We start from the raw sequence: 288,358 nt of genomic DNA, 5'->3' as shown, positions 1-288,358 counted from the left end.
AATCTCCGTGGTTCTCATAATCTTAAGGACATTTTGAGTGCTACAGAGGTACATATTCTTTACACTTAAAATATTCTTTAGACCTTCCTTTTACATCTCTCTATTTTGATAGCCTTGCCCTTTTTGCTGTTTATACCCCTGTTCACATTGAGATAATTTATGTTTATGCAACATTGCAAGATGTGGTGTTGGAGAGAGGGAACTTGGACAAAAAACACAAAACAAGGAGACAGGAACAAAGCATGGCACCGACTGTCCAACAAGTTCCCTGAAAATATTCAGCAGAGGTATCCAGCAGTTCACAGTACTAATGCTTGAAGGCCAGGGTGAATGAAGTTACACCACCAGTGCAACCTTGTTCTCCTACCCAGGAGATGTGGCTTTCTGACTGGCCCATGAATGCCTGAACTTGATATTCAGTTTTGACCTGCTAATTTTATTTCTCAGTTATATCAGTTATCCTGTCTAGGGGAGCAGGTAACAGACCACCAGGAGCTCAGGTGAGGTACCTTATAAGGTCCCCCACACTGCCTCAGAAGCAGAGGCACCCTTCTTGCTTTCTTCCTTGGAGCTGTCATCGTGAATTGCCTGTTTGCTGGAAGACATGGGCTCTGTCCTTCCTCAGGGAAGCTGGCAGACTGCTTCCACATCATTGAGGGGCTTGCTCATAGCCCACTGTTGCTTTTCTATGTCTCCAGCATCTTCACGTGTCTATCCTTGGAGGACGCCATGTCCATTATATTAATGAAATTCTCCCAGCTACTGATGTGTCTCAGCACAGCTACCTCCTCCAGGAGCCCCTCACCCAGGCAGTACCTCACTCTTGGCCCACATTGACCAATTGCGCCTCACAGTTCAATAAATCCCCACCAGGACTTGTGGGAGGCTATCCAAGCTGCTTTCATTTGCAGGTACATGTGGCCACCTCGAAGTAGGAGAAAGCTGAATCAGCAGCACACCTCACTCTGATGAGGCAGTACAACCCCACCTGTGTTCCCAGAGGTTCTCCCTGAAAACCTCAGTCAGCCCCAGCCCTGCAGAAGTTGCCTCACACATGTAGTGATCCCAGCCACGGCATCCACCTCTCCCAGGAGCAGACATCTGACCTCTCCCACTGCACACAAACAGACCGTATGGGCTTGTCTTCTTCATCATGACAGAAATGCCTGTTGAGAAGTTCCCCCATTTGCTGCCATCAGGTCCTGGCTCCTGTTTGATGCTGAGCTGGTGCTGTTTGACTCCTGGGCCATTAAACTTGCACAGGTCAAGATGATAGATTTCAGCCTCCCTTTTTCTTCTTGCAAGCAATGACATAATGGAACCAAATGGCTCTTCTGGAATAAACAACGCATATTCTAGAGATTACTTGTGTTTACACTACTTATTGCAAGACCTCCAAAGGAGATTAAAACTTGAGTTCCATACTGAAGCGCAGAGAAATTCACTTTCTTTCATCGTGCGGGTGTCCTTTAGCTAATTCTCATGAGATCTTAGGGTGGCATGTACATTAGAAGTTATAAACTGCACTTTTAAAAATTACATTTTTTTGCTTATAAATGTTGAAGAAGCAATTTTTTAACCTTTTTCTTTCATGACTCAATACATATAGAGACATGCCCACAATTTGCACAGCTCAGAATACGTAACAGTGTGTCAAAACAAAATAGGAAACCCAAGTCTTTTCTCAACTATAGCTTGTTTAGAAAGCATGATAGTATTATGACATGAAACAACAATTAAGCTGGCAAGATGACACTTTTTTTTATTATTCACACATATGTAAATGCAGATGACCATAGGACCCATGAAGTGGGTCTTAGAGCCCTCAGTCATGTGGATGTACGTGACAATCTATAGGACATTGAAACAGGCACAATAAAACAAACTAGTCTCTAGGGCTTTGTTTATCGCTGTGATCACAGATTCTGCTGCCTGGACTGTAACATATAACAGTCACTGGATAAAAATCAGAAATAAGCCTGGGAGCAAAGGCCAGATGCCAAAACTTCCCCCTATAAACTGAAGCAGGGCTCAAGTGCTCTTTGTTTCCTTTCCTTGCTCCTCAAAAATCATGGCCGGGCAATTCCCACAGACCCTGGGGGAAGACCTGGGGCTTTAAGTCCCAGGTGTAGGGACAAACGCAGCATGCAAGCCCCAGAGACAGGGCAGATGCTCATGTCCAGCCTGTGCTGAGCCTTCCCTGGTCCCCAGCACTGCACAGCTCATTGCTTCACCTGCTCACCTCCTGGGTTTGCCATCCCCAGGTGTTTCATTGTCCCTGTTAGCTGAGATGAGACTGCGGTCTTGGTGCTTTGGGGGTGGGTTTTACTCTGCGGCTCAAGTGTTTAAGAAAAAAAGCCCAGCGGTGTTTACGCTTTTTCTTGTATCATCATGTTCTCAACCTCTTCAGAAATAACTTCTATTCCAATATGCATATGGTACAACATGCATATGGTGCAATATGCATATAGTGCACGTGCATAAATATAATATATATATATGGTGACTGACTTACAAATTAAAGCCAAACCAAAATTCACTGCACCATGCACACAGATCTGCAGTTCCTGGCCAGCCCTGTGCCCCACAGCTCTGCTGGGACCCTGAAAAACTGGCCTTTGAATGAAAAGTTCTTTCAAAGACCAGGAAAAGCAACTGAAAGTTGATGTCATTTTTCTCTCTCCCTCCAGCCACCTGACTTTGAATACAAAATCAGTTTTTGCTGCTTAGGCTTTCCTGACTCTGACTTTGTCCTGGCTGTGTAAAACCAGCAACAAGGCACCAGTCCAACACCCTCATCTCAAATTTGGTGAGTCCTCTAAATGGTCGGATTTCTTATTGCAATGCTAATATAAACCTAAGAAATTTAAATCTTGACCAGTGAAGACAAAAATGCTTCAGCTTCATGGTTTATAACCAGCTTGTTCTGCTGGGATGGTTTAAAAGAAATCACTCTCTTTTACTGTGCCGGGATCAGGCAATCCTGGCTCATTTTCCACTGGTTTTAGCCCTTTTCTTCCCCATGTAGCCAGAATTCAGACTGACACTGCTTTACATCACAGGGTGGAACTTTTACAGCCTGATAAGATACCAAGTGGCTCCCTTGAGCCCGGTACCTCATAAATATTTGTCCCAGAAACTGAAACAGTGAGAAGAGCAGCAAATTTCAGCTCATCAGGAATTCTTACTGATAGCTGAGTTCCCAGAGTATGCTTCCCTAAATAATACTGCATTTCCAACACTGAATTGTCTTCAGGCTTTTGACAGGGGTAGGAATTGGTAACAGGGGACTGAATATTTGCACTGATTTTGACTGGAAATGAAGGTGTGCTATGTTTAAATATTACATTCGGGTTTTGCTTTAGTGCACATTTTATTCAGAGGAACTGCCAGATTGCCATAAATGTAACGCTTGCTGAAAAGATTGTCACAAATCACTTCTATTACCTCTCATCTCAGCAGGACCATGAAGTCTCGTTGCAGCCATACCTTCCACTGAAAGTATTATGAACTCTCGGAGAGGTTCTACAAGTGGACTTGAGCCTTCTAGGAATCTGGCTATTTCATTTCAGAGAAAGTTAAATGTCTCGCAATATAAACCTGAATCAATGCTAAGACTGCCCTTTATTTATTGAAAGGAATTTTACATTCATCAGACACAAATAATCTCACTTATTTCAATTACCTAGTTTGTTTGTCAAGACCTAGTCACATGGATGAGCCATTAGAGGATAAGGCCTATGGTCTGCGAGAGAGGACTGTGCATATTTTGTGTTGCACCCACCTACAACAAACATTATTTAAAGCACTAATTCTTGTGCTTAAAATAGAAAATGCCAGAAATACCTCATAATTTTAACTTCTGCCAGCAGTGGATAACCAGCTTTCATTGGCGCACCACATACAAGCTAGGACCCCAAGGGACTATTTCTGTGACTAAATAGCTGTGGTATTGGGCTATCAGACTGCGTACTTCATGTTCACTTCTTCTGCACTTCCAAAGATTGCAGTGCAACCTTTTTAGCTCTTTCTCTGCCACTTTTGTGACTTATATGGAAATGCCTCACTGAACATACACCTCTGTTTGCTTGACTTTAATGGAAACTGCATGACTTAATGCCCTTTTCCATCTCCCACCTTAAAATCTCAAGCTTGTGTCTGTTTCATTACCTTTCAAATTAAAAGGGCAGTCAGTAGGATAAATTCATCAATTCAGAGCTACCTCTGCCTTTTTGCATCTCAAGGTCAGTGCAGCCAAAGGACGAACCAGTGCTTTTATCACAGCAATGCCCATGAGCAGAGGTGCAGTTGTGCTGGCCTGAGCTTCTGCTACCCGCATCCATCCTAGACCTCAGGGATACAGGACCAGAAAAGCTGAAACTAAATGCTGTGCATTCAGGAGTTAATGTCATGGTTGAAGACAACAGAAAGACAGGATAAACTTCTTCCCAAGGAGCCCAAACACAAGGTTAAAGGTTTCACTAAGACACAGAAGCGCAAAGCTGTTTCCTTTCACCCCAAGACTGCAGCGACCTGGGCTCAGGTCAGTGCAGCAGCTCCCGTCTATCTTCAGGTTTGCATTTCCTTTCTGTAGCTATTAGTACTTCCCAGATCACACCCCTGGCACAGGTAAGGCAGGGCAAGGCTGAGCAAACAAGCACCCAGCAAGCTCACTGTCGTTGGTGGATTCTCCTCCCAGTCCAAAGGGAGAGCAGCACTCTTCAGTAGCACGTCTGTAAAACTGTGCTACTGACGTGCTTCTTGTTGAAGAACGGTTTTCCTGGACTTCTTGGTTTTAATGGGTCTTCTGCATGTGCTGAGTGGACTCAGCAGTTTGTGGGATATTGAATAAATTATATCAATGACTGGTTAATAATACATTTACATTTAGATAATGCACTTTAGGAGTCAGAAGTATTTTGCAGACTTGGGTTAATCCAATTCTGCAAGAGCTCTGCAAGAAAAATTATCTGCTTTCCACAAAAATAGTGCTGCCACCAATTCCAGGAGTTCAAAAACTCTTATTCAGGCTCCAAAACACCATAATACGTTTTAAAACATATTAATAAGAACAAAAACATGAATGAATGTGTTTTTATTCACCTTTTACTGTATGACTTATAATGTTTCTTTTCAGTTATGAAGATTAGACATTTTTTGAACAAAAGGAAACTTTTCACAGTTATCAAACAAAAAATAAGATTGTTTCAACACAGTATGCTGAGAGAACAAAAATATAATGTTGTCTGAACTTTTCAAATGAACTAGTATGCTGTTTGGGACTACAGATCTTTAATCTAAAGGATAAAGAGGTTGTTATCAGTATAAGGCTTTGAGTTATGTTTGTGAAACAGTAGTACTGGTAGTAAATTTTTGTGAATGATTTTTTCCACAAAGTTAAACAGCACAATGAGCAGCTAAAGTAGAAAGAGAAGCAATACATGTCCAAGACCTTCGACGTTCATGCAATCTACTGTCACAAGATCACAGACGGGAGAGATGGGGTGAGGACAGGGTGTTGCTCCTTGTGGTAGATGGTTGGGGTTTTCTAATAAAACTGGAGGAGGTTTTTTTGTTCTTTGTTGCCCAAAACATGTTTAGCTACATTTCTATTTATTTTGGAAACATTTTAAATTTTAGTGCAGTCTTCAGACTTCTGCCTTTGATAGGCTTTTGCTGAATTTATCTTAGTTTCAATCCATTTGCATATTTTGCTTGTGCAAAAGTGTCTAATTTTTTTTTTAATTTCTCATATTTAGAAACTGAGAAAAGCTGGTCAGGAGGGGAGTCCATCCCTTTCACTCTTATGACAGTGCGCTAGGGGCAGCTGTTCACCAGCCTGCGCTCCCAGGTGGGAGCTGGTGTGTCCCCTCCTCACCCCAGCTACCTGCACTGGAGGGAGGGGGTTCCCAATGCGCCTCAGTTGCTTTATGTGCAAACTCTGACACCTGATGTCCAACCCAACCTGACGTACAGCACCGTGCAGCACCTTGCACCACACTGACTGAGGCATTTGGAGATGTTCCTTCTACTCTGCTGCAAAGTCAGCAATTTCCGGGTAGGAAAGAAGGAATAATTTCCTCCTTTGGGGGAAAGACCATTTTTGTTAGACATTGACACTTCTATTAATTCTCTCTTAAAGGATATCTTTATTTTGAAGTTGTTTGGGTTTTTTTTTCCTAAAAATTGAATTATGGTTTCTTAAAAAACACAAATCAGCTTATCTCATTAATTCCCATTAAGAGCCCTTTTGCTTCCAGTAGCATCTTAACTCAAAAAGAAATAAGGGAACACAAGAGTATTATTATTGCATTTGATGTTCTAGTTATTTTTAAAAGCACAGACGAGAGAAGCAGCAGCTTTTGACAATGGTTTACCATTTCAGATAAAAATAAAAGCTGCGCTTGTGTGTATATAGTTTGACTGCAACAGTATTTTTACAGTTAACTTCTACAAAGTACTGATGACTCTTAGAGTTGGCAACTTCATGTCACTGCAAGTTTTTACTAAATTAAACTTGGTGAGCATGAGAGAAATTTATTCTCCTTATTTTTTTCTTCTTTATTTTTGGCTGCTTATGGAATCCAGTTTTAAATATGCCACATTTGCAGACTTTCTGATGCACTTTAAGAATTAATGTTGGTTTTGATGGTTTTAGGTTTGTTTTTCTTTGCTTTTAATATCTAGCTACTACAGAAGTTATACATGTGTATTTTTATGTGGATATTTTCTAGGTTACTTGCAGAAAGGAATCAGTTTGTTGTGTAAGCACAGGTATTTGACATAGTAGAAATGCTACAAAGGACATATGGAAGGGAACATTAGCTAAATGTTAAATAAGTTCTATTTAAATAGCATGCCTATTTTCTATTATAAATAATAAGGATTTTATTCATATAACTTACGCATGTGTTCTTAATTTGTTTATAAATGTTAGTTCTTTTTCTCTTATATGGTTATTATGAGCACTTTGTATCTTTAGCACAATTCCATGTATCTGTAGTACTGTTCTAAATTTTTGTTACTAATTTCTACCCAATCTAAAAAAAAAATCAAAGATTTTATCAGAGGTGTCCCAGAAATATATTTTCATGCCATTGGGAACTTCTGTAGCTGACTCCTGCTTCTGTATTTAGACAACAGTGGGTATTGTGTGAGGATCTTCAGAAGATGCAGATTTTGACTGCAATCAAGACGTTTTGAGGGTGGTTTCTACTGATCATTGAAAGGTGGAGTTCAGCTGATTGCTGAGGAAGTTCTCCTGGACAGTGCCACAAGGCACATGGTTGGCTTTTTGTTGATACACTGAAGCTATTTGTGAGGAGGAATAAAGTTTCTGAATGCATGATGAATATATTATTCTATGAGAAAGATAACTGAGTTCTGAGGACAAGACTTGTGGTGATGCTGTGAGTTCCCAAGAGGGCTTCCAGGAGGAATGTGTGGCAGCAACTTAACTGGTGACAATCTGGGCACAGCTGTCACCCCAAGAGCCAGCACGGCTGGGCTGAGCAGGCAGCTGGCACAGAGCAAACCTGCTGCCCCCTTCATCTGCTCCTGCTGTCTCACCGTTCTGAGTGGGATGCTGGCCCAGTGCGTTGTTACCAATTCAAGTAATAATTTACCTCACTCCTGCCATTGCCTTACTACCCTCGTAGGCAGAAAGGAAACTTTCTGGCTGGCTGTGTTATGGTTCCAGGCCCCATCCAACTCACATTTACATGCACTTTGAAGGGGAAGACTCACAAGAGGAAGGCAAGAAAGACAAAAGCAAAAGAAAGAAAAGGAAATGCAACATTCTCAAGGGTCTTAATTATATTGTCTTGGGAGGATTCAAAGCCAACAGATTGCTTACTTGCTCCTTTATTTTTCTATCCAAACAGAGCAGTACTTCTCATGTGCCCCTCAAGGTCCTTGCTCACTTGTCAGTTGGACAAGGAGTCCATAGGCATTACATATATATGCCCTGTTCATCTGGCAGCCATGGACTGGCAAGCATCAGCTCCAGCTGAGCCATCAGAGCCTGTCAGCCATCAGAGGCTGTCATCAGATGAGACAGATGGTGGCCAGGCAGCACCTCTGGCTACAGGTTTTTTGCTGATCACTTTTGATGCAAAATCCAGTAGCAAAATAGCAAAGATCACAAGGGAGAGAGAAGCTGCATGAAGTGAGCAGCATTAGGGCTACATATGCAGCCCGGGATGGCAGGACCTCAGTGGACAGAGCAGGGGAACAGCAGTGCATGGTCTTCCAGGAGGTTTTCAGAGGTGTTGGGCAGGGAGGTTTCTGCTATGCTAAAATCCTCACAGATGTGTGGAGATTCACATTAGAAAAAAAGTGGGGTTTTCTTATTTAGATTTAAAGTGGTTTCATTCTCTTTAGCTAGACTGTTATTTATGATAGACTGAAGCATTAGTGTCAATAGCTATTTCTGTAACTACGGTTAACATTTCTGTAACTATTTTAAATACATATTACATGCAAACAATAAGGTGGCTTCTGGGTCAAAGTAAAAATCCCAGTACTACGTATCTTACATACATTGGCCTACCATCACGGTAAACTGCTTTTTTAATTGGAGAGGAAAGACTTTGCTGGTTTACTTGTATGTCAGTAACCTTTGGTAAAGACTTTACCAAGGATGATAGTCAGAATCACTGCAGTAAGCGCACAGTGACAGAGCCTGCACAGTGTCTAAGACTATGATTCCGCAGAAGGGTTTCCTCTACCACATATCACTCCAGACTCTTGCAACTAAGTTCACCTGACTCCCACAGCAGCACCAGGAACAAGCATTTCTCCCCTCCGAGTTTCCACTCTGGAAACCAAAATTGTCACTGGCGGTTTGTACTTTAGCAGTCTTGCAGCAGGTGCCATCCACCGGGGATGCAGATGTTCTGCATAGTCCCTCTGTCACTCATAGCAAATCCTGCCATCCAGAGCCAAGCGTATAAAACCAGCAAGAGTTCTTTCATGCATCTAAAGCACTCTGGTCATTTATCTATTTTATTTAAATAGAAGTATTCAGTCACCGTGATGATGAAATACTGCAGGTAAGAACTATGAAAGCAGTGGCCATCTGGATATGGAGCTGGACCGTGGGCAAGTTTCCCTGGACCTCTCCCAAGGGGCAGCCCTATAATTCCTCAGCCTCCCCATGGCAGAGCCCACGTTTCTTGTCATTCTCAGGTCCCTAGGGAGCAGAGGCACTGCACTGTGCACGGGGCCTGGCAGGGCTGGAGGTCACCTACTGCTTCCCGAGGAATGTGCTTCCTAAAACACAGGCAGGCAGCATCATGTTCTGCACAAGCAATCAAATTACGTCTTTCAACCGCATACAGTAGCAAAGGAGGCAGTACTGCTCTCAGCATGCTATAATCAGATCTGAAGTCAAGGAAGGGATCAGGAACAAAACTAAGATGTTGTCCTTATCCCTGAGGTTGCTGTAAGCTCAGAGCAGCCTTTTTCCAACCAAATTTTACACATGAAATTACTCCTTCAGAGCAAATGTGAGTCAACTAGTGGATCTACATACTAAATGACTTTTAGCCATTTTTAATGGCTTTTCGTAATCTGGACAGCAAGTTACAGAAGAGGTTGCCTGTACAACCCAAATGGAAAATTATACAGGCACAGAAATGTAGTTTTTCTCCATCCAACACACCTCCAACTCTGAGCAGTTTAGAGAAAAGTCTGTATTTAGTCTCAATACAATATCTTGTTTCAGTGTGTGTCAAAGTGCAGAACATTTCCAGGCCCCACCCACTGGAGATAAGAGCACACCTTAAAGAAAATATTGGATGGACCAGATGAAACCATGACATATTTCCTTTTCATGTGGGAGAATGTCATAACTTCTCACTCACAGACAAAACAACAGATCCTTTTTTGGCACTCAGTCCTTTCTTGATTCAATAAAACGGGCACAGTCTACTCCTCAAAGTGCCACTAGTGTGAGTAACACCAACTGGGCTACTTGCTTGAGCAAACGTCTGCACACACTAGGTACAGGTGTCCCTGTTCCTGTTCATTGTATGATGCAATCCCAGACACTGGAAGGGTTGACAGAGCTGCACTTTACTAACTTGTCACCTCTTTTCACGTGTCCATACAAGATTTTCATCTGCAAGAAGGCCTTGATCTGACAATCCTTATGAAGACAAGCTTTGTTGCATTCAGAATATAGGAGTGGTATCTTGCAGCTGAACATACGTATTTAAATCCCTAATTAGGACAAGAGCTGTGCAATATACATTGTCCGGTTGTTTTCAAAATAGTGCATGAAAGGGAAGTTCACTGCATTTAAATGGAGCATAGTTTACATGAAAACTCTGTTTGGTCATGAACAATCTCCTGAAACCAAGTGAGTGGATAAAAAAGATAGCAGGTGACTAGTCACTGTTGACTGTGGTCTGAAATCAGTGTGCAATGGTAATCAAATATGCCAATGAAAGGTGTGACCTAATCAGGAAGGGTGCTGGAAAAAGAAAAATATTTTGTCACTCTCTAAAACCCAGCACCTCAAGTAGGATGTGCTGCAGCCTCTGCTTCTCAGGTGCAAGAGCATTAGAGAAGGAACAGAGAAGGGGAACAAACACATTTAAGTGGTTGGAGCAGCTGCCTTAGGGGAGACACTAAAAGGTTTGGGACTTCTCAGCTTGGAGAAGAGAAGGCTGAGGAGGAAATCACTGATCATTTCAGTTTCACAAAGCTAAAGGAGAAAGTGAGTGAAAAGCTTGTCTCCAGAATGATAGAATCATAGAATGGTTTGGGCTGGAAGGGACCTTAAAGATCTAGTTCCACCCCTTTTCCACTAGACCAGGTTGCTCAAAGCCACATCAAGCCTGGCCTTGAACACTTCCAGGGATGGGGCATCCACAACTTCTCTGGGCAACCTGTTACGGTGCCTCACCACCCTCTTTCAGTTTAAAGCCATTAACCCTTGTCCTATCACTACATGCACTTGTAAAAAGTCCCTCTCCAGCTTTCTTTTAGACTCACTTTAGGTATTGGAAGGCTGCTATAATGTCTCCCTGGAGCCTTCTCTTCTCCAGGCTGAACAACCCAAATTCTTTCAGCCTGTCTTCATAGTCTGATCATCTTCGTTGCCCTTCTCTGGACTTGCTCCAACAGGTCCATGTCCCTCTTATACTGGGGACCTGAGAGCTGAACTCAGTACTCACAAGAGCGGAGTACAGGGACAGAATCGCCTCCCGCATCCTGTTGGTAACACTTCTTTTGATTCCTGGGCTTCAAGCACACATTGCCGGTTCATGTTGAGCTTCTCAGCAACCAACATTTCCAAGTCCTTCACCTCAGGGCTGCTGTCAATCCATTTTCCACCCAAACCCATATGCAGGACCTTGCACTTAGCTTTGTTTGCACAGGCCCATTTCTGAAGCCTGTCCAGATCCCGCTGGATGGCATCCCTTCCCTTCAGCGTCAACTGCACCACACAGCTTGCTGTCATCAATAAACTTGCTGAGGGTGCACTCAATCCCACTGTCCGTGTTGCTGGCAAAGATTTTAAACAGCACCAATCCCAATACCAACCCCTGAGGACTGCCATTTGTCACTGATCTCCACTTGGACATTGAGCCATTGACTGCAATACTTTGAGTGCAACCACGCAGCCAATTTTTACCCACCGAGTGTCCATCCATCGAATCCATGTTTCTCCAGTTTAGAGACAGGGATTTTGTGTGGGACAGTGTCAAATGCTTTGCAGAAGTCCAGGTAGATGACAACAGTTGATCTTCCCATATCTACCAACACTGTAACCCTATCATAGAAGGCCACCAAATTTGTCAGGCACAATTTGCCCTTAGTGAAGCCATGCTGGCTGTCACAAATCACCTCCTTATTTGCCATGTACCTTAGCATAGTTTTCAGGACGATCTATTCCTTGATTTTGCTGGGCACAGAGGTGAGAATGACTGGCCTGTAGTTCCCCAAGTCTACATAGGTCCCATAGGTGATATCACTAAACAGCATCTCCTACTGCCACTTTGCCTCCCCCTCTCAGAGATAGCACAGGGCTGGAAGCATCTCTGGTCTAAAGCAATAGGGCATTTCTTCTCACTGCATTTTTAGATTTGTTTTTGATAATTCTCCAGAGGCAGTCTGAAGTCCAGAAACCATGGAATATCAATTTTCTTTGCCAGAAATATCAGAGGGTGGATTTATGCATGGGTAGACAACTTATCTGGGTCGTGAGAGGGGCGTATTTATTCCATCATCTCTCTAACCCCCAGGCTTATTTACTTTCTGTCTCAACAGCATAGGAGGTACCTGGGACATGCACAGGAGCCCAGTATGTTCCTGCCAAGGTGCTTTTGTGTTTATTGGTGGCTTGTGTCAATACAGCCACACTGGGCAGCTCCCTTCCCAGGGCTTCATCAGCTGGGCACAACTTCCCAGCCACAGTACAGATGCCAGGGGAACCTCTCCAGTGGAAGTCCACATGCCAAAGGATTTTAGGCATATCCTGGTTGAGGCTGGGTGGCTCCCAAGTACTGGGGTGGCAAAAATGCTGCTATGGATGTTAATGGAGCATCTCAGCCCCATTGGTTCACTTCTGAATGGAGCAAGTCGAGGGGGAGCAAATGCAGTCATTCATACCACAAGATTGCATCAAGGGGATGAGGAAAATCTTAAGGCACAGAAGACTGAAAATACAGCTAAAAAGCAACTAAAATGATATTATGGTGGTAGAGCTTGAGAACATCCTACCCGACATCACTCAGTGATACAACAGCATTTAGGGAAGAAATACACCCTGAGCACCTTCAGAGCAAATCTGTGAATAGAGGAAACACACACGCTGGTGAAAGCCACAAGTACACAGAAATAGCATCCTGGCCTTGTGAAAATTACTGAGGTCTGTTCTGAGTTCAGCAAAAGTTGAACCACTAAGCAATTCAGTTAAAACTATGCAGAGGCAGGAGAGAATGGGTGCAAAACTCAGCAGAGCTGGAGGTTCTTCCTCCAGAGGGGCAGTGGCTGTGATCCCCCTCACCCCTGCATGGGAGCACTGCCCGCCCAGTGCCTGCCCAGTGCCTGCCCAGTGCCTGCCCACTGTCCCTCAGCTCCCTCATTTGCTCCCCTTGCCCCGGGTGAACAGGGTCAGGTCTGGCGGGGGATGTGGCATCCTGGTATTGGCTGCATCCACTGGGAGAGCAGTGCAAGTGAGGAGGAAACATGAGTCCCTGTGTGCAGTACGTGCAGATGCAGCAGTTGAAGTCAGACATCTTTCAGTGTATCCATGTGACAGTCTGGATTTTCCCATTGAAAATTCCTTTTCTCCTGTTGGCCCAAAGAGCAGTCAGAGTTTGGCTCAGGGCAACCTGTGTCTATCTGGCAGCTTTTGAGTACACACACAAAGTCTCTGCTCAGAAACAACTGCCACTTGGAAAATAATTCCATTTTAAAGTTACTCAGACATAAGTTTCAAAACCTGGAGGAGCTGTGCTACACTAATTGATTTTTAGAAAATTATTAACCAGGTGATGAGACAGTGCCGGCCCCATAAAGTGATACACACAGGGCTAGTGTGCTCTCACGTGAGTGCTTTGTCCTCACTGTCAACAGCAGGGAACCTCCTGCAAAAAAATTGCTAAAATCACAAGTGATCAGTACATTGCATTTCAGTAACAACAGGAAAAAAGCCACTCCTTTGATGATCTTACCTATGTGATCACAGAGGATAAACACAGAAATATTGCAGGGCCCTGTGTGAGGAGGTCCCGCTTGCCCTGATATCTGCAGATTTCTGGAGTGAGGGCATGAGGAGGAGACAGCAGGTGGGGAGGGTGCATGCCAGGCTGCACACTAGCACATCATGTGTTCACTGGCACAGCAGATGCTGGAACTCAGCCTATGTCCTGCAAGCTGTCCAACATTGGGTCCCTACACCTCAAGGTCTTTTCTGGAAGCAATGGCAAGAGCAACGCTTCTCTACAACCTTTCTGGAGCATAGTGAAAAACAGCAAAACATGGTGGTGTTCCCTTTTTTGACTGGAGGGGGCTACATTTGGAGTTCTAGAGGCCACTGTGTAAATCTTCCATGGAGTCTGCCACATTTAAAAATGTTGGTAGGTTGTGCCCAGCAATGTGATATTTAACGTAATTTTGACAAAGGGCACCCCATGTGCCTTGGGTGCTACCACACGCTTGGTGTTGCATGGGTCCTACAAGTGGACAAGCAACACAGAAACCACATTTTGTCCTGTACTGTCAGTCCCATGCTACCCCACTGAACCAGAATGGACAGGAACTGCAGGCAAGGTGGGCAGTTCTCACTAAATATTATTTTGTGCATCTGGAAGTCACATCTGTTAAACATCAGCAGTATGCTGAACACCACCCCAGGCCACAGCATTTGCCCTCCTCACTGAACAATGGTTTCCAGTAAGTCCAGAAAAGAAAGTCAGAGGAGAATCAGCCCCACAGCTCTCACCAGCTTTTGTTTCCTGCACTTGTGGGTCAGACACAGGAACAATTTAGGCAATACGTTCAGCTCTACAGTCTTCAGAGGCCTTGCAAGGAACAAGTTGCAGGGTTCACTTCTGGATATTTAACTATTTATTAGTCCAGAGATCTCATGAGTAAAACACCATTAGTACACCTTAGTACCTCATCTCTTCTCTGGGTTCCACAGCTTTCTCTAAAAAGTCTTCCCAGAGACCAAGCAGAGCTACAGTTGATTATAGAGGAAATACTGCACAGAAGTCAACTGCATCCAGCCCTCTGTAAATCTCATTACCTCTGCACCTCTCTAGATCACCAGGAATGCTCCTGTCAGCAGCCCTTTCTGACATTTATATCTGCACTCCAAACAGCCCAAGAGAGGTAACTCCAGTCAATGGTCTTTAAAGTTTTCAGAAGGGTTGATATTGGAAGGCTTATATATGTGATGGTGTATTCATTGATTTTATTGAAAATGTCTTTCTTTTACTTGACTAAACTTTATAAATATTTCTTCCAAATCTAAAATCACATAGCACCCTGCAAATCCACATAGTACCTTAATAATGAATCATTCCTCAATGTAGTTCTGTCCCAAAGCATAAGTAAACCTTTCTTCTTGCAGTTAATCTTTCATTATTAAATTAATTAAAGCCGGACATTGCCCCTAATTCCTCTTGTTGATCTGATCTAACTTCCTAAAAAGAGCTTTTCATAACAGCTGTTACACTATAATTGGCATTTTGTGTGTTCTTAGACTTTTTTTTTTAGCTGTATTTATTTTATTTTATTTGGACTCCGTGAGTTTTGCCATTTTGGCCTTGGTACGTGCACTGCTATGACTCATGTATTCCACAGCCACTGCCAGATCTCTGGGGCCGACATCGCAATTATCACATTAGGATCTGTCATTGTAGCCCTGACTTACTACATAGCCAGGACAGTGATTAGAATTGCTGATTGATCCATTCCATGGTTTTGGACACTCACATCTGAGATGAACAGAGGGACTGTGGATATTAAGGATTTGAAATGTCAGCATTCCACATTAAATTAGCATTAATTAGTAATTCCAGGTACACTAGCTGCTATATATGGTAAGCATTTCTGTATTTGATAATCTGGTGATGATCAGCTAAAACCATGACTCAGATTCATCTCATAAGCTGCAGAAGAAAGCCCTGGCCTTTCCTCTGTGCCCACAACTCACTGGAATTGTGTAGATCACAGCAGACGACCAAGGTTGCTTCCAGGTGAAAGTCACGGTGCCTTTCAGGAGTGAAACTCGGGCATTGCAGTCCCAGGTGGGCATTCTGTCCACAGGACCAGGCCAGACCTGGTCCAAAGCAAGAAAAACCCTAAAACATGCAGAATGTGGATCCTCAGCACCAACCCTCTCAGTCCACAACCAGAGGTTGGACAGCAATTTACCCCAACAGTATCTGAGCAAACTGAAGCAACAGCTCCATGGAGGGGATGCTGTTGCTGGTGGTTCTTCACCCCACAGCTTCCTTCATGCTCTCCCTGAAAACTCAGGAAGCCTACAGGGTGGACCAAGAGGGCCAGTGGGAGGTTGACTGGGATGTGAAAGGTGGAGGTAGCTCTTTGAATTGTTTTTGTCCAAGAGCAGTGCTGTGCTATTCAGAGGGACCAGCAGCAGCCCCAGAAGAGAGACTCACAGTGGTATATGTTCCCTGTGACCACCACACAGCTCTTTGTTGCAGCTTGTGGCAGCTCCAGGGAATGGGCCTACAACATTGGTTTTTTATCTGAAAAATCATAACTTTTAGAAGGAAATTTCATTATCCTGGGAAAGAGATGAGTCAGGGTATGAAAATAAGTAACACCAAATTTTTATAATATTGTTTATGCATTCAATGATGCTGTGAACATGGATGGCTTTTACCCTTAAAGGCTCTGTGATCGACATGGACATTTCAGATTTCTTCAAAACCTGCTTGGGGTTTAGATTTGTTGAGTCCAGAGCTTGACAGATAAGAACAGATTAGGGAAATGCACTAGTTGTCTTCAGCTATACTCTCAGTTCTTAAAAATAATCGCAAAAATTTGTTTAATTTGTGTGATTTAGTTTCCATTCTTGAATGGGCAAAAAGGTACTGAGAGTTTAAAAGTTCTGAAAACTGGTATCACAATGAGCATCATTCTCTAGACTGTTCTGGGTCAACCTTAAGTTGCATGCTGACAACTCAAAAGCATTAGTTCAAAATACAACTCAAGAGCACTCATTCAAAATCTGTGCTGTATTCAAAATGCTGTTTCTCTGCTTGCCAACAGTTTATTCTAGATCAGGAATTCCCTTCCAGGGAGATCTGAATACCACAGAAGTGGAGAGTCATCTTGTGACATGTTTTACCCCTAGAGAACTGCTAAAATTCATCCCCTCAGCAGACTCAGTTTTGGGCAAACACTCAGCGAGCTCACTCGTTTCTGGAGCATTTGGTGCATGAAAGCTGTGCAGCCCAAGGTGGTGAGCCCAATTATCATCTTATTAGCGTCGCATTTGTCTTCATAATCAAGGAAGATGAGCCGCCAGGCTGGAGATTTGGCTTTTCTGAGCCATCTGTGGGCAAAATGTGGTAACTGTACCTCTACCTTGAACTCTGCAGCACCCACAAAACCCAGCAGAGTCAGGAGGAAAATGACAAAATTCTGCCCAACAGTAACTGAGGATTAAGGCACACCATGTCAGCTGCCCGCTTGCTGTCCCCGAATTGTAGCATTTCACTTCTTTTTGTCTCCAAAATTGGGGTAAGAGTACCCATTTACATTTCCAAAGTGTTTTCAGGCTCAGGGCGAAATACCTTTGTTCTGAACGATTTATATTTTCTCTGACACCACAACTCCATTTGCACATGAGGGATACCATACACTCATAGCTATGGGGCTGTGGATGACTCTTGCTTTGTGATCCCAGATTGCTGAATAGCCTGTGTTCAGAGATGTACAGAATTCCCACTGTACTTGTCATGTAACAATCTTGCCCAGCATTCAAAATAGTTTCTCAACTTGAAAAAAGTCTTAGGGATTTCCCACTGAGGCTCAAATACAGTCATATATTTTATTAATTTTATTACAAGGCATGTAAGTAAAAACTTGCATATCTGAAAAAAGATATTAGGTAGAAAACAGTAATAAAATTAACATTATTCTTTTAAGAAACTTGGTAATAAATACATTTCCCTTCAACATTAAAATGCTTGTTATTTTGCACAACAATAAATACAGCATAACTCTGGCATAGAGAAAGGCCAAGGCTCGATACAAGAAGTCCGTGTGGTTTCTTAAAAAAGCTCAGGTGATTTATAAAGGTTTGGCATCCTGCACTTGATGCACTTTGATACAACTTGCACTTTAATTTTAATTTTGCTGTGATTTTTAAATAGTCCCATAATATGAAAATAAGAGAGGAAAATTTGTTCGATTACAGGATTTTTCCTTTAAATATTTCCAAAGTAAGAGATGTGTAAACTCATTGAAACCAATCCTTGAAATAATTTTTTAAAAGTGTCTTTGTGGCTATTCTACAAAAATGCAGGTTTTTTAGCTGTGAGTGCTCACGACTGACCAGCCAACTGGCAAAGGACAAATCCTCAGTCAGTTCCTCAATTCTTTACAGTTTTAAAAAGGAAGTAATAATAACAAGGAGAAAGAGTAAGGAGTGTACTGTTCACTTCCCAAGTCATGATGGTTCAAGATTCTTACACTATTATCCAAAGGTGAGAGGAGAAAGAACAGATATATTCCAGAACACCCCCCAGCATAACTTTGGGTCATTCTGGTCTATACTTTTCTTTTAAAACTACTGACAAAGAAAAGGAAGAGAGATATTTCCATGCACTGTGCTGTTCTTATGCCAGCACGTATCATCACAATCACAACTGTGAACCTAAGTCACTTTGATAGCCCAATCTAATATAGATTGATTGATTGTCCCACGACATAGTTAGATAATGTCCACAAAATGCCACAAGCTCTGGCAGAGTCCAGCGTTCTTAAAGTACTGATAGGTCATGGCAAGACTTGGACTTGAGTTTGAAGGCCATGTTCTTGTTGTTCTTGGCAACTATTTTGCCCCAAAACCGCCTGGCCTTCTTGGGGATGCTCTCTCTTCGTTTCTGGTATGCCAGCCGCTTCTCATTCTTTTCCTTGCTGTCCCTCCGAAGCCGGACTTGCCGCACGATGCCTTCAAACAGCTCTTTCACATTGTGCTGCACAGCTGCCGAGGTCTCGATGAACTTGCAGTCGAACACGACGGCGCAGGCTCGTCCCTCTGCAAAATCGCAAGGTGGATATGTGACAGGTGTCACAAGCAGAGGGGAGGCAAACGTGTTGCAGGTGGCCATGTGCAAGGAGCCGGTGCCACCAAGGGAATTCCTCAAGGCTAATATAGGCATGGATAAGCCTTTAATCACCCCGTGCTGTCTGCTGGCCCATGATCCATCTGCTCTGTGTCACACTCCCTTTTCAGAAAGGGGGGGTGAAGCCTCCCCTGGAAAATCCCCATCCCCGCCGTCAGCTGTTAAGGGAGCTGGGGCTGACCGACTTGCGCTGTGACACCAACGGCTGAGATGTCAGTAATGACTCAAAACCACCTGGTCATCCTATGTGCAGACTCCCTCAAGTCACATTAAAGGGTGATGACAGCACCCTCCATGCACACAGCACAGCTCTTGTCACCACAGGAGGCAGAGCCTGGCCCCTTCCATGGGTCGTGGGCATAAACCAGGGTCTTGGGACAGTAGCAACTTGGGTGCAAACAGACACATGTACAAAACCCTAAAATAAAGGCAGAACTATGCTTATGGCTTTAGAGGTACATCTGAAATCATAATTCATATCCTTAATTACATGACAGCTGTCTTTCATACACAAGCTAATTTATTCTGTCTTCTGGCTTGCAGTGAACTCATCATCAGGATGGCTAAAATGACATGAATGCACCTGCCATCTTTCAAAGGATTTTTCAAGTGGGGCAGAGAAGAAGGTAAATAGGCATCCCTGGGCTCCCAATGAGCTATCTCACTTCAAACTCTTCACGTGGGGAAACTGTGACGGGTCAGAGGAACTGTGCACTTTGCCAGTGGAGGAAGGGGAAAAAAAAATGTCTCGCTCATTTAGGAAACAGAAGAGCCAAATGGTGACAGAAAGAAGAAAATACTGAGCAGAGGAACCCATGTTTCTGGTGGGCCAAGATGAGATCATCTAATGCATTGCTGTGTGTTGTGTTGTGTCACCTAAGCCTCAGGAAAGACTCTCTAATAATAGACGTTACTGACTGCAGAGCTCAGGAGCTGGCAGCAGCTTTCCCAGCAATCTCCCTATTCCTATTTATGGGCTTAGGGCTTCCCGGGCTTCAGGAGAGTGGCACAGGTTGGTTATACTTTCAAATAAATGCAGCAGTGAGAGCTGTTTCAGCATCCCAAAGTAAGGAAACAAGGAAACCTCTCCTGAAAGGTTCCTGCCCAGACTAGGAAAATAGAGGGTGAGAGGGAACTTTAATTCATCAGGGAGGACAGAGAACTGGTTAAATGAAGAAATAATCTTTGGCAGCAGAATAAAGTGGGCTAAAAATGTTGTGCATGAGCATGTATGGGAAGCCCAAAATGTTTCCAGCTACCAGAGATACATACTGCAGGCGTCTCACGTAAGGAGCTAGAGAGGAAGAAATTCAAGCTTCTTTTATGACGGTACTTAATAATTTAGGAAAGGGATTATCTGATGTGTAACAGTATTACCAAGGGAGGCTTAAGGGCCCAACAGACCCCTCCCAGTCCTCTGCCCTCTGTTCCAGTCTTCTTCTGTTTTATTGCTCTTTTATTGCCCAGTCCAGATCACAGCGTTCTCTCTCAGCCAGAGCTCTGCAGTTCGTTTGTTCACTAGGTGACTCTTAACGTTTACATTGTTTTTACCCTCACAGTTTTCCTTACCTGCCACTGAAACTTCGCGACACCTGACAAGGTCACTTTTGTTGCCAACCAGAATAATCGGGATGTCTTCTTTCTGGCGTGCCCTGCGGAGCTGTATTCTGAGTTCAGAGGCCTTCTCAAAGCTTGCTCGGTCTGTGATGGAGTACACAATCAAATATGCATCTCCCACTTGCATGCAGTGGTCTCGAATCCATTCTCCTTCACGCTGTTCAAAGGAAACGGTCAGACATCATTATTCCCAGATCAGATTTTCCTTAGAAAGTATAACATTAGAGAATCCAAATACATTCCTGCTGTAACTGTAATGGGTACAGTTTTAATCACAGTTATACTGAAAGTAATTCCAATGTGGTGATGGCATGACTACTTCACCACAAAGGAGGGCAAAAGTTGCCCCAAATCATTCATTTTACTGGCTTTAGACTGGAATGAACATGGTCTGGAAAATGGCTTGAATGTTTTGTTTTATCATTAAAAAAATAAAGAAGGCTTCTGCTTCTCAGGCTCACACTGCAGAGCTGTCAGGCATGCTTGACTTGGTGTGTGGTTAATCCCATATTCTCAGTAATGTTGAAAACACCTTTCTTTCCCAAAAGATACCTATTTTTCATATTAGCAGTCATTCATACGCACTTTTCTTTTGGCATTTGACTAGAACAAATTAAAGTACCTTATTATCCCACATGTCGAGCAGTATAATGGTTGCACTTTCCCCATCTACCATCAGGGTTCTTTCATATGTGTCTTCTGGAAATAAAATCAGAAAAAATGGTAACATATTATTTTGTAGCATCATGTACATTACAAAAAACAAGTAATTGAATATGCAGAATTTGTTCACAGTTCAAATTATTAGGCCAAATTTTATGCTGGCTCACATTCAGTTCTTTCCTCATTTCCATCAGCAGTGAACCTTTCCGTGATATACAAAGGAGGCTGAAAGATCAGGAAACTAAATGCCCGTGATTTTGGCTGATATTCTCTTTATCTATGTGGGAGAGAGAAAATAGAACCAGTGGAAGAAATAAGCAAAGGCTGAACATTTGCCCCATGGGAGCAGCAGAGTCCAGTGGCTGATTGATGGAAAATATTTGCTTTCACTTTAGCAGGGACAGTTTACGGGTGAACAGCCACCGCTGCAGAGAGCAACACAGCGAAAAGCCTCCAACCAGTGAGGACAGGGGTTTGTGAGACAAGAGCTGGTGAGTTTTAGAGTGGCTGAGACCTCTGCTGCGTTTTCTCCCGTTTCGTGCTTCCCCACTTTAGGTTTGATGTCAAAAAGCAGACGAATCAACAACCCACAAAAGTGAAGTTATTTTGCACTGAGGCCACAAAAATGCATACCTAGGTTATAAACACCATGTGACAAAGTTCTGCTTAGACCTGGGGGTGGCTGCTCCTACTCATAACTTTGATCAACCCTTGCCATGAAATCTCAGTCTAGCTTCTCCTTCAAATACTGATCATCCAACTTTCCCCCAAACCTGGGCACATTTGGATGAGCAATATGGGGTTTAGACCCATCTCTAGTCTTGCATTGCTAGTTAGTGAAAAATGCCAGGCTTCAGACTTCTGAGAAAATCACCCCTCTCACTGCAGTGTTTAAGGGGTCTGTCCCAACCATGCTTGTAGATAGGACCGTGTCTTAACCCTTGCCTCATAAAGTATCTGTTGGGCACGAATGGAGTGAACTTTCCCCTAAACTGTAATCAGAGCCTTTCCTTGAAGCCAGCAATCTATATCCATGCAAAATAATGAGACCAAAATATTACACATTTAAAATGAAATTAAAATGGACAGCCTTGACACAGCTTAAAATGGTGAGATGAAAAAGACAAAGCTAATCAAGATGAGCATATTCCCTGCAGGTCCAATAGCACGATACTTGTGTTCATGAGCTAGGTTAATCATACAGTTAGTAGCAAAGCCAGTCCATAAAAGCTGTTGTATTCCCTATGTGAGCTGGCTACCCTGAAACCATCCTCTCTTGTAACAGAATTTCCAGGTTGCAAGCTAACGTTTGGAGAATAGTTTCTTCAACTGACCAAGAATCTTAATGGGAACAGGATTCATATATACCAGAAGACAACACCCAGAGGACTGTTTCTCCATTGTTACACACAGAGAGGCTGCAAATACCTAATCACACTCCTCAAAAATATTATGCCCAAATGGTCACATTCAGCACTTATTTGCACCTTAGTCAATCCTAAGGAATTTCCACAGGACATAAAACAAACTGAAAGTGAGCGATTGGTTCATCTCATGTTTATTTCAAAGCCAACACTAAAAAAAGGAAAGATGGCAAGTTTTCTAATACCTCAGCAGAGCTGGCCTTGAAAATGTGCCACTCCTACACTCCAAGCAGTATTGCTGGGAGTGCAATGAAAGAGGAAACCATACAGCTTCACACAGAGGAGAAGAAAACTGTCTGGCAGGGGTGGGCAAAGCAAATCAGCTGCATTTATGACTGATTGCCCAAGGGTCCTACTCCAGTTTGCTGGGGTAGCACTAGGAAATGTTTCATCAGGGATACTGCAGGCTGAGGAGCTGGTGGGATTACAGGAAAAACGATGGTAGAAGCTGAAGACAAATCACACGTGAATAACTGACTCAGAGTGACCGCACCATGGGGAACTTCAAATCCCCCAAAGGCACAAAGACCTGTGTGTGTCCCCAGTCTGTGTCAGCAAGCAAGGAAAATGTGGGTCCACCCTTCCTGGTGCTGGGCTGTATGAAATCCTGGGTGAAACCTCTCCTAATCAGATTGGTGCAGCACAACCCTTCCACATCAACATCTCACACAAAGCATAGCTCAGGGCTTGGTGCAAGAGCTTCACCTTCTGCATGGTCTGGTCTTTGGGATTAAAGACCACGTTGCAACCCTAAACAAAGCAGAGGAGGATAACAAGGGGGAAGAATCAAAGAAAACCCTACAGCTTGTGCCATTTCCTCCTGTTTGGACAACAGGAATTTTCCTACACTGCTGAAGGACCTTTGTCTGGTTTATCTCTGGGGGAACCCATGCTGTGCAAGTAACATGAAATGAGGAGGAGACATATTTTATTCAAACTCCATACAGCCTACACTGAGGTAATGTGTTTATACAGAATGGCTGAGATGACTTCTAACAGCAAATATTTTGGAGGTGATTGAAGGACTCAGCAGTGGCTTTTTCTTTATATATTGTTAATAAGCATTTCATTCTCATAGACCAGGAGAATGTCCAGTTGTTTGAATTTCCCAGGAAGCTGGACCCAGTCTTATGGAGTTAGTAGTGACACAAATGTCGGACAAGCATGAAAGCTGTATCAGCTTCCTGTGTAATGTCATCACAGGCAGGAATGAGGCAGCTTCCAGCAGGTAACTGGAAATGAAATAACATGAGAATCTGAATTTTTCTCTTTCAGAGACTTTCAGTCATTGTTGGTGAGTATCTTACTCATCTTATTTTGCTTTCTTGTTTTCTTAAGAGAGATGCATGTGTTCAATCAGTTTTGGTGATCAGTTTCAAATGTTTGTTACCTCAATTTTTGATTAAACGGTCTCTCTGATTTTCTGTGCCAATTACTACTGACAGGGCTGATTGCAAACAAACACAAACACCCCAGGGCAAGCACAAACACCTACCTCCCAGCACCTCACAGTCGCTGTCGATGCTGTCATGCACCCCTGCAAAGATGTTGGCTAGGGAGGACTTGCCTACGCCGTGCTCCCCGATCAGCACCACCCGGTAGCAATTGCTGCCGGACTCAGAGGAGATGACGGAGTCAGATGACTCTGAGGACCAGCTCCTTCTGTAGTAATCATCAGGATTGATGGTGTATCGCTTCTGCGGGTTGTACTCATTGGAGTCTTTCTGAACCAGGAGATGCTTTCCATCAGCAGGGATGCTCCACCGCTGCTGCTGCTGCTGCAGACTGCTGTTGTGGGTGCGACGCATGGTAACATTGTTTAGGGTCATTTTTTACCCCTGTTGAGAAATAGGGAAATCACAAGCGTTACCTACAAAACATTTAGAAATGCATTAATGCTGTCTTATTAACTTCAAAGCAGCACATCCTACTCTCCCGTAGGGATCTAGTATACAGCAAAAGAAAATGAGACTTTCTTCACTCTCTTGTACTTGCTGGTACACAAAGAAATATTTCTAGTTAGTGAGTCAGAGGCTTTTTCCTAGGGATGATACCACCCCCACCTGCTAAATCCTATCTTGGTTGAGCCTTTCCAAGCTCACGACTGTGCTAGGTGCAGCCCAGCCCTGGGGAGACATCGCTGTGTCCCAGAGGAGCAGGAAGGGGCAGCATTCAGCAGCGCTGTCCTGCATGGGAGCTGCATCCCTGCTGAGAGGCAGCCTATGGCACACACAGCACCCACAGGTACTAGTCCCCATCCTTTGTGCTTTACTAGGGGCAAGCAGTTGCCTCCAGCTCCCAATGCAGCTGGGTGTGCAGCATCTTTCATATTGTCTCGGTTAAGAGCTGGAACATTTGGGAAAGCAATAAAGAATCACTCACTGCACACTTAGACAACCCTGATATAAGAAAAGAGCCATGCAAGCACGTCTTGCTACAGTGGGGTGGATTTGAGTCTTGTCTAAAGCAAGGTTCACAAAGAGTGACTCTGCTTTGGACAGTGGTTTTTTGTCTGACAAGAGGGAGAATACAGTCTAGACCAACAGCTTTTCTGAGGAGTTACAGAGTCTAGTCAGTACAGCACGTAGCACTGGGCGAAAAAGCTCATAGACTTACAGATATTAAATCAACAACTTCATTTAGTGCACAATCAGCTAGACAGGTTCACTTGTCTTATCTAAGCACAGCTCTTAATTATATTTTACTCAGAAAACTCTATTTTGCCTTTCCTGGAGGCAGAGGACAGTGATGTCATTCTCACGGGCTAACAACTACCATTTTTAGGAAAGTTACTTTGATGCATTCCTGTTCCCAAAGTGACATTTATTTAGACATTCTGCTTTTTGCCGTATATCTGATGTTTCTCAACTCTCTTCTCCATGATAGTAAACAGGATAACTGTCCATAAAATGCACCCAACCATTTTCAAACCTGAATAATAGGTGGTGAATAAAAAAAAAGGACAGCAACACAACAAATCAACAGGTACAAATCACTGCTCCTCTTCTCACAAAACTGCCTGTAAACTTCTTTGAATAAATGCACAGCAGGACAGAGAAAAAATATACAGAAAAAGCACACTCTATCTGAACTTACTACCACATACGCAATATTTTTCTCTCTGATGCATAGTACAGAGTGGCAAAATGAGATTGTTTGCATAATCCCAGTCACAGTAACTTTGTCAGCAAGAAATATATCTAAACCAGAAATCACGCACCAAGCAAAAGCTGCTTCACAAAACAAAAAAGAATTATTTACTGTGGTTGAATTTTGAAATGCATTTTTTCCTTGCAGCTTCCCCACTGAAACGACCAGATGAGAAAAGCCAGCTTCAGTTCAGCCAAACAACGGAGCCTAATTCACAACCTGCCATAAACAATCACTCACTAAACAGTCGCAAACACGAACATTTTATGATTTCGCCTCTAACAAATTACCATCCCTCATTAACCAAAGCCAAATGAGTTCCTATCACAAATTGTGTTCCAAGTTCAAACTGATTTTGATACCCCACATTGCGTTTAGCTGCCTGGGTGTCTAGCACCGACAGTCAAAGTCTGTGCCTGACCGACGCTGCCTTACTTCTGCTGGGGCTCTGCTGGCGCTGCCCTTCTCTCTCCACGGGCTGCTCGGCCGAAGTAAATCCTCTCCTGCTTTGGGGCTGCCTCTTTAATTCTTTCTCAGCAAACCTGGTTTATATTAAGCCCATCTGATCAGAGACAGGGCTTTTCCGTGACGTGGTTGGCCTTTCCGTACAACAGCCAGCCCCCAGCTGGGAGGAAGCAGACATGCAGAAGAGCAAAAACTTACAAACAATCTCAAAAGACTTACTCAAAATCATATGATTGTCTCAATATTGCCAGTAAAATAAACACGTTTGGTTCTTGCATGATGAAAACAGGAAAGGGGGGAAGGGGGGAGAAGTGCTCTTTCGCCTCAGTAAGTTCTTCATTCAAACATTATCAAAATTAATGATGTTTAAAAAATGTCACAAGTTTCAGTAATGCATAAAATGGTATAAATGCATTATGTTCTCTGTCTGCAGAACAACCTTAACCCCCTGCCAAACAAAACTTTCATTTGGAATAAAATATCTGATTTTTTTTAATTATTTATCCTAAAAATAAGAACCCTATTCTGTTGTTTTTGGTTTTGTTTTTTAAAATAAAATCTAATATATACAATCCTATTTTACTCTTTCAAACTCCAAGTGACTGCACCCAGTTTCCTGAACTGCGTAATCAGCTCTCACTTCTGTTGCAACCCTTTTCTAACAGGGGCTTGAAAAGACATGCAACTACAAATTCAGTGTTACTCCAGCTGGGTCGTGGCAAAGATACATCAGAATACACAAAGTCTGCACAAAGAGTAGCACACTGCTGATTCTGCTCACAGATCATTAGGAAAGATGAAAACATGCCACAAACCCAGAGCCTGCTCCTTAAATTTTTATAATCTCACAGCTCATTGGCAGAAGAAATTTATCAGGAAGGAAAAAAAAAAACATCCAAACCTGTAATGTGTGCTGCCGGGTGACTCTTCTGACAATGTATGCAAAATACTTATTAACAAATAAAGAGTAATAAACTTTCACAGAACTGCTCAGTAGGGACACCACAACCTATATAAAAGTGTATGGAAACTCTGCAGTCAGCTCTTAATTATCCAGACACTGGATTAATTATGATGAGCTCAAAACCAAGCTCCTACAGTTTTCTTTTGTATTTACAATCTCCTAGCTACTTTATCAGCCTCTGAAACCAACAGGTGATTAATGCTTATCCTGCACATCTGAAGTTTGAAAAATTTCACTGCTGAACAGGAGCAAGAATGAGCCCATTCTTCTCAGTTACAGACAAGCAAGGTTTCAACTGACAACGTATCTTTGTTAAAGGGAATAGTGACATGTAGATAAGAGTATCTATTGCTATGATTGCAGCCTAGCACTTATTTTATATTCCTCCACTGTAAAATTGTTTATTTTTCCCCTGAAAAAGCAGACTTTTACAAAATTCTTCAGTTGAAATCTCCTTGCTTTTTTTTTCCTTCAGCTTTATTGCATTCCTATGTCTTTTGTGAGGATTTTCAGGGCTCTCCTGAGCCCATTCTCAAGCTTAAAGAGCCAAGAGCATTTCCCGAAGAAATATGCTCTCGTCAATTTACATAGAAATTATTCAAATCTAGTGATGGGAGAACTGGATAAAAAACATGTCCTGATTTTTCTTCACCTGCATTTTGCTCCTTGGTGGCAGCTGAACTGGCCCCAGGTCCTGCATCTCCACCTCACCCGTCCCTAACACAGCAGACGGCCAAGTCTCTGTGCTGTGTGATAATCCCAAAGAGCACAGAGAGGCACGTCCCTCTTTATAGGATGTAGAGAGTGGCTGCTGATACTGACTGTACAAAATGAAACAACATCTCTGCCAGGAAAGGTTTATGGCATGGGTAGGTCTCTTTAAGTTGTCTGTAATTTGTCAGTGCAAGTAGAAGTCCTGTCCACCGCAGGGCTAGAGAGATTTATGGCCAGACTGATGTCAGCAGAACTGTAGGCTCTAACGTCTCAACCCAATGTTTAACGTATATCATAGTAGAAAGCACAAACAGCAAAAATAAACCAAAGTCAGAAAAGCCTTTATGTTTAGTTATGGTTAGTGTTATATGGGGAATTGCTAGACATCATCTTCCACATCCTTTTCATAAAATTCAAGGCAGACAAAGAAAACACAGCTCTTCATCAACCACACAATATATCTCTTATATAAACCCATCCATAAGGGTTGTCCCAACTGTGACATGAAGCTTGGGAAAATTGCATGTGTGTTTTCCATTGTACTGTCTCTTGCGATCCTGTTCTGATTTTCCAACTGGACAATTAACTCTCCAGATGCTGTTCTGTACTACTGTCTGCCTCCGCACAATCAAGAGCTCTTCTTCCTCAGGGAATGCCACAACTACTCCTACATTTATACAGTCCTAAAATACATTCAGCCTTTTGAGGGCACCCGTGAGGCTGAGGTGGCCCACATTGAAATCTGTTTGACACCCTGCCATAGATGGATGGAGTCTGACACAGTCCTAGACTGCTCAGCCCTCTTACTCTTCCCTGGTCAACACTTCTGCAACTCAAATTGCCTGAGGCACCATCACAAGAAGAGATGAACCACGAGACCTGGTGCTGTCGTAACACACATGAGCACTCAGGTGCTACCATCTGGTGCAATATTAAAACTCAGAGTGATTGCTTTTCACCCACCTCATCCATTCTGTGCTCCAATAATCACATCTTAAAGGAATGCTCTCTGCAGCCAGGATGAAGTAAACTTTGAAGAGTAGCAGCTCTGAAATTCTTCTCCAGCCATTTACAATTAAACCAGGTGATGCCCAAAGCAATTAGGCAGAAATTTTCCATTGGATATAAAACAGCAGTGCTTTTTAGATGACAATTAGGCCTTTTGTATTTATGTATATGAAGGCAAAAGTAGTTCCTCAAATCACCTTCTGGCATGGGGGTCATGAGTACAGACAACGTGAATCAATTTGGAGGGGGAGGGAAATGCAGGGGAGGAAAAACTCAAAAAAAAAAGGCAGGAAAAACAATGTTCAGATCTATTTGAATATAAATAGTATGCAGGGTGTCTGAAAGAGCACTTTCTCCTTATACATTTAGCAGTAGCGTATGTCTTCATTTTTGCCCTCAGAGGACAGATCTAACTTAGCAGACTGTGTTCCCAACATTTCATTGCCTGCGAAGGCAGTGAATGAAGCCCACCACCTTCCTTTCCTCCACACCATTATGGCAGTTCACATTTTGCTCTTCTTCTTACATCCCTTAGTGTCGGCTGGCCTTCAGCAGTTCTCTACCCCACCAATGGCATTAGCCACCAGGTCACCAATGGACAGCGCTGGATTTGGGTGTAGACACAATGCTGTGCTGGATAATGCCAGACATACCAGGAGTACCCCCAGTTACTGTACATGTCAGGAGAGATGCTCCAGTGCCACTACCCATTCCTGCAGCACAGCGGGCCACATCAGCTCAGTGAGCGCATGTAGAACAAAAAGCAAAAATACATGTGTGATGAAACAGCAACAGGCCCATAGCAACAGGACTGTTAGCTTATTTACACCAATTCATGCCCACAGCTTTGCCTTTGTCTTTCCTGCTTTCCCTCCAATGACTCAGTAAGAAGTTTCATGCTGAGTGAGAAAGGTACCAGGGATAAAATACTCTGAAACTGGGAGGGATGAGGCAGGGAAATGAAGGATTATGAGCCGGAGGAAAACTACTGGGGGTCTTAAGCGGGAGACAGGGCAGAGAAAGACTCTCAGAAATGAAGGAATAATAAGACTTTTGTTTTTAGGGTAACATAATCAGGAGTACCTCAAAGTGCCCCTCGTCTGAAAAACAAAAAGCCACTGCCCCTTTCAAAGGAGTAGACTGGGTAGGCTCTGTTCCCAGCAATTGCTTGCAGGGGATACTGAATTTGTTCTACCACCTTCTGTTCTCCCACACCACAGCAACATTTTTTAAATTCTTTAACTGAGCACTTAAAGCAGAACATGATCCCTTGGTGATGGCGCGCAAGGATAGAGAAGAAGCACTGTTCTGTACTCCTTGTGCACAAGACAGCAGTAAAAGCCAACATTCAAGCTCTCAGGGAATAGAATTGTCTTTAATCAGCTGTCTCACTAGGGAACCCCTCTTTAGTCTATTACTTGCAGATAATCTGGATTCCGATACACCAAAAGGAAGGTGTGCCCCATATCCATGCACTGCAGAGCCTTGGTGACTGTAACAGGCATCCAAAAGGTATTTTGCCCATTAATACGTTAAGCCAGCACAGTTGAATACTCGTCAGAAAGTGAGAAATAAGTAGCCAGACGCAGTTCAGTTCATAATAAAATACAAGTTACTTTTTAGTCTAGTTAACAGGGAAAAAAAAACAAAAACAAAACCACTAAAACAACTATCAGTTGTGGGGGGAAAAAATGTATATATAAAGAGCAAATGGCAAAAAGGATTATTTCCATAAGAGTTACTTAGAAAAAGGACTGCCTATTTCCCACCCTTGCACTGAATGACGTTAAAGAGTTCTGCCGATCACTGTCTAGGGAACTGGATTAAGTCATGTATGACATTAATAAATGTGTTTTTCAAATAGAATCAATGCAAATAAAAACAATCATGATATACTAATAATAGTAGGATGTGAGCTAGCCATAAATTTCTTCGAATACTGAGCTAAAAAAACCTGCAGACAAATGGCACCAGCACAGGCCATTTTTTGCAGCTGGGATCTATGTACCATGTCACAGTCCTCAGTGCAATCGGGTTTAGGAGGCACAACCTCCTTTGCAGCTGCAGGATTCACAGATTTCAATAGCTTGGTTTTAAAGCACTAAGTCAGTGGTAATTTAACAACAGGCAACTTCTGCACCAGCAAAGCCTAGGTTAGAAACTTCAGTAGAATAATCTGGGCCTCCAGATTATTCAGAATTGAATAATTCAGATTAATAATTCGGAATTGAATAATTCAGATGCAGAATAATTCAGATTACTTCAGAATTGTTGAAGGGAGATCCAGAAAAAGGTCTTTTGCTCCTAACACAATTTCTTCTTCACCATGGCGCCCAAGATTCTTACACCAAGTGCAATCAACGGTAACTACCAGTATTCAGGGGAGGGGCTGTGTTATACTATTTCAACTCACACAAAAACATGGAGCAAGACCTCAAAATCCTGCCAATGAAAGCAAATTTATTTCAAATATATTCCACATGGTAGCCAGAGCTTGACTTTCAGGTGCTGATTGCATTTATCTCCATGACAAGCCTGTCTGGGGTGGGAAGGGAGTGCCGCTGAGCTCTCCAATCCACCTTGGCTTGCAAAACTCTCCCAGTCTCACATCATTAAAGGGTGTTTGGGGCTCGCTGTCTGGCTAGAGGAATCCCACCGCTGGGCCAGGGGCTGACATGGGGTCCTGGGCAGAGTTGGGGAGCCCTGGGGGGCAGGCAGGGCTGTGGGTGTCCTCAGGGCCCCAGCACTCACTTGGCTCAAGCCTTGAGGAAGGGTGGTGGCACATGGTTGAGGTTCAGCTGAGGCAGAGCTCAGTTCAGCCAGGCCAGTGTCAGTCTAGGTCATGCCAGGGCTGTTACTTACATCTCTACCAGGAGAAAGGTGACGTGTAAAAACGCATGGCACATGGTGGCTAAACCAGCTATGTTCTTCTTCCAAAAGAGAATGAGGCCACAGCTGGAATATGGCGTCTGGGCACCTCATCCCTCCCCAGCTCTCTCTTTACTGCACAGACAACTAGCAGGAACAAAACCACAGCTAAACATGGTCTGCTTGGAGGGAGCCAAGGGCTCTCGCCTTTCCCCCTTTACAGTCTTGTCCATCTGGTGCCCCTGGTTTGGCACCCGCTGCACCAGCACCTACTGAAGTGATGGTGCATGTGATTGCTCAGTGATTCACCGCTGTGTTTGGATTTTCAGGCTCCTGGGTTTGTGTTTATCAGCAAAACACACGCTCTCTACAGCGTCAGGCTGTAAGCGGATTGGAGCCATACAAAATGCCTTTAAGCAAGATGCTCTACACGGTCAGGCGTAATTAATGTCTATTTAATTGAGCAAAGGCACCTCTTTTATTTACACAGCTTTACTCCCATGTCTTTCAGCACGCACTTTCCACTTTTCTAAAATGGAAGATGTGAAAATGAACACATGAAGTGAAGATATGTTGTTTATTTTCTTTTTGAAGATCTAATTCTTCATCTCTATTGTACTGTGTTCATGTCAGGACAACTGAACACCAGGCCCTGCAGGTAGGATTCACTTCACCTCATTTAAACTACTTGCCTTGGTTCCCAGAGGGAGCCAGATGGGGTTAACCAGGCAGCTCCAGGGTCATGCATCTAACACAGGTTGCATGAATCACCCCTGGAGATGCCTCTCCCCACTGACATCAGAGGGACCTCAGGGAGATGAGTCTCTCTGCAGCGACACCAGCCTTAAAATGCACAGTCTGAAAGCTGGACCACCAGTCAAATGAAGTGAAATGAAGCAACCTCTAGCATCTTAAAGACTAATTTTTTACCAGTGCCTTCTCAGACGGACAATAAGTAAGACAAGGTTTAAGATGTAATTGTTATATATGCAACGGTGAATGAAACTATCCTGCTGTAGTATAACAGATGCATAAATGCACAGGCAGCTTGGCTAGAAAACTGTAGAAACAGGTACATGTGGTATGTCCAGTATGGATGGCAACAGGAGTCTTTTCTCAGCAGCTACTGGGACTCTTCTGGGGAGGAATACTCTGCTGCGTGTGGCTTCACCACCCAGATTCCAGGTTTATTGCACAAAGTCAAGTCATTGTGTGAATTCATCATTTGTCCCCGCACATCAATCGCTTTCTCCTCTGTGTGATATTTGTCTGCGCGTTTATATGCTGTCAGGTACCAAGTGAGACAAAAGACAAACTCTGGGATTAACCAGTTTTAGTATAATCTGATGCAGCCTGAAAATCAGAATGAATTATTACCTCTTCAGCAAGACATGACTTCAGACAGGCCGGCTCCAGAGGAAAGAGAGAAGGACTTTTGCCAGCACAGGCTTTTATGGGAGGGGAAGAAAAAAGACCCTACAGAATATAAGGATTTAAGAATTTAGGAAATTCTTCACCATGTGGGTGGTGAGACACTGGAACAGGCTGTCCAGAGAAGCTGTGGATGCCCCATCCCTGGAAGTGCTCAGGCCAGGTTGGATGGGGCCTTGAGCAACCTGGCCTAGTGGAAGGTGTCCTTGCCCATGGCAGGAAGATTAGAACTAGATGATCTTTAAGGTCCCTTCCAACCCAAACTATTCTGTGATTCTGTGAATTACTTTGGTTGCCATCCACACTGACCAAGCTCCAGCTGCTTTTTCTTCATAGCCTCTGACATGTGGCACATGGCTGCTGGTGGCTGTTTTCTGCCCTGCTTCTGCAAGCCAGCACGTGCTGTTACCATGCATCACCACGGACACAGCCCGCTCCAGCCAGCCAGCCTCCTGCAAAAAGGAGGATCGTAGCCAGCACGTTTTACTGGGAAAATAAAATACCAGCAGTTACAGTGCTGTCAGCTTCAATCTTACTTTGTAAAGCCAGTTCCTTGGCACTGAAGGCTGTCACGTTCCTGGAGGAGCCAGAAAAGGGTGGCAGAGCTACAGCAGGATCTTCTCAAGCCCTCAAGCTGGGACGTGTGATACACGTGTATCTGTGCTCAAGCTGCTGGCTGACCTCTGGCAACCACCACCTGTTTGTCTTTCACTTTGTCTCTATTATTTTCATAAAATACATTCATTTTGAAAGCAGGCAGTAAACACAGGAGCTGGGCATAATTAAGAAGCCATCATTAATAACTAAAATCAATCATTTTCACACAGTATCACAGTATCACAGTATGTTTGGGATTAGAAGGGACCTCAAAAGATCATCTAGTCCAATCCTCCTGCTGGAGCAGGAACGCCTAGGTGAGGTCGAACAGGAACATGTCCAGGCGGGTTTTGAATGTCTCCAGAGAAGGAGACTCCACAACCTCCCTGGGCAGCCTGTTCCAGTGCTCTGTCACCCTCACTGAGAAGAAGTTTCTTCTCAAATTTAAGTGGAACCTGTTGTGTTCCAGCTTGATCCCATTACCCCTTGTCCTATCATTGTTTGCCACCGAGAAAAGCCTGGCTCCATCCCCATGGCACTCACCCTTTATATATTTATAAACATTAATAAGGTCCCCCCTCAGTCTCCTCTTCTCCAAACTAAAGAGACCCAGCTCCCTCAGCCTTTCTTCATAAGGGAGGTGCTCCACTCCCTTAATCATCTTTGTTGCCCTACGCTGGACCCTCTCCAGCAGTTCTCTGTCCTTCTTGAACTGAGGGGCCCAGAACTGGACACAATATTCCAGATGTGGTCTCACCAGGGCAGAGTAGAGGGGAAGGAGGACCTCTCTTGATCTACTAACCACCCCCCTTCTAATACACCCCAGGATGCCATTGGCCTTCCTGGCCACAAGGGCACAGTGCTGGCTCATGGTCATCCCGTGGTCCACCAGGACCCCCAGGTCCCTTTCCCCTACACTGCTCTCTAATATGTAATCTCCCAACCTATACTGGAACCTGGGGTTGTTCCTGCCCAGATGGAGGACTCTACACTTGCCCTTGTTAAATTTCATTAGGTTATTCCCTGCCCAACTCTCCAGCCTGTCCAGGTCCCGCTGGATGGCAGCACAGCCTTCTGGCGTGTCAGCCACTCCTCCCAGCTTAGTGTCATCAGCAAACTTGCTGATAGTACACTCAATTCCCTCGTCCAAATCGTTAATGAATATATTGAATAATATTGGCCCCAGCACTGACCCCTGAGGCACTCCACTAGATACTGGCCTCCAACTAGACTCCGCACCATTGACTACCACTCTCTGGCTTCTCTCCCTAAGCCAGTTTGCAACCCACCTCACTACTCTATTGTCCAGACCACACCTCCTCAACTTAGCTGTGAGGATGCTGTGGGAGACTGTGTCAAAGGCTTTACTGAAGTCAAGGTAGACCACATCCACCGCTCTGCCATCATCCATCCACCTTGTTACATTCTCATAAAAGGCTATGAGGTTGGTCAAGCATGACTTACCCTTGGTAAAGCCATGCTGACTGCCCCTAATAACCCTCTTATCCTTGATATGCCTTGAGATGGCACCAAGGACAAGCTGTTCCATTACTTTCCCAGGGACAGAGGTGAGGCTGACCAGTCTATAATTACCCGGGTCCTCCTTCTTGCCCTTTTTGAAGACTGGAGTGACATTTGCTTTCCTCCAATCCTCGGGCACCTCTCCCGTTTCCCAAGACTTGGCAAAGATGATGGAGAGCGGTCCAGCAATGACTTCAGCCAGCTCCCTCAGCACCCGCGGATGCATCCCATCTGGACCCATGGATTTATGGATGTCCAGACTATTTAACTGCTCCCTAACCCAGTCCTCATCGACTAAAGCCAACTCCTCCATTGACCTGGCTTCATCCGGGGTCTCAGGGGTACAGGGCTCCCCAGGACAGCCTCCAGCAGAGTAGACAGAGACAAAGAAGGCATTCAGTAATTCTGCCTTCTCTGTATCTTCTGCCACCAGGGCACCCACCCCATTCATCAGTGGGCCTACATTGCCTCTGGTATTAGTTTTGTCTGCTATGTATTTGAAAAAGTTCTTTTTGCTGTCCTTGACCCCTCTCGCCAGCTGTAATTCTAAGGAGGCCTCGGCTATCCTAGCTGCCTTCCTACATCCTCTAACAGCAGCTTTATATTCCTCCCAAGTGGCCAGCCCCTGCTTCCATGACCTGTAAACTCTCCTCTTCTGCTTGAGCATACCCAACAGATCCCTATTCAACCACGCAGGCCTCCTGGCTCCCTTCCTTGACTTCCTACGTGTGGGGATGCTCTGATCCTGAGCGTGGAAGAAGCAATCTCTGAATGCCACCCAGCTATCTTGGGCCCCTTTTCCTTCCAGCAGTCTTGCCCATGGGATTTCCCCCAGCAATTGCTTGAAAAGGCCAAAGTTAGCCCTGCTAAAGTCCAGGGTTGCAATTCTACTTGCTATTCTGTTCCTGCCACACGAGATGCTGAACTCCACCATCTCGTGGTCACTGCAACCCAGGCAGCCCTCAACCTTTACTGCTTCGACCAGACCCTCCTTGTTAGTGAGGATGAGATCCAGCAGTGCACCTCTCCTGGTCGGCTCCTCCACCATCTGCATGAGGAAGTTATCATCAATGCACTGGAGGAACCTCCTGGACTGTGGCTGGCTGGCTGAATGGTCCTTCCAGCAAACATCAGGGAAGTTAAAATCACCCACAACAACCAGGGCCTGTGACTGTGAGGCCACTCTCAGCTGCCCATAGAAGGCCTCATCAACTTCCTCAGCCTGATCTGGTGGTCTGTAACAGACGCCCACAACAGTGTCAGCCCTGCCAGCCTGCCCCTTGATCCTGACCCATACACTCTCAACTCGCTCGTCATCCGCTCCTGGGCAGAATTTAGTACATTGTAGTTGCTCTCTCACATAGAGAGCAACTCCACCACCGCGCCTGGCTGGCCTGTCTTTCCTGAAAAGGGCATAGATTTTGATGATTAGCAGGATGTTTAATGCTTCCACTGCATTGTCCTCCAATGTAAATCATGCATCTGCAAAATGTACATCTACCTGATAATGTGTGAGACAACACTGTCCTTTTCAGAACCGATGAACTGGAAGGTCTATATCATTTTTTCCTTATTCATGGTAATTAGTACATTCTTTCATGCTTTATGAACATTTTTTACACTGAAAGCTACTAACGTTTTATATTAATAAGGGAGGGACTGTCCTCATGAAGCCAAGGACAGTGAGCATTCTACTGGTTCAAAGATGTGGGTGGCTAGAAAAGGGAATGACCATCAGTTGCTCAAGCGCGTTTGTCAGGTGAGCTGCTCTGGGGCTGGGTGCCTGACATGCACCGTTCCTGTGAAGGACAAAATTAGAGCAAATGGTAGGAAAAAACTTTGATTTCTTGAGCCTGTGGAAGTAGCCACAGCCCTGGTTTTCATAAATCCTCTGTGTTGCTGGAAGTTTAATCAATGGCCAGCCTGGCAGATTTAGAAGCCAAAAGAAAAATAGCTAAGTCAAAGTCACAAACTCAAGGGACCTAATTCTAGTCCAACTCATAAACTAGATCTGATTAATGATGCTTTACAGACCTCAGTTCTACATTGCTCACAATTTGTCCAGCAGAGCAAGCAAGCAATCCGGTCAGACCGCCACGCTCTCCTTCCCAGCCCGCTGCGTGCCCTCTACAGCCACGGCCTGACGGATTTTAAACAATTCTGTCATACTGTAAAATAAGACCCAACGTACCACAAACATGAGCTGAGATGACAAAACATATGATAGTGAACAAAGAGAGACATGAGGGGGAGCAATACGGACACATCCTGCAGCAAAAGGCAGAGAAAATATTTTGATCTCTTAGCTACAAGCCCACTCCTGTTTGACTTCTGACCCAAGACGGAGCTGCTCACAATTACATCACAGCTGCTGGGCAGTATAACGCTGCCTCCAAAAGCTCTTTGTCTCATTAGAAGGGTATTCACAAGGACAACCTTGGCTCAGTGAGTCAGGGGAGGGAAATGGGCTCCTTCAGAAGGGACAGCAGAGCAGCTAAGGAAGGTTCAGGCGCTGAATTGCCTCCCACGCTCCCTCTTGCTCACAGCTTAGGGAAAAGATGAAGCTAAAATAAGCACCATCCTTAGGGGACAAAAAGTTTAATTGGAGGATCACATAGAAAAACTCTGTCTAACAGCTTACCTGAACATCTTCAAATATCTTCTCTTATGCCTCCTTCTTCTCTCATACTGGTATATATCAGAAATTACCCTTAAGGTAACTTAAAATGAAGCATAACTGAGATTTATAAACCTGTTCAAAATATATAAAGGGTAAACAGCAGTGAAGTTCACATGTTCCACCAGGGTATGAACACCTCATGCCTCCTACACCTGCACATTTCTGGTTCAGCAAAACCTGTAGAACACACGTGCTTGGATACTTCTCACACTTCACACTAAAAGACAGGCCCTGTCTACTGCCTTTGTCACCCCGGATTCTCCCTGCACAAAGGACGAAGTCCCTTGATCTTCGCTATCACATCACAGGAGGCCTTCAACAACACCTTTGGATTGTTTTCTGATTAACCACACAGTTAACATTGTCCCTTTCAGCTGAATAAAAAGTAAAGAGAAAGTGAGAAGGCAAGGAAGAAAAGACAGCAACAGAAAGACAGAGATATGTCCTATCCTCAGAACAGTCATCTTGAGTTCATGCAGTTTCAAGCGCTGTCCCTTATTTGAAGGTGTAATATCATTTTCAGAGTGTCGTGGGCTTTTTTTTATTGCCAGCATCCCAGGAACATGTTCTCTTCGGAAGCCCTTAGACTCCCAACTCCCAATGTCTTAGTCTCATATTGCTTACAGTTATGTGACTGTATTAAGTCAAGACTTTTCAGCCCAAACCAACTAGGACAGACCTGAGAGCTCCATCGCTTTGGCTTTTCAAAGCATTCCTCAACCATCACTAACATAACAGTGCCCAACATGGACTTTTACCCAGCCTACAAGCAGGGGAGGTCTTTCTCCAGCTTTCTGAAAAATCATCAGTTATCTCATGGGTACCCTAACACTGCCTGACTCCAAAACGCTTGCAGCTCTACCTGAAGGGCATATCAGCTGTTCCATTCACACTGGAAGCTGTGGAGCAAATGCACAAACTCATGAGCAGTCCTTGTTCAAATTCAACAAAAAAGGGAACCTGCATTTCAGATCAACTTCAGGCCCGAGGTCTGTTAAAACTGGGAGAAAGTGAGCACGTGGAAGTGAGGACAGGCTACATTAAAAACATTTTATCAATGAAGAGAGAAGAAATGAGATGAGATCAGGTGAGATAAGATCAGATGAGACGAGATAATGTAAAATTACTTCCTCCCCAGCCAGGAACCAGTCAAGTTCTGAAGGTATCAGACATGTAACTTTCTCTGGAGGACATACCTGGCTTGCAAGCAGCTGCTTTTCAGTTTATTTTAGTTTCAATTTCTAAAGAGCACTGGAAGGGACTTTTCACAGTGAGAGGAAAAGTTCCTAAATTTTCGAAAAGTGAGACAAAAAAGCCATGGAAGTGAAAGGGCAGATTCTTAGCACACAATGTGTGGGGAATGAGCTATTTCGTGGGGTTGCTTCACACCTTGAATGTACTTGGCAACACTCTGGTATTGGCCTCACAACTCTAGTTTCACTTCCAGGACATGCCAGTGATTTCTCAGTGGCAACTGCACGTAGCATAGTCCCCTGCTAAAGATGCTGCTTCACCTTCACCAGATTAGCAGCCCCCACTGGGAGAAACTCAGCTGCCTAGCCATAGCTTGGTGTAAAAGCAATGGAAGTAGCAGTCACATATATATCCTTTTTTAAAAAATAAAAAATGAACAAACAACAGTGACAGTGACAAATATAGCCATGACTGAAGACCAGCAGCCACACCAGCTCTCTGCATGCTGTGACAAAGCAAAAGACAGAACAACCCCAGGCTCAGATGTGATATAGTGCCTTGCAGAGTCAAATACAATGCACTGTCTGCAATATTAATTACTAATTTCGTTAGAGCTGCAGAAATCACCTAGCAGTAACATTTTATTTATTCAAAGTCTGCGTCACTACTTTAGTTATTGTCTTTCCATGATGCACTTGTGGAGTGTACACTTCTTTGCAAACAGTGCAGCAAGTTCCCAAAACCCACCTGTTTAAATGCACAAACTGTGCTTATTGCATTTGGGGAAAAACTGATCCATCAAGCACAAACATACATGGAGAAATTCCTGAGCAGGCTGAACAGACCCTCCTGCTTGCTGTCACCTCGCCAGCTGCAGCAGAAGAAAGGAGCTGCCAAGTTCAAAACCGCATCAAAACACTCAGGGCTGCCATAGGAGCTGCCTCCTGAGGGCTCGGGCAAGGCAGGGACTTCAGCTGCCACCCCAGATGGGGAACCTGCAGGAGATCACAGCTGAGCCAGACCAGCCCAGTAAACTTGGGGGTCATCACATTGTTATGTGTTCAAGCCCATGTGGCCGTGACAGCAAGCATTAAAAAGCTTAGCCCAAGATTTTACTTAACACAGCAAGTCTGAAACATCTTAACGATATAAATAGGCACCATTAATACTCAGTCTTACCCAACGGCTGAACTAGGTTACAGTATTTTTCAGTTTAATTGGGGATAGCCCAATACATAAATAGGTTGTGGTTATGTTTAGCTGGGTACAAGGATTAGAGACTGGCTTAATACAGAAGTAGATCCTGACAGACCACTTAGGAAATAGAAAGAGATTAACATGACTATAATAATAGAGCTCAAACACAGTGATGAACCAGCACATAGTGGGTTTCACTAATTAAAGATGTTCATTGATGACAGAGGTCTGACGCCTCTGATGTTTATGTCACTTCTGATGCTAAGACAAGGGTATCCCTTAAGTATTATGACACAGGTAAATACGCCAAGGGAATAACTCTAAAGATTAAATTACCGCTGACACTGAGGGCATATGCCAGGTATTAGATGGCGCGTGTTTTACTCCCTGCCCTGCCTCTCGTTTAGCAGGGTGCTCCCTCCAGAGCAGGAGCACTTGGGTTTCAGTGCTTATGCTGTGCAGGTTTTTTCAGACATCTGGAGCAGATTTCCAAACCCTTAGGTCTTGGGCTTTAAATTAGTAAAATGATATGCACATAACACAGCGCTTGTGAGGAACATTGGAAAAAGCACTTAGATTATTAAAAGAAATCATATCTGATGTGGAAAATATTGCTAAAATAATAATTTGCTTCTAACTATTTAAAAGAGAACTTCTAAAATGGTTACAGAGCTGGGGGTTGAAAGAATTGGAAACAACATCATTATTATTTGACACACACAGTCGGAAACCAGGGTCTATCGTGCCAAGCACTATACAAACATACATCAAAAATATAGCCCTTGTCCCAGACAACTGTCAGCCTCATTATTAAACTAGAGACACGGAAAACAGAAAGAAACAAAGAGTAAGCACTGGTCAACGGGAACGTCAATGGCCAGAGCAAATCAGCATCACAACAGACATCAAACATTTGCAGAATAATCAAAGAAGAGTTTTATGTAGACTTTAAAAGAGAACAAAATATCTCTGTGGTATGTAGGGATCTTCTAGGCACAGGGGACAGCACAGGAAAAAGTATGGAAGAGTGGAAACTGTAGATAAATTCTCCTTCATTGCTCTGGAAAAGAGAGAGGTTTTCTTTGGAGCACAGTACATTTTCTGTCAGAATTCTAAATACCTTTGGGGCTTTTAGCATGCCTTTACATTCCCTATAGTATTTATCATCCAGTTTTGGGCCATGTTCATAATCTACAACAGAACGCAACATTTGGCCTTCAACAGTCTGTTGGTCTTGAGTCCTGCTTCATTTCCTCAAAACCAGAAATTACAGAAAATAATTTATTTGCCCATATTTAAGTTTTCTCATTTTTTCATTAAAAAAAAAACATGTTTAGCACATCTTAATGTAAATTTCCAGAAGTCAGCAATAATTTCTTGATGCCTTGGTGCCTTACTACTTTCTTCAACTCCCTTTTTTAATCTTGTATCATAGGAAAAAGAGTGTCTGAAAATTAGGGTATTACCAAGCCTGTTGAGCTGGGCATGAAAATCTTTGTCTGGACATGTAAAATCCTTTATATTAAAAGACCAAAGACTTGCCTATGTAAGAACATAATGAAATATGAAAACAACCAGAATGGAAAAAGTGGAATAGATTTACAATTTTAAAATAGCACACATGATACAAAAGTTCATGAGTCTATATAAATTTCAACAAAAAAAGCTCGTGGTTTTTTTCATTAATGCAGAATGCATTCATTGTGGGTTTTAAGTGCCTCAGTTTAGAAGCAGAAGGCAGTTTTTATTAATAGCACATGCAATCCCAACACAGGAGATTCCTGTGGCAGATTTATTTGCTCCTTAAACAGGCACCCTTGGCTTCAGTAGGAGAAAGGGCTGAGTTAGAACTGCCTGGCAAGGGGGGTCTCAGTGACAGCGGGGTCCCAGCTGGTGGTGCCACCTCACTGCTGTCCCACGGGCAGAGCGGGCACACTGGTCACATCCTGAGGACAAGCCAGGAATGCGCATCCTCTGGAAGAAGATGCCAGCACAGAGATGGGCACGAGCCACAGTGGGTCCTGGGTTCAAACATCTGGGGGATGAGGAGCCCAGGATGCTGCGCTGCTCGAGAGCACAGACGCAGGCATTGGGAGGGGGAGCAAACATGATGGTCCGAGGAAGGTGAAGAAGGCAAGGCCACCTTGTTGGCTGTCAGTGTCTGTAGCTGACGGCTTTTTTCTGTTTCACTCTGTTTACTCCAAGAACTCCTCTGGCAGACAGGGAACACTGGCAGAGTAGGACTGACACCATCACTGCAGTCTCTCTGGTTACTATGTATGGATTCAGTCCATCTCAGCCTTTCCATGGAAATAGTTCATGTGAGCCAGAGAAGAAAAAACTTATACTCCTCCCACCTTCCTGAGAAGGCAAATAGCCACCAGGAAAACCCTCTGTCCTGCACAGCTTGGCATTACAGTAAAGAATCATAGAATCATAGAATGCTAGGGATTGGAAGGGACCTCGAAAGATCATCTAGTCCAATCCCCCTGCCAGAGCAGGAACACCTAGATGAGGTTACACAGGAATGTGTCCAGGCGGGTTTTGAATGTCTCCAGAGAAGGAGACTCCACAACCTCCCTGGGCAGCCTGTTCCAGTGCTCTGTTACCCTCACTGAGAAGAAGTTTCTTCTCAAGTTTAAGTGGAACCTCTTATGTTCCAGTTTAAACCCATTACCTCTTGTCCTACCATTGATTGTCACTGAGAAGAGCCTGGCTCCATCCTCATGACACTCACCCTTTGTATATTTATAAACATTAATGAGGTCATCCCTCAGTCTCCTCTTCTCCAAGCTAAAGAGACCCAGCTCCCTCGGTCTTTCCTCATAAGGGAGACGCTCCACTCCCTTAATCATCTTGGTCGCCCTACGCTGGACCCTCTCCAGCAGTTCCCTGTCCTTCTTGAACTGAGGGGCCCAGAACAGGACACAATATTCCAGGTGTGGTCTCACCAGGGCAGAGTAGAGAGGAAGGAGAACCTCAAAAGAAGAAGTAATCAAAACAAATGGCCCAAAATCCACCATGTCAGAAGCCCTGGGAGACTCTGTTTCCCAAACTCACAGATCCCCAGTGTCCTCCTCTTTGGGGAAAGATTCCTTCCAGCACGTGGCCACCGAAACAGGAGACCACAGCTGAGGAGCTGCAGTGAGCAGCCAAGGACAATCAGACCTGCAGCAGCAGCCCAGCCCTGCAAGGAAAGGACAGGATTTTATTACAGAGCCCTGAGGTTAAAAACTCACCATAAGTCCACAAGGCATTTAAAAACCCCTGGGTAAAATCCTTAGAAAGGCAAAGAAGAGTGAAAAAACAAGGAGGAGGTGTTAAGAAGAGTGTCACACAATAGCAAAGCAGTGGTTAAAGAGAGCCCAGAGCTGCAATGACACATCTGTCCCTCTGACTGTCCTTTGAGGGAATTTCAGGAATGCCCGGAATGGGTCTGAATACTGTACAAAATGCCTTTTTTTTTTTTTTTTTGCTTGTTATAAATTTGATGCTTGAGTGGTTTCTGGCCCTCAAAGAGGAATTCCAAGCCATGCTGAAGGTAAAAGGGCAAGAGCCCTCATTACCAGTAGAGTCTCTGAAAGGAGCTACAATAAGGCTAAGACTAACAAATTATAATTTCCAGCTGCTGATGTTTCCAGCGCACAGAACAGAGCTGTCACGAGCCATGACGACTCTTGGGAGAGGGATGCCAGGATTGCAGAACCCCTTTACATTAATCATCTTATATAAAGTTTCCAGTGGAAACATTTTGGCACATCTGCACTTGAAGTCTATAAAAACATTGTCTGAAATATGTTTCTGCTTTTCTAACTTTCCTTTCTTTGTGTATTTGTCTATTAGCTCAATATTTGCAATTGAGCAACCCCCAAGGCAATTCTGATGTTTTATAAACCAGCGAATAGTGGAAGCGCGGGAGTTCCAACACCAGCCCACACCCACTGGCCGGTTAAGATGCTGTCTCACCAGTTCTCCTCCAAGGTGACTCCCACGCTGTGCATTTTATCTTGTGACAAGTTGTGCAACACCGTGGAACATGCATCTAGTGCTGTTATAACAGCAGTGGGAGAGAATTCAAGGTGACTGCAAGTCCCACGTAGGGATTTGAATTAATGTGGAAACTCTTTACTGACACTCACTCCCAGGGCATCCTCTTGCTCCTTGGCAGCACAGTTACCTACTCTGGTTGTCGCATATATTGGCACAGGTAGTTTTTGTTCCCAATGAGGTGGTTCTCAAAGCATGCTTTGGAGGATCTGAGGGCGCAGGGTGTCATTGTGATGGGGGAGCTCCGGGCAAAGTCACCCTTGGCTGAGTCTGCAGCAAAAACAGCCTGGGCACTCCCTGCCGGCTGTGCCACCTAGTTTTTAGGCACTGCACAGCAGGAAGGGCAGTGCCTCCTACCCTAACGCGAGAACTGGGCAGAGTCAGGGAGGGCTCTGCAGCCGGCACACAAAGCAGAGATCTTACAAACAGGATAAGAGCTCAATACACCTTTCTTTTTCAGTCTTACCTGCTACTGCAGTCCAGATAAGGCCTGATGGTAAAATAAAAGACCCATAGTGTCATGAGCATGATGCTCTACCAAACGCATGTATTGTTCTCCAAGACCTTTCCAAAAATGACAAATTATCACAATGCAGATGTTTCTTTATGTATTATTCCATTTTCATATGTCTGCTTCTCCTCTTACAGGCATTTTCTGGCACTTAGGTAAATGATTCAGATCTCAGATCTGTCAAAGGCCCAGGCAGTTGTCATGATAATAGGGACAACAGACAATACATAGTCTGGCATCCTTTTGTCACACAAACAGTCCTCATGGACCTTGCTAGTGAGATGAGTATGAATAAGGAATACCGCACAATAAAACTAACTGTAAAAGAAAGAAACAAAAGAGGACGACAGAAGGTCAGAATGATTTATGTGGAATATCAATAAACTGTCAAAACAGAAACACTTTCTTCTCTTCTCCATTTTTCTTTTGAGCAACAAACATCTTTGCAGGCAGTGCAATGCTGCATCCCCTGCCAGCTTCTTGGCTGATGCTTGTGCATGTGGGCTTTGCATGAATTTACATGTGCGGCCGTGAGTCCGTAAAACATGATCTGTTCATAGAGCTACACCACAGTATGTGCAGAGGGACACTCAGCTCAAATGCTTTTTTGTTTGTTTTTTTTTTTGGAAGACATCTTTTTTTCTTCAGTGCAAAAAGACTATGAACAGATAAATCTGTTGGCATTATAAAACAAGAAGGGTAAGTGAGCTCACAGATCTAACAGCTACACATTGTGGGCCACAGACTGGAACATATGCTGCAAAAATATTTGTGCATTCAGATAGAGTTAAGTTTTCCTTTATAGCTCTTTCTATGTCAGAAAACGTAGTTCAACCAATTGTATAGTCATTTCAATAACTATGCCCTTTATAGCTTTTCCATGTTTTTGTGGTCTTGCTTTCTTTATTTCATACATGCCGTTTATTGTCTCCTGTTGCCAACGGTTTGGATTCTAGTTCTATGAGTTTTCTTTTAGTTCACTGCTGCAGCAGATACCAAACAGCAACATTGGCTGCAACAGCACGTACACTCAAGTCATGATTCATTATTTTTAGTTCCTAAGAGTATACATGATCCTAATCAAATTCATCTGTGAGTCAAGTGTGCTTGATTAATGCTAATGAGGAAAATCTGAGGGCAGATAGGCGTGTAATTTCTGCTTCATTTGAAAGACATATTGAAAACTGAAAACCCATGTTGGTGCAAAGCCTATTTCTAAAACATTAACTATACTTTGTCTTTCTGCATCTGCTAGCTATAAGTACTGACAGATTAGGAGCAGGGTTTCTCCATTGCCACTGCAATGTGGTTATTCTTCTGGAAGCATATTTGTGCCCAGTATTGCAGCCACATCACAGCTTGTCCCCGAGGCAATGAAATATTTATAGGGATCCTTCCATGCATTTGAATTGCAGCAAGCAGAATAGGCCCACAGGTCCCACATTCTGAAAAATATTTAGATATCCTCTCCCCACTGATTTCAGTAGCAGGAACCTAAAAAATGTGCGGAATCAGGGCCATGATTTTACCTCACCCAAGAGGTAAAAAGTAAGAATGATTTTGTACCTGACAGCATTAAAAGCTACAGTTAAGAGTGACTAAAAGAAAGCAGCAGCAGTGGGAGGGGTTCTGCAGACCCCAGCACTGTGCCACAGATGGGTGTGAGACAACAAGCACTTGATACCAGAAGATGTAGGTAACCACAGGTAAGAAATACAGCCTTGCACGGTAACCACTCTTTCATGCAAACCTTTTGCTAGAAGCTACATTGCCCAAAGAGAGGTCTCAGGACCAGTGGGACAATGTGCTATTCCTGCAGCAGCATAACCTTCCTTTTCTGGAAGTGCACGGGGTACTCCACAGCCTGATTTACCGTAGCTCCACCGCTCGCACGGCAAGTCCGTTGGCTGCTATCTTGCAGTATTTCAGTAATCCTGTTCATAATAAATAGCAGATAGTTGTCACTGCAGGCTGCAAAACAGCTTACAATGTGAGCAACGCTTGGATACTCCAGTGCTACAGAGCAGTGAGGGCAGTGCTGGTATAATGATGCTTCAGTGCACGGGCTGGAACCCTGGGAGGAAACATCCTATTACCCGGAGGAGGCAAACTGCCCAGTCTTACACCTTCTCTGCTGTGGCGAGGGGGTCTCCTGTGCTGAAGTTAGCAAGGAAGCACACAGCCTATAGGAGAAGGCAGTGTCTATAATCATTTCTAGCACTTGTATAGGAGCCTATATGTTACTGTGAGTTTAGCAAAGGCGGTGACTGCATCAGTCCTCATGTCTAGCACTTATGCAAAGGACACAGAGGAGTGAAAATGTGTGCATGAGATCTTGAAGTTCTATGCAAGGGGGCATTTGGGGGATTAACACTAACAAAACAAGCTACCAAACCCCACCTATTCTAGCAGCACACCTGACACCGTACAGGCACATAGCATTTTGCCAAATGATGTTTTCAGGTGCTTAAAATTCTGCACTGTGCATGCCCTCAGCTGCCACTGCTGTGGCAAAGATTATCATAACTCTTCTGCTGAGATTCACAAACTGCTCTGTCATGACAGCCTGGTCACTTAGGGATTCCCAGCACATATCTGAAGTATTCAGCAATATCTATTTAGCAAAACACAATCAAACAAAAAACATCCCGAACAGCAGTCATTCCCATCCCCAAATAGCTAGAGGATGAATTCCAACAAGTTTTTCATAGCAGCCTTGTGGATAGAGCACTCATGCGGGAAACGGGGAAGCAGTATTTACTCCTTCTTCCCCTGGAAGAGACTGGGAGCCATACACTCCCTGGGCTGCTGCTGCAATGTACCCCCAAGGAACCAACACAGAGCCCAGGCTGAAGACCAAGCCTGTCCCTCCAAACTGAATCTTTTAACTGCTAGGCTACATTCCTGCTTTTATATATTAGACCATCACCATGAATATTATTCATCCTAGTGTGTCAGTTTTGGCAAGAAGTTGCTCCCTTTCACCTCCAGTTCTTCTATAAACTAGGAGCTCAGGCATGCCTCTGAGAAGAGGAAGCCACAGAGCTGAGTTCCTCCAGGATATGGACCTTCCCTATAGAGGAGCAGTATAAGGATCTGACTGCTACGCAAAATGTTGCCTTACCTTCTGTGAAGGCCCCTGTTTCCAAGACCAAAAGAGAGACAAACAGAAATATCTCTCGGGTGCACGCAGGGGTTAGGCATGATTTTGCAGCTTGCTCTGTAAGGTTATACCCCATGTTCCAACTACATTGCATCAGAAGAGCTCATATGGTCATTTTCTGATCTAGTCTTCTGTCTTCCTGGCAACCGCCAACAAGTGCTGGACGTGCTGTTGTGATTACACCCACCAAACAGCTCAAGCACCACCCAAGGCTGGTCGGGGGCTCTGAATCCCAGCCACACACAGCACTTAACGTGAATTGACCTCAAGGAGGATTAGCCCCACTGGTGTAGAATTAGGGCACCCATCCCTGGCTCAGGGCGCATTGGATATGCCACTTGTCTTGAAGTTCTCTACACAGTGTCACCAAGCTAAGGGGAAAGTATATATTTTTGTTTGGCTAGTACTGCCCAGGGAACAGATGCTTGGAGCCAACCAGCAGCAAGCTCACTTGTCCAACAAGTTTAATGTCTAAAAGCATTTTAAAGTTGTGTGGATTCAGTCCTGTGTGTGTGAGTGTAGTCAAGTCTACCTTGTGTCTGCCACAGTGTGGGGCTTTGGGCACACACCATCATCCAGTCAAAGAGACTGCTCCAAGCTCTGTTAGGTTTTACCACCCTCCTCAGGGCTTTTCTGTTTTGCTCACTGACTGGTCTCATCTACTTCCACATCTGTTTTGCTTAATTTAAGCCATATTGATGGACATACATCAGAAAGTGATCATCCCGGCAGCTCAACCAGCTACAGTAAAGGAGCTGCAACCTGTGGTAGCATTCCCTGCTCCTGCAAGGGGTAAGACAAATCTCTTACTTATGCATTCAGAAAGTTTAGCATATCACTTCAGAACCAGGCCAAAAATCTTTGAGCTATATCGGCCTCTTTTCCTCATTTAGTGGAAGAGGAAAATCTTTTGTACCAGTAGTCTTAGCTGTTTCTGTGTAACTGCTGCCCAGAACAACGTGGACCGAGGAACAGCTTTGACAGAGCAGATGGAGCCTGAGCACCTCTTGTGGGCCCCACAGTTTAGATTTGTTCTGTGCAGTATTTTGTAATGACTAACATTTGCCACAACTGTCTTAGTGTGTGTGTTTCTATATGTAAAGCTCTCAGCCCAACAAGAGTTCATCACAACTTTCAGCTTTGGAAACCTTTCTTTTATATCAGCAATGATAGCAAACAGAAGGCACAACCGTCCTGATTAATTAATCCCCATACAGCACCTCCTAGCAACCAAAGGTTGTTTTCCTAACACTTCTAGCTGGGACTTGCAAGAGTATAACTTAACCACATGGGAATGCACTATCTCATTCTCATGAGCTCACAAGTCTTTAAAGGAAACGTTACCTACCTCAACGCTTTCTCTGAGATGCGTGGCTGGACAGACGGCACGACCAACGGACAGGCTAGTCTCAGCAGGCAAGAATAGAAGGTCTGGTGCCAGAATACGGAGTTACAATTAGCAACTTCCGTTGTCCCAGAAGGCTGATGAAGCCACCCAGTCAGGCCTTGGCTCCAAATGTGTCCACTACAGCAAATTACAAGGAATTTCAGAGCATGAAATTGATGCCTTTCTGGAAGGCACCTAAAACACTGAACTTGTGTCACTAAGCTTGTACAGCATCAAGTGCCGATAAACAACACAAGACATGCCCATCTGGGACCCAGGGAAATTCACAACTTTCACAAGTTTTTGACACGCTGACATGCTATCTGTGCGAAAGCAGTCTCCAGAGCCCGCATTACAACAACATCACAGCTGCCAGCACTGAAGCTTCCCAGATCTACTAGCAAGTGTGTAACATGGCATCCCACCCTTACAACTGTTTACGTTAAATCCTTCCACCTGATTTGGGATTGACAGGTTTTTAAGGTGTTACTTCGATATGTCTGTAACCTTGTGTTAAGACGCATCTTTTACTAGAAAATCTTATCCAAGCAAAGCTAGCAGAGTCATCTCAGCCATCCTGAAGCGTGAGGAGAAAAGTAACTAGCTCCAACATTTACACTTGAGACAGACCAGAGACTCTGCAATCAATGCAGTTGATTTACCTCCAGCAACTGCTTTACATTGAAATGCATATCCATCTGCTGTGCTTCACCAGCCACAGGAGGTCAGCGTACAAGCCCTTTGCTGAAATTAATTAACATGAGGAGCAGAAATTTATATCGTAATTAATTGATTTTCAACATGCTATATTACCGGGAAGCCCAAGGTGTGTTTATAGCCAGTGAATCTCCGGGAAATAAGGATATACACAAAGAGAGAAAATTCAGGATTAAGGGCCCTGCCTGGATTCACATACTGCAGCATGAAGGTGCACTTTGTGGACTGGGACAACCTTAGCAGCTGCAGAGTAATTCTACTAGCCCAGAGTGCTCAGAGAGGCACCTCAGGAGTCTGCACCATTATCAGTGCTATAAATAAAAATGCATGTTTCTGTTTTAACATTGTAACAAATTTTTTTGAACTCTATAAACTCTTTTTTAAAAATTCTGCATGTTAGCATCATAACATGCATTTTATTCTCATCAAATCCTTTGCTGGTATCAAGAGGTATGCCAAAGTGATCTGGGAAATGCTCGTGCTCCTCTCTTTGGGCAGCACTACGTTACCCAGTCAGGACATTGGGGATGGCTCCTCACCAGACTTTCCTCTTCTGAGCAGCATGTCACATCAGTAACCACAACAGCATCTTCTCTGCAACCCTTCTATCACACACATTTCCAGTGCCAGAAATGTGTGACTCCCATCCTAAAAAGAACAGAGAGACCCTTTACTAGTGATGGCCTGCCAAACCACTGCTGAAAGTTGTTCCTCCTCAAGCCCGATCACTCACAGCAGCGTTAGGTGGGAATTTCGTGGTGGCAGTGGGAAGATACTCAGGTGGGCTCATGCTGGGCCCAGGGGCTGTCAGAAAGCATCAGCAAACGAGCCACCACAGCTGGGCTGGGGTCTCACCAGCAGCAACCCCATGCTGCCTCCCAATAGCCAGTCACAGCCATGGAAAACCAGGACACCACTGTGGAGCTGGGCTGGAGGAGAGGAGACAGCTGCCTTCTCTCCAAGGCGGTGCAAAGACCAGCGCTTCTTATCGGCACAACTCACTGGCACAATTGTCATTTGTTGCAAATCACGTGTCTCTAAATGAGACGTGGTAAGAACAAAGGGCCATACGTTTCCCAGGTTTGCAAAATATGTGGGGAGCTGGAGGAGCGGGCAGAAACAACTTCGGATATCGCCTGGTTGAAAAAAAGCCATTACCCTTCCACCCTGCCATTCACGCCCCCTGACCTTCACCCGGCTGCAGCCCCTCACTGGCCACAGACGCAAACAGGAGAGGTGATCCACGGCCAGGGGATGGACTGGGAGGGTCAACGGAGCTCAGCAACCTTTACTCCAGCTTCAGAGGCTGCTCACTGTAACTTCTCGTCCTCCTTCCCCAGCTCCTGTCTTTTTTGCTTCCTGACCCATTTTGCTGTACATGCCCCATGGCCACAGTGCAGTAACAGAGTGTGCATCTTATTCTAAGAGGTGCAGTCTAATATTTGGAGAGAAAGGGCTCCCAATGCAGACATCCTGCACGGCTCAGTGGAAGCCCATAGGGGCTCCAGACCTGGATCCTGCCAGGCACTTCAGGTAGAGCCAGCATGCCCAAGGAAGCCTTTCTTTCCCAGCTGCAGAGTACAGCAGCATCTCATGTCTGGGAAAGATGGGAGCTACCTCTGCAAGGTTGTCCAGCCCGACTGCTCATGTGAGCAGCCAAACCTCCCACTGATTTCAAAACACAGTGGGGACTCACAACAGGTTTAAACAGGTGACTTGACTGTGGGTTGGAGCACCCGCTCTAATGATTACCCCTTTCATGTCTCCCCCAGGAGAAAATCTGCCAAGGGACCATCCAGGTAATAATCAGGTCCCACTTGCAGACTCCTTGCATGGAGTCTCCGGGACAGCTTCTGAGCTCAGGTTCAGAAGGACTTTATTTCATTCCAGCTGGCAGCACAACTGTCCTCAGCCACCCCAAAGCAGGACCTGCTGCTGACAACTGGTAGCAGCCAGGGGCTGTACATTGAGTAATTATTTTTAACTTGTCATTAAAACTGTCTGTGTATCGGCCCCTTTGGCAGAAAATGTTTAAAAGCTGTACTCGTTCAGACATGAGCTCTCGTCAGTTCCATCTCCAGGAGGCTCAGGAGGTTCTCCTGGGTCTGTGAAAAACAAAGCAGCAAGTAGTTTTGGCTAAAAAATGAACAATGTCTACAGGGGATTTCTGGCCAGCTGAAGTTCTCTGCCCAGTGAATTGCAGAGAGAAATGGAAGTGACATCCATTTTGATAAACAATTATCAGTGGTGCAAACAAATATTTCCTTACATTTTACCAGACTTTTCCCCATGGCCTTTCTCAGTTGGTACTGTCTTGGTTCTTGGGAATGCACTTCAGACGTCACCACACTGGAATCAACCCAGCCAGGCTTGGCTTGGATACTGTAACAGATATATCTCAGTGAGATGTATACTGTTGACACAGAGAGCACCTGCAGGTGGAGTAGAAGCTGTCATATCTGAGAGAGAAAATGAGCAAGACACAGTAGTTTCAGATACCTTCCTTTGCAGGTCAGCCCTCTGATTCTTAAACTCTGTTCTGTCTGCAGCTGAGCACTCTTAAGGTATGTTGGATCATGGGCATCAGGGAAAAGCAGTTGAAGAATACCAGGCTTGCTTGAACTGGCTTTGAGCACATTCATGATTTGGAAAAAAATAAAGGGCCAAACTTGAAGCATTGTTCCTCTCCTGCTGAATTCTTATTCAAGGAATTTAGAAGTGTAGCCTGAAAAAAAATTTGTGTGTGGTCTCAAGATTTTATGGCCTAATTGTAATGCAGTAAGAATTAATTCTGTCCCACGGGACTATGGCCCTCCCAAATGAAACGCCAAGATCCTGGATCCCAATAGCATGATGCAAAGTGGCCAAATTTGGTAATGGATAGAGTTGGAACCTTCCGTGGTCTTAACCACCACTGAGGGCACGTCTGAAGGTTATTACGGATTGTGATGGAGCAACCTCTTTGAACTGTTACCAAGCATTGTAATTTAGAGAAGGCCTCAGGCTGCCTTAAGTTACTTACAAGATCCTACTGTCTTCTGCTGGCCCTGGAAAAGAATAGAGCAGTTCTATGCAGTCATTTCTGCTTTTCCCTCTTGGCGTGTAAGCAGGCCTTGGAGAAGATACCGGCATCAGCCAGGTTTTCAGAGACACAGGTGCTCTGAAACTTGGCATTACAATATCAAGCCTTTCAGTGCTTCTCCCATGTTCAGAAGCCACAGCCCTGAGTTTGGTGCACAGGCACACTGTGCAACACCTGGGGAGAGCAGAGTACCTCAGCTCGGGTCCACAGATGTCTACAGCATAGGGAGAAAGGTGCAAGGGCGTTCCCAGCTTTTTAATCATGGTGGCAAGTCTTTGGCAACAGAAGACTTACCTGAGATTACCCTCAGGGAGTTTATTGGTTCAGGTAGGTGTTTAGTGTGTTTAGGTACTTCACAGCTCAGTCTGCCACTGCAGAGGGATTTCAGGACTCCAGGTTTTTAGGTGCCTGCACTAGGATGGCACTTGGGTACCCAGATCCCTCTGCTGCAGTAACCCGTAGTGCCTGCACTCTCGCCCTTGGGCTGTCAGACACCCACAACTGGGCGCTGGCTGCAGCTTTGATTTACAAACTGTGGTCTTTTACATCAGTTATAAACCCACACGCTTGTCCTTTCTTTGCTGAAGGTATAATCCCATCATCAGTCACTTAGGACAGGGCTGGTCACCCGACCGATGTGTACCTCACCAGTCTCCATATAGCAATAGAGAGATTGTGCCTTGCTTCTGTCTGGCAGCAGCAACCAGGTTCACACAAGGTCTCCTTTGTAGCAAAGTCTCCTTCCTGGTCGCAGGCACTCCAGATCCCGTGTCATCTTTACCTTCGAGGACTCTGTAACTCGGCGCTCTGCGCTGCAGGCTCTGCAGCCTCCTCACACCCGGGTACAGACACTTCAGCCCTGCACAGCCCGGCCCCACGGTCCTGTGAGCAGCTGCTGCCACCCTCAGGTCACCCTTCCATAAAACCTCGCTCTCATCCCATGCTGAATACTCTCTCTGCAACGAATAATTCAAAGCAAACTCAGCAAAGCTGCTGGATGTTAAGATTCTTGCACCTTATTGGGATCCTACACTGCTTGCCGTGGGTTAGTCAAGGTTTTTAATCTCAAATGCTCTATGTAAGAGCAGTAGCAGAGGCAGCTCTGACTCAATGGCACTGATGCAGGAGAACCTCAGGGCCATAGTCCCTTCACACGTCTGAGGTTTCAGGTCCGGGGACGATGCTGCAGCCAGGGACCAGCACACGCTCCCTCTCTGCTGCGCGATGCCTCAGCTCTGCCATCTGAAAACTTCCGAACCCAGCACATCTGGGCAACCCGCCCGGCAGCTGAGCCAGGCCTGCAGGAACAAGAAGTTCAAAACAAGCTGCACCCGCCCTGGGAACGTGTTACCTGCAAGGGCTGGAACAGCAAGAGGGAAACTGGAAACCAGAGCCAAAGAAGGAGCTGGCCTGAAGTCACCTCAGTTCCCCACTTCCAAAGCCCCAGGTAAATTCCCAGCCAGATTTGGATGCCCCCACCCTCCCACTCCTCTTTCCCAGCAGTTAACAGTGTGCTTGTAGCTGTGGCCAAGGCTGGAAAAGAGTGCTGCATCCAGCAATCTTAATTGCTTTCTAACAAGTGTTTTGCTTATGTTTATACCACCCCGCACCACCTACAGCAACTTGTACCAGCTGAGGGGCACAGGTCTTGACGCAGTTGAGATTAGATGAGATAGCAATGGGGGGAAAACCGCCCGTGCGGGAGGCGGGTGCTGCTCTGAAGGCAGCCGGTGTCCCTCCTCGCTTCCAGGGCTGTTGTGCTACGGGAGGAGGGATGAGCTCAGCGGAGCAAAACGGCGCTTCTGCCAGCCATTAGTAGCCAGGGGGTTGGCTTTTCTGCCCAGCCAGTCACACACACACAAAAAAACAATTTGAAGGTGGGCAAGAAATCTTTGTTCTTATTGCTCTCCTGCTATACCTATCATCTTTTCACCTTTGCAATAATCCTGTAATTCTCCTAGGGAGAGGAAAACTAATTGTTGGGAGACTACTTTTATTGGCACATATAAGTGCGGAACTAAATAAACTGTGTCCTGGTGGGAATTTTATGTCAATGTACACTTAAGGCTACTGCTGGTGATAAGGATTTTTCTTGGAAGCTTCTTTCCAGAGGTTGTTTGCATGCTGAAGTAGGGAGCAAGCAGAAATTATTATCCAAACCAGTTTTGTTCATAAGAGCGCCAGGGTCAGCAATATTTTCTACTCCAGCATGCTCTTCCCTCCTAATATTTTGTCTTTTGGATTCTGAGACCATCATAGCTGCCTGGGAAGAAAAGCTCTAGCAAGGCGATTTCTGGGCTGTGTTTCACTTTCAAATCAAAGTTGCTATTTCAGAACTCGCAACACTTTAGCTGTTTCTTAAAGAGCTTTTCAGGCCATTAAAGCTTGCAACATCTTTGGGAGGGAAGATACAGATTACTGTTGCTTTTATGTTGTTTTGTTTTGGGCTTTTATTGTACAGCTATGCAGAATAACATACAGAGAGACCCAATGACTAGACTAAGAGTAAAGTCATTGCTAAAAGAAACTTGAGGAAAGCTGGTGCCACAATTCCAAGCGGCTCTCAGGTTTGGCCAGCCTTCTACCGCTCATCTGTGTGCCGCAGGCTCCTTGGTTAACACTGGCTGCCGGAAGCTGCCAACACGCAGTTAGTAAAAGATCTCACAACCCTTTCCAGGCTGATGATTTCACACTGGTGCTACTAAGTTTCCCTCAACAAAGCGGGACTCTTGGATTCTTTCATCATATCAGTTTTTAAAATCTCATTGTTCCTGAGCTCCACGCTGGAGCAGTCTGTTCCTGAAGGACTGCAGAAGTGACCCAAGCTGGAGCAGTTAATGAAGAACTGCAGCCCATGGGAAGAACTCACGTTGGAGTTCACAGAGGAGTCTTTCCTCATGTCGGAACAGGAAAAGAGAGTGAGGAGGAAGGAGCGGCAGAGAGAGGATGTGATGAACTGACCACAAGCCCCACTCCCCATCGCCCTGTGCTGCTGGAGGTGAGGAGGGAGAGAAATCGGGAGTGAAGTTGAGCCTGGGAAGAAGGGATGGGTGGGAGGAAGGTTGTTTTAGATTTGTTCTTATTTGTCACTATCTTAAGCTGATTTTGATTTGCAATAAATTAAATTAATCTCCCCAAGTCGAGTCTGTTTTGCCTGAGATAGTAATTGCTAAGCGATCTCCCTGTCTTTATCTCAACCCATGAGCCTTTTGTCATATTTTCTCTCCTCTGTCCAGTGAGGAGCAGAGTGACAGAGCAGCTCTGGTGAGCACGTGGCGAGGGTCAACTCACCACAATGGACATTAGCAAGACCAGAATGGTGAGACTCAGGAATCGTGGGGTCCATTGCAGGGGTGTTGAAGTCATTTCCACCAGGGGCCACACCAGCCTCATAGTGGCCTTCAAAGAGTAGTTACATTTATACAGTCCCAAAACTACATTCAGCCCTTTCAAGGCCACTGCGAGGTTGATGTGGCCCCCAGTGAAAATGAGTTTGACATCCCTGCATTACAGGGTCTGGAGGAAAGTGTTCTCCTTCTTTTCACGAAACCCAATGTTTCTTTCTTTTTAGTAGTGGTATCTGGTTTCAGGCTTGATTTCTTCACCATCTCATCCCCACCCATCCAGGTCACTCAGCAGGACCCCACCCTGGCCATTGTCTGCCCAGTCTCAGCCCTTCCTCCCACCTCTCCCTCTCCTTGCTCCCCTCAGTCCCCTTCACTTCTTTCCTCTCCCTGTGACAAATCCAGTCTCACTGGTCTCCTTATCCCATACCACCTTGGGTCTTGTTTTACTGTTCTGACCTGGTCCTTTTTCCTCCTTCAGGTGGACGGGATGTTGGTAGGCTGATTTAGCACACAGATGAGACAGCTCCTTGTCGTCAGCTGCTGCATTTGTGTCCTGCCCAGCAGAGAGCAACTGGACATGAGAATTACATGAAGAATCCCCTGAAACAGCTCAGGTCAGACTACATTTAGTCACCCTGTGGGATGTGGTGTATTCAGGGCCTGATCCCAGGTAAAGCTCTGAAGGAATGCAACCTGCTCAAACTGGTAAAACCTGGCAGTGCTGAGTTTCATACAAGCCTGGTGTGCAAGAAATCAGTAGACATTTTAGCTGCTCAAAAGAAAAAATGTCTTTACCATATATATATTCCTACTGTTTTTTTTCTTGCAAATATTTATAAACCTGTGCAGATTCTAAGGGGAACAGTGAAAAACATGATAATACAGAAGTCATGCTTTTTCCTCCCATCTCTTCCCACCTCTATTTTAAGTCCTAATCCAAAATATGAAGGCAAGAAGGCATTTCAGCACAAGGGTTTCCAGTTCTGGAATAAGGACAGAACAAACTGTTTTCTCCTACCCACAGTCTTAGGAACTGATCAGCCATTTTTGCTGAAGCGTTTGACCCAAGACTAACATACGGCAGCCTGGCAGCAGAAAATTGATGGGGTAAAAATTTAGTCCAAACCAGAAAAGTTGAAAGCTAACAAACAAATGAGAAAAGTGCTGTACAGCAGGAAGTTCTGTCCAGCTTTAGTGGTAGGAAGTACTGCAAACCCCTTCTGCATATATCAAATACAACGTTAGTATGAGTAACCCACAAAGGTTCATCTACTCAACTCAATGATTTGGGCATCTAATCCAGATCCCAAGTCTGCAAGGTTTTGGATAAACCTTTACTCCTGCACAGAGCTCTGTTGACTCAATGAGGCTGCAGAGACCTGGGTGTCCAAACCAGCTACCATCGAAAGCAACATATTCCAACTGGAGGAAGGAGGTTTCAGGCTGCACTTCTATTGCTGGGCAAACTCCATCCCTTCAGCAGGAACCTTGAAAAGTCAATGATCATGAGGGAGCTCAGTGTCAAATGTCATAAATCATACTCTAGAAAAATAAAGCCTAGGCCAAGGCAGTCATAATGAGGGGAAAGATCTGTGGCTAATTGATAGAAAACACCCAAAAAGCTAGCTTGCAGGGGCATGGGCTTTTGTCACAGTGGCTGACACTTAGCCTATTTGGAATGAAATGCATCAGAGGAAAATGAAGACTCTGTGTTGTCAAGTGGGTGTAAATCAAACTAAGCAAACAAAGGAGCACGTGGAGAACTCAGGCTGACATCCAGGATGAGAGAGGAGAGGAGGAGAGGCTGGAAGCAGCAACGGCCACAGATGCTTTTAGACAGACATATTTTCCTCAAATAAGCTTAGTTTTCCACATGTTGATGAAAAGCCAGGTGAAAGGCAGCAACAACCCATGTACCCAACCAGGGAACTTCCTAGCAGAACACCCACAAGTTGGTTGCAGCGTTCAGCATTACTTATCTGGCTCCTGGCTCGTGCTGCTTGTGCAAACATGTACTGTCCCTCGAGTGGAACACTGCGTCCTATGTTATAAGTCCTCTAAGTACCTATGTCTCCAAAAGCAGCCTTGCTTTTGTACTAAGTAATAGCACAGAAAGCCTTGTCAAAACCAGATTTTGATTCAGCTTATCCTTCAGTTACTCTATAAAGCCAAAAGTGGTTTTCCTCATTGTTCTTTATAGCCTTCCCAGATAGTCTAGCCACAAACACATCATTTATTTAAGCCACACATAAACAACCATGATTTACGTCAACTTCTCATTCAATGGAAAGCACGTGAAAACACTACTTTCCTCCTCTGTGTTACTTGCCTGCAAGGGCTTGAGTGTCTCTGCAAATTCCTGGTGGTAACCCCATGCAGTTGTCAATGCTTGTTCCATATTTGGTATTTTAAGAAATTCCCATGAGTTTATTCCATTACAAAATCACTCAGTCACTATTTGTGACCTTTTTTGCACCAGATGATGAGTCGAAGAAATTCGTGATCTCTGAAAAAGGCAGACTCTTAACCGGACTTGATGTCAACCTCTCGTCAGAATGCAAAACGTATCTACTGCAGTTGCCATACAAACCTGTTTGACACCCAAAGCTGGTTATGCGGTTCCTTGTCTGTCGGTAAGTGAATAGAGTTATAATTCAGATTGCTATTATAATTATATGGGATCACCATCTCAATCACAAAAAAAAAAAAACCCTGAGCCAGGACTGATAAAAACTGAATCAACAAAAATGGTCATATGAAACCAGGAAAAAAAACAAAAAACAACAAAACCAACAACAAAAAACTTTGCTGCAACATACAAAAACAAATAAAACACCACCCATTCTGCTTTTTAAAATCAGGGTTGGTCTCAGTCGAGAACATGCAGTACTCTTATCTCTTTGGCAGTATGCCCTATACCAGAAGTAACAGAATTTCTCTGAAATCCCCTCCTCCCAGCTCAGAGCTGGCAAGGAACACAATGCTGATTGCTGAATCTGAGGGCTGGTTGACAACCCTTCCTGCCCAGCGTGATTCAGAGTCCTGCAGTAGCTGTTCTAAGAAAACAGATCATTCACTAAGAGCACATGTCCCTGTGGTCTGATCTCCTGGCAGGGTGAGCACTCGGTTCACATCGGTGCCATTCATTGCGGTGCCCTACGGCACATCGGGGCTCAGGTGGAGCTCACCCTCACTGCATAACCCTCGGCATCTCACACCTACAGAAGCACCGGGATGTTTAGCTGGCACTGCACTTGCTGCTTGCTGCCTTGGACATATCTCTATGGATTTTTCCTGATTCTGTAGCCCTAATAAATGTCAAATACTGGCAATATTTGTTTAGCATTTGTTGAAAAAATACACTGCTTGCCATAGTGCTTACACCTGTAGTTTCTGCTGCTCTTCATGCTGCGTTGAAGACGACACTCTTCCAGATCTATTGTTAGGTAGACTTGCCTTATTCTTTGGCATAGATCCATAAGAACAACCACTTGGTGGATGAATGCTTGCATCCTTCAAAAAGTGGAAAAGGCAGCCAAGTGCATTAATCAACGCCTTGTATTTCAAGCATTGCACTAGATCACAGCCATGGCTTCAACAGCGCTTTTCCCCCCTGCTTTCTGCAGGAGACTAGAACTGACTGGTGTGACCAGGCAGCATGAACTGCCTAGTGCTTTACAGCCAGCATGACTGGCAGTGAATCCAGAAGCCACACCTGAGGCCATTTGCTAGGACCTGATACTTGCCTTTCAGCACCAGCCACCTTCCCCATCCTCTAAGGTTTCACAGTTGTTAAGATAAGGGGCAACATGACCTTTTAGGGACTTGAAATCCTTGCTATACCTTATCAGCCAACAGTCAGGCCTGGGTAAATGCACCACAGGGAGTTTTCCTAGTAGACATTTCTCAAGTACAGGTGAATAAATTCACATGTTCCCAAGCTGCACTCTGTATGAAAACACTGATTATTATACTATGACTATGTGAGCAGGGTGGGCAAGTCTCATTTTGCAGGCTGGTGTAGACTACTGTGGGAGAATCATAGATGGCATAATAACTTAGTGCCTGTATTCATGCTTCCTATACTTTCTACAACATATTCTTCCAGTGTGAAATAAAAGTTTCCAGGATACACCAAATTTCGGACTCAGATTTTCCATCTGCATCATGTGTAATGCCTTGTGAAACCTGTTATTTGGGTAGTATCGTCTCAGCCCAACAACCAAGAAGCACATGCATACTTCCATCATGCCCAAAAGTCATGAAGGGTTAATGAGGAGGATACATTTGGCGGGCCGGGTGGATGCTGAAGGAGCCTTCCACTGAGCATCACCATGTGCTGCCACTGCCAGAGACCTGGGGCAGCTTGGCGTAGCAGGGCACAGACAGGGAGGCGTTCTGAAGCTTTTACTTTATTTATTTTAAAACTGCCAAAATAAAACTACCCTGGAGGCCCAACAATAAAAGGGCTTCCCTGCCAGACCTGTGTTCTGCCAGCATGCAGCTACAGCTGTGTTGTGCAGGGTGGTGCACAACATGACAGAAGCTGGATGGTCTGAGGACAGGACTCAGCAGGTGGGGTGCGGCCTGCTGAGGTACCCTGGAGGGACTGTCCCTCTGTACTCGGCACCGGTGAGGCCACACCTCAAAAACTGTGTTCAGTTTCGGGCTCCTCACTGCAACAACAACATGGAGGTGCTGGAGAGAGTTCAGAGAAGGGCAATGAAGCTGGTGAGGGGTCTGGAGCGCAAGTCTGATGAGGAGCAGCTGAGGGAACTGGGGCTGCTCAGCCTGGATAAAAGGAGGTTGAGACCTTACCACTGTCTACAACTGCCTGAAAGGAGGTTGTAGCATGGAGGGTGTTGGTCTCTTCTCCCAGGTAACAAGTGATAGGACAAGAAGAAATGGCCCCAAGTTGCACCAGGGGAGGTTCAGATTGGATATCAGGAAAAAATTCTTCATGGAAAGGGCTGTCAGGTATTGGAACAGGCTGCCCAGGGAAGCAGTAGAATCACCATCCCTGGAGGTGTTTAAAAACATGTAGATGAGGTTCTCAGGGATGTGGTTTAGTACCAGAGTTAGGTTAACGGTTGGATTCCATGATCTTGAGGGTCTCTTCGAACCAAAATGATTCTATGATTCTATGGCTGCCTTAGGCAGAGAGGATGAAACATGGCACGGTGTGGATCCTGGAGCAAATGTCTTTCTCTTACATGCCCAGGTTTCCTCAGTGGCCTTGCCAGGGGATTTGCTCCAAACCAGAGTGGGCTCATGGGAATGCAGTGGAGATGACCAGGGTCCCAGACACAAACCAGCAATATAATCAAACTGCCACGCACTTCTTCATGCAAATGCAAGAAACCACACATGAGATCAGCATCAGCAGAGAATGCCGGTGTGCTTCCTACCAGCAGGTACCTGAGCACAACTTACAGAAATGTATGGGCAGCGCAGATCTAAGCATGATCAGTCTCAGATAATTATTAATTATTAATTATTAATTACAATAATCCTTACTATACAGATTGGCTAGAATCTCTTTCTTGAGTTGCAAAGCTGCATTAAAATAAGCTGTGGGAGCTGTAAGATGACAGACAGCCTTTGTCTATCAGCAAATGGGCAGCAGAGCAGCACAGCACCACCATGCTCCACCTTTGCACATTGATCGAGTTTATCAAAATCACCATATGCTAGCATAAAGACAAATCCTTTTATACATGGATGGGAAAAGAAATATCTTATCTGGCAATTTCCTTTCTTCTGTCTCCCTAATTCTGTGACATTTTGATTGCTCCCATTCTTTAAGTAATTCTGAATCTAGAAGTATGTTGCAGCAAAATTCATTCTGGCTTCTACTCTGTTTCCCCAAAAGTAGGACAGGGTTTTATATTATTTTTTACTCCAAAACTTATTACTTTTTTGCATGCATAGCTGCCTGGACAGCATTTAAATTGACTTTTTTATGAACCATAACTAATGCTTATTTTTGGAGTAGAGCTCATATTTCGAGCATCCTCAAATCAATGAATGAGCAGGGTGAAAAACACGCTCTTTAACAGCCAGCCTGAAAGGTTACAGAAGTAATTTCTACCTAATAGCACAATTCTAATTGTGACCAAGAACACAATTTGCATGCCAAAAAAATGTGCGGAATTGATGAATTTCTCAATCATTTTTTCACTTTGCTTTTCATTACTATGTGGCATCGTTCAGCGTTTAGGGTCAAAGGAAACTCAAAAAAAACTCTGAAATAAAGGTGGATGGGGAAGAAAGGTCAGTGCACATAGCCTTCCATTCCCAAACTGCAACAAAACGCAAGGAAAACGTTTGCTGATAGGTTAGGATGAACTGTGAACTCAGCGACAGTCTAGGGAAAGACAGACCACTAACTGTTGTAACATGGAGGAAAAAAAAACCAACCTGTTTTCCGCAAGTTGGTTGGACTTTAGGAACTGCTATCACAAAGGTTACCCAATATCCAGAGGTTGTACATCATGTGGCACAACACAGGACTACCACAATGGAGCCCTATTCATGCTCAAGGTCTTTCAAATTCTGTAAGTTTGCAGTATTTCTGAAAATTATCCAATCTTCTGCTCTTCTGGGCCTTTCGAAATACTTCACTTAAAAGCTGTAAACTGGTTGCAAACTTCCGTGCCTTCAAAGAAGAAGGAAAACAAAGTAATAGAAATATATACCATGAAAACATGCTCATTACTCCCATGTTCGGCAAAGAGTGTCCTTAGAAGGAGCAGCTAAATATAGATAAGCCTATACTTTGTACATCTGAGAAATAAAGTTTATTTTTTCAAGGAAAAGCAATAGTTGAATTTCAGAATATTTTGACACATTACCAAGCTGTGGTGTCAGAATTTTGGATCTCACTGGCTTTTGCTCTGAGTTTTATTAAATTGTAAATTCAAGGGAACAAACACCTACCTTGTTATAAAGCTACAGTTATACAGATATATAACTTTCCATTGTCAAAACAAAAATTCAACCAGAGTCTTGTTAACAGCATTCGCATGTATATAGCATCGCATAATCTAATCAGTTTTGGCTAAAGAGCTGCCAGTTTTACAAGCAATAAATCTTTATGATCAAATGAAAACTATAAAACAAAGTAGACATACACAGGAATGTGCATAAAAACAATCTTACTAATTATTATATCAACAGAAGACTGGAAAGCAAAGTTATTTTTAAAAATCTGTATTGTAATTATGGTAAGTATGATTAAGTTAGTAATAACTGTAACTTTGTATAAACACCAGTAATCACATTTACCCAGAAACCTTGTCAGAAAAACACAAAACAGAACTTGGCAAAAGAACAGAAGGTAAGTGCTCATCAGTTGTTTACCTATGAGGAGGAGGATGTAAATGGTAGGAAAGACACTTAAGTTTTATTAGGTGGAGGATGTTGGACTGGTTACATTCTGGAAAATGAAAGAAACATTCTCTTTTATCCTTTCAAGGAAAGGATCATCTAGAGCGTGATGTTCCCCAGAGAAATGTTTCCATTGCATCAACTGTGACATGGAGAGCGGTTTCTTTGAATTAGGCTTCCCATGGTTTTGGCCAAGCTGGCAACTTCTAGATACAGAAGGCTTATCTGAGGAAGAACCTGGAAAAAAAAAGATGCAGTAAACTAATCAGAGAAAACTAGGACAGAAAATCTAAGTCTGAATCAATAAACCAGTTAGTGATAACAAGAGAGAAAATAGAACAGCATATATAATCCTTCTATGTCTTTGAAACCCAAACATATGTATGAGGGGAATATAACATAATAAATAAATGTAAGAGGGGAAAGGCTGTTTCTTGCTCATTGACTGAGTTTATCAAAATCACCATATGCTAGCATAAAGACAAATCCTTTTATACATGGATGGGAAAAGAAATATCGTCTCTGGCAATTTCCTTTCTTCTGTCTTCCTAATTCTCTGACATTCTGGTTGCTCCCATTCTTTAAGTAAATCTGAATCTAGAAGTATGTTGCAGCAAAATTCATGCTAGCTTCTATTTCCTCCCAGAGGAGCCATTCCAAACAGCTAAGAATAGTTCGAATAGCTATTATATTTCACTGACTCAGCACAACAGAGCTGTGCATTCTGTACATCCAGATTATGCCAACTGGTTCAATATACAAAATACATTGTGCATAAAGTATACTGTATATCACAGTAAGGAAAATATGATTGCCTGTTAAGCACAAAGGCAGGAATTAACTTTCGACAAAGGATCCTAAAGCCCCAAACAGTACCAGGTCATGGCAGGGGATGTCACACATTGCTGGCCTCATGATTCATCTGATGCATGTGATAAATGAAATCATCTTGGATGAGAAAAAATCGCACCACTGTTGTTATTGGTTACAAACCTCTCGTCAAATATATTCATAGCAGTGCTTGTTACGTGTTCTTTAGGAAAGACCAGTGACACGAGCAGCATGATGACTCAGAGTATTCTTGAGTTTTTTAAAGTTTTTGAGAGCCCATAAAGACTCATATATGCAAGACTTTCCCCTTGACTGACGTATGATGCACATTTACACTACACTTCAAACATATTCTTTTACTGGCCAGAAGAAAATTTAGAATCAATGCACTTCTGAAGTCATAGAATACCAGAATACCAGCTTGGAAGGGACCTCAAGGATAAACTGGTCCAACCTTTCTTGGAAAAGCACAATGCTTAATTAAGATGACCCAGCACCCTGTCCAGCTGAATCTTAAAGGTGTCCAATGTTGGGGAATCCATCACTTCCCTGGGGAGATTATTCCAATGGCTGACTGTTCTCATTGTGAAAACTTGTCCTCTCATGCCCAATCGGAATCTCCCCAGGAGCAACTTGTACTCATTGTCTCTTGCCTTTTCCATGTGACTCCTTGTAAAAAGGGAGTCTTAGTCTTTTTTGTAGCAGCCTTGCAATGACATCAGCAGCCTCTCTTACCACCCTTGGGTGGATATTGTCAGGCCCATCTATTTGTAGGGGTCAAGCTTCTGTAATAGTTCACACACCGACTCTTCCTTCACTGACAGTGGGTCTGTGTGTTTGTTCCCAAGGCCTGGGGCCCCTTACAGATTTCTTCATTCATCACTCCATAAATTGCACCATGATCAGGTAAAACAATAGATTTACACTTTGTAGCTGATCTGAAGCCAGTAGAATAGCAAGTAACCCAGTCGCATGATCCATGCACAGTTAATTGCTTCCTTTCAAGACTGTGTTGTTTCCTAAAGATGGCCCTAGTGTGAGTGGACAAGAGGAGCTTGGTCAAGAATATTCACTCTCATTGGTATATCTAATGGAGATCACTATGAAAAGTTCATGTACTGTGAAGCCTATATTATATTGTTTGGCTCCTCTTTAGTTTATCTTTTGAATCATACTTGTCAAAAAAGGCAGAGACAAAACAGTGACAGTTCTTGGCCTTTTCTGTGCACCACTGTCTATCCCCAGTATTCTCTTTAGGAAATGAAATCTTCCCCTTGCTCTGTCATTCCCACCACTTAAGCCTAAGAATGAACTTCAGGTTTTTCCTTGATTTACTGCCACAAAGTTTCTGTTCACTGGGATCAAGATATCATCACCCTCGAGGAAGTTTTGGTTGCATTCATTCCCCTGAGATCCAAGAGGCTGTTGTTGTGGTTGAATCGATGGAACCAGTAGAGCACTGGAACAGGCTGCCCAGAGAGGTTGTGGAGTCTCCTTCTCTGGAGACATTCAAAACCCGCCTGGACACATTTCTGTGCGATCTGCTCTGGGTGAACCTGCTGTAGCAGGTGGGTTGGACTAGATGATCTCCAGAGGTCCCTTCCAGCCCCAGCCATTCTGTGATTCTGTAGTATGTGTTCGAATCATAAGATAATCATTCAAGAGTCTTAAGACAATTACAAAATGCTAAATAAAATTATATGCTTCAGTGTTCATCATAGAAATATTATAAAATTTCTCTGAATTTTTGTATCCCAGGAACTCTACCTGCTGCACTGCACATCAGTGAGAAAATCTGGCTAACATTTAACACTAAAGGTGCTTTTTCCACACAGATCCTGCAACATTAACTTAGTGCAAACATCACTTACTTTAGAACATCACTTGGTCATGTAAAAACAGGTGGTCTAATTTTTCAATCATTAAGAAAGATACAAAGGCAATTAAATCAGTATGTGGAGCAAAATTAAAGGACAAATTCAAATTCTTATGGTTACAGAAGCACTGTGCTTTCACTAAACAACTCCTTCCCATTTTTCATAAAATGGGATGAAAAAGGAATCCAACTCTAGCCTACTACCTGGAGACATGAAAAACATCAAGCAAAATAGTCTAATTGGGTCTGTTGAGCACATGCACTCTTGCAGCAATTTCTTTGGATCTTTTTACTGTGGTATCTGTGCCCATTTAGAAGATGCCAGTATTGGTACCTCCTTATCACGTCTGTGAATACTGCATATGGATATTTCATGCCCAAAGGAAAGAAACATACGAGGGCAATAGACACTCTTTCCTTTAAGAAACTAGATGAGCTATAAAATTAAAATGGATGAGATGTACACATAACTTAAAATAATTATTCTTTTTTAATCCTGCTCCTAACTTACACCTACATACGTGTATGCAGCAAGGTATTAAAACCATTTTGGTAGGTCAGAAGAACATGAGAGACAGATTCCTTCAGAAAGGATGGATGTGACTTGCGTTTACAACTGCCAGAAGATGTTCCAATATTTTTCAAATACCTATTTGAATCATCCTGCATGAGCTTTGGTTAATAACTGTGAACTGAAGGGTTATATCCAGAGATTTGGTGTATCGTTATCTAGACCTTCATCCGGTACTGGCTGGTATACCTGTCCGCAGCTTCTGAACTAACCCCTACCAGCTACTCATCGCTGTCCTTAAATATTTACTAACAAAATACCCTATAGTGTCATTTGGTTGTAACAAAACAGTAGTTGAACTGGCCATAGCTAATTCAAGGAATTAAGAGGCATGATACATGAATTGGTTGTTACTGCAAGGAATTAATCTTTTCTCCTCTTCATCTCCTACAGATTAGAAAAATCAGACGATCTCCAGATGATCCCACAGTTAATGTTGTTACTTCAGTTCTATTTTACTGAGCACCACAGTTTTCTCCAGCAACAGACCATATACTCAGAATGGATGTACTACCTCAGCAATGGCCTGAAATACAAAAAGACTCACTTTGATGGTCTTTCTTTCCCATACAGTCACACTCCAGCAAGTCATGAGTAACACAGCTGGAATCTTCATGAAGAGTAAAGAGATTTCGAAGCTCCTCTATGGAAAAATGGATGTGTTCAGATGTCTTGGAAAGGTCTACAACTGCCCCAGAAAGGTCCTGTTTGCTGATCTGTCTTTGATAAATCTTTTCTTCTATTGAGCCTGTATTGAAAAAAAAAAAAAAAAGAAAAATACCTACACTGAGATAATTTTTGACCAGTATTCTCAAGAAGAAAAGTCAAATCTACTTCTTTATAAAAATATTCACGTGAACTGCTAAACCACCTTCTTTTTCTGTTACTAAAGCAAAAGCAAAGCTAAATGAATCAATGGGATGTTTCTGTTTTAACTGAATCCAGAACAAATTATATACAGTTTTAAAGAGCAAATTATTTCCAAGAACACTTTGTCCCTTTCTTCTACTGCAAAATTTGAACAGCAGTCTCACTCTAATGTTTAAGCATCACCTCTGACCTGTGGTTAGCAGCCTGTAGATATGTACAGTGTGTTTCTGACCATCTCTCCACACTCTGGCCATTGCCTGAAGAAAAAAAAAAAAAAGAGGAAGAGCATTAACAACCTTCTGTATGATAGTATTTCAGCTAGAACTTGTGGCCTCCACTGATCAAATTACCAGTTCTGCTACACCATTGAAAAGATGTAGTCCCAAGAAAGCATTCCTCAATAACAGTCCTTGGCTGTTTTTATAATTTTCTGGTATTAGCTGTGAATAATTTTGAAAACATAATTTGCTTTCTGCCATTTATCCTCCCTTCTTTCTGTGTAGTGTAGTAGGAAGGTAGGGGTTTCACCTCTTTCTTGCCAGAAATCCCCTCTTCATACCTGTTTTCCAAGCATTAGCAGCTGTTTTATATTTCAGAGAACAGAATCATAGAATCATTTCGGTTGGAAGAGACCCTCAGGATAATCGAGTCCAGCCATAACCTAACTCTAGCACTAAACCATGTCCCTAAACACTCGTCATTGTTCACCATCTCCAAGTGTTTTTTGCTACAATACAGCTTTAAAAATGACATTCCAATTTCTTTAAAATTGTAAAATTGGTGTTTCACGCACCCTTTAATTCTTAAACAAACAAAATGTAACTGAGTACTGTCATATGATTTTTGTCAAAAACATAAGGGTTACAGGTACATATCAGGTACAAGTACCCACAACGTGGCCTGTGCTCTTTGGCAACCTGTAGCCATTCTGCCTGACTCAGCAGACTGTTTCACGCAGCAAGAGAAGTGACCACATGAGGGTACTAATTCACACTTAAAACAGAAGCTGGGCCAAGGATCAGAGTTGACTTCCAGTATTAAGCACACAGCACTACTCAACAATAAAAAGTTTCTTACTGCATTTATAAAAAGATTTTTTTAGAATTGTCATCATTAAGGACTATTTTAAGTGAACATTTATGCCAACTAAATAATACCTGGAGTCCAACAGTGCCATTACAAGAATAGCACTGAACTGGCTTTGTTTTCTTTTTTCTGGCATCATTGCCACATGATTTTCTCATTCTCTTAATTCTGACCAGAACCCCTCCCTTTTCCCAGGTACTGCAACCCTAATGATACCAACATACATAACATGACAAAAAATGTTTCTTCATTTCTTCTCAGACAGTTTTCTTCCAGCAATATACTTGTCCAGATGCAATGTGATAGCTGGGTAGCAATAAGAGATGTAAAGCCAAAAATCAACATCTCATTTGAAGCCCATCCCGACCCCCATGTACACGGTTCTATCAGACCTGAATATCGGTAGCTGGATTCCAGTCGATATCATACAAGACCAAATGAGATGCTCCAACCAGATTGAGTCCTACTCCGCCGGCCTTTGAACTCAGCAAAAAGATAAAAGCTGGACTGAATTTACTATTAAAATTATCAACAATCTGTTGCCGTTGGGAAACAGGAGTGTTTCCATCAAGTCTAGTATAAGAGTATCCATAACGTTTGCATGTCTCTTGTAATACATTTAAAGTCTGAGTGTAATTGGATACCAGCACGACTCTGTCAAAGAGCAAAACAAAGTTACCTTACCATCTTAGACCTTGTTAAAGTCCAATGACAAGTTACTGAAGACATCAAAGAAAATAAAATTACAAGTCAAGCAAAAATTACATATCAACCTGAGGTCACTCATATTTCCTAAGAAACAGAATATTTCCAATTAATTTGAAGCACATACTAGATTTGGATACATTGTACCTATTGTCAAACATTCAAATGCTAAATAATGAATGTTTTCCTTTGCAAAAGCATTTGGCTTAATGCACAGACTGTGGGGATTCAGAACCAGCTACAGAGATCTGGGATTTTTTAAATATAAATATATATATCTATTTATGCAAAACAGCTGCTGTTAAGGCACCATTTGTAGAGGGTGAGGATGTTGTAGCAGCTGATAAATAATATGCATATATGACTCTACTTACTGAAAAAGATACTGTGAACTGCTATAGACAACCTCAGAAAATTCTAATAAACAAAATCATGACAGTCAAATACAAAAGCAATTACTTCTACGATTCTATGATTCTATGACTCTTTCCTACATTTTATGATTGAAAACAACTGGGATGAAGGATGCTAAAAGATATCACAAAAAATATGGTCTGAACTTTAGTCATTGTTATTTTTTTAAAGCAAACTCAGTCTCCTGATCCTTTACACTAATGACCTACATTATGTCAGTGTTTTTTCTCTAAAATTTTTACTAAATAAGTTTCAGAGTTGTGCAAATCCAGAACTTCTGTCCTCCCAGATAATAAGAATTATTCTACTGAAGGGACAAAGAAAGATAATTTGAATTTAAGGCATAAATAAAATAATAACCACAGTTAGGGCATTTTCTGCTAGATCTTCTTTGGAGATCTGTAATAATTTAAACTAAATGTACAAAATTCCATCAAAGCTGCTCCATTTTTTAGAACAATTTTTGATCTAAAACAAGTACTGAAGAACTAGACAAATAATTTCAGGGAAAATCTGGCAAATTAATATTTTTAAATGGTTTTAAAGTATTTTTATTATTACAGTTGACTCTACAATCAAACTACATCCAAGACTTGTTTGTAAAGACTTTGCCAGACTGATTTTTTTTGTCAATCAACCCCAAACTCATACCTTTGTTTTTACTCAAAATAAGAATATAAGTTTTATAGCAGGACTGGAATTGAGTCTGTATGTAGCAAAAACTATTTAGTACTAATGTGAGCAGAGAAACAAAAGATCAGCACTGAATTAAAGTAACGGACTTTTAAAGATGTAAAATTATGCCTCAACACCAGCTGTAGCTCAGTAGCTCCTATAGCACTGATACAGGCAAAGGTGCTTTTCCCCAACCCCCCTGCTTCTTTTGACCGACAAGAAATAGAGCCAGTACATTTCTATATTTAGCTGTCACTGGTTTCAATGGATGTTAGGCATATAAATTCCAAAGATAGGCTCAGCTTTCTGATTTGTAAAGAGAGCATCAGGAAAAAACAAACTCCATTACATCAGTGTGAAGAGATCCGCTGTTACTTCCTGCTACTGAATTACAGCATGTCCTATTTAAGCATCAATTTAAATCAAAGTTAAAAGCTAAATACTTTTGGAATAGCTCAGCTTTAAGGCATGAGTACATAAAAAAGTCATCATGGGATACAAGGTCACGTGAGATTCCCATGAGTCAGCAATTCTATAGTAACAAACCACGTGCATCCTATGACCCCATGATAAACACAGGTTTTCCTACATATTGGTGGCTTTTACCATGGGGGAAATGAGCAGCTGCTGTGCAGGTTCACCTGTTGCATCTGGTTGCCCTGAGCAGAAAAGGCAGCAAGCACTAAACACTTAAACGTGATTAAGGAGGAAATAATTTATAATCTGGTAATTAAAAACACTTTAGTGAAATTTAAAATATTTAATACATGAATACAGCTTCGCAAGGAGATACAAAGCATTGGAAAGTCTTTGCAAGTAAAGATAGAATGTCATAGTATAGGGGTTGTAGCAAATTTAGTTGCTGGAACTCCGTATGAAAAATACAAGGATTTTTTTCTGGAAAAAACATGAAGAATAACTTTGAAATTATGTCACCTACAAGTCCTAGTTTAGTAACTGAACAAGGAAGAGCTTGGAGTACAATGAATAAACATCCTTGGTACCTCTGCAACACCTTTATTTTGAATATTACACGCCCGTGCATTAGAAAAGCAAAACAATATCCCATTATCTCCCTTTTATCTCTCTTTTGCACTTGCCTTTCAGAAGGGCTGAGCTCATGGATTGCTGCTAACAGCTTCACCAGCACCTGCAGTTTTCCTGAATCCATTTCAGAGAAAGTATCTGAAGTATAATCTTGGGGAAAGACATCTATCAGACCTTCGTAGAGACTGGACTCATCATGTTCATCAGACATAAGGTCACAGCTTTTTTCCTATTGAAAATAAAAGGATTCAAGCTCCATATCCCCTCTAATATGTTTCAGGTTTTTTCAAAAGTTTGCTATATTTTTCTTACAAAGACAAAAGGAGGCATCAAAAGCTGCCATGAAGTAGTGTTTCATGTAAGCATGACAACCTCCCAACACTGGACTGAAGGCACAGTTTTAAAATACTGATAGCACTTATTTTGGTTTACAGCCTCTAATCTAAGACGTTGTTTGCAGCTGAGCAGAAAGCTAAAATACTTAAAACTGAAAAATGTGTTTTATTTCTACTTCTCTACATAAACAACCACACAGATGCACATCCACAACAAAGCCATATCTAAAACTTTGGGCAAAAAATAATACCCTGTTTATTCTTTCTCAATTCCATAATACCTTATTATGGAACTTCCCAGTCATTGACTTTTTTTAGGAAGATGCTGTCATTAAGATTCAGTTATGCACGTGGAAATGAAGAAAAGCTAACAAGTAAAACCAATAAAATACAAGAAATACAGGTACTATTTTGCTGTAGTTTGAAAAAAAATGTTTCACAGGGAGGAAAAACCCAAACTACTCAAATGCCAAAACCACAACGGTAATAAATGACTGGCACATACAGTCTTTTCCATCCCTATAGCTTCTAAAGCATTACATTTTCACATACCAACAATTTCTAATGCTTATAGTTTGAAGTAAAGGCAATGAACTTCACTTGGCAGAGCTGAAAGTTACAGGGAGGTCTGTGCTCTGGACATTCCCACGAGAAACAAAGAACATCTTTTAAGATTTACATTTCTTCTCACCTTACTTGGAATTTTAGTGGCCACAGAAGTTAGTATTACCAAATTCTAACTATCACATTATTTACCTATAGGAATGAGAACACTTCTATAGAAATAACAAGATGCATATCGTGATAGGATCCCAGAAGAAGGGGACATGGAGACAGCTGGTACCATGGGCATCTTGAGCCTGAAGCTCCCAGTGTCACTGAGCTCGAGAGAGTGAAATGATCATGTGGACAGGGAGGTTTCAGAGGAATCAGCAAAAAGAGTACACAGAATAATCTCTACCTAAGAGTCTTCTTTGTAAAATTCACATTTATATGAATTTTTACAAATATGCAGAGAAAATATTAAGATGGAAAATACACGAAGAACAAGAAAATACCATAAGGCAATGGGAAACTGGTGAGATACCTTCCCTGAGTACATTCAGATTTCCTAACATCTAGGTTTTTGAAAGCAGATCTAAAGGAAGGTGTATTTGAGAAGAGAGTATGGAAATGACCTTAAGTAACAGGCACATTGACCATAACATAGTTTCAGTGACCTTTGTCTGCTGAAATGACTAATTGCAGGCACCCACTCCCACACAAATAGATACCTTTATAGCTTTAAACAGAAGACATGGATGATTGCAAAGTTTTTTCAAAGCTCCTATACATATTAGGTGAGGGCTGTTTTCCAGCCTGCCTTGTAGGCAGAACCTAATAACTTGAGAACTAAGCAGTTTTCTATACAATTCAAGTTGCAGCGCTGTTGGTCGGCAGAAGATTATGCTCTCCTTTTTGGGGGGCAGAAATTTGTTTATAACCTCCTGAGTTCTCCTAAGAATAAAGAGTCCAGTGAGACGCGTGAGTTCTGCTGCTCTTTTTTCTCCTAATTCCTTTTCCTCCTAAAAGAACAAAGCACAAAATTAATGACAGTCTTGCATTTCATCACAATAATTTTCTGTATGATTTTAATTAGGGTAGTTAAAGAATATGTTAAATGTGTGATACCACTTTCTAACATGGGACTATAATGATCCATTCTTCTCCAATTAATACTACTGCATCATCTTAGTTCTAGGTCTGGTTTCTAAAGTCTTATGTAAAGAAAGATAATGTCCCAGAAGACACCCAGGATTCGGATTATATTTTAGAATTTCTTAACTGATGCAAATTTTGCAGTACCGTGGAGAAACAAAGAATGAATAAAGTATCATCATATGGTAATTCACATGGCATTCTTGGGAATGCAAGGTGATGGAAGAACAATTTTTCCCTGAAAATTAATAGGCAGCTGAAATGCTGAGATCTCAATGTGCATGTATTCCTCCAGCCCCCTTTGGAGAACAACAGATTTTATTTCAAGTATGAAGCTGAAAAGCTTTTGTTGCTATTAGTCTTCAACTTTATTTTATTCCATAGAAAGCAAATTTCACAGTGCTGTCTATGAATTTTCTTTTATAACTGCATTTTTTTTTTAAATATACCTCTGTTGCTGAAGGTTCTCTAGACCTGACAATCGGTTCCTCATATATCTTTCTATATGTGGATAAAGAACCAAGTATTCCTGGATTCACAAACTCTATTAATGCATAAAATTCTTGCAAGTCATTTTGGATTGGAGTACCTGGAAAGAAAAAAAAATAAGTCTGCATTTGGTAACTTTTTCTTGAAAATGACAGAAGTAAAATCATCGAACACAGGGTTTAATGTTGAGAACACATCCTGAAAACAGATGTTTTGCTTCAATGTCAATTACTCAGAGTACTGAATTAATCTAGAACTTTATCATGATTAATAAACTACTGTCCCCCCAACTAAGCTGACTGCACATATAGTGGTTTTGACAAAGGAATTTAAAAAGTCAAGTTCTAAATCAATTTTACTAAATAACTGCAAAGGAAAACATTGAGTGTATGTAAACAGAGTCCTGATTCCCTTACAGAAGTTCCCAGGCTCCCTGCCTGTCCCTGAAGTTGGACAAATTTTGCATTTATTAAAAAAAAAAAAAAGTAAATAATCTGCTTTTTCAAGACCCCAGATTTCTGCATTTAATATCTATTGCCAAAATGTATGCTGTGCTCCTGTCATATTTAAAATAGCTTTTTCCTTTACCCCAACCTAATACTATTAGCATAGCTAAATACCAAAAGTAGTTACAGATACTAACCAGTAAGGATAATTCTCCTCTCACAAGACAGACTTGTGAGGGCTGTAGTTGTCTTAATAGAGCTATTTTTCAGACGATGTCCTTCATCACATATTAGGAGATTAAATTCTATAGCCTGAATTTGATCCAAAGATCGGACTAGCATCTCATAACTGATTATCAAAACTGAATAAAGTGGTGAACCAATGAATTCTTCTACTTTGTGGTTCTGCAGGTATAAAAGAGAACGTATCACACAACTATTTCTTTTGGGATCTTCTCATCATATTCCTTAAACATCCAGTGCCTACAGAAATTTTTCTAGCATGACACAAGACATCTACTATCTCCTCCTGGAGTCTGGATTATTGCTTCTTTCCTAATTTGCAAAGGAAATATGGGATCTGATACAGCAATTTAGACTTTTACCACCTCATTAAAAGAAAATGTATTATTCTTTTAGGCCTTCAAATCCTTTGAGCCACATTACTGCGACAGTGAAAAGCACAGGTTCCCTGTAACAGGTCCCCAGTCCCAGCATTTAGGGAAGCTTCAAATGAATAGTTAAAGCCAAGATAACAGAGGCAGAAGCAGCTGCCAGTACCTTTGCTTTGTGATCTCAAGCTGAAGGGTGCAGTCATGTGGTCGAGTAAGAAGTTACCACATTCTGCCGACCTAAAACTTGTCTTGTAGTTTTGAACTGAATACGGTATTAACTTTTTTAAAAGCCCTTAACATTTATGGGTTGGCCAACAAGTAAGGGCAACTTGGGACTCCGAAAACAGAGCCCAAAACGAGCCCCAAAACCAGTGCCTGTATATTGGTAAATAAATGCAATTGATTTCTAAACCCTGTATCAGTGGTCAGAAAACGGTCGTGAGCCTCTTTACCCTTACAAACCCTTCAAACCCTCTTCCTGCAAGAGACATCAAGACTTTTGTTCAACTCCTAAATCAAATAACCAGAACTTGTTTGTTACTAAATGTGATGATAAGGAAAACCAACAGGAGCTGCCCATATGATTGCACTTGAGTCTGAGCAGAATAGAACTTAGAGTTCCAGTCCTTAGAGACAAAACCAGCTTTAAAAAAAGACACAATAAATGAAAAGGTCACTGTAATGTGATGGGGAGCTTCTTCCAAAAAATTTTCCTAGAAATACTTACATTTCTGTACAAACTTGTGAATGTACTATTAGTGCTTACTTGTCTTGCAATTATGCATAAAAATGGAAAAATGTACCCTGGGTGCGTCTGCTCAGCTCCAGCCACTCACTCCCTGCGTGCTCCTTCCTGTTTCCTACCGATGCTCACTAACTAAGCAGGCTATGGACCCTTCGGACAAGCTGAAAAACCTCTTTAATTGTGAAAGCAAATCAAGCTAGAGACTAGGAAGGTATTTTTATTTCCAAACAAGATCAGTTACCAAACACAGACAACTAAGTCTGGAGCCAGATGGTGTAATACACTGTAAAAGCAGCACTACTTAATTATCACAACCTTTAGAGCCTCCTAGCAGGTAATTGAGATGAATCTGTGGGCCGAATCTGGCACATTAATCTCACAAAGTACCTTGTGGTAGATCAGTCCCCACATGCCGCTCAGGATGAGGCCCAGCACACGCCGGGGGAAGCAAGGAACAGTGAGGAGCAGGTAACAAGGGCGGGCACCCATTTTCCCAGGTGTCTGGATGGGGCCCGAGCATTCCTGTTGTTTCTGTAGTTAACTGCCAGTTTCAAAACAGGAGCAGTAAATTTCCCAACACAGGAAGAGAGACAGAGAGGAGCCCTGTAGGCAACACCCAACGTTGTCCCTGCCCAGTATTCAAGCTCCACATTGCAGCCCTGCAGACAGACGCGATGCCTCTCTGACCTTCTCTTGGGATAGTCAAGATCAGAAAATGCCCGGGGTTCATAAATCGTTTTGTTTTCCTACACTTGCTGGGTGTAAGCTGAAACTACGGGGAAAGTGATGGGGCCACTGGGAAACTGTCTCCAACAACCCTCCCCTGGTAAATCTTCAACTCTTCTGGACCCCTTAAAAAACACAGGAGAGTCTTGACATATTATAAGCCTCCTGGAGCTAAACATAATATATCCGTTGCCGTATATAATAACAACAGTGGATGATGGACTAAAAATTAAAATAAATTTACAAGGTAATTTAAAGTAATTAATTTATCCTCTTAACTGGTTGCAAGATATATATGTATTATAGCCTCCATTTTCACAGCTACCCGAAGTGACTTGACAGGTTTAAGTGAGCTGCCAGAAGCTACATATGGAGAAATTGTCAATCAGTATTAGAGCTCCATAATGTCCCAGACTTACTCTTCAAACAGACCCTTCTTTGCACTAGTCCAAATCCAATATAGCTGGTAAAGCGTAAATTAAATGCTGAACCATGAAGCAATGTAAACCATGATTTAATTAATTCTCCAGATATTTTTATTTAAAAATCAAACCAGAACAACCCCACTAGAAGTGATATTCTGCAAACAGATAAAGGAGTTATTCTCTCAAACAGATCTCAAATACTGATAACATGGATTAACGAGACCGAAATGCAACCTTTGTGGGGATGTCTTCATTTTAAAAGCAACACCCTCTACATGACATTTGCATTTTAACAGAAGTATTTAATAATGTCCTGCCTTTTAAAGAGTCTGTTACTAAAGGGGCAGGATCAGTTCAGGGTGCTTCAGTGCGAAAGTGAGGAAAACATACCTAACACACTTTAAAAAGTCTGCCAGTTCTTTGAATGTATTCCTTCCAGGCAAGAATAGAAAAAAAAAACCTTTGAGACAAGCTCTTCCTTTTAAGTTATACGGAGAAGTAGCAGTATGGTAATTGCTGTTTTTCCAGAGATGACAGACGGTAAATTATTTTGAAATACCTCATTGTACCCCAGGCAAGTCATATTGTGTCTTCCTTTTGCATGACAATGTTCCCTTGTTATTTGGGAAAAATCTTAAAAGCTGCTGAGTGATCTCAATCCAAGTGGCTCCAATAAGATGAGTAAGAATATCAGCTATTTAAATTAAATGAAATCTACTGATATTTTGGGTCATAGTAACTGCCAGCAAATTCAGGTTTTATCCTCCCAAGATTATTCATAAAAACTGCAAGAAGATGTTCAATTATTCCTAGCTACCTTGTCAGGTAAAATGTTGCCATATTATATTTTGCCTTGTGTCCATTTCTTTTAAAACCTTCCATAATTCTCATCCTAGCCTATATTACATTAGAGTCCCTGACAAGTCAGTTTGCTTCATTTCCACATCTTGAACAAGTAACTACAAAAAGCAAATGATGGAAAGAGCACCTATTACATGTAGATTGTCCTCAGTGGAAGATGAGTACATTCAGTAATTTCAAGGGTTTGGAAATAATGAGTGGAATTCAAAGAAATAACGATTGCTACAAAATTTCATGCACTCTAAAAAAAGAGTTTAAAAACAGTCTGAAAACTTCCATTTCATCTGAAATATTCGCTCTTCCATACAGATAATAAGGATAATGAAAGAAACTAAAAGCAAATCTGGTTTATGTAAGAATCAAGTTATATTTAGAATGAAATACAATTTGTTTCTTCGGTCTACTTGTATGGAACTATTAGGTTAAAAATAATTTTGGAAAATAAATATATTTTCAAAACCAAAGACAAAACCCTAAAGGTATAACAAGGAGATTAAGAGATAAAATACTTTGTCAGCACATGGGATTCATCCAGGCCCTACAGCAACCTGGGAATGCCATCACCACTGGGAACAGCTCCACTATAAAAGCGAAAGGGATCAGCATCATCAGCTTCTTTATTAAGATTTGTAATTGCCTGCTTTCTTCTAGAGATAAGAGATATTCACATTATCTAACACTGAGCCTCTAGGCTTGGTAACTCACACGACCTTAAATTAACCTGACATAAACCTCATCATTGACAGTGACAGTAAAGGGAATAACTTTCTGAAGTAACCTGAAACACACAGATGAAACTAAGAGGAAAAAGAAGGAACTACCAGAGAAATAGAGTACAAGTCAGTCAAGGTAGATGCTCTGGTATATAAAGCAGGGAAGGTGGGCGCTTTGATAGACAGTAGAAAGCTCTTCCTTGAACCGAAGAGGCACATGGAGTAGGTGTCACCTCTTATATCTTCAAAGGTGAAGGCTGAGGGAAGATAAGACAGACATATGCTACACAGGCAGGTGAGCTTGAGTTAGGACCTGGTTACTGACAGCTAAATGCCCATATAGACAATTACCTGAAGGAGAAATAAAGTATTGCAAATAAATATTAATAGAGAATTACTGGTTTTGGTCTCTGGTTAAAAAAAAAAAAAAAAAAGAGGAGAAAAAAATCACAAATCCAATACTCTGAGCCAAATATGACCTAATCCCCTTTCAGAAATAAGTCTTACCTGATCAACTGTAAAGACTTTGATCCTTTCACTTCCCAACCATTTCTGAAATTCTTTTTGCCAGTTTTTTACCAGACTCCCAGGGGTGACAATCAGCGCTCGCTTTAGTACAGGTTTGCACCCATAGACCCCTTGACGCAGAAGAGTCCAGACAACTGCAATGCATTGCAATGTTTTTCCTAAGCCCATTTCATCAGCAAGAATAGCTCCAAATCTGCCACTGACTCTGTAAGATACAATTAGGTGGTGGTAACAATTTAAAAGACATATCTATAATTATTCACAACTGGTTTAGGCAATTGCTTCTTGTAGTTGTTTTCTGAAGCATAAAGAACCTATTTATACTTATGCTCTACTGTAGGTTTTCACTCAATTATACCAGAAGACTTTAGAGTAAAATTCATCACTTTCTAGGTTAATGCTTTAGTCCTCCAAAACCAAATAAACTATATATAAATATTATCTAATATTTTAAAAATTTGAATATACCTTTGAATACGAATCTATTATTTGAGAAAATTATTTTGAAAATACTACTGTATTGTTTCAGCAGGCTGGTACAGCAGCTTCTTTATTCTAAACACCTGAATTATAAATTATATGAATAAGTATGAATAAGTATGAATTATAAATCCCAGAAAGCAGTGTGCTTTAGCACAGGTTATACTGCAATCTATGTTCACACGACTTCGTCTTTGCAGTAGAACTGACAGGCCTTTTGGTGCAGCAGCTTCTCATCACATCTAGCAAAGTCACAGCAAGCATTATGCTACATACAGGTCACAAAAAACAACCTTTAGTGGGGGGAAATTACTATTATTAATTAACTGAATAATTGCTTGAAACTTCCTATTCAAATTGTTTCATTTCGAACACGGGCATGAAAATACTACAGGTATTGAAAGCCAAAAGGATAATTATTTTCTTACCTCATTCCCATTACACATTCATATAGAAATATAATTCCTTCTCTCTGATGTGGTCGTAGATTATTTGCAATGTATGGATCCACAACTACATCCACCACAGGTAAACCAGCCTTATTGAATGCCCACTGATGACTTGCATTTGGTCTTGGCATAACCAGAGAATCTTGAAGTTCAAAACATATGCAAATATTGCACAAAATCACTATTTTTATTCTGTTAACAAAGATTATAATTTCTATCACTCAGCTACAGAGTAAAGTCAATGATCTAATGACTGTTAAATATACTGTTTAATATACTTACCATTCTCAGACAGAAAATGGATTTACCAATGGAGCATCTAGATAGCTTTCTAAATAAAAAATCCTTTTACAGAGGGTTCCCAGATAGTATGCACTTTTGTCAAAGGTGAAGGTGAAAAACTGAGAAATCTGAGTATATTTTAACACGAGGTGAAACTGCCTACCTAATGAATGTTGCAAGATGACTTTGAATGCATAGAGTTAAATCAGAGGAAGTTCTAAAAGGCTTATTAAAGGAAAGTTTAACAAAAAGAACATAAACAATGACTTACATAAAGTCTAGACACTACATTTCAAGGGGATACTCTTCTAGCTGCCCAGAAAGACTTCTCTGCGTGAGAAACACAGATAAAAAGACAAGAATCTTAAAAAAAAATAGGGAAGCACTGTGAGTGAGCTGACAAAGGCTGCCACAGTGCATCAATAAAAGAAGCTGACAGGTTTGAAGACACAGAGGCAAAGAGAGCATGAAGTCTGGGCTATATTCTTTGACTACATCTAAATGATATTTTTGCTTGCCATAATTTGTTTACAAACTCCAATGTCATAATTTGGCCAGACAGTGTCCATACTGGGTTGCTTATATTGATGCCACACATTCTCACTGAAAAGTTGTATTGTCAGCAGACAGAATGAGAAAGCAATGCGTAGCTGCTGGTATTGCTATGTCACCAGAGCAGATCTATACTGATAATTTATTCATGGGAATATGTTGGTCGATGGCTTGTATCATTCAGGGAGATTTTGTATCCTACTGACAAAGGGCTGAGTTCTAATAAATTACATCAAATTGCATGCCTGTACAGATAAGAGCCAGTGGTGACAAAAAGGTAACTTTTCTGAGAAAATTTTGCAGCCTCGGAGATGGGGAAGAAACAAGGCTCAGAAGAGCAATGATGTGCTTAGAAATCAGATGTAAAAGACATGGATTTACATCTTTGTCACTGTGCCCTGTTCTGCTGAGCACAAGGATAAGTGGCTTCCCATTTTGAAGAACCTGCAGTTTAACCAGCTGTTGGCATAGACCTCAACATGAAAACCTCTGAATGCTCCAGTCCCAAGGTCCAGGTCTAGGAAAGTATCTCCATTACTTCTGAAAGAGCTTACGCAACAAGGCATTAAATAAACTATGCAATTCTCCCATGTGGGCAACACTAATGACTGAGAGCACAACCTACTGATGTGTTTAGGGCACTTCATATCAGGCAGTGTAGGGAAATCTCATAAAAGGTACTTAGATCCATCAGAAGAAGAGTCTCAGGAGACAAAGAACTAAAATAAACCACAGCTTTTTGACAGACTAGTGCAAAAACAACAAAGAAGTTAATCTGAGCATTGAATATATCAGGTCTTTGCCAGATTTTACATTAGGAAGCTAAGGCAGTATCATCTTGCAACCACAGGAACATTCTTAGATACAACATAAGTTGAATTCAGACCAGAAGCTGGTGTTTATAAGGTTGCTCTTACAAAAAGGCCAATGATATCACTAATTACCACTTGATTGAGATTTCATTGTTTATTTACATAGCAGTCAGGTAGCAGCTTTTGAAAGTCCCATAGTCTCAGGATATGAGGTAAGAAGTAGAATGGAGGTGTAACTATAGTAAGAACATAAAATAAACTTGTATTTTTTTTAATATGCATTGCTCTGCTTAGTAACATTTTTTTAAACTCATGTCTATCTTCCATCTGAAAGATAGAGGCATCAGCAGAATATAACTCCTGAATGGTTTGTTAGTGACAGAACAGAGAGCGCTTGGTATTTAGATAAGCAAAGCCACTTCCTGCAGCTACCAAACGTTTACAGGAACCCTCTTGTACAACTGCTTAACCAGCCTGTTTCTATGCAATTTGTGAACTCTCATGGCTCTTCAGCACACGGTACTTCAAGCATCATAAAACAAAACTTTTATTCCGAAATGCATCTGGTTAGGTTTGGGGAGCGTAGTTCCACTTGCTGGCTGTGCAGGATCAGGCGCTGTCATAAGCAGTTCTTTGAATCTGGCTTAACCTCTCTATTACTGATCCTGCACTGTAATTACTGTGCTGTCATATTATGTCAGTGCTTCACTGACCCCAGTGGGAAGCTGGAACTCACCTAGAACTTTCAGCATGTGTCAGACTGTTTCTCTGATCAATATACTCATTTGTTTGGGCAAAACTCTCAGAAACCACCCTAACTTGTTTCTACAGACATCTGTAACAACGAGAAACTTTATGCAGTGTAGAGCGTTTCACTTGTTAGAAACACACATGATAAAATCCTAACATGATATTGATAGAAACACTAGAACCATATGTCAGAAATACTTTAGTAATATATTGCGGAACAAGAAAATTTTGATTACACATTCAATTTTTTTTGAGAGCCAGAGGATGCTTAAAGAAACTTAAAAATCTGAATCTTACTTGAAGCATTTGGATCGTGGCGAGGTTTGCAGCTTTGAGAATCTTTGAGCATATTCTCTTTAGTGTTGGGTTGACAGACACTTTTGAATGGTTTACACAATGGTTTCATGTTAGTTTGAGATAAAGAAGTTTGGTCTGTGTAATGCGTCCCTATTCCAGCCTGAAAACACCTGCCACTGCTGAAGTCATCTGCTGAAATTACACCCATCACTTCAATTTCTTTTCCTCCAACCATCAGTGTTTGGCCTTCATCAAGACTGTCTAGCTCTTTAGATTTATATCCAGTACCTAAAATAATACAAAAAATTAGCAAATAGGACAACACAGCAAATACTACTTCCTTAACACCCGCAGGAAGAATAAACAAAACTACCAACAGGTATTTGATTCTTAAGCATTTGTATTGGTACACATATGAACCCAAAAGCCTTTCCCCTTCTTAATAGAGCTTGACATCTCAGTGCTAATAATCACAATTAGATACCAGAATATGCCAGTAAATATTCTATCACCATCACCCACAATCAGTTCTACTGAATGTCAAATATCCATTTAAGAGAATTTCCAGAAACAGCCCCATATCATAAAATCTAGCAGTTTGCTTTAGTTCTAAACTTGCTCAAAACTAATGACCATTCTGGGTTCATTTTCCTTCCTTTCTTGGCCTGACACGAACAACACTAGCCTCTTTGGCTGCTGATCTAGACAGAATATTATATTTTTTAAATAATTCTAAACTAGCTTTTTGCAATTAAGGACTCATATGTATCTGAAATCTTTACTTCTACATATGCTCTGAAACATATATGCCTGATTTTTGCCAGGATTTATCTATCAGCTCAATAGTTCCCCTTAGGGACTCCATCAGGTGGGCATTCTCAGAGCAGCTACCACGTACTATTGGTCTCACTACGAAACAGAGCTGCAGCTGCAACTTTCTCTTAAGATAAAGATGTAGGAAAGAATGGTGGTTCCTTGTTTTAAATCGCATTCTAGTGGGTGAAGCTCTCATATAAGAAATGGAAGACATCTTTTCTTAACTCTGGGAGGTCAAAGCCACATTTCTACATCAAAATTAGAAGCAGGAATGCTCTTTACCCCAGTTGTTGAACTTGTGCCACTTTGAATAAACAGGATTGGATCCTTAGTTGGGCCAAAACACAAAAAGCGTGACTGTGTAGACCAGCAGCTAAAGCACCTGTGAAAGAGGCAAAACTCTCCAAGGTTTTACACATATTTTATCCAACAAACACTACACATAAATACTGCTGGGAGCTGTTTGCAAAGCTCAGGTCTCCCATTTCTAGGGATGTGCCTTTTGCAAGGAGTTGGAGTGTGGAGATCTGGATTTGAATTCCTCTAAGAGAATAAATCTACTGAGGTGTTTCATGGTCCAAGCAAGTGCTGAAAAATCGCCTGGCCAAAGGGGAAAGGGGGATATTTTTCTTCCCTTCCCCTAAATGCATGAAAAAGCACACTGTGATCCTTATTTTGACAGAAGAACACTTGCTTTCAGGAAAAGGCTAAAGATGCCAGAACACAAGAAAGTGCACGTCTTCCTAAATCAGGTGCCTGGAAAGGGCATTTATGACCTCTTCTTTGCTCTGCATTTTTGTTTTCTGTTACTGCCCCTGCATAGCTTCATTCTGAGCATACTGAATACAGGTGCATCCCCGTACAGGATCTTTCAAATTCCACTCTGAAGACTCTAATTCCAAGATAGGATGGGCTTTAGGGGTAGATGGGAACTTAGGAAAGGCAAAAGGCAAACCTTCAAAGCTCAAATGTTTAAGCAACTGTCAGAAATAACTGGTTTATAACATAAACTAAGGAACAAGAGAGTGCTTCCTAAATTCTCTGTAATGTATTATTAAGGAATTAGGACATTTGCAGGGGAAAAAGGCAAGATGTTCTGCTGCCTTGAAAACAAGCTACAGCCTATGGTGGTTTTAGGTTCCCATGCCCCTTCTCGGATCCAGCCCTAGATCTAAGGAAAAAAAAAATAATATATATATATATCTATCTTTGCCTTTTTTTCCCATTTAAAAATAATAATCCTTCATGCTCATTCACATTCACTGTAAACTTCCTAGTATTAAATGCAATTCTGGAGGTAAGCACCACTACCAGACCTTCCCTTCTCACTCAATGGGCTTACAGAATAATTGCAGAAATTTAAAACTTACAGTGCTTAAGTGGATCAATTTATGATTTTCTTAGAACTAACATGCATTGAAAGCAACTCTGAATGGGCAAGTTAGCACCAATGACACTGGCATCATTGTGCTCCCTGACACCACCAAACACAGCAAATATATACAAATATATATAATACATTTATCAGCGAAAATCAGAACAGCCATTTCTCTACTGTGCTTTCTGCTAATTCAGGAAGACAGGACTAGAAAAAGACACAAGAACAGGGTAGTGGCAGATGCATTCCAGGCATTACTCTCTTTCTCTCTGCCTTTTTCAAAAACAAGCAAGCCTGTACATATATTGCTTTGCTATAAATAAATTCAAATTAACTTCTAAGTCATAGACTGATTTGCAAATCAAAACTGCCTGGTCCTAACAAGCTCACAATGCCACAATTGTAACAACAGAGCAGAGAAGCCATCCTAGCCCTAAAATCAATCAAATTATATTTTTGTAGCAACATTGTCCAATCCTGCTCACTTACAAAACACCTTTGGCTCAGTTTGCAAAGCTAATTCTTGCTTTGCTTTCAGTAAAAAATGACTGCTTCAAGCTGACTGCAGCCTATAGTTTGCAAGTCTTATTTTTAACTCTGATAGCAACCCAAACTGAGTCTTACAGCAGCAGCTGCTGCTAAAACTACAAGACTAAAAATTGCTACACAGTTGACTTTGGCTTGGCTGGAAAATGTTGCTACTTGCTTGTCTTTCCAACAAAGATAATATTTTTAGCTGTTTGACTGGCTGAAATGTAAAGACCCAAGTTCTGACGTTCCTGGCTGCCATACTACTGACTGGAATATCTACAAGGAACTTACCTGCATATTTTCCCATAATTTTAACACCTGCTCCAATGCACTGTGTGAGCAACCAAAAGCAACTACTCATCCCTCATTTGGCACCTCTGCTGAGTTAGTACAGCCATTCATTTCCAGATATCTCCGTGGATTAGTACTTGGTGTTTCTGTGAATAATGTTATTCAGCCTGCTCCAGCCTCCCCCATGCATCTGCCTTACATGTAAGAAAGATAAAGCTTTCTTGTGGTCTCCCTATAGTCCCCTCTGAAAAAACAACCTTTTGCTCATTCTGTGGTTGACATTGGTATGGATAACTCTAAATTATCTAAAGAGCTGTGTCTCTGTTATTCAAAGCACAGTAATTTTAAGCCCATTGTTCACTTACACAAGTATGCAAATCTACAATACCTCTTCCAATGTCTTTGCCTTCCATATCTTTCAATATTACTGACTTTCCTTTTGTAATAAGAACAGCATCGCCTTCCCACTTCTTGTGCTTTTTCTTTGATGCCTTACACCACACAACACTGAAATATTTCACGAGGCACTCAGGCTCTTCCTGAGCTGCTGCTTCCTTTGCTGTCCCTGATGCTGGCAAATACAATGCATCTAAAAGGGAAAGAAAATAACAAAGAACATCTCAGGTTCTCTTGGCAAACTATACAGTCATTCGCATTTCAAACAAATCAAGGACAACCTATGCATTTCATCTTATATAAACAAAGCGGTGTCTTTCCTGTCCTGGGCTGCTGCTGATAAGTTCGAACTGAGACAGAACAGCACATAAGGACTCGTCCTGAAATAGGAACCATGAAATTGTTTTTGGAAAGTATGCACTTCCAGGAAAAGCGCATTGCTTGCTACATGAGTGAGCTCCTGATTTGACATACAAGGGGATGAGTGTGGAGAAAGAATACAAGGAAAGGCTGAGGAAAAAAAGACCACAGGAGAAACTGAAAACAGGGTCCTGGTGAGATGGCTCTGGGCAATGTTCTGGAAGCAAGGACAGGAATACAGAGCTCGGGAAAGGGGGCGAAGGAGGCCAGGAACCAGATCTGAGACTGAAATCATTAGCACTAAGTTGCAGAATAACCATAATTGTAATAATGCAAAAGATTATTTCAACTCCTTTCCTTATGCCCTTTAAAAATAAGTAATTGTGCAAATCTTGAAACAAACCATCTCTTGAGTTTGCAGCAATGCTGTTACTAGGCTTAGATGGATTTAGCTTTGTCAGCGGTTACCTAATCATAAGTATCACAGATGTAAATAGTAATAGGAAATACTTAGGTTCATAAGGTTAAGAAATCAGAATAGAACAGACAGCAGTTGACTATACTATTGATTAAGAATAAACACATGCTTTCAAGAGTTAGCCATCTGACATAAGTAATGGTAGATAAGTCCCCAGCATTACCTAAAGGAATATCTGTAGCATTCCTTTTCCGCACATGCACAGCTTCAAAGGGAGAATCAGACTAATTTTCATTAAAATACCCTTGCATGCTGGTTAAAGGCTTAAATCGGTTTGCTCCTTAGATTCCATCTGGGATTCAACACTATACAAATCTGTTACAAAAAAGTGCTTATGCCACAGACTAACCTTTCCAAAACTTGCAAGTGTGCTGGTACTTAAAGGACAAGCAGCAAGACTAAGTTTTTGCTCACAATAATGGTCCAATAAAGAGGCAACTTTATCACTTATACATCAAGTCTACACATTATTAATACAGTGAAACACTCTGTCAAGGTTTAAGGCAGACTCATAAGTTACATGCCTAAAATAAGCACAATTTTTCAGACTAGCATTTACTAAAAAGGTACTATTTAAGCGAAAAAGGCTTTATTTATTGAATAGAATTTTCTTGCCAAAGCTCTCTAAAAGACTTATTATGTGTATAGAACTCTGTGCTAACACAGTGCCTAACGTAGATGGGATTTTCCATAGGTGGATGTTTCCTCAGGGCATCAGCCTGCAACATCTGTAGTGTTTCATGTGACAGATGCCCCTTCTCTAAGGGGTAACAGGGCAGCTCCTGAAAACTGGTGCAGCCCAGAGGGATGAGAAAACGGAACAGAGCAGCTCTTTCTGAAATGTAGGGGATGCTTTGTAGATGAAACCTGGGAAACCAGCCAGAAAGCGAGAATAAATCCTTGCAGTTTTGCAAAAAGGTACAAGGGCTCTAGTGGATCTTCAGTAACCACAAGCAATAAGATTAAGAGGAGTGAAGGGGGGCTGGGAAAGAAAGAAAACTTGTACACTGCTAAAAATACAATAGACTAATTTGATTTTACATTGAGTTTCTAATTGTAAACTGATTTAACAAAATAAATACAAGATTCTTTTCTGTTTGCTTTTCAAACTGATTCTCTTAATCAGCAATTTCTTTGCTCGTACTAAGATTTTAAGCAACTGTTACTGCAAGAACTGGAGACCTCATTTCAGAACTTCCTTCTTCTCTCCTGAAGGACAGCCCTCCATGAACAAACAACCACCTCCTCATCTCCTCCACTGACCTCCCACATGGGTTTAGTGACCCCTGAGATCTGTTTTATGGTCATTGCTCTTTTACTCAGGCAGTCCAGCGTGGTGGTGTCTGAAGCACCAGTAGGTTAACTTTCAGGTCAATAACAACCCTTCAAACTTTTATTATCCCTACGTCATTTAAAATAATAAGAAAACCAATAGCTCAGAAGCAGATCTGGAAACTGCTAGCATTTTGCAATAGTGACTTTTGCCGAAAAGGATTTCCAAGGCAACCTGCACCCAGTAAGAAGCAAGCTGGGCACCAACTTTCCATACAATACTACCATGTTCCTATAGGGAAAAAGAAAAACAACAGCCTCTGCGATACTCACATTTCTTCTCTCACTTTGTCTTCTGAATTATTATAATTTGTTTATAAAAATATCCAATTTGTTTGTATGCCACATAAAGTATTTATTTTAGCCTGTAACTACAGAATAATCTCAGATAAAAGTGTTAAGGTACTTTCCTTTTTTAAAAAATTAAACATTTTTATGTAAAAATAATTACATCCTCTCAAAATTATCTTCCATAGAATTGCCTTGAATAGAAAACCTAAACCTGTTCGCCACCAATGCTGATTAGGTACTTGCATTCATTCTTCTTTTTATCTTATATATATATTTTTTTAAATTCAGCATCACACCTATTTAACTTTAAAGATTTACTCCAGTGCAATAGCAGAATATCCAAATTTGATAAATTCAGTATCAGGAACTTTCAGAATTGAAATGAGGCAGGTATGTTACGCATGGGGATTAAGTTCAGTACTTGATACAAGGGTACAGAGAGCAACGGTGTCAACAGTAAAGCCCTTGCTGCTCACTGACTGTAGACAGTGTCTTAAATAGAGCTGGGTTTGCTGAGACCCTGGAAGATAAAGTGCAACTGTAAATTCTGAGCTCTGCAGTTAATCAGTTGGGACTGACAATAATAAGTAACAGGAACTATGTGTACACCACAGTATGAGAAAGATCAGGAAAGCATGCCCACTCATTTCTCCCCCGAACAGTAAACCACCCAGCCCCGGAGTGCGGTTTTCTTAACCATGAAGAAACTCCAGCAAGCAGCATGTGTTTCCTCCCAGAATGAAGGGCTTGGGGACTTCAAAGACGTGGCTAATAAGGCTTTGAAAAGTTTCCACAAATAAAAACGCTTTCTCTTGCTGGTTGAGAAAGCAAGGGCTTAAGTTTCAAGATATAAAGCATAACCTAGTTGAGATGAGAAGTTTCAGCAGCCTCAGGAAGGTGATGATTTACAGAAAGTGGAACAAGATCCAAGAGAGGGGACGGTGGAGTGATCCAATGGCAAACTAGTTTAACCAGTTTCTGATGGGCAGGATTTAGAGAAAATGCATCATTTAGTCATTAAGTGCATTAGGTTACTGCCAGTGCACCAGGAAAGCAGCTGTGTTATGAAAGATTACAAAAGTAACTCAGATGTGCATTTTGAGTAGACTGAGCCCTGTAGCTTGCAGCACGGTATGTATAGGTACGAGCCAGCAGTGTGCCAAAAAGGCCAACAGTATCCTGGCTTGTATGAGGAATAGTGTGGCCAGCAGGACTAGGGAAGTGACTGTGCCACTGTACTCAGCACTGGTGAGGCCCCACCTCGAATACTGTGTTCAGTTTTGGGCCCCTCATCATCAGAAGGACATTCAGATGCTGGAGAGAGTTCAGAGAAGGGCAATGAAGCTGTTGAAGGGTCTGGGGCACAAGTCTGACGAGGAGCAGCTGAGGGAACTGGGGCTGTTCAGCCTGGAGAAAAGAAGGCTGAGACCTTACCACTGCCTACAACTACCTGAAAGGAGGTTGTAGCATGGAGGGTGTTGGTCTCCCAAGTAGCAAGTGACAGGACAAGAGGAAATGGCCTCAAGTTGCACCAGGGGAGGTTCAGATGGGATATTAGGAAAAAATTCTTCATGGAAAGGGCTGTCAGGAATAGGCTGCCCAGGGAGGTGGTGGACTCACCATCCCTGGAGGTGTTTAAAAGGTGTTTAGATGAGGATCTTAGGGACATGGTTTAGTGCTAGAGCTAGGTTATGGTTGGACTTGATGATCCCGAGGGTGTCTTCCAACTGAAATGACTGTATGACTCTATGCTGTGGTGAGCAGGACACCAGTGACCCTGGCCTGAGGTGCAGTTCATGGGTGGGCTGACCCCATCCAGCTGCAGGTTGCTGCCAAAGCCCACGGGCTCACCTTTCCTTCCCCCTGAGCTCGCTTTCCTTCCCTCTCCCCCTCTGCTTCTCATCTGCCAGCTGCAGACAAGCCAGTTCAGTGAATTCCATCTGAAACTAGAGTCAGTGCAGGCAAGGGATAGGTGGAGCTTGGAACAAGGAGACGGGGAGGCTGCCCTGTTTTTTTGTGGCAGCTCCTGTTAGGTTGGGGTGATTTTAAAACCACGGGACCTGTCAAGCTACTCCACACCTCCATAGCTCAACTTCCACATTGTGAGTATGGAATGAACGACACATTTCCTTCAACTGCTCTGAATCTGCTGAATAAAAAGCACTGTTGAAATGCAAACATTGTAATTTAGAGAAGACAACTTTGATCCAAGTTGTGCTTTATGGTGTTAAAGAATTAAAAAGAGAAGTAGGCAGAGCCAAAAATTGGGTCTGAGGTAGAAGGAGAGTTGGGCTCTGAATGAGTCACAGCCGAAGCTCGGTGGCAGCGCTCTGCTGCAGCCACCCCCCACGCCTGCGTCCATCCGCTCCACAAAGCCAGCCTCATCTCCACCTTCTGAGCACAGGAAGCAACCAAAAAGTTCCTTAATCAAATTAAGTGAAAAGTCACGGTGGAAGAAACCAGCTAACGACAACAAGGCATTGCAACATTAAAGATGCCAAGCAGGTGAGCCCGTAAGAGCACTCAGAGCAACCCAACCTCCTGGAAAACAGAGCTCACTCCTTTTCCCACATCTTTCTAGTTGAACTTTTTCCCTAATTCCAATTTTAAGACTTCTGAGGTAGTCTTAAAGATAGTAAACATAAAACTACTATAATTGTTATGCTGTTCCATAGAATTTTACAGAATGGGATTCAGGAACTGTTCTCCATGTGGGTAGTACTGGGGCAAGGAGAGATTTAGGAGGAACAAAAGACATGGAGGCAATTAAGCTTTTGAACTGGATCTGTTTGATCACACCCTGCAAGACAAACACAAATCAATTCTGAGTTTAGGACTAGTGGAGGACACAATATCAGGCAAATAATAATTTTTAGTGGACAAGTCAGCAAAGACAAAGCAGGAACTAAGTCTTGGATCATCGTACCATTTTCCCTGAAGTCTCTTTGGCACTTTCTGCCCTTCAGCCTGAAAAATTTTCAGTCTTTCAGTTTCCTTGCTGTCAGCAAACACATGCAAAGCTCACTGGGCAAAACACTGAATGCCACTATATTAATGGTCTACAATGAGTTCAGTGACCTCTTAGAGCAGTCATTCACTTTATTACCCCAAAGGGTAAAGATAAGAGCTACAACCTGCCTTACATAGATGAAAACATCAAATTATATGGAATAATCTGTTTAGAAATTTTAATTTGCTCTAAAAGCCGAAAGATTAACATCTACAGCCCTGTGGTACAAAACTATGTTATACCCCCACCCCATCCCCCAAACCCCAGCTTCCATTAAGTGAATGGTTTTAAGGTTGTGAAGTTGACCAAAGTTTGGAGATGTCAAAAATAAGACTGTTCCAGTGACCTGGTCGGCTCCATTGTGCATATGCATTAGTGATAAACTCTTCACAGAAAACATGCTGCACTACATCGCGGCAGCACCTCCTTCTCAGTCGGGGCAGAGAACTGAGCTGCTGGGCAGCGGCAGGAGCAAAGGGGCGGCTGCTGCCTCCACGACCCCTCAGCTGCTAAAGGTGTGTGAGGAAGGAGGCCGAGACTGCAAGGACAGAAAGTCTACCCTTATGGTTAGATAAGCTCAACAGTCCCTTAGAGAACTGGATTTCACTTGCATGTCTTCTAGAGCCACTCTGTGATGTAAGGAAAGTAATTTAACCCCAAATTATCAGCAATAAACATTTGTCTGAGCACCTGCTTGGCAATTCAGTCTCATTTGTAGTAACAGTGAACACTCACGTGTGCAAATGGAAGTTGTGGTTTGGAAAGATTAACCGTATGGTGTACTGAAGCACTGAGATAATGTAATCCTAGCTGATTCAGGCTGCACCTTCAGAAATAACGGGCCTTTTTGGTTTTATTCTCTCTGTCCCTCAGCTCCTGCATTATCTCCTAGAAAGTGCAGATTATACCAACCTCAATATCTCACAAGGATGTTGGGAAACATCATTACATCTGTGAAGCATTCAGATGCCATCATGATGGGCACCAGAGAAAAAAAAGCACATTAGTTAATTAATTCAATGTAGTCTGAATAGTGTGCTGAAAACAAAGCATAAATCTGTAACTGAACAAAGAGGTGGAAAAAAAATACTCAATAGTGGCTAAGTGGAGACACACAGTCCATTCTGTGAACTGGAACGGGCAAGGAAGCCTACAGAAATACAATCCATAATCATGTAATGAATTACTATAGCCAACAGCATGAGAAGGGTGGATTCAGGTTGCTAGTATTTGCAAGTTTTGGGGTACTTGAGTTTGTAACGTTAATTTTATTTTCAAACAGGAGCCTTCTATATACAATAATAGAGATGGTAGATGTACTTAATTTGAACAAGTAGGAGCAATCCTCTCATCACCATTTAATGAAACATTTACCTCCTAAGGTTATCAGCTCCAGAGAAGGGAGGATGGAGAGCACACACTTCCAAAATTATAGCTCCGTGTCAGGAAACTGTTCTTCCTAAACCTCTCGACTGCCTAAAAATCCAACTGACTCCAGCTTCTACTGTAAAAATTTAATGAACTAAGCTGAAAGCTTCTGTCAAGTCCACAGAAATAGATGTGCAATTCCTATTACCAAAGGAAAAAGCAGCATCATTGAGAATTCTGAAAGGCTGCAGGCATCATTCAGTGCACTGAGCCAGATCAGCTCAGTTAAACGTTGGAGCCCATCAAATGCCATCCAAACTGATTGTTTACTACAGTTCTTAATACTGCCTTCCACACGGAAAGTTGTTTTGATTAGTTTGTCAAGTAAAGGCTCTTTTACTCCAAAATGTAAATGCAAAAATTATGTCAGAAAGCGACACTTATACTTGGGTTCTGTAAATGTTGAATGTTATTGCAAGAAATGATAGTCTAAAAGGGATACAAGTGGGAAAATTCCAAATATTTCAATTACCAAAAAAATCCAAATTACTGAAAAATTGTTTTTAGACCATTAAACAATCACAGGCTAATTGTAGCCATCTGAAAAAGCAGTCCGTTTTTCAAGCAGTTTGCACAGAAGTAAGTATGCATCCTTTAGTGTTTAAATGTTAATGGAAGGTACACAGCTAAATCCACATGCGGTATTTTGAAAATACATAGCCTGGCATTCTCTAAGCATTTGCTATTACCTCTACTGTTTTTTATTAAAAATAAAACTATATTTCTGTGATGTACAACATCTCTGTTCCTAAAATGCAAATGCTTTTAGATCTGTAACAAACAGCAAGCAAGCAGGAAGGGATTTATTAAGATTACATATCCTTCACATTAACATCTGTTTTAGCACATATTGGAAGGAAAAACATTTTTAGTGTACTGTTTGTGTTTGTTAATGACCATGTTTGACTTCCCTGGATTATAATAAAGAGTCATTAAAATAAAAATAATCAATAAAACTCATGCCCACTGTCATAAGCATGAAACACAATATATTCCTATCCTAAATTATTAAAACAGGACTGTTTAAAATTTATGACATTACCCCAGAAAGAAGCACACCAAGGATGAGTCATTTTTTGAGAATTTTTTTGTGTTATGCAGCAATGATTACTTGCAGAGTGGCTGATGGAATATTTGGAAAGGGAAAGAGTAATCTTTCCAAATCAAGTTACATAACTTTGATGCACATAAATGCAATCCATTCAGTAGTCCAAGCAGAAAACTAATATATATGGCTCAAGCACAAAAATCTAGACTTCTAGTTGTAGTTCCTACTAGTAAAGCAAAACTGGAACAGGGAAGAAGAGGGAAGAGGAGAAAGTCATTCTTGTAGAGGTACGCGGTGCTTACTATGCTGCCTTTGCTCGTTCTGGATGTAAGAAAATTGAATACAGTTTAAATTTCATAGAAATTCCATTGCAAATTAATAAGATGCTTCCATGCAGGGAGCTGTAAATTCAGGATGCCTTTAACAGAGCCTACTTTGTGACAGGCCTGCCTATTTTTGGTCGTGAGTTGACCACTTACGTAAGGAAACGCCAAAAGACATGGAGATGTGACAGTTTTCCACCAGCAGCCTGGGTCCACTTGCTGTTCCCAAGGGGCTGCTTTAACCCTTCATAGCGCCTGAAAGCCCACACAGCACACAAGGCTCTTCTGGTCAACCTACCACATGTGTATCTCACTGGTTATGTGTGCATACCTACATATGTACACAGAATCACAAAATGGTTTGGGTTGGAAGGGACCTTCAAAGGCCACCTAGTCCAACCCCCTGCAACAAGCAGGGACATCTTCAACCAGATCATGTTGCTCAGAGCCCCGTCCAGCCTGGCCTTGAATGTTTCCAAGGATGGGGCATCTACCACCTCTCTGGACAACCTGAGCCAGTGTTTCACCATCCTCATTGTAAAAAATTTCTTCCTCACATCTAACCTGAATCTTCCCTCCTTCAGTTTAAAACCATCACCCCTTGTCCTGTCATAACACACCTTCTAAAAAGTCTGTCCCCATCTTTCTTATAGGCCCTTTTGAAGTACTAAGGGCCACAATAAGGTCTCCCTGGAGCCTTCTCTTCTCCAGGCTGAACAACCCCAACTCTCTCAGGCTGTCCTCATAGGAGAGCTGTTCCAGCCCACTGATCATCTTGGTGGCCCATCTTGCTATACATGTACATACTCATCAGAGAAAGATGAGATTTAAAAAAAAAAAAAAAATCAAATTTATCTCTACCATATTTAATCTGAAAACAATCTTTACAGATGGCCACTATATCGTCAGAGCTAAAGTAGCTGAAACTCTCAAAATATATTTAACTTCTGGACCGATGAAAAACATCTTTAGTACCATCTTTGAAGTTCACTTAGGAATCACGTCTTTTCAAATCTCAACTACAGAAAATTAGCAGATACAGTTATATAACAAAACCTTTCTGAAAGGAACAGATTTTATCGAGCAGAAATAATTGTAACAACCAGCAAGGGCTAAATTCCCTAAGCAAGCTCAGTGCAGTTCTCTTCTGCACACCCACTACGCAGCACCCTGAATCACAGAGCTACAAACTGTATTTTCAAGGCTATTTCTGGTATTTTCGCAGAAGAGTTGGACATTACCTATCCAGCTGTATAGCCCAAGAGCTCTGAAATCCTTACCACCACGAATGAAGAGCAGAACTGCTCGAGGTCCCTGTTGTCATCTGCCACCCTCTCTGGATCTAAACAACGTGGCTTCCTCACTGAGGCGGCCTGGCCTGCTAGTGCCAAAAGTAGGGACACGTTTCCTTGCTTTCATTCAAGGGGTTGCTCACAGCTGAGAAATCACTGCTCTCCTCTCAGGACTGCAACGTGCCCAGGCTGGACAGGCTCTTCTATGAGTTCACTTAGGGACTAAATCTGAAGTATAACAAACCTGTACAAAAAAAATGACCAAATTCTGTGTTTGCCAATGACTTACGAATTAGACAAACCTGAGTGAGGTTTTAGAGGAATGGCCAAAAACCAATGGTGCCAAATTTCAAGTACTTTTTCAAAAGCACAGCGAAACTAGAACACTACAAACGAAAGATCATAAAAATTCAATGCATCCAAATGAGTGTATTCTCCCCTCAACCTGGTTCAGAGAAAAAAAGCTGAGCTACTTCAAAAAGACATAAACAAACACAAATGTATATATAGAACACACACATTATAGCCTGAGAGGAAGTAACCCAGCATAAAGTGGTTTGGCCAAACTGGTAATTGAAGCTACCAATGGCACCTGGAAATCCATTATGATGTTCAACCTACTGGCAAAGCTTCCTTACAATGCAAAACAACAAAAACATCACCTCAGTGAAACATGCAGAGTTTACAAGTCAAAAATAATGGGGTTTGGCTTATATGTGCACCCCTAAGTGAATGTCATGACAGTGAATGTATCAACAGAAATAGTAATGTTATACATACCAAATTTTACTTCTGTATTTTTAGTACATGACTCCACAGAATGGTATTCTTAACAGTATCGATAAGCGGGCTAAGTAAAATTTACCTCCAAAGTGCTGCTGAGTTATGAAAAATTACTTTCACATGACATTTTCAGTGATGAATAATAGATACGATGTGAGACTACTGCAACAGATTTTATCTGATACAATAGAGGAAGTAAATGCAGTAACTAACCACAGGCAGCCCAAAATCCCTCCTCCCTATCCTTAAACTAGATAAACATTTTTCCTATTGTTTCACTGTTCAAGAAAAAAAAAAATATGTAATTTATAAATTGATTTACTTATTTCAAGGATGCAGAAAATTCTGAGCTTTAAAAACAGACATTTTTGAGAAAGCATTAGCAATACCAAAAAGGATCATACAAAGTAAGCAAATGACAACACACAGAATACTGTAAACAAAATGACTGAGCCTTAACCAAACTGGGTCCTGACATCAACTAAGTATGGAGGGGGCACCATAATCCAGAGGAATTATTTTTTAGCTGACATGTTAAATTATACTAATTATTGTGATTATGCTAACTATAGATAAAAATCGAGAGCCAACAGGAAATGGCCAGGAAACAATGACTTCTTTTTTTAAAAATTATACTTGCATACATAAAATACAAAAAAATAAGTAGGATTTTTCAAGTCTTCAGTTTGCTAAACAGCAAATAGAAATTATAAATCATGTGGAGTAACTGATCAAGTATTTAATGAAAATCGTATTATATTCTTCTTGTGTGAATAATACAGAGTCAAAAAGGCGTTGTGTTCACTCAGACATGTCTGGGTACATCAACAAATCGTTCTGTGTGATCACCAGGATGAAACAGTGTGCAGTCCCACGGCACAGAAGAAAGGCAGGGTGGCGGGAGCGCCGAGCTCTCCTTGGGTGCTCTGACCCTCATCCACCCCCCCTTACACATGAAGCACAAATGAGGTTTCAACTACTTGCACTGAACAACTGTAGGTTTTACAGGAAAGGATCCACAGAGACCAGTTTTGTTGGTTAGTCTTCAATAAAACTTCGGGAAATTATATCTTTATTATGGAGGAAACTTTGCCCAGACTAACTGGATGCCATTTAAGAGCAACCATCACCACAGAGGCAACTTGGCTGACACCAAGGCGAATGCTTTCATTTTTAGCAGAGATTAAACACAGAAACATAGGTCACAGAATTACTGAAATTTAGTCATGTGTTAGACACCTAGCTACTACTGCAAACATCACACTTATTTTTTTAATCTAAGACTTAGATAATGAGATTTCTCACATGATTTAAGACCTGGATATTTGAACCCAGAATAAAAGCATGACTTACTAGGAATACACACTGAGAAGCTATGTTTCATGTATTTTAAAACCTTGAAAAATACTAAAAGGCATTCTTTTCAAAGGCTTCTCTTTATTTTCACGAGCAAAACAGAAAAGTAATCAACATCCTAGGAAAACAGCACTTTATCATCTTCAGGAGTAACCTTTTTATGATTTTACCAAAGTTAAAATTCATATGGAACCATCCTAAAGCACTCAAAAATATGATACAAGTAATTTTAAAAGACAGCTTAGCCAGCCAGCCAGCCTGAGTACCAGAATTCTCTATTTGCTCTTCCCATGGAGAAACAACTCACTTTTAATTATTAGCAACTTAATGGTTTTGCCTATTGGAAATCCAGTGGACACAAAGTCTGCCCAAAGAAGATAGTATGCAAGCTCCAGTCAGTGCATTTTCATTGTATAAGGGGAAAAAATCACAAGCCATAAAATGTGTAGAAATGTAAATGAAAGAAAGGAATTGAAGCTAGTGAGGTGGAGGGTGAAAGAAAACAGGAGTATGATACATGAGATTAGCTATGAGTAATTTCTCCTCATCTTGGACTACAACTCTCTCCTACCATTTTTACCGGATAAGAATTCTGACCTAAGGCAAGCACCACAACTGAGAAGATTCCCCAGGAGTCAAAAGCTTACTGGGGAAGTGAGGAGGGACAAAAAAAGCAACACAATTAGGGAGCAACCAACAACATTATAGACTGATCATTAGACAATTACTCAGATGAAGTTACACAAAATGTCATCACAATTATCACAAACTTATCATAGTTAGGGTTTTTTTACTCTAATTCTAAACATAAGTCCATTAGATGTTGGGAATTAAATTACTCCTGCAGCCCATTTATTTCAGCTCTCTTAGTAGAAGAACATAAACACGTGGTAGAAATCTGTCCTTGCCTAAAATTACTCTGCTTGTACTACGTATGTTACAAACATGCAGACAGGGAATGGCACTGCCAGATGTACTGAAGGGAGTAAGAGGACAAGAACACGGGTGAAGGAGGAAAGGGCTTCCTACCATCTCTTTCACACATGCTAATGAAATCTCATTTGATGGAACAGTAAAAATTCATAGTACATCAGGTCCAGAAGAACTAGCCACAGCTGTGGTGCATGTAAGCACATTAGGAATATATGGGAAAAAACAGGAACAGGCACTGAGAAGTGAGAAGTCTGACTCAGGCAGATAACCTAATACTGTAACGCAGATGTGGGGAAAGAAATACAAATCCACCAGCATGGAGACGTATCATATATAGTCAGCACCACACTGCACTGATGGAGCAACACAATGTCACTGAAGGAACATTTCTGTAGTGAAAGAAGACAGAATCATAGAATGGTTTGGGTTGGAAGGGATCTTTGAAGGTCACCTAGTTCCAAACCCCCTGCCATGGGCAGGGACACCTTCCACTAAACCAGTTGCTCAAAGTTCCATCTAACCTGGCTTTGAACACTTCCAGGGATGGGGCATCCACAGCTTCTCTGGGCAGCCTGTTCCAATGCCTCACCACTGGTGAAGAATTTCTTTCTCATATCTAATCTAAATCTATCCTCCTTCACTTTAAAGCCATTACCCCTTGCCCTATCGCTACATGCCCTTGTAAGAAGTCTCTCTCCAGCTTTCTCGTAGGTCCCTGTTAGATACTGAAAAGCTGCTATAAGGTCTCCCTAGAGCCTTCTCCAGGCTGAACAATCCCAACTCTCTCAGCTTGTTCTCAGAAGAGAGCTGTTCCATCCCTCTGATCATCTTTGTGGCCTCCAGCGGATCCTCTCCAACAGGTCCATGTCTTTCCTGTACTGAGGAGTCCAGAGATGGACATAGGATTCCAGGTTTGGTCTCACCAGAGCAGAGGGGCAGAATCACCTCCCTTGACCTGCTGGTCATGCTGCTTTTAATGCAGCCCAAGATAGAACTGGTTTCTGAGCAGCAAGCACACATTGCCAACTCACGTCACTGAAAGAGACACAAGCGAGCTACACAGGGACTCAAGAAATTCTTCCTCCCACCCCACAAGCTCCCCAAAAAAACAAAATAAATAACTGAGAACAAAAGAAAGAGAACCATGAGAGATCTCTGAACTAGAGGTGCTGTCTGCAGATAGGAATGAAAAGCCTTCCACTAAGAAATGAGAAAAAGCCAGAACAAGCAGACATGGCAGAACACTGATTACAGGAGACATCTCTGACCAGGCCACTGTGTTCTATTATTTCCTTACTCATTCGCATCCTTCCCCTTCCAATATCAAAAATACAAGGTAGACTTTGCTCTACTCAGAGTCCTATTTTTGCATCTACATTGTCTTTCAGTTCAGAAAAGACTGCAAGCTTACAAAGCCTGGAAATTCCTCTGGTTCTAGTCCTTAAAATAAAAATACCACACCGATAGAAACCCTGGAGATCACCTCTTCATCTAGGTCAAGAAGAATGGAGAATTCAACAGAAAATGTTCTTAAGTCTCCAGAGCATTTTCATGGCCAACATAAGAGCAGCTATAATTCAAACCCACTGCAAGACGATGAACCACATACAAATTATTTTCTGAACTGTTAAAAACTTCTTCATTTGTACAATATGTATGGACAGAAACAACACAGAGAAATTAATTCCTTACCACTGGAAATTAGAATTCTGATTTTCAACTGAAAGGATAAAATTGGGTACTTCCAAACTAAGACGAGTGCAGAGAATTTAGTTCTGTTTCCCATTTCTGAGAAGTCATATTTCAGATGGCAAAGTAGAACAAATAAAAACCTTATTTATTTATTAAAGCAAATATTTTTACTCTTGTAAACTCAGGGAAGTATCTCATTGAAGTGTTTCCAGCTATGCAAAACCAGATCAATACCCTTGAACTGAAAAATACAGCAGAAAGCCAAGAACTGCAGAGAAACAGAGGCCACTTATTCAGGCATCATCATTTTCAGCACATGCAAAAAGTCCCGACAGAACAAACACTTACAGTGCTCTCTTCTCTACAAAACAACTGGAAAACTATTGGGAAACTCCATATTGATGACATGTGTTTTCACCATCTGCATTTTTCCTCAGTTTGTAAACAGAAGACTTGCTTCCTCTACCCTTTCCACCTGTAACCTGCTAAAGTTACCCTGGGCACCAACAGTCAAGATTGTTTCTCTCATATCACTATTATAAAATTTTAACTACAATTCTTTAAGCTCCACTAGCCTCTCAATTAAACTACTACGCTTCCAGCCTTCAGTTTTTAATAAGCGTTTACACCTGTGGCTACAAAGGTAACCAGATTCAGTTAGAAGAGCGAGAAGGAGGTGTGAGGCTTACCTCATCCAGAGTCTGCTGGTGCAGACCAGCGCCCCGCACTCACAGGCTGAGGTTCTGCACGGATGGAGAAAGAAGCAAATTTGGGAAAACAGTCGTGACAGGAGCAACAGTTCTAAGCAGCTGCAGGAAGAAATATTCTCCTTCCTATTGCTTTTGTTCTTTCTGTTGTTGGGGCCCTCTGAGACGGGAAGAACAGGAGAAATTACATCTCCTTTGTTCCTCGATGCAGTGCTTCATTTCCTTTTCTTGTGCTAAAGGTTAGAGAAAGGAGAAAGTATTGTTCCAGGGAACAGGGAGCCAGAGGTCTAAGGCAGCTGTGGGTTCATTCCTCACAGGCAGGAGACTACAAATCATGAAGAAATGAATCATCTGGGACTTATGCTTTCCAGGTATTTTTCTTCCAGTTATGAATGTTGATCATGACTGCAGAGGAAACAGCTGCTACTAGGACAGACAAAAGAATCAATTTCTTTTTCATTTTGAGCATTTTATTTGAACCTAATCAAAAGACCAGAACAACAGCATTTATAAAAGGTACCCAGAATAACAAAGAATCTTCTGTTAATTTCAAGTCACGTTACTTACATACAGAAACTATTTCATTTCCGTAGCTTATAGTCATAGTGATAATGATCAAAGGCACCTGCAACTGTCTTGGTTGCACATGCACTGTAGTAATTATGCATGCAAATGAGGAAATTAGACATTTTTGTGGTTGATCACCAGTATAATCACTATAACTGAATATACGATCATGGTAACTGTACACACCAATTACACATGCATGCAGTTTTAAAAACCAAGCATTGCATTCGTTGTCTCTATTCTGATAACGTCCTATGGAAACACTCCTCCACTGGAAAAAATAAAAAGTATTAACATTTTAAAATATGTACAGTTATTCAACTGTCTACTGAACATCAAAAAAATATAACAATCCAGTAATTTTGTTTTCCAAGCTGATATATCAGCAAAATCTCGCTGTCACAAGATTTACCAACCTGAAAAGAATAAGACGTTTAAACACAGAATCTTATTCCTCCTTTTTATATGTATTCACCTATAACCTCAATAAGATATTAAAGAATAGGTAATTATTTGAAAAAAATAATGCATAGGATCAAAATTTTTAAAACGAGCTGAGCTAAATTGCCAGTAGCTCATCACAACTATAGTAGAGTGGAAATAATTTTGAAGTTTGGACTTTTATCAACCTAAACACTTAAATATACAGGATTTGATTATACTTCAGACCAGAGGAGCTGGTGCATTCAAACCCATACAAGGTATTTTTCTAAGGTACCTAAACAGCAACATCGAAAATACACTTTCGTCTCTCAAGCCCCGATTTTGATCCATCCATATTAACATAGGGAACAATTTTGCTAGGGCGACAGCATTTATTATTAAGTATTTCAAAGAATATGACAGGAGTAATAAAATATTTAGATATTGCTGTACTCCGGCAGATCATGGCGTAGTCGTATTGCCTTAAGCTTCTCTACTTTGATTTTTGTTCGCAACAGTTCTTCTTCCAGTTGCTGCTTTCTTTTCAAACCATCCCTTTTCTCTTGGACATAAAGACCTATTTTTCTTTGATTTTCTAATATTATTTGATGCTCTTCTTTCAGCATCTGTAACATTTGTGGGTCATATGCACACATTGGTCTAAAGCGTTCTCCAACCTCAAGCCTAAAAAAGTCATCTCTTCTTGGTACAGGAGAGGGAGACATCATCACTCTCATGTCAACTGAAGATACTGATGTTGAAGGAGACCTTTCCATAATATGCACCAGCTGGTGTTCTTCCTCTTGTTCTAAGTTCTCATTTTGATGCGAGTCTATAATCAAAGAAGGAGGAGGTTTGACATCCTCTTCTGATTGCAAGTCCATCATGACTGCCGCGGGATGGTGATCCAGCATTGCCTGTGGTGAACTGGTACCAGCAATTGTTTCTTTATCGATACTAGCACTAGAACACACAAAATAATATTTAAATAATGCATTAAAAACTATTTTTAAAAGGTGTAGCTGTAAGTAACCAAAGCTGCATTTGAAATGCTGCTCTGCTATCCATGCCTGGGACTCCACTACATGAACATCACTGGACCCCTTTGTTCCTTCCACTGCACGCGTACAGCCCTGGCTCACAGAGATGCTACTGCCAGAAAGGCAGCACAACCAACACACAACTATCCTGCAGGCCCTTCTTGGGACACTGGAGAAGCAAGAAGGGCTATTAGTGACAAATGAGAACAAAAACCAAGCAGCAGCAAGTCATGCAAGTGACAGAGGAAAGAGTTTATGTGATATATAATGTGATTTCAAAATGGCATTAATTTAGGTTGAGTGGACTGTGGCAGAAACATTTCCATGTCCCAAACTTACCTCCTCCTGTTCTAACGTGTTCCCTGTTTCTGATTCATGCACCCAAGTATTTGGATTTTTTTTAATGTAAAACAATCACTGAATAAAATTACACAAAGAGCCTTGGGAGAAGAAACTAGAGCCCAAATCATGATCCTTTCAGTAAATTAGGGAATCAAGCTAATCCTGGCTCCTACTGTTTGAATCCATGATCTCAATATTTTTCTGAAGCTTCAAGAGAAGACACAGAAATGTTTCCATTAAGAACAGCCTATATGTCTGTGCATTTCTTTTCGAAAGTACACCACCACATCTTTGTGTAAAGCCCTGAGTCAGCAGCACCTCAAATTGTGATCTGACATCACATAAGCTTTGATATCAATAATGGCTCAAGCTGTTCCTGCCATTTCTCCACCATCAGTTGTGCCTGAAACCCTACACTTCAGCACATCAGTCTGCTATTCAGGTAACACTTTAAGCCAGATCAGCTTCTTGATCTATTTTACAGTACAGATCAACAAAGAATCCTTTCAGCACAACCGGGAAGGCAGTATAATGTAACACGGGAACCAGAACATATTAACTTGGTACCGATACCAAAGTCAGTGCATCATCATGGCCATGACTGCCTAAAACAGGGACTGTAACTAGCGGTTGCAGAGATGAGACATTGCCTAACCCTTGAAGAACTGAGCTGGTGCTGGCAGCTAAAGGCAGCAAGTGGATCTGTGATTCCTGTAACACTCATGGATGCTCCCCAACCCTGAAGGACCTGAGTTGCTGTCTATTTATTTTGGGGGTGGAAGGAGTTTGTTTACACTTTTTAAACTTCTTGTGTAAGCCCTACAATCCACAAACTGAGAAACACTATTTGATTACTAAAACACTGTCCTGGTTAGCATTAGATGCAGGTTCAAATTCTCAGAAGCAAAGGAGAAGTTTAACTTGTACCTCCTATTTCTTGTGTGAATGCACTAACTCCTTAATCAAAAGTGGCATGATCATCTCTTCTGCATTGCCTACAGTCTTCAAAACTCTTGGTTTAAAATAAATAAGCAGTCATGCTTGTAATTTCCAAAAGACCGTTGTCTAGCCTGCCATCCATTACCACGAAAGTGCATTTTCTAGAATAAAAGAATGAAAGCTTGTCTATAACCCAATTGTAACAACGTTCAACAGGGTCTGAGCAATATATTTTCCAAAAATTAATCCTGTCAACCACCCTAACTATTTTCACTAAAGATCAAAAAGAAAAAAAAAGGTCCATCTGTAGCAGGTATTGAAAATAGACCTTTCATTTATTCCCTGAAGAAAACGCCAGGATAATCCTAATTCCATTGACTGTTACCTGAGCTGCCTATAGAGTATCAATTATATCACCTTACTCCCTCCTCCTCACGTCACAAAGCTTCACCTTTTCCTACATACCCCTTTCTCACATTCCTTTTCCTCCTCTCCTGAAGCATCAGAAGTATTATCCGGCACACAATTTTCACTTGGGTTCCCCAGTGCTGACTGTAATTCTGGGTTTCCCCCCCTTCACAACCGCAGCTTCTAGCACAGCTTCCCTCCTCCTTATTTGCTGGCTCCTGGCCAGCTTCTAGCCTGAGAAAAGTGGAAACAACCAGCAGGAGAAGCAGGTCATCCTGACAAAAGGAAACAGAGACAGAGCAGAAAGAGAAAGTGAGAGAGGTTAAAGAGAAGAAAAACAGGTAAGATTTAGTCTAACACAGACGAGAGCCTCCGAACACTGAAAAATCCATCTCCTGAGTGTAATCCACACAGAACTAGAAAAATCACCAAATCTTCAGGTAACTCGTTATTTTTTTTTTTCCTTAGAGTGAGTCTTTTAAAAGGAAAACAATCTAGACAGCAAAGACAGAAAGAAAGGAGAAACAAAAGAGCCGCCTGCATGGTGGTTACTAATGTTTCTGACAACTTGACTGAAAGACAAACAACAGTTACCACAATTGGGGGATGGTGTTTATAACCCTGCAGGCACCCATGATTCACCAGGTTTTGTTCAATCACAGCAAGCTAGAAATTGCTTAAAGGTGCGATTAAGAATTTGGATTCATAATAAGTTGTATTCCCTCCTACAAAACCTGTGCCATATCCTGGCGAGTTAAAACCCAATACAAGGTGTTGAAAATTAGGGTAAAATGCAACTCAGAGTTAAAATTAGAACTATCAAATAATGATGTATTTTGACAAGGAAAAAAAAATCTTTTAAACTATATTCTTCTCCTTCAGCACACAGTGCATTGGCTGTTCCTAGGAACCATTTTGGATAAGCAGTAATAAAGTCAATGTTCTCATACTCATAAGGGACTGCAAAAAATATTTAAATTATAGGAGACAAACTATGGAGATCATTAGCTCTTAATCATTCACAAAAAGCGTCAGTGCTTTTTATAAGCCGATCTACAAACCAAAGTTCTCACACTATTTTTTTTTTCCTTCTTACAAAAGTTGGTAGTCAAGACACTGCAACCTTTATTAGCGCAATTAAAAGCCTCCTTTTGTTCCAGAGAATTCTTTGGAACAGTTCCTCCAGGGGCATTCACCAGGAGCAGCAGCACAGCCCAGTTGCTTCAGACTTCTTTACGCAAAGGACCCACAACAGCATATTTTTAGAGCATCTGGCATGTTGGGATTTAGACAATTGTTACCATTCAGTTCAACCAGTGGCACCATGAATCCAATTCAGCGTGTGCGCGCATGCCAGCTTTTCTTAGAGTGTTACGCTGCTGCACCGGCTATCGGTATATCTGATTAAAATACGGAAAGTTCACTTCCCATTAATCTGTTTGGGAAATCAAGAAAAATCAGAGCTTTTTCCAGGTTGCTGCAGAGTTACTTGACTTTTTTTCCCCTCCTCCCTAGCTTGCTTTTTATATCTGGAGGAACCAAAACCTGAACCAGGCATTTTTTGATCCCTAAAGGACCAACACAGAACCAGCAAAGTGTTGCAAGTCAGATATGAGGGGTATTAGCCAGCTGTGGGAGAAAGCCTGCATGCTGCCTGCCTGTATTATGTCTGGCTCAAATCTAGACAGTGTGTCTCACTTTACTGAGCAGTAAAAAAAACCAACAACAATAACAACAAAAAAACAAACTACAAAAAAAAAAAAAAAGAAAACTTCTAGCACTGTACCTCTCAGTTTCTCCCTGTATTTAAACTACCTAATGTACGATACAGAACTGCTTGGAGTTTAGACTGCAGTTAGCTTTGCTCCAGTTTCAGGGAATTACCGTCAATGCAAGAAAAGTATAATTTAAAAATCATTTGCACTCACAAAGGCACTGTGGCGTGAGGACTCCAATTTATTTTTTTTTTTAACGATTGGGATCAGTTAAAACATAACAAGGAAACATCAGAGTAAATGAGAGAAATAAAGTTTATGACTAAGGTTTCTTAGCTCTGTGAACTAACTTTATTACAAACCCTATATAAACTGGTAATAGTTCCATATGTTGCAAAATGACTGCAGTATTACCTTAAATGGAGGAGAATAGCCATCACTTTGCCAGTGTTTGAATAATCTGCCTATTAAAAGGTAGGGGAGGGGTAGAGGTTGGAGCTACTATTTCTCTTTGATTCCCTCTTAACCCTCACTTTCCAGAGTATGACAAAGACTCTGAAACAGGCTTTGAGAGAGAGCTGAAAAAACGAATGCAGTGCTAAGTCACCAAAAAGCTTCCCATTAAAAAAAAAGCAATATTATTTGGTCATTGTTTCCCCATTTTGGGAATTTCTCTGATAAACATTTCCTTTAGGAGAGCCTGACCACAAGCAAAGCGTTACACCGTAGATAGGAGGCGCCATAATTTTCATTCAGTAACAAAATAAAAAGAATTGTCTCACCTTTGAACACCGCTCCTGTCTCTTAAACACACATTGGAAATCTGTGGAATCATCTCCACAACTTTCTTGGTTGGCTCGGAAATGCTGCTTTTACAGTCTGAGTGAGTCTCCTTTTGCTGCAATAGCTCCTGCTTGGCATATTCTTTGAGCCTCTTGTACAGCGTGCGCAGGCCCTGTGCAGTGCGAGGAGGGCGATCTACTCCGATGGCATTGTAGTTATCAGCTATGATATCCCAGCATTTGTTTTTTTCCACTATTACAGAATGCTTATTGGTATGTTCCTCGAGAATTTTAACGTACGGCTTCACGAGTTTTAGCAAATCAAGCTTTTCAGATAAGGTGAAATTAGAAGATCTGGCCTTCCCAACCATTGTTAGCTTTGAATTAAGGAAGCCGTTGCTGAAGCCACCATGCAGTCCCTAGCTCTGCTCAGCTCTTTTTCACAAACAGAAAAAGATCAGGCTTAACTAGGCTAGTCTCATTTAGGCCCACGCCTACAAGGGAGGGTTTATTAAAATTCCTTCAGCTTAAGCTGACGCAGGTTCAGGAAATCTGCTTAAGCCAAGCCTGACCTACATAAGGCTTCAGACTGAAGAAGACGAGAAGAAACAAGCAAAATACACTTTTGTATGAAGAGACCAGACATACGCAGGATTTACAAACATAAAGGTTTAAAGATTAGCACATTACCCAGCTAAAAATTACCTAATTTAGCTTGAGTAACAAGCTCTGACACATCTCCCCAGCTCCCTCACACACATCTCAAACTGAAACCGCGCTCGAGATGATTTTACACGTAACGGTGTCCCCCCAAAAAAGCAACAACTGCTTTGTACGAGGCACGGGGCGCTGCGGGGCGCGGCGTGTGCGGGGAGCTCCGTGGCAGAGCCCCTGGCAGAGCCCCCGGCCGCCCTGCGCCCGCCGCCATTTGCATAGTGCTGGTCCTGCTGTCACTCAGGGGCGGCGCCTGCTCCAGCCGGCTAGGTTACACTCAGGCGCGGGCTCGCAGTAAAGCTGAGCTTCTCCGGCACTCGGCCGCCCGCTGCGGCTGCCGACACGGGGGCTTCTTAAAGAGGCCGCTCCCCCCGCCAGCGCCGGCGGGAACCGCGGCGGGATGCGAGGGAGCGAGTCCCCAGCGCCGCCGCGCCAGCCCCGAAGCGGCTTTTTGTGAGCGCTTGGTCCCGCAGCCGCGCCCGCCGGGCTGGGCCGGGCCTGCAGCGCCGGTGTCCGCGGCCCCGGGAACGCCGGGAGCGGCGCGTACAACGCGGGGCTGCGCGCAGGGGAGGCCGCGGCGGTCCGGACACATTCACCGGCGGCGTTATTGCCTGTGCATACCGGGATTTTCATCATATCCACGAGGAAGCAACCTACTTTATAATGATGCTTCTAGGCGTTCTTTAAGGATAAAAATATTTTTTTCATGCGCTTATAACGTTTGCTCGAAAACGTATCACCTGAAGCCAAGTCTTCACATAAAAACACGTGCAGGGTTTTACATTTCTGTGGTCTAAAAGAAATTAACAAATCAGAGAAAAACCTGCCGATGTAAGGAAAGGTGCTCTCAAACACAAAAAGCAAAAGCCAAGTTTGAAAAATGACGTGCATGACTGAAATAGTCCAAAGGGTGGAAATAAACACCATTTGAGACTACGAAGCTTCTCAAGCTTAACATGTCCAGCCTTGAAACAAGGGAGCCTGGAAGGGGGTTAAGGAAAGAGAAATCTAATTATAGTTTAAGATATCTTAAGGCTATAAAGATCTAGGTATAAACTTGTTTCCTCTAAGGGGGAAAAAAAACACACACAAGAGCAACAAAACAACAACTACGCAGACATAAGCCATATTCAAAACAAGAAATTCAAACTAAACAAAGGAAGACTTTTAACCACTAAAAATCAATTAGCATTTAGAATAATAAGCACTTTTGGAACCGTTTCTGAGACTTGGCTTGTCCATACTACCTTACAAAATTGCAACCAGTCCACTTTGCTGGAATCGCTTTAAAGCCAAGGTTAAATAAAGCATTTTATAGTCTGAAGCCCATTACACTACAATTTGAGAAACAAAATACTCATGTGGTTAGAAGCACTGTTCGAAAAACATCACTTTTAAACACCTAATCCTTCCCTATTTCCCCACACTTTGCACTTCACTAAGCGCAGAAAGCTGGCAGGTTTTTGTTTTGGTTGGTTGGTTGGTTTTGGTAATTTATGCACTTGGTTGTTCTTCAGTAACTGAAAAGAAAAATAGAGTGTGCCTCCGATAGCTTAGGCTCTGGCAGTATGAGAATTGAGGAGTCAGAGGCGAGCCTACACCGTACCCTCTGTTGTTGAAGCAGTTGCACCCTGCCCAGTCTCTTGACTTTTTAGTGACAAAAAGAAATAATTCAGTGTCAGGTTCTGTGATTAAAGGTTCGCCCCCCCACAGGCACAGGGAGTTCAGATGAACAGTGTCAAGCAGAGGAACGCCAGTAACCCAAATGAAAGAAACAGAGTCCTCAGTCTATTTGCTCACAGGCTGTAAGAAGCACAAGCAGCCCATTGGGTTGGGGGTCAGACCTGGACGGACAAGTCCATGAAGAACCAAAGGCAAGAAAAGGGAGGAATGAATGTGATTTGGGACAGAACAAGCACAGGAAAACACTTGGGGAAAAATGCATAAAAAGAGAGATGCATGTAAACAGGTGGCTGCTCAGTAGGGTTGTCCAGCCATGCCCTGTGCCTGATCACTGCAGTTTGTCCCAGGTGCTTGTTAAACTACATTTGTACCTGATTTCCTGGGTGAAGGGAACTTCTGCTCTGCGTGACTGTGCATGGCAGTGCACATTGCAGCAGCCACGGTGCTGCCACGAGTCACGGGGGTGCTTGGGGTGCAGCAACCAGAGGCCAGAGCCCACACGTGCTGCTGGCACCTGTGTCAGTGCATCACCTCTGGCAAACACCACGCCAGAGAAGCCAGCAAGTGGCACGGGAGCCAAGACTTGGAGCAGCCATGGCTCTGGGCCGGATACTGGAGAGACCAGAAGGTCTGAGATCGGGCTGCTGGAGGGGCCAGAACACCTGGGGACTGGCCACTGTTAAGGTCACTAAGCTGGACTTGCTGCCAGAGACCCAGTGCAGGTCTGTAAGGAACTGGGAGTCCATGGGATCCAGGGACCAGCTGCTGAGCACAATAAGAGCCTGAGGCCACTTGCTGGAAGGATCCCTATCATACATATATGTATTTCCCACAAACGGGCTTTCATCCCAGTCAGCCAGCAAATGGAGAGGATGAGGCCACTGATGCTGCTTGCGTTTGTGCAAGTGCCACATTTTCTGAGTGGCAGGCCATATATATATACACATATAGTATGTACACATGTATGTGTGCCTCTTGAGAATACATTCTTGTGGACCTGGCCACAAGGAATTGCAGCAGTCCTGGGCTACCAGATGCAGCAACTCCTAACACAGACCTATCTGAACTTGTATTACTCTATCACCTTACAGCTTCATGTTGCTAGAGAGACCAAGTTTCCACACTAATGCAATTATAGCGAAATACCGCTACGAAGATTTCTTTTGAGCAAGTGCCTGAAGGAATCAGCCTGAATTACATATTGTTCTGCAGGAGTGTAAAATAACCCTTGTAAAAACAAAGCTGGCTGCCAACCAAGATTTTTTTCCTCCTTTTTTTTTTGTTTTTTTCTTTTTCCTTTTTAAAATAGGTCTGCTTATCAGCCTAAGGTCATATCAGTACTTGGATGAGCAATCAGAGCAGGTGAGAAGCCTGGATATTAATGTCACACATAGACTTATTTGAACTAAAACAATAGGTGTAGTTCCAAGACAATTACAAAAGACGGAATGCTGTGGCAGTCCACCCTTCATGCTATACCTTCCACCAACACCAGCACTTAGGCAACACAGCGCATGGCCAGTTCAGGGAGATGATCCAGCTACAAGCTAACCATTTTTTTTTTTCTTTTTTGGCAAGCATAGAGTTTAATAATTGGGTTAAGTCAACATAAATGTGAGACATTGCCAAAACAGGAATTTCTGCTTACCCCCAACTATGTTCCTGCCCCTTCAGTGATATGAGCACTCACAAATCTACTGGGCAAGTCAGATCAGGGAACCGATTTGTTTGCAAATTAATAATTTTTTCTGAGCTGGGTTAGTTTTAACCACCAGCAGTTCTCTGATCCAGTATGCCACAGGACAAATAACTCTCACAAAAGAAATACATTAAAAAAGCTTCTTCAGACTCTATCTGGATTGTTTTAGGAATAGGGTTTGCAATGCACCCTACAAAAACTTGTATTCGCAGAACTGCGGGAACAGCAAACCACAGGTAGCAGGGAGGAAATTCTGGTCACTGATGAAGAAAATAGGCATACATGAACCCCTCATGTCACTTCACTGCGTTCTATACCTCCTGTTTTAATCCCATGTGCAAGGTACAGCTTATTTTTCCTTCATATTTTCCAGGTGGAATTCACTAATTTGCTCAAAATTCTGAAAAGAAACAAGTCTTGGATTCAGCTTTTTTTTTTTTTTTTAATTTGCTTGTTTCTTTCCTTCAAACAAAACAGATGCTTCCCAATTTAAATGTTAATATTTTAAAATCCAGTTTTCAAACTGATGAAATATTTGTATTTGGAAGTTCATGAAAAATGGGAGCTGTGAGAAGAGATCAGAGAATTTTTCTAGGGAAAGGAAAATCAGCATGATGATTCAAAAACTGAGCAACAGCCCCTTGCTAAGGTTGCAGAACTTCATCAGCTGGGAAATAAGACTCAAAACTACAGGTAACAGGTAAGTTGGGGGTTTTGCTGTGGAAAAGTCTACAGTTAATACCAAAAAATTATATAAATAGTACATCCTGAACTGCTATCAAGAGATGAGTGAATCACAGCTATAATACAGTCAGGGATTTAAGTAGCCAAATGACTATGAACTGCTGAAAAAGCTCAATGGGCCCAAATTTTACAAGTGACAGATTTGTATCATGGCCAATTACTGCATAAAGTGGCTCATTTAAATTTAGGCACGTTATGAGACAGAACACCCTGTAAAGGAGATTGTCTTAAATCAGGTGGGCATCTTGGGTGGAGGGAGAAGAAGGATCTTTTGTCACACAGAACTGAGGAAGAATCTCTCCACAACGGACTTTTAAATAAATCACTGTAAAGTACATGATTCAAAGTCAAAGATTCATCTGAAAGAATTAAGGATGCCCTAAGAAAGAATATATCTTGAAAGATGTAGTTTGGATCAGACAGCAAACTTGAAGGGAATGACACTGGCTTAAATGATTCAGGCTGGGACCTTCTGGTGAAAAAAATATCAAATCAGCAGTTAAAGGATCACTAAACACTGCAAAGGTGCTTTGCCCATAAAGTAGTAGCCCCACAACAAGTCTGAAGGACATCTGTTCTTAGTTAATGATATGCAAGCCAACTAGCTCTGCAGAGACCTGGGTTTAGCATGTGCAATCACCTAGGAACCTGAAAATCGTAAGAACAGGAGGACGATTGCAAGATTTGAATCAAAGCTGAAGTGAAACCCTGATGCCCCTCCACTTACGAGAAACTGTAAGAAAATTCAACAGCTATGATGGGGGGTATGTTACACATCACTGAATATACTGGGTATACTGGCAGCGGAAACATTTGGCAAGTGTTGAGGCAGTTGCTCACTCTTGCAAATGAATTTGGCAGCTGCATAAGATGATTTGAGAGTGTCTGTAGGTAGTAAGGGCTGCAAAAGTTCCATTAGGTCATCATATAGTCCTCTTTACTGACATGACAGCAAGAGAGTGCCATGTCATTTGATCTGCCTGTCTTAAGAGCCTGCTGCAGCAAAGGGTGGGTGAGAAAGTTTTCAACTCCAAAGGTGTCTCATAGGGTCAGTTGTTTCATGCATAATTTCCAAAACTTTAAGGAGAGGTTTGAATATGACAAAGTTTTGGGAGCCAAAAGTCACAAGATTACTTCACCTGGAAGTTACAGTGCTTAAATACATTCTCACCAACTTTTCAAAAATACTTCTAGATCATTTGTGTTTCAAATAGCTTTCTCATTTCACTTGATTGTTTTTCTCATCTTCATCAACACTTTCACCATCAACTTTGCACTTTCTTGTTCTTATCCATGCTGTACCTGAACCTCTCAGACCACTCCTTTCTTTTCTCCTGCACAATTATTTCTAAACATTTCTACACCTCTGTCCTGCACTGGGGGTGGGGAGAACAAGGGGAACTTTTTCCTTTTTTTTTTCCTGCATCTATTTCTGTGATCACCATCTAGCACATTTAAACTGCTAACAGTTCTTGCAACAGCTACAAGAATGAGGGTGGATGTATCTCCTCACAAGCACAGAAAACACAGACATTAACCATGTAATTATTACCTTCACACCACTCTCTTGAAACTATCCTGAATTACACATGGCCTAGTCTAGAGCTCTTACCAGCTAAAATTCCAAGCAAAAAAGCTGACTACACTTCCAACCCCTATGCTGATGTAAGGCATTCTATCAACATTTAGCCCACTGAAATGGGAAATACTCTAATTAGACTATTAAAATGCCCTCCCCCCCGCCAGATTTTAAAGAATTTATCTTCATCTCAGTATGACTTTCCAAGGCCCACACATTCAGATCTGTAACCATTCTTCAAACTAAGTTTGGCTTAAAGATGAAGGACCATAAATTATAATACCAAGTGACCATACAGTACCATCAATTAACTCTTCCATTTATAAGTCCAGTCCTTAAAAAAGCTAAGAGAACTATTCTTTACAAATTCAGTTCCTAATACATGCTTGTATCTTCTCTGATCCTCTCTTCCAACAAGCTTTTTGATGACTGATCAGAAGCAGCTGAGAAATACAAAAAGATTTGAATATATGATTTTCTCAGGGTATTTTGCTTAAATTCTTAAGTCCCCATGAGCAAAACAGCCCGTAGGAAAAGAAACAGTGTAAGAGAAGCCAAGTTTCTGATATTATTCCAACTTTCATAGAGATAAACATTTTTGAGATTATTCTTTTAAACACTAACCTCAAAATACTTCCCCCATGGACTATTCCCTGCATTTGACATAAGAGCAGCTTTTTCCATTCTTTCCTAAACAGATATTTTGAGGACAGTGAGAACCATCTTACCACTATCTCTTTGATTTTAGGAAAGTCATGTTGTGACAAAGCTTCTGTTTCAGAGGAAAACTTAAGGCCTGAAGCCAAAAGCTGGGACTGAACTCCAGTTATGCTGGCCTGGCACCAAACAATGAGCACAACCACAGAAAGATTTGGCGACTTATCTTTGGAGGGATCGAAGCCAAGTCTGTAATAATACTCATGATAGCACAAAAAGCCTTCCCATTCCCTTCAGTAAGGCATTTCTTGTCCCTCCATCTCATAGCTACATTCTCTCCTTAAATCCATCTTTATATGTGTTGGAGACAGGTGAGCTGAGGGAGCAAAAAAACAAACCAAGCAACCCAACTCCCACGCCCCAAACTAGAGCTTTCCAAAGAGTGGGAAAGTGGAAAAGAAAAACATCGGAGAAATTTAGAATGATCATGTATTCCTCTTTTGCCCATCTTCACTCCTCACACACACACAGCCTAAAAACAAATTTTGATAAGAATAAAATAAGAAGAAACTATGGCTACAGCTTCCTTCAGGATAAGGAAACTGAAATAATTATTACTGCTAAACCTGAATCCTTGAAAATAGTCTCTATACAGAGTATTTCCAAATTTTTAAAGTTACGGTATTAGATAATTTCGTTTTCTTTATATTGCAGACTATATGCCTTGGGTTCGCATGTAACTCCCAGGAGCTAAGTTCTAAAAAATGTATTGGAAAAGTAAGTTCATTTCCCAACACATCCTCTACCACCACCTGGAAAGGGGAGTTTACTTTATATATGCAGTTTCAAAATTAGGTCTCTGTCACCACACAAAAAAAGTGTATTTAAAGTCTTTTTTTCCTTGTTTACAAACCTTAATTTTCAGTAACTTAACAAGTTAAACTAAAATGCATAAAAGATCTTTACATGTAGTGCAATTCTCTTCAGCAGTAAATGTTTCACTACTCAAACGTAAAGAACGTAGCAATTTCTATTTTTTTCATTATAAAGAAGCCACAACAGTTCCATTCAATAGGCAAGTTACTACTGCAAAACTTTCACTCTAACCCCATCATTTTATTTGAAAATGTTGAATATCTTACATCTAATATAGCTCTGCTTTGCTTTATTTTCTGCCCATGTAATAGCAGTCTGGTTTCTGGTTTTCTCCCATCCATTATCTGCTTTAGTTCAAATACACATACCAGAGCACACTTAACTAGGACAAATGAAAACTATATTTCACTGTCAATTCACTACTCTTTTCTCAAATGTGTGAATATCCTGGTTATATCATTTGCCATTACATAAAGCCTAGTTGTTCACATAACAGCAAGATACGATCATATCAAATTATAAATTATGTTGTACTAACAGTAGAATTATGCAAGCCTGGTTTTGTTTTACAGCAACCCGTTAATACTGCACTGCAAAGGGTCACTCTGTCCAGGATCACAGCTTTGTGGTCACTGAATGTTATACAATATGTTGCCTTTGGTGGTAAAGCTGGTTTTAGTTCATTCTTCCCCTCTCACTCTTGGTTCCTAATTCTACTACCACAGTGTGTGTTCTCACTCAGCTAGTGGGCATCAAGATGAGTAACCCTGGTTATGGTTGTGGACTTCCTCAACAGGCTAGGGTATCACATCAGCACACTATACCCCTTTGCTTGCTTTCTGCCTGTGGCCGCTGACTCCATGTTACCTGACTATTGATACAACCCAACAATGGTTTCTCCCTGATAAACTTTAAAGAAGTAGGGAATTCATGGCTGCTGCGTTTGGTCCTTCTGACCACAGAAATAGAAGCCCTTGAGGAACAGTGTTCTGCTCAGTACATAGTTCTGGTCACTGCCACCCTGAAGGGTCATGAGAACAAGCAATGTCAGACTAAGGAACCTCTTATCTTTTTTTTTTCTTTAAAGTCCTGAGAGTTTTGAACACTTTAAGATTAGAGTCGTAAAGTTACTTTGCTAAAATGCTGTTCCCAGCTTTAGTATCGTACTATCTCCATGCATAACTGTGCACAACGCATGACCACAACCAAGGGGAACTCTGAGTGTGCATAACCAGCTGGGGAAATGCCAGGGAAGGTTTTATGTAGCAGCAGAATAGAAAACATCCTCTCGCGTCCCATGGAAGGACACCAAGCAAAAGGTGTCATCAGGAGATGCCAGAGAGCCCCAGAGCTGCAGACCAGAAAACACGAGCTATCTAGGACTAAATAATCACAGAAGATTCTGTGGCAAGTCTACCTGCAACATGGTGACTGCTGGGCAGTGGGGTACTGGGACAACAGGTGACAATTTGTGTGTATACCCACCATGACTGATGTATAAATGAATACTTATATAAACAGTGTCAGATCAGAGATGTGAACAATTTCTCTTCTGATACATTTACATCAATCTAGTTTTCTTTACCAGTCCCCATCTCCTGAGATGAACTGATCAAACATGCACAGATGAAACCTAAACAGTAAAGAAACTATCCTGAAATGAGAAATAGCTTGTCTATACATTTGTCTATTCACTCTCACAAACTATTCTGTCTATAACATCGCAGGGAGAAGAAGGTCACTTGAAATCATAAAGAGCTAGCAAAATAATTTGATACTATTTTGAAGAATCAAGTATAACGAAATTTACAAACTTGTAAAATCTGACTTGCAAACAATGCAGTAATAAGTTATTTGCACTCAGGCATCCAGGAACACTTTAGTTGTACAAAGGTGTACTTGGTAATTATTAAGTGCTACAGATGTTTATGCAGTATCTTTTACCCAAAGACTGAACTGCTTTACCAACTGTTTATAAAAACATTTAAAGGTCCCACTGAACTGCAGCTATATGCAGCTGCACCACTAAAATAGACGGTAAAAATACTTCTGACTGGAATACCTTTTCCAGTTCAGTCTGTGAAGTGCAGTAATAGAAATGAAATAAATAACAGAAATTACAATAAATACTTCTGCTTTTGCAGATATCAAAGTAATTCTAGCAATAATATGCTTCATTATGATATGTCAGGCCTGAATGTTTTTAGTTGTGTTATCTAGAACCCACAAGTAGGCAGTTAGACTGAAATCAGACAATATGACAAATCCTGAAAATAACTTTTTTTAATCCTCTGATTAAAAGTGATAGGCAATCCATTACTACTGTAACAACAGAATGAAAAGTGAATTTTTGCGTACAATATTCAAATTAATTGGTTAAGAGTGTTTTTGTTCATGTCAAATGACAAGAGTTATTAGACTAACCTGTAACAATGTTCTATAAAGCTGAAGGAGTCAATGGACATTCCTATTATGAAATAAAACTGACTTTAAATGAGCAAAGAGTCTAAGCCCTATAGATAACATTCAAGAGAAGATAGAGAAAAATCTAATCAAAGCTATAAGCAAATAATAAATACAGTTAATATCATAGGCATGAAAAACTTTCATCCACATCTGTCGAGAAACAGAGGGTGAGCACATTAACACTGTTATGAAATACAGTTACAACCTGTCTTCATTGTGAGCTCAAAGACAGTATTTGAGTGTGACTTCTGACAAAGTTCCTCTTGGAAGACCCATTAACAGGTGTTAGTGATGCATGAAAGACAAAGTACTCCTGAACCAAAAACCAAACAGGAGGTGAACAGAATAAATCTCGATATCCAGCTTTTCTTTTCCTCTACATGAAGTTCAAACAATGAAATCTCAGTCCAACTAGAATCTTGTGTTTAAATATGCAGGTGAAAGAGCAACTAATTTCCACGCACAGTACAGTGAGCCCAAAGGAAAACACAGAGAAACACCCTCGTAGATCAAAAATAACAACAGAAAGCAAGTTGTAAACTTGGATAATAAGCATAATTTAAATTCATGTTATATAAATAAAATAATATATACTAAAAACGTTAAGTTGAAGAAGACAATGTAGGTAAAAACTTCAGTTCTGGCCAATCCAGCTTATTAGCAACACTGAGGAGACACTACGTATAGTTCAGAGATCTGCTTGTCCATTGTTTCTTCAAATGCAAAGTATTTGTATTTTTTTTGTTGTTGCTTATAGGTCCTCAGAATGTAATGAGGACAAATAGAAACCAAGCACTTCTAAGAGCTGCAATAATATCCTTCCAAACACATGTATGATTTTGTTCTCGATTACTGTTAAATAGTTTAGGAATGCTAAAGTAACTTCCATTTTTAAAGAGTGTGCAGATAGAATTCTCTGGAGGCACATGAGAAAAAGCACTAATGACAATGTAAAATAAATTACCTGCCCTCCGCACATCTGCTGTCAGTGTCAACAAGTACTATATTCTGAATACAAAACAAAGGTACCAAAAAAAATTCTCATGCTATTTGCCTCTTAAAACCAAGCAAACTCTGATTCATGAAGAAGTAGTAAAGTTCATTTTCCTACAAAGATAGTATTTATGGGAAAATACCATTTTGCAATATTCACAAGTCATAATCACAATCAGTAAAGTGCCTGTTGAACAGCACATTCAATATCTTAGAGTTAAAACTGTCTTAAAATTACAACACATAGGTATGTTTCACTCAACAACAGTTACTACAGTCTTATTAAAAAGTCTTTAGGAATAATCTCATCTCATAGAATTTCAGAGTCCTTTACACTTGTATTAGTGTAATTTTAGGAAGAAGTTTATTTTGAGAAGAAGCCTAGACAAGCAAGTATTTTTTAAGCCAGATACTCGTAATTTTTAGATTGATGCTATCAAATCAAATCAAATCCTTACTTCTCCAGGAAATGAACCCCATGTGTCAGATCACAAGTCTTTTTGAAAGAATGTGCAGCATTTTCAGGGCTGGGTTTCGAAAGATTAGCTTTATGAACAGTGCAGTTGTCCAGTGGTCCACAGGTGTTTCACAAGAATTCCAATGGAAACTGGGGTATTTATTTACACATTCCACTACTGCACTGGAAACCCAAACACAGCAGCTTTGAGCATGATATAAAGCTAGCAAACAGTTTATTATCTGCATTAAGCGATATGGAGACAATAAGCCAAAATAATGCATACACACAGACTTTTCCATTATTTTAATGCCCCTTTAACAGTGAAGTGTTCTTTGGCGGCAGAGACTGGCAGTCCGATATAATTCCATTACAATGTTAGTATTAATAAAAAACACAAACTGACTCTGGCTTTCACAATTGGTTTCCATTATTTCTGAATTTCATATCAAAAACAGCTTTGACAAAAAAAATTCATTTCATACTACAAAGGAGGTTATGGTTTACACAATCTACGTAATTACTACATTAGCTGTAATTAATAGCAGGCGAAAATGACGTAAAGGGCAGAAGTTGTCTTGGAAAATCTAAGTTATTAAGAAATCACTTAGGATTTAACAGCACCTTGATGCAGGATTGTTTCCACAGTACAGTGCTTGCACCACCAGTGAACCTGATGACCATAACCAACATTGACATTATTCATACCACATTTCACTATAGCTTTACGAAGACTTGCAGGGTTAGCCCCCTTCTACAGACATAGAAAGGCTTTGGCACCAAACAGCTTGTTCAGTCACTCAGGTATCACCACAGCGTCCACAGAAACAGCTCACTCCATCTCACTCCACATCATTTTGGTTATTTTTCTAAAGGCATCGCAGAGAACCTACACCAGCTGCAGCCAGAATACATGATACTGAAAAGGCATTTGGTATGTTTTCCACTTCACAACACTTTTGTTGTGCTGCTGATCTCTCAGGTTATTTTGGAAAAAAACCCATGAGTTATCTTTCAAGTGCACTGCCAGACAGAAACAGCAGACACAAATTTTTGCAGAAGTACCTATAGGGAAGTAGGACCACTTAAACAACTTGTCGCAAACACTGTAAATTTTCTTCAAGCATGAACTTTGTCAGAAGAACTGGAAGTTACAGCCTGCAGCAGATAAACACAAAAGCCATAAGACCAAAAAGACTTCAGGCATGCAAGGAGCCTGAATTTTCCCACCTTAGCTCTGCCACACAGAGTGCATATACTGTGGGTCGCATAATGTGATAATGGCAGCATACTCTCAGGGCTATCACAGGAAACTGATCAACCCCCATTTTCTGGGAGTAAAACGCAAGAAGAGAAGAGTCAACAGGAAGAGCTCTCCAGAGCACCTTACAGAATGAAGGGGGCTGCTGCTGACTGGGGCCTGGAATTCATAAGATGCTAGAAAGGGCATCTGGAGATTGCACGAGGCTTATAATGAGATTTTTGAAGGGAAAAAAACAAGGACAAGGAAAAAGGACAGACAAAGGTCATTCAGGGGGGAACAAGCACATAAAAATAATGGGAAAAAAGCGACCACCTTCAAACAGAAGACTGGTCAGTGTGCTCATCCAGCAACACACTGTTCCCTATTGCCACAGTCTGTCCCATCTTCTTATTAAACTACATTTCTGAACATTTTCCTGAGTAAAGGGGAGCTATTCTGCATGTGTGTGCATGGAAGTGCACATGCCAGCAGCTGGAACTGGACCACACACAGGTCATGGGGCCCAGCTACATGATGTGCCAGCAAGCGGAGAAGCCAGAGCCCATGCACTTTGCCTGGGTGCATGTGTCAGTGTGTGATCGCCCCAAACACTGAGCTGGAGTAGCTGCCAAGTAGGGTAAGAGGCTTGATCAGATACTGGAGAGACCAGTAGGTCTGAAAGTTGGCTACTGGAAGGACCAGGAAGTCCAAGTGAGTTACTGGAGAGACCAGGACATCTGGGGGTTGGCTATTGATGTTTGTACATTTGCATTTCTTGTGCACAAGGCAGCTGGGACACCAGTGGATCCAGAAGCCCACCACTAAGTAGACAGAGTGTCTTAAGGCAAATTACTGGAGGGACCTCTAGTGTGTTTTTACCTGTGGGAGCGCAGGTCAGAGTGCCAGCAGCTGGACTGGGAGCTGTGGGGCCTCTGTGATTCATCTGTCTATGTGCCTGCAGCTGGGGTGTCCAACAAACCAAGGAGACAGTTACTGAACAGACTGAGTACATAAGGTCAGTTACTGGAGGGATCTATATTTGCTCTGTGTGTGTGTATCTATATATAGACGTATTCATTTATTTTCCACAGACAGGCTTTCACCCTAAGCATCCAGAGAAGGGAACTGCTTGTGTTCCCCTGAGTGCCATGTTCTCTGTGTTGCCTATGTTACCAGCCATGTGTATATGTATGTATGTATTGTACATATGTGTGCCTATTGGACATACGTGCTCAGCCTCACTATTGGCTGGACCTTAGGACAAGAAGCTGTGGCAGGTTTCCTTCTATTTGGCTTCTAGATTTAGCAGCTTTTATCACAAAATTAAATATAACTTTGTTAAAGCCTTCTGAATTACAATTCCAACCATTATGGAATCAAGGTGATAAGCTGTCATGAAATGCTCTTTGAAAACTCTATTCATTACACGAAGTATTATCAATTAACTCCACTCATTACACAAAGTACTATCAATTAAGTGAACCCAAAGACAAAGATCATTATCAATGTTGTTATGAGGAAACAACAGGGAGTTAACTCTAAGACAGATGTTGAAATGCCAGAGCTGACTCCAAGAGGAGTGATTTTCATCCAGCAGGGTTGGTAACCCAGTTCAAGTGCAACACTTCCAAGATGCACTCGGCTCCTGAGGTTGTACACCTGCGTTCACACAATGCAGAACGTTCCTTTGTTTGTAATCAGGGCATGTGAAGAACAAGAAATTACAACACTCAACCCCACAGAATCATTCTGGTCCATCAAAGCGCATTTGCTACAGTTCAGATACCTCAGTACCTTTGCAGTGTTTACTACCAAGCTTTTTGAAGTAATATTAATTACCGGGGCACTAAGTATCGGGGTACCAGGGTATCCGAGCAGCCCAGGCTTGGACCTTGAGTGCCCACTGGAGACACTGAAGAAAACAGCTCAGATCTTGCACTGAAGAAACCCTCATGAATTCTGAAAAACGTGAATCCACTCAGAACAGTTACCATTCTCTGCATGAGACCAACAAGGTCTCCAAATTACAAGACTTTTCCACTGTTTAGGATATCCTGACTCTCATCTTGATATTACTCTGAATTAGAGTGAGTTGACTGTAGTACTCCTCTGGAAGACACACAGAATAGCAGCACTACCAACTGGCTTCTAAATCATCAACATCCTTTGCTTTTCTATTTAAAAGAATCATTTAATGTTTTTGTCTTTCGCTCTCTACCCAATAGAACACCAAATAATGCCACTGATGCATGACTCTTGTATTAGTATTTCACAGAAGTTTAGTAAGTAGTGTATCGTTCATAAGCTTTCAAATTCTCTTATGATACATGGCAGTAAATAAAAAAAAAGAGCGTCTTACCAGCTTTCACCATATTTAGTGTTTTCATTTCCACCCTGCTACACTTAGTAACGCTGAAACATGCTTTTGTAGTCTGTACTTTTCCAGCTGACTCTACAGACAGTGTAAAATTTTCATTTTGATTCTGGTCATGTATTTTAGAAAGTAATGAAGCACTTCCCTCTTTCTCATCCATCTGCAAAAGAGAAATAAATTCACAATAGCATTTCCTTCATGAAATAGAGAAATGGAGAAAAGAGCAATGAGAAAGGATCTTCATAGATACTAATCCTTATTAAACTATCTACATAAACACATGCATGACTACGCAAATATATGCATCCCAGTGTTCGCAAAAAAAAGCATGTGCATATGATACCAAACATCTCTTGTGCAAGTAGTTTATAAATTGAATTTAATAGAAGTCTTCTGTAGATAAAATCAATAAGTATTGCGATGCCTTCTTGGTTGATATTAAAGTTTTCAGAGAAAGTTCCTTGCAACAAAACTCCAACTTAATGTACTGACCTTTCATTATTAAGTATCTTGGTTTTTTAACTGTTTTTGCCAAAGCATTTCAAACATTTGAATCCAACAAAGATGCAATCCATACATCAGCTACACTGAGAATTTCATTTGGGCTCAATACTGATTACTTTTATTTATTTGAAAACATTTTTCTGCATCTAGTTCACAGAGTGAGAGAAACCTACCTGAGAAACAAGATGAAATGTACCAAGAGCAAAGGTATCAAAATCTATTCTGAACAAACTGATTATTTAAGCAGAGATTGTTTGTGGTGAGCTCAGATGCTATCTTTTAGTAACAATATTGTACAAACAAGTATACTTTTTAGTGCACTATTATGTTTACCTCCTTTAATTTCATTCCTTGGTCCATCTCCTTAGTTTCATCCTTGAGACAAATTGTGTTACTTTTTCCTGGTGGTATAAACCTTGGTTTTTTAGCTACATTTCCCAGCGCTTGACTTGGAGCTGCTGATCGCCTCATATTTGGTTGTGCTGCTCTGGAGTGTGGAGGGGAAGGAAGGAAGGAAGCAGATAAAAACAACTGTAGTCAGAATAGGCTTTAAATAGAAAAATATATCCACAGATAGCAACATAAGCACTATTTAAAAACAAAATAAAAGATAACCTAAAAGATTTACAAATATTAATCTTACTTCACAAGCATAATACAACTTAAGAAAAGCAGCATCATTGCAATGCATTAAATACTAAGAAAGATCAACTACAGCAAATTCTGCAGTTTTTCATTTTTTTCACTCTTTTTTTCATTTGAAAAAAAAACTCTCAAAAAAAGAGTTTTTCACTCTTCCTTTTTCATTTGAAAAGCCAAAAATGCAGGTCTCAATAACAAGAAATGCCCTGGAGATGTGCAATGTAGGGCTACTTAAACACCAGTTTATAAAAAGAAAGACAATTGGAAAGAGAACTAACTATTCTAAACACTTATAATTTTGAAGAGCCCATTATTAGTGCACAACAAATGCTAAAGGTATGTTTCATATCTGGTAATAGTATCTTGCACTAAACAGTCAATTATATTGGTCATTCAGATTCATTATAATAGTATTAGAATTCAGCAGAAAATGATCTCAAAATCACAGTGGAGTTTATCACTCCATCTTATGTCCATTTTAACAGTGTAAGGAATGTATTAAAGGTTTCCCCTCAAAATATAAGACCTAAACAACCTCAGGATAAAACCAAGCATACACCAATGTTAATGTGACAAAGCATTCTTACAACCACTAGAATAACAAGTTATAGTCCAAATACTTCAAAGTAGTAGAAACAAAACAAGAAAATTCCAGAAGAATAACCCAGTAGCTAGAATGATGAAGACAAGCATGGTACAGCAATTTATGGAACATATTTTGGTTTCATTCTCCATTCCTGCATGGACTGTTTATTTTAATTGATCCTCCCAACTATTAGGTAAAAATAAACCATAATACAGACTGCAGACACAAACTTCTCTATCATCTGAAAGCAGGTGTGTTTGCATCCTGTTGCAACAGCCAGTGTGTTTCTGCACCTTTTTTGACGCTACTCTGCACTCCAGTGGCTTATTAGGGCACAACAACCTTTCTTTCCGAGATGTGCACAGTAGTAAGGTAGTGGTGTCCAAATACTTTGTAAATATGCAGACACTCTCCTTCATTTCTGAACAGATAGCATATATATGATGCTGTTACTAAACATAAAATTGGCAAAATGGCCTGAACTGTTATTACTTCCACTGTAGCTGTTATTAAATATACAGCGAAAGAGGTCTCCAGCTGTGCCAGCAGCAGTTCACATAAGTTAGACCTACGTAACATCAGAGTGAGCACATGAACTTCAGTTAAACCTTTGCAATAACCAAGCTACCCCATTATTGCAACAGGAGTGCCTGTAGTGTAAACAACTAACAGCCACTGTGAAACATGCAAAGGTGCCAAGAGCCTTCCAGAGGAGCAGTCAGCGAGTGCCTGCACTGACCACAGCCAGCTTCAGGTACCATGTGAATCTGAACAAGTTCTCCACCCAACCCTGCATTGCATGGTCACCCTCAGGAAAACAACCCAGGACACCCCACAACTCTGCATGAGGACCCTGCACAGCACAGCTGAACTGCTACACCAACCCTGCCTGCCCACTTCACTCACAGGGCTTGTCTCGTCTCCTGTGGAACAGGGGAGTTGGGCAATTCATAAATTGCACATACCTGTGGTTAAAGTGGTTTGGTTTCCAAATCCATTTGGACTTTGCACCTTCATTTGGTCTTAAACCACAAAACCAGACTCATTAAAAGATTCACAAGTTAGTAAGAAATGTAAAGATACGACCCTTGATAACTCAGTAACTTCACTCTCATTAAACTTAAGAACATGTAAGAGTATTGCCAGTATTACCTACTTGCAACCAGGCTAACCATTAGGGGTTTGTATTTTTTAAAATGTATCATTGCTTCCAGCAATACATCTCTCTCTGTGTCTTCAAAATTAAGCTTTTATGAAATACAATAAAAATACAAAAGCTAATAAAAGGGTTGTGTTTTGCATCTTTACAGTAGTATACAGAAAAAAAGACTGTTATGGATGTGCAACAAGTGACTCACACTAGATGTTTGAGATGGAATCAGAACAGGTGTAGTAGGGGCAAGGAATAGCTCCACATTACAACTGAATCACTTGACAAGCAAACGATGCCCTTTTCTGTGGGACAGGCACCACCCTGCTGGATCGCCTGTGCCCGCAGCACCGCCAGGGGAGGCTGCAGGGACAGCTGGAGGCAACGGCCAAACCCCCGCTCCTGCCTTTAATTAGCAACCCGGCTTCACCAAATTAAGCGTACCATGAAACCACAGCCTAAAACATCTCGTGAACGCATCCGGCTTCAGAAGCATTGAATTCGGTTGCATTTTTCTCCTTAAAAGCATCTTAGCAGCTGCATGAAAGTGAAACACAAAGACTCTCTCAAAGCGTCACACGTTGAGCTCAACTCGGCGAGCACGGAGCCCTGGTAAACGCGGTTTCGTTTCCCATCCTGGCACAAACTCAGCAAGCTGCTCTCTGGAAAGTACGAAGAGACGTTCCCGAGGTTAAATGGGGCTTGTGGGCAATTGCAAAGACGCGACGATTAACTTTCACTTAGTTAAACTGCAGAACGCGAGTGCATCACCTTGCATATCACTATTAAAAATCAGTATATTAAAAAAAAAAAAAAACAACAACAAAAAAAAAACCACCTCCAAAAGAGTAGCAAACGTAAGGATTTGAAGCCGGTACGACAAGCAGTGCTGTTCGAACGGCCCGGCCCGCCCGCCTCAGCCGCCCGTACCTCGCTCAGCTCGACCCCGCCGCGCGGACACTCAACTGTCCCGCCGCTCCCGTCAGCCCGTCCCGCGCATGCGCCGAGGGCCGCGCTTCCCGCCAAGCACGCGTGCGCACGCCCGATCCCTCCGCCGGGGAAGCGTTGAGGTGCGCGTGCGCAGCGCGGGTCTGCGGGAGGTGCTCGGCGCCGTTGGGAGCTGCGCATGCGCGAGGCCGTCTTGCCACACACAGTATGGCGGAGAGGCTGCGTTCCTGCTGCGTGCTGCGCGGCCGTCAAGCGAGAGTGGCCGTAAAAGTAACCTCGATTTCGCGACAGCGAGCGGCGGCGGGCCGAGGCGGCGCCGGGCGGGGTGAGCGGGGCGAGCGGGTGACTGCGGCCGCCTGCGGGCTGGGCCGGGCCGGGCCGGGCCGGGCTGGGCCGGGCTGGGTTGGGGCCGCCTGCGGGGGAGAGCGGGACCGGGGCGGACGACTGCGGAGCCGGACCGTGCAGTGGGAGACCTTGCCCGGGGATCTTGGCGCTTGTCAGGGGTCGCCCGCTGTCGGCAGGCCCGGCGGTGGCCTTGCCGTCCCAGTGAGCAGTTGGGGGCGGCTGCTCGGCCTTACGTTGCTGCTCCAGGGGCTTCCAGGCCGGTTTCGTTCTTTGTGACCGCGATCGTTGGCCATTCCCGAAGAGCCCAGTCAGGGCCCGTGCAGAGCCCCTTCCACAGCGGAGCCTCTGGAGAGCGCTCCTGCGCTGGGGCTCGGCGCTGTGCAGCGAGTCCAGCCCCTGGCAGCCCGGCAGCTGGTCCGGGACGTGCTGTCTCGCTGCAAAACCTACTGAAAACGGAGCCACACAAACACGCAAGTGGAAGGGTTATGTAAAAATGTTCTTTGTCAAAGTCGTTTCCGATTTCTTAGGTGGTTCCTGGTAAAAGCATAGGACTTAAACTGTTATATATCTTGTGCTGGTTATTATTGAAGCTTTTGTTAGGTCAGTTTTTTACATCAGTGTAAACTGGTATTAACTCTCCCTTCATTGTTACCCTCTTCTGTTCCCGTTCTCTGACACAAATGTTTGTGAGACTCCACAGCGTACCAGTCTGGGGAGCTGAGCTGAGGGCGTAGCTCTATAGCAGCCTGAACCTCAGCCACCACTGTGTCCTACTGACCTTTCTGCCCTGGCTGCGGTTTCTCATTGCCTGTCTTGCCCTTCTTCCTCAGTCACTGGAGCTTCTGCTGAGCTATCTACAAGAAAATCCAGCCTAGCAAATCAGCAAGTTGTTGTCTCTGTGGTTAGTTGTCTGAGCCAGTTCAGGAAAGGGCCAAATGAAGTGTTCTAACTGATTCAAGGGAAGAAGTAGAGGGACGCTAGTGGGGCATTAATTAGCAGGTAGATTGACTTGGGCTACTGTAGGACAACTGTCAAAGATTTATTTTTTTCCAGTTCAGTTTTGACACAGGTCATTTACCCAGTATGATACATCACTATCACTGTAGAAGCAGCTTGTACTGTCACAGTTGAAGGGGTGAGTCTTCATCTTTGGGCATTAATGCTGGGTTGAAGGTGGCTTAAGGTGACTGTGGCAGAGTGACATAAGACATCCTAAAACATTGCTTCTGTATAGCAGGATTTAAAGCACAGTGCATCTTCATGAAGACAGAAACTGAGGCAAGCGTTTTAATGTTACCTCATCCCCAGGCCTTGCATAAATTGTTTGTTTTTTCAGCCACAGGACACTTCTGAAAATGCTGTCTTAGTGATGCACATCTGTAGTTCTGTTATGATTCACTCCAGCCCTTCAAGCAGTTATGCTTTGTTTTGTCATGTCAAAAGTAAACAGTTTTTAAAAACCGGAGACTACTGCTGATGAATAAATGCAAGTCACTCATCTGATCTCAGTGTCCTGTTTTCTACAATGGAATAGCTTTGATTAGTGTCAAGACGTAGCAAGCTATGCCATTATATTGTTGGGAACTACATCCCATCAGTGTTCCCCCTGTTGTTGTACCCACACAAAACCTGTGTTTGAAGGCAAGCACAGTGCATAGCTCAAGGCTGGTTTTAGGTGTGCATCTGCCTGGCAAACAAAGTGGAATGACAGCTACTAAAAATGGTATTATACCTGTGAATTCTGGAGGAGATTTTTACTTGTCAAAAACTATGGGGAGAAATGAAATATATGTGAAACAATGGAAAGCAAATAGCATGTAATAGTTTGTGGTTTTTCTGCCTTCCAGATTTGGCACCCGAAAGTTCCAGATATCCTTGTGTACAGTGTTGCTGATAGTGGCCAGGTGATGGCCAAATTCTGGACCAGAGAAACCAAAGACAAGGCAAGATTTGAGATGTTAGTTGAATGTGGGAAAGCAGTGATAAATGATCTCATTTGTAGGTGCAAACAAAAAAGAAGTGTGACAATCAGTGAATAGAAATAGAAATAGAAATAGAAATAGAAATAGAAATAGAAATAGAAATAGAAATAGAAATAGAAATAGAAATAGAAGAGGAGGTCAAGAAGAGTGAAGTTTCTGGAGAAGAGCAGAAGTTGAAAATTATGTCATTTTGTGGTGTAAGTACTGAGTAAAATGATCTGTACTGCTAGGGTGCGTGGCACACATACAGTGCTCTCCCTCTGCTTATCCATTGACTGAAGTGCGTCTCTTGAAGTTGTCAGAAGATAAAACAGCTGTAGCTTGTCAGGTCAGGAAATTTCTGCTGGAAAAAGTCCTGGACTTCAGGGACAGTCATTGTCATAGGTCTCAGACTCAAAGCCACAAGGATTCTGACACTGTGTGGGATGGTTCTGCTTCAACATTGGTCTTGAAAGCATACTGAAGGTCTCATCAGAAACTGCCTTGATTGTATTTTTTGCTTCAAAGTCCCATTTGAACTCTCGTTTAGGTTGGGGCTTTAGATAGATAGATAGATTTGTTGCACTGAATTTTTCTGTCAAGCACAAATAAAGTTTTTGTTTTACACTTGATAAAAATACTCTTTACTGCGTTCTGATAGACTTCAGACTTGCTAAAATACGGCGAAAAGTCTCTTGAAGACTTAGTGCTCAGGGATCAGCAACTTGTGTGCAAAATGTAGCTTATAGCATCTGCAGTTCCAGTAGAACAGAAACCCTAGGACAGCAAAACCACTCAGTTTTGTTGACATATCTTGTATCTCTGCAAAGGTTTTGTAAAATCTGAGTCCTCTGGGATCCACCAAGCCAAATCAAAATTTTAGGCTGAAAATTCAAATTATAGTACGTATTTATATTGTTTAACAGTCCTCCAGCATAAACATATGTTTCAATGCTTTCATCAGCATTGGGAAATAGTAGCTGACTTCACATTCTGCTACTGATAATTAGCATTGTTGTGTACTTTTTAAACCTTCCATTGTGGTCCTTGCTGTCCTTACAATCACAGTTTTGTGCAAACAATGCTCGTTGTGTTCACACTGAATTAGCAGAGTCTTGAATTTCTTGTCTTTGTTGAAGACCTCTAAAAACATACAAGGAAACAACAGCGTAAAGATCATTATCATTTTCATAATATGGTGTTTTCTTGAGCAGACTCTTTTAAGACCTAGAATGTCCATGACGTGGCTGAAGGAATCCATATCCTAGATACTTGTAAATTTTGTTTCTGTGTTGATGACAACGTAGCCACAGAAGCACAGAGGTAAATGCAGCATGTGAAGTCTGCCTGGGACCTTGTCAGGAGCCTGTGTGGATTGCACTCCCTGCTACTGTGGCAACGCTGTCACTAGGTCACCCAGCTGGTCCGTGTCCCAGCTTATGTAAAGGCAGCTCAGGCATCTCTGCAAGCCCTGGCGTTGGCTGTACAGGTTTTATTAACTTTAATTTTAGCAAATACCCTTCTAACACAAGCACCTTTCATAACTGGTAAAGATCTGCTTTGATACTCAGATAAATATAAGATATAAATTCCAGATTTATTTTGTATTAATTAAGAGGAATTGCAAAGTTTTTTTTCCCTTAAAAGCAAAATTTGACATTAGTTCTTAGAGATCATTATTGTTGTGACACAGTTCCACTTAAGACTGGGATTCTCTTTGAATGTCATATTGCAATTGCTAGATATCAACTTCAGGGATTTAAGTGATTACATAGTTTTAAATTTTTTGTTTTAAGTAAACAACCTTAGCTATGCTATGTATCAGAGCAATGGTATTTGTCAATACAATGAACTTGACTGTGATAGCGTTGTTTTAAAAATAAACTGCATATCATGCCCAGATAAAACCAGGTTAGATAAGAAACTTTCATCTTTTTAAGGAATATAGTTTTACCAGGTTTCAGTTCCTTCTTTTAAATAATATTGAATTTTTTTGTCTTCAATGTTACAAACTTGGCAGAAGGCTTCAAAATTAAAGAGCAGCAGGGTGTTCAGTTTTGAGATAAATATCTGCATCAGTAGTAACTGAAAGAGAGACCAATAGGATTTTTTTTACCCTCTAATCTAGTCAGTTCTGTTGTGTTCAGTTGTAGCTTTTTCAGTGGCTGGCTTTGGAAAGCTTTGTTTTAATGGGCTGTTAGGACAGTATCTATTCAGCAGCTGGCTGGTTAGACATAGACTTGGTAACTTAGGAAACATTACTGAGCCTTTTTCTTTCTAATTTTTCTCATAGGCACAATAAAGCAGTGAAGAGAAACTGGAGGAAGTATTACATGTCTTACTGATCACAAAAAGGTTTCTGAAGTATTTGGATAAACTATATGTATATGTACTAAAATCTAAAAAGGTAGGATATCTTCATTTTCTGTTTTATTTAGAAAACCTCATAAATAACAAAAACCTCTCTCATGAGTCTCAGTAAGGTTAAAAAAGTAATTTTGTATGTTAAGGAGGAATGTGAAGCCTAAACCATATTCTTCTAAGTGAGTTCTGTCGAGTCTTACCAAATTCTACTAGGATTTTCATGATAGGATTTTGGTGAAGGCGGATTGCCTGTTAGTTCTTCACAAAGCTTTCAAATCCATTTAAAGGCTACTCAGTTTTATAAAGTAGACCATGTAGGAGAAGACAGTTTTGGCATCTTTTTCTTAGTGAATATTAAGTATTTCCCTAAACATGGGGAGATTTCATGTTGTTCCCTCTGGAGTGGAAGTCTACAATGAGTCAAGAATCTTAGCCTTTTTTTTCAGTATGTAGTTCATAAATACAAAAATCTGCTGGCTGAAAGTGCCACAGCTATTGTCTGTAAAGACACTGTTTTGAAAGCTTGTTACGCACTATATAAGACATTAAACTGGAAAGCAGACATTTGCATTTGAACTTCTATGATGTTTCTGCTTCAGGCAGAATTCAAGTCAATAGAAACTGGATGTTTCACAGTGGCTGCTAGAACTATGTTCAGTAACAGCTCAACTGTCTGCTAAAATCTTTACTTTCAGAATTGAGAGAATCTTGATACAAAAATTGAATTCTGACATCCAGCAGTACAATCTCCAAATTCTTACTTAAATCTCCAAAGTAAGTGTTTGCATTCTCGTCTGTGAAGTTCTTTATTCGCGTTCTCCCTATTTCTAGAACTGCTTCCAGGCCTGTTTGTGAATCTAGCCACACAGATTGAGGACAGACTGCTTTATTTCTCTGTGTCATTTTAACAGGTTGAAGGTGTGTGGAGAGCATGGGTTATGATATTGAGCGTTTCGTTGGCTACGTCAATGAAGGCCTATTATGCTCCATCTGCCGTGATGTGTTAGAAGATCCATTACAGGCTCCTTGTGAACACGCTTTCTGTACTGCTTGTATACATGGATGGCTGGTTCATCACAGCAACTGCCCTGAAGACAGACAAATGATTGATGTAACTTTGCTACGACCTCTCTACAGGTATACAATAATCATGCTTTATGTTGAAATTGCACAAATTTAGGATATCTCACCTTGCTTGTACAGTTTCATCTCTTGTAATTTCCTGTCATTCTAATTGTCTTTATCCAATATGCCTATGGCAGAAACTTGCATGAAAGCATTAGCATTTTCTATTTATTATAACTAACTTCCAAGGTATTAAGATTTCAAAATAGAAAGACCACTTTATTTGTTCTCCACCTTTTTATATCTTGAATGCTGATTTTGGATATCTGTCTGGATATTATTCTGAACACAGGTCTTCTACAGCACCAAAACTTTCCCATACTTTGTTAGAGAAAGCAGGCAAAGCAACTTTTGACAACAGTCACTGAACACTGTGTATCTTCTGGTTTTCTTTTCAGTCTTACCTAGATACTGTAGTGGGGTTTGTAATGAAGAATTCATGTAGAGATGAACCAAACCTCTTGCCTTCAAATACTTTTTTAAAAAGGTCTTTAGCTGTAAAATACCTGGCTTGCACCACCTTGTCATGTAAAGCGGGCTGTTTCCATTAGTGTCTTCCGTATTTCTTGCCAGCATAGAGTTTCGCCAGTGGACACTGCTTGCTGATTAACTCCAGTATTGTCTAATCTTGCTCAGATTAACAGTTAGGTGTCTAAAACCTTCAGCCACAGATGTTGAATTAACTCCATTAGTACTCCAGTGTTCTTGTTAATAATGAGATTTTACTGTGTGGAAAGATGAGGTACAATGTAAACAGAACCCTGGAGTTTAATTTATAGATTGTTCTGTCTGTACTCGCTGTAGTCGGTTTGGTTCGACATGTTTAGAAACACAAAATTTAAATGATGAACAAGTAGCCCTAGTGTTTATTCGTGGTAATACCTGCTGAGCTAGTGAAAGGTCACAGTTAAAAAATTATTCAAAAAGGAAGATTTCATTTGCACGTTTAATTTTGGAGACTGAATTTTCCATTAACATTGAGGGTTTTTAAGCCGGTTCTTTTCCAATATACTCACTCGAATGCTAAAAAAATAAAATTAAACGTTATTCACAATTTATCCTAACAGAGATTAGAATCTTACTTTCTTTTGTCAAAAGTTGAAAATACAAATTTTTCAATAATGTTCCAAGATTTAATAACATTTCATTTTTTATTGCATGTAGGTATATGAAAAATGATTTAAACCGTCTTCAGCTACATTGCAAAAACAGAGAGTATGGCTGTGAAATGATTTGTTCTCTGGAGTCTATAGACAGGCATGAAAGGGAGTGTGAATACAGTCAGATACGTTGCTCCAATGCCGGTGAGTGACATTCAAAGAAGTTGAATCCTTTATATTCAGAAAACATGTGTTTGTCGTCTTTTTGTCAACAGAATGGCAATAATGGCTGTTATTTCCAAACAGAAATTCAAAGCTTTGGCTTGATCTAATCTTTTTGAACAAAATGTATCACCAATTTATGGCAATTATGTTCATTAGCAACATTTTTTTATCTAAGAACTAACCAAAATGAGTGAGTATGATGGACTTCAAATTTCTGAAAATACAGGAGTGTGTTTGTTTTGCTTATGTCAAGTTATGAGGTTTTCGTTCAATTTTGACTGCTCATTTTGATGCTTCAATCAACTCACAGCACCTGCAGAACGCTAGTGGGTCACACTTTATTGATAAAACATGCAGCCGCTCACTCTGTCTTGCGGCTTTAACAAAAACATATATTGGAAATAAGAATTGTTTTAAGCTGAACTACGGATAGAGATGTTGTGTTCATGGTAAGATTTTTATTTAGAACAAACCTACTCCTCCTGAGGAAGAAACATACAGCTAAAAAGGAACATCCTGGTAAAATTTCCCAGTCAATTTTATTCAAAATGTTGTATGTTTCTAGAAAAATTTAATTTCTAATTAATGATGCTAAGGGCATAGTCAAGTCTGCCATTGTAATCAATTATAAGAAGATCAAGGTGCTAGAGCTGCTCTACTGGAAGTTACTCTTCCTCTCAGCAGTAAGTGACTCCTGCAGATGCTTCAGATTCACCTGTTTTTCTTTCTACCACAGCAGCAGCATTCACAGAGTTACCAAACCTTGTCTGTGCTGTCTGCCGTGTAGCCTGTGAGGGCTCTTACAGTTCTTGAATTCTTCCTCAAGAATACAGCAGAGTGTAATTTGAGTATCTGAATTACAAATCATTATATTTATTAGTAAAGCTCTTCTAAAGGGCTCTCTTTTGCAATTTCCTGGTGTGGTTTGTTGGCAAGTTTCACTGCTCCATTGTTTCCATTTTCTCACTTCAATTTCATCTTCAGATTAAATGCAAGTGTGTTTTACAGCAAACAGTGCCTCAAAGATTAAATGTTAAGAATACAAACTTCAAGTTTAGAGTGTTAAATGTGACAAGAATTTATATAGTGTTCATTTTTGGTTCCCTAGGTTTTAATCACTACAGATTTGTAAAGTTTGTATCCTAGAATTTCTGTGGAAATGTTCAGTTATTAAATGTTCGTAGATGCATGTTCTTGTTTATTTATGTAGTCTGGTATGTTATACACAGGACCAACCAATGTTGAGGAAAACAAGGTTACATTCCACCTCACCTGCAGTTTTGCTACGTGTCCTTGGACCTTTTTTTCTAGATGTGGTACATAATTTGTTTTTACACATGCGCATTCTTCTTCGATTCCAGTCATTGCGCTTTGCGGTAGAAGTGCAGACAAGCTGCCTAGAGTCTTAGCTTGGCATCTCTGTTGTCATTATGGAAGTTGCTTTAATGCCAGACCAGCAGCAGAAGACTGCACAGAAAATACCTACTTTTTAATGTGTATTTTCAGATAATAGACATATATTAATATGACTTTTCTAGAGTGTTTTATTACTAGTATGTGTGTTAAAACTATTGCACTTTGTATTCTAAATAAAACAGGTTTTTCATGGTTTTAACAGATTCACAGTTGCTTAGCTCAAGATATTGCAGCTGATGTGGGGTTTTTTTTGTTTGGAATTAATAAAAATGCTTTTGTTAGTTGTAAATGACCAGCTTACCTTACTGTCCTTACTGTTCCCTGTTCAGGTTGTACAGTTCAGATTGAACGACGTAACTTAGATGGTCACCTGGCAGTGTGCGAATATCGGAGCCGTGAATGCCCCAATGGTTGCGGTTACACCATTCTCAGCGCAGAAGACACACAGCATAATTGTGTAGCAGAGCTGAGAACAGAGTTAGAACTACTTCGGTACAAATCTTCTGTTTCTTTGATGTTTGTGTTAGTCTGGGCCTAAGATCACTGCTTAAAGCACTTCAAATGCTAGCGCTGGATTTTGGTATGTGTTAAATAGTCTATTAATTACTTGATACTAATGGGCTAGAGCATGTGTCAGCATAACTTTAAATTCTTACTGTTTTGATTTTTTTGCTATTATTTTTGTGAGTCCAAGTTATTATAAGTCCTAAAATACCATTTCATGTTGTTGAACAAGACTGTGAGCTGCCCATATAAAATTATGAAATACCTAACAAGAACTGGACTGAAGTTGGCAGTTTCATTTTTCCACTGGCATGTTGCAGACCCAAATTCACATTATTTAATAATTATATTTAGCTTATATTTTTACAGATCCAGAAGATAAAAATCTCTAATTATTTTGGCAGGTACAGACTGGTAGATTAAGCCTCTGAGGATATAATATTCAATTTTTACTAAAATCTTGGCAGATTCATAACAGTTGGTGAATGTGACTCTTCCTAGTGGCATCCTTTTTCCTCATGTATATGTTTTTGTAGCTTTCTGTGATTTTCCAGTTTTCCCATGCTCCTTCCCATTTCTATCCTTCAACTCACTGTCTGTCTTGTGCTCTTGAACATTGCTGGGAAGTAAGGCTCAAATCTGGTTTAAATGCACTGAGACACAAGGGATTCTGCTACCTGGTGTCTGAATTCAGAAGGTTAATGTAGGGAGAGAAAGTTTTTGGCTGTGAAGCTGTGTGAATTGTTATAATAGTTTGCTGTACACTATCATTTAGTGTCCACCGTAAAAGTGATAAGATTACATGTTTAGCCACAGTATAGTATTCACGCTTCTTATCTTGACTGCATGTGTTTAGTAATACTAAGCAGGTGTACACTACAAGTAAAAGGCAGTAAATCATTTAAAGTCATAAATACATGTTCTTCAGTTCATAGAATTGCTTCAAGAATATGATACAGTTGTCCCATATGTAGGCTGTGCGTGGTCACTTTAGTATCCCCTGGGCACATGCACTTTTTAATGTTAGTGTTATTTAAATGAATAAATAGTATTATCATGCCCCTAGAGTGGTGTCCTGTAGAGGCTTTCTGGAATTCGAAAATCTCTTTTTTTCTGTGCCTACAAGACTTACCAAGGAGAAATAAACCTTTTAGGTCAGAAATGATCTGCAGAGTGGAGGAGGCAAAACATGAGATGGAGTCAAGGTTAGATTCACAGAGAAGGCATATGGTCCAAAAAGAGAGTATTCTGCAAAATGAAATTGAGGAACTAAAGGTAAATATGATCATTTTGGTTTTTTTTTTCCTTCTATCAGTCTAGCTTTTTGCTTTTGCCAGTAGTATTCTCTTATTTTGTGATTGTAGTCTCACAGAGATGAGACTTAGGTTAAGTATGGGAAGCAGAAGAAGTGTTGGCACAGTGCTTTGCCAGGCTGAGCAGCTCTGTGGAGAAGTCAGGTGAGTAATCTAGATTACTAGCATATTCCTGAGCTTCACCTGCTTCAAATGCATTGGAGCTAACCTGGGTACCCTTGTGCAAGGACTGCATCTTTTCATTCATCCAATTCTTATTATATCGCAGAATAATGATTTCCAAAGCCCAAAGCAATGGATGAGCTTTATAATTACATTTTTTATTTTTACTGGATTTGATGTTAAATCCTTGAAGAATGTATTGGAACATAACCAAAACCTTATTTTGATTGGGGTCTTGAAATAGAAAATGTAAGCAGCAACTGAGTAAAGCCACTGTTTCTTATTATACTTCAGAAGAAACTTTTTGCACTTTTAGGAAGACTCTTGAGTCTTTGAAACAAGACCATTCTGAAGGTGGATGCTGGATTCTGTCTCAAATTTACATTTGTTCCACTATCAAAAAATTATTTCAGTGTTGCTTATTCTTTAGAATCCATCACCCTGCCAATTCAACTTCATACCACCGCTATTAGAAAAGAGTTTGTTTCCTGCAGTAAATTTGTGTTTGCGTTTCAGAGTCAGATGTCACGAATGATGTCAGATGTGCGCTCTCTGATGGCTGCAGAGAGACAACATCGCCAGGAGCTGGAGCAGGCAGAGCTGGAAAAACGGGAGTTAATGGAGCTGCTGAAGGGGCTGCAGAAGGACTGTCGATTAACTACTACAGAAGGAAGCAGGAAGTCAACAAATTTCCGCCCTCTGACGCGACTAGAGAGTGTCAAACGAAAGCCTCGGGAAGTTACAGTTATCTAAACAGAAGTAAGCTCAAAAAGCATTTTCTTCTGATTTCTGGGACCATCTGGCAAACTATTCTACTTTCCATGAATAATTGCTAAATCACTTCTGATTTACTTGATTTATTTTAAAATCTAGATTACTACTTTTATTTCCTCTTGGGGCATAAAAACAGATGGGGAAATTTTTTCTTAGGGAACAGTGGGCATTAAAACTAAATACATTTTTAACTAATGTTTTATAAAAAGGGGGAAGGAGACTTGATTTATAGTCTCTTCAGTGCATTATTTATAGGAGTCTTTTAAGCCTGAAAGCCAGAGCCTTTTAAAGTCAAAGATACTTAAAGCTTGTTTCCTTCCTAGTCCATTATAGTCTGTTTAAAATCTAGTTTATGCTTAGACTTGGAACAGAAGGAAAATGCAATCATTAGTAATGGCATTTGGGATGTACTTAATTGGGGAAAAAGTCAGTAATAGAATTAGTAAGTCCGTAATAGAAATGAATAGATTTTGCTTGCTTACGGTCTGGGGAAGGTCTATTTCAAAGGTGGAGAGAAAGCACTTTAAATTGTAATTCAGCTGCTGTGGAACAGCTTCAGGTGAGGCTGACTTTTTAATTTAGAGTTTCTCTAATTTCCCAGGCTGATACACGCTTTAATATTAAAGCCCAAGGCAACAGAGTTGTCTAAAACCTTTTCAATAGATGTGTAACTTGGAGCTTTTTGTATGTGAAAGTCCTTTAAGCTTGAGACCAGCCCATTCAATACTCAGCAAGCATATATAAATACCTTGAGTATCCTTAATTTTCTTTTGGCAGGTTTAAGGCCACTTGAACATTAATATCCACAACAGATGAATATTTGCACAGTCACTTGGACTCTGGACATCTTTATTAGTACTAAAGTTTGCAATTGTGTAAGAACTCGGATTTTTTAACAGACTCACAAATACTGAAGCAAGGGGGCATTTGTCTGTAAGGACTGTGTAAGAAGTCTGTACAGTTCAAAGACTTCTCTCTAAACTTCTGACACAGCCTGTCCGTGTTGTTTTCTGCGGTGTAGCTAAGCCATATTCTGTCCTCCATTGCAGCTCTTCAGTGGAGTGACTAGGGGAGACCCTGGCCTCCTGTTTACTGAATGTGCTAAATCAGTTTTGAACTTTTGGGAAAACATGTGCAGGTGCAACAATCTGAATAAGCTAATTATATCATTTAGAAAGCAAATACATTACTGTGCATGCCTTGCTGTCACTCAGAGCAACGCTTTCATGGTTAACAGCGAAACCAAAGAGAGAGGCAGCCACCTTCTTTAGCACGCACGCTGCATTATGAAGACTTGTGGTCAGAGCTGTCTTAATTTCAGGCATTAATAAATCCTTCTGACTTGCTTTATTATCATTGAAGCAGATGTACACACGTTCAGGTCTTGTGCATTTGAAATCTGACAGAAATAACTCTGCTGTGAAAGTTGGTTTGTTTTGGTTTTTTTCTGAAAGAAAACATTCATAGGAAGAGTTATGTCCAAATATTTACTTGGTTTCAGTCCTTATATTCAAGATTAAATTATAATCATTGGTAGTATTTAGGTCACTGTAGCAGTCTCACCAACTCATCACATAGCACATCTCTTAAGCAGCCATATTTAACAATCTGAAACAGTAAAACGGTAGCTGTAATTTGGGAAGACCTTCATTAGCACTAAACATTCAGTGGTCAATTCACATGTATCAGTGTGCATATTAAAGCTGTAGGTAGGAAGTAAGAATGCTTTTATTATGTTATGTTCTAAATAAGCAAGCTGTTGGTGTCTGTGGTCTGTGACTCCATTTCAGCATTCACACTAACACCAGATTTCACGCTATTGGAGTCAGTCGGTGCTTTTCTGTGTACTGTAACTGTGTGGTTCTGTGATGTGACTTTATCTGCTTTGCTTACTGCAAAAGAAGAAAAACCTTCAAAATCCTGTAGAACTCAGATGAGCTGGATCATCTTTCCCAAGTTGGAGGGCAGAAGTGATCGCCCAATCTTTTCTGTTCTGACCACTGGAAAAAGCAAGTGCTTTCTCCATAATGGGATCTCTGCATTTGCTTGGTTTAGGAGTTTGACCCTCATATTTATAACTGAATTCCTTCTAGAACAGGAAACAGGGTTTATTTCATATTTACTCAGCATTTGGTCTGCTGTCTGTCCCCTAAGTGACAGACATGAAACTACGGGACAAAACACATTCTAGGTGGTAAGGAAGGACTTTCTGCTCTGCAGTCTGTGCAGCTTCTAGTTGCCAGCTCTGGAGTACGAACTTTCAGCGTTGAAATGCGGCAGCACTTTGGACCCACCTGCTACTGGAATGACCTGTCAGCTCCGGTTTCCTTCAGCAGCCAAGAAGCCCTTGCAGAGGTATTTTAAATCAGCACCAAGTAGCTAATAGCATCAGATCCCTCACGTTAATTTAAGCTTAATCCTATTCCTCTGTGTTGATAAACTGTTCTGCACTTAATATTTTCCTCTGCTGATGAACCACTTACAGGGTGGCATTTGCTGAAGTGTGGTCATCATTTTACCTGCATTATAATTGACTAGGCGAAAATTCAATAGCCCATTATAATAATATTTCATCTGCATTCAGCTTCTCCAGGCTCTTACATTACGCAGCTCTAAATAGCAGCTGGCAGAAACAAGGGATTTTCTTTCTTTCTTTCTTTCTTTCTTTCTTTCTTTCTTTCTTTCTTTCTTTCTTTCTTTCTTTCTTTCTTTCTTTCTTTCTAATAGTTTGTTAATCCTTTTTATAAAATCTAAAGGTCTAAATATTGTAGCAGACTTGGTGTAAGTGAAGACCATATTTTAGGATTATATGAGAGACACTGCTTACAGGAGGGCTCCAGCACTAAGTTACTGGTGTTGGTATTCTCATACTAGATCACACTTCAATCAGTTCCATTTTCTCACAGGTGGAACTGTTACTCAAGTGGACCAGTAACCGAGCAAACAGTTGTATTTTTAGTTGCTTCTAATAGCGCTTTGCAGCTGAACGAGGGAGAGCAAAGGCTGTGGAGCCCGGGGAGTGGAGAGAAGATGCATGCGGCCCGGCTGCCTTCCCTCAGCCCCAGCGGCTGCTGCCATTACAATTAACACAGCATTAGAGTTAAAAAGGAGATTAAATCTTTATCCACAGTTAAGTGGGTACGAAATGTAATAGTACCAAACCCGGGAGATTCACAAACAAAACTCCTAGAGAGCAAAGATGTTAAGTAAAGCATGTGAGACTACAAGGTATCACAAGGAGTTGAGCAAATCCTTCTGCTACATTAAATTAGGTGAAAAAAAATAACACTAAGGATGTATTTTACAAAATATTTAAAGCAAGTGGTAAGTTTGCCTTTGAAAGAAATCAACATTTAGATATTTATTCTGAAGACACAAGAAGCCAGTTACAAATACATGTAATCTAGCTCCCTTAGACTGACTTTTCCACTTGAGAGGTCAAATTCAAGGCAAAATAGTTTCCTCTGTTTCCTTCAGCATTAAATCTACATTTCCTTCACCTGCACTCCTCCCAAAGCAAAACCCTGTCAGTGGACTTGGCCAGTATGGATCATTGCTGCTAGGATTATTTTGCCTGGAGCAGGAACAGCAAGTTTTGGGGGGAGCTTCTCGTAGGTTTAGATGAGTTTCAAGAGAAGGTGTGGAACTGAGAACGATGCATCCGAGTCGAGTGCAGGAGCAGCACGGAAGAAATTTGCTGGACTTCCTGATTAAGGTGGCAGCTTTCAGTACGATTCTAGTACGAGATTAACAGTCTCATGAGGGAAATCAATTTGGTACCACATATGTACAAGCGTTTCTTGTCAGCACTAAAGGGAATGGAATTACATAGTTAAACAAAATACCTAATATAGTGAAGTATTTTGACTGGCCAAAAGTGTTTTTATCTCAACTGTTCTTAGGTGTTTTTAAGAAGTTTAATGTATCAATTGATCCCAGGTGGCAAACGGTTCCTCAGAGTTACAGAAATGGGCAGCCTTGCAAGTTACATTTTCTGTGCATTGTCCTCTTGGATGTTTCTGGCATGGTGCTTTTCTGCCTGGAAGCACTGAACAGTCTTTAAACAGAGCGGTACCAGCCTTGCCTTTCTCCCATACTCCTGGTTGGATGAAGTATGATAGGTCAGGGAGATTTTACCACAGAGATAGATGCCTTTATAAAGACCTACAATTCTATGCAACTTTCTATTAACAAATAAACATTGAACTGTCTTCCAGCATTGTGGTTCACTGCCAATTTATGTACATTTTCTACCTTTATATACACAAGAAGGATAAAACAGTGCTTAACAGATCTTAATCTCTAGTCTGTAAAACAGTAACACTATTTGTACCACTTTGAAGTACACTTTGTATAAAAGTTGGATTAATAAAGTAGTCTCTGCCATAATTAATGAAGTTTGTTTCACTTCTTTCTGATAGGAAAGTTTGAGTCTCTTCATCAGATGAAATAGCAAAATGTGGGTATGCTGGCTGCACTGTGGGGGAGGTCACGAATAAACTACACTGTAGGGTCAGTGCAGTGGAGGAGGTGCAGCTGTATTTTGCCAAATAGAGGCACTATACAGCAATAAAGGCAGGTATTCCATCAAATGCTGTTCCTTCCTCAAGGATTTTTCTCCTGCCTCATGGCTGGGCATTTCTGAATGGGCTGAGCAGCTGTTTGAAGGTGAAGAGCTGGCAGCAGTTGAAAACTCTGGGACTCCAAGAGCGTGACATTCTGGTCCTGCACAAACAGCAGGACGATGAGCTGGCAAGAAGGGAAAAATTACTTCACTGTCCATCAGCTGAAGGGATCCCATCCCTAATGTGGGGTTTTCATACCCACAAGAGCCCAAGTGGGATTTGAATCTAGAATCATTTTAGTTGGAAAAGACCATCATGATCAGAGTCCAACTGTTAACCTGTCACCAAGCCATGTCCCTACACATGAACAAATAAGAAAACCAGAGTTGTTCAGAAGTTGTAACCTAGGGGTGCATTTGCTTAAACACAAGCCCTGGAGCACGCGTTTGCTGTGTGCTCTGCATTTCCCGGCTCAAGCACCTTCTCACACCTGGTGGCAGGAGTTACTCAGCGGGGAAAAGGCTGACATGACAGCCTGCACGTCACGCCTGTGGAGCGCAGTACACCCGCTTGCGGATAACCCGTTCATGTGCCTGTGCCCATCCACCTGCATCAGGCCTGCAGCTGGTAGAGAGCAATAAAGACTGCAGAGCTGCTGAAGAGTCTGGAGGTAAAAAGAAAAGAAAAAAAATGCACACAATTTGTGTCAACCTTATCCCACACACAAACAATGCCTTTGTTCATCTGTTAACCAGGACATCCCGTGAACGGAGGTGATTCCTGCACGTTTCATGCTGAAGCTCCTCTCCTCACCCACCCCGGTGCACACACGGTCTGCGCACCCAGCGCGGGGCTGCAGGAGCCAGAACCGGGTCGCACTGGAGTCTGTTCTTTCACACTCGCTCCTCCCAAGCGTTGTGCTCATCAGGGAAGCGAGCGATTCGCTAAACCGTATGTTGTCATCGGCATGAGCTGCTTCCAGATTTCTGGTGCTCCCGTCAGGAAACAAAACTTGGAACTTTCTTTTTGGGCAGAGTATAAAAAGCAAAATTTAATGCTTAAAGTGTTATTTACTCATGGAAGGAATCCAGTTTAAAAGAGCAAACCAAATAACTCCAAGGTTTAAACAGAATTATTTCAAGTTGAATTTACCCAAGAAAGGAACCACTTCGCATTGAAAGCTCACGGAACTAAATTCATTTGAAAAAACAAAACATGATAGATGTATAATTCTTTTTCAATTAAAGTTACAGAGCTTTCATACATCAAACAATTTAACCAACCCTTTATTTCATCCTAGTTCGAAAATGACTAGTGTGACATGCCATGTATTTTAAACTTTCAAGAACCATTAGTGAATATTTACATATTTATTCCATGCTTGACACTTTTCATTCCAAATTCCCTGACAGAAAACAAATTATTCATATCTCTGCTAGTTTCCAACACAGTAAAGTTTCTGAAAAAATAAACCAACCATAAACACGGTCTAAAGGAGCCAGACAGCTTTAAAAATTTTATGCAGCGCTCCTCAAAAAAACATTAATACCCGTCATGCCTGTGAGAGCTCCACCAATTTTACCCATTACAATTGCATTATTAGTAAAATTACATCTTCCTGTTATTTTACGACTCAGAAAATCGTTTGGCTTCCAATCCAAACCTTTCTTCATGTTATTTTAAACATTGTTAAAGCGCGTACCTTTGTGAACCGATACTATTCCCTTTAACTGCACCCAGTCAATTAACAGAAGTTTACTGCTTTCATAGGTTACGTCAATTGACTTTGCGAACTAATCGCCTCTCAAACAGCAGGACACTGTCCCAGGGTCTCCACACAGCAAGAGCACACGTAACAGGGGCCTTCTGTGGTCCAAATAAAAACCTACTTAATTTAGTCAGGCAGGATAAAGCTTAAAAAAAAAAAAAAAAAAAAAAAAACACCACCACAAAAAATCAGCCTAAAGTATTCCCATACTTTAGAAACACTTAAAATAGGGTGTTAAAGTTTACAAGTCTAGGCAGACAAGCTCTCCAGAGTAAGTTAACATTACATAAAACAATAATACTACAACTGAGCCATATTTAAGTAGATGAAGGCCCCTTTATAGCACTTCTGTAATGTCAAGAGACCAAAGCATAAGTGAAAATAGAGCTTTTGTAAAAATTCTACATGGCCTTTCAAACAAGCTGCTACTCCAAAAATGCAGTAGCAGGCTGCTGAGAATCAGTTAATTCCACAAAATCTCATGGAGCCCAAAGGAACACAAACATGGAAAAAGCTGGCTTCAATCACTGCATTTAACGTGAAAATATATTTAGTGTTGAATCTAGTGAACATTTCTTTATCAGTTCCAACTTCGTAAGGTTTTTCTTTTTGCACTATATCTCAGTCTGATTACAGAAACAAAAATCCAAACCATCTATTCAAAGGGAAGGTTCGGCGTTACTGGCGCCCTGTGCGGTGGTTCAGTTTCTACATCTGCCTCTACACCTTCTCCTCAACTACCCCAGTCAGCAGAGAGGCGGGAAGTAATTAACTCCAAGCTCTCCAAGGGTTCAGGTTTCTTGCCTTTTCTCCTCAAAGCATTCTCTGTTTTCCAATGAAGTAACTCTTCTGCTCCTAATGCATGAGCTGGAGTTGTGAAGTAAACACTAGAGTGTTGTCTCATTCTCCCTGAAGTCAATGGCAGATTTTCTACTAATTTTAACAGGTGCGGGATCTTAAGTATCTAATCACATTACCAAAGATGTACAACAAAACCTACATAAATGATGTTTACATTTGTATTCTTTCACAGATCAATTCATTTCAGGTAATCTTATATCACCCACTACTTCAACCACTGTCAGATGGACCTCATTCATTAATAACTCAGACTGGCTAAACACAACAAAACAAAACAAACAAAAAAAAAACCACAACAAAAAAAGGCTAATGGTTCTAAACCTGAGAGAAAAACCTAACATTGCCTTACATATATATTTTTTTAATATTCTTGCAGTAATCAGTCACACACAAAACACCTGTACCTTTCTTTTGGCACAATGAGTATTTTAGAAGTCCTTCAAGTCTTAAAGAGGTTCTTTTTACTGAGTATTGTCTACTGAAGTCCACAAAAAATTAAAACATCTTTTTCAAAAGGAACAAAAAAAATTTACAATTGTACACAAAATGTCTTGGATTTTATTGAAATTTCAAGTCTTGTATCAAACAAAAACTTTTCTTCAGACAAAAATATTCTCTTGGTGTCCTCCAGATACCGGTAACTCTGAATTGGTCCTTTGGTGCCACGCTTGCTTTGTCTTCTTCACAGAAGTCCACACGGTTGGGCCGTTCCATTAGGTCTCATTTTATCGCGTGAAGGAACGTACATGACGACCTCTTCCACTGCCTCCACTAACAAACTTTCCTCTTGAGCCACCACTGCTACTACTATTAGCACTTGTCCAAGACGGTCCAATTCCACCCCGGCCTCTGGAAGCACGATCGCGAGGACTCGGTCGGTAGCCTTAAAGCAAAGAAAAGTATACTCAGTTGGAAAAAAAAAGAAAAAAAAAAAAAGAAGCCCTAGGCGTAGTAGCTGCTCTGAAAGCGTAAGGAACAAAAACAAGATGAGACACCAACGGGGTCTGTTTTCTCCTCTTAACTTTCACTTTTCTTTTAGGCAAGCATTTTTGCTTTGCTTCGCTCTATAATTACCATGTAGGTACGAAGACAACTGAATTGCAAAAATCTGAATGCGAAATTAAGATTCTGCGATCAAGTGTTCAATTCAGCAAGTTTTATGGATTACAGGGCAGTTCGTATGAAAGCATGTATTTGACACAGTCTCAGTGACAACTGTTCATATATGCTTAAAACATTTGCCGAATTTCAAGGTGTCTGCAGCATCCTTGCATGGTTTCATTTGTAAAGCAAAAATGAAATTCAAGGAATTTTCTATAGTTCGATGCCCATATGAATACCATGTACCTGCTGAACTTAATGGTCTCAGTGGTGGCAGTGGACCCCTGTTAAAATTGCTTTGACCACCTCTACTGTCATTGTAGGTTCCCCTGGGCGTACTCTGTGCACTCCAACTTGAGCCTCGAGCGCCTTCACGACGACTGTAACTTCCTAGACAGGGAGAGAAAAACCCACACTCTGTTGAGCAAACATCACTCTTTTTTTTTTCTTCACTTCAATCTTCACAATACTCAGGGCGGTAAACATAATACATAATTCAAACAGATAAAGATACTCTGCATCAACATACCCTCGGTATTCTAAGTGGAAGTCTACAAGTGACTGTTGTGGGAAAATACCCACTCTTCAGATAAGAACCCAGGTTTAAAAGAATTCACATTATCTAGTATATTAAGATAGGGTCCTACACTTCAAGGTTTTGTGGTAAAGGAAATCCTAATATTTATAGCCTTACTAAATAGAAGTATTCTCTGTTTCTACTGTGCAAGGACTTGCCCTAATTACGGGATGGAAGGGAAAGGAATGCAACCTTGTCTATATATGAAATAAACACTCTGTAGCTAGAATCTCCAAGCTCACTGAAAATTACATCTTATTCTTGTCAGGATCTTACATCCTTTTATTCAAAAGCCTCATTAAACCCAGAGACGTATTGTGATGCTTGATTTCATGTAACAAATGGTAGAGAAGGCTTTTTTATTTTTCTGACTGCATCTCTGAAGCACTCCAACAGTTGTTCAAAGAAAACAGCCAACTCCTTTTGTAACACAGAGGGAGACAGAGGCAACACGGAACTTGCAGCCTTGTTTCAATTCCACAGCACTCAAGAGAACCTTTTCTAGTGTTCAACAACTTATTTAAACAACACTGCTTCAGGAACATCTCACAGCAGGGATGATTAACTGCAAGTAAATTGGGTTAGTATTACTGAAGTATTTTTAGCATTAATTTACTCCAATTTTAATACAGGAGACAACGTACCTTTTGAAGCAGGTGGTGTAAAGAACCTGTTCTGACTGTGAAAAGCTCCTCGTCCTCCACGATTCCCTGAGAACCCACCACGTGAAGAAATCTTCTGTGACACTTTTGGTGGCCTTTTGGCTGGTGGTATCCCATCTGGAGCAACCACTTCTTTGCTCTCTGCAGCAACAAAATCATCCACGTGCATGGAGGGTGGCCTGCTTGTGTTCTGTTTCCTCTGACGGAAGATATCATGTGGTCGAATTCCTTGTCCAAATCCTCCCCTGCCTCTTCCTCTTGGCGGTGGCACAACATGAGCTCTCTTTGCCGGCTCTATGTACTCAGATTTTCCACTGTCATGACAAACCATAATTTATTTAGTTAACGTAAAAATTAAGTCATATTGAACATAAGGCATTCTCCATACTGGAGACAGAATCTGAAAGGCATTTCACGTTTTGAGAATATACAAAACAGTGCTGAACACACTGTTTACTCATTTAACTCATCTCACCTTGATGTTATGAAGGTCTCATGCTTGTGCTTGCCGAGTTTGAATCCTTTTGTGGTTTTTGTGCGGCCAGGAGACGATGGTTCTGACAAAAATGACCTTTCCAATTCAGCTTGCAAGTCAAAGTCACTGCAACCCTTCTCTGACAGTTCAATTAAGTCAACTTTTACCTGCAATGACAGAGTTTAATTTTATCACACCCATCATTATTAGCACCTCTGAAGATGAAAAAATGTTGCACCAGGATGGATGAGATTCAGCGAGGGCACTTCTACTAGAGCAAAAAAGCTCCATCCTCTATCTTTCAATACAGTAGTGGGCTCAAAACAAAAAGCAGCAGAACTGCAGCAAAATTGTCTCGATGGCTCAGAATCTCTAAGTCAAGGGCATAGTTGTCAAGTATGAACATCTGTCTTGTCACTAGATGACCGACAGTGAGGCACTCTTTTGCTAAAGACACAGTCCAATAAATTTATTCATGCTGCTTTTATACAGGAATCAACAGTTTTGGTTTTGCTTAAGAAATGAAAACACAAGTATCTTTCCATTTAAATTTTAAAAGAGTAACACTAAAAAATAATCAGTTTGTTGACTTCACTGCTTTCATTATTTCTCACATAAGAAGACACTGCCAACTGCTTAGTTTAAAAAAAATAATGTCACTGTATATTTTTCAAAATTCCATTTAAAGTTTAGAATATAAAAATTAAGTTTCAAATACTGTGAAAAGTTTTAGTGCAAGTAGTATCATGTACTACTGCCATTTTTTCCACTTTTGTCACATCAGAGCAAAAATTAAAAGAGTGTAACTATCAGGTTCTTTGTGTATTACTGCAATGATAGAAGACAAGCAACAAAAAGAAAATATATCGTGTTCTTTATCTACGCTGGAACAGCAATGCAAAAGCAGGTTAGGACTGACGTAACAACTGCTCCTCTAAAGGAGATGACATCTGTATTAGAACCTGAAGGCATTTGACAACAACCTTTAACAAATGCCAACCTCTGTATCTGGGTGAGGTCAGGAAAACAAACCGTTTGACCATGTGAATTTCTGATGCTACGAGCTCAGGTTAACCCTCATTTTTAAATCCGCTTCAGTTATGTTAACGAAGCCTTTTACCATATCCAGATCGGTGTCTATTTCTTCAGCCTGAAAGGGTGAAAACCACATGGACTTCAGCTGGTCATCCATCACATCTGCCAACACATATGTAGTCCTGCAACAAAACAATGCCAAATGCCTGATTGGTTATGAACTACAACTACCTACAAGCATGTGCAGCATTACAGAACCTGAGGCATGACATAAAATTGTCCTGGTTTTGGCTGGGATAGAGTTAATTTTCTTGCTAGTAGCTGGTACAGTGCTGTGCTTTGGATTTAGCAGAGTGTTGATAATACACTGATGTTTTTGGTTGTTGCCAAGCAATGGTTATACCAAGACAAGGACTTTTCAGGGGGGAGGCTGGAGATGCACAAGAAGCTGGGAAGGGGCACAGCCCAGACAGCTGACACAAACTGGCCAAGAGATATTCCACACCGTATGAATCACGCTCAGTATATAAAACAGGGAAAAGTTAGCTGGGGACCACTGCCCACGATCTGGCTGGGTATTGTTTGATGGGTGCTGAACAACTGCATTGTGTAGCACTTGTTTATTATCACTGCACCTTCTGTCCTGTTAAACTTCATCTTAACACACGTGGTTCACCTTTTTCCTGATCCTCTCCCCCATCCCACCGCGAGTGGGGGAGCATGTACAGCTGTGCGTGGCGTTTAGCTGCCTGCCTCTTTAAACCACAACATAAATACACTGGGACAAGTCAGTAGTAGTGACAAGAGTGCTGTTTAGATCCTTTTTGTAATATACTCATGCATAAATTATTGTATTTTCTTAAGTAAATCACAGGTAGTATGCTCAACCATTTTACCTGTTGTTAAACAAATTCTGCAGAGAGTCTGGTGCAGAAAGAACAGGCTCCACATCTTGGTCACTCAGTGGACAAGAATCACCTGCTGATTCCAACATCTGCCTCACTCCAACAATGTTGTCCAGTAAGGATTCAAGGCCATCATCTTCCTTAGAACGATCCTAAGTCAACACATCACAAGTCAGAACTTTTTCCCCTCCTCAGAGAAAACATGCTTTTGTTAATTAAAAAACAGGGGGACACACTACACAAAACCGTCTATCCACAATATAGTGGAACCAAGACGACCAGGTACACAACAGCAGAGAGCTCCTCAGTAAGCTGTAAAACACACTATGTCACCACATGCACATTCCTGTCTTTGTTTCCAGTGGATGCAATGACCTCCATAACACAGTCCCAAAGAAGGCATCCTCCCAGGTTTTAGTGAACGAGCTCTGGGCTACAGCATTCTAACATCTCAAGTGTCTGCTATTTCTCCTTCAGCACAGCTGTGGCTTTTAATTTTTTACCACAGATGTTGGCAGCTGGGGAAGGGACAGGAAAGGCATTTTGACCAGCAGGCTGTGAAGGAGGTCTTTTATGGACTCTTCTTAATTAGCTATCTACTGCCCAGCTGTATTATTATGTAGGATTAGATTTGAATATCAGAGTTAGGTTTGCAATCAGAATCACAGAAATGTTGGATGCTCTGAATCCTGCATGTCCTCTAGTCTAATGTGCCCCTGCTCGAAGCAAGACTATCATCAAAGCCAGATCAGTTCAGCCATAACTCGAGCCATGTCTAAAGAAGGCTCCAGTGACGGAGAGTCCATAGGCACTCTGAGCAACGTGTTCCAGTGCTGCACTTCTCTCTCAGTGATTTTTTTTTTTTTTTGCCCCCCCCCCCCCCCCCAATGTCAACCTGAACCTCTGAAGCCACCATTTGGGGCCATTGCCCCTTGTTTTATCATCTGGAATTACCAAAAGCTGTTTGATTCCACCACCTTTGTAACTATTCCCCAAACAGCTGTAAGTAGCTCTGAGATAGCTCCTAAGTGCTCTTCACCAGGCTAAACAAGCCCCACTCCCTCGTCTCTCTAAAGCACATGTGCTTTAGTTTAGGTCCCTGACCACCTTGGTAGAACCCTCTTCAGTTCTCCTAGATCTCTCTCGAACTGGCAAGAGGGCAACTCTGGCCAGAGGTGAATGTAGCACTCCACATGACAGCTCACCAGCATCCCATGGAGAGAAGACATTGCAGTCCCTTGATTTGCAGATGATGCTCCTTGCAGGATAGTTCAGAACAGTCTGCCTCACTTGCAGTGACCAGGCACTGTTGGCCCATGTTCCACCTAACATCCACCATAACCACCCAGCCCACATCAAGAAATGGGGTTATCCTGCTCTCACTGCAGAACTTTGCATTTTTCCTAATGATCCACACAAGCTTTCACTAAACCAATCCTAAAAGGTATATTGAGGTCCTTCTGGATGGAGGCTTTGCTGCTTGTCACTTTAGTCACTCCCCCAGCTTACTGTTATCCACAAATCCACTGAAAACGTAGTCCTCCTTCAAGTCCCTGATGAAAAGATCCAACAGTATCAGCCCCACTGGTGGCTCCTGGTTGTTCCACTTGTTACTGGTCACCAGCAACACCAAGCCACAGCAAGACAGTGTTACATTAACAATCTGCTCACCACTATCCAGCACTCTGTTGTACACATTTGCTGCCTTTCATCACACAGTTAACTGCCTGTGCTCTCCGAGTGTGCAAATACTCTCAGCACAAAGGGATCCCAAACCGACCCGAAACTTCTCAGCATTACCACAACAAACACAACTAATTCAGAATCCATCCTGCACCAGAACAGGTGATTTTGGATATCAGTATTAAAACAATGGCAACAGCTATTGCCAGTTCCACAACATACCCACAAAACTGCTCACCTTTCTTATCAAGGAGGTATAGTCTATATTGTTTTAAAAACACATTCAGACAGAAGACAACATCAGCAGTTTGATTATTTGAATTCTTTTACCATAACATGTTTCTCCAGATCAAGCAGCAGGTTTTCTGGGGTCTCTTCTTTGTTTTGCAGTAGATGTTTTAACTCTGCAGTAGTCAGACCCAGTGTTTTGCCTGGATGAGATCCATCTGCTTCCATAAGGCTTCCATCATCTCCACAACATCCCTGAAATATTCAACAAGTGGAAAATAAGTATACATAAATATTCATCTTACTTTTGGATTGCAAACCCCTGAGAGTTCTAATGTACATTAGAGCAAATCGCAAAACAAGAGTAATATCTTGATTTTAAAACATATTATGAAAAATATTTTAATAATGTACACTTCAATAGGCAAGTTTAGACACTGCATCAAAATGATTGCAATCCTTTCCTATATAAGCTGAGGTTTGTATCAGAAAATTAACAACTATTTTAGATTTCCTTCTATACTACACATCCATACAGCACCTCTCTAGCAGGAAGCCAAGAATCTAAAACCCAGACACAATAGCTTGCTATTCACTTAAGAAATCAATATGAATCAATCTGCTGTTCTTCCTGCTGAAGATAAAGATAGCACTAAGACTACTGATGGAAAGCAGTGAAGGACTACTGATGATTGCCTTACACAGCAATCCGCATACTCAACTGCCTTCTGAAATAATATTCCTGAATGCCTCACACTGCAAATTTCGGAGACATGCAGCTGAGTTTGTGTAAGTATTCAATACATATTCACTTACCAGCGTATCAGTGTTTAGAATCTGTCGCAAAAAATCCAAAAAAGACGAGGCCAGTTCACCCGTGTCTTTGCTAAAACTAGTTATTACTCGCTTTAACACAGTGTATAGAGCACTGCTGTGTTTTCTTAGAGAGCTGTTTTTATAATGAGAAGAGGGAAAATACTTTATTAGTGCATATGTTGTGACCTGTAACTTGTTATAAGAAAACAACATATAGGCAAAACGAATAGGGCAAATTTCACCATTCTCAAGTTGAGTTCTGATTGCAAAGCTGGAGCTTCATTATTTTCTCTGTACAAGACCATTGTTCTTGCCAGTGCTATCTGCAGATATTTCAGTCTGCACATATACAGCTATACAAACTACAGCGATACCTCTAAAACCTGCAAGAAATTACACTTTCATCTTTAGCAGAAAAGGGATAGGAGTACAGAAATATTTGCTTGCACAAGGGCCTTATGTATAAAGCTGGATCATGCTTGCTGTTGCAAGTTCACTGTATCCCATGATGCCTAACTGCAGAAACAAACCAGAAAGGTATAACAATAATAAATAATAATCAACACAGAAGGCTGTGCACACTGAAGCTGACAGCTCGACATATAGGATCAGAGAAACAACAGCATCTTTAACCTGCTTATTTTTCATTTGCAGGTTGTCTCTCTTCTTGCAGTCTGAGCAGCACAGTTCTGTAGCGCTGCTCAGAAGAGTGTTTGGAACAACACTTCACTGACAGGGCTCCAGGCACTACCTTTTTCTCTTTGGAAACCTCACAACTTTCTTGCCTGTCTGTACCTCACCTTCAGTGGACACAAAAAGGTCCAAATACAAGACAAGGAATTAAGTGTCAAAATATCACAGCACTGTCCAATGTATGCATGTATTCTACTCAAAAGGGAGTTGAGTCCAAAAAAGTAGCAAAGAAAAAAAAAAACACACCACCACAAATACACACCACTTATTTCAAAAGCCTTAATTGCCTGAAGGTCAGAAAACTCTGGGGAAGTGTACACTGAATCCTCTCAAAACAGAAGGAATGACAGACAGCTCTCCGGTGTCCCAGATGAGAGCTCTAACTACTGAGTGACTCCAAGGGGAAAGACACAAGCACTGTTTCTCATTCTAATCCTCCAGCCTTGGAGTGGGGAAATAGAGTGTACAAATCTTTTTTCAATACTTTGTTTGTAGCTTGAAAGAAAGTGCTCCTGTGTGTATACTGCAGAAATGATTCAGAGGTAAAACCTGAAGTGAAGGAAGACCAAAATACTGAGTAAAACATTAAAGCCCCAAAGAAATGAAGGTTCAGCTGCCTTATCCTCAACATTTCCTACTAGATGAGTAAGAAATGATTTAACACTAAAGAAGTTTTTAAATGATTTTAAGTTGTCATAGATATCTTAAAATACCATACCTCTTTAAGTGATAGAAGCCATAGTCATGTTCTGTAAGGAACATCATTGTTCGGATACACGTCAGCAGACAATTGTAACTGCTCTCAGAATTAGTTAATGTTTCCATCAGAGAGTCACAAATTAAGGGCATCAGCTCTTTGCTTGGTAAGGAGTTGGAAAGCTGCTCTGATTCAGACACAGAGCCTTCTGATGAACTTGGTAAGATGAGTGCAATATCCTATAAAACATTATTATATGCAGAGTAAAAAAAATGCATTCAGAATACCAGCAATAAGTATAAATCATAGAAGAACTAGGTTCTTTCACTACCCCTTTTTCATCTTATTTCAGTTATTACTGAGAGGTAAAATACTTATCCAGAGTATCCTTTTAAATTTGGTTCTGTTAAGGGTTACAAACCATTATTGGTATTTAAATCACAAAAACTTCTAAGGGTGAAATGTGACAGCAGAGCCACAACTAAAAGCCAAACAGTCACTGGATAATATGCATACAGTTTCTTGCCTAGGTAGTCAAACTGTCCCTTCATCTGAAAACACTCAGCAAAACACGAAGAGCGGCTGAGCTCACTACGCTTGTTCAGCTTGGAGAAGAGAAAGCTGAGGGGTGACCCCGTGGCAGCCAACAACTTGCTCGTGGAGAGCAGTGGAGGGGAGGTGCTGATCTCTCTCTGGTGACCAGCGACAGGACACGAGGAACTGGAATAAAGCTGCATCAGGGAAGTTCGGGTTGGACATTAGGAAAAGGCTCTTCACTGAGAGGGTGGCCAGTCACTAGAACAGGCTCCCTAGGGATGCGGTCACAGCACCAACCCTGTCAGAGTGCAAGGAATGTCTGGATGATGCTCTTAGTCATGTGGGTTAACTTTAAGTAGTCCTGCTAGGAGCAGGGAGCTGGACTCAATGCTTATGGGGCCTTTCCAACTTGAGATATTTTATGATCCCATGGTTCTGTGAAAATTAGGAGGCTGCAGATACCACCTAGGAAGTTTAAGATCTACTGCCTCTCCACATTTTACATCAAATAAAACAAGATTTACTTTCACAATGAATTTGCATGGGCAAAGGTCTCTTGTTTATACGCAAATGACTGATTAGTCTCTACTGCCCAACAATGCCCAAATGTCTTTTGCCTAAGTGGGTAAAAAATAAAGCGAAAAAATACATGTAACTAGTAAAGCAAATAATAACATGCAAATCTATGCATATAACCAATGAGAAACTACCTATGCCAGTCTATGACTCAGTTTTCAGAAAACATTTCTTAACCCTTGCTCTGGTAACTTGGGCTTTTTTTTTTTTTTTTAATGGTCAAGTTTTCTGGTAGCAGCATATCATATATATCTTTATATTTGGACAGCTAAGAGATACATAAATTTACTCAACTGGGTAAGAGGTGAATAGTGACAACTCAAGTTTTGTCAGTGGCCCATAGGGAGAAATTACATCCCTCTCTCAGCAGAGGGGACAAGTCAGTCTTTGTGCCATTCAGTTCTTGGCCTCTAATGAATTACTAGAACAGTGCACATAATGCAAGGGAGATAACATAAAATTAAATTTACACTCAAGAGCAACAAGACAGCAAGTCTACCAAAGGAGTCAACCATACACATTTTTTCTTTCTGTATTTTAACAATGTTGATTTTTTTTTACTTTCGGAAAAAAGAAAGCACCTAAGAAATAATCTCATTTAAATTGTCTCCTACAATTATCAACATACATTATGCATTAAATATAGAAAATACCTGATCACAGAGGGACTGCAAAAGGGAAGTAACATATTCAGCGCACTGTTGATGAGTGACATTCTCTCCAACTGATCGCATCAAAGCCAAGAGCTCCTGGAAAACCTCTGCGTACTTTTCATCACCTTTAGTATTTCCATTGATAAGATGCAAAATAGCCAATTTACAAGCTTTATGTGAAGCCAGGGCATCCAGTAAAGCGAGCAATCGAGTGGTCTGTCCAGTGTATTGTTTCTCTTTATCTTCTGTGTTGCTGAAAAGATATCAATACACTCTGAAAAAGCTTTTAAAGTAATCTGAAAAACTATAAAAACAACCATTACAGGAGTCATATAATTCTGCATTTAAAAAAAAATGGTTTACATACTTAAAATTACAATTTACCTTTTGAAAACTGTTCGACTTCCACTAAATGACTTCTGCTTGCATCAGAAATTAACTAATCTACTATGCATTTAACACACTATATGGCATCTCATTGTATACGGATAAATATGCTTTTATATAATTTAAACAGTATCTAATTCTGTGGATAATTGTTATTCTAAATAAACAAGATTCATTGTTTCCAAACCCTCTGAATTTGTAGTATCCAACCTCCTCCAGCTTACAAACACCTATGCATTTTCCTGTTAGTACACAAAACCCAGTATAGCAAACTTTGCTGCCCTACTTTTCTTATTTATATCAGGTAGATCCTTTAGAAACTTTTCACAGGCAAGGGACAGCCTGAAGAAAATCTTCCTACAATACTTACCATAAACACACAATGTGAAACGATCTACATCAAAACTTAAATGTATGAGATAGTTTCCTGGCAACATTAAGCATTATCAGGACACAGTATATGGCAGTGGACTGAGAATTCATTCAGTTCATCATGGATAAGTAATATTTCTGAAAGTATTTTCTTCCTGCTAAATGTACTGCACAGAAGAAAGATAAATTTAATCGTTCATTAAAGAAATCTTTGCAGTAGAAAACAGATACCTTTGTAGGTCTTCTACAATCAGATCCAATACAGTCCTCATGATAAGAAGAGCAGTAGGTGAAGCCAGGTCACACAACTGAACACAAATACGTCTCAACATGTGCTGAATAGGTTGGCAAGATGAACCGGAGAAAGATCGAACTATCTCTTGTATCAGTTTGGCTTGAACATGCAGATGCATACTCCACAGCTTCCTGGTGTTGAGCGCCACTGAAATATCATGTGGTTCAATTACCTGCAGGAACAGAAGAACAGGAGGTTTTCCCTTTCAACTTCTGTCATAAAACCTGAATTCTGCAATAAGGTATAAACGAAGACTAAGTACTAATACTGTCCTTAAAGACACACAAAGAAAGCCATTTTCATTAACACCAAATGACAGGGCACGATTCCAGCTTCAGAACCATGCGTTGTCACACGCCTTTTATGCTTACTTATCAAAGATCACAAATTCAAGATCCATGCCAAAAGAAAGGAAAGCCTTAATATACCAAGAGTTTGTCATTCGGGGTTAACTCCAAAGGCTTCACAGTCAATCATTTAAGTAACAGAATGGGAGTCTAGATAATTTTACAAGGAACAAAAGAACAACATACAACCACTAATTTAAAAACATGCTCCAAAGAACAATTTTGTTTCTAATGAAAAAGGTGCCTCTTCAAAGAATCTATATGAACACAAATGCTTTGCAGAAGCTTTAATTCATCTTTTCAAATACCTGTTCTCTTCCGCAACTACGAAAATGGTCTACAGGTTATACATAATTCAAATTCTTTAAAAACTAAATAAATCTAAATTATACCTGAGTCGTCTGCATGGGCAGTGGAAGAGGCAACAATTCTGAAAGCAGTATAAGTCCAGAGAAAAAGCCTTCAGGAATTCTCAAAATTGAAGAGAGAACTTCCTTCAGCATTAAAGACCATGTATTGTTTGCCAAAGTTTCTTCTGAAATGGTAAGTTTTTCATTAACACCTTGTGTAAAAGTCAGTAAGATATCAACAATGTCGTTCTGAATTTTCTGTTCATCGCTATCTAAGCGCCCTGAGAGGGGGATAGAACACAGGAGCATGTGTAAAGAAACAAGTGCCGATGGAACGCGCATGTCTTTGAATTCGAAAGATCCACCCCTCAGGAGTTCTGTCAGCATTGTTTTGAGGAGAGTAAGAGTACAGCGAGCCATAGAAACGGTAGTAACTCTGTGAAGTGTGGTTCCCATGTTGACATGGAGTCGCCAAGGCTGAATAAGGACGCTGTTCAGCTTCTGCAATACCCTGATGAAAGTGTCCATTCCCTCAGAAGAAAAGAGCTGAATAACTGCGAGATTCCATTTAAGGTCTTTCTGTTGACCTGTATAGAAAACAAATAACATTTCTAAATGTCTCATTTCTCCTGGGAAATCTAGTTAGACATGTTCAAGTAGAAGACTCAGAAAACAAATATTTCTGTGTCAAGCAATACAAATATATCAACCATACCTTGTACCAGTGGTGGTGGACATGCAACATGACAAAGAACACGAAGTGCAGTAGGAAGACCAACTCCATCTGGGGTCATCAAACTGTCAATGTTCTTTGCGGGGAGAGGAAAAAAAAATAAAGAACCCATATTACAAGGCAGTACTTCACAACAAGTATAGCACTAGCTTAGTGTTCAAGTACTGTATTTAGTTATTGTACGTATTATGCAAAATTTAAGTTCAAATATTCTACCTTTTTGAAAGCAGTGACAAACATGGCAGAAGCAAAAAAACAAAGGTCAACATTTGCATTGTGGTTTTATGGCAAGAAAAAAATATTTAAATAGTTGGATCTTTCCATCATGTAGTTACCTTAGATTTTGTTTCAATAAAAATAACTGACAGCAAGAACTAGCCTAGGTCGTAAGCTTTAATAAAAACATCTACTTTGGGTAATAGTACATACTTTCAAATATCATATATTAGTACATACCTAAGGTAAAATATCAAACTAGAAAAAGGTCTAAGCTTACAGAGCACAACTAAAAGCATCTATCTGTATTTTACTAACCTGTTTGATATATTCAATGAGATTTGGAATACAATTTATTTCAAATCTAAGATTTTTCAAAGGTTCAAGCCACTTGCTGAGCTCTGAGGAAAAAAAAAAAGAGTTAATCAAGTAAACATGTCAGTGCATTTATGAATATAAAACTTTTTGCAATAAAAATACACTTGATGTACTCAACAGGTACTAAGCCTAAGTGTAAAATTTGTAAGGCATATGTTGCAGCTGTATCCAGATAAAAAGCACCAACAAAAATAAAACTTCAGAACAGGCAATACAGCTCATGCACACAGACAAAATTTCGCTCAAGTCAACCTGAACACTCAAATAATTCTCAAGTTATCATCTGTAATTAAACATTTTTTAAAAGACACGATAGGTCCCCATTGTCAGCTACAGAAAAGGCCACCAAGAGTAAGAACCAAAGCACATTCCCCTTAATGTACATAACAGGTTATTAAAAACTGAATATAAAATTCCTAATAAATACATAAACATAGGCAATCTCTGCACCAGTAACACACATTCCCTCTGGAAATCCTTATAGATTAACAGTGTCTCTCTTAGTCCAGAATAACTTTAAAGTCCCCACTTTCGGGGACAACAGATTTAAAGTTTTAAAACCTATTGTTCCTGAAAATATTTAAAAGAATGTGAAGGTTTGAAGGTCGTTGATTGGATGTGAACTGACAATTATTCTCTAATTTCATGATTTGGTTTAATAAACTAGTCCCACTTCTCATGAAACTGTCTGATGATCAGGTGAGAAGATAAAAAACCATAGCAGAGGGGGGAATTAAACTAAAATTTTGAAGAATTCTGTTTTCTTTCACTGCATTTAAGTCTTGGAAGAAATAACTGGTACGTCTACATGAGTCAGTTAAGCAGTGGAGAGCACAACTATGCACATCAGAGCTTCAGTGTTCAGGTGCCAGAGCAGTCCCCAGCAGGCTTTTTCCAAATGACCTGGGCTTGATCTGTGAGACAACACAACACAGGGAACACCCCGAGACACAATTTGGAGGTCAAAAGATTTATTAACATGGTAGCATGGACTATTCCATGCCAGTTGGCCTAGGTGCAAAAAAAACAGTCCCAGGATTACTTATTAGTATATATAGATCCCATAAGGTTACATCACTAAAGGAAACAACAAAAATAAACAGTCAGCTCACTGACTAGGTAGTTCATTTTTACTAAAGTCTGCTCTCCTATTTTCAACACAGAAATAATTTCAAACCTCCTGTAATTATCCAAAATTCATGGTAGTTAATATTACTTGAAAAATAATTTAAAGAATTTCCTTTTTAACTCTCATTAACAGAAAAAAAAAAAAATTACACATTATCTCAGTGACTCAACTAATCAGATGCAGCTGGAAAAGGAATTTCATTCTATACATTATCCAAACCAGATGATTGTGAAGCATCAATCACCCACATATAAAAGGTTTATTCTATACATTTAAACAATTCAGTTGATAATGACACATACTGTACCTTGCAATTTGGTGTTATTTTCGTCTGCCTTACAAAGCTTCAGCAAAGGCGCTGAGTGCTGTTCCAGCATTTGGACATCACTGGAAGATTGAACCACGAGCAAAACAAGGATGCAGGCATAATTATAAGCAACTGACTTCTTAGACTTTGAGTCTCTGAAACAAGAAGAAGGATTTGCTTTAGATCTCAAATAGTGCAACTGGATATTCGTTAGATTTTCATTCTCTGACCCCTAAAAATCCACCTACAGAACTTTTACCTTCACCAAGGCTTGCCCCATATAATTATCAACAACAAAAAAAGTTATCCTTTTTTTTTAATAAATTGAAAGCTTTCATTTACATTTACTTCAAATTTATTTCAGTATCCAATAAAGATGAGAGTTGAAAGCAGTGACTGGAGTCAAGTAGCAAATAAATTTTTCCAAAACTTAGTCTTGCTTTAAAAACACTGTTCCCTAAAGTAGTAACAGAGCCTGTTCAGAGAAAACAATTACTGTTTTTAACAGTTCTAAGAAGTTACAGAACTGAAAGAGTTCCACGCCAGGAAAGTGTCCATTGTCATTTCCCCACTCAAATATTTTGCTCATTTCAGTCAAATTTTATGCTTGAATGAAAACTGCCTACTTACTGATTGTTTTTCACACAGCCAAAAGTCTGACCTGTATCACAACACCTTTGTGGACGACCTACACAGATCCTGGGCTTTAAGTACTTGATCACAAATGAGAAGCCTGATTTTATATTACATTCTTCTATTTAAAAGTTTTTTGTCTTTTTTTAAACAAAACGATCGTGATCCAAAAGAAAAAATATTTTAAATTTACTAATTCATAAAAGATACAATACTTTTTAAATGTAAAAACCTAAAGAATATAAGTATATGCTTAAATTACCCTAAAGCTTCTTTGGAATAGTACTCCATTAAAGTAATAAGACACTGGAGATTTTTCTCCAGACTGAATACATGAGCCACAGCAGATCTTCCCACAGGGTTAAAGGTAATCAAGTAAAGGTTGTGAAGTGTTCCCAGCAGATCCGAATGGTCGGTCTCCTCACTGGCTGTGCACCGCTGAAAGTGGCAAAACAGTTCTGAAATGCACTGCAACGTCTGTGTTGAATGTAGGAGCCAAAGAGCAAAAGTATCTTCATTGGCACCATCTGACTGGAGACCTTCCTCCTGATCTGGATCAGAAAACTGGCAAAGTGCTCTAATCAACAAGTTTGTTGCTTCATACTCAGAAATAAAGAAAAGAAGACCCTTCTGTGACTGTGCCAGAAAACGCAGTATGTCTCGTATAGCTTGAAGCACACCTGGATGTGCACCTGTCACTGGCATAGACAGTAGCAAAGTAATGCATTCTAAGAAATGGTGACTATGAAGATATCTGAAAAATAAAAAACAGGAAAATAATCAGTAATATTACAATCATCTGTCAACACTGCATAATAACATTATATAAAATCACACGCCTCCTAGCTTCAGTACTTAACGCTCTACAGACTATGAGAAATAATAACTAATTGTAAAGTAGTACAAAATTTTAATCTTATGGAACATAATTGCTGTAAGATTTACAGGAAACGCCTAAATATAAAGTTCTGATCTCCGAAAATAACCCAAAAAACCTCACATTATCTACCAACAAACAGTTTATATTTTATTAAATTTGCTGTATCTGAATCATCAACACTGCACTAAATGTTTTAAATGTGGTGAGAAACCAACCATTACAGCATATGTAAGAGGTGATTTGAAGACTCTGAATGTAGATAATTATAATCAGCCATGACCTGCACCACTACTATCAAGGAAAACTGTTAGCATTTAGAGAAAGGCTTTTTAGACAGAAACTTGCTAACAGAAATAACCCATGGGATCCTTTAAATGGCTGAAGGCAGGCAGACCTCAACGACTCCTGCGCCATGCAGGAGTGACCCAAACGGACACAACAGCACCACTTCTGAGCAGGGCTGGCTCACATCTCACCAGCTCAGCATGCACACAGAGGTATCCAGACTTGTTAGATCCACATGCACAGGCATGTTCCAAGACAAAGAGAAAACTCTCTCCATCTACAACGATTTTCAGATATGTACTTGTACAGCACCACCACAACTGACTGGGATCTGTGAATGCAACTGAAGTGCTGGCACAGTGCCTGTAATAACAAGAGGGTCTCTTTAGTTTGGAGGAGACTGAGGGGTGATCCCATTAATGTTTATAAATATATAAAGGGTGAGTGTCACGAGGATGGAGCCAGGCTCTTCTCGGTGACAACCAATGATAGGACAAGGGGCAATGGGTACAAACTGGAACACAAAAGGTTCCACTTAAATATGAGAAGAAACTTCTTCACAGTGAGGGTGACAGAACACTGGAACAGGCTGCCCAGGGAGGTTGGAGAGTCTCCTTCTTTGGAGACATTCAAAAGCCGCCTGGACGCCTTCCTGTGTAACCTCATCCAGGTGTTCCTGCTCCGGCAGGGGGATTGGACTAGATGATCTTTCAAGGTCCCTTCCAATCCCTAACGTTCTGTGATTCTTGTTATATGCATGGTAGGTTGATGGAAAGCCAACAAAATAACATGTACATTAACTATCAGACTCTCTCAGACTTTACAAGCACAATCCAGAGTCCTCCAATAAAATACAAAGTAAAACATCTAGAAAAGTGTTAGTCAGCAAGGTCATCCTTAAAAAAAAAAAAAAATCTGTTACAAGCTGGGGAAAATACACTCTATACAGTGAACTTGTAACTGCCATACCTGAACAGGACAGGGTAAGGGTCATCCCTTTCTGGAGGGCCTGTAATGCGCGCCATGGTTGGGAATGATTTCACAGGTGGCTGAATCATTGTATGAGGAGCAGTTTCCATCAAATGGAAGATTTCTTCAAGAAGACTAACAAGTTTTTCCATCTCTCCTTCACTTATATTAGAAGATTCCAAAAGATGATCCATGTCCATAGGAGCCTCCACATCATTCTCATACTCTTGGTTGGTTCTTTCAAGTGCTGCCAAGTCCTGGTCCTGTTCTGGCTCCGAGTGATTAGGAAGAGAAGGAGTGTTCTCTGCTAACTGATCAACCACCTTTTTAATATCTGACAGAATCTCATAGAAGTGACATTTCTGCAGAATTGCAGAACCAGCAGTAACTACTCTCACAGTCTGATCTAGCAGTATGAGTTCCAGGAGTTTCTGATAACCACTTTTTTCATGTACATCTACACCACCCTTTAGGAACATCTCCATTCCCTCAGTCATACTAATAACACTATCCAAAGCTTTAAAAGCATTAAGTTTAAGGGAGGATGATACATGATCTGCAAACAACAGTTCAAATAACACATTAATAACTCCTGCCTGCAAGAGTGCCGTTATTCCTTGAGTCCCACATTCTCCTAAAGACGATACCAATTTTGTCCCAGCTTTGAGTTGTCGGACATTCAAAGCTATGGGCTGTTTGAGAGCTACCTGAAGGTTCAGAGCTTGCAGGGTCCAGTCTACCAGCTGGGTAATGTAGTCTTGCTTTGTGTCTTTCACCTGCAGGTAGCTCAATCCTTTTACTATTAAGCTCGGTACTTCTTCTAATGCAGTGACCCACTTTGCACCCCTTTCCTCCTGATACAATTCCAACAGTTCAGTTAATTTAACTGAGGCTTCAACTGCCCCTGAATTTTCTTTTTCTGGGTCTTGGTCCTTTATTTTACCAACTTCATTTTCAAATACAGTCTTGTAAGGGCAGCTAAAGTATAAAAGAGGTCCAAGCTCCCTTTCAAAAGGTTCATATGTCACAGGAGGCACAGATGCCAGATCCTCAGGAGTATATTCAATATCAAAGCTTGGATACTTAAATGTTTCACGTTCCAGATCAGCAATTCCATCTTCATCACTTGAAATCTGCTCATATCCATCATCGCCTAAAACAAAAAAGATTCAGTTATGAAATAAAATATATTATGGATAAACCAGGCCTGTAACTGCTGAGAATCTGCTAAAAATAAAAAGTAATAATTTATTTAATGCAAATATTACTGGTTATAGAACAATCATACAGTAATAAATAGAAAGCTTTCTCTCTCCAGATATAAGTGAAAGCCTCAGTTGACAGATTTTTTTAATGTAATAACAGAGACATTTAAAAGAATTTATAAAGCAACAAGTTTAACTAGGGTATACTTTACTACAAGAATACTGTCCAGTTCTCTTCCTATGATTGCATCTATCATAAAACTTCTAGCCTGAAATTTTGCACAGGCATGGGTGGGAACTTTACGTAATGCAAGAAGATGGCTACTGACATTATTAGATAAAAAACTTTACTTGATTTTTAATTAAGAAATAATTTCTTTCACCACTTTCCTACATTTTTAAACAAAAAAGACAACACGATCAAATGTTCATTCTCACCTATAAAAGCTGTATGTATTTTCCTCTGTTTACACAAATTAACAGGAAGATTTACTATACAGGAATAAATGAATAAATATTCCATGGCAAAATACTGTTCTCAAGAGATGTCAACATTATAAATAAAGCTGGAATGGTGAGATGACCACAGCATCCAACTCTCCTCACACTTAGTCATGATAATGGTACTGCCATCAAAATTTCATAAACCTGATTTTTTTTTCTTAACTTTTCACAACTTACCTTCGCCTTCTTCCTCCTCTTCACCCTCTTCTTCATCTTCATCTTCCTCATCCTCATCCTCTTCGTCATCAGCAATACTGTCTACTGTTTGCTCATCATCATCATCCTCATCCTCCTCCTCCTCAACATCTACATCATCTTCATCTTCTCCTTCTTCTGGTTGATCTTCCTCCACTTCTCCATCATCAGAATACTGGCTTTCTTGATGAACAGATGTTCGATCAGGAGAAATGGGCTCAAAGTAGTCCTCCCTATGGTCCACATCATCTTCTTTTTCCCCAACCACTACAAATATACACAGTTTAAGAAATAAGAGTACTTCTCTGATATCCAATGCTCAAGAATATGTTTTAGAATTTTGCATTACACATAGTGGAGATACAATAAAAAGCATCTTGAAGAAAATCTTCAGGTGATCTGACTGAACACTAGCAACAATCACTTAGTTCAGTAAGACTATAAAGAAATATGTAAAGAGTTCTCCCATAAGGAGACCACAGAACTCAGCAGATGCTTCAGAAAGATGGAGGAGAAAGACAATGAATAGCAGAGTCAATAGAAAATTTATATAAAATATGAGCAGCATGTTCAAGAAGTGTATTGGTCAACAGCTGGTATTTTCAAATCTACTAACTTTTAAATTGATACCATTTAACACAGGAAACAGATTTTCTTTCAAATCCCTTTCCTAAAACTGAATCTGTCCAGCAAGAGCAACAGCAGACAGAAAACCTCACACCAGGCAGGAACACAGAATTCTGCCTCCACTAAGCAGTGATGTGCTGCAGATAAAACAACCTGTTCTCATTCTACCTGACACTGGCATAGGTTCATCCTCATCATCATCAGGAGGAGGAGGGCCTGGAGGTGTCCTTGGTCCCCTAGGTTGTGGTCTTGGAGGGCTGCCATTGAACTGGTCTTCTTTCTCTCCATCAACTATATTTATTGTGAAAATAAAAACTTGTATTTAGTGGAATCACAGGAACAGAAGCAGGAAATTTTAATTTTTCAGTGCTATTTTTGACTAGGAAACATCTTCATTTTCCAGCTGTTATTTAATCTGTATTCTGCCTCTGCAGTACATGAGGCAGTTTGCTGAAGTCACTTTTGATGTAAACAAGAACTACATCAATAAGCAAACTTTAATAAAGTCTTATATAAAAAAATCAATACTGTTAATAAATTAACATGGGTAATTGCCATTTCTGACTTTGGCACTAGCAATATTATAAGTCTAACAATAATATCTGAGCTATTTTTTTTAATTTACATCTCAATTGACAGTTTTTACAGTTTCCAACCATTTTTTACTACACAGAGTATTCAAATTATGCAGCTCAATAGCTGTGCCCTGAACAAGACAGTTATAATTTTAAATCTAAAAGCAAGACTGAGGCAAAAAGTCGTTCATGGATTCTATTCATGGCCATTCTAATACCTACAGAACTAATCCACTCTCGAAAAAGCACTAGAAAAGTATCTACTTAAAACTGTTCAATATAAATCTAAAACAAAATATAAAACTAAATGACAAAGATATAAAGCCAGAAAAATAAAGCCACCGAAATATCAAATGTGAAATATATGGGGTTTTTTGTTAAGATGGGATACTATAATGTTGATTAAAAAAAAAAAAATACATATCTTCTCACAAGCCTTACCATGTTTTGGGTTTCTTTTCAAACCAGGCTGTTGCTGGGGAGGTGGTGGTGGAGGTGGGGGTGGAGGAGGTGACTCTCTCTCATGGCTTATCACCCTGTCAACTGAGCCATATATTGCCAAAGTCAGACAGTTATACCACCCTCTTAGAACCAATCCATCCGTGTTGACCTGTTTTTTTAAAAACAGAAAAAGGACTTAAAAACAACACAAGACAACTTCAGAAAAGCTATTTGATTTTAATATCACCATATCAGTATCTGCATAAAAACAAGAAAGGAAAACCAACCATTAAAGTATCTCTTTGCCCTACATTTTGAAAACTGTGAAAAGTTTTCAATCATTATAACAAATAAATAATCTTACTCTGAAAGCATTCAAGTCTTTGCAATATATTGCCTAATCCACTAGAGCCTATTAATGAAAAAACCGTTACTGTGGGTCACACAAACACAATCTGAATGAAGTAAATCCAAACAGAACTGAAAATGATGTGCTTAGCTGTGGGCTGCAGCCACAACACTCTGATTCATTTTTGCTCATATGCAGTGGATAGCTCTGTTGCAAAGCTCCATGGGAATGGTCAAGCCATCAAATCTACAGCTCATGCCATTACAGATGCAGACTCTAAAGTGATCAGTACCTGAACAACCAGCAGGTTTTAGAATAAGATCTTAAACAATAAATGCTTTACACAGAGCTAACGTATCACACAAACCATATTTATACCTAAATGACAGACACGTAGAAAAGGAAGTTTAAATCACATTGCATTACCTTTGCATTGGGTCTGAAAATAATTGAAGTGTTTTCATCATATTCAAGGCTGTTAAATAAAATATACAAAGTTATTTTTCCATTAATATAAAGCACGTTTACAGAAATAAAACACAGCAGCACTAAACACATAAACCAATAATAAAACACTGAACAAATAAATGCTCTCAAAAACAAGAGTGCAAAATCACTTATTTCTAAAAATACTTTTCATTTAAAAAAAATAACAATATTTTCTTCTTTAAAGCATGAACCTCTATACTCCCACATTGATTGGAGGAAAAGGGCAAAAACACAAACTAGCAAAAGCCAGACAAAACATGAAAATCATGGGAGACACAGATTTTCTATTGTGTATTTTCTGCACTAAAAAATTCTCAGGAAAAAAATGTAGATAATGTAGTCACGTAGTAATCTTGAAAGTACTTACCTCCCCAGCCTATCAAAAACAGGGGCACTTGGCTTGCTGACATTGTTGAAAAACAAATCCAGTTGAAACGTATGTGGGGATGTCTCTCTGGAAACAGAACATAAGTAAAAATTAGATCTGTCAAGTTCCTTATCAGTAGGACTAACAAGAGGAAAAAAAAAAAAAACCACCTTTAAATTATACTGTTTAAATAATTCCCCAAAATAATTACAAGTTCAGCAGACACATACATGCATTTTACCTTTTTATACAGGAACTTCTGCTGAGATAGAAAAGTTCAAGAAAAAATAAGAAGGTGGTGTTCCTGAATAAGATACCTACTATCTCGCACTTACCCATAAGCTCTATTGTCAGGCAAGCTTGTATGAGCTCTCACTCCTGGAGGAATCACACGCACTTCATTTATGTAAACCACGCATGGAAAACGAACTACATCTACATTGGTACTTTGCTACAAAACAAAGAATAAAGAAGTTCTAAGAAATGAAAATGCAAACAACATAATGTACTTGTGTTCTTTATTAACCAAATTAAGGTTGCAATCTTAATAACTACAAAATACTAAACACTGTTAAACAGAAAATGTTTATTTTTATAATCTTCTGGCACTTTTCATATAATTAACATTATTTTTTATAGAAAGTGTTAGTGGTTTATTTACATGATCTGTTCCCTTCATCTTTTAAACAGTAACACTTTATTTCTAGCAGAAAGTACGTTAGTAAAGGTAAAAACTGGAACTTAAATATTAAAAAAGACTGAGTATATGGTTCTCTTTTAATAAAACATATCAATATTATAATTAAATAAAGAAAATGTGTGTTTTAACCTTAAACATTAGCAAATGTTCTATATCAAGTGTAATATTAGAAATGATGTGACTAAAAATCTGTTTTACTAGACCTGTACAAAAATTCTGTACCACACTTATTTCTCCAATTTTGCAACAACATCTGAAAACCTTTTGAAAATAACATTTCTGTTTACCACACAGAAATAGCAAGTATAAAGACATGTTATGCTTCAGCATTCCCAAAAGACGTTTGAGCAAAATAGGAAGTAATCATAACATCACAGTGATTTCCTATGTAGCAGCCACCAAATTAATGCTGAAAGTCTCCTCTCACTAAATTTACTATATTAGTTCTTATTGCATTTATACATCACCTCTATCATATATACACTTTCAAAACAGTAAACACAGATCAACTATATGTCCAACTGTAAGCATATCAAGACTTTCTTGAACCGCAGCTCTGAATCAGATTTCTCATTAAATGTTTCCAATTAGCAAATTGGATTAGCAAAGACTGCACTAGCAAGAAAAAAAAAAAAACAAAACACTATTGATACAAGTGTCTATCTATCTACCAACAGAACTCAAAAAAGAAAATTTAAAAAAAATTGATCTGCAGCCAAAAGTCATATAACTTCCAACACAATCAGAAAGCAAGAGAAACCCCAAAATTACCAGCATAAGGCAAGAAAGTACTAAGATTTTCAGAAAACTAATAAACAAATAAATAGCCACAAGTTTTAAAAATAATATTTAAGTGTGTGTTGTGGGGTACATATTACTGTTATTTAATAACAATAACATTTTTTAGCAAACAAACAAAACGGCTCAGCCCAAGGGCTGAAGTATTACAAGGAGGACAGTAGAACAAAAGGACCCTGCTGTGACAGGGATCGTGGCTTTATTAACAGGAACAGGGTGACTGTGGCCTGGGAGGAGCAAGGGCTCTGGCAACTCTTTGCTTTGCCTTTAAAAAAGGTGTATGTGTCACATGGAGGCTCGGATTTCTGGAGGAAGGGCTGCTACTGAGGTGGCTGCGTCCCCAGCAGCACTACCCAAAGACAGACAAATTCCTGCTTAAATTATATGGGATTATGCCCTGACAGCGACACACCAACACCATCAGGACGGCAAGTGAATCCAGTCCAGTTTCCCTCCAAAACATTAAAAAGAAAAAAAAAACAACACCACAACGATCCAAACAACTACGTAACTGCTCAACACATTAAACTGCATAGTTAAGTCAAATAACTTTCTTAGAAAACTCAGCAGTACTTTTCAAGAAATCCAAGTTCCAAGGCAAGACTCACAATCCATTTAGCTGAAGAATTAGTATAACATATAGAAGGCTTTTCTACAGCATGTAAAATACTATTTTTTCTTTAATAAAAATTCAGTATGGTTCAGGTTTGGAAAATGTCACTGGCAAGAATGAAAGTGCCAGAAAACATTATACACAATTAAAAACATTCAATCAGAGAACACACTGTCCGGGGGGGTGGGGGGCACAGGGAAGAGAAGTGGCTAGTTTCCTCCACAGGGGAACCGCATCTCCTGCCAAATACTGTCTTAAATAGTAGAATTTAAAACACATGTGGATCTCTTTGATCCTGACAGCTAGAAAGAACTGCATAATAGCTTCCTGTTTATTTTTAATTGCAACATCAGCTCAAAATACTTCATTTTCCTTTCCTAACACCTATCCATCCTTCTCAGGTGACACTACACTTTGCTTTCCCCCTCATGGTCCCTTTGTACCCTGAAGAACACAGAGCCCTGGGCAAACCTGCTTCAAGGATGCTCAGGATCCCAACACCATCGAAGCAGAACATTTGTATGAACTCCCACTGCTAAAGTAGGCTGGAAATGTTCCTTTTGCTCTGGATGCACACACGCTGCATAAACCTAACGGAACATTCTACAGTCTCACACGGCCAGAAATACCACCCTTCTCATTAACTACAGCAAAGCATTCGGTATTTCTCAAGTGAATGGGTATGGCCCTCTGCCTGACTTCATTCCCTATGGAGCTCTCCAACCAGTTTTATCCTCGTAGTTTCCCACCAGCTTCTCCTCCAAATCCTGGCTCCTGCCCGTGGCCGTTCCCTCTCTCAGCCCAGGACAGCGGGCCGGGCGCACCGCGGGGCCCGGCTCTGCGGCCCCAGAAAGGCTTCTGAGCCAAGCGGGGAGAAGGGGCAGATCCCCGCCCAGAGGCACCAGGCCAGGGGCTGCTCCCTCCTGCCCAGCCCCTGGTGAGGCCAGAGCCGCTGCCGGGCCTACCCAGCCTCGCTCGCCCAGCGCCGCTCCGCGCTCCCCAGCCGCCGCCGCCCGGGAAGGCCCCGGCGCGGGCAGGAGGACGCCGGCAGCAGCGGGAAGAAGAGCGGGGCGGCGGTCCCGGACGCCCCCGCCGCCTTACCTCCGCGCTCTGGTGCTTGAACGTGTCTAAAAACAGCAGCTCGGTCGCGGTATCCACCGCCATCTTGGCTCGGGAGAGGGGGAAGCGCTTCCGGGCGCCAGCACGAGTGATTCCGGGTCATTGCGGTACCCGGCGGCGGCAGCCGCGGGGCGGGGTGAGGCGGGCTGCGGCCGTTTCTCCGCCGCCCTCAGCGCTGTGAGGGGCGGCAGAGCCGGGGCGGCGGCGTCCAGCCTGCTGTCCCCTCGCCCGCACGGAGGGGTGCGGGGCCACTCGCGGCGCTGTCGCCGCCGCAGGCTGCCCGCTGGAGGCAGCGGCGGGATCGCCGTTGCCCGCAGGCCGAGCCCGTGTGCAGGCGGCGGTGCTGCCCCTGCTCTCGCAGGCCCCGCTCGGTGCCCATCGCCCTGAGCGCGGCCGGGCGCCCCTCGGGCTGCTCCCCGCCCGGCTGCTGCTGGGTGTCACACTTGAGCTCCAGCTCAGCGCCAGCTGAACTCGGTCCTGCTTGAGAAATTCCTTTTGCAGCCTTTCTGTATTTAAAACTAACCCTTTTCAGATGTAAGAGACTGTCGCTTCTCTCAAGTACGCGTAGAACAAGGCCTTGCAGCCTTTCTGCAGCTCCTGCTGTTGACCAGCCGATGCCCTGCAACGGAGTTGTGTGCGGGTCAGAGTCGCCACGGAGCCAAAGCCAGCCCGTGGCCAGGAGAATCCCGTGGAGTTGATCTTTTGCAAGCGGTGTTTGGTTACACAACGTTTGTGTACAAGCTTTGTAACAGCAAAACTCTGCCATGTGCCTTTAGAGGAAGTCTAGAAAAGGATGTGTAATGTCTCGAACTGCCTGCTGGAGTCTCAGCCACGTACCTGTGCTTTCCTTAACGGTCATAATTATACCTTATTATCTGCGTCTTGTTTCTGGAACAACTTAACTAAATAAGCTGTTTCGTGTGTGCACCAGGAATTGGCAAGTGCTTTTTTGTTTTGGTAGGCAAGCTTGCTGCTCTCTCTGTGCTCTGGAGTTTCACTTGCACCAGGAGCAGTAGACCTCTAAGTTGGACTTCACATGAAAATGTTGCATCAGTTTAAACAAGGGTGTGGTTCGATATATCCATTTTCAGTGGTGAAACTAGTTCAGGAAGTTTGTGTCGTCACACCACATGTTGGGGAGCTGGGCCACAGCGTGTGGTTCCACAACTAGTTTTATTGGCACACCTGAAGAGGTGTAGAGAGACTCATCGGCTGGAATTGCTTCCAAATCCACTGAAAACGTGGTACTGCCCCGTCATACTGTTTCAACAGATGTGGTTAAAATACTTAAAATCCTTCCACAGAAACATTTCAGAATTTCATAATTAAGGGCCCTCCTTGGCCACGCTAGCAGGTTTGCCTGCTCTCATTCTTGCCCCAAGCTGGGACCCTCTCTCGCCCTGATGGATAAACAGTTCTGAACTCCTAGAATTAAATATAAATTTTGTAGGTAGAGAGACAAAACTTGAGTGTATATGTATTTCGCTAAAGCAGCACAGTGCCTTGTAACTGCTAGTGACACCTGCCATGTCTTATTTTGGTTATGCTTACAGGCTCTTCGGAGACTTCTATGTGAAAGTAGCTTTGCAGAGCTGCTCCAAACATGGGCCTTGTCATGCGTACCATTGTGCCAGAGGGAACGCAGTCCCAGTCAGACAGCTTCTCTCTTAGAACAGTATTGCAACCAGGTCAGCTAGTGTGAGTAGCTTCAGTAGCTAGTGGGGGAATTCCAGCCCTATGGTTTTATCTGTAGTGGATCCCTCCCTGCTGGTAACAGCTACAGCTCTGGATGTGAGGAGAATCAGCTTTGCAGGATCAAATTCAGGTGGCTCTGAATGCAATGTCATTGATTTGAGCACGTGGCCAAGCTTACAAGTCAGTGGCATTTCTTTGCTGCAAGTTAAAGCAGCAGTGTTTGAATGCCACAACCAGTTGCACGATCTCAGGGAACAATTTGGGTGTGGGTAGAGAGTTATTTACTGACTGATGACAGTGGAGAAAGCCGAATTTGGTTAGTAGCAGCAATTATCTTAGATTTAAAAAAACAGTTGGTGGTAACCATTAACACATTACAACAAAATGATACAGCTCTGCTGATTCTCCCATTCCAGTTGTAAAAAACTGATGTTCTGAAATAAAACATGAGCATTGATGGAAAGAGCGATACAGGTGGGAGATCTGGCATGGACCGAAGGTCTGCATGGGAAGGATAAAAGAGATGCAGGTGCTATTGGGGTGAATTAAAGAGCCTCCTTTAAAGGAATAAAGCAGGGTGGGAGAAACAGAACTCACAGGAAAAACCTGGAGACTGTGAAATGTGCAAAGTCACAAGTTTGTTCAAAATGAACTGGGAGGAAGGGGTCAATGGGTGGGAGGAGGAAGCTTCAGGAAATGGGGGAAATAAATAAGAGGGCACTTAGGTCTCTCACCATGGTCGGGGGTGGTGTTGCAACCAGCTCCTTGGCACAAAGGAAGGTGTAAGTAGTTTCAGAAATGTCCTGAAACAGAAACTGGCACAAAAGGACTTGTGGTGGGAAACCAGAACTAGTACAAAAAGAATAGAGAAAGAGTTACACTGAAATTAGAAAAGGGACTAGAAATTAGACAGACAGACAACAGGCAGGAAACAGAAGGAATATCAGAGGAGAGAAATACAGCAACAAGGTGATGGGAGGAGCCTTGAGAGGTCATCGTGCCCCAAAGCATCCTAGCACATTCCTGTAGGGAACAACACTGATGTCATCTGGAAGGAGACACTTCATGCAAAGGCTATGCTTAATCTGGCCCAGGGACAACGGACAGCCAGGGAGAAGCAACTGGAATGGGATTACACTAACGCCCAGGCAGCACAACACAGGAACCGGAACAACTGGTACGTGTTGTTAGACCAGATACTGCAAGCATGAAAGAAAGAGAGTGGAATGGGAACTGTGACTGGAAAACAGGCATTTTAGGGAACATGTTACCCAAGAAAGAGAAAAATAAAAGGTAATGGCGCTACAGAAGCAATTAGCAGCAAGCGGCTCCCTAAATAAATAAAGCACATAATGGGAATTAAAAATACTTTTAGGGTAAAGCTTAACCTATGTAAGGGGGTTACTGTAAAAATGGCAGCCGCTGTAGCAATAAGCTGGGGAGTCTGATGCTCCTAGATGGAAAGAGACAAGATAGCACAAGACAATAAGGCATAAGAGGGAAGAAGAGAAAATGTGTAAAGCAGAACACAAAAAAATCACAAATGAAGGAACAGGTACCTATCCAGCAGCGTTTCTCACAAATACAAGGGCTTCATCCTGAAAGCCAAACAGGCTTTGGTAAGGGATCCATCTGGAATGGGCGATTCACTGGAAGATGACCAACCAACCAAGCAAGCACTATCTGGCATGCTCCAATGTGAAGTCATTTCAGAGATGTACTTCAGGACTTTTTTACTAAAGTATGAAGTCTTTTTTAAAAAGTTGCACTGAACTAAGACCTGACCAAGAAACTGCAAAGAAATTCTCTATGCCATCGAATCCCTCTGCTCCAGGCTAGGCAAAGGTGACCAAGCAAACACTCTGTGTGAGGACCAGCTCTGCTCCTTGGCTGCTGAGTACAGATCAGCTGCAGCCACTGCTCAGGACACACACCCCAGTGCTCTGTTTCACCTGTGTTTTACTAAATGCATCAGAAAGTCAGAAGACAAATGCACAAAGAACTTGGTGGCAGTCCCAGCAAGGAGAACCACGCTGCATCAAACTGCAGCAGGGCAGGACAAGGGTGCCAGGCACTGTTTGGACTATTTACTGGCTGACAGAATCCCCAGTGCTTGTGACAGACATCCTCTCCCTTCATGCCAAAACCACAAATGTGTATGCGTTAATAAAAAGTGGTGCAAGCTGTGAACCTGTGTTAATAAAAGGTGGTGCAAGCTGTGAACCTGTACCACCTGCACAAGGAAGAGCAATGAAGAAAAGCATGATGTGCACCTGTCCTGGTTTCAGCTTGGATAGAGTTAATTTTCTTCCTAGTAGCTGGTACTGTGCTGTGTTTTTGACTTAGAAGGAGAATAAGGTTGATAACACACTGATGTTTTAGTTGTTGTTAAGCAGTCAAGGACTTTTCAGCTTCTCAGCCATGCCAGATGCACAAGAAGCTGGGAGGGAGCACAGCTGAGGCAAATGACCCAAGCTGGCCAGAGATTTTCCACTCCATATGACATCATGCTCAGTATAATATTTTGGGGGAAGAAGAAGGAAAGAGGGGATGTTTGGAGTGATGGTGTTTGTCTTCCCAAGTAACCATAACATGTGATGGAGCCTGGCTTTCCTGGGGATGGCTGAACACCTGACTGTCCCTGGGAAGTGGTGAATGAATCCCTTGTTTTGCTTTGCTTGCGTGGCTTTTGCTTTACCTATTAAAATGCTTTATCTCAACCCATGAGTTTTCTCACATTTACTTCTATTTCTCTCCCCCATCCCACCAAAGAGGAGCGAGCAAGTGGCTGTGCAGTGCTTAGTTGTTGTCTGGTATTAAACCACAACAGCACCATCATCTCAGTAAAAATCTAGAGAAGCAGCATCATAGTGAAGTTGGAAATACACAACCAGGGTCTTAAAGAACTAGATATACTACAGGATTTCATTGGGGAAAGTTAGTGTTACTTGTTTACCCTATACTCAGTGATCTTTTCAGTATTTTTGGCATTAAAAGATCAGGTTTTGTGCAATACGTATGTAGAACATAGATTTCACAGTTGAGCAATGGTCACCAGAACAGCGGTTGTCACACGGATCAGCACCACCACAGCGCATCGAGGGATGGCGGCGACAGCCGAGCCAGCCAGTAATTGGCACCCGGCTAGAGCCGCCGCGCAGGGCGATACAGAAGCTGCGATGCCTCCGCCTTGCGCACGCCAGAGGAAAAGGCTCCACCGTCCTGAGCCCGCTCGGGTCCCTGGCAGGAGCTGCTCCCGGCGGCACGGCCCGCACACCGCCGCGCTGCGCCCCAGCGCCGCACGGCCCGGGCCCTGCTGCCCCAGACGGCCGCGCTCGCCCCGCGCCGGGGGCCGAGAACCGCCCGGACGGCTGCGGGCAGCGTGGCACTCTGCCCTCCCCTTCCGTCCAGGAGGAGCGGGAGGGGAGGGTGTCGGGCAGGGGGAGCCGCGCGGCGCTCCGCCGGCGGACGGGGCTGCGGGCTGCCCGCGGTCGCAGAGCCAACCTGCTCTCCACGCCCGCGACATGTCCCGACAGGATCGGGCGGCCCCGCCCGGGCCCGCTCCTGTCCGCCGCGCCGTCGGTGAGGAGTCAGTCGCTCCTTCCCGGGAAGCGCACCCGGACGGCGCGGCGCGGCGCGGCCCGGCCGTCAGTGCACATCGGTGCACATCGGGGCTCTTCGGTCCACCGCTGCCTCCACCACCCCCCCATACCGTTCGCACTCCCCGACCCCACGCTGGGCGCCCCGCCCGCAATCACGGCCCCCCACTCCGCCAACCACCCCCCTCCGCGCTTGCCACGTCCCTGCTCGGCGGGGCCAATGGGCGGGCGGTGCCAGGTGTGTGCTACCTGCACCACGTGGGGCGGGGGCTGGGCAGGTAGGGCCGCGGCCCCGCGCAGAAAAGCCCGCAGCCATTGCGCGCTTCCCAGCGCTGCAGCCGGCGTGGGAGCGGCCGCCGCCCGCCCCGGGAGAAAGGGGGGTGGGAAAGGGGCAGCCGTGCGCCTCCCCCGCGCCAGGCCCTCGGGAGCCGGGCTGCAGGTGGGGGCTCTGCCGCTTGGGTCTCGCTTGGCAGCGCCTTGGGCAGGGAAAGTTTTTGGCCTCTTCTCTTCCTCCTCCCCCTTCGATTCCCCCACTTTTTTTTTGTCCTCCCTGTTGGTTTTGGTTTTTTTTTTTTTTTTTTCTTCCTCTCCTTTTATCCTTTCTACCGGCCCTGTGGCACCATGACGGCGTCTCCCGACTATCTGGTGATCCTCTTCGTGACTACGGCAGGCACCAACGGAGCAAGGCTGGGCTCAGATGAGCGAGAGCTGCTTCAGCTCTTGTGGAAAGTAGTCGACCTGAGGAGTAAGGAGGTATTTTCCCCTGAGCGGGGAGCATTCCAACCTGCTCCTACCCTTGGCTCCTGCTGTACTGGGTACAGGTGGGGTGGCCCCAGTGCTGGGCTGGCTGTGGGTGCCCCATACTGGAGCAGGCTCTAGTGGAGGGCAGGGGCTGGTGCTGCAGCTGGGGACCTCCAACCTGGGAGCTGACTCTCCCCTCCTCTGCTTTCTCGGGAGCTGGGGCACCTGCATGACGTGCTGGTCCGGCCTGACCACCTGGAGCTGACGGCTGAGTGCCAGGAGATCACCCAGGTGGATGTGGAGAGCCTGGCACTGGCTCCACCGCTGGAGCAGGCATTGAGACAGGTGACACCCCATAACCAGCTGCTGGGTGCTGGTTTCCCTTGGGGGCTCCCCGGTGCGGTAGAGGCAGTGTCATCATCCATTTATCCCCTTCACTACCACTGTGGGAGCAGTGGACCCTGGCACAGGAGCACCAGGGACATGTGTGGGCTGGGCAAGCCTGGTCAGTGGTGGGCTTTGTGGGAATTTCTCACTTGCCTTTTGCTCATCCACCTTGGGAAGGACTGTACCCCAAGAGAGGAAGGTCAGGGTCAGGCATCCCCCTGGCCTGCCCTCCTGCCATGCTGGACCCTGATCAATGTTGGAAGAGGCCAAGTTCAGGTGCCCTGTGAAAAGGCTAGCGGGTGGCAGGCCGTGTTAAGGATTGTGGTGGTTTGTTGGTCCAGGGAAGGAGACAATACTGAAGCCTCTAGATAAATAGGGAGGTGTGTGAGATTCTTATTGAGGGTAGAGCTGAAAGCCCATCTCCTTTTCAATATGCTTGAGTGCCCAGGCTGAGAGGCTCTTCTGCCCCAGCATTCCCTTTGCTCTCTCCAGCCAGCTTTATGTCTCCTTGCAGTGCTCTTGCAAATGCTCCTAATTTTTTCTATGATATAGACTGAGTGGCCACATCTCATTAGAAGGGGGAGGGGGGAAAGGATGGTGTCTTTGTGAAGGTTAATTGTCATGAAAGTTGTAATGTACTTAGCAAGCAAGAAACAAGTCTACAGAAGTGGAGGGACTAGGCTTATACAAAAAGAAATTCCAGCTTCATATTCCTGCTGCCCAGGAATAACATGATACTAAATGATAAGACTGCCTCACGCAGCCACTCTGATGTTTTTACATGTCTGTCTTTTGTTGTTCCTGCTTTCAGTTTAATCAGTCTGTGAGCAATGAGCTGAACATTGGTGTAGGTACTTCATTCTGTTTCTGTACTGATGGACAGTTGCACATTAGGCAGGTTCTGCACCCTGAAGCTTCCAAAAAGGTATGTAGTAGTAGCTTAAGTTTGACTTTTGGTGTGTTTAATGTGATTTCTTGCAAAACTGGTCACTTTCTCTTTTGTATAAGGATGCCTCTACACAACCACAGTACAAACATCACAACATCACTTTAATGTTAATATGCTTACCAAACTGAAGAGCCTGTCCACGTGGAAGGCACAGACAATACCCTGTGCTTATGTACCCCTGCAATGCCTTAAGTTAAATCAGAAGAAAGATTTTTCATTAGTTAGGTGTTAGAGAGAGGAGCAATGCATTGACAGGGTGCTCATAGCAACTGTAGGAGCTACAATGGGTTAACAAGTGGGAATTTGGGAGTGTTGCCAAATAGTTAACCACCTTAATCATGAACCGTCTTTTGAAATTTCACGTTAACCTTTAGCTTCAGCAATTTTTGATCTCTGTGTCTTCAGTTGATGCTCCGAGGGCGGTGTTCATATTTGTAAGGAGCTGAGCAGTAGTTTGGGGCAGGCTGTGAGGGATGACTAGTCCCATAGTCTAGAGTTTTCTGTAACTTCAGAGTTGCCAAATCACTAACAGTGTTATGAGGTCCTGCCTATTTTTCATTAGCAATAGGGTTGCAGCAATATGCAGAGTCTCTAGTCCTGAAATAACTGCATCAGTATTGATAACATTTTGTGGTTTGCTATGAACTTGCATTGCTCTGTAACTGAGCTGCTCTGCTGGTCTGCTTGTAACTGATCTTGCAACCAATTTGATGCTTCATCTTCAAAGGGGCACTGCTGCAAGTCCGTGCTGTTAAAAAGCTGATATTGGATGAGTTTGGTTTTAGTACTTGTTGGTGCTTTAAGTACTTCCTGCCTTTGAAGGTTTAGAAGAGAAATAGTGAGCATGATTCATAGTAAAGGGACAGTCCATATGTATGTAACTTATCTTGGGGCATGATGAAAATAGGGAATCAGGTTTTTAACAGACTTTCTTGTCAGTTGTAATGGGTATGTGTTTCATACAGTTAATCTTTTCCTGCAGTTAAATTATGTGCATAAAAGAAGGGACAACTCCTGTGATTGTTTAAGTTTGTTTGGTGTCAGGGATAGGCATCCTTTTTCTATATAGTCACAGGTCACTGATAGGAATCAAATCTGCATCAAAAGACCCTGTTGATGTTTTGTTACGAATTCTTCATTTGAATCTGCTCTGTGTTGCCTGTATATAAAGTAAACCAGATGCTTATCAGGCCTGTAATACTTCTTTGGTGAATACCCTAATCCTGAGGTTGGGTGGGGGATTGCTAAAATCCAGATAGGCAGAAATCACTAGGCTCCTGAGAATGGTTCAGACTGGGCATCTTGAAATAAATACAGTCTAGCAGCTCATAGTATTCAGAGAATAAATTGGCATCAGCTGTTCCAGCTGAATGGCAGTGAAGTACAGAACTTGATCTCTTATTGAGGAAGAAACGTAGCTAAAACTGGAACAGGAAAACTTGGCAAGCACACCTGCATTTTCATAAGTTTGTTTTTAAAGAGTATCGTTTGCCTAATGCACCTGTCCATATGCTAAGTTCTAATGTTCTCAAAGCAGAACTTGTTTGAGAGCCTAAACTTCTTTCTTTGGGCTCCCTAAATGTGCTTTCGCATATCCCATCATTGTAGTTTAATGCCAAGATGCTAACTACTTGTTAAATTGCAGAAAGCCCTTACTTTTGATCTAGAGAGGCACTACAGGTAACAAACATCCAAGTGGAATATGAAATATTGTGTCTATGGGGAAGCTCTGGGGTGAAGATCTAACTGAAGGAGTAGGAGGTTGTGCTGGTTTCAAGTCTTCTCCATGTCTTTTCCTTCCACACCCCGCCCCCCCCCCCCCCCCCCAAAAAAAAAAAAAGGCATGTGGTAGCAAGTGGGGCAAAAGGGATTTTGACTGCCAGTGAGCTACATAACTTGTCCCTGGCTTCATATGCTGCAATTAGTTACCAACAACTTCTGCACCTTATCAAACACTCACCTGTACACAGTTGGGTGCTATTTCTATTTTTTTTTTTTTTTTTTTTTTTTAGGGAATAAATACTTGAAGTGTGACTATCCTAAAACTCATCCTTGTCTATAAACCAAAACTACTTCTGCTAGCCTTGCAAAATTCGCTTGGCTATAAAATCTGAACTGGGTGCCCTCTGACTTTTTACGGTTAAAATTGGAATCAAGAATTGATGATAAATGCTGCAATAGCAGGCATTTGCTCTCCTACACATATATTTGATTTGAGGCACTAGTAATAATATCAAATGTTTCTCTGGCTGTGAAAAAGCACATTTCTCTTTTTAAACCATATAGAGAGGAAGCTGCTTAAGCAAAAAAGTTTATAAACATACTTATGTGGCTAAGAAGAGCTATGTAAGTTTCTCTGTAGCAAAGACTGTTCATGTTTCCTACCCATTATAAGGAAATTGTTAGAAAGTTTGGTATCTAAGATAAAGTAGATTAAACTCACCCTAGCTGACAGTAGCTACTTTGTCCTCTTACAGAATATCTTACTGCCTGAATGCTTCTACTCCTTCTTTGACTTGCGGAAAGAGTTCAAGAAGTGTTGCCCTGGCTCACCTGACCTTAGCAAACTTGATGTTGCGGCCATGACAGAGTGTATCCTTTTAACAGTGATGGTGTCTACTGCTGTTACAGATTCAGATGAATTTTAGGACAGGGATGTGTGAGTAATGCTTGCAACATGTGCTTGGGGTGGTGTGACTTTAATGAGTGACTTAGACCTGTGCTGAGCTTTCTCACAAAGATAAAAACATATGAGGATGAATGCTCCCTTGGGGAAAATCCTGTATTCTTGATTTCTGTACGTTTTCTTTACTGCCTTTGTAGTTTTGTCTCTTTAAACTTCACAGTTTAGTGTAGCTGGCACATTTGTTCCAATCACTGATATGAATCCTAATATTGAAGTTGTGAGGTAGCTTGTTGTATCAGTTTATTTTTTATTTCTTAGACAAGAGTGAATGTTGGGAGACCATAATTTTATTTTTTTTAGGAGGGGGAATGCTCATTCTTGTTATGAACTTGAATCTTTGATTCCGGAGTGAACCTAAGGTAGGAATGCTGTCAGAACGTGTGGTATTTGGTCTCATGGAAGTTGTACTTGTTACACTCGCAAGGTGAGGCTGGGCTGCAGTAGGATGCAGTCAGTAACATGTTTCCATTTTCAGTGATGGAGATATCTAAAATTACTTTCTGAACAGTCTTGAGTGCTCTGTAACCTTGTCCTGTCTGATGCTTTACTAGTCCTAGATCTGTTTTGTTTGCATGCCATGTGTGGTTACCAGAGCTGAAGCTGGGGCTGTGGATGATGTGGCTGTGCCTTCCTCCTCACTTCCCAGGCAGCCTCCCCTATTGCTGCACGTTCCAGCCCTCGTCTCAAATGTATTCGTATAAATGGAAAGCACTTGTCTTCACTACTGACATACTGAAGCAGTGACTACAAAAGCTAGCTAGCAAGAAGGGATAAAGGAATTCGAGGGTTTAAAAAAAAAATTAAAAATTTATTTTTTAATTGGGCTTTTTGTTGTTGTTTTTAGTAACGTATTTCCTCTGACTAGCTTATTGTGTCCATAGAGTGGTTGCCATTAAGAGCTGGTATTTTTCATACTCAAAAGTCTGGGGCTTCTGAGTTATTTTGGCCTTTCACTGCAGGACTAGTGTTGCCTGGGCTTTATACCTGTGTCAGCAGGCATAAAATATCTATGTGTAGATTTTTCTGTGTTTAACCATAAGGTTGAGTACTGGAGGCTGTCTGCTCTGCTTTACCATCATTTGTCTTGTTTTGTAACTGCTGATGCTTATATTTGTGAACTTGCTGTGTTTATGCAATATGGCTGAAATTAACTTACTCTGCCCTGTATTGCTTGAGAAAGGGGAGAGTGAAGGATGCAGAGACCAAAAAGGTAAAATAATTTTTGTTTTCCTTTTATTGAAAAGCATAATTTTTTTTTTCTCCTTACCTTGCTGAACTGTACCAACTTAATCTCCCTGGTATCAGAAGCTGTATAAGTTAATTGAATTTTGAGAGTCTGGACATACATACAATGCTTGTGATTAAAAAAGAAAGTTGAAGCAGGTGCTGGGTCTAAAGACTAGTTCAAACAGTTTTGTAAAGACTTTGGTTGGGTTTTTTTGTTCCTTTTTTTTTTTTGTGACCTTCCTTGTGGAGTGAGCCAGCTACTTCCCTCCTGAGACAGTTATGTAGCAACAAAAAGGCCTAAATGGGAAGTTAACTTGGCTTTGAAGTGGATATGCTGAGGCAGGGGACACACAAAGAAATTAAAAACAAATGGAGTAGGTTGAAGTGAAGTTCAAATTAGTGCACAGAGCCTGATCAAGATTTTGTTACTCTTGTAGAAAGTGCAAATCTTCCACCGCGTAGCAAAGGGGACTGCGTGAGGGGATGTGCCAAATCAAAAAATATACTGGGCCAGGTTTGTTAGCGTTTTGTGGGGAAAGGAGGTTTGGGTTTAAGAGTAGGGTACTGACTGGAGGTGCAGAAGACCCACATTCACAAACTGATAGGAGCAGGACTAGAATGATTTTTGGGGGCACATCCTTTCACGTACTTACATCTCCATTTACCTGTGTGTAAGATGGTTGTGATCAGTAGGAGGAAACTTGCATGATATGATAGTTAGGGGAAAGCTGGGTATTATTGTACAGTCATTTACATTATTAGAAGTCTTCCAAATGCTTTTATTTTGATGGGTGGCTTTTGATTAAACAACAAATCACAGGCAAATGGAGAACATACTCTATTGTTCCCAACAGTCATGGGAACTAATTTCCCGCTGCACAGTCATTCAAGATTTATATTCCAGTCTACAACACACTGGATAGTTGGTGCTTGGCTATGTATTTCTTACATAGGCAAGCACGATCTTGAAAAATAACAGAGCAACATAAAACTGAATAACTGGCTGGGTTATCCTCTGTTTAGAAAGTACTTCTGGGACTTACTCCTTCAGCAAACTACTTGAAACTATACCACAATGAAACCATTCCAAAGCCAGGTGAAAGCTTCCCTTTCCCATGCCCCCTTCTTCCCCAAGAAGTCATACATTTTATATACAGACAACCACTGATTTCTTTTAATGCAAAGTAAGGAAATGTTTAAAACGCCATGGAATTTGAGGGACCAAGGAAGAACTGAGACTAGTTGTAACTTATCTGTGAGTTGTTACCACTGCCTAACTTATAGTCTCAAAACAGTTTTTGGTGTAGGAGACAGTCTTCTGGCAAACTTTCTTTAGTCAGTATTGTGTAAGAGTAGTGACAGCAGGACAACTATGAGAAATTTTGGGTAACAAACTTGAGTAGCGATTGTGTTCTGGCAGAGAAAGGAACTCCGGTCTGTCGAAATCTTCTTTTTAAATATGTGCATGTATACAAAAGGAGCAGGGTTCTTGCACCCTCTGTACCTCCTGTACTTACTGCGCTTCTTGATTTGCAAAGCTTGCTGAGCCAGTTTTTACCACTGTGAGTGCCTTCAGGGTGGAGTGAACAAAGCTTGCATGACTCTTCCTATTTGGTCTGCACAAGACTCATCCTTTGCCTCAAGATTGGGTGTGCAGAAGCCATTAAATGGCAAATAGCTCTTGCTTCCTTCAGTGCATGGTTTGCTCTACTCCTGAATTGGATTTGTGAGGATAAATCTTAACTAGGTGTATCTGCTGGGTGTCAGCAGGAACACAGGTGTGTTTCAGAACAGCCTGCTTAATGGGCTGGATGTGATCTGGATACTGCAATACTGGAATTTGGTGTGTCTGTGTGGGTTTTTGTTTGTGGGGTTTTTTTGTTTGTTTGGGGTTTTTTGTATTTGTTTGTTTGGGTTTTTGTTTTGTTTTTCCACCTGAGTGCCTTGAAAACAATTATGTGGAGCACAGTTAAGAAGCCCATTGTTTGGTATTACCCAAGAATCTTGCATGTTGCTGTTTGTATTTCCTGCGATAGTACCCAGGAACTGGGTAATACCAGAATCCCTTTATGCAAAGTACTGTTTAAAATGATGTAATCTTCTGCCTGAAAATACTTAAAAACAGAACAAAGGGGGAGGAGCATTAGTGCAGGACATGGTTGCAATACCAGTTCGTGTCATCTCAGAGCTAAGTTGGTTGTTCAGTATTTATTTTGCCACAGTTAAGAAAGGAGCTGAGAGACTGTGAAATGGAAGAGATGGGGGGAGGGAAGAACTCTTAGAGGGCAGTGGCAGTGGGTGAAGCTGTGGTGAGAAATCTGAGGAAATGGTTTAGAAATTTCTCCCAGATTACATTGGCAACCCCAGTGTGGAATACACCTTCCTCCTGCCCCCTCTACTGACGTGCAGAGTGTTGCAGGAGGAGGTGCTGCAGCTGCACAGCAAGATTAAGAAGTTCCTTGTTTCCCATCCTGCCTTATTTGGGAGAGTCTTTTACCTGTTGCTTTGTTTAGAATATGTGTGCATACTATTGGATATAGTAGCTTTAGGCAGGCAGGTCTGTTTTCCAACTTGTCTTTAAATATCAACTTGGATTTATACACTGCAATCAACTACTTCCTATTGCCCAGGACACGCAACCTTCAAATATCACTGCACACAAACACACATGTGGTCTCCTAGCCCTTCACAGAACAAGGGGTGGGTTTTAGAAAGACTGTTCTATTAAGAGCTTTATTTCCCAAATGTCCATCATTTGCAGGTCCTCTAACAATAGGAGTCCATCTGTATGTAGTCAGTCTCATTCATTAGAATTCAGGTTTTCACTCAGTTAATGTGATTATTATGTTCCTTTACATGTGCAGAAAGCTATTGATTTTCTTTTCCAATCTTGCCTAAAAGCCTTGATTCTAGCTAATTGAGGGTGAAGATGTGAGCTAATGTTGATGAATTTCTTTCCTTCCTCCCACTGTGTTTATATTAATCTAGAGCTCCTTGGCATAACTGGCTGCCTGTGTCTGAACACCTGGTACCAGCTTCTGCTGGCACTGGGACATTTTTAGGAACTCTGTCTCTTGTTGATCGATATTTTAAATGAAAACATTTTCTGAAGAAAATGAACATGGGCTGGGGGAGTTGTTTTGTTGTGTGATAGCTTTGCTTCAAATTCCCAGCCCTTTCACACTGCTGCATTCCACTCTCGGGCAGCTGCTCACTCGTAGGGGTCTTTAGCTTTGCAAATAAGGAAATATTGAAATGTCTCTTCAGTTTTGACAGCCCAGTCTAACACCAAGCACATGTGTGTGCACATGTGTATACATGTCCCCTGACGTAATACCTCGTGAAACTCCTGCCCAATTTCTCTTGACTTTAACAGGGGAAAGATAATGTTTCCAAAATCTTCATAAGAATTGGTCAGGCCAGTTAAAGGCTCCAATACCTGCATCTTCAGCAGTTTCTGGTTCCCTGGCTGGGCAGCAGAGACTCCACACAAGCGCATCGTGGAGCTGGTGGATGCTGCAGGGAAGAGTGTCAGGAAAAGGAGGTGTCTTCTCTGCCCTGGTATACCAGGTGCCCAGAAACACACCCTTCCCCAGGGGGCAGGGGAGGAGATGAGTGAGTTTGAGTGTACAGCCTAGAGAGAGATACTGCAACGAAGAAATTCTTTGTCATAAATACTGGTGATAGTCTCTTAAGCTGTGCTTTAGACAAGCAGTTGGAGAGGTGGGATCACTGCTTTGTGGTTTTTTTTAAGCTATAATTCACTTAAACTTCAAATATTCTTGTAAGACTAAGCACCATCCCCTCACCTTCCATACTCCAATGCACACTTAAAACCAACAAAGCCTCAAAATTAAATTAACCTGAAAGTATATTGTGTTGGCACAGCAGCTTTCCTTGCTGTGGAAGAGGAGTTCATTAATTCAGTTAAATTATTTTTCATCTCACAGTAAGATAACAGTTAAACTACAAAAAACAATTTGAAAAGTGACTTGCAGTCATCCCACAAAAATAGGGAAGGCTTTATTTTACAGTGAAATTTGTGCTCCCTCCCCTGTTGATGAGACGATACAACAAAGTTGGTTTGTGGTGTCTGTTTCTAACAGCAGTTGTTCTTCTCTTCCCTGCCCTTCATGTAGGCATCTGCATTTCAAAATGTGCTCAGCTCTAGGTGGAGAAAACGTTTTTCTTGTAGGAGGAATCGTGCTGTCTTGGACTGAGAAGCAACTTTTGAGCACCAAAACGGAGACTCTTTTGAGCATTTGAAATGTATCTAATGTAGTTTTGTGGGCATGTGGACAAATAATTGGTGCGTTTGGCTGTTTTGAATATCTTGCATTACTGTACTGCCATGTCAGGATAGGTCTTGTTTAAGAAACTTTCACTTTAGAATAAAAGTTTTGATATACAGTAATGAGACAAGTAAAAAAAAAAAGCCCTCTTCCCATTCTGCTTAATATTTCACTGTTCTGTACTTGTTTTTTTGTGTGTTCTGGTTTGGTTTGTTGTTGGTTGGTTGGTTTTTTCCCCCTATACTCTTCAAAGGAGATGTGGATGGAAAAGACATTTTTAAAAATTTGCTTTATAAATTAGGGAGTAGAGTTGCAAGTAATCTTACAGCCCAGTAGCTTGGAGTTAGAGAGGGGCAAATATGACAAAAAGGGGGACAGATACTGTAGTTAACTCTCTTTAAAGTTGTGTGAAAAAAGATGATGTGTGCAACTTAAATCAGACTCCCTTTATGAATGTGGATATTTTTATCTGGTCATTCTCCAGTCTGTCTTTCCAGAACAGAACACTTTCTCCTCTCCGTTGGCAGGGGAGCTTATCCTTGCTATCATTGTCCAAAAATCCTTCAGATCAAAGAAGATATGGGTTGTGGGACTCTCTTTTGTCTCTTCGTTATGCACAATGGTGCACTCTTACCAGATTCTCAAAATGGTTCTGTGTAACAGCACAAAACTCAGGTTGTAATTTCTAATAGGGAAGGTTTATATGAGACACCATTTGTGAATTTTGTCTAAGTGGTAAGTAAGATATTTATTTTACTTTGGGATTTACTTGTTGAGAAAGCATATAGTATATGCTCCTGTTTCTGGAGCTTCTAGTTAATGATTTCCTTCTCCTCCTTCCCCAAATCTCCCCCTAGAGATTAAAGATGATATTAATTAAAGAGGACAGGACTCAAGTCTCTTCTGCATGCAAAAGTGTATCTGTCTGTCAAACATACATAATGCATGAGTACATTAAATATATATGCCCTTATTATGGGGTCCTCTGTCCCCAGACACTTTCTGGAGTGACCTCGCATTCCCGCAGGCAGCAGCAGTTAGAGGCCAAGGCAGAACAGCTCATGGATCCCAGCAGGAAAACAGATTAAATCTTCCCCTGAGAACCAACTTACCATCAAGGATAACATGAAAGTTTGTTGCTTTAGCAGGAAGTCAATTAGAAATCTGTTTGGTGGTTATTGACTTAACTCCAGCATAAAGATTTAAATCTTGACAAGAACAGTTCAGCGTTTCCCTATGGAGCCTCTCAAGTTGAAGATATGGGGAATATTATTTTAACGCTAATATCTGAACCATACAGTAAGTGATTGTGATGAATGAATTTTCTCTGCTTGTTTGTTTTTCCTGCCTGTTCTGTATGCTGAGAAAAAATAAATTAACTTGTGCTGTATTTCATAGATCACAGATTTTCAGATCCAGAAAGAGTGAACTACAAATTTGAAAGTGGGCCTTGGTAAGTGCCTTCTCCCTTTTCTTGCTGTGCTGCCCACCCACTTTTTGTTTTTTTTTAAAATGCTTAGGTAAGCCGTACTTCTCTGTATTCCTCATTTGCAAATGTTACCATTATTTTTATTTATCTTGCCACTGCTGTGGGAATAAATTAGATGCTTTAAGTGGGAAAGGGAACAGATATTATATGATCAGATGCAAGCCAGTTTTCTTGCTAGGCTTCAATGTTAGCTGCTGGTAGTTCTGGGTTCTGCTATAAGGGGTGTTAAGTGTGTTGTGCTTTTAGCAAAGAATGTTAAGCATTTTTGCATAAGTAAACCTATTGGTAGTAACTCTTACACTTTTCTTGCAATTTGCTTTGCAGTTATTGAGTAAGCATTTCAATAAAGATACTGTACCAAAGATACTCTGCTACCAGTAAATTGCTTAAGCTATGATGATTGTCTTCTTCCCAAATATGTTTTAAAGCTTTATCTACTTTTGAGGACTGTTTTGTTGTTTGGTTTGTTTTTTTAATGTGATCATGCTTTTCTATGTATGAATACATATTTTTTCAGTAGTTTGCTGGATACTCCTTCTGCAGTATCATAAGAGACTGGTGTTAAACTGACTTTATTTATATTCCCATCTTGCATGAATACTTACTACCCTCTTCCTGATTAAGGAACTGTTATAATGGTAGATGATGCCAGCACCTCTAAGGCAAAAGAAGGAAGAAAAGAACGCAACAATATTCGCAGAAAGTATCCAGTGAGATTAGCTCAGGGGTTACATTTTAGTATTGTTCTATGCTTTTTCCCTTTCACTAACAAAATTCTGGGATGAGGTGAAAGACTATCTTATTTGTGATAGTGAGAAGTACAGAATTAGAAGGTGGGGGAACAGTTTGGGGCAAACACCTCCAGAAAGGCCTCCTGAGGGATTAAAATATAATCAAGAAACATGACCCTCCTCTCACAGGGCATTCCACAGCTCTTTTGTGCGAGGGAGTCGTCTGCTGCTGAACAGCACTTCATCTGCTTAATCAATCCCATAGTCTTTTCTGTGGAAAAATCTGTCCTTGCAATAATAGCCAGAAAGGCAGCCTTGGGTAGTTGTGTTTTGTTCTACATGGCACTTTTAACCTGTCAGAGAACAAAAGAGACCATGGTAATGACCAATTAAACCTGCCTTTCTGTGGCTGAGCTATTCCCATGCTAAGCAGCCAATGTAGCCTGTAGCTATGTTAGTCTCTGGTAGCACAGCCATGGCCTGAGCAAGCAGTGGTAAAGCTAAACTCTGGGCAGGAGTCCTCTGTGTGCCCCTATAACCCTGAACAGATTTGCTCTTGGCTTGTGACTGGCTCTTACATGCTATCACAGTACAAATAATAAGTACTAGCCCCAGTTATGTCTAAATGCTCTGCTTCATTTTCTGCTTAGCTCTGATTAGAATAGCAAGTTTAACTTTATACCAGTAACCCGGTTCAGCCAATGGAGAAGCACAAGACATTGCTATGTCAGGAGTGAGGAGCAAGTTGGAAACATGCTCAAAGAGATGAGAACTCAAAGCAGCAAATGTGGTTAAGCAGGAAAGGGGAGCTGGGGAAGGGACAGCATACCAGAGCAGATGTTTCCCGAGGAAAGATGTGCAGTGGTTTTGGGCAGCAGTGGCACTCGGCCCTCACTGCCCTGGCAGTGCCATCCAGCAAACACAGAGCAGGGATGGAAGCCTGTCCCTGGAGCACAGGAGGCAAGCAGGGAGGGAGGTGTGTGGCAGATACTACAGGCAGATATGTTTGCATTACTCCCTCTTTCTGTTCCTACAGTAGCAAGATGGAACTGGTGGACAACAACGCTGTTATCAGAGCAAGAGGATTGCCATGGCAGTCGTCTGACCAGGACATAGCGAGATTCTTCAAAGGCCTAAATATTGCCAAGTTAGTAACTAAGAATTTACCTCTACACTTGTAGTCCTTTGTGTACGCCAGTCATGGAGATTTCTTTCTTTTGATTTAAATCCTGCAGAGGAGGTGCCGCGCTCTGCCTCAATGCCCAAGGTAGGAGGAATGGGGAGGCTCTCGTGAGGTTTGTAAGTGAAGAACATAGAGATCTGGCGCTACAAAGGCACAAGCACCATATGGGGAATCGATACATTGAGGTGCGTGACACTGGCTTTGAAATCCTCTTCTCAACAGGAGTGCAAATAGTGTGCCAATCATGTTCTTTTATTTCCTTAGGTATACAAGGCAACAGGTGAAGACTTCCTTAAAATTGCAGGAGGTAATTTTTAGGGAGTGAGAAGGGAGGGTTTGTTCCATCAGCACCTGTAACTTTTGGCTGTAAACTGCTCCTGTTGGATGTGGCCTTTCATTTCCCTTCTTTGAACAACTAGTGGGCTGGTGTGTTGATTACTATGTACTCTCCTAGTAGCATTCCATGACTTACCTGTCCATCTCTTTCTTCTACATTCCTGCAATTTTCAAGCAGCCTATCAAATAAGAGTTTGACCAGGCAAGGTGATCTTGTGTATGAACTTAACTTGTTAGGTCATCTTCTTAACTGAAGGGGCCTGAATGTTATTGATAGCTGAAAACCAAAACAGATTAGTTTTTCAAAACAATATGACTGCTGTTGCTGTGTGGACTTGCACATAGAAGCAAACAGATATCCCAGTGTAAATAACAAGGGATTTATGGAACTGATTTTCTTCAAATCTTTCCCCCAAACTAAAGGAGAAGTTTAGGGGAAATGCTTACTTAAGGGAACTATTGAAATATTTGCAGCCTTGAATTGAAAGGCTGCAAAATTTGCTCTACAAACTCTCCTATGGTGTCTTTTCCTCCTCTTTATCACTGCAAGAGTACAAAATTTAAGATCCATTAAGCTGTTATGTATCTACAATGCTACCTTAAAGTCCTTGTTGGTTTCTGACAGAAATTTGGTCTGGCAATTGTAAATGACTAACTGAATGTCTGAGGTTGAGGTTTTAGAGTAGGAGAGGCTATTAAGCTGTCAAATAAATAGCTAATTGATAGGCTTGGTAATAGTTACACGATTCAAAATGAAGACATTGCACACTGATCTTGCATGTCTGGCACCAGCTGTAAGTAAAAGGACCGTATTGAGATGTGAAGCTGGTTAGCAACTAGCTTTGTTTAGGGTATTGTTATAAGTGTGAGCACCTCCTAGAGATAATGGAAGTAGAATTGGCAGACTTTGACAGTTTTATTGGGATAGGATGAAATTCCTGAGTGATTTTTTCAAACATGCCTTTCCAATTTTTTTTCCCAGCACAATCGTCTGGGTACTTGGTTATTATATATCATGGTTTCAGAGCATGCCAAAGGTCTTTATAAGATAGAAAGGGGAGGTTCATGGTAGAACAGATACTACTTATGCAAGAGATTCACAGACTGTGCTTTCCTTCAGATCTGAACACCCTGTTTGCCTTTTGAGTAAGGATGAATCTCTTCCAAATAATGGAGTAACATTGTTAGACTTTAATGGGAAGCATCCTATATAATATTTCTAGTTTATCAAAGTGTGACGTCTTTTCCTGACTTCAGAGGCAAATGTTCTACCTGCTCAAAAACTGCCTGTGGAGAGGAGGAGGTAGCTATGCCAGACTTGCTCATGATTTTATGTGGCTTTCTAGATTTACGTGCTTCTGTACTTTTTTTTTTGTTAAAGGCACTTCCAATGAAGTTGCACAGTTCTTGTCAAAAGAAAACCAAGTGATTGTCAGGATGCGAGGTCTTCCTTTCAACGTAACAACAGAAGAAGTGCTGGCATTCTTTGGCCAGCACTGCCCTGTAACAGGAGGAAAGGAGGGAGTCCTGTTTGTCACGTACCCTGACAGCAGGCCAACAGGAGATGCCTTTGTATTGTTTGCTTGTGAAGAATATGCACAAAATGCACTGAAAAAGCATAAGGACTTGCTGGGGAAAAGATACATTGAACTCTTCAGGAGCACTGCAGCAGAAGTTCAGCAGGTGGGTGTGAAGCTTGAAAACATTGGCTACTTGTAAGCCAAGTTCCTACATTTACATATACAAGTAGAAGCAAATACTGCTTGGCTATGACTTGAAAGCTTCTCTTCTCTGTCTTGACTGTTGCTGGAGAGAGTAGGTTTTGCTCCTCCTAAATTTAAGATCTTATGGTATATGCATGTTCTCAATCATATATACCAACCTTTTGGGGTTTTGGCTTCCAATAGCCTCACAAACAGTGGTTGTAGCAGAAAGTGAGTCTAGTGCTTTACACTACAGATACTGAATTTGTCTAAGTCAAATAATGGCCTATTCATGAGGAGTGTTAGCAGCAAATCTTGAACTAAAAGGCTTAACTTTAGCCACTGACACAGAAAAATTGAGCCTTTTGATGTAGTTGTCTTCTTCAGAGCAATGTATCTGAAGAGTCTTAAGAGTTGCCTCTAAGGACAGGGTCTCAGCCATCTTCTGCCAGCACTGGCTGCCTGGCAGAGAGTGGTAGAACTCTGTGAAAGTGGGCTTGAAAAGTGCCCTCTCTTGCAGATGGCTTGATGGACTGTTAATTGCAGTTATGCTGTCAGGGAAAGGAAGTAGGACTGCAGGGATTGTGTACGTGTCTCCAAAGATTTGTAGAGCTTCAGTTGAGTCACTAACTTACTTCTGAACAAAATTCTAAAAGATGTCATCTATGGTGTAAATTATGGCCAACCAATAACCATGTCACTTTAACCAAGCAGTGGTACAGCTCTGATCCCTCACATATGTAGAGATTTTTTGTGCCTACTTTGACAGTAATGATAAGGCAGAGCTGCAACACTCACTCGTCATATTTTTCTCAAGTGTTCTCTACGTTTTTTTGTTCAGCAAAACCTCCTGATACCTGTATAAATGTAAATGACTCAGTCTTGCTCAGAAAAAGTTAAAGGATAGTGACTGAATGTTCAGTGAACTCTTGGCCAGGCAGGGTTTTTACTGTTAAAAATGGTAAAAAGAAATCTCAAAGCATGACTCTGTTACAGATATTGTGACTCAGTAACACCACCTATATTACTTGATGGACCATTGCACCTCTATTCAGGCCATTTGTAGTGAAACATGTTTCCACTTCCCATATTCTCCTGAAGTTTTACAGAGGAGATATTTTTCTGTAGAAGTGTAACCACGACTCTGTAGATGGTAGAATGCTGTGGGATATTTTCCCAATAAAAACACTGTAGAGATATACAGTTTACATGTTCTAAGAAGTCTTCTGAGAGTTGCAGCACAGCTCAAGTAAATTTTCCAAAACAAAATTATCTTTTTAAAGAAAGAATGATCCAGAGATTTACTTTAAAATATCTGAATTATAAGCACTGCTGCTATGGTTTAACCCCAGAATCTAGCTCACTTGTTTCCTGAAATACCTCCCAGAGTGAAAACAGATGGTGTTGGTGTTACGTTCAGTTCCTCTGAGTTGAAGAATGAGTAAGGAGGCTTTCTGTAACCTCTCTCGTTTTCTGTTTTGCACAGGTGCTGAACAGATATTCTTCCACACCTCTCATTCCTCTCCCAACACCTCCTATTCTTCCAGTATTACCTCAACAGTTTGTGCCTCCCACTAACGTCAGAGACTGCATACGTTTGCGTGGTCTTCCTTATGCTGCTACTATAGAGGACATACTGGAGTTCTTGGGGGAGTTTTCTACAGATATTCGGACTCACGGAGTTCACATGGTACTAAATCACCAGGTTGGTAGGCACCACGTTTACATCCAATCTGTGCCAACTGCCTGTATATGCAAACATGGTCCTTCTGATGATACCTATAGGGAAGCACCTTTGGGATTGACACAAATGGCTCAGCAGTATGTGTGATTCCTCTTGTACCAGGCAAGGAGTATCTTCAAAACTGAAGTGTGGGCAATGTTAATTCTCAAAGGAGTGGTTTGTCCCTCCCTTGCTGAACAATGTGCCTCAGGTATATTTAAGGACAAATGTGACTGTGGCCTTTTAGAGACAGGATTTCCTATGGCATTAAGTGAACAGCTGAAGTTTTGTATTTCCTTAACTGTGCGGTTGCTTTCTTTAAACAGTCACAGCTAAACACCAAGATTAACAGCTCATTGACATGTATAAACAGTCACATCTTTGCCATTGTTTTCTGGAAGCAGTTTCTACCAGAACTTCTTAGACAAAGGATTGTGCATTGTTGTGATCACTTTTATCTGCATAGTCTTGTGACTTCATGGGGAGGAGACCTCCTGCTAACTATGGAGCTCCTCTAACTATGGAGATGCCAGAAGTGATTGCACTGATTACCCTGATTATTGTGGTATAAAAATGGCTCTTCTAAAATTGTTTTGGTTGACACTAAGCCTAAGCTGAAACTACAAAATATTTTCTTGTCTTGGAGCAGGACTTCTGTGTTTTGGGGGCATGAGGGAGGGAAAAGGGACTGTACCTCTCTCCAGTACCTCTCTATCTAAAAAGATGCCTGTGTTTGTGAGGACTTGACCTACAAAGGCTAAAAAACTATAAGGAATGTGCAGGGTTGAGACAGGCTAAGAAAAATGCAAATATTAAAGCAGAACTAATGGTTTACAGTAGTATTGGCCCCTGCTTTTCTGCATGTTCTCCCTACTCTCACCACTCCTGATTTCAACCCTCTAATCATGAACAATTGTGCAAAAGATGGTGATAAAGTTGTTCTTCCCTCCAATACTAAAAGAACTGGCCCAGAACTTAAAGCTGGTTTCAAAGCTCTGTCTCTGTTTTTGGCTACTTCAAGTCAGCAGCTGCATGTGGCTAAAATGACTGGCCCCAGTTGCATATCCCCCTCATTTATAGCTGTGTATAAGGATGTCCTTTTTTTCTGCACAAGCTCATACCAAGCCTTAGGCTAGTACCCTTCTAAAATATCCCAGCACATATTGGCCTTAACAAAATATTTTTTTTAACAGAATCATTTAGTATTTGGCACTTGACTGTATTTATCCTTGAATTTTAAAAATCACAGATAATAAATGTGGATTACATCTTCCAATTCTGCATTTGTACTAAATAGGTGCTTAGGGACCTGCTCTTACCAAAGTACCCCTGAATTGTAGCTCTCCCGTAGCTGTCCCTATTTTTTTTGAAACAGAAATAACATGGTTGAAGTTACGATGTAGTTTAATTGAAATGGGTAAACATACAGAATCAAGTTAGCACAAGTTGGAAGAATGCCCATATGATGCAGTGTGTAGACCAGAATTCCCTAGCAAGAGGGGAAAAACTTTAGGGAGGAGAACTTAAACATGTTGGTGGGTGCTTGGGATGACTGGGTGCTTGACTTTGGAGAAGAATATATTTATGGCTGAAGAGACTGCTTTTAACAACACAAATTATTGCTGTGCTGCTGCTTCATGGGAGCTGCTGAAACATTTCTTTTTGTCTGCCTTGTATGTAGGGACGTCCATCGGGTGATGCTTTTATTCAGATGAAATCTGCAGAGCGAGCTTTTCTGGCTGCACAGAAGTGTCATAAGAAGACTATGAAGGACAGATATGTTGAAGTCTTTCAGTGTTCTGCTGAAGAGATGAACTTTGTATTAATGGGGGGCACTTTAAATCGCAATGGCTTGTCCCCGCCACCATGTAAGTTACCATGTAAGTTTTGCAGGGGTCTTGCCCGTCTTCCACGCTGTGTTCGGGTAGGTGTGGGAGCTGTCTTCTTGACTCTGATTCTGTTTCTTGGAAAGGAGTGTCAGACATGGGTATTAAAATAAGGTCTTTTCATCTTAAATCAGCAGCAGCTTGCAATCATTATTTTTCTCTTTGGTTGTGAATTACTACAGTTGAAGAACTACTTTAAAATTACTCTTGCTTTTCTAGTGGCAAACTTCCCCTCTCCTCCCTGAAACATAACTTGGCCAGGGTGAGACATGACTCTGAAAAGTAATTCATAAGCCCTGCCTAGAGCTTAAAGAACAGTTTCCCATTTAAGCTGATTTGTATTTACATTTTTCACCACGGTGAACATGTCAAGTAAAAGCGCTTCCCCATTCACTTCCAAAACTTTAATTTATGAAACAATTAGTAATGGCTCTCCTTTGGGACTTAACCACAAGTGTTCTGCCTATTGAACCCTTACTGTCTGAACTTCTCCTTTGCTTTTTGTTGTTTGAACAGAATGGAGATTACCTGTGTGGAAGCAAAATACACATAGCTTTGGCCCTCAGAACTGCAGAAACTGTATTTCATGTAAAATTATGCTACTCAGAGCTACTAGGATGAACACTGACTTCTGGTCAAACGTTTGGGGGAAATGCTTTGAGCTTAAGGGCTAACTTACTAAGCATATGTGCCACATAAATCTGAGACTATGGAAAAAATAAGACTTTGCTTCCAAGATCATAAATGGCAAGGTAGTCAAGTAGCAGCTTTCTCTCTATGCGAATGTATTGTTGTTGTTGGCTTCCTTAAGAAGTGTCCTCTAAATCCTAGTCAGAGCTTCCAGTATGGCAGCAAACTTATTGCATGTGGTTCCTTTTGAATGTGAGTAGACCTTCAGCTAATCCTTATGAGAGAAATTTTGAGTGACTGGTGTTGGTGGTTGTTGTTTGGTTTTGTTTGTTTGTGGGTTGTGTTTTTTTTTTTTTTTGTTTTGTTTCGGTGGTGTTTTTTTTTGTAATGCAAGTATCCTGAGCAGGGGTCTGCAGTATGTTGTCCTATGTGTGACAGCTGATCAAGACGGGGGTTTGGAGCTTCTCCTAAGAGCTCCTAGGACGGGTTCTGGGGTGGAGTTCCAAACTTTTGTAATTCTTAGATGGTGGTGTTCCCATTTCCAAATACAAATGCCAGTAATGTGTTCCTCAAATAAACCTTTTCACTTCTCACTGTCCCATCCCCCAGTGCAGTGAGATGCTCTCACTCTAAAATAAGCCTCTATTTTTTATATTCAGAGTTATCTAAAACTTTTATATGTTGACTTTTATGGCACTGGAGAGGGGAGGAGAGAAGAAATGGAAAAGAGTGGCAGAGGAAGAGGGTGAACTCTTGTCAGTGGGAGTTTAGGGCCTCACATCTTGTTGAAACACCACAAAGTGCACCTTTGTGGTGTTTGTTTGTTTTAAAACTCTGTCAATACTTGAAGCTGCAAAGCTTTTCTCACTTTTCTCACTGTGCTGTTGATTAATTGGAGACAGAGTTTTTTGAGGGATAGGGAGTGTCAGAATGAAATGGTATCCCCTGCTCTGGGGAATGTTAAACAGATATTTAGCACAGGAGTTTCCTTCTTACAAAGTCTCACACTTCTTTATTGGAGACTTCATTAAAATCTGAGCCTAGACAAGAAAAACTGGCCTTCTCTTCAGAAAGAGGCCCTTCAGAAAGAACAAGAGGTGGGGTTTTTTTTGTCTGTTGCTGACTTTGCTTTTGATGAGGGGAGAGTGGGCATGACACTTATAGTCAAGCTCACACTGGTCACTCAGATTTATTTTCTGTGATGAACAGGAGAATGAGAAGCTTATGAAGGCTCCTTATTACAGAGTTGTTCAGCTAATGAAGACCATGTATATGCTGGAATTCAAAAGGTCCTAATCTATTTTCCATTTGTTCCCTTTAGGTCTTTCACCCCCATCCTACTCCTTTCCAGCTCCCGCTGCAGTTGTGCCAACAGAAGCTGCTCTGTATCAGCCATCCGTGCTCCTGAACCCACGAACGTTCCAGCCATCCACGGCGTACTACCCTGCTGGGGCTCAGCTCTTCATGAACTACACAGCATACTACCCCAGGTAAAGCAGAAGAGAAACCAAGCAGGAACAAAGAAAGAAGGCTCTTTGCAGCAAGTGCACAAAGCTCACAAAAGAAGTCTGCCATGCTAAAGGCTTGTGCTACCAAGAGCAGCTTGTTTGGTATCTTTTTCAGGGAAATAATTTCAGGATAACTAGGGATTTCCCAAGTTTTAGAGTATTTCAGGTAGTGATGATTTTTTTTAAGACAAAGTCACATATTACAGCAGGATGTTTTGTTTCTTTCTTTTTCTCCTAACATGTCTCTTAAACTTGTTAGTTTGCATTGATGTGCCCTCAGTGGGAACTGGTGTCTGCAGTACTCCTTCCCATGTCCATAAAGAAGCCCTTGTCTCCTCTTTGGCATGGGTGGATTGGTGTCTGTCCTAATAACTTTGAAATTCTGCCTCTTTGTTTTTGTAATAAAGTAACTTTTGACCTGTTATGGTGAAAACTGTTTACTTATTTATAAAAAAAGTACTGCATTGAAGCATGTATGTATTGAATGCATATGTAAAGCATATAGAGGCACATATTCTTCCTGACCTCATAAACACCTCTCACAAAGGGCTTTTGGCTCATCTGGATAAATTAGCTATCTTCTACAGAACAAAAACTCTTTATGCCATTTGTCTTGAGGCCTTGGAAAGAGCTGTGTTCCCTGAAAGCCATAAACCATTCTTCATCTGCCAGGAAACCTGCTAAAGAACTCAGGTCTTCTATTAGGTTCTGACCAGTGCTTTTTATCTCTGGATAAATGTCCAAATAGCTACTTACAAAGTTGTTGAGCAACATGGACTCACTAGTACCTGTAAGATAACAAAGTTTCTTATTACTTTACACTGAACTAGTATATCTGTGAACTGCCTATTGTATTGGTTTTGTTTTTTGTTTTTTTTTTTTAATTAAAATGTTTTCTTCACTTATGAGTTAATTTCTGTAATGTCTTCAATGTGTCTTATGGTTATGATATGTTACCAAACTCAGACTCTTTAATGTAAGATCAAGAAAAATAAAATTCCAAACTTGCACTGGCAACATAAAACAAGTTTCTCAACAATAGTTCTATGTGTCATGAGAACACAGTGGCAACAATAGTTTGTAGTGACTTTGACATGTTGTACTTAAAGTAATAGTAGACTGGCCACTGCAAGCTGAGTGTCAGGCCCTACAGAGACCTCTCACTGAATGAGTTCCCACATGAGACCCATCACTGGCTGCTTGGTTACAGACTGATCAATCCTAAACCCCAAAATATCCTTTTTATGTTCTCATCTGACAGTTGTGTATCTTTCTTAAGAAGCCATACATATGTAGTTCCTGTGCCCATTAAAAGTACCTTCCTTTTAAAAAAAAAAAAAGGTAAAATTTCTGGATTCAACTTGGCTTATTTCTATTTTGTGAGATCTGGTGTTTGGATATTGCTTTTCTATCCAGAGTAGATGTTGGATCTACACACAAATTGTATATACTTTAATAGAAGTAGTGATCCTTTGTAGCTGACATTTGGTTTTTTTTCCAAATAAACAAACAAGAAGGCTTTCTTGCATTTCAGGCAAGTTCCTATGCTTTGTAAAGGATGCAGTAAGTAGTTGAGTCCCTTACACATAGCGATCAGAACTCTCTTAAATGGACTTTTCAGATTCTGAAACTTAATTTGAAAAATGTTAAGTATGTACAGCAGGAAAGAATGGGGTATCCTCTGTACTAAGTGGTGCATTTAAATGCGTGTACATGAAAAAGTAATACAGAGCTGGTGGCTAATGATCAGACAATGGTTCATAAATCTTGCTAGTGAATGCTTATGGAAATAAGGAAAGTTTCTTTGACCTGCTGCCAAAAGGTTCTACCACTTGTGTTTTGCAAGGTCAAGTTGCTTTATAATGGCCAGTTCCATTCTCTGTGCAGTAATCAACCTAGATGGGGGGTGGGGAGTCATTGCTTTGGTCTTCAGTCTCTATCAGAAATCCCTGAAACTCTTGGACTTGTCTTAATGTTCTTATGGCTTTAGTGATGAAACCCAATTGTGTAAAGAAATGGATGCCTTCTATGCTATTAAAATAGCTTTAGTGAACTCCTAATGAAAAGGAAGGAGAGCAAGTTATTTGGGATCTGTCATTCTTTGATATCTCTGTTCATCTTGTAATCATATCTGACAACATGTTCTGACAGAAAATCAGTGGTTTCGATCTCTGCCTAGTCCCAGGCTTTTGAGAAATAGAACAATAGGATTCATGGGAGGGAGGAGTTCCTTATCTAATCCTGGATAAATGGGTATGCTAGTTGCTGTATATATGTACACTGAAAGTAATGAATAACTGTGCTACTTGGCAATTGCTAACATGTCCGATAGAAACTTTTACCATACACAAACTTGAAAATTACTGCTACAGGATATGTAGTTTTAAAACAAAGTTAAATCTTACTGTATTTTTCCAGTTCTAATGCCATTTTGATCACTTTATAGCAATGTCCTTAAAAGCTCAAAAGTTTGTCAAAATGTTTAATTGTAGGAACACACCAAACCTTTGTTCCTTTTTCAACAATATTTTAAATAGTGAAGTTGAAAGAGGAGCTTCTTAGTCAGTGGGTAGTGTGCTGGTGGGACTTCTAGCTGAAAAATGATGTGGAAGCTGAAAACTGTGGGTTCAAACAAACTGGATAAATTCAAGTGCAGGAAATTCATTGTAAGTTAGTGAATACATAGAAACCGCATCTGGCTCAGGAAGTCCTTGAACTCAAAATAACTGGAAGAGTGTTCTCATGTCCTGTGGTAAACTCTTGTGCTATTGAGCTAAGGTGGGCAGGTGAACTTGTTTGTTTGCATCTTTGAAGTAGGATTTGTCTTGACCTATTGGTGCTGCTTGTGACCATGGGACTTTTCCAATGTGTTTGCTGTATTCAAGCTGTGCTAGACTACTGGTGGCTAAGTTGGGTTATTGGCTGTTATATCAACATTTTCCTGGAGAAACTGGCTGCTTATGGCCTGGATGGCCATGCTCTTCACTGAGTGAAGAACTGGCTGGATGTCTGGGCCCAAAGAGTTGTGGAGAATGGAATCAAATCCAGCTGGTGGCTGTTCATGAGTGGTGTTCCCCAGGGCTCAGTGTTGGGGCCGGTTCTGGTTAATATCTTTATCAATGATCTGGATGAGGGGATTAGAATCATAGAATCATTTCAGTTGGAAGAGACCCTCAGGATCATCGAGTCCAACTATAATCTAACCTAACTCTAGCACTAGACCATGTCCCTACAAACCTCATCTAAATGACTCTTATACACCTCCAGGGATGGCGACTCCACCACTTCCCTGGGCAGCCTGTTCCAACACCTAATTGAATGCACCCTCAGTAAGTTGCAGACCACACCAAGTTGGGTGGGAGTGTTGATCTGCTGGAGGGCAGGAAGGCTCTACAGACCAGCTGGATCAATGGGCTGAGGCCAATTGCATGAGGTTCAACAAGGGCAAGTGCTGGGTCCTGCGCTTGGGTCACAACAACCCCAGGCAGCACTACAGGCTTGGGGAAGAGTGGCTGGAAACCTGCCTGGTGGAAAAGGACCTGGGGGTGTTGGTTGACAGGTGGCTGAATATGTGCCCAGGTGGCCAAAAGGCCAACAGCATCCTGGCTTGTATCAGGAATAGTGTGGCCAGCAGGACTAGAGAAGTGATCATCCCTCTGTATTTGGAACTGGTTCACTTTTGGGCCCCTCAAGAAGGGCATTGAGGTGTTGGAGAGAGTGCAGAAGAGGGTGACAAAGCTGGTGAGTGGCCTAGAGCACAAGTCTGATGAGGAGCAGCTGAGGTAACTGGGGCTGTTTAGCCTGGAGAAAAGGAGGCTGAGGGGAGACCTTATCGCTGTCTACAACTACCTGAAAGGAGGTTGTAGCATAGAGGGTGTTGGTCTCCCAGGTAACAAGTGATAAGACAAGAGGAAATGGCCTCAAGTTGCACCAGGGGAAGTTTAGATTGGATATTGGAAAAAATTTCTTCACTGAAAGGATTGTCAGGCGTTGGAACAGGCTGTCCAGGGATGCAGTTGAGTCACCATCCCTGGAGGTGTTTAAAAGTCGTGTAGAAGAGGTTCTTTGGGACGTGGTTTAGAGGTGGTCTTAGCAGTGTTATGTTAACAGTTGGACTCTATGATCTTAAAAGTCTTTTTGAACCTAAATGATTCTATGTACAGGTCTTTCCTTTGAGGTTCCTTGAATTAATAGGTCTTTTTGTGTGTTAGTTAAAGGTACAATACTGACACTCGCTGCTCAAGGAAATATCAGGTAATTTGTTATTGTTCTCATCTCTGTGCTTCTGCTTCTTCCTGCTATGGATTAAGTATGTTTTTTTCTCATCTATACACTAATCAATCTGAAGGTTTTTTTAATATATATACATACATAATATACATATGCAATATACATATTAAACCTATATGTAGGCATACATATATTAAAAGTGTGCATGTATAAAACCAAAATGACCCAGGTTAGAAAAAAGCCTCATTTGTTCTTCATGATGGATCAGATCCTCCACAATGACCATTATGGAGAACAAATGAGGCTTTTTTTCTAACCTTGATCATTGATCAGATGCATAGTGAAGCACAGTTACATTATAACCAGTTTAAACTGGCAAAACTAGGAACAAGTGGGCCAGATTAAGAGTGATATCATTCAGAGCTGCTGCCAGAGCTTTATTTGCATATTTTCGTGTCTGGTTTACCACCATCACTTGGCAGAACTGGGTTAGGAAACAACCATATGTGTATTTAGCCTGGGAGATCTCTCACAGATGGAGAACAGCAGCAGCCAGAAACAAAATCTCTTCATCAGTTTACTTGTACTCATAGCATCATAGCAACACTCTGGACCACAGCTCTTAGACTGCAGTACGCTTTTTCTTTATTTTTATAAGTTTGTTAGCTTGGATTTCATGAAATCACCTCTGCAGTGAATGGCCTCACTGAGCATAGAAGCATACTGGTGACTTTTAGTTGCTGTCCAGTAAATGGGGTTCACATGTTTATATCAAGTGGCAGAATTTAGGACTCTTCATTTATCTATCCTTGCTTAAGGTGAGCCAGTCTCCATCATGGATTTGTCAAAATAACCTCAACTCTTTAGTTAATGGCACAAACTTGTCACCTGAGTGAATGTTTTACTGGGAAGCCTTAATGATTCACTTTTCAAAGTGAAAGGATCTTGCTAAGGATTAGAACAGCAAGGATGCTTTCAACTGCTACTGTATTTCATTGGAGGAGGAGTGCATTAGCAAGGAAGACTTAATTGTTGCATGCCTCCATAGGCTGTCATTATCTCTTCAGTTGTAGGTTTTAATTAGTAAAGCTGCCATGGTGTCTGAAAAGCGGTAGAATGGTAATGCTCTGATCAATAGGTACCTGGGTACCGGGATAGTAAACCAATTTAAATTAAAACAAACAAACAAACCAAACACTCACCTTTCTTCAGAGTTGATATGCCTGTTAAAACACTGCTGGTAGCAGTACCCAAGACTTATTCAACCCAACATAGAAAATGCCACTGTAGATGCTGGTGGAGGTTGTTCTGCTTACAGATCCCAATTCCTTTTGTTTGCTTAATGTACTGAATGAATTGATGTTCAGTTAGCAGCTCTTACTGTCACCTTCTGACTTTTCCTCTGCTATCAAGTAAAATATTTGGATTAGTACAGTACTACAGTATTGTGCAAGCTAGTTCCAGTGATGAGTTTGAGTATAGTTTTTCCTTTTGCTTATTTACAGCACAGATCAGTGATGGGAAAGAAGATCCTCCTGTTGTGCCTCAAGGCATGTGTGTCATCCATGCAGGTGGCTTTTTTAAACATTTGCAGTGATGGGCAGGTGATCTCAGGTTATTAGAGGCACAAAGATATGTTGCTGGATGCTTCTCTCTACTGAGCAGCAGCTCTCTACAGTGATGTGTTTCAAGTTCCAACACTATGCAGGGCAGCCCATTGCAGTCTTCTGACTCTGTTCCCATTGCTTGTTGTTGTTGTGCTACCATTAATTTACACAGATGGGCAGCTGCTTGCAGTAGGCAGACTGCTTAGATATGTATCAGGTAGGCAGCAGGTTGGTTAAACACGGGGATGGGATCTCTACCAAAGGAGCTTTTGGTGTTTCCAAGGGTGGAGTTGGACTGATCTTGGAATAAGGCTCCTTAAAGCTGAAAACTTACTTCATTTAAAAAAAAAAAAAACACAACCAAAACAACAAAAACACCAAAAAAAACCCAAACAAAACAAAACAAAAATAGAAACAAAAAACAACAAAACAAAACCAGAAAACCTTCCATGTTGAGAATGCAGTCTGTGATATTTGTTCGTTATTAAACAGCAGGGACAGCGATCTAAATGTTTCTGTTTAACAAATGACATGATGATTTAATGCTCATATTTCTGCTATTTGTCAAGTTATATGGCCTTTCTTTCTTTAAATATGGATAAACATTCCAGTCTTGGAAAAGGAAAATTATTCTGGTTATGTAAATACTTTCGGTAATAGCATGTCTTGTTGGTTTTTGTGAACAAAATACCATGTTAAAACTTTCAACTTCAGTAATTATACCACAAAATTTACTAGCTTTGCCTCTCTTGAACTTTGTATGAACCACTTCTAAAAAGACTGTTATACTGAAGCTGCATTTCTTTCTGCTTTTGGGCTGCTTTCCAGCAATGAACACTATAGGCATCATGCCACAAGCTTGTGCATACGTGCGCCTTATACCCGCAACTTCTGCCAGCCCAAAAGGTAGTTGTAAATCCCTATTGGGACAGTGTCTATGCATGTATCTGTTCCTACGTGCAAATAGTGCTGGGTATGTCTGTGGTTCTCTGGACTGACCTGCAGGATGCCTGGCAGAGACCTGAAAACCTGCTTGGTTATGTATGCTGACTGCTCCCAACACACACCCACTCAATATAAACCACAGCTTCCTTCTGGATGTTACTATCTGCTAAGCAAATGTATAAGGCAAAAAATATTAGGAAATCATACAAGAGAGATGGTGATCCTCGATGTTTCTGCATAATATTTTAGTGATGAATGTTTGGAATCCCTTGAGGTGCATAAATGCTGTTTAAATGCCAACATCAACGTTTGGAACAGGTGAAAACTTGTTATTGCATCCAAAACTGATTTTTGAAACTTAATTGTATTTTATTTTGAGAGTCTTTAGAGAATACCACAATCTTAGAAATACTGATTGGAAAAAAAGATCCAAGCTGGCTGTTGATTAGATCCAAGAAGGATCAATTCATAAGGAAAAAAAGTTTGCATTGGGAAATGTTTCATATCATGTTTGATTTCAAGAACTAGACTGACATAAAAAGAGTTAAGGTCTTGCACTGCATCATTATATAAATCGTCTCTGACCTTGTGTATAACATGCAAGTATTTTTTCCTGGGGTTTGTTTAACTAGAAAAGATAGGCTGGAACAGCTATTTGTCTTGTGTCCCTCCCTGGCTTTTCCATCTGGCCATGTGACCACTCTAGGTCATTCATTGCTGTTCCTAGGGCAGGTTGTCACCCCTCACTTTGGGGGAACACAGCGAAGACTGGGGGCCATCCATATGTGATCTTGTATCGGGGAACTGGAGCAGGTAGCACCCGCACTTGGCCTAAGCTGTTGCTGGAGTTGCCTGTTACCTTTATCTCCAAGGTGGTGTTATGAATTAGCAAGTGCTTGTAGCATCTCAGTGCAAAGTCAGCAGGATTAGCCTGAAGACCTGGAGTTTTAAACAGATATATCTGACTTCCTTAAAACAGATAAGCAACCTGTAGAAGTAATAATATTAATAATAAAACAGAGGGGTGCAGGGAGAAGATGACTGAAGGGGAAGCACTTTTGCTGCCCTTCTCCGCACTCTCATACCCAATAAGAATCAACTCTGCTAAGAAAACAGGGGGGAAAAGTGTCTTTCCTTATTCTTCCTGTGAGTTGTGGAAGTAATGGGATATTTTTCATAAGGATTCCAGAAAAATGTCAACTATTCTATAGCTTAAGCTCTCTTATGGTGTTCTGTTTTCTTAGACGCAAAAAATTACCCCTTTTGGTAGCTTCAGCTAGCTGGCCAAAAGGATTAATGTTGATGAAAATTTCCACAAAGCTATGCAGTTGCAAATAGTCTGGGAGGTTCATGTTGTTCCATGAAACAAAGAGTAAAGGTTTGATTTTTGTGTGGTATGTTTTTTATTATTAAATGTTATATTTATGTGTGTCTAGCAGCATCTGGAAACTCTCATGGATTACCTGACATTTTAACAAAAAGAAAATATTTGCTGGAACTGCCAAAAAAAAAAGGATCTATTAACTAGCTACAGTTTTGAGGCAATTTAAATAAGACTATGGAAGACCTGGCAAATAGCAAAGCTTCTAACATCTACAAACTATGAACATTTTGGGTGTTAAAGAAGACTATTTTTATTATTCCTGAATAAATTATCTTAATTATTGTGGCATTAGTATTGTTTTAAAGCAAGACAAGCATGTCCCTTTGTGGCACTAACTTTTAACCTGTGGCAGTTGCCACTGACCACAAAAGATGCTGTGTCTAAAGAGTCCATGAAATTTAAGTAAGTAAAAGCAAATACTACTTTGCCAGTATTGCTGGCAGGTGTGAAGAGCTCCTTCCTGAGATGGATTTGGCAGGTAGCTAATGGAGAGCACTGACCTGGAACTTGCATCCAAACTGTGGATGGGCATATTTGCCATGGATTCATCTCCCTACTCTTTAGCTACATTTAAAACTTCAGGATTGTAGACAGCCTGTGATGGCAATAAGCTCCAAAGCTGAATGGTGAACTAGGAGGGAAGACTTATTTTCAGCCTCCTTAATGTCATAAGATGACCTCTGGATCTTATGTTTGAGAAGTTGAGTAGTACGTAAGCATATTGAGTGTGGTAATATTTTGTTAGAGATTAATAAGATAATTAACATTATGGAAAAGGCATGCAGGTAACCATTAGTGGGAAGTGTTGTATTGTGATAAATTTGTATGAATATGCTACTCTACAGCATAAAATCTTAACTTTCCATAGTTGTTTTCTTGACAATAAGCTCAAAATTTATATAAATGATTGCAAGTGTCATCAAGTGTCATCAAGTGTCATCTTTGGCATTAGACCATCTCTGCTATCTAGTAGAGCCACCAGTGAAGAATTATTCACAAAGGTATCCAGGAGCACAATATTGTAGGGATGAGCATGCATTATAAGCAGTTCCTATGGAAAAAACAGCTCTCCTAGACATGAATAGCTGCTCACTGTGGAAGTAGTAGTGTTAGACCTCAGTCAAATGCATTTGCTTAGTGAAAACCCTTGAATACTTTTGTCGGAAGGGAAACCATAAACATCTGTATGTTGTGTCCAGGAATGGCTTGTCTGCTGGATTTGCGTGTCATCTGCTGTGACTGAGCTACCTGTTTCCATACTGTGCTGTATGAAGATGACATGGGGCTTTGCAAATAGTGGGGACTGGGGAAGGGCAAGACTGAAAACAGTGGTGAGAATATATGCTTGGAGGAAAATGCACTCACTGGACTTAGAAGCTGCAGAGGAACTCAAGAAACTGAGCTTTAATTTAGAGAGAATTAATATAGGTTAACACTGTAGGACTTGTGGGGAAGGAAGAGTTCTTGGGCATCTTGGGACAGTGGCCTTTGGGCTATACTTAGTCTTCATTAATATCACTTTAGCTAAAGATTTAAACACAGGTGTAAGCAAGCAAAGGAAACACTGATAGTCCCCAGCAGAAACCTTCCCATGGTATTTTTATAGCCTTGAGTTTGGAGAACAGAATTGGAGGCGATCTGGGAACTACCTTTCTAGTGTTGTTTGGGGAGGCAATCCTAGGCCTGAAGAATAGTGTAGGAATGGTAGGTGCTTGAAGCCATGCTCAGAAGATAAGCAAAATGATCAAGGTGGCTTTGAACAAGAAATATGGGCTTTGAGAGAGGTTATTTGCCTCTTGTTTTTTTTTTTTTTTTTAAAAAAAACTTCCATCTTAAAATTGTGCATTAAGTAGGAGAAGCCAATGCCATCTCCCAATATTAGGATAGCTCCAGGGGCAAATGACCCATGTGGATCTACCTAGTAGTGAACTTGATAACTTTTCCTTCAGAGACTTTGAGAGTACGTGTGGCTCTGGCTGTATAGGAGGTGTGTCTGTCTCTGATCTCCAGGGCCACTCTCTTGTGACCGGTCAGTTGTGACTGCAAGAGTCTGGAGACAGTTGTCTTCAATGAGATACTGTGTGTGCACATGAACTGAGCTGTTAGGGGAGGCTGATTGTCCCTGTATAGTTTCTGTTGTTGAATTGCTCTTGATGCTATGGTGACGGGAGCATTACAAATGTCTAATTATGTGGCCTGAATTTTGATATCTACCCAGGGCTTTAAGGAAGGTTAAGGTAGCATAGCCAGCTGCTGGTTCTTTCTTCTGCACTAGTTTGACTTCTGATTGCTTCTATCTTAACTTGTGTTTGTAGTAAGCAGCAGAGGATGGACTTGTACATGCAAATGATCTGACCAGGACAGTGTCCAAAGAATGGATTTGCATTTAATGGCCCTAGCAGTTAGACTTCCTTAGAGAAGGTAAGGATAATGAACCACAGGAGATAGGTTTGGTGGTATCATAAGTTTTTGCTTCAGACAGCCATGATACTCCACATAATTTTTCATTTGCAGCCCCAAGAACATAGCTACTCTTAGCTGTGTCCATAATGTCACACTGCAATTTGTAAGATGTTGGCTGTTAAAGCCATCATTTAAGGATTTTGACTACTCCAGCCTTGTTATGGGCTACTGCTTTGCATACTTCCCAGGGTTCCAAATGCATGCCAGCTCAAGCTTTAACATCAGGATTGTGAGCCTCCAGAAAGCTCCTCAAAGTTACTTTTCTCTGAGGAGCAAAGTGCGGAGATGATGTTACTCTCTCAGCAATGCATGAGGCTATAGTGTTGATTAGGCAGAATGAGCTACTTTCTTAGGTAACTACAGACTCTGATTTCTAAACCTCATGCTGATATAAAATTGCAGCAACAAAGTAGACTGTGTTTGTATAACTGGCAGCTATTTTCTTGCTTTTGTAAGCTTTCTGATCAGGCTGTTTCAGCCTTTCAAGCTTGGTTTACTTGATCTTCTGTATAGGAACAGTCAAAGGGTGAAGTCACCCAGAAAGCATTTGTGCAGAAAAAAGCAAGTTGAACTGAAAAGCAGTATGTTGATGGCTGTACCATATGCTTTATCATGTGTAGTAACCTTGAAGGAATATATAGAAATAAATTTAAGAAAAATGTTTCTGTAATATCCAGTCTTTTAAAAAGATATAGTCAAAAAAGTTATGGGTTTTCTTTTATGCTGTTTTCTTTCCTCTATTACTTTCTTCACCTTCCCCTCTGAAAAATAACAAAAAGTTGCCCACTTTTTTTCATTCTCCTCTTCTCTGACACAAAGACAACTTAGACCATGGTATAATCCACTTCTGGGCAAAATCGTTACCTGCAGCATCACCTTGCTGTTATCTGCTCTAAGAGTCCTCCTAAGTGAGGCACAGCATGTGTAGAAACAAAAGTGACAGTCTCAGCTGTTTTTTGGCTGGGTTGATAGAGCAAAACCCCATCCATGTAACTAATAATCTGAGGCCATAGGTGCTTAGGAGCATCCTGCCTGAAACTGTGCTACATTGCTTCCTATCCACCTGTGTCTGGTTGTCCATGGTGAACACTACTGTGCAGTGACCCAGGTCACAAAAGCTGGTCCAACTGGAAGAACCCATGGGGAAAACGGTTCATCTTTCAGGCAGTGTTCACCCAGTCCGGTTTACTGCCTAACTGTGTGAGTACCTGTGTCAGCTCAGAGAAGGGAAGATAGAAGTGAGCAGAGCAGGCACTGAGGTATGGTAATGGCATTGCCACGTTGGAGTCAATGGTAAAACTTCATCATGAAATCTAAAGGGTCATGTAGTATTGAGTGGTGTGCTCTCAGGAAAACACTGTTAGCGCCAACAGAAAGTGCCATTGGAATGCTGTCTGTGTAAGGTGAAAATTAAAGCTTTTGATCCTTTAGTAAATGTTTGATGTCTTGGAAATCAAGAGATTAAAATTCGCTTTTATTGTGGCATTCAGTGACCTGCACAACTCTTTCATGCAGATTCCTCCACCCTTTCTGATGTTTTGAACAAACACAGCAAGCCTAGACGGAGATTTTGATTACATTCCCAGTTTTACCAGTGCTCAAGAAAAATGATCAGAACTCTGGAAATCAGCAGATGGACCTCTAACCTAAAGTTAATGCGCAGTTTTCACAGGCATGTGCACACAGACCACTAAGCCTTTCACTGAGAGCACAGGTGCTGGAATCACACAAGTCCTCCAGGGTTTCTTCTTGGTAAAGTATTAAGCTGCTCTTAACACAGAAATAGCTTAGCCTGAACCTACAAAGTCTGATCTACTACATTATTTGAAACAGCAAAAAAGCTTTTTTTTTTTTTTTTTTTACCTAATATTGCACACAGTTCAAGTTGTTTTTTAAAAGTATTTTAAGACCTCTAATTGTGCATTTGAAATATTTATGAAAACATTGTTTTCTTGTCTTGTATGTATTTGACTGTTCTGTGTTCTGTATACTTTAACATATTCTAACAGGCATATTTTACACAGCACAGAAATAATTAGGAACATAAAATAGATTATCAGAGGGGAAAAATGCTGCAACTTTGTAAAAATACAAGTGCAGGATGTTAAATGCTTTGTCTTTGATTCTTATCTTATATACTCTCCATATGTACTCAGGTATTTTAAATTTAAATGGCTTACAGGAGTGGACACTTCCAAGCTTTGATCACACTGCCTAGTCAGAAAGTGAGAAATGCAGTTAAATTCTCTGGTGTCATATATAAGGAGAGCGCTTCCTGCTCTCCTTACCCTACTTGGTATTTAACAACATGCTTAAGAGAAGGAATTGTGCTCTGTTCTGAGACTCACCATGTAGTCTAAGGGAGGGTCAGGCAGAGACAGTTGTTTGTTTGGTCTCTCTGAACTACAGTGAGTATACTTTGACCATAACCCAGCACCACACCTGTCACTCTTATCAAATAAATCAGATTCTATACATGCTCTTACTTAATAACTGATGTCTTTTAGCATTTAGCATCTTTCTCCCTGCCTGCCCTAGGACTGGACTTCAGTTAGAGCACAGCATCTTTCCGTGGCAATTATACTCAAGGGGAGTGGAGGAAAAGAAACCCTGAAATAAAGAGATTTGTGAGGCTAAAAGTTGTAAATGGGATAGGTTCTCTGGCATGTTCAAAATAAATGTTACAGAACTGAGGACTGCAAGCTGATTTGTTCTTGAAATTGGCCACAAGCAACCCTCACTATCTTCCAAGTAAGAAAGCTGCTGCCAAACAAGGTATGGTATTTGGCAGAGTGACCTATCCTTTTATTTAAAAACACACAAATCCACAAAAATGTGATTGGTTATACTTCTGGAGGTTGATGTGGGGAACCATTTGTCTTCTGGATGACTCCTTGCTGGTCCAGCTTCTCCTGAAAAGCACAGCTGGGCTGTCACCATCCCAAAAGTAATTCCCCTCTCAGAGACAGGCACTCAGAGCTGTGCATGTGCTTTATTCCAAGACTCTAAAACACATGGATGGTCCAGGGTGAAGAGCATTTGAGCTGGGATCTGCATCTGCTGGAGAGGCTGAGCTCAGCATCATGTTCTGCCTCTCTTGTTCTCCCAGATACATCTTTTAACTGTGGCAAAAGGGCTGCACCTTTGTGCTCCATCAGTTGCATATTCTCTTGAGAAAAAGGAACAGGCTTTTGCAATATTGCAACCTCAGAAGGAACTGAATCCACCTTGTAACCAGTGGTTGAGTGAGGTAAATCTGTCACCTCTGTGGTTACTGGACTTGGCGGGGAGTCACCAGTACCTTTGGAGTCACTTTATCTTCTTCTGACTTTTCTTCAAACTTGGCAGAAAGAAGATCAAAATTTTAGGACCAAACTCATGCTGTGATTCCTGGGAGGCCCTTAGGAAGCATCATCAGTTAAAACAGAGTTCCTGTAAATTGCTTTGGGTATGGGGTGCTTATGGTCCTGCTATAGCGGTGCTTAGTCACTGTGAGGCCAAATCCACACCAGTACCTTAGTATCTCTGAAACTAAGTACAAGAGAAGAGAAAAAAAAAAAAGGGAGGGAGGATGGCAAAGCAGAACAACTCTTCCAGACATGGCAAGTGACAATGGAAATGAGGCATTCTAATTAAAAATATATCTTTTTCCTTACCTTTTATTTTTTACCTTTTTTTTTTCCTCTTCTCTTTCCTGTGTGCCACCTTCCTGCAATCACTACACCCACAGTAATCTAGGTTTATATTTTCTTCTGCCAAATTTCACACTGTTACAATCTGAAATATTTGACCAGATGTAGTTTTAAATAACTTCTGTAAACCTTAGTATACTGAACAGGATTAACTGATACACCATTTTAAATAGTATTTCCAACTTCTCTTTCTGAGAAAATTGTTCTGCCTTTAATTTTGGAGCACAATTATAAATTAATAGTTATACAGAGGGAAAATTAGCCTACATGAGCCACTTGGGTGGGGAGTGATGGCGGAATAGAATCTGCATATTAACTGTGCAAATACAGATAGGGCATGAGTGGATGGGAAGCAGTAGGGCAGAAAATGTTTGAAAAACTAAATCACAAACAGAATGTAACAATAATTAAATACTTTGGGTGGGATGGGGAAGCAAACCTCATGTTGGTTGCACAAATGGGATTTTTGTTTGGTGTACCCTTGAAGTTTTCTAAGTCTTCTATTCAGTGCTGGTAAAACTTTAGTGATCAGTTATGGCAAACAGTTGGCACAACCATTGCAGAAAGATGTGGACCAGACACAACGTGAACAGACAGGATGTGAAAACAGCTCCCAAGGGCCTGCTGAAGGCACTGGCCTTGCTCAGTTTGGTGAAAAGGAGGCTGAGGATATGTATGATAACAGTATATTAAAATATGGCTACGAAGAGAGAAAGAATAAATTCTTCCCATTGTGGATGGGACCAGGAAAGTGAGATGGAGCTACAGCCAGGGATTAAGGGGGACACCAAAACAAATCTTCCCAAACAACGGTTAATTATGAATCTGGACTGCCCAGGGAGGCTGCTCAGCCTCCACCCCAGCAATCTTTTGGGACTGGTTGGCCAAGCAGCCCTCAGAGATGATGCTGGCATGGCTGATCCTGCTGTTGAGCACTGATGTGGACAAGACGTCCTCTTCAGGTCCTGCCAGCCTTGTTTTCTATGATGATACTGCTTTCTTCTTAGGACCCTGGCCTCAGCTTTTATAAAGTTAGGTGCACATCCTAATGTATATGATCTGAGTTGGGGTTTGTGTTACTTCTCACAAGCTCTCTCGTATTTGGGATTCTTTGAAGTCTATTTATTAAGTTCAGAACAGAATCCTTTATATTCTTGTTCAATAAGTCAGCCTGTTTTAATGGATTACAACACCACTAAATTTCATACAGCTAAGTAGTATATCATGCCCCCGTTATAATGGTTGTATGTTTTAGAAATCAAACAAACTAGAAATGAGGCAATTTCTACAAAAGGGGAAAATGGGTATATTTTATTTTCTTTTTGCAAGATTAATTGGGAAATCTCACAGTTTTGATATCTTTAAATATCTCCATTACCTCAGTTAGGCACAGTATCTCCACTGGAGGCAATTTTATTTATTTAAGCAGGAAGACCTGAGACTCCATCAGTAAAAATGAAAGTCCAATGAAACTTTCTCTGAGGTTAAGATTATTGATTGAACTGGAGATGTGAATCCATCACTCAGGTATTCAGATGTGTAAATAATATGTAATATGAAGTTAAGAACTGGAATTAATCTGAAAAAAAAATGTGAACATATATATTATATTTTCATAAATACTTTAGTTAAAATTATTGTATTACCCGGAGGAAATTTACCTTCTGAACTAAAGTCTTAGTAAAACATGTTTTTAAATCTAATGGGTTTATATGTTTTAAAGAAAATCTAAGCTGCAGAAGCTTACTATACCTTCCACTAGCCTGGATAACCTAAGGCAAAACAATTATGTTTACCCTGATGATAAAATTATGTCCAGTATTTAGGCTGCTGCATCTTCAATCTATTTTTTTTTTTTAAGGTGAGTCTCAGAAATCATGTTTTCTTGTATTCTAAAATCCCAAATTAAAAATCTAAAACTGAATATTTATGTACTTCATGTACTTTTTGTAAGTGCTTAATGTTAAGGAATTTTTTAAAAATAAGCTTTTGTCTGGTGCTTATGTGCTTTCTGTGGTCAGGATGTTAGCCTGCATAGCACAATGTTACACTGTTCAGCCAGGAACATAACAATCTTTTTCTCATTTCCAAACGACAAAAAATTCTATCACAATTTGTTTTCTATGAAAGTAACACCCCACTTTTAGGGCAGGATTTTTTTAAGCTTAAAAGAGTTCCTTAAAATTCCTCTCACAAATTTTTATTCTTCTATTTGCATTTTTGCAAGACAAGGGATAACATTACTTATAACATCTCGCGATGGCAAGAGCTTTAAGAGGGAGTTGGTTGGGCAAAGCCAGTTGGTTGGCAAAGCCAGTTTCCACACCACCTGCAGGCAGCTACAGAGAGCTTGGTGCTCTATTTTGCCATGTCTGACACCAGTGAAATTTCTTGCCCCAAATTTCCTATCATGCATCCTGAGCCATCAAAACCAAACAATTTTTAAACTATCCAATACTTTGTCTTTAATTATATTTTGGTCTGTGACTTTTGGTGGGTTTCTTTTCAAAGATTGCAAGCTGAAAATAAATATACATTGATTAAAGTAACTTGCAAAGGAATACCCCAAGTCTGTGAATATGAAGTGGTTTTATCCCTGTAATTAGTAACTTGCCAGCCAAAGCTGTGTATGTTCTGGTGTCTGGATGGTGGCAATGCTGTTCTCCAAGGAGATGTCATTTTTTAGAGTGCTTTTATGACTGCTGACAGCCTCATACACTAGGACTGCTGTACTGTGGGATCTTGAAAGTGACAAGATCCTAAAAGTAATGGTGCCAGACTGCAGCAAATTGCAATGAAAAAATGCAAGGCCTACACCACCTTTTTTTTTTTTTTTTTGGTAGTTTAACACTTTCAGCAAGGGACTTTGTTAAAATGCAGGGCTGGTAGAAACTAGCCAAAAAAAAAAGAGAAGACGCTAAGGCCCCCTGTTAGGAAGGGCCATGATGGAGAGGGACTTAGGGGTGAGGATGGCCTCTCCACCTCTCCAACCCACTACTCTGACTATGGACTTTCTGCCTTTTTTCGCATTCTCACCTCTATCAACCCTGCTTGTTCTCAGAGGTCACCTCCTTGGCCTCTCTGGAGCTGGGGAGGGGGTAGAGCTGGTGTGTGCCCCAGGAGAGAGGGCAGCGAGGGGCAGGCATGGCCCACTCCACCCCACAGCATCCCATCCCACACCTCAGGGAAGGAGCCCGTGTGTTTGCTGGGCTTGTTGCCACCCCACAGCAACTGGTTATTTCAGTGTGTGCTCAGACAGGCACGTTCAGCTCGTGGATCCACGTAGACTCCTTTTTTTCTTGTTGTTTAATCATTAATCACTTGAATGGTGATGTAAACAGCCATTCTCACCTGCATCCTCACCAGCAAAGGGAGCCAAGTGATCTTTTTACACACCACAGGTCAAAAAAGGGCTACTTGGCAAACATGCCTGGGAAGTCAGAGTGAGCGTGAGATTAGCTTACTTTCGTCCACCTTTGCCACCTCTGCTCTGCTTGATTTGAGAAGCCAATGGAAGGTCATGCTGTGCTAAATTGGAAACAAAGAGAAAAAAATATATATTTTTTTGTGATGTAAATGGAGCATGGTGATTAAAAAATGTTCTCCTGTGGTTCTTGCATGTTGCATGACAGTTACTTGGCTTAGTACCTGCATCTCCCCGGGGGATGTGTAATCCTGGTCTGCTGTGGGAGCTCCTGCAATGAGGCACTTCAGCAACAGAGTCAGAGCAAACCCTTCTGAAAGGATATGTGGCCAAAGCACTAGCTGTAGAACTGGCTGAAAACCAGCTGAAAAAGCACCACGGCCATGCTGAGAAAAGTTATTAAACACCAACCCCATTGCTTCATTTACTGCCTGCACACATCAGCCTGGCTGGGCTCGAGGGAGGCGACTGACTGAGTGGCCACAGCTGACCAAGGACTCCAGTAAACCATACCTTGGCTGGCTCTGACTGCCTATGAGATGTCTGAAACACAGAAATATCATACCCAAAGGAAGGCCTGGAGACCCAGACTTTCGTTTTTTTTCAACTTTATCATTCCAGTTAATGAAGGATATCACTTCTGCCTACAAGGTATGCTGTGGGGGACTATGGTGGGTCTGTGGATTCCCTGACGGAGGGCATAGGAACAGAAATTAGCCTTGGGAAAGATGGGAGTAAAAGAGTATCCGGAGATGTTAAAGGATGTACCCGTGAGAGAGAAGGGAGTAGAAGAATAACATTAATGATAGCAAAATTAGCCAATGAGATGTTACTGCTATAACTTGTAACCAATAGTGAAGAGACACATGAATTGGTAAAAGTGTATAAAAATGCACTTGTGGCAATAAATGGCATCTACTACTTTCATCCTGGAATAACTTGGTCTGTCGTTTGTCTGTCTCAACCACGACAGTATGCCCCCATTCATATCCTGGCCATGATTTCATAGTATGAGAGCTACCCCATCCAAAAATCCTTTCCTCCTCCCCAGCCATGCCTGCACCTTGCCCCGTGCCACCGCACACTGTGTTGGGTCCCAGGCATGGCTCTGAGGGTCCAAGGGCACTCTTGGACATAGATAAGCAATGGAGATCTTTAACCCCTGTCATAGTTCCCTATTACTGATCATAGTTTGGAACTGCATCAACAGGGGTGGCTGCACAGCCAAGGGGAAACCCAGTGCAGAGCCATGAACAAGCAGGGAGTCGAAGTAGCACCACCATAAACACTGGGCTGCCACTAGAGCACCACAGGATCCCGGGCAATAAAACAGCCTGAAAAGACTCAGGTGAAATTTAGGGAAGGCCAGGTGGAGGCACAGTGCTCTGCTCTCACCCTGATGATAGCACTAGCACATTGAATCGCCCTGTACTCAACCAAGGCTTCCCATGACAGGCAGAAGCCTATGCCACCCAGTCTCATTGCACTACAGAAGAGAAACCAAATGCAGGAGTGTAGCCTACAGAGGCTACAAACTTTGTCTACACCAGCAATCAACAACCCCAGGTTCCAGTATAAGTTGGTGAATGACCTATTAGAGAGCAACGTAGGGGAAAGGGACCTGGGGGTCCTGGTGGACAGCAGGATGACTATGAGCCAGCACTGTGCCCTTGTGGCCAGGAAGACCAATGGCATTCTGGGGTGTATTAGAAGAGGGGTGGTTAGTAGATCGAGAGAGGTTCTCCTTCCCCTCTACTCTGCCCTGGTGAGACCACATCTGGAATATTGTGTCAAGTTCTGGACCCCTCAGTTCAAGAAGGACAGGGAACCGCTGGAGAGAGTCCAGTGCAGAGCCATGAAGATGATTAAAGGAGTGGAGCACCTCCCATATGAGGAAAGGCTGAGGGAGCTGGGTCTCTTTAGCCTGGAGGAGGCTGAGGGGTGACCTCATTAATGTTTACAAATATATAAAGAGTGAGTGTCCCGAGGATGGAGCCAGGCTCTTCTCGGTGACAACCAATGATAGGACAAGGGGTAATGGGTACAAACTGGAACACAAAAGGTTCCACTTAAATTTGAGAAGAAACTTCTTCTCAGTGAGGGTGACAGAGCACTGGAACAGGCTGCCCAGGGAGGTTGTGGAATCTCCTACTCTGGAGAAATTCAAAACCTGCCTGGACACATTCCTGTGTAACCTCATCTAACTGTTCCTGCTCCGGCGGGGGGATTGGACTAGATGATCTTTTGAGACCCCTTCAAATCCTCAACATTCTGTGATTCTGTGATTCTGTAATCTCACACTGTTTTTTGAGCCTGACTGGTGACAAAAGAGCAGTCCTGGGCTAACTGCACTCATGGAGCCTGGGGTGGGGGTGCTGAGGCCCTGCTGTGAATTACTGCTGGAGTTTGGGGGGGTTGGGCAGGGGCTGAGGCTGTGCCAGCCCTGCTGCAGCCAGATCCCCGGTGGGGAGGGAGGGGGTCTTCTCTCACATGGCTGCAGTCACATTTAGGTACACTTAGCAGTGAAAGCCCTCTGTGATAGCATGGAAATAGGATAAGAATACACTGAAATAAGTGCAGAGAAAATTAAACATGTCCTAGATTAATAAGCAAGCCTGGTTTGCTTTTCATAGAGCTTAATGCCTGTAGAGAAAATCTGCCCATTACTTTATAAAGAAGCATCAGCAGCAACAATGGGATTTTGTGAGCATTTGCTCTGAGACCTCTAATGTCAAACCCCATGTCCTTTGTTCATCCATGCAGGTGGGCAGTTGCATGAGCTGCTGCAATCCGGGGGTGCTGGCTCTGTGTCATCTGTGTGTCCCTCTGCCTGCTCCTCTGGCTGCCAGGAGCCAAGGGATCACCCCTGGCCATGCTTTGCTTCCAGTCTCAGCCCCTACATCAAAGCTGTTTGAGCTTATAGAGGAAGGTGTCCATGCTGTGAGCTCCCCAGCTTTTGGAAGGCAGTGGCCACATCTGGCACGTGCTCACTGCGTGCAATGGCACAGCAACACTTTGCCTGCATTTCTTAGGAGACCGGTGCATAAGTCAGGGTGCGAGATACATGCCAAATGAAGAAGAAAGAAGACCATTTATTAGAAAGTTTCAGCCTGTGCAAATCTACCTGCAGGGTGGAGAGGGATGTTACATGGAATAAATCTCTCTCATAAGCAATCATACATAAGCCCCAAGTTACGGAATGACAACATTTCTAGAGCACCCCAACTGCTTGAGAGCCATTCCTGATTGAAAGACCCTTGTTACTACTCTTAAGACAAATGGTAGATGATCTATTTTTACTAACCAACATCTCAGATGGAAAATATGGTGACAACCAGGTGGAAAAACTAAGGAAGAGAGAGCCGAGAGATGGGCTTTAACACTTGATTCTTTTTTAGACAGCAAATACAAAAATAGTATGATGGAATCACACATTTATTTCTCTCTGTGTTGGAGGAGATTCCTCCCAAAGTTTGAAACCCAGCCCAGTCTTCAGGTCTCAGGTAGGCTAGGTCTCTTTCCTGTGCATAGTCACCAATTCCTGCTGCTCCTCAGGATCAGTAACACCCTCACTGGTGCCCAGTGAAGGCTTGCGACTGTGCAAGTACCCCAGGTACAGGCGTGCGGGTACCGTGGAGTATGGCTGTGCAACCCTGAGAGCTCGAACTGCAGGGTCTGTGCTCAGCAATACTGCTGGGGAATCACACAATGCTGCTGTGTGTCCCCCACCCACCCACAGCAGGATCAAAAAAGTATAACAAGGTACAAATGAATAAATCATGACAATGTAAAACTGGGTGCTGTGGTTAACTGTATGTCACAGGGCAATAACAGCATATTTTAGGTCATTACTTAGGTCTTCATTCTTTGCAACAAGAGGAAAACAGTGTTTGGGAAGAGCTGGGGGGCTTTCACACAGTCAGTTCATCTCCATGGGCAGCAGCCTGTGGGGCAGAGCTGAACCACCTGCCCAGCACAGTGTGGCAAGTGGAAAATTTAGTTGGAAATAAGCTCTTGGCCACAACAGGTTTGGAAATAAACACCACTTCTGGTCTATTGTGCACGTGACCTTCTCCCCCTCCCAACTCATTATAAAACCTGTGAGCTGTGACCAGCTTTCTGGACGCTACAGGCGAGTAATTCTCCTATTGAAACATTCTGGCTGCAGCAAGGCGAGACCTGGCATCGTCTCAGCCAGCTGAGGCCCTGGCCACAGAGCGTGTTTTCCAGCCTGGAAAGATGGAGGCTGGTAGCTGGGAATAAAAAAAGGCAACATCTTCCAAATCTGTCTCTGTATGTGCTCTGGGATAAATGTATAGAGGCTGAACCAACTGGAGGGAAGGAAATTTCTCATTTAATCAAATGAACAGACTGAGCAACCAGATGCTTGAATAAAGAATAAAGAATAAAGAAGAGCTGCCACATGTGCAGGAGAGAACTTTGGTGCTGGGGCTGGTTTGTGGAAGGGCCACTTTCTTGTGCTTCTGTCCTTGGGGAAAGCACTGTAGTTCCTTTGCATGTAGGTGACTTCGACTGATATCAGTGGTGATCATACACCTGCACAGGAGGGGAAACCGAACTCCCCTTGATGGCAGACATTGGCTCTCCCTGCAGTGCACACCAGGATCACCTGGCAAATCCTGTACGGGTGATGCACAACACGTTTCGGGTACTGACAGATTTACAGAAAGCTGCTTAAGGTGGAAGGCAGCTGCACGGCGGCTGTATGAGGCACTTGCATGTGCTTATTTTGCTGTGTTCAACTCAACCAAACTAATAAGATGAAAGGCAATTTAAAAGTGCCTTGCAGATTTCCTTGTCCAAGAGCTTCTTAAAAGCTCACACAATGAAAATACATTTGAGTGAAAAATACAGCATCAGTCATGACAGTGTATAATAGCTATAATGTTTAACCTAGGAGGAATCAGCTCTGTTAAGTGTATCACTTTACAACTGCTGGCACTTGGGAATAGCATCTGTGTTTCTGGGTCAGTCTTTCAGATCTCCGTTTGTCAGACTAAAAGGAACTGAACCTCTTCTACCTAAAATGTCTTTCAGATCCCAGTTTGTCAGACTAAAAGGGACTGAACCTCTTCTACCTAAAATGTAACAGCCCTTCGCATTGCACACTCTAGTAAATCTAATGGCCAGCAATGGTGCAACAAAAATCATGTGGGCAGCTTGTGAGGGAGTTGGTGCCTGTGCTTTAATCCATCCCAAAATCAGTCTCAGGCACTCCATTTCAATGTAATTTGTGTGCAATGGAAGCATTGCTGCTGCTGAGTTATTTCTGTTGTTTCAAGCCTGATGGTGGTCACAGCCCCCTCACCCCATCCTGCAGAGCCTCCCCTGGTCCCACTCTCCATGAGAGCAGAGTCTGAGCAACCCCTGGGCTCAGGGGACCCGAGTTTCACCCTATGCTTTGCTAGCTTTGTCTGACTTCTCTTGGTTTTAGCACAAGATAGCTAATGAGTATTATCTGTAAGCGAGGGAAAGTACAAACAGCTTTTATCTCCACAAAGCCAGGCAGTGTGTCCCCCCCACTGGCTTGGAGTCAACTGCATCCATCTAGGCATTTAAAAACTACCAGCCCCTTATCTGCAAAGCCTCTTGCGACAGAGACCTGAGATATGTTGTTTTCTGGCTCCCAAGACAAAGACCAAGGCTTAAGTCCACACTTTAAAGTTTCATTTTGCCAATCAGGAATTTACAGGGCTTGGTGTGTACCATCCCCAGCCAAACAGCCACGCCAGCAGCACTGATGTTACCCCAAAAGCGAAACCTGTTTAAACTGCCATCCTGCTATCAAGTATCCCAGTCTTGCGACGTCCAAGGAGAAGCAGGTAGTCAGTTAAGGGCTAGCACTGTTTGCTTGATAAGTATTGATGGTGTGGAGCAAGGAGTACTGCAACACTGCAAAAGGTCCTTAAAAATGTTCAGAGAATGAAAATTGCCAGCACTGTTATGATTTTGAAGCTCGAATAATAAATGATTCAACAACTGTACAGTTACCATGGGGATGAATTCTCATTGAGCCTAAAATTACCAAGCTGCTGACAAGGACCTATTTTTAGTATCAGCAGATGTGTATCTTTAAAAACATCAGCACAAGCCTACTACTGTGTGTTTGTGTACGCATACCTGCTCACCTGTAACTGAGTTTTCTGATGCTAATAACAAAAGCAAAAAGAAGTAAATGTCTGATCACTGCAACAGACGATGCAGCAATTTAGACTGGGGGGGGATAAGTGGAAGTTGCAATTTATACCTGATAAATAAAGCATGCAAAGTGGCCAGATTGCCGGTATGTAACTGAACTTGTAAGCAAAGCCCTATCATTACTGTCAGCTAATGTGCTACAGTAATGGAGTGTCTATTTTCAGTGTCGGCGAATACCTAATGGGAAGCGCCCGTCTGTGCTGTCACAGCCCCCGACATGGGAAAACAGAGGCTCCAAGTTGACAGGAGCTGCTGGCAGAGATCCCAAATCTCTGCACTGCAAGACTGGGTTTGTCAGCACTCCCCCTCTATTTCACACTTGAGGGTGGTGCAAGGATAAGCCCCCCAAGAAAGCACACAGATTAGTCAAGGTGTTAGTACATCCCTGGCAGTGACATAGCGGCAGCCGGTCCCGGTGCCAAGCGGTGGAGTGCTTGTCACCACCGACCAGCTCATCCCGTCCCTGCTGACTCACCACTCCATCACTGATGCAAATTGTGTCACCAATTTAAGAAAGGTCAAGGCCCCTGCACTGCTGACTTTGACTGGGTTTTTCTCATTAACTCTAATAGGACAGGCTGGAGACCTACGTTTTTTTTTTACAGCCTAATTTTGCTGAGGGACTGGCTGGAGTGTGGCTATAATGAATCTAATTTTGTGTTAAAAGGATGGGTTTGTTTTTGCCAAACACGTAATCGGACAGACAGATCTCTGCTCCCCTCTTGGCAAGCCAGTGCAGGACGTACACGTGCAAACTGAGTTTGCTGGCAAACCAGCCAAGCAAAAATCAACACCAGTACGTTTCGGCCGGGTAGGTTAACAGGGCATTATAGGAGACAGTTCAGCAGTTTTGTTCAAAAACCAGACAAGCTCTTCAAGTTTCTGAAAGGCAGCGACAGAGACAACGGAGAGGACTATGGTGGTTCCTAGCAGGCAGTGGTGCTCCCCACCTGCACTGCCAGGTCAGATGCCAGTCACACCTCCCACAGAGAGCAACGGGGAAAATAATGGCATTTCAGATAAGAAAGAGAAGCAGAACTAAGGATCAAAAAAGCCCTGGTGCTGAGACATATTTGAAAAAAAAAAAACAAAAACAACCACCTGAGAATAATCTTCTATCCCAGAGTAAATTATGTATAGGGCCTGATTAAACCATCCGTCATTTCCCATTTTTGATATTTAATTAGGAAAGAATGGTTAGTTACTCAGAGTTGTCTCTTAGAGATGTGTTGTCCATATATGCTCTGCTCTTGGAGGGTACATGCCTCTGTTACAAATGTCTGATTCTGCTAAAACATTCCATAGTGTTCTGCCACCATGGAAAACTGTCCCCACTTTCTTTTTTTTATATAATTGAGCTCCTATAATTCAAGGCTTGGGGGAGTTTTGTTTGGCTTGAAAGAAGCTGGCCCCATGGAAGCCAGCCAGTTGATATTGCAGGTGAGGTTTAGAAATGCTCTTGATCAGAAGGACTGTCTGAACAACCTGGCCACACTACTGAACTGCCTGGGCTGGCCCTGCCCTGTTAGGGTCATACATGAGGGCCATCATCTGAATTTCCCCCAGACCTTTCTAAAAGAAGAACTGGATGGTATGCACTGGAGACCAGAGGTCTTGGCACACGGACATATCTGAGGGACAGTCTCAGGCTTGTGGCTTATCTGAAGCAAAGGATGTGAATCAAATTCCACAGCAAACAGAAACTTGACCTCACATTACATTTTCAGTTTTAACAATAAAAATGGGGGGTGTCCACTTGCAGTGATCTGAAACCCCCAACACGGGCACCAAACTCGAATGTTTTCTGAGGAGTCACTGGTTCACAACAAACTGCTTCCTGATGCAGAGGGTGTTGACAGCTCTTGTCAAGTCTCAAGTGTGGCAGATGCTCTTCCTGCCCACCCCCCCTCCCCCAGCAACAGAAACTTCTAGGCTGATGGACCACTATGGTCACACACACAACCTTTGGTTGACAGACAGGGCCCTTGACCAATGAATTGCCTCAGCTGAGAGAAATTTCTGGACCCCTACCATCAATGACCACAGCTGAGATTCAACTAGGCTATAAATGGAGCCCGCTGGAGACACCTGTTGAGCTGGTCTCCTGGGAGCAGAGGGTTCAGACTCCAAGATTCTCTTCCTTAGAGTGGCTATCTAAGGAATGTTCCTCGAGGACTGAGCCACCTTCTTTTACTGGTAAGCAATCTTCTGCGTACCCTTGGCAGCCTTCACTTTGTAAGAGTGGGAAGATGCTTATTTTGAATCATCGCTCTAGAATTTTGGGATTTGATCCCTTGAGTTTGAATCAACTGTGTAGTAATTTAACTCCTAACTGGTATCTGAACCTGTGATTTATAATGTTGGAGTGCTGAATTATTTTGGATAAACCTCCTTTTTAGTTGGTTCTCTGCTAAACAGTTCCTATCAGAATAAAGTCTGTTTGGAGCTCATCACCTATCTAAACTAACTTTTGGTGTGCCTTCATGACACCAAGGCACTAGGTTTACAGAGACAAGAACTGCTGTTGTGAACACAATCCTGAGAGCATGAGGGATGGAGTCCTTTGAATCTGGGAGAGGGCTTTTTTCTTGCTCTCTTAGGAACAACTGTTATGCTTGGGCACACATTAGCATCGCACTGGTTTGTTCCCTCTTGAGTCCAAGACAACCCGGATGTGAGCCGGTGGGGGAAAGTAAGAATACCTGCACCACAAGGATGACATTTGGTCCCGTCTGTCTGCCTTTTCCAGTGCTGGAAGAGGAGGTGCACATGCCTGCCTGAGCAGTATCAGCTGAGCAGTGAATGTCCTCCTTGTTGTAGGTGGATGATTGATGGTGGGGAAAGTCTGTTATTGCTTTTGAGCCCTCGCAGATCTCAGTGAGATAGGGCAGAATCTAGATCTAGAGGAAACCAAGAATGGTTGTGTCAACTACAGGGCCATAAATGAGAGTAGGACTCAAGGTGAATCAGGATGAATGAAGCCGTAGCATGAAAAAAGCTTGAAATTACAGATTTGCTAAGTGGCTACATTCACATCGTCTGGATTCCTTATTCTTAGCAGAAATTTAGGGAAATACTGGGTGAATTCCATGCACTGCCTTAGAATGGAATATTTTGTTTTAAGTGGATGTGCCAACTTTGTAGGATCATAGGATAATTCAGAAGGATCAGAAGGATTTCAAAAGGTCTCTAGTCCAACTGCCTCTCCAAAGTAAGGACAGTTCTGAGGTCAGACCATGTTGCTCAGCATTTTATCCAGTCTGATCATAAAAACTGCCAAGGATGGAGACTTCAGCTGCTGGGCAACCAGTTCCAATGCCTGACTGTCCTCATGGGGAAGAGGTTTGTCTTCATATCCAGGACATAAGCATGTGGTAAAGTATTTAAGCAGCTTCTCTTTGCCTCAGAAACATCATCAAACACAGTGAGCATGTTAACGACTGAGTTAACAGCAGTTATTCAAGGGAAGCTGTTGATGCCAGGATCACCCAGGGCCACAAATGTCAGTACCAAGTGCAGAACTGCAGAGGTAGCCCACGCTGACAACATAAGTGCTGAGATCTTTGGTAATGACAAAAGTTTTGTCATCGATGCTGAAGGTACAGTCAGAAGAACAGCAAGACAATAATAAACAACAGTTGCACTTAATTTTGGTCACTGTCATATGGGTTAAGCCCTAGCAGCAACTACCTTATTGAAACAAACAAAGGTAAAAAGGTAGCTCAAAGAGGAAGGTGCACCTGCTACAATTTCACTGCTTTCAAAATCACAAGCTTTGCAATAACCAAGGAATCGATAACCAGGCATGTTCTGTTTTATAGCCACAACTGTGGAAATACGACTTGGGCAGTGCTGTGTTTCCCCCTCTCACCAGGGCAGATGGAGGAGGCCAAGGCTTCTACATGCAGAATTACACAAAAGATTCAGATCTCAAGTGCTGCGGTGCTGAGGAGGAACAATGCAGAAACAAATATGGTCAAGCCCCCAAATGATGTCAGTCCTGCCAGGACAGACCCACAGTCCTGGAGACAATCAGTGGCAAGAAAAGGGCAAAAGCCCAGCGAGACCCAAGCAGGTGCTGAAGCCAAGAGCGCACCAGGACAGAAGGAAAAGCTGGGTCAGTGCTGCCCATGGTCAGTGTTCACATGCCAACACCCTTTCATAGACAGTCAGGAGAAGCTGCTGGAGCCTGTCTTAGTTTTCTCTGGTGTAGTGGTTGAGACGGACAAACGACATAGACCAAGTTCTTAAGTACAAACAGCAGTCTCCATTTATTGCCACAAATGCCTTTTTATATAGTCTTTACCAGCTCAAGTGTCTTTTTACTATTGGTTACAGGCTGCATTAGTAACATATCATTGGCTGATTTTGCTATCGTCAATGTTGCTCTTTTACTCCCTACTTTCTCACAGGTACACCTTAATATCTCTGGATACTCCTTTACTCCCATCTTTCTCACGGGTAGGACTTAATATCTTCAAGGCTAATTTCTGTTCCTCTGTCATGAAATCCACGGACCCGCCGTAGTTTCCCACACTCTGGCTACTGTTTTATCTCATCAGAAGGCGTGTTTCTACCTACAGTTCTCCAGATTGAGTCTCTAACAATCTTCTATCTCATTATGGGGCTCCATAATTAGCTCTCAAAGCCATAGTAATCATTGTCTCTAGGAGTTAGTAATGGGAACTGAGGTTTACACACACCTCTGGGTTTCAGTGTAGGTCCTTTGGTCCAGAACAAGAGAGTCAAACTCATTTTCACTGGGGCCCACATCAGTCTCGTGGTTGCCTTCAAAGGACTGAATGTAATTTTAGGACTGTATAAATGTAATTACTCCTCCCTCTGAAGGAGGGTCTAGAGTGTCTGAAACCATATTTTCTCCAGAGTCCTTCATGTTTTTGTGTTCGTTCAAATCTCACCTCTTTGGGGAGCATTTTCTCTTGCTCATCTTCTGTTTCTCTTCCTGGTCAGCTCCAACATTTCCTGAGGACTGTCTTCTCATGGAGCCTGACTTCCAGTCCCACATCTCTCTCCAGAGGCAGCTTCCACTGGCAACATCCATTCCTGCTGTTGCAATGTTAGTCCTCAGGATTGCACACAGAGGCCAAGGCAGCCACCAGGCAAGTTTGATGGGCTAGCTGGGCTCTCTGCTTCTCAGAGAGGGAACCTTGCTTCCCTGACCACCCCAAACACCCTCCCACCACCCTCTGCAGAAGCCAGCTTTGTATCCACAGCAGGTCAGGTCTCCTGGGTCCACAAGCACAGGATTACCTATACCTTCATGCACAGCTAGCAAGAAAATAAACTATAACCATGACTAAAGATCTAAAACCCAACAGTATGGAAAGGCTAGTTAGCTACGTAATCAAGAGGTAGCCAAACTGACAGACATCAGGATGAGAACCACTGCGGTTCTTCCATCATGCAGCAGCTGGTAGGAAGCAGCCGACCAGCATCCCAAATATTGAGCTACCTAGAGCTCAGGTCTTACCCAGTGCAACAATCCCTAGAGTTTTAAAGATGTAATTATGTGGGACTGTCACTTACAAAAGATCACCTTTCGTGTCCATCTGTTAATGTCCTCTGCTGAATCACAGGAGTTCAAATAAATTGGACTGGACTACTTGCGAAGTTGAAATTGCCCACTGAAAATCTTTGCTCTACTTAGTTTTAACATTCAAGTTAACTTCCACTCCACAGTTTAAAACTTTCTAAAGTTTATGGACATAAAAGTAGTGCCTCCTGGATAACACAATTTCAGCTTCTAGGTGTCTGTCCTTGTTGTACTTAAAGGTGAAGATCAGTTTGTAATACAATTTCCCCAAGCAGATACAATATGAAACCATTAAAAGTTTTTCAAAATTACATTTTGAGCTGATTTTTTTTTTCCTCCTCAACTTGAAGGAAAACTTTTCCAACTCTAGAAAATACGAGGAAAATCTCTGCTCTTACAGATTTGCAACCACATTTAAAAATACTCAAGCCAAAATAATTAGGACTTATAATAACAGACAAATTAAAGCCATTGCGATCATAAGGCAGATCTGTATCATGTTGGCTGCAAACTTCAAGTCACTCCTGCATGAAGACATCCTTGAAGAGTTACTCAACATCAGTATATACCTGACAATAAGGATTTTTGTTTTGTTTAGGAAGAAGCAGGTGAACCAAAACCCATTTGAAATTCTACTATTTCTTACAATAATTTGGTAATTCTGATAGGGTCTGAGCTCCTCCTAAGATAAGACCTGTTCAGGATCAGCTATTAAGGCAATGCGTGTACAGGACATAGGCAATATTGCACTAAAGATACATTTGCCTTAACTTTGACAAGAAGACAAAAAGCACAATGGTATTATAAAAAAAAAAAAAAAAATAGCTGTTTACTATTTTTTTTCCTAAAAATGTAATTTTAAAGCTAATTAACAGCGTTTCTTTTGTTTAGGACTATCTTTATTCTTAGTGTCAATAATAACATCTGTACATTTGACCCTGTGTCCAAATAGTGTTTCAGCAACTCACATTTGAGCCCATGCTTTTGTGTGCACATACACAGCATCCATGCGATGCACATTTGCTCTTTAGCTCTGGAGCATCTCCGACCACAGGCTGGGGGACAGGATCCACACAAACCAAATGTGCTGTGGAAGGATCTCCAGCAAAATAATGGGAAAAGTGGAAAATGAGGCACTGGGTCCCTTCCAAATCCATACTGAGGTAGGCAATTTGACTTAGAGAGGCACTTGACATCTGTAGCCTTTTTTTTAAAAAAAAAAAAAGCCATACAGATGCAGAGGTGGGAATTTCTGAATCTTTTTTTCCATTCTGCTACCAGTCTGGCACACTCCAGGCTGATATACTCTTTTTTTTTAATGGGAATAAGATTTCAGTGTCTTGCGACCCAGAATCCAGCCACTGCTCAGGACAGGGCTGAAAGTGGCGAAGGAAGTTTGCGTCAGAGGCCATGGAGGACAGCAGCTGTCAAAGCAGCCTGGTGGAAGCTAACAGAAGAGCAGCAAGATGAAAAATATAAATATCTGCTTTTTAATGCTTTTTTACCTTCCAAACGATGTACAGATGAGATATCACATTGGTGGGGCATACCTGTGCACTGACTGACAGCTAGCTATTGCCAGAATAGCAACTGCCAGTGCTTCCTGCTAACAACAGGGGAGGATTAGAAATCCCCCTCATTTTCCATCTTTTAGGAGAAGCTAGAGATGTATGTACACAGATTCAGTCACCTGCTTCAGCACTGCTTGGTTTCCTGTGGAAAATTACTAGTCTTGTAAAAATGAAAAGGCATTGCAATGTGGATTTAAGAACACTCATAATCCGAATTTGCACCTTAACTTAGAGCCCATGCTTCTGTAGATTTAAGCCTTGGAACTCCGACAATTTTTGTGATACAGGTAGAATAAGCCCCGACCTCTTGCGGTAAAATGCTTAGAGCAGCAAATATTTAGTATTAAGCCAGCCAGGATCCATTTTCTCTAATTAAAACATTTTTGTCCTGGTGCTGTTTCATCACATATCACCAAAAGAAAAATGTATTTATTTAATTCAGTGCTGCTCCTAAACATGATCCCATTGAGCTGGAAGACTACAGCGTCTCTGGACTGTAGAATCAATCGGAGACAAACTTCTGAGGGGCAGCTGCTGGCACAAGCCCCATAGCACCATGGAGCAGCAAAGTTCCTTGGATGAGGGCTGACAGTACCTACATGGGAGGAAAATGAAAGCAGCTCTATTTATTCTCTAACTTACCACTTAACTTCCAACTGTAAAAGCTCCAGGAGGATTTTTTTTTCCTAGCTTTACAATTGTCACTGCTATTAAACCTGTACTTGGGGTTGGAATTGAATGTATTAAACTTCTTCATATAGCTCAGGAGCTTACAGCCTTTCTTCAGCACCTCTTCATGAAAGTCCTGCCAAGTCAGTGATTACCAGTGGGACACAGAAACAAGGTGTTTTTACAATTTCATTTGATTGCTGATGTCCTAGTGCCTACAGCGATGAAGAAAACCCTTAACTGGCTGTATTACTCTACCAGACACCACCAGATTAGATCATGGGAAACAAAAATAATACTATTTAGATACAGGATATTGCATAAAGAACGGCTAATGCTGAGCACTTCTGAATTTATGGTGCCTGATTTCCTGTGGCTTCCTCTGCTCTAGAGTCTACAGTGTCTACCAGCACAGCCTGGGCATGCTGCAGCCTTCCTCTCACTAAGGCCACCGGTGCCACCTTCTCTAGCGGCTGCCTTATGCCATGGAAATGGCAGGATGGCAGTTCTGTAGCTTTGACAAAGGTGGTTGAGGTTAGTCACACAGCTAAAGCATCATCTTTGGAAGACAAAAAGCAAACTGACCTCACTGACTCAGGAAATGAGATTTCCAATGTAATTTTTGTGTTGCTGCAAAGGCATTTATGTAGTTATTGTAGCACTACAAGTGGTGTTGTCCACCTACTCCCCAAAAAAAGAGAGGAGGAAATTCACATAGAAGTTGGGAGGAATTTTTCTGTTAACTTTATCTGTTCATTTCATTGCACCTAGGATTTACCCTCTGATTTCTGCCCTGTGTTGTACAAGCTGAAGATGAAAGACAGTTCTAGCTTGCCCTCCAACTCATACACTGCATGGTTTATCAGAAGTAAACCAGATCTTGGCTGCCAAGAAGTGACTGAGCTACAATACTTGAAGCCAAATGAACGAGCAAGTCAAAAGTACCTACCAAAGAGCAACTGAGGAGAACAACGCTACTTAACGTTTCACAAGAGCAATACAACATGGACAAAGGACATGTAAAAGTGAACTATTACAACCACAAGCTGAAAATAATGGCCTGGGTAAGAGATGAATGCAGGGTGAGGAGAGGGAAATCGTGGGGCCGGTGACTAGGAGGGAATGGGAGATGCTCTTTTGATGGAGATGAAGATGGAGATGGAGATGGAGACAGAGATGGAGAAGCTGCTGACACTGGGACTGGCCCTGGCTGGCCAGAACTTGTGTTGTGCATTAACCAGCCTACATCCTTCTTTTCCCTTATGCATTTCATGAGATGCACTGGCTGCTTTCTTTAAAACCTGGTTTTAAGGACTTACGGCAGAGTCCCTACTTTCCTACCACATTTATTATGCTAAGTACTATACCAACATGATTTTTACAGGAGTCTCTAAGTGCTGATGCAGTACACAATAGTAAGCTAGAAGGGAGATAGGAGACACAAAGGGAATAGCGGACAAAAATCATTCTACCTGCCAGACTTCTGGCTGAACTGGGTTACTTTCAAAGGCTCAGGGAACCTGAAAGTAGAAAGAGAAGATACAACAAGGGTATGAAGCTGAGTTTTGGGCAAGGGGTCAGGAAAACACGTGTTCAATCACAAAGAGAAAACTCAGGAGGAGTTAAGCTGCGATGCAGACTACAAACGAAAAAGCTGTGACAGCCTTGTGCCGTGCTAATGCAACACCACAACGAGGTGCATTGAAAGATGTGTCTTTTGTGCATTTGTTTACAAAATTATTTAAAATCAAGTTTACCATCAAGATGTATCCCCTGTAAATATAATGAAAATAAACTTCTCCAATGCATTGCAATATCGCTTGTGACAAGTATCTAAATGGCTTATTTTTTATTCTATAGTTCACGTGATCCACTGCAAAATCTTGTAGTTTGAACTATTTTTTCCTCACAAGATTGAAAAAATATATAAAACCTATCTAAATGCCTATTATGAAAATACAATTTTCTACCAAATTTAAAGCTGAAGTAAACTATATTTTCACTTACAAATGAAGATAGTCTAAGCATACCGTGAAGGCCAAATGTAGCATGTCACCGAATTTGTTTTTGCCTTTCTAGAAACCAACAACTGGTATCTGGGGACCAGCACAGGCTAAATGAATTGTAGAAACCCTACCTATAAACACAGATATTTAAAACTTACAAAAATCTTTACATTACTGTTCAACATTTTTTAATTCCATTTGAGAAACAAAGTAACAGTGACTTTTATATCGGAGTTCCTTTCTGCTTGTATGCTTGCACAGCGTAGCACAAGGCAGTATTTGAAAAAGAGAATTTGCACTGAATCTGTGGAAACCTTTTGTCAATATTTCAATTGGTCCAACATCTTGTAAAACTTGGCTTCCAAAATCAAAATAAGCCACTTTCGATCTGTTCCCTTATGAAGAAGTGACATGTGCTCTATTTTGAAGAAGATAATTTTAAAGACTTATAAGGAAGATGTGATGATAAAGGCTGCTGGCATGAGCTTAGGACATTCACATTACGAGTGATGAAGACACGGCGGTGAGTTATGCAAGTTATCTGAAACAAATGCCAAAATTCCTTTTACCAAATCATCACACACTCCACATAACACTTAGCTCACTATAACCCTTTTCATATATACATCTCCCAGCCTTGCACAAAGGAGAAAGTAAAAGCTATTTTAGAAATAATTTAGGAAGCTTAAAAACCAGCCAGTCACTGTGAAATTTATTAGCGTCTTTTCTAAGCCTCACTTCAACTGCCAGTTTATTGAAAAGTGTTATTCTAGTAAAATCCTTAAAAGGAATGTCTCGAGGCTTTCAGTGACTACAAAGGACACTTGTAAAGTTAGCTGTTCTCATTAGTATACAGAGGCTAGGATTTGGGGAGGGGGGGGGCGGGAAGGAGGAGGCAAGGGGGTTGCAGAATCAATGCATAATTATCAGTGGCAAAAAAATTCAAGTCAACCATGCAAGCTTTCAGAATTTCAACCAACAGCCACACATGTACTTTTAACTGTAGCTGTGTAACAACTTGGGCTTCATCGGCTGTACTGGGTTTTAGCTTGTTTCCTTCAGCTCTTTTAGTAAAGGTAATTAAACTACTTAACCTAGGGTTCAAATGCAGCATCGGCATGGCAAATATCTATTTGCCTGCACATCTAAAGGACAAAGAACAACTAGTTTTGTAGTTGTTGGCTAGGGGTCATATTTGAAGCTTTCTGTTTACATTTTATAGAGCTTTTTTTCCCCTGGATTAAGAAAAAACAAAAAAACTTTAAATAAAATAATTTGAAGGACAACCTACTCATAACTTTATTGTATTAGAGGATAAGAACTAATGGCGGATCCGAATCTTTTCCAAGTTGTGCAAAATGCCACAACAGCATCATAAGTTATGAGAAAAAGGACTTCAGATGTTAGTAATTTAGGAGGTTCTAAAATATGTTGAATTTCTTCCTTTGCATTTTACATGCATTGGTATGAAAAAACTGCATCTACTAATAGCCTAATCAAGATAAAGCTAATAATAACATAGCATACTGTTCCTAGAACATGAGGAATTCAGTGAGACATTATGAAAACCTTCAGCATCACTTTCTATCAGTAGCTGGATGCAGAGGAAAACACAATATCTTGTGGATTAAATGTATTCCTGAAAGAACTAATCACACAAGTAAACATAGCTGCTCAAATCGCTCTCTTGGACAAAAGCAAACATCTTCCATTTTCTTTCATGTGGGATTGCTACCTCTTCAAAGGAGCAGCTTTTACCTCAAATTGAGTGGGGGTTGGGAGATTGTTATGCTCCAGTCTGTCTGATGTGTTTAGTTCTGATCTTGAAGCTCATTCTTAGACTCCTAAAACCCTAACGTAGGTTTTACCAAGGAAGATACTCAGAATAGATATTGGAACTTCATCATCATCAGCATCAAATTCTATGTTTTACAGATATATATATTTTTTTAAAACACTGCCTAGACCTCTCTGCCCTCCTTTTTAGAGTATATTTCCCCTCTCCCTGGAGAAAGAAAACCAAAAAAACCCCAAAAAACCCCCACGTAACGAACACAAGCTGTTTCTTCCCCAATACAAGATACCTAATTTTGGTTTCAGAACGATTTAAGAATTCCAACAGCCACATTCTCTACTGCTCGAAGGGCTGTCTCAGCTTACGAATGAACACTGCTGGCAAACAAAGGGGCTCAGTTGCATCTCTGTGCATTAATAACCAGTGTCCCACTGCATCAGACTATGCGGATTGTTGTGGGGATTTTTTTTTTTGTCTGCAAAATGGAGATCTTGCAACTGAAAGATCAAGGGAAACGTGCCCACTGGAGCATCAGCCACAGAGTTTTGTTCACATGAATCAAAATTCACTTCCCCTTAACAATGAGACACAGACCCAAAAATAAAAACAAGACCACGTTTATTCAATACAGACAGGTTAATTAAGACAGTAAGTCCTGTAAATCAGGAACACATTTTAAACACTCCGGTACGAAGTGCATATATTTAAAATCAACAGCTGCATCTTGTATTTCAGCCATTGAGTTTGCCGGGGAAGGGTGGATTTGTTGTTTTTGGTAGAAAAAACTTGTTTCAGCTACCTTATGTGAACAATGCGTCTCAGGCTCCATTCACTCATCAGGTTCTACAATTATAAGTCCAGCTGCCTTCCAGCTTTGATATTCACATTTTTTAACTGCTTCATACAGTCACAACGGGAAAGGGAAAAAAAATAATAAACGTTAAAATAATTAAAAAACCAACCAACCAAAAATAAAATAAAACAAATCAGTCCGGGAGGGGGAAACGGCTCCCGCCGGGGTCAGCGAGAATTATTGCAAATGGCTCCTGTGAGACGGAGCCCAGCGGCGGAGCAGCCCCGCGGCTGCCGAGGGACCGGCGTGGGGGGGGTCCGCGGCCCCGGCCGGGCTGCCCCAGCTGGGGGGAAGGAGGAGGAGCTCCCAGGGAAGGCAGAGGCGGGCATGGGGCACAACAGCTCAGGGCGGGCGACGTGCGCGGCCTCCGACGGTTAGCGATCGGTGGGGCTCGGGGCCGCGCCGGGGGTGACCTTGGGGCGCAGGGGGCGCACACCCGCCCCATCCCAACCGACACCGACCGCGCCGCGCCCGGCTCGGCTCGGCCCCGCCCGGCAGCAAAGGGGGGGCCCAGCGCCCCGCTGCGGAGGGAGACTTACACCGCGGCGGAGCCAGCATCGCGCTCCCGCAGTCCGCTCGGCCGGGGGCCCCGCCGCTGCCAGCGGTCACCCCAGCCGCGCTCCTCCGCCCCGGCCGCCGCTCGTCCCTGCTGGCTACTGCAGGGGCTGCATCGCCGCCGCCTCGGCCGCCTCGCCGTCCGCGCCGCTGCTCCCCGCCGAGGCGCTGCCGCTGGAGGCCGTGGAGGCTGCCGCCGCCGCCGCTGCTGCCGCTGCCGCCGCCAGCTGCAGCCGCCGGACGGCTTCTTTGATGAGGTTACCGGAGAGGATGAGCTGCTGCAGGAGCCGGTGCGGGTCCTCCTCCTCCGCCGGCCCATCGCCCGTCCCCGGCGGCGCTTGCTTCCTCCGGCGGGCGGCGCTCCGCAGCCAGCCCCGGCCGCACAGCTGCTTGGTCACCCGCTGGTGGCCGCTCCTGTCCGGCCGCGGCGGCTCAGAGTGCTGCTGGTGGGCTTGCGGCGGGGCCGGACCCCGCGGCGCCAGGAGGCCGCCGCCGCTGCAGCGCGGCGAGTAAGGGGCGGCGCGGTCGCGGGCGCTGCCCGGCCCCAGGTGCTTCGGGGCGCGGGGAGGCGGCGGCGCCCGCTGGGCGCTCAGCTGCAGCACCTCGCCCAGCTTGGCCACCAGCGCGTCCACCTCCTTGGTGCCCGCCTGCCCCACAGCGACCGAGCGCTCCAGCAGCAGGAAGCGCTCGCCCGGGCGGCACGGCATCTCGGCCGGCGCGCTGCCCTGCCGTGCCGCAGCGGGACCGGGGCAGCCGCCCGCCCGCCGCCCCGCGCGCACGCGAGCACACGCGGCTCCGGCGGCTGCGGTTGAAGCTGGAGCTCGGCCCGCTGGGGTTGGTTTGTAAACAATGGGTGACGCGGGATCCCGGGCGCCTCCCACTGCGCGGGGCGGGGGGGGAAGCCGCCGCGACCAACCGCCCGCCGACCGCTCCCGGCGCCAACACCCCACGCGGCGGGTGGCGAGGACCCATCCGCCGCCGCGAGGGCGGCTCCCGCGGCCATAGACCACCAGCCGGGCGAGGCCGCCCCACGCCCACCAGCCACGCCGCTCCCTCTCCCCCCCTGTCTGCGCGCCCTGTGGACCGGCCCGCTTTCAAACCCCGCACCTCGGGTCTCAGAGGCGGGGCCAGGGTGATTGGCAGGAGGGGTGTGAGGGGGCGGGGCGGCCCGGCTGGAGCAGGCGCCTTTGCGGAAAGGGGGTGCCGAGGGGCGGGCGGAGTGCGCTGGTCGGGGGGTGGGGACGGGAGCGGGGGAGGTCTTCGGCCTCCTGTCGCCTCAGGACAAGTGCCCAGAGGAGAAGCGGGAGACACTGAGGAGGGCGGATGGCGCCCGGGTGCGGAGGGAAGCGTGCCTGCCTGCCACCCCTCCTCGATCGGTGCCGCTTCTGCCCCAGCCCCGCCGGCCGAACAGACGCTGCCCCGGGAAACCGTTAGCGGTCGGCAGGGCTCCGTGTGACTGTGTGCCGGTGCCCCCGTAGCTGCGTGTCCCGCCGCACCCGCGGGCGGTTCTGCTTTACCGTTAACGCTGCACGTGGACGCGGTGCCTTTCCCTGACCGAGCGGTACCGGGTCCGTCGGTGCCTTCGGGGACAGGTCACCTCGTGATGGTCACGTTACGTTAGTCGCCCGCCAGAGTCAGTATCGGGATCGCGACACGCTCATGCGACAGCGCCCGCTTCCGCGGTGACAACGCGACGTGGTGGCCGTTCTGCTCGGTGCGCCTGCCGTGTCCTCGCAACCGGCGGCGCCTTCATTTGCGGTTTAATTCCTTGGCATAGAAACGCCTTTGGGGTCTTATTTTCCATCACTAGAATTAACATACGTGAAGCAAGTGTGAATGGGCGTTCTCTCGGTTTTTCTACCTGCCTGCAGTTTATTGCATCACCTGGACCGAGGCTCTGTCCTGCCTGTGCCTCTTCCTGTCCCAGTCCCGTTCCTTTCCTTGAAACTGCCACCACGTCCTTTAAGCGAGTGCTGAAGTTTCTACGATGAGCCTCAGATAACATTTTCTGGATGTCAAAACACGGGGAGCATAGCCCGGAACAATTTCACTCATGTAGCTGTTGTCACTGCTGTGGAACCGCTAGTAAAATGGAAGTTGCTCACACACATAACTGCTATCAGCTCTGTGCCCTTGATAAATCAGAAAGCAGTTGGCAAGGGAGAGGGCATGTCCTTTGGTCTGTTTGTCCATGTTTTCCTGAGCTACTTTCACTTGCTGTTCAAAATGAAAGAGACCCCGTGTGTATGTACACGTGCATGTCACCTGGACATGTTACTGGTCGCTCCAGCCTAGGTATCCATGTCCATTATTACATTTCCATGCTGGATTTATGTGAGCTGGACATAAAACATGCTACCTAATTGCATATTATTTATTCATTTGTATATATAGTGTACTGATATTTGCTTATTTTCAGCACCTTCTTGGTAACTGGTCGTTACAACTCAGATTGCGTTGTTCTACAGGGAATGAAAAAGTGAGAACTTGTTTCCCCATGCCAAAGTATTTTTAAGAAAACACTTATACCCTACTCCCTAATTATGCACTATCTTTTCAAGTGAAATAAAGGCATGCCTGCATAGATGCAGTGGTTGGATCTACTTCAGCTCCAAGGGAGATCTATATTCAGAGCACTTCTGAGTAGGTAATCTGGTATTCTGTACAAGCAAAACTGCAATAAACCAGTACAGCTTATTCCAGCCTTTTCTTCTCCTCCCACAAAGGCAAAATAAGCTATAGCAGCAAAAGCTCAGTGCTGCTTGTGATTACATCTACACCTGGGGCTTTCATGAGCCCAGCAATGATAATCACAAATTGCGCTTCGTTGCATCCCTAACCAACAGCAGTGCTGGGAAAAGGTTGTAGGATAGAGCAGATCAGTGCACAGAGAGGGAGCTCAGAGCCCAGGCATTAGCAGAATCCTAATATTCTCAGATCTTTTTTAATGCAAAACTTCATTGATGGCTTATTGACAATCAACTGAGTAAGTATCTGCTGAGGATTTCAGGACTAAACCCACTGAAAATGTTTACATTGAGTGCTACTAATCATGGTTAATATTTTTACCGCCTCAACAAAGAGAGTGTTGTAAATTTGCATATTCTAAGGAGTTATCAGAAGAATGTTTCAGTGTAGGTTCTCCTAGAGGAATCAGGAACTTCAGCCATGTTTTGGTATTGTAGCTCTATTCACAGTAAGAGAAAAGCTGAAATGCTGTCGAAGACAGAATATTCCATGCCAGAGCCGAAGTCCTCCCTCAAAGATTTATGTGGGAAAACTACACCCAAGTGGGCTCAGTATGAATTTACATTGTGCTTATGCCTGCCGAGCAGATCTCAGCATGTCAACACCCAGAGTCCTTCCCAGAGTTAAACCCAAATCAGTTCTAGGAGCAGGTCTAAACTGTCTGCCACCACCATCAGTTGTTCCTGGCAGAAATCACTATGGTGGTTTATTAACTGTCAGCTGTTTGCTAGCGCCTGTCTGTAGAAATAAGAACAGTTTCAACAGTGGGTTTTGCAATAAAGTGGCTGTCGTACATAAAGGTGCCCTGATACAGAGTTAAGTGGCAGGTTGGCTGCCAGCTCAACCCTGAAAAATCCAGGGCTTCTTCAGTTTGAGCCGTTAAGTCATTTGGCTGAGTCCTCAGTTCACTATAGCAAGGTGTCCTCATTTGGATTGGGAGAATCACAGCCTAGTTATCATACTTCATCTTCTACTGCTACTGATGAGTTTTGCAGCACTTCTTTTACTTTAGCAGCTTACCACAATGATTTCAATTGAAAAACAAAACCAAAAACCAAACCCCAAAATATTAAGGACAGGGGCAGGTTCTTTTAAAAATAAAAGGAGGAAAGGTGTTGGAAAACTGCCAATAAGATTTTTCTGACCACTGACAATATTTTTCTGAGCAATGGTTTGACAAGAAACGTTGTCACAATTATTATTATTATTTTTTCCACTATTTTCTCACTATCGTCTGTTTGTGTTCTGGGATTGCCAAAATTCCCACTGCAGATTGTTGCCTAGGCCATTCCATTAGTAAGAGGTTACAGTTGCAAACTAATTGTTTCCTTTATATTATTGTTGTTCATCTGCACTCTCACTTTATCTGTCGACGTTTTTAGAATGTGATTTAAGATCTTAAAGATCTTTAAGGTATTTTTAGAAATACTTGACTTCCAGATATCCCTAGCAGAGGATGAAGTATGAGTTTCATAAACAAGTAGCAATTATATTATGTGGCCATCTATAAAATTCTGACATAATTTTATAGCATTTCCTGAGGATACATCTTATTTTTTTTAACATTAAGTTCAACTGATATGTCTTACCTTTTGTACTGATCCTGGGCAACTGGATGTGACTTCTGAGCTTTAAACCTTAAGGAAAGGCAAAAAAGCCACTTAAATCCTGTGACTTCTGCAGTCCAGTGGAATCTTGGTCCTTCCACTACATGTATGTGTTCAGGATCGTGCACGTGTTCTAACTTGTTATGGAAACCCAGTAACCCAGTTGATGTGAAATAAATAATATTTAATTTGTGCAGCTGTTTACATTTCAAACCCTTATGCTGGAACAGCATGATCTCAGGCTTCGGCATTGTGTATAGAAATAAATCAGATTGATAAGTTCCTGAGAGAGATTATGTAGTGTTGCGTCACAATGTCGAAGTATTTATAGTGTTGTTTACAAAACAGTAGGAGACTTTGAACTGGGTGAACACAGTGACTAGGTCCTTTCTAGTCCTTTGTTCCTCCAGGCATTTCTCATGCCTTTTATTTTCAACAGAAACTTCTGTCATACCTATTAAATATGCAGAGCTTCTCTTCATAACAATAGTGTCAATGAAGGATGCTTGTGCAAAGTAAATTAATTTCTTGTGCACAGTTAAATGCAGAATAGGGAGAGGCCAGAACACCATCCAAATAAGATGAATTTAGATTCCCCAATTATCATTTTGTAGCCTGCATTTGTAATAGATTTCCAAGAACAAAAGACATTCCTTTAGAAACAGCTGAGGTTGCTAAGTGACACAAATGTATTTACTGTGTCATAACTTGCAAAGGCCAAACACGTTAAAACAGGGGAATTAATAAGCAGAGATGTCATGAGTCTTACCCTGACTCACAGGGTGAATATAAACCTGTTGGCCAAGAGTTTTACATTGTTTTGGATGCCCAGCATGGAACCTTAATGGAAATGGGAAACATTAGTTGCTTTTGAAAATGTAGGCTTAAGAAATTCAAACAAACATGCATATTTTGTCCCAACACAAGAACTTGAATTCAGATGTGTGGGATTTGATTCTTTCCTGTGTTGTTTTTGTTTATCCCCAGTCAATTACCTAAGAATTTACAGGTGGGGATACTGCTTCCTGAGAACTACATCGTCAGTTGTAAGGCTGAGTTACTTCTTTTTGTTGAAGTTATCACTGTTTCTTACATCTTTTAGACACACACAAAAAATTGTCTTTGGGTGAAAAGCTAAAGCTAGCACCTTCTTCTACCCTCTTACCTTCTTCTGGTGTCTCACACACTGAGTTGCTATATCCCAGCTCGTCCATGCACTTGGAATGCATGTCCCCTTTGGAGGGACCACAAGAACCTCTCTTTGGATCCTTCCTTTTCCCTAAGCTGCAAAACCTTTTCTCCCTCCTTTGATACACACAAGATCCTGCAGATCCCTCAGGCCTGCCCCAAATGTGCAAAGGTGCCCGGTGTGCAGGGATTGCCACAGAAGCATGTATTAAGCTACCTGTTTATTGGGAGTTGTCAGGTTGCCTTGCACAACAGCCTCTGCTAGTTTAGGAATGAGACAGCAGCCGTGGGAAAGGAGCCTGCAGATGTCTCAGGGATGCACCAAACTACGGGGCAACCAGGTCTTTTGTTTTTTTATTCAAATAATTGACTCACTTCCATCTTTCCTAATAACCGGAATACATTTTGATGGTAACATCATGTTACAAGCAATGGGCTTGTGTAATCTGTCATGTGGGCTCTTATGGGTTTTCCATATATGCAATTCCTTTGAATAATTTCAATGTTTTCTGGTCTTTTCAAATATTAAAGTCTAGGAAGCAGAGATGAAAACAAAATATTGAACCACCCTCAAAACCCCATGAAAATAGGATCTCTTTAAAAATACCAGAGATTTGAAAGAAAATACCATTCACGTGTTTGTATTTATATACATCTTGACAAAATCCCCGTGCTTGCTCTTATACCTTCAGTCAGTAATTGTTTGTTAACCAGACACATCTCTTGACAGATCTGTTAAAACAAGCCTATCTACAGTGAATACTGAAAAGCCACAATCAATAAACTAGTATATAATGATTACAAGCAATGTGTCTCACTTAGCACATAGGCCAAAAGAGAAAAAAAAGCCTCTTCACCAATTGTGTTTGAAGTAGACTTATCTGAAATTAAGGGAGCACTTGTCCCACAAGGACCGGAGCCATTTCCACTGAATGGAACCTGGGCATGACTGCCAGATTTCTTAATTGAAATCCCTCCTTAAAGCATACTTCTGACATTAAGCCATTAGAAAAAGATGACTGTTGCTTAAAAAGAAAAAAGAAAGCTACGCACCCCCTGAGATCTGGTAGCCCCTTCTTTTTTCAGATCTGAACTGTGGTGTGTAATTTGGGGCCCAGACTTGCTCCTCACAGAAGCATGATGAAGCCTCGGATGAGAAACATCATGGGGCAGTTGCTATGGTTATAGATATGGTTACATTTCCTCCTTTCTGCTCCCTGGACACAGCTCATCTGTTTGTTGTTGTTTTGGGTTTTTTTAATTTATTTATTTTCTTTGTGGTGTGACTCATCACGAATTCCTCAGTTTTCCTGCTTGTTTTAGTCCTGCACAGCACCATGATGTCCATTAGTGGTACTCAGTAACTCTGATCCCTGCTATTTTTCTCTGCAAGAGGCTATGATTAACAAAAGATTTAAAACCAAGAAACTTCATATCCATTTTTCTAAAGTCTTATCAGCCCCCCAAAACAAGACAGGTGGGTGTAGCTTCTTGAAACACCTTCCCTTCTCTCTAAAAAATTCCGCATGTGACAGCTTGATTCCACTGCACCACCCCCTTTTTTACCTAATACAGTCCTTTTGATCTGCTTGCAATCATTATTTTATGCTTTTTTTCTGATTAGCTTTTAAAATTCCACATGCTTTTGTAAAAAAGTGTCTTATTTCAAGTTCTTTTGTTGTTGTTGTTTTGGTTTTGGTTTGTTTTTGTTTTCCGTGTCTGCTATTTTATTTTCCAGGCACCTATTAGGTCAGCCTGATTTTCCCTTATTAAATCAAGCCAATATATTTAGACAGTGAATTTCCCAATAGCAAAGTCAACAAACAAGATCCATAACTTATTACACAGTAGTAATTTCCAGCACATTAGCAGCCATGTTTTCCTGTGTATTTTGTTTAGAGCTAAATTCGCCCTTAGTGGATAATTAAAAACAGCCTTTTAGGTTGCAAACCTTTCAGCATACAATGTCCAACATAATAGATTACATGAGATCCTTGGGTGCTATTATACGTGCATATTTTGAGTAAGTATCACAGGTCATGTCACCTCCTTCTGATGTAAGGCTCTCAAGACTTTTGGATAAAAGAAAATCTCTGACTTACAGCAAAAGACATGAAGAGGTTCCTGCCTCATTCACCTTCAGGGTACTGCTGAATGACCACAGTTCACGGCCAAGGCCACCCATGTAAACTGGCTGTGATTTTAATTTTCCTTTATAGCAAGACTTGCATTTGTGGCAGTGCCGTAGCTGCAGAGGAGCGGGCTAAGTGGCCCCCGACACGGGAGTAGCAGGCGTTGGGGAAGCAGGTGGGAGAATCTCCTGCACCCGTCCCAGCATGAGCAGCACCTTCCCGCTGGATCAGAGCATTGTGCTTGGCTTGGATGGAGACATGAGGGATAAAGCTTTACAGGTAAAATCCTATGTGAGCCACTTTTTTTTACATCATCTGAATTGTTCTTATTTGACTTGCATTGTTGACATCAAAAAAATGGGCTCTCCTCTCTTTGAAGATATTCAGCATTTTGGAGTAATTCCTCCTTCTTGCCTCTCAATAGCATCGTTTAAATTAAGAGCAGCAAAACAAAATTCCTGCCAGTTATGAAGAAACTTTTTCATTACTTCAAAGCAATAGATTTCCTGCCTCACTCTTTGTTTCCTCTTCCCACTAGTGACTGCTACAACACAGTGATCATTGCTACTGGAGATTTTGATTCCCGTGTTACAATCCTTTTTGCTGAAAGATGTGACTGTATTTCAGAAGAGTGAGTTATGTGGACTCAAGTGTTTTTTTTCAGGAAAATTACAACTAGCCCTCCCCAGTGCTTTGTGAGCACTGACTACATTTTGTTGGGATTTTCAAGTGATCCACGTGCTCTCACGGTAGCTGCAAGCCCCTTGCTAGTAGATAAAGGGACACTTGCATCCTCTGACCTCAGGAGCATCTCTTTATACCTTCACTTGTGCCTCCTGCAGTAGAGACAGTTTCTCAATGCAAAATTTTTAGTAACAATATTGCTTTAACCTTTTCTGCTGCCATGCCCATGTTGGAGCCCTCGCCATTGTGCTAGCAGAACTGTGTTAAGCCATGCTGGAAAACAGTGAGCCATTCTTTAAAAATAGATATATTTTCAGGACTCTTTAAAAATGCTGTATCAGCAGAAATGAGGAATGCTGGAGCATTGAGGGCAGGGATAAGGGAGGGTGATGAGACAGGAACACTGAAACTGGGTTTTGCCCCTAAAAACTTCACGCTATAAAACCATGAACAGAGATTTCTGCCAACAGTAATGACTCTTTGCAGCACTGCAAGCTGTCTTGCTATTCTTTCTGGCCCAGGCTTGAGTAGGATCTCCCTGGGAATAAGGATGGAGGAATGGGAAGGCATTGGAAGACCAACAGCATTCAAATGGTGCAAAGCTGCTAACAGTACAGCTGACAAGATAGACACTTAGTCTATATCTTCCTGTTAAACTCATTGCCTCAAATGAAAAGCAACTGCAGGCCAAGACTTCATATTTTTTATGTAGAAAGGATTCCAGTTATAACTGGAATAAGTTATAACTCAGGTTAGCTTTGCAGTGAAATTAAGCCCAAAGAGCTTATAAACAGAAACCTTGATTGCAAAATTGATTTAAAACTGTGTAAAGGAGATCTGCTGGCACAATTCTATTTTATCAACAAAGACAGGACCCTGAAGGCCAACATTTCTAAGGCAATTAGTCCAAGGAAGAAACACCCCTTTTCAGTTAATGAACCATTTCATAAATCACTTAATATTATTAACTTTCATTATAACTTTCCTATAAAATATACATTAGGACACCATCTTCAGCTAGGAAGTCATCACTCAAGTTATGTAGCATTTGTATTATGAGTTCATCTATTTCAGAAGTTTCCTCCCTTGCTCTTGTCACACATTTACCTACATGATCCATTTTAAAATGGCCCCCACTTTAAGTTTGTGTTTCTCACTGCATCTCAAGCTACAAGAGGAGAACTCTTCACCATATGTGCCAAAATTCGTTGTTGTTTCAGCCTAGTGGGTTTTATTACTTTCATTTAAAGTTCAATTGAATAAGACAGTAAATTGAGCAAAGCAGTGCTGAAAACAGAAGTTGCAAGAGGGTTTGTGAAGACGCAAACTTAGATACAAAGCTAAGAAGCAGGGAAGCTAGACACGACCTGTCTAAATGCTTGAGACTACCTTCCTTCTACCTCAAAATCATACCTGACCTGAAACATAACCACACGGCAGAACAAAAATAATTTTAAAATATCAAAAGAAAAAACTCCCATGGCAGTTCCACCTTTTTGATGACTTTTATTCTCATGGCTTTTCTACTCTTTATGTAGATTCTTATCAGCACTGGGCATTGAATAGTCTGCTACAGCAAATTGTGGTACATCAGAGTAGAGATTGCAATGCAGAAAATAAAATGTTAATTATGATGATTAAGGTCTTCCTGGGATTCCCATATGCACTCTTATTATCACTGCTGCCATCATTTAACTGCTGAACTCTCCATGCTGTGCTCATTGATGCTTCTGCAACTGAATCAGGTAGGATGTTAAGCTGAAGAAATCTCTGGAATTGAGTGTGAATCTAAATTGCTCCTCCTTCATAAAATCATTCTAAAAGGACTTTGGAGTCCCAAAATCCCAAAAGAAAACCTCTTCTAAAATACCAAAAGAGGAAGACAGCTGCATTGCTCAATAAGAAACCCCTTGACAATGACAAGCAGAAAGGAGTGACCACATGAATATTTCCTGTGCTGAGGTACCACAGCTTTTGCGGGGGTGTTGCAAGGTGACTTGTGTAACTTGTGGGTAGTCTGGCCGGCACCTCATTGTGGAGATGCCATTTGATAATGGCCTAACCCAGTTAAGCCAACATAATGGCAAGTTGCCTTTGAAAGCCCTTCCCCAACTGCACCCCTCTCTGTGTTTCTGAGCTGGGCCTGGTGCTCTTTGGAGCCACAGCTGGTCAGAGCAGAGGGCTCAGATGGCAGAAGAGTAAGCCTGCAAAAAAGCAATGAGTTTTATGTCAGTTTGTCTTTCTACACTGAATTATTTACTGTTCGATGTACACCCCTGCGAAAGAGCTTGCAGGAAGCATGGCTGGCAGGCAGGTGGGGGAGTGTGATTTCTCCTTTCAGCTGTAAGTTTGACTCAGCTGAATCATAAACCTGCAGCTGGAGTTTCCCCAAGACACTGACTTTGGCAGTGAAGCTTTCTAGAGAAGTGCCAGCCCTGATTGCTCCCACCCTTGTGCTGAAGTTCATAGCCTCCTCAGATGGGACCATGCAACCATCCTCTATAGGGCTAAACTATAAATTGTGCTGTGGCCAAAGATGCATAACTTCTCATGCAACAGCAGGAGTGATGAGCCACGGTGTAAGACCAGGAGTCAGTAGCTGGAGGTCAAGGGCAGGAACCTCTTTAACCAGGGTGGTTGCTGGAACCGGTCTCTCATGAAACTACAGTTGGAGGGATCTCAGTGGATCACATTCTTTGAACTCATCGGTACCTGCAGCTCCTCTGTGCTTATTAATCGATGAAAATGAAAATGCTCTGTGTGGCAGCTACATTAGTGGATTCAGTTTTCTCCACAGAAAATGTTCTGCTCGGGAAACAAATTAACACATAGCTACTACAGCATAGCATTGTGGCCTTGTACGTCACACCACGGTTGTGTATCATTAAGTCTTGCAGTGTAGACAGGCATCACAGAGACGACCCTGACACAATTGCAGTACAGTTACTAGGGCTTACTGCTGCCACAGATCTCCTTTGCAGAGCACAGCCACGCAGATCTGCTTAGTGAAGCCTCATTAGTTAGTGTTACAGCCTTTCAAAATCAATTGCTTTAATCATGATTTAGGAGCAAACAGAGATGCAGTTTCTTCCATGCTGACAATAAACCATAGTTTATGTTGGGGAAAAAACACCCTTAAGCGTGCCTATATTTAGACTTGGGCCGAAGTGCCTGAAGGTGTGGTCTTCACAGGCAATCTCAGTTTGTGTGCAGAGAAGCCTCCAAAAGAGGTGGGATCCTGATGCAACTGTATGACTTGCAGAACTGGTGTCTGAGACAAGGACCAGTCACCATAAAGAGCTGTCTCTGTTGAGGCTGGTGTAAGAGACAAGTGAGCCTTTTGGATCTTTCCTGTTAAGAAAACTTCATAAAATATTTTACTTGTAAAACAGTTTCTGCTTGGAGAGTGTGGCAAAGTTCAAACTAATTATTCACTATATTGAGTGAACTCTTTCTCCCATCCTTAGATGTTTGAATCGTCCAGCACACAATGAATGCCTTCTCTGTATTACTACAGCCAAGACAAAATGTGTAATGGATTTTGGCAGATTTCCTCCCACTCCTGCCCATATCTAAAGGAGACTAACATCACTGTTAAAAAAAACATGAAGAACTTCACGCAGATTCTCATTCTGCTTGTAAGGCAAACACAAGTATGATGGAAAGTGTTATCTTTCTGAACTGATTTGTCGCATGTATATTGCTGTTTGAAGCAACAGAGAAGCCATTGTATTGTAAAAGTGTCAGTCTTCAAGCTGAATTTGTAGTTGCAGTTATCTGATTATATAAAAGGAGATGCTGAAGAACTGTAGAAGTCCCTAATATTTACTCAGCAAAAAGGCTGAATCCGCTACATACTTTTCTAGCCATGCACATGTGCGTGGTTTTTTGTATGTCATTTAATGTGTGCTGCATTTTATAGTACAGTTTGTGTCATTCATATCTTTAATTTACTGTATGATTTCCTGAGTATGCAACAATCCCAAAATAAGTGCCATTTTGTGGGTAGCAAAGTATTTGAGTGCGGCTCACCACCTCCAATGTGTCAGCTAGATCTATTGCACCACTACTAATGGCATATTCAGAAGAACTCTTACTCTGCTATTGAAATTCTTCTAAGACTGTATTTAACTTTAGCAAATGTTTCCCACGTGTCTTTGAGTGGCAGTCCATCTTTTGATGTTTATATTTGCCATCTGGAGATGTCAGCTTTGTTCTACTGAAGAACTATGAAATGGTGTAAGTAAATCTCAAGAACTAGAAAAGAACATTTTTTAAAGGTTTACAAACAAATGTACCCATAAACAATATAGAAAAAAATGAAAGTTTTTTCCTGTGTAATGGTATGCACATACTTTTTTGGGAAGTCACTCCACTACCTGAATTTTCTTTCAATCCTATTGCTACAGATAACCCAAAAGAAATTGTAACCAAATTCTGTAAGAGAACGAATATGTAATATAGTTTTTAGCTTATTCATTTTATGCATGTGATCCTATGCTCAGTATGATTAGGCTCACAATTCTTTCAGTACTCCTTATAATGAGGCAGATTTCATTATTTTTGTGGCTTTTCCACACAACTTTTGTGAGAAATATTTGAACAAAGGATGATGTACAAATAAAATAGAAAAAATTCCTGGGTTCCTTGGACAGGCAGATGTGAGATATGCATTTATCTTATGGCTGTTGCCATTACTGTTCATACTTGCAATGATTTGAATGCAGAATCTGAATTTCCTTGTACTCAGCTACAACTCAGATAAGCATCAGAAGAGATTAAATATAAGCACGTAAAGGACATAACCTCCCTTTATGCTGCAGTAGGTTTGTTTTGCCACCAGCTACTGCAGGATAACCACTAACACAAAGTTCAGATCTTGGCAGGTAAAATGCTTCCAGTTGAACTTCATAATGTGGAATATCTGGAGCTATAGCCACATTAAATAGAATTAGATTCAACTAGTGGTTGTAAACCACAGAACAATTAAATCTCAATCCCTAGAAATGTGTTCATGTTCTTTCCAGTTATTTATGCTGTTGAGATCGGCAGGGCCATTTACACTACTCAGAAATGATACACGTTCATCTCTGTTTATATCACCAAGAGAGGCATTGACATCTGCCCTTAGCAATTCTCTCTCTACTCTTTGCTCTTTGTAAGATGAGCTGAGCTTCAATGTCATGTTAAGATTTACTGGTAGCAGTCTGCTTCGAGTTGTTTTCTGGTCACCAGTAGTTTCTTTGGATTCCCTGTTCTCTTTGCTGTTGGCTAGTGCCACTGTGGGAGTTGGGCTTGTCAGAGTTATTTTATACATCATTAGCTCAGCAGTGCAGGGGATGATTACTTTCCCATAGAAAAGTAATTCTTTCTCGGAAGATGCACATAAATCTTGGCTGTTGAGACAGTGACTTTTGTGAATTTCCTTGAAAGCTGAATATTCAGGACTTCTTCGCTGCCTCACACCTCTTGCCGTCATTTAAACTCCTGCCAAAGAACGCTACGGAATCAGCAGCACCGTGCGCCACGTCTTCCAACCTTTGAGACCGCCGGCTTTGTTATCTTAATGGCCTCGTACGCAAGTCTTATTTACTTATTTAATATGATTTCAAGTTCATTTCCTTTAATGATCAGAAGTTGGTGGTGTGGTTTAGCCTTGGAAAGGAATGCTCCTGCAGCCCCGCTGCATTACGGAGCATAACCAGGGCAGAGGCCAGCTGGGCGGCAGCCAGCGCCTGGCTCCGGCGTCTGCAGGCTGGGAAGCTCCAAGGTGAAACGTAATTGGACACACTCAAAAACTAGAGGCCATAAATAGACTAAAACAAATAAATGCATTCAGAAAACCGAGGGCTGCAAGAGCTGGGCTTTTTCAAAACACTCTTCCCTTTTTTTTTTTTTTTTTTACAAAGTCATAATTCAATTTGTGTGGTAATGTAAGTTCCAGCTCTCAGCGCTGCCCCTTCCACAGCTTGACACGTGCTGGCTTTTCTGTCCTACTCCTTATGGTATAGTTTGCTGAAAGGCTCAAGTACATTGCTGTTAGAGTCCATGAGTTTGGCTGGTGGAGTCAGGACAGAGCTTTTCTCCGTGTGTATTTGGGGTGATTCAGTGGCCAGTTCCTGGCATTCCTGCACTGGGGAGCTCATTTTCAGAACCTGAGAGCCGCTCTGTCATAGAAACCTGTGAGGACTCAGGGCATCCAGCACTGCCCCTATGTTTCTCCAAAGTTAAGGTTTGATTTGTAGAATAATTTCCCCAAAGTCCTGTTCTGTTCCTGCTTTGCAGGAGGTCTGATAACTGCAGCAGTCCCTGCTGTTGACCAGGAACCCAGACCTGCAGGGAGACAGGTATGTTACAATAGCAGCAAAGCTGTCAGCCATCCCTCCGCACCTCAGACACTTCAGTGCCGAGGTGGGCCCACATACCTGATAATATTTGTTAGCGCAGAACTCCATTAACCAAGCTGTCAGCCTGACTCAAAGCGTTTTCCCTTCAATTTTTATCTTTATGTTCTCCTACTTGTCCACCTTTCCTATTTCCCTGATGAGCTCTGTCCATCGTTATCAAGAGCAGCACTTTCTGGAGTAGTCTGGAAGAATCTTAGTGATTCCCCTGCTTGCCATTATTTACATTTTATTTTAATTAAAACACAATTTATTTCAATCTTCCTGCACTGTAGCAATATCAATGAAAAAATGTGTGTCCCACGCAGATAATGGAGAATGGTTCCCCCTGTTATTAATCCGTGTTATTTGTTAAATTCCAGTAGTGTTTGCTTTATTTAATGGCTGCACAAATTGCTGGGGGAGGCTGCAGACTTATTAAAGCTTATCTCCCTTGGGCCTAATTCTCTTCTGTTTTGGTTTCTTGTTAGCCACTTATCCTTGTGCAAAGTGTACATCAAATGTTAGGAGGAGCGTATATTTGGGATTCAACAGTATTTTACCTGCATCTACAAAAACCTATAGTGACCCAAAAGTCATGCCGGCAATACCGTACTTCTGGCCGAAGATGTCTTTTGGTGTGTTCCCACTTGCAGGGGTCACTGGGATGCTTGTAGCACAGAGAAATGCTGATGACCCTTTCAGGTGTACACCAGCCCTGAAGGACTAGAGAAGTCATGATGGAGAATCAAAATTCTTACTGGCGGTGACCAAGCCAATAAGACCTAGACCAACACTTCCACAAGCACTTCAGAGAAGTTTATGCATGTAAAGGACTTGTTAGATTGAGATTTTGAAGGAGACACAGAGTCCCTTGGTGGAATTGTCTAGGGAGTCAGCACACGTCCTAGCCAGTGGGTTCCTACTGTGATCTTTTTGTGATGGAGACAGGTCTCAGGACACAGCTCCACTGAGGAACACACCAAGGCACAATTAATTACAGGTATTCCTTTCTCTGACATTTGTCTCTGCCCCTGCCAGTGCTCCACAGGCTGCCCCTTTGCTATGTCAACTTAAAAAAGTAAGCCGGGGGGAAAAATGTGCTGAGTTTTCAAAGCTGGACTAGTTTCTCAGTCAGTCCCACAGAGAGCTGGGTTGGCTTCCCCAATGGGGTGGTGCATTGTGATTTTGAGACTGGGGATTTGTGGTCAGGATGGATGGAGGAGGGCTCTGTGGTTTTGCTGCACATCTTATTGGTGGTTACACTCCAGATACGGGAATATATTCTAACTGGAGCAGGTTTACTGGGGCACTCAGGAGACAATGGCTGTTTTGCAGTTGGTGTGTAAGAGTGAATTATCATATAACACGCATGGGAACTATGGAATTAAATATCAAAATGTAGAAGAGCCTCTGTTTATCCTTACAAACACACTCTAAAGTATTACTTCACGGGAGGCAGCAAGAAAGAAGCCAGAGCAAAAGGAAAAACTAGAATCAATCACAACTGTCAATTAGCAAGTGATGCAGTGCATCAAAAGCACAGAGACTTTATGAAAGCCAGCTATGCAGTGCAGTCATTTATGCTTAGTACTGGCTTGTAACTACTGCTATATGTAAAAGGATAGCAAATAATTAACATAAAACTGGTTAGTTATTACTTGGGCCTGGAGCCAAACCATGTTATAGCTGATTTACCATAAAGGCTTATCTGCATTCGCGCAGTTGCCACCCTTGCTCTGGTACCAGAGCCATTCAGTTGCGGTAACAACTGCAGAAGCCCTTGTTCGATCAGGCAGGGGCATTTTTACTGCCATGTGGCCTAATCTGGTTGTGCAGTCATGTGTGCATAGCACAGCGTATGGATGTATGTTTTACAGCTTTTCCTTAGAAGTGGGTTTAATATGCATGCCAACAGTCTGCATATAAATACCATTTCCATGGAATGATTTCAGGGTATAGGAAAGACAGATTTCGAGGCTTGTTATCATGCTACTGTGATGGGCTTTAAAAAGGAAACATTTTTCCTAGCATGTTATAAATATTGCATTGTGCCATTACAAGCACAAGCTAGGAAACTATCACAGCTACGCATAGAAAGGTAACTATGCAGTGATATGAAATCTCTTGCTCACTTTTGTTTTCCTAACGGAGAGCTGCAAGAAGGAAAACCTGCTAATGTCCAGATATTTTCTCACCCTTTTTAAAAACCAGAATCGCTTGTTGTTTATTTTAGAAACTGAGGTTTTGTTTACAGTGTGTTCTGTGCTGTGAAGCATAAGGAAATACAGGCAGTCCCTGCTTGAGAAAGCTCCGTTCTCACTCAGCTACTTTAAGGCTACATATTCAGAAGGGGACCCAGATTCACATTTGGGTGACCAATCCAACTCATGCACGTCTGTCAGAGGACTCAGGCATTTAAAAACATAAGACTCTAAAAGCAAGCAAGGAGTTAAGCAATAAACCATATCAGGTAGCCTGTTTATTACCATATGGCTATTTCCACTGCTGTTCTCCATAAAGTTGTGCCAGCACTTTCATTTTAAACACTGTTTTTCATTAGTTTATATAACACAGCTGTAAATATTTTTCCAAGCTGAAACTCAGCATTCAAAGCACGAGGGAGAAACTAGGAGAAAAACCCACCCCTGGCTATTGAATGATATGAAAGTAAAACTTCTGGGAGTGTTGCAAGGGACAGGTATGTTCAACTCAATAAAGCTTTGGATTAACAAGTGGAGGATGAACATAGCAACCTCAGAAGAAGTCGTCTGCAAGGTAGCAGTCCTGGAAAAGGCCAGGGAATGGGCCCATGTGTTGAATCTTGAACTGGAATAGAAGAGTTCAATAAACAAAATACCAGTATGGTGATGCTGAAGGAATATAATTAGTCACCACATTCCTGAATTCTGCTCTCTGGTGTTTCCATTGTAAACATGGATTGTCCCCATTAAGCATGGGGAGACCTGTGGATATGAACGTTTGTCCTTGTATAAGTAATAGTGATCAAGGATCTGACGACTAAGGTTGAAATAATACAAGACAGATGAGCCATTTAACAGTCCAGCAGAAAACTATCCTCTTCCTTTCCCAAGCAGCCTAATTTTCTGCCAGGTTAGAGAGCTCCATCAGTTCAGTGGTGCATTTCACAAATGCTAGAGCCAATGCAAATGAAACGGCCAGAGCAAAGACCCTCTTTGCAGCGCCTGTTGATGTAGCTCAGCCCCTTTTCATAGATGGCCTGGGAACATCTTCCAAGTGGGACAGCTTCTTGGTAGCAGTCGCTTCCCCTGGCCCCTCCTGGACCTTGTGCCACTTCTCCATCGGGCTGGCCCAGCTGTTTGTGCAGCCAGATGGTGAACTGCGCCAGGGAACATATATAGCTTTGCTGGGTTATTTCCTAAGGCAGTTTACTGCATGTTTACACAAAGAGTCAGTCTGGTCCAACTTGGGAGGCTGTAGGGAGGCACCAGCGAGCAGCTGAACAGCAACTGCTCCAGTCAGTCCAAAGCAGTACCGACACCAGAAGCCAAACCACAGACTCAGGTTATTACAGTTCTTTCAGTTGCCTTCAGTGACCAATAGGTAGTCACCCTATTCTAACCCCAAATCTTGGTGAGTGAAATCAGTGAGGATTTTTTTCCCATTACTTCAATGGAATTTGATTTAGTGTAAAAAACTCACTTGGGTTTTGACATTGTTAATGAAGCTCCCATCTGAGGGCATTTGGAGCAGGTACTTGCAGGCTGTTTGGGCAGCAACACATAGAGTTTTTCCCATTTCCTGGTTTATTCACAAGCTTTATGTGATTATTGATGTTCTATGGGAGCAGCTATTGGTCTCTGCTCTCACTGAGGATGACGTAAAATGATATTAAAGTAACTCCCTTCAACCTGGACCAAAGGAAAACAAACAAACAAAAAACAAACAAACAAACACCCCAAACAAAAACAGCAAACAAACAAACAACAAAACAAAACAAAAAAAACAAACCAAAACCCCAAACTGTGGCTAATAGAGGCTTCTGTGCATTTGGCTTGGCTGAGAACACAGGCTGGGAAAAGAGTGCTGGAGCATTCACCCTCCTCTTCCCTGTGCTTGTCCACATCCTCTGTGCTTGTGTAGCTGTAGCAGTTGTGCAATGAAAGTCCAGTGCTGGCTCCCCTAAAAGCCATCATAGACTTGCCTATCTGGGTGGGTCAGTAGCTCCATTAAAACCCTACTTGCATTAAACCAGACTGGAGAACAACTCTCTAAAAACCACTGGAGGAGTTCCAGCACCTAGGGATTAAGGTAACAGGCCCCTTAGGCATGTAGCTCATGTTTACAGCAGGATTACTAAAACCTCATTTTTGTTTTGTTTTGGATCTAGGTGCCCAATATCCAGTGTAAGTATCGAAGTTTTGGCCAGCAACTCCCTAGGCATGGCAATACCAAATGATAATTCCTGCTTGAACCTGTGAGGGTTTGGCTCTTTGGAAGGAGCTTTCAGCAACTCTAGAAAAAAATCAGAGGAAACAACTCGATGTCTCTGGGAGAAAGATTTGTTTCTCAGTCCCTCCATTTGAAAAACAGTTATAATTACACCTAACCCCTCAGAAAAGCTGTGAAGCATAATTAGTGCAGGCAAAATCCATCAGTGTGCACATGGTGAAGACTGTTGCCCCGGCAAGGGAAGGAAGAGGTGGCCCAATAACTCTGAGGTGAGTCAGTGATGTTACCTAATCCATAGTACAGCTGTGCTGTGCAGGATGCTCACTGTAAACACACAGCCTTATTGCCTCTTTACCACGGTGGATGAACTGGTTCAGCTAAAATAAGAACACGAATAAACCTGTGTCTGACAACACCTCAGCCTTACCCCCACTTGCGTTCCGGCAGTCCCTGTCCTGGGTGAAATGAGCTGCCAGAGGATTTTTTTTTCCTTAAAGTATTAATTACTTGATTGAACAAAAAGAGGGAAGACAAAAACAACCCAGATAAATACGTTTTTGTGCAGTGTTTCAACCAAAGTTTCCAAGCTGAAGTACAGCAATAAATGTCAGGGACCAGCTGCTTCCTTTCTTACACGAGTCTATGTGGTGATGGTGATTCCCTCTAGATCTCCCCTTGGGAAACACTGGCTGAGAGCATTATTTACAAAAGAAATAAAGGAAGTCAGCAAACAAAGGTAGACTTTATATTATTCCCTTCTCATTTTCCCCTTTCCATTCCACTGAGTGCTGTGGCTGCATTCAGAGGAACCATAAAATCACTTGGCCCATGGAGGCTTTGGTTCCACTCCTCTCTGAAGTCACATCCTGCTTCCCACTGCTGTGCAGGAAGAAGAATGAGGCCAAACATTCAAAGCATAGCACAAGGGTTCAGCAGATGTTGGTTGTCCCCTCACCTTGTCCTTAGGGACACGTTACCTGTCCTGCGGCACATCACTGTTGCTGGTGTCTGGTATAAGGATAAGAGCACCTTGTCACCTCTGGAGGATGCTCCAAGTTCCCCTAATGCTAGGTACGTAGGCAATCACTAGAGAGAGATGCTTATGAAGTGCACAACTCCAGACATCCCACGATTGCAGGCAATGAGGACTTTATGTATTATTTTGATGATTACGTGGCATTTATATTGCAGGAGAGATCAGGCGTGCTAGTAATTGTACATACTGATTGGGAAATATAGTGTCTGTCACTGGGGGATACTTTTAAAAGATAAAGGAGATGGAGCCTGAGGGAAAGAGGTACTCTGTCTTACAAACATATACCAAGGTAAAGATGAGAGCTCTCACACACATTTATAGATCACACCGAGGGAAATATACTCCTAGCGGAACTGTTAATCTTGGCTTTCCTGCTTTGTTGTGTTTTGTTTAGAAATCAATTTTTTGAGTCAGGAAAGGCTCATCAGAGCCTTTATGGGGGGCTAATCAGTAAGGGGATAAGAAAACAAATGGAGATGTGAATAAAAAAAGGAACAGAAGGAAATAATATGAGTTTAATAGGAATGGAAAAACATACAGATGGAGAATGCTAACATGGGGACATGACAGGGTGCAGAGTTAGAAGAGCACCATAAAGGAGAGAAAACTGCCATTGGTAGTTTAGGAGAAGAGTGAAAAATAGCCAAAATTTCAAATGGGTAAATGTTGGGCTCAGGAGCTCTAGAGGCATCAGAAGGGAACCAGCAACCACTGGGGCTGAGGCAGGGACCCTGCCCAAGCAGGACAGTAGCGGATGCTGCCACCCCCTCCCATGATGCTTCCCTATCAGCATCCTTTTCTTAGGTCTGCTCTTAGAGTAGCTGCTCCTAAAGCCACAAGTCTTGATCCAAGCAGTCCTGCACCCCCATGCTAAGAAATGTGCAAAATACAGAGTCGAATCCATTTGCAGTTGTCCTTCATTCCAGTGAAGTTCCAAACTAAATTTGGGGCTATGTTTGGGTTTTAAGAGGAACTGATGCCTGGGTCAGGCATTTCTTAGATTCATCTTCCTCATTTACAAAAAAGCTCTTTGAATTCATGTCTCCCCAAACACTGCAAGAAAGCAAATCATGCCTTTCCAACAAATTCCACTCTCAACTCTTAGTTTCTTCCTTTCTTCCACTAGAGATGACACATCACCCATTCTCTGATTTTTTCTTCTTTATTTCCATTTCCCCTGCACATGCACCCTTTGGTCTGTAATCACTCCTAAGAAAGCTCTTTGTCACTCAGAGTGATGCCTCCCACTCACGACGCTGTGCAACCACACTGCCCCTTCAGCCGTGTCACCACCACTGCTGCAGTGCAACCGCCAAGCAGGAAACCCATCCAGGTTTATGGTCATGCTCTAAAATTGGGAGGAGGAGAGGAGGGAGGGTGGGAGAGGCATGGTTATTTTTAACCTGGATCGATTCCCTTACCCACTTCATGCTGCAATCTTGTAAAATCTTGTGCTGGTGGAGCAGGCAATGGCAATGAGCTGGTGGCTGGGGGCTGTGCTGCTGGACCCTCCTTGCCAACAAGGCAGGGGTGGCATATGCATGTGCTCTGCTCAGCCTGTGCCATGCTGGCCAGTGGCTTCTACTGCAGGCACCTCAAAAATGAACCCTTCGGTTCCTCCTTCCATTCAGGGAGTTCAGGGCATCAAGCAGATGGAGCTGAGAGCTTTTATTCCCACAGAAAACCGGGGGTGTTTAAGCTCTACCTGACATTGCTTTACTGTTGTTTATATCCATTCATGTAGAGCTATGTTGGCCCATCACACAGATGAGGATCTGTTTGACTGTACTGACTGCTCTTGCAATATTGAGTTCCATGACATCAGGTGATGTTGTTACAGTCCAGCTGTTGGAATAAGACAATCCTATGTGAATCTCAGCTTTCTTTTTACTTTTCTAAAGTAAACTCATGGCAGGAAAATGAGGGAAGCCTGACAATGTGACACAAAGGCTGAAGCATTTGAATCCCCATAAAACACGCTTCAAATGTACACATTTTGTAAAGTCTCATTATTTTTTGAGGCTTGATTCATGACAGCTGAATCCTCGGGACCGGCAATATTCATATAATGTAAAAGAGCTATAAACATTAAAGAAGTAAAAATGTACAAAGCTTCTACATCACCCCTCAGCTGCAGCCAAGCTACACCTCATCAGAATTTATTGCAGCATCCTCAAGCAGAGCAAGTGGTGAAGAGGTACTATTATTTCTGATTACAAATGGACTGGGTAAGAGTATCAGCGCTATAAACACCCCATTATAGAATGGGCTGCACAGTACAACACCTACTATATTAATAACACTCAATTCTTCAGTTTTAAAAATAGTGTTCTCAGGAAGAAAAGCAATTGCATTCTAGTCTGACACCTGAAAGGAAATGTGGAAAGGAAATAACTGTAACTGGCACAGCTAATAATGCGTTATGATGTTACCCTCCTGGGCACCAGGGGGAATTGTCCTGCACTTTAGACTGGAATTAGCCTGATTTCTCAAGCATAAATCTGTGTTAATCCTTCTAAAAGTTAAAGAAAAGCCCAGGTGAGCTTTTGGTCCCCATAGAACTCCTCTGCACTATTTTGATGGAAGAAAAGGGTCAGAAAGATGCCTCTGTGGTTTGTTGGAAGGCAGCCCTCATACAAGGGAGCCAGAGACACCCCTGCCATCCCCGTGCAGTCTCTCCCCAAGAGAGCAACCTGCCCTTGGGTAACCTTTACCTAATGTTATGGTCCCTCATGGCCTTTGGCAACTCAGAGATTAGAGGACTCCTCTGAACACAGAAGCTTCACCAATTTAACTTATATCATGGCTTTGATTTCCATTCCAGAGCCAGTTCAAGGTGTGGTGTCACAGGTTACTACCTCTCTGTTCCCATCCCTCTGCCAGAGGTCTGTCCCTCCCAGTGGAGCTGGTGGCCCTTGTTGCGGCTGTTCATCTCAGCTGCTTTTGTACAAAACCCAACAGTTTCCCAAGCACCTCACCTGTCCCCATCCAACCCTTGTAAAAGGATGCTGAACTTTCGCCCCACATGAGCTGGGGCAGGGGGAGGTTCAGTTCTGCCAGCCCACTGTGGGATGATGATGACCAGCACAAGAACTGAGTAAACACCTGGGGTGGGGACTCCTCAAATGTAGCAGTGAGGGTTGTCAGCCTTTGTCAGTCAGCCCAGCTGCTTCTACAGCCCCACGGAGTTCAAATCCTCCTCTCCCACACGCCAGCAGCATGCTCGACCCACACGGCTGAGGGATAGCTGGAGGAGAAGGGGACACTCGCTGTCTCATCCCATGATTTATGATCTGCTGATAAAAAAGAAATCAAGATTCAGGCAGAAGGAGCAAAGGGAGGCCTACTGGTGGATCTCAAAGTGAGGCAGATAGTTTTATGCTCATTGCATAGACACTGCACCAATAGCACTGAGTAGGTGCTTGATTTGCTGAAGGTCACTTAGCAAGCAAATGACAGAACTGGGAAAAAATGTCACCCTAGATCCTTTCCAGTGACTTGCTCACTTCATGACAGTGCCTTCAACTAAGAACCTCTCTGGCAGAGACAGACCATGGTTAAATGCTTGCATCTTCTTCCCAGCCCCTGGCCAGGCATCGCATCTGAACCGAATCTGTCCTACCCCTTCCTAAGCCCCCTTCCACCACCCAGATTGTGCATGAGGGGACTTATATGACCCCAGTTGCACCCATACACCCACCCCAGAAGAGTGTGGTGGAATGCATCTAGGCTTCAAGACACATCAGTTTATCCAGCCCAGATTAATGTGACATCTTTGGTTAAACTGGTGCAACGTTACACATGGGCTACAATGGTAGCCCCCACGACCTCTGAGAAATAAGACAGCTGAAGAAGGGCCTAAAGGTTTTTTTAAACCTTTGTCCCTTCCGTTTTTCAGACTCGGTAGTGCATTAGCACAGCTAATCCAACCCATTTTGGAGCAAGTGTAGATTGAATTAATCTATCTCAACTCCAGTTGTACAATGATAGGCTTCTTTAATGGCAGGAAGTTGGCTGTTCCCATATTCTTCTCTGCGACAAAAGTGCTGGGCACTGCTGGATGAGAAAATACCTATGGCTTTCTCTAAAGAGCCAGTGAAATAAAATCACCGGAGGAAGTATTCCAAAGCCCTTCAATACAGCAAACTGTGTGGGCAAAGCAGTACAAGCAAGGATTACATCACCCCTAGAAACAAACAAACAGCTCTGTGAAGGTAATTACCAAGTATGATGTCAACAACTGGGTAGGGGTATGTGTAAACACTGCTGAACCAGAACACTGAATGTGTTATCCTGGAGAACAGAATGAGAGCATTTCAAGGCATATGTTAATTCATCAGCTCTCACCATTATTCCTGATTATGAGTGCTTGCGTTTCAACACTGTCTTGGGAAGCTGTGAACATCAAAGCCCAGAGATGCGTGCACACACACATCCAAGTCCACCAGCTCTGCTGGGAAGGTGTGAATCTCCATCAGGCAGATGAAAACAAATAGCAGGAAGCCTATGAAACTACATCTTAAGCCAGCTCTGGGAATGTGAATCAAAGCCACGATTTAAGTTGCTTTGATTCAGGCCCTGTGTAGAGACTAGAAACTGAAAATCAAAGTGGGTCTTGGTACCTTTTTCAAGGAAGTAGCTCCATGGCCTAGAAGAAAAGAGTTGGCAGCTCCCTCAGAAGCGCAGGTCCAAAACACAGCTGAGATGTAGGGAGAAGTTCTTTTCTCTTTTTCAGAGCTGGCTACACAAAGGAGTTTACTTTGAAGTCTGGTGTCGCAACATAATTGCTTCATAAAAACTGGTATGCAGGAACAGTCTCTTAATGAAGACACCGTTTTTACTTCCCAAGTCTTTGTTTCTGCTTGGAGAAAGGGACGAAGAACACTTCATCCTGTGCGGTGAGCTGGGTCCCCACGGCACCTGGTGGAGCTGCTGGGCTGCAGGATGGCTCCTCTGGCACCCAGTGGGGTGGGTGACAGAGCGTAGCCAGAAGTCCCTGATTTCCAACCAGAAATTTCCACACCATCAAACCCCTGTGATTCACCTTTTGGGTGGTATCATTGTTCAAGTTCCCAACACATCACTGCGAACAAACCACTTCTCCCCAAGGTAACTGGGCTGGTAACTGGGCGTAGGTGGCAATCAGCATGGGGATATTAGACATGTCAGTGCCAGACAGCTGCAAGTTTTCCAACCAGGCACAACTCTCCCACGCAATTTTGGCTGTAATTTTTCTGGCTTCCTCTTCCTAGCTGGCAGCAGTGCCAGAAGAACGAGGATGCAGAGGAGGAACATAAGGAGCTCAATATGTCTGAGCAAGGTTCTCTCCTGGAAGAACTGCCTCTCAAATGTCTTCTCATCATATGCTTTCCATCCCCTGGTGGGAGAGGAGTATACTGAGGGCCACCACTGGTGCACAGGACCTGCTCCAAGGTGAGAAGAGGCACTTTTCTACACGCGGTTCACCTGAGAGCCAACACTTCAGCCAGCCTACCCAAAAGCAGCCAGCCATCACTATCCAGAAAGGTGTCATCAGGGCAGCCTGTGAAAGTCCCCAGGTCCCAAGGTGTTAGTGTCACCTGTGAGGGTCCCTAAATTCACTGGCTGGTCTGGCAGAACACCCCTTACTATTGTTATCCCAGAGCCAAGTCCTGAAGTTAATAAATACGACCCAGTACCCATAGCTGGGTGCAGCCCTGGCCTCAATGGGGCAGACCACACCAGTGCAGGATCACTCCTGCTTACCTGGACCAGTCCCCTCTCGGGCTGTGCCACTGGTGGTACCTCAGGCCCTGTGGCTTTCCAGGGAAACTTCATCCAGGGGTTGTCTGCTCTATTTCAGGCCTTGTGAAAAGCTTACAGAGGTCTTGGTCTTTACAGCATATGCAATTCAGCAGATTGTCACCTGCCTCCACTGCTGAAATGAAAAAAGGACTGCCATCCCACTTAAGAGTGTAATTATCAGTGCCAGAGTTTCTCCTTTAGTTTCTAGAAGATCCTGTCCGCACCCTCTCTGCGTGGCTAAGACATTGGTGGGACATCTGGATCACAGAAAAGTACATTTAATGACAGCAGGAGCAGTGATGGGACAGCACTGCAGTGCAGATCCCCATAGTCACAAACTGCACAGAGACATCAGCAGAGCTGTGTGAACCAAGCACAATCGGTCCACAGCCACAGCTGCCCCCTCACTCCACCAGAAAGAAAGAAGGACTCACCTCAGCTGGAGAGCAGAGGCTCAGACGCTTCTAGGCTGTCTTAGCAGCCTGTGTCACACAACCATTAGAGTGGCAATTTCCAGAGCATGCGTCAGACAGCCCTCCTACACTGCTACTGAGAGCAACACCTTGGATACAGGCCTGACATAATACTTGGAGTATTTGTCATGATTTGTGGTACATAGCATCACTGATCCAGTGACATGACCTGCTGAGCTGTGTGGGACATTTCCTTTGCTATGAGGTGCGAGTTCTGCATGCTCGGCAAGCCTTTATTAATTTTAAATAGAATGGTTGATGTCAATTAACTGTGGGAGATATGTCAGCGTTTGTTGATGCCCTCTGTACACCTTTATTAATTTTTCATGCTGTCATGGTTGCGATTCAGCTTGGGGGAAATGTCAACAGTAGCACAGAACATTTCCCTGCAGGGCCCTGTGTTGGGTGGCAGGGGTGGAGAAGAGGGAGAGGCTCTGTCTTACTGCTCGGTGAGGCTTTTTTTCCTGAGTGCCTGAGTACACTTATGAACGTATAAAATTGTGAAACTTGTGCATAACCAGTCTGAATACCTAAATGCTGGCCTGTGGGGCTTCCCTCCCTGCTTGCAGCATCATTCCAAAAGCTTTGTAGGCCTTTTCTAGGTCATTATCGATTTTATATATTGGACTACTAGTTGGATAGTGCTCGTGCATTAAAAAAATATATATTCAGCTTTGAAATGAAGACAAGTATTAGACAAAACTTTTTCTTCCCCCTCCTTGAAACTGTAGTGCTTTAATGATGTGCAAACAGAGCAAAGGCAAGGGGAGTTAAATTAAAGGACAAGGGAGATTTCAGTATACAGAGCTGGGAGCTCTTGGCACGTTGTAGAGAGTTTCCCAGTGTGTGTGACCAGCTTTCCCTATCTAGGAATCTTGGGAACTGCTATGGCATGGCTTTATAATCTGCTCACAACATCAAAGGTGGATACACCTCCATGAACCATTTTTGCACCAGTTCTTTGATCAGGAAGAGAATTGTGTTGCATTCCCTGGCCTCTGCTCCTCCTGGTGCATCACGCTCCATTCCTGCATATTTCCACATTTCTCAAAGCTCAAATAAGGCCACCAAATGTTTCCTTCTTTGTGTTTTCCCTTTCTTTATTCTCAGGTCCTCTCAGGATGCTTCAGGCACAGATCTTGTAGAGTCAGAGACGTCACAGGCAGACTTTGTCTCTTCCCCACAGCAGCCAAGCTAAGGGAAAGGACTCACTGCCCCATTCTCAGGTGCCAACCCTGGAGCCTTGCCCCACTTTCGGGAGCCTCATGAAACCGTGAACCCTTCCCACCTCTCCTTCCACATGATTTCAGGCCTCAGAGCAGGATCCACAGCTGTCAGGGGGAAGGGGCAGCCGCCTCTGCCACAGGGGTCATGCTGGCTGCAGTCCAGCTGCACGGGGCTGCACTGCAGACTCTGCTGAAGGACCTACAAACCATGAAAGGACAAGCTAAGCAAGTTTCTACAAAGGCTGGAGGAAAGCCATTAAGATCCTTATTTCTGGATTTGGAATCCTAGGGGAGGCAGTCAGGAGCTTCACACTTCAGGCATCTGAAATGCCATCTGCCTCCCTTGTAACCCTGCTCTGAGACCACAGGGCCTTTAACGCCACTCTATGATGAATTTGAAGACTGAGGGAATTAACCATATCAAAGCCTTACTAATAGCAGTGTGCAGTGTCTGTCCTGCTTGGACTTCCTAGTGTTTTTCTGATAGAGAAATGCCACTTCAGGATTGTTAGTGATAGGAAATGCTCGTCTGATATTTATATGGTTTTGCACTGGAGAAGGTGGGTGCTTGGCAGGCAAATGGGCTGTATGAGGACTGGGCACGGCAGTGGGGTGGTGTGAGAAGTAGGCAGGGAGGAGGATGGAGAGCTGGCTCTGAGGCAGGCAGGCTCCCTCTTGCACCCCACATTTGTAGGCAGGGAGATTTTAATGTGGGGTTGTTCCACAGTGGCATAAGCCAATCTAAAATGGGGCTGCCATGGGGTTTGTCCCTCTCTCCAGCCATAGCTGTACTGGCCTCATGCATCCAGGGCCAGCAGGGATGTGAGCAGTGAGCTGAGCTGGATGAAAGCTAACACCACAGGGATAAAATTATGAGTCTTCAGGCAAACCAGCTCCCTTACCCAGTCACTGTGTGGTTGCACTGGTGCCAGTGCTGATGCCAGGGATGGGAAACAGGGAGAATGGCTGCAGTCCCAAGTTACATCAAATAGACGGCCAGCAGAGTTGTGTCCTAGCATGAAAGGCTCCTTGAAAGACATCTGACTCCTGGTTGACTTTTTTCTTCCCATCCATCCAACGTGCATTGTGCTGCTGAAGGGGTGCTCTACTCTCAGAGGCCACAAATATGTTAATAAATCAAATGTCTGGAGGCTTCTTCCTTGGCCCTAAGGGCAAGAGGCATGGCTAAACTCTCCTTATCCATCCTGCCTCTTGGGCAATGGTCTTTATATTGTTCATAACCTCGAAACCAGGCTGGATTGTAGTCTGGAGCAAAAATAATGCCAGGGACTGCTCTAGTAGCACTTAAGTGGCATGACAGTACAATGGGATGGCTCAGGGAGGTGGATGCTGGAGCAGGGGAAGGCTAACATGAAAGGATCCAGTTGTTGACAACTGGCTGCAACACCACATGGAGATACGAGGGGAGGCACACAGGGACTCACCAGCTCCCATGGGGCAACTTATCTAGAAGGGTTATTTGGGGTCCCCTGAGATGCAATGCACTCTGTAAGTATAGACACCTCGCTGCCCCCAAAGTAAATATGTGTCTGTAAAAATACCATGCATTTAATCAGTGACTTTGCTGTAAGGAACTATGCCTTTCAGCGTTGTGAAGCATTTGTGTAGCCCAAAGAGATCCAAGAGATGCTGCACAGCCTGGTCTGTGAGGGGCTTTGGGGCAAGACCTTCAAATGTCCTGGCCACTCCATGCTGATATTTAAAGGTCAGTTGAATTCTGAAAAGTTACCTCAAAGGGCCCAGTGGAAATTTGTGTTTCTAACCAACCCACAGATTAGCCCAGCTGATAACTGAAAATGTGCATTTACAGACTTGCTAGTTCAGGGTAAGATCAGATGCAAAACCTAGAGCAGCTTTTTCTGGGTCTCCCACCCTCAGCATTGAGGGCTGTGTCTGCAGTGAGGACTTACATGTCTGCGAATGGGGCTGGAGTTGGAGTAGAAATGTGCTGTCTTCATTGAGGAAGTTCTGCAGCCTCAGCAGGCACAAAATGTAGCAAAACCTTGTTTTAGTGAGTGAATTCTGTAGATGTGCCTGGGAAAAAGTTAATTGACTACAAAAGATCCATTTATCCACAATCACTATTTAGAATAAAACTGCACTTTGAAGTTTTGAAGGCACTTTTGCAATAGAGGGGTTTGCCCTGGTGTCCTTGGCCAAAAATAGTCACTTCTCTTATTTTTGTCCTGCTAACGTATGCCAGCTGGCTGCCACCCTCCATTCCTGACGCAGCTTCATTTCAGTTCTTTTGTTTATGTAAAGTTTCTGCAGTGTGATTTAGGGTCCCTTGGGATGAAATGTACTATCTAAATAAAAACTTTTCTTTCCAAAGCCTTTCTGTAGCCATTAAGGGCCTAATTCATCCCACCGAGGAAGGGTTCACACCAAGAGGTGGGCAAACAGATGCGGCTCCCAGCATCTTCTGGCACCTAAAGGGTTCACTCTCTGGAGGAAGCTTCCTTGAGCAACTTCTGGAAATACCACAGTGCTGCTCAGTGCCCCGGAACCTCCCTTCAGTATGGACCAGGATTTTGAATGTACAAGTGGAAGGCTTGTTTGAATATGAGGGTTTAGTTTGGCGTTTTACTAAATAAACTTACCATTTTCAAACAGATTGGAATCCAGATTGGAATTTTGCATGTTCCTTCACACTAGGCTGTAGAATAGTTTGAATCCAGCTGGTTAACTTACCAATACAGCTGACCAGGTCATGAGGAATAGGGTAAGCTACAGCCATCTAAGCACTTCTCTTTCAGCCTCATTATCAATAAAGATTGAGTTCAAATGTTAGCAATTGTCCTCACAATTCCTTCTTTTCTGGCTCTAGGTCAGATACCCCTGTAATTAGGAATAATGTACAAATTTACTGCTTTCACAAAAAAATCCAGCCCCTCTGAGGAACTGGGAGAAGTAAATCTGGTCCAGCACGATTATATCTTGCCATTTATAACAAGTAGGGGCCTCTCCCAGGCTCTATGCAACACATATCCACAACACACACTACACAATGCAAAATGCAACATCTGCAACATAGCAAATGATCTGCAAGATATAGTCGCCTATTTAAATAGTCTCCTGAATATTTATCCATGGGAATTCCTGTGTGCCTTCAGCTGTAGAGGGAGTAAAAAAATTGTGGCTTTTTAATATGGCTGGAGAGGTAAAGAAAGCAAAAAAAGGTAAAGGTAAAGGTAAAGGTAAAGGTAAAGGTAAAGGTAAAGGTAAAGGTAAAGGTAAAGGTAAAGGTGAAGGGAAAGGTGAAGATCAAGTTGGTAAAGGGTGGTAAATTCAAGGGTCCAGGATCACACACCTACAATACCCTTCCAGCAGTTTTTAATCATGTGTCTTCAACCTCCACTGACTGCACCAGGAATGACATTGAAAAACGAAAGATTTCCCTTCTTTTTTTGAAGTTGCAAAATATAAAGCAGAGCTCATGTGCCTTAACAGCACTTTAAGCTGAAATTTCACCTCTGCCCAGCCAACACAGGTTTCTGCCAGCCCTGGCAGAGCCTGTGACCCAAAGCCCTTGTCCATGTGTGTGAGCTGGTAAGCAAGAAAGTCTGCAGCCCTCCAGCCACGCCTCGTGGTTCCACTTAACAAATGTCTCTGCCTCCAAGAGCAGCAGTGGAGAGCAGAAATGAAAGCAGGTATCTTTCTCCATGAGTCTCTGAGCTTTGCAACGAATCCAGTTTCTAAATTCGCAATAGCAGCAGTGCACACTCTCAGGCCGGGCCTTTCATGCACACTTCGTGTTGGTGTCAGAAGCGCCAGAGCAGGAGGAAAGGGAAGCCGCCTCAAAGATATGCTGCTGAGGAAGTCCTTGTCAAAATTCAAACATGAAAGGAGACTTGGGGGCATTTGTCCATAGGCAAGGAAAAGGAAGGCCAGAAGGAACAGACTGACATCCATGCTGTGCCTGGTATAAAATGCCATGGGAAAAGCCCTTTGTTAAAGGGATGATGCACTCCAGCAGAGCCTGTCACCCTCTTGGAGAAGAGACTCAACTCTCATACCAGTATGAAGGCAGAAGAGACCATCAGACAGAAGAAGTCTTGATGGTTGTGCATGATGCTACCCCAAGTGAGGGCTGGAGGCAGCACAAGGCTAAGACACTGGATTTATTTTAGAAAGTAAAGACTTCAAGGTATTATTTGGGATTAGGTTTATTTGTAATTAGGCACTATTAGCAGTAGACATTTTGCTGATGGGGTGAGTGTGTGACACCAAAAGGTGAGTGTGGGACAGGGTGAGTGACAGGTCACACCCGGTATGCCACAACCTGTGAATGTCCTGACTCTGCCCCACCAAGACAACATCCTGAAGCACATCAGTTCTCTCCTGGCTTCATTACAGAGAGTTCACCACAACCTAGACGACGTTTCCAGGAGAGCTAAGGGGTCCATGGGAGGTGCCACTGCATCAGGGTCCTCAGGCCAAGGTGGGAAGGAAAGCCCAGGGTCCCTTGGAGCAAAAGCAGGAGTTCTGGCTACCTCTTTGCAAGCCAGTGTGCATGTGTTTAGGAGGAGGTACAGCTACACTATCCAACTCACCCTCCTTTGCTAAGATCTCAATCCTCTACCCCCACCTTCCCAATGTGCCCTGATTCTTAGTGCAGGATCCCAGCTCCACAACTCCTGTTCTGCTACTCATCTGCCCCAGGACATTTCTGTCACAGGTCCAGTCATCAAACCTGGATCAGTTCCATACCCACCTCCATCTGCTGTCGAGTCCCACCAAAGTCTGTCTCCTTTTGCGGCCTCCCTGGATCTGACCAAATTCTCACTGAGCTCCTGAAGCGTGTGCTGGGAGGTGAGATCTGCTCCCCGTGAGACAGTAAGTTCTCAACCAGCAGCACACAGTGTCTCTCTTGTTTTCCCCTTGCAAATTCAGAGAAAGAGGGAAATTATGTGATTTTCCAAAGGTACCCATGACTGTTAGAGGCTACTTGATCCCAGGGAAGAAGATGGACATGTTCTGCACCCTTCCCCAACTTCCTTTTTATCTCTGTGCCTGCTACAACTGCACCAGCCTCACAGAACCTTAGTTAAGAAGTAGCTGTTGCAGAGGAGCTTAGGAGTCTACTTTGGGTCCAAATGGCTGAGCTCAGAACCAGTAGGGAGCAGGACTTGGCTGCAGTGGTGATGCTTGTGGACCTCCAGGACTGGGGTTCCTGTTGGCACCATGCTGGTCCTTTTGCTCTAATAGGGCACTGTGAAATGTCAACCTGGCATTAGAACAAAACTGTAAAAGCAAGCATTGATGGAACCCTGTCATATCCAGAGAGAGCTGAAAGACTGTGCTGTATATTATGCCCGTGCTGCTACAGAGGTTGCTGCTTCACTCATGGTGAGCACATCACCATCACTGGAACATGGGACTGGTGCCAATGTGACACATTTTTAGTGGAAGAGCATGACAGCAAAAAAATATCTTTTTCAAAAAGCTGTTCCTCTCCCAGGAGCTCTCGTAACTCACTTTTCCTCTTTGGATTCCCTCTCCTCACTCTACTCTCTTTTTCTTCTGATGTATCAAAGTTCATTGCTGTGTTGTAATTCCCAATGTGAGTTAGGGCAGCAGAAGGTACACGGCAGGCTGGCATGATGTGTGGCTTGTTGTAGCTCTGTTATCAGCCAGTCAATGAGACATGTCAGGGAGCAAACAAGTGGGAGAGTGAGCAGGTAGTGTGGTGAGGGTGCGTCTGCCACTGACTCAGAGACCCGATCAGTGTCTTATCATTTCTCACCCCTTCCAGCTCCAGCACCACAGCTGCAGGAGTTCTTATCAGGGGATTAATTCCTCCCCCTCCTCATCAAGAGCATGTTCTTGAGTCGTCTGCATGGTAAACACCCGTGTCTTCTCCACATGACAGAAACACCCAACCAATGATTACACACACAGGCTAATGGACAGATGAGTGTATCCCAGCTGGTTGTACCTAGATACATAATACAGTCACATTAGCCCTGGATGCAAGCAGTATCAGCAGCTTAAGGAATTATTAGATATATTTTATACTGGAATTAGGAGATTGTAAGGGAAATGGAGCCTCAAAGGAAGATATTCAGACATCTTGAAGAAAAGAAACAAACGTACTTAGGAGGATGCATATTATGCTAAAACACAAGTCCCTCAGAGGCAGCTGAGACCTGTGCCACAAAATGAAATAATATCTTGGTGCCATTCTGCTAAAGTTATGAAGCTTCATCTGAAGATCTATTGTGAAGGCTGGAAGTCAGGTTGTCAAAGCAGTTCTCTTGCCCTGAGAAGGAAGAGACAAGACAAGTGCTACCCCTGTGCCTTGCATGTGAACCTTATTATCTAGAAGGCATCGATACTGCAAGACTCCCTAGCACCAAGCTCAAGTGGGACCCTCTTTGGCTCCTTGGTGGAGCACATGGGCATCTCCTAAGGCTCTTTGTTTTGTCCTTCTCTTTTTCTTCACTTGCTCTCTATGGCCCTTCGCTGTGGATGGGGTTATGGTGGTTGTTCGTGGTTGCTGATCATTTCATACGGCCTTTTTTCCTCCCTCAGGGCTCCTGACCCCTCTCCATCCTGAAGACCTGGCTATAAATGATGTTTCTTCTTCCTTCTTCACCCCAACTTCTGTTCTCTCTGCTCTCTCTCCCTCTCTCTCATTCTCCAAAGTGCTTGGCATAAGTCTTTCATCTGCTTGGAGTGGGGTCCATGGGTACGCAATGAGCACAGAAGCTAATTAGTGACTGATGCCTTGGGGTTTTAATTGGAACCTCGTGATACAGCCATGCCTTGAGTGTAAGACACATACTTTTGCGTGGGGTCCTTTGAGAGCTCTTCAGTGGAGACCAACCTGCTGCCCAGGCCCAGGCATGACCTGTGCAAATAACCTCTGAAACACTCAGAAGACTTACAGTGCGTTACTCACAAATCGCTTTGAAAATTTCCCTCAGTGCTTGAACTGGCAACAAATTCCATTGGGAACATCGGTGAGCCACTTGCAACCACACACGTGTGCGAAAATTGTGGAATCCACTATGAATCTTTAAAGAGGGAACTGTGGGCGTATTTAGAGGAGGTGGTCAAGTTTTCAGATGGCAAACTGGCATCCATTTCTGACCCCTCCTCTGGCCCCTATTTACTAACTGAGTTTAAACAAAGGGAATAAAATTAAGGAAAAGATGCTCCTAAGGCTAAGTTGTTAACATTAGAAAGAAAATGAGACAACAAATCAAAATCAAATAAATGCATCAAGATGATCTCAAGAATCTCAACACAAAACCAGTTAATCCTTATAAACAGTAAGAAATACTCTTCAGGAAGCAGCTGTCCCTCTGGTTACAAATTTGATACAAGTCAATTTAACATAGAAAGTGGAGCTGCTTAAATAGTTTAGTTTTGAGACACTACTATCTAATGTTCACATCACAGAGCCAGTTATAAAGCTCCTGTCTTAGATTTCCGTTCTCGCAGAGTGGGTAACCCTTTCCTCCCCTCTGCAGGCCGACTAAACGACAGGTTTCAATAGAACAACTCTAATAAACAGGATTTTGACATGTCCTATTAACGAGAAACTATATGGGGCAGTGTTGAGGGCTCTAGATTTTTTTTTTTAGCATAAAATATTTTGTCTTTATGAGCCAACATTTAATTCTAAAATGTTTTCTTCATAGTGCAGGTTTTAGGGACAGACACATGCATGCGTACACACAGAAACACTTTCAAGATATAGCGTGAAGTCTAAGAAAGTCCACACATTTCCCAGACATTAAACACAAACAGCAAACATTGATAAAGAAGTAACTTCCCAGAGGACTGGGCCTGGAGCTGCAGTCATGGAGGCAGCAGACGTCCTCTTGGCTCAATGCTTCTCACGAACAGACCTTGTTTGGGTGCTGGCAGGGAGGCAGGAGGCAGGGACAACAGGACTGACAGAGATTTGACAACTTATTTTTAAAATGACTGTGCTTGGAGAGACTGGAGTGCCAGTCTTAACAGGCTCATTGACTTTAAAGGATATCCCAGACTGGTCCTTAAGGTTCGTGAGCTTTGCTTACTCTGCCTGGTGACGTCTCCCTCCCCAGCCTGCAAGCAATTCCGGCACAAGGCCTGACGTGGAGCTACCCCAGATTGAACTTTGCAAGTGGCAGGTTTGGAAGAAGTCCCACTTACATCTACAGAATAAGAAGTATTTGGTGCCTCATAGAGCAGACTCTGTACGTCTGCAAACATTCCCCTGAGCTTTCACTCCCCTCCCTCCCCCTGTTTTTGTAAGTAAAAAATTAAACACACAAGATGTTTCCTGAAGATTCTGGCATGGTCTTATCTGGATAAAAGGTCTCATGATGACTCTGTTGCCAACTTATAGAAATTTCAACACAAAACTATCCTATAAAAATAGCTGCTTGCCAGGGTTTGTTTGTTTTCTTCCCAACCATTGCTTGACATTCATCCATCTGCAAACTCAAAAATAAATGTGTACAATTTATTACTACTGTCATCATTCTTCTCCTAAAGAAGGCAACTTATAGTCAGCATTCTATTTTGGAAATAAGCTAGAAGTCAAAAAGTTTGTCTCTTCCATTCCTTTACAGCAGCAAAAGCTGTCAGTTATTTCTTTGCTGATTTGGCCTTTGAACAGTGCTGCGCAATGCTGCCTGATGCTCTCACAGCTGGTACCAAAAACCTCCTCTACCCCACCAAGCAGAGCATTTGTGGTACCACTTTGGAGAAGGAGTGGCTGTGGGGTTTCTGAAGGGCTGGGATCTTACTGTCATCCCCTGAGGAGACTGGCCTGGCTGTGGGGTGAGGGGACAGGGAACGGGCTGAGTCCCGAGAGCTTTGCCCTGGGATGATGCCATCCTGGGCAGGGTGGCAGAGCCACCACCTCCTCTCCCCATGCACAACCCTGCTGATGGGCACCGAGCGGCAGCAGCACCCTGCTCCCTGTTTTTGGGGAAAAGGACACATATCGTGGCAGGGAAGAGAGAGAAGGAAGCCATCATGTTCTTCCTCCCCAGCCACCTTCCCTTCCCTTCCCTTCCCTTCCCTTCCCTTCCCTTCCCTTCCCTTCCCTTCCCTTCCCTTCCCTTCCCTTCCCTTCCCTTCCCTTCCCTTCCCTTCCCTTCCCTTCCCTTCCCTTCCCTTCCCTTCCCTTCCCTTCCCTTCCCTTCCCTTCCCTTCCCACTTTTTAGAGGAACAGTGACAATAGTACTGCTCTAACGCCATCATTGGTTTATAGTAAATAGCAATAAAAATGGGTATTCTGGGTTCTGGACTTCTGTGCCCTTTGCCTTGTCTGGCAGGGAGAAAGCCTTGTCCCTCATCCAGAGAGTTTGGAACCTGAATGTGAACAACTCGGTGTGACTGGGAAGACCCACTTTTCTCTCCTCCATTGCAGATTCACTTTGCAACAAGGACAAGATGTCCAGAACTACAGAGAAGAGCTCTGTTGGTCCATCCTTTGAAAACCTGACCCTAAACCTTCTGTGCCTGAGCCCTCTGTCTCCAGTTGGCAATAAAAGTGCTTCCCTACACCACAAGAGTCCTGTTGAGAGATGCATTCGAAACTGAGAAGCACTTGGTGATGAGGCAACCAAGTCCCCGTGACATCAACAGGGAGCAAGATGCTCCGGGGAGCCATCCTAGCATGTCTGACTGCTTTGCTGGCTCTTGGTGGGACAGGACCACCACATCAATGGAAAACAAGGTCTTGCTGCTGCAATGCCTTTGCAGGGGCAGAAGGAACTGAGGGCTTTGGCCAGGTGAAGCGAGTGGTGGGAGGCAAGCATTGACCAGGATTTGTGACACCAGCAGCCTCAGCGAAGAGGCTGCTTATTTCTTTTTCCTAGGAGACAAATTATGTTGCTTTGGGTTGCCACGGTTTCCGGTTTCCCTGGTTACCCCTTGGTATGGGGTGGGGGACACAGGATGATGAGGAGGAGCTCAAAATAGACAGGAGCCAGTGGCAAAGATCATGACCAACACAGATGACATTGGTCCATTTTTTGTTCCTAGAAAAAAAAAACAAAAAAAACCCAAAACCAAACAAACAAACACACACACACACACAAAAAAGGCAAAATGGATGTCTCTTGGCAAAGACGGTGGCTGTGTTTTGCACCCTTTGATGTTTTATAATTCTAAAGGGCGAAAAGACTATGCAACAAAATTAATAATCAGTGAAAACCTTCAGCCCAGCACATTACAGTTCCTTAGACTTAGAAAGAAGAGGATCAGCAGGGAGAGAACCACAATGCTGAAGAAGAAATCACAGCGCTGGGAGTGCCTGAGGCCACATGTGGGCTGGCAGGTGAGGCCAGGCTGGCCGACCCAACTTGTATAGCGGCCGGCACAGCCAGGCAGTAGAAGAGCGCTGCTGCAACTCCAGCTCCAGAGAGAGCAGGTTGGCACAGCTCTCCTTGTCAGCCCCATCCCACTGAGCCTCACAGAGACCTTCCCCTTCCAAAAATCAATGAGACAATGGATGCAAGGAGGGCTTTCTTACACGGCCAAGCCCCCAGCCCTTAGTGAAACCCTGATGTTGTTTCAAGTAGTCAAGTTTTAAGTAAGGACTAAACCAAGCCTGTGTGTGCCCTCTTTATACAACCACATGTTTCAGTGGTTGGAGAAGAAATCCAATCTGATCCTGGTGGCAGCGCGCCAATAATCCTCTCACCTTTCTCTTAATATCCTGTGACTCAGTGATATATGTCAGGCCATTTAAACCCCGGCAGCGGAGTTCAGGTGCTGTTCCAATTATATTGAGTGGATGGGGATACATGCTAGTTGAACGGGAAATAGGTCAGAGGAATTATTTAACTAATAAATTATATTAATGAAAAGTTCTTTAGGGAGCTGTTTGGTTTATAGTTCTGCAGAGGAGAAGAGGGTCAGCAGGAGCCAGGAAGAAATGAGAGAGTAGGTAGTGAGAGGACCTGGCCATAGACCTGGGTACAGCAATGAATGGGCGGCCAAGAAGACAGGAAACAAGATGAGTTCAGCGTGTCTGCTCTCTTTGCCACAGACCCGGCTGCACCGCCACTGAAGTCATCTGCACATAGCACAAAGATGCTTGGGCTTGCTCATGTCGGGAGGAAAACTGCTGCCTTAACTGAGTTCTCTGCCCAGGCCAAAATAGGCATTTTCTCAGCAAGGCTAATTAGCTGGGGTACGGTGTCTCACCAGCACAGCAATATCGACCTTCTGTCCTGGCAGTAGTTCACTTAGATCTAGCCTGGGCACCTTTATAAAGCATTGCATTCGCCACATAGAAATATCTATGGGCCTGTCCAAAATCCGCTGACGTCAAGTCTTCCCAGCGCTGGGCTTTGAATCAAGCCCAAGTCTGGCGTCTAGAAATAGAGTTAGTAAAACTAAAACCGTTGCCAGGGACACATAGTATCCTTGGGTTCCCTTCATTAACAGTTCAGTTTGAAATGATTCCTAAGGACTAATTTGCTGTGCTCTGATTGCTGTGGTCTGGAACTTCAGGGAAGGGTTTCAGCAAAGGGGGAGCAGAGATCCTGCTCCTTTCTCCAGGGTCCCATGGCTGCATGTGTTGTACCTGCAGATACATCAAGCCAAGGCACACTTCCAAATTGCACTGATGGCAATTCATTAAATGTCCTACAGGAAGTGCAGGGCATTAGTGGCTGTTGGGCAAAAATTACAAGAAAGAGTAAACAAGGTACATTTGGAGTCTGGTCACCACCTGTGATAACAGAGAGGTAACTTCAAAGTTATGATGTTACCACTGCAAACTAAGATCCTGAGATTTGTGACATCTAATTTTAGCTGTTTTGAAGTTAGATGTTGTCAGTCAAGGGTATAGCTCCACCTGTGACAAAGGGAGGAGGGCAGCTGGGACCACACGCTTCAGAGACGTCCCTCTTGGGCACCCTGCATAGGATGGGATGAAGCCTCTCCTGGTGGTGCCTGTTTCTCTCCATCATTTTCAGACAGAGCCCAGCCAACTGACTTCAGTTACCTGACTTGTGAAAGGACCACATCAGATGTGCAAGCCCCACCCGTACTGTCTGTGATGACTGTTGGCCATGAAAACTGTGCCCCACCAGAGCTCCTGCTGAATGTGCCCAGGCCTGAAACCCCTCCTGGAGCTAAGGACTAAACCAGTCCTGGTGGGAGGCAGAACACAGCAGGCCCAGGATACAACACATCCCTATAGGGAAGGCATTTTGGCCTTCTAGTTTCTCTCTGCCTTACATCATCCAGTCCAGAGTTGCAGGTTGTGGCTGAATTTCGTTTGGGCTGATGCTGAGCAAAACACAGAAACAGAGCCTTTTGTAGTGAGATTTGAAGAAGTTTTACAGTACTAGCAGTTTGAAAAATAATCTTCAGCATTCATGAGATGTTATAAATTGGGGCTTTTATGTATTAGAGACAGGACAATAAATGCCAAAGGGGATTTATTGGTTATTGCTGCTCTGATAAAAGGGTCATTAAGAGTTGTAAAAGTCTAAACGATAATGGGGAGATGTTATAAATGCTGTAAGTGAACAGAATGAAAGAACACAATATAGTTGTCAGCTGAGGTCACTTCCTAATAGTTTATAACCCTCTTATAACCACTGAAGAGAAGCCTGGGTTTGCCCAGCCAGGCAACTGAAAATGCCCATCAGTCACTCCAATTGGGGTACTGGTGCGTTCCAACCACTATCTTACTGACTAGTGTGCTGAGAAAGCCCAAGACTATAGACTCAGCCTATATACCATGTGGGGACCAGTTTCTGAAAGGGCAAGTATCGAGCAGAGGTGTGGGACAGCACCAGGGGCTGTTATGAGCAAGGCATTAAAATGATCATATGGGGAAACAGACTTACATGCCCCAAATCCGTAGCTGTGATGGAGACAAACCCCATCCTCCTCTTAAATAAAAATGGAGTTTTGTCTTACATACTCCTGCAGGATTGATGATGACTTAGAAACACTATTTGCTTCATCTGCCCTGCACACAGACCAATGAGTCCCATCAAAATTTAAATGTGAAAATGATTTTAAAATGAACACCATCAATTCCCATAGCTTATTTTAAGCAGAGCTGCTGACAGCATCTGTTATTAAGGTCTCCAGCATGTCCCATTAGGAGCCTTGTTTTCTGTTGCTTGTAATTTTGTCAAAATTGAACCGAATCTTTTCTTTCCAAATCTCTGTCATGTCCCATTGAAATGCTGTGGAAGATTTCAGGCAGATCAGCACAGCTGTGTCCAGCTGTCAAGCTAGAGGAAAAGACATCGTTCTGTCTGCGTTAAAATACACATCAGTGACTTTTTCTTTGAGGAAGCCTAATTTCTCTATACTCAGAACTCTGTCGTGGCAATGTTACTTCTTCTTGGTGATCTATATTTTGCAATTTCATAGGAAAATTAGTGAAATCAAGTAAATTATTTTATCTGTGAGAAAAATAAATCAGCACATTCCCAGACAAGATGCTAGGGCAGCAGACCTGACTTCCCAGGGTGCTCCAGCCCAGGGCTGGTCATCACTTCACCTGCAGTTACAGGTGGGAAGTGTTGTCAGTCCAGCAAGGGCTGGATGCTGAAACTAAGGGGAAATTATGATTTTAGGTTCTTAACGTGACCTGCTGACACAGTCATGAGGAAAAATTCACCCAATTTGAATGCAGGAAGTTTAGAGCCTGATTTACAGGATATCGGTAGAATAATTTGCAGGAAGGAGATAGAGGGAGAGGAGGATTACACCAGGGCAAGGAATTGCAGATGGAGTGTCTGGACAGGTGGCTTTGAATTTCACTGGTGACTCAAGTGGGCTTCACTGCTATAGCAGTCAAGGGAATTGCCCTTGGTTTGCTTTCCCCACTCCCCCACATGGGTGAAGATCCCACTCTCTTCCCCTCTGTTCTGTGGCACAGCAGCATCATTGCAGTTGCCAGGTCAAACACCTGCAGAGGGGAAATTCTGGGAACTCCCTTCATTTCTTCCTTTTTTCTGAGCTACTTCAGAGATAAAATCATATGAAAAACCCATAAGAATAAATACGTCTGTTTTCAAAGCAGGGTTTAAAGAGCATACAGTAAACAACCACTGGGCACACTCAATACAAAGTAAACAAACTGCTCATCTTGGACATTGGAGGAGGGGAAGACACCAGTGGGTGATCAGAGGGCTAGAGATTCTATCATTAATCATTTGCCACTGGGAGACAAATGCTGGTTGAGTAAGTGTCCTTAATTCTGGCATTTCTCGATGTTCCAGTGTTTGCCTTTGCAACCTGACCGTGGCTTTCAGCTTCTGTGATATAGACGATATCATGGCTCACCGCGCATCAAGACACTGCAGACTCCCTCTGACCTAGTAAGAGAGGCACGTCGGATTTATTCCCTGACAAGGTTTGAGCAGGCACGCTGCAGACCTGTTCTCTGCAGCAGACAAGCTAAGGAGCTCGGCATTTCACCTGGCCTGAATTCCCCCAGTCGATGCAGACCAGTTGAGGCTCCTCATGGAACTTGATGGAAAGCAGAAGCTTTATAAAGCCCAGCTTGGGTAGTAACTTATTTGCTCTGGCAGGTACTGCAGCACCTTGAAATATTGATTTCACACAAGTAAGCTAATCTGAAGAGGATTAAAAGATTGACTGGCATTTGGGCAAACAAGATGGATATTTTATTTCCTAGTGGGATCTGTGAGTCATCTTTTATTTGACTAGTTGGACAACTTTCAGATACTAAAATATTTATTAAAAATACTTCTAAACCCTTTACTTATTTAATCAAAAGAGCATTGTTGATTACACCTGGTTTTAAAAGCTTTTCATTTTCCAGTCGGCAGCAAGTAAAATGATGCATTTTACAGCTTAACTATAAAACACAATGAATAAAGAATTTCTAATCATCATTTGAAATGGGAACTTGTTGTTTGAATGCGTCGCAGAACACTCATTAATAAGGAATTTATGTAGAGAAAATAGGGACCACTATGCATACTCAAAAAGGAAGAAGTTCATCAATGAAATAGTATGATAGTATGAGCAACTATGACTGTAAACAACATTTTAAAAAAGCAGTAACTGTATCAGAAAGGGATTCTCAGACAAATATCTTCAAGCAACCGAGCAATTATGACATTACTCAGAAAAAATCTGACAGATCCCATCCCTGCAAAGGCCTCAGCAAATTATCAGCATCCTCAGTGAGGATAACCTCATTTCCAGGGCATTGCTGAGAACAGACAGACAAGTTTGGTTTGTTTTCCGTTTCATTTTTGTCTCTTTGTTATTGTAAATAGCATGCTGTTGTTTTGGTTTCCAGCACTTATGGTTAAGCTACTTTTAAGCAGCGTGACTGTAATTTCACCCATGGAAATGATGGTGGATTTATTTACAAGATATTCATTTGCACTTGCGTAATTGAGTGGAGAATCCTCTTCCAACCTGCGTGTTCTTGCTTGGCATCCTTCCTGTTTGTTTGTTTGATTTTAATTACTTCTAATATGCATACTAATGCTCTTAATAACTTTGCTCATGAAATCTACATTTGCAGTGGGCTTTTAATTTGTAGCTTGAATGTTACTGTTTTAATTTTCTTCTTTCCAATAACAAAGCAGCTACTCATGCTTCAGATGTGATCAGAGGATTTAAACAACCCTTCAGTGAGCAATGGGATGCTCACTGCTTTACTAGTACCTTTCTTGGAGTGAGCCAGGAACACATATGGGACAACCCCGTCATTGTACTGGTCAGTACATCACCCACTGACTAGCCTTGAGCATCCTTCTCCACAAAGCCTGGGCAGGCCTTAAGTTAAGGTTAGTAGCTGCTGAAGCACGCTGCAAAAGGACAATGACACCAGTTCTGTTTCTTGACTTCTGCATCCTTCTTTCCTTTTTCCCCAGTTAAAACAACCTCTCAGCCTTCATAGAAAGCAACCTACTGCCTCTGCCCCAAATCCTGACTGTGATTGTTGTTTCTTTGCTTACTCACGTGGCAGGATGGATTTCATAAATAACAGCATAGCATGGAGCCTCCCATGCACTCACGAACCTCACATCAGAAGGTTAACTTAGAAGTAATGAGAGTAATATCATAGAATCATAGCATGGTTTGGGATGGAAGAGACCTTTAAAGGTCACCTCGTCCAATTCCCCTGCAATGAGCAGGGACATCTTCAACTAGATCAGGTTGCTCAGAGCCCCGTCACAGCAGAGCTGTTCCAGACCTCTGATCATCTTGGTGGCCTCCTCTGGCCCCTCTCCAACAGGTCCATGTCTTTCCTGTACTGAGGGCTCCAGAGCTGGACACAGAACTCCAGGTGGGGTCTCACCAGAGCAGAACAGAGGGGCAGAATCACCTCCCTCAACCTGCTGGCCACAGGAGTATATTTTGGGATACATTTGTATTGACTCTTTTCAAGTCTCTATCTAATCATGAAAGTTGGGAATTTGCTTTAAAACCAAAACAAAAAACACCACAAAGCAAATGAGAAAGATAAAGAAGATTCTTCCCCAGGCACGTGACTTCTGGATTGTGAGTTAAAATCAAAACATAAAACAAATATAAGCTTTAGAACTCAGGAGAAGCAGAACAACTGCAAAGACTAACTTGTGGATGGCTTTTATTGTGTTACACAGACAAATAAACTAAGTGGCCACATAGCAAATAATGATGACCTAAACTATAAAAAGTCCTAGGTTTGGTGCAGATAATAATTTTCTGAGAAACTACGCTTAATATCTGTGTGCTTTAAAATCTCTTTTACTCTGTGGTACTATAAGGAATAAATAAAAATCAAACTGTGTATTTACATACAGTAAATGTACACAGAGATGTGTTTTGAAAGTGTGTGAGAGTTAATAATGCATGAAGGGTGTTGCAGGTGGAGGTGGAAGTATCTGCTTCTGGTTGCTGAAAACTTTTGAGATGCAAAGGGAATCACACAGATTTAACTGATAGCTTTCCAAGGAGGTTTTTCTGGTAAAGTTTTGATTCACCTTATTTTTAGCTGAAAATACAAAAAAGAAAAATCTGGAAAAAAATGAAAGAAAGGCTTCAAATGAAACAAATACTAAAGGAAAGAAATATTGTATTTAAAATTACATTTATTTACATTCAATACTAAATTAAAAATAGGTTGTAATAAGATATAATTAATACCTTAACAAGAAACTACTGAGAAGATGCTAGTAGAGGTGAAGTTCTGTGGACTTTTTTATTAACTAGACAATCCATATTGTAGAATCTCATTTTTTCCCCTCTGTTCATCCTATGTATCCGTTATCTTCAATCTGTGCTTCTTGGTTTTAAGCCTTCTTCTCCCTTTCTAAGCCCTGCAGCTGTGCCACTTAAGCATGATCCATCTCACACACCTCCAGCTCTCTCAGGAGGGGACAAAGGGCCCCTAGAGATGTGTCTGTCTGTCCATTAGCTCAGCTGGAGCTGGGATGACGAGCTGGAGCAGCATGCCAGGCATTCAGATGGCGCAAGATAGGTGGGAAGAATCCCACCCCTTTTCCCAGTAACTCTCGTTTCCTGGTTTTCCCAGGGTTACAGAGCCCAGGAGGAAAAGGAGGAGCCAGAACAGCCAAAAAAGAAATCAGATTGTACCGGCAGCTGCCAATGAAATGTATTTGATTTGAGCTCTAAAAATGGGGTGAAATATTCATTTGTGTCTCATTTTAAGCAACCCATATTTATAAAGCAGCATAAAAGTGAACAGGTCCACTGCCCTTTGGAGTAGAGCTTCCATGGGAAACACATTTTGCCCTGCCACAGGGCATTGGATCAGGCATGACAAGACCCATTAAATCAATAAATCATTACAAAACTGAAAGCTGGTGCTATTGGGAATCAAACAGAGAAGAGCACAAGACTGGCTGACTTCTTCACTGATCAATTTAATAAAAATTAATTGGCAATTTGAGGGCTAATGAGGATTCAAAGACGGTGAAAGTTCTCCCACAATGGTTAGAATCAGATGGGGCATAATGTTTGCTAGGTGAGAAAGGCTGTGTTGCCCTTCACCACCCTGAACCTGTTTGTGGGTAAGTACATTAATTCAATGTCCCAAATTACTTCAGTATTTCAAGCTACTACCCTGACCCTCAACTCCATCTTTCTTGAAGCCTTGTTTATCAGTGCTAACAACCTATTTCAAGGGGCAAGTCTTTATTTTGGCTGATATACTGTGTTCCCAAAGGCTGATGTAACAAGGGTCAAAAATGTCTTGTGACAAATCTCTTCCCTCTTCTCTAATTCCCACATGAAATCAACTTGCATGTAACCTAGATTATAAACTGCCGAGCAAGGAGACGGCAGCTTGGCACGAGCATGTTTAAATCCCCCAGGTGAAAGGAAGGAGAAACAAAGATTCATTACAGTAATAAAGTTCCAGCCTCCCAGGGATGAGGTCAGATGAGAGCAGCAGAGCACTGGCAAACAGGAGAGCAGCATCTTATGTACAAGCAAGCTATAAATAAGCCTTCTGATGTGTGTCTCTTCAGCAGAGTCCATTGAAGGAAAATATTCACCTCATCACTGAACATTTCACAGGGCAAGAAATGTTCATTGGGTAGTGCTGTAGAAGTAGGAATTTTTTTTTAAATCTATCTGAATTTGCTTTCCTGGCTTATGTACCTTTGAACCTGGCCAGCAGTGACGAGGCCTGACAATTTCTGTATGTCTAATCCAATGGAAAAATGCTGTGTATTATTGGTGCACTTAACAATTTAGCATTTACTGAGAATCCTTTCTTTATAACGATAGAAATTCAGTGTTTAGGGTAGGAACATTGCAGCCAAGTCTGGAAACGGCAAGGATGCACGCCAGAGTGCTGCCCACTTCTTTTGAGTAACTGAAAACATGCATTCATATTAATATTATTATATCACCATGTATTAGTGTGTTTTTGTTACAGAATAAAAGCTACTGATCAAAATGACAAAGCAAACTGAAAAGTACAACTAATATCTAGGTTGCAACATGTTGCCATAACATTTCTGAGAAACGGGAGCCTCCTGGGAGCGGTGTAGGTGGCATTTGCTCACCTCAGAGCCCCAACAGCTCTATCAAATTTCATCTCCCTGCCCTGCGCATGCCAGGGCCTGCCTTAATTTAGGCTCTGCTCTCATAAGACCCTGAACTCCCTCTGCTACTCCCTATTGCAGGCACAAATGGCAGCCAGAATCTCCCAGGCCTGGCCCCATCAGCCACTTGCTCCTCCATACAGTTCAGTGGAATTATGTGACATATGCATTAGCTTGGATTTAGTTCGGTATTTCTCCAAATGCCAACTGCAGAAACAGGGGTGAGGAGGAGGAGGGAAGAAAACTCCATGAGCAAGTATAATATCCGCAGGCTGATATTTCCATTAACCTTTCTAAGGAAATGCAGGCACGCTCGTTTTCTAGCAGTCTATCCATTTCCTCCCCATTTACATACATGCTCTTTACCCTGGCCATGAAGTGTCTAAAACAAAAATATATTGCAGGAGACTGGCTATTGATTTGCAATCCTGCACATCTGGAAGACATGAACCAAAAAAAGTCATCTGATTCTTTGAACTAATGAAAATTTAAACTCTAGTCTAAGAAATTGTTTCAGAATAAAATTAACTGACATTTTGAATACTCAACCCTACACTTGGTTTTAATTTATAGTCAAATCCCATTTACAAAACTCACCAGAGAAGTTTCAGTGGTATTTGTGGGACTATATGAATTCAGTGAAGCCACACTGGGCCCTAAAGTGATTAATTATAACCCCCTGAAGTATATTCCAGAGAAGGGTTATGTGATTGCTGCTTCTCAGGGTGCTTAATGTCATTGGAATGAATACCGTAGTCTCTCTTGAGACTATCCACAGTGTTTTCTGTGAATGAAACAAGCTAGTCCATGACCAAGCAGTTCAAGTAAACTTTCTCTCCAGGAGGGAATCTAGATTTCCCCCTCCATCTCTGTGTGTTTCATTCCTTCATATCTCTGCCAAAAATGACAAGTTCAAGGACTAAGTCTAAATTTCCTGTCAATTCCTGTCCAAGTCATTGCTGTTGACATCCCGACTCACTGAAGAGGAAGGTATTATCTGCCTCCGCCAACAAACATCATCCTTTTTGCAATTCCTAGGGCAGGACCAAACTCTTCACCTGTAAGATCAACCTTACATAAAGCTAGGAAGGATATTTAATGAATGACTGTAACGTGATGTACACAGGAAGAAGTAGCGCAACCAACTAAGCTCAGCCACAAAGCCTGGTTTCCCCAGATTCCCCATCACAGAAACCTTATAAGCATTTGGCACTTTCACTAGCAATATGCACCAACACGTTGCATGTGTGCTCATCTGAACTCTCCATAAATTAATCTCTTCATAAATTGCTCAATAATGACAGATCTCTCATCCACCTACCATCCAGGTTGTCTGTTTTACCTCTGCACTTGCATCATCAACTCAAAAACACCCAGAAAGATTTACAAGGAAGCAAAGAATCTGCTTTTGTTTGGAGATGACTGTATTCAGATCAAATGTCAAGTTTAGCCACTTTTTGCTTGAAGCTAACCTATAGCTTTCCTTCCCTCCCCTCCCTCCACTTGCTAATGTATATTTGCTTCTTGTGTAAGCATTGCAATAACATATTACAGTAATAACTACTATAACACCAGTAATAATAGCAGTAATATTAAATATCTTGCACTAATATAGCACCTTTTCTCTGGGAATCACACCATGCTTTAAAAAATCAGTAGGGCATCTCCTCCGGAGCTTCCATTCGACTAGAATAAGCTAAGAACCCTTCCTGGCCAGCTCCTCTCTCATGTGGCATGACTCCCTTTTGCTCCCCTCTCCATCTAAGCACATTCATCCAATGCAATAAGGTTTCATCCAGAGCTAGGAGAATGAGCTAAATGAGCTACTGGGGGTACCAGAGGTGGTACAAATACTCTTGCTGGAAGCAGAGCATGAATTCAAGTGCGGCGAGTGTTGCAGCAATGCAGCTGTGCTGCTTTCAGCACTCAGGGTTTGATCAACTTGTTGCCTATCAGATGGTTTGACTGTTCAAGAAGGCGTATGCAACTGCAAAAATGAGTCCAAGATGAGTGGCATAGAAGGATGGGGAGGCTTCAGATGGAGGAGGAACAGAAGAGCCAAATCATGGCTTGTATGCTTGGATTTGTTACCTCAGCTGATAGAAATGCACCTGGCAGGAAGAGGAAGAGCCAGTCTGCAAACAGGCTAGCGATATTCTAGTAATGTCGTGAGCTTTGACACGTGGGGTAAATGATTCCTCTTCTTCAGATGACCCAATTTTATCACTGTATCAATCTCTCATCTTCATTAATTACTATTGATATCGCAGACAGTAATCCACTTACTGTGGAACAAGCAGGAAACGAAGTATGATGAATCAGTGCTTTAACTAGCCCAAACATGACAGGCAAAGCTTGCTGCCATCAGTGGTGACTCCCCAATAAAAGCATTTATGTAATGGTATAGTTATGCATAATTGTTCAGTGATGAATGTTTTGCTTAAGCATTACGTCTATTTTTTCCATGCATTTTTCATAATGCGCTATGTCTCATAAATGCAATTATATGGACTGATGTAGGTGCCAGTAAAAGTAGTAATTTAATATGCAGCAGTTTAATTCACACAACTCGAGGCTCGGGGATCGTCAGTTTTGGGAATTAAGTGAAAGTATGACAATATCCCTGCCATGGGCAGGGACACCTTCCACTAGACCAGGTGGCTCAAAGCCCCATCCAGCCTGGCCTGAACACTTGCAGGGATGGGGCATTCACAGCTTCTCTGGGCAGCCTGTTCCAGTGTCTCACCACCCTCATGGTGAAGAATTTCTTCCTTGTATCTAATCTAAACGTACCTTCTTTTAGTTATAAGCCATTACCCTTTGTCCTATCACTACACACCTTTGTCAAAAGTCTCCAGCTTTCTTGTAGGCCTCCTTTTGGTACTGAAAGGCTGCTAGAAGGTCTCCCTGGAGACTTCTCCAGGCTGAACAATCCCAACTCTCTCAACCTGTTTTCACAGGATAGGTGCTCCAGCCCTCTGATCATTTTAATGGTCCTCCTCTGGACTCGGTCCAAGAGGTCCGTGCCTCTTTCATGTTGGGCATCCCAGAACTGGACTCAGCACTCCGGGTGGGGTCTCACGAGAGCCAAATCACCTCCCTTGACCTGTTGGTCATGCTTCTTTTGATGCAGCCCAGGATACAGTTGGTTTTCTGGGCTGCAAGCGCACATTGCTGGGTCATGTTGTGCTTCTCAGCAACCAACACCCCCAAGTCCTTCTCCCCAAGGCTGCTCTAAATCCATTCTCCACCCAGCCTGTATTTCTGCTTCATTTCTTAAAGCATCATGCCAAACTCCTTTCTGCTTAAAGTTAAAAACCTAACAAAAGCAAATATTGCCCTTCCTTCTGCCAGCAGTAACATGACCGGACAAGAGCATGGGGCTAAGAGTGGGAGTTGCTCTGTTGGGACAGGGAGATGTGCCCAACTAGTGTATTTAGTAGGACACTGAGGCACAGATACATTAATGGCAGCACTGCACCACTTCTCAAAAAAAAAAATACTTATGTATTTGTGAAAATGTACTTGTGAAAAAAAAACAAGCATGATATTCTAAGAGCCATTTCCTGGATGTGATCAGTCATTCCTGCTGATGTCAGTGCCAGGGGCGGGGCTTCGGTGACTTCGAGTCACGCTGGCCCTGCCCTATGGGGACAACACACTGCCTGGGAAGTGACCTGTATTCTGGCACTTGTTTTGCGCCAGCTGAAGAGTTTGCTAAGCCCTCACAGTCAACACCTGTGCCACACCACCAACTGCACCGTCATTGCACAAGTGTCACTGGGGATGGTGCTGGGAGCTGGGGAGGCTGCGCTGCTCACCGCCAAGCAGCTGATTAACGGTGAGGATGCTGCACGGGGAGACAAGGGGCCAGGCTGCCTTTCTTTGTTGGCAGGGCAGGCTGAGGCAGTGAGCAGCACCTTCTTCATTAGAAATGCAGTCCCAACAGCCAGGCTTTGGAGACAAGAAAGCCTCCAGGCTCCAAAATCTGCAGGGGATGGTTAAAAAGCAAAGACTGTCAAACCCAAGGGGAGGGAGAAAGGGAAAAATACAGCTTTGACCAACCAGAGAAAAACATGCGTAGCTCTGCCCCAGCAGAAGTGATAGTGAAATCAGAGACGTGAGCTGCAAGGGATATCGTCATAAGCAATAAAAAAAACAAATTGTGGTTTAGTAAGAGCTGACCAATGTCCTGGGTGGCAAAGCGTGAGTCAAAGGAAGTGCTGAGCAGTGAGTCATCCACCTCAAAGGGCTTTATCCTTGGATGAAAGTCAAAGAGGCAGCTCAGGGAGGAAAAAGGAGTGCAGGAAAGAACAGAGGCAATGGCAGAGCATGGGGCCCCCTTGCAGAGCAGAGGCCAAGCAGAGGGCAAGGCTGCTATCGGCCAGTTACACTCCCTTACAGCTATTTTTGGCCCAGCACATAATACACTGCATGTTTTACAAACACAAGGGTCACGCTCCTGCCCTGGGGAACCTTGTCTACAGCACAAACAAGAACTAGAGCATGAGTGGAAAGAGGAAAACGGTACAGAAACAAGTTACATTACTAAGGGTGTATGTGTGTTTAAATAAACAAACAAATAAATGTATTTTTCTTTTCTCCTGTAGTCTTGTTACCATGACTTCATTAATGATATAATGCTCCACAGGCACTCAAGCTAGAGGAGCAATACAGCAATTAGCCAGCTGACGTGACTTGGTCTTATGAAGAAAGATGAAAAGCAAGAAACAAGTACAGAAAATTACAGGTCAGATAAAGGCAACTGTGATAAGGATCAATGCAGTTTTGGAGTACAAAAACACAAAGAAGGGTGAGGAGTTATTAAGGTGGTACAGAAAAGGGATGGAGAAGATGATGGGAGTGTTAGAGGGAAGCAAAAGCAAAAGAGGACAGGATGAGAGGCTGTACAGTATCACACAAATCTAAACACAGGTTGATACATGAGTTAGTTCTAGATTACAGGCAAGCATCAGGAGCGACAGGAAGAATTAAAGAAAGTGAATGTGCAAGATCTCATGCTGCTTCAATGACATCATTGGAAAATGCATCATTGAAGATGTGGTAAATACATGAGGCAGAGTAGAAGGCAAAAGAGAAGAGGAAGGTGGTTGTGGTAAATCACATCAGTCGTGTCTTCCATTTCGGGGGAAAGTTGCTAGAAAGGATAAAAAAGTATTACAAAGGACGTAGCAGGAATCAAAACATAGATTTACTGCCAGCAGATAGAAGCAAAGAGAGAAGAGAGCTAAAGCATGTTTCCATGTCCCCAGTTCAGTTTCATTGCACAAATCTAAATCATCTTCACTGATTTGGAAGTCGGGACAATGGAGGAGTTTGCCTTGGTTGATGAGAACTGGGTTAGGGAGCAATTAGGCAATCTGGACATACATAAATCAACGGGTCCGGATGGGATGCACCCGCGGGTGCTGAGGGAGCTGGCTGAGGTAATTGCTGGACCGCTCTCCATCATCTTTGCCAAGTCTTGGGAAATGGGAGAGGTGCCTGAGGACTGGAGGAAAGCAAATGTCACCTCCATCCCTGGGAAAGTGATAGAACAACTTATTCTTGGTGCCATCTCAAAGCATATCAAGGATAAGAGGGTCATTAGGGGCAGTAAACATGGCTTCACATCGTGTTTGACTAACCTCATTGCCTTTTATGAGGACATAACAAGGTGGATAGATGATGGCAGAACGGTGGATGTGGCCTACCTTGACTTCAGTAAGGCATTTGACACAGTCTCCCACAGGATCCTTGCTGCTAAACTGAGGGAGTGCGGTCTGGATGATCAGGTAGTGAGGTGGACTGTGAACTGGCTGAAGGAAAGAAGCCAGAGAGTCGTGGTCAATGGGGCGGAGTCCAGTTGGAGGTCTGTATCTAGCAGAGTGCCTCAGAGGTCAGTACTGGGGCCGGTATTACTCAATATATTCATCAATGATTTGGATGAGGGACTAGAGTGTACTATCAGCAAGTTTGCTGATGACACCAAGCTGGGAGGAGTGGCTGACACGCCAGAAGGCTGTGCTGCCATCCAGTGAGACCTGGACAGGCTGGATAGTTGGGTGGGGAAAAATTTAATGAAATATAACAGGTGCAAGTGTAGAGTCTTGCATCTGGGCAGGAACAACCCCAGGTTCCAGTATAAGTTGGGGAATGACCTATTGGAGAGCAGCGTAGGGGAAAAGGACCTGGGGGTCCTGGTGGACAGCATGATGACCATGAGCCAGCACTGTGCCCTTGTGGCCAGGAAGGCCAATG

General features: G+C 42.2%; 7 protein-coding genes and 1 long non-coding RNA gene across 18 annotated transcripts; 3 read left to right on the top strand and 5 right to left on the bottom strand.

Moving 5' to 3' along the window:
* Positions 1-17,531: 17,531 nt before the first annotated feature.
* Positions 17,532-26,288, bottom strand: GEM (GTP binding protein overexpressed in skeletal muscle). Its single transcript, XM_082044881.1, has 5 exons — positions 26,135-26,288; positions 24,045-24,387; positions 21,085-21,161; positions 20,415-20,619; positions 17,532-18,757 (listed from the first exon to the last, which is right to left on the bottom strand). The coding sequence occupies exons 2-5, from the start codon at positions 24,376-24,378 to the stop codon at positions 18,480-18,482; spliced, it is 894 nt and encodes a 297-aa protein (XP_081901007.1). The 5' UTR covers positions 24,379-24,387; positions 26,135-26,288; the 3' UTR covers positions 17,532-18,479.
* Positions 26,289-63,375: 37,087 nt separating this feature from the next.
* RAD54B (RAD54 homolog B) lies at positions 63,376-127,330 on the bottom strand. Of its 4 annotated transcripts, XM_082044103.1 has the most exons (17): positions 127,217-127,268; positions 126,731-126,948; positions 126,102-126,158; positions 124,242-124,395; positions 123,390-123,564; positions 86,663-86,863; positions 83,259-83,546; positions 80,545-80,707; positions 79,616-79,841; positions 75,222-75,429; positions 74,539-74,678; positions 73,666-73,956; positions 72,110-72,285; positions 69,608-69,869; positions 68,320-68,386; positions 67,807-68,007; positions 63,376-64,218 (listed from the first exon to the last, which is right to left on the bottom strand). In XM_082044103.1, exons 4-17 carry the CDS (start codon positions 124,377-124,379, stop codon positions 64,001-64,003), a joined length of 2,754 nt encoding a protein of 917 aa, XP_081900229.1. In that variant the 5' UTR covers positions 124,380-124,395; positions 126,102-126,158; positions 126,731-126,948; positions 127,217-127,268; the 3' UTR covers positions 63,376-64,000. The 4 variants fall into 4 exon arrangements, with proteins under 4 accessions (XP_081900229.1, XP_081900228.1, XP_081900227.1 ...); XM_082044102.1 differs by lacking the exon at positions 126,102-126,158; XM_082044101.1 differs by lacking the exons at positions 126,102-126,158; positions 126,731-126,948 and having other exon boundaries at positions 127,217-127,330.
* Positions 103,123-108,305, bottom strand: FSBP (fibrinogen silencer binding protein). The gene is made up of 2 exons (XM_082044105.1): positions 107,920-108,305; positions 103,123-103,656 (listed from the first exon to the last, which is right to left on the bottom strand). Exons 1-2 carry the CDS (start codon positions 108,288-108,290, stop codon positions 103,131-103,133), a joined length of 897 nt encoding a protein of 298 aa, XP_081900231.1. The 5' UTR covers positions 108,291-108,305; the 3' UTR covers positions 103,123-103,130.
* Positions 127,331-127,424: 94 nt separating the features above from the next.
* LOC309436663 (RING finger protein 151-like) lies at positions 127,425-142,906 on the top strand. Of its 6 annotated transcripts, none has more exons than XM_082046019.1 (10): positions 127,542-127,559; positions 129,427-129,522; positions 131,834-131,947; positions 132,816-133,041; positions 134,194-134,333; positions 136,100-136,262; positions 137,429-137,549; positions 138,266-138,508; positions 139,301-142,438; positions 142,484-142,906. In XM_082046019.1, exons 4-8 carry the CDS (start codon positions 132,836-132,838, stop codon positions 138,500-138,502), a joined length of 867 nt encoding a protein of 288 aa, XP_081902145.1. In that variant the 5' UTR covers positions 127,542-127,559; positions 129,427-129,522; positions 131,834-131,947; positions 132,816-132,835; the 3' UTR covers positions 138,503-138,508; positions 139,301-142,438; positions 142,484-142,906. The 6 variants fall into 6 exon arrangements, with proteins under 6 accessions (XP_081902148.1, XP_081902145.1, XP_081902146.1 ...); XM_082046020.1 differs by lacking the exon at positions 127,542-127,559 and adding an exon at positions 127,654-128,106; XM_082046024.1 differs by lacking the exon at positions 127,542-127,559 and adding an exon at positions 132,600-132,678 and having other exon boundaries at positions 127,654-129,522.
* Positions 142,907-144,119: 1,213 nt separating this feature from the next.
* Positions 144,120-173,180, bottom strand: VIRMA (vir like m6A methyltransferase associated). Of its 2 annotated transcripts, none has more exons than XM_082044076.1 (24): positions 172,142-173,180; positions 168,724-168,839; positions 168,389-168,475; positions 167,959-168,007; positions 167,184-167,352; positions 166,336-166,458; positions 165,523-165,807; positions 163,637-164,789; positions 161,765-162,256; positions 160,870-161,024; positions 159,374-159,456; positions 158,822-158,915; positions 158,149-158,693; positions 157,346-157,581; positions 156,356-156,608; positions 154,611-154,828; positions 153,200-153,332; positions 152,486-152,638; positions 150,464-150,624; positions 149,653-149,749; positions 148,533-148,699; positions 148,040-148,371; positions 147,065-147,208; positions 144,120-146,600 (listed from the first exon to the last, which is right to left on the bottom strand). In XM_082044076.1, the coding sequence occupies exons 1-24, from the start codon at positions 172,382-172,384 to the stop codon at positions 146,443-146,445; spliced, it is 5,646 nt and encodes a 1,881-aa protein (XP_081900202.1). In that variant the 5' UTR covers positions 172,385-173,180; the 3' UTR covers positions 144,120-146,442. The 2 variants fall into 2 exon arrangements, with proteins under 2 accessions (XP_081900202.1, XP_081900203.1); XM_082044077.1 differs by lacking the exon at positions 172,142-173,180 and adding an exon at positions 171,601-171,749.
* LOC309435617 lies at positions 172,221-176,033 on the top strand. The gene is made up of 2 exons (XR_014183202.1): positions 172,221-172,346; positions 173,172-176,033. It is a non-coding gene; the product is annotated as an uncharacterized lncRNA (long non-coding RNA).
* Positions 176,034-177,533: 1,500 nt separating this feature from the next.
* ESRP1 (epithelial splicing regulatory protein 1) lies at positions 177,534-208,904 on the top strand (the record flags this gene model as incomplete). 2 transcript variants are annotated; one of them, XM_082044966.1, is made up of 14 exons in its annotated part: positions 177,534-177,665; positions 177,870-177,998; positions 178,852-178,965; positions 181,467-181,581; positions 188,395-188,493; positions 188,593-188,647; positions 190,451-190,561; positions 190,650-190,782; positions 190,862-190,904; positions 192,315-192,616; positions 194,123-194,341; positions 196,041-196,239; positions 198,197-198,365; positions 208,865-208,904. In XM_082044966.1, the coding sequence occupies 14 exons, from the start codon at positions 177,534-177,536 to the stop codon at positions 208,902-208,904; spliced, it is 1,860 nt and encodes a 619-aa protein (XP_081901092.1). The 2 variants fall into 2 exon arrangements, with proteins under 2 accessions (XP_081901092.1, XP_081901093.1); XM_082044967.1 differs by lacking the exon at positions 208,865-208,904 and having other exon boundaries at positions 196,041-196,227; positions 198,197-198,676.
* Positions 208,905-234,543: 25,639 nt separating this feature from the next.
* On the bottom strand, positions 234,544-236,428 carry LOC309436799 (GSK-3-binding protein-like). Its single transcript, XM_082046304.1, has 2 exons — positions 235,335-236,428; positions 234,544-234,836 (listed from the first exon to the last, which is right to left on the bottom strand). The coding sequence occupies exon 1, from the start codon at positions 236,055-236,057 to the stop codon at positions 235,449-235,451; it is 609 nt and encodes a 202-aa protein (XP_081902430.1). The 5' UTR covers positions 236,058-236,428; the 3' UTR covers positions 234,544-234,836; positions 235,335-235,448.
* Positions 236,429-288,358: the final 51,930 nt, after the last annotated feature.

This window comes from Streptopelia decaocto (genome assembly GCF_964273445.1).
Source record: "Streptopelia decaocto genome assembly, chromosome: 2".
NCBI classification, from domain to species: domain Eukaryota; kingdom Metazoa; phylum Chordata; class Aves; order Columbiformes; family Columbidae; genus Streptopelia; species Streptopelia decaocto.
The sequence above is the reverse complement of the archived record's forward strand: the minus strand, read 5'-3'. Positions and strand labels throughout refer to the sequence as shown.

Excerpts from the sequence above, each read along its gene's own strand:
- VIRMA (XM_082044076.1), bottom strand. The coding sequence starts at position 172,384 with ATGGCAGAGTTTTGCTGTTACAAAGCTTGTACACAAACGTTGTGTAAC. Across the intron at positions 168,840-172,141 it reads GTCTCTTACATCTGAAAAGG|CAAAGTACCAATGTAGATGT; the intron begins GTTAGTTTTAAA and ends TTTGTTTTGTAG. Across the intron at positions 158,916-159,373 it reads TCATTGAATATATCAAACAG|AACATTGACAGTTTGATGAC; the intron begins GTTAGTAAAATA and ends CTCCCCGCAAAG.
- FSBP (XM_082044105.1), bottom strand. The coding sequence starts at position 108,290 with ATGGTTGGGAAGGCCAGATCTTCTAATTTCACCTTATCTGAAAAGCTT. Across the intron at positions 103,657-107,919 it reads GACAGGAGCGGTGTTCAAAG|TGCTAGTATCGATAAAGAAA; the intron begins GTGAGACAATTC and ends TGTGTGTTCTAG.
- RAD54B (XM_082044101.1), bottom strand. The coding sequence starts at position 124,379 with ATGAGGCGATCAGCAGCTCCAAGTCAAGCGCTGGGAAATGTAGCTAAA. Across the intron at positions 72,286-73,665 it reads TTCTGTTTAAAGCTATAAAG|GAAAAAAGCTGTGACCTTAT; the intron begins GTATCTATTTGT and ends TATTTTCAATAG. Across the intron at positions 68,387-69,607 it reads ATCCAGCTACCGATATTCAG|GCAATGGCCAGAGTGTGGAG; the intron begins GTCTGATAGAAC and ends TTTTTTCTTCAG.
- GEM (XM_082044881.1), bottom strand. The coding sequence starts at position 24,378 with ATGACCCTAAACAATGTTACCATGCGTCGCACCCACAACAGCAGTCTG. Across the intron at positions 21,162-24,044 it reads CGACTGTGAGGTGCTGGGAG|AAGACACATATGAAAGAACC; the intron begins GTAGGTGTTTGT and ends TTTTATTTCCAG. Across the intron at positions 20,620-21,084 it reads TCGACATGTGGGATAATAAG|CGTGAAGGAGAATGGATTCG; the intron begins GTACTTTAATTT and ends TCCTTTGAACAG.
- LOC309436799 (XM_082046304.1), bottom strand. The coding sequence starts at position 236,057 with ATGCCGTGCCGCCCGGGCGAGCGCTTCCTGCTGCTGGAGCGCTCGGTC.
- LOC309436663 (XM_082046022.1), top strand. The coding sequence starts at position 132,836 with ATGGGTTATGATATTGAGCGTTTCGTTGGCTACGTCAATGAAGGCCTA. Across the intron at positions 133,042-134,193 it reads TTGCTACGACCTCTCTACAG|GTATATGAAAAATGATTTAA; the intron begins GTATACAATAAT and ends TATTGCATGTAG. Across the intron at positions 136,263-137,428 it reads ACAGAGTTAGAACTACTTCG|GTCAGAAATGATCTGCAGAG; the intron begins GTACAAATCTTC and ends TAAACCTTTTAG.